General features: G+C 40.3%; 2 protein-coding genes and 2 long non-coding RNA genes across 8 annotated transcripts; 1 reads left to right on the top strand and 3 right to left on the bottom strand.

Moving 5' to 3' along the window:
- The first annotated feature begins 33,852 nt into the window (after nt 1-33,852).
- LOC128015099 (uncharacterized) lies at nt 33,853-37,971 on the top strand. The gene is made up of 3 exons (XM_052598796.1): nt 33,853-33,882; nt 35,549-36,127; nt 37,939-37,971. The coding sequence occupies exons 1-3, from the start codon at nt 33,853-33,855 to the stop codon at nt 37,969-37,971; spliced, it is 642 nt and encodes a 213-aa protein (XP_052454756.1).
- A 5,002-nt stretch (nt 37,972-42,973) lies between these two features.
- Nucleotides 42,974-44,915, bottom strand: LOC128016254 (uncharacterized). The gene is made up of 2 exons (XR_008184110.1): nt 44,479-44,915; nt 42,974-43,672 (listed from the first exon to the last, which is right to left on the bottom strand). It is a non-coding gene; the product is annotated as an uncharacterized LOC128016254 (long non-coding RNA).
- A 35,209-nt stretch (nt 44,916-80,124) lies between these two features.
- On the bottom strand, nt 80,125-287,571 carry LOC128016251 (endonuclease V). 5 transcript variants are annotated; one of them, XM_052600768.1, is made up of 8 exons: nt 287,510-287,571; nt 255,477-255,648; nt 218,061-218,195; nt 159,423-159,462; nt 159,213-159,325; nt 148,131-148,199; nt 141,515-141,643; nt 80,125-80,805 (listed from the first exon to the last, which is right to left on the bottom strand). In XM_052600768.1, the coding sequence occupies exons 1-8, from the start codon at nt 287,548-287,550 to the stop codon at nt 80,740-80,742; spliced, it is 765 nt and encodes a 254-aa protein (XP_052456728.1). In that variant the 5' UTR covers nt 287,551-287,571; the 3' UTR covers nt 80,125-80,739. The 5 variants fall into 5 exon arrangements, with proteins under 5 accessions (XP_052456728.1, XP_052456729.1, XP_052456730.1 ...); XM_052600769.1 differs by lacking the exon at nt 80,125-80,805 and adding an exon at nt 82,626-85,382; XM_052600770.1 differs by lacking the exon at nt 80,125-80,805 and adding an exon at nt 137,834-139,349.
- Nucleotides 163,150-180,749, bottom strand: LOC128016257 (uncharacterized). Its single transcript, XR_008184114.1, has 3 exons — nt 178,277-180,749; nt 171,410-171,506; nt 163,150-170,825 (listed from the first exon to the last, which is right to left on the bottom strand). It is a non-coding gene; the product is annotated as an uncharacterized LOC128016257 (long non-coding RNA).
- Nucleotides 287,572-288,358: the final 787 nt, after the last annotated feature.

Here is a 288,358-nt window from a genome sequence, read left to right as displayed (position 1 = left end):
TTGTGAACTCTTAACAAGTCTCTCAAGTTTCAGTTACTCCAGAACAAGTCTTGAGTGTGAAGGGAAATTTAGGTCCTTGTATGTTAAACATATCAAAGAACTCTGATCGTGCAAGTGAACTGTTACTTTGGTCATCTAGCATGGCGTACATTCTTTTGTATTTACTGGGATTACCATCTGGGTACACATTAACTAAACATATTTTTGAGCAAGATTTCCCTTTTAAACCCCCACGACATACCTCTGTGCACTTGGGTGAAACCTCAGTGTAAGGTATCTCTTCCTTCTCCCCGCCATGCTGTTCAAGGGAAAGAGAGGGTTTGGATTGCCACGGTGCTTGACCTAGATGAAGGGCTGATAGGTGTTTGTCACTTTGGCATTCAGAACACTGTACAACTGCCTTACAGTGTCGAGCCACATGTGAGTTAAATGCACATCATTTGAAACAGATATTGTGTGCTCTCAGTATTCTTTTACGCTCATCAATCGTCATTTCTCTAAAACCTCTGCAGCTTTGTAGAGGGTGGGGTTTGCGGTGTACAGGGCATTGATTATCTGGGTCTTCAACAGTGGGTGTAGATTTGGGAGTAAGTATGACATCTGTTTTTTGGACTGAGATTACTTTACGACAATGGGTTTGACTCTCACTAAACTTGTCCCTTTATACTGGTAGAGAGAATGATGTGACATGAAAACTGGGGTCATTACGAGCTTTGGCTTGTCTCCGCAGAAAATTAGCAAAGAAAGAAAAGGGTGGAAAGGCAACTCTGTGTTCCTGCTTGTAGTGAGAGCCTTCCATCATCCACTTCTTTTGGAGTCCATATGGAAGCTTCTCTACTATGGTGTTCACTCCCCTAGCCGTATCAAGATATGACAGCCCCGGCAGGTATCCTTCTTGCTTTGCAAATTCTATTTCAGAGAGCAAATCACTTAATTCCATAAGCCTTTGGTGTTCTTTTGCAAACAGAGTATAGCTTCTGGTGACCCATACATTTCTTCTAACCTCTGCCATATTAAATCTAACCCATAAGTGGGGTTCCTCATGTTTACTGATTTAATACGGCGAGCATGCTGTGCTGAATCTGGACCTAGCCATTTAATTAGGAGATCCATCTCCTCTCCTGCCCTAAAATCCAATGCTTCAACGGTACTAAGGAATGATGATTTCCATGCTAGATAATTTTCTGGTCTATCATCAAATCTTGTTAAAACAGAATTTACAGAGTTAACAAACTGTCAGACATCTCTACACAATACATCTTAAGAGACAGATAGAGCTGGCAGAGGACAAGATTGAAGCAAACAAGAGAAAACTGCAGGACATAGACCTTGAGATGGAAACTGGACTTGAAAACCCAGAAACTAGAGAGAGAAGTAAGTGATTTCAGTTCACACTGCAACCATGACTGCACAGTGATCATCATACTTTTTTCTCTCAAAAGCTCCAAGATGACAAGTGATGACCGCAAAATAAAAAAATACAAAAACATTGTTGTCTCTTACCTTTTTCATTAATCTCCATTACACAATATAGTTATTGATCCAGTGAATTGTAACTTGAATTTGGGAAGATAACTACACAGTGTGTGCTATTAATGCCAAAAAAATGCATGCATACATGAAAGAGTGACATGCATTATTAAGCCTGATGTCACGAGTTGACTTCTTGCTAAATATTTTGCCAAGTCTGCTGAGGTGTTATCAGCAAAACAGCTTAGGTAATGATTCGGTTGTTTGGATATGCCAGCATTACTTGATGAGTGGTTGAAGGCATTAGGGTGATTGGCGCGTGAATTATCTGTGGGAACTGTGGGTTTTCGATGAATCTGTGGTGATAACTTATTTTCTAACCCCTTATCTTCAGACAAGTTAGGTGGCTCTGCTTGTGGCATGCTGATGTTATGCGCTTGATTGTCTCTGTGTAAATGAATGCTCCCGCTACTAGCACTGTGTTTACTCACATAGTCAAGAGTACGTTGTCGTGTACTCTGCTCTGGGAGGAACTGAAGGCTGTGTTTACTTCCCGACTCTAATTGTGCAGCTGCAGCTTCCATTACAACTGCTCTGGCTAGTGCTGCTTCTGCTTCTCTCTCTCTCTCCAATGCATTTAAAGTGGCTTCTAAGCGAGCCTTCTCAGTTTTGATTTCTATTTCTTTATTTGAAAATGAAGCTCGAGCCAAGGCAGCCTCAGCTTCCGCACGTGCCTTAGCTGCCACCATACTAACATTTGAAATCGCGGAGGACCTAATAGAGCGTTTTGACCTTGCTGAATGAGAAGTCTTAGCTCAACAGGAGGCAACAGACCGCACTTCTAGCTCTGAATTCTCCATATCCAGTGGCTGACTGGATATCTTCGGATAAATCTTCGGAAGATATGATGAGGATGAGGTATCTAGCTCATCTAAGGAAACTTAGAGTTGGCTTGTCTGGGCATCATTGCACACAATCCAGCACAGACATCCAAAACCTTGCTGATAGCTCCCTTTTCACTGTACTGGCCTCGTTGAACCCACATTCAATTGTCCAGCAAGTTAAACACCTTCATGCAATAACTCCCGGAACCACGAGGTGATGTTGAGAGTGTAGCTTTATCACGTAAATGGTGTGAAACTGTAAATACAAGTACATACACTGATAAGTTACATATTCATTAACAGTTTTCTATATTATGTATGAGCAAACTACTGTTTATAGTGACTACTCAACTCAATCAATAGATTCACTATACTTTTAAAAATATATTAACTTGTAAATAATATCACATGTAAAAGATGAGAGAATATGCATTGTATTGGCAAGCATAAACATGCCATCCTAAATAACATCAAAATAAACATATTTAACTATACAAAATGCAATGAACACAATAATGAGTAATGACAAAACAAGATGGAAGATTAGCCTATTTTCAAAAAAAGTGGAGTGTTCTTTAACGGCGCATATTCTCTGAGACAATGAGAGACTATACTACTTCAGCATATGCAAATACGGTATATAACTGTCTTAAATTATTACCTTAATATTTCTCTTGTGGCCCGTATAGTAAAAAGGATAAGAAGAAACTTACTTTAAATATGGTGTTTTTGAAAATCAATGCATGAAAGCTGCTCTTAATTTTCATTGATGAAATATAATTAATTATTATATAACTATAATTAATTGTATAAATTAATACACCTTTTTTTTTTTAAGTCAAGTCAAGTCACCTTTATTTATATAGCACTTTAAACAAAATACATTGCGTCAAAGCAACTGAACAACATTCATTAGGAAAACAGTGTGTCAATAATGCAAAATGACACTTAAAGGCAGTTCATCATTGAATTCAGTAATGTGATCTCTGTTCAGTTTAAATAGTGTCTGTGTATTCATTTTCATTAAAGGGGGGGTGAAATGCTCGTTTTCACTCAATATTCTGTTAATCTTGAGTACCTATAGAGTAGTACTGCATCCTTCATAACTCCAAAAAGTCTTTATTTTTATTATATTTTTAAGAGAAAGATAGTCTGTACCGATTTTTCCCGGAAAAACACGAGAGCCTAGAGGCGTGACGTGTGGGCGGAGCTAAAGAATCACGAGCGCCAGTAGGCTTTTGAGTTGAGAGCATGTGAAAGCTGTGACACAGATCCAGAGGCTGAAATTTAACAAGAGCAGCATCAGCAAAGGCGGTATGCTATGTGGTATGTACTGAAACTGTATATATTTGCTTAGCGGTTTTGGAAAATGACTAAGTTCCACTTTATGTCGTCTTTTTTTTTTTTTTTTTTTTAAGCTGTACATGTGGAAAGTGCAGTTTGATGACAACATCGCATGTTGTTTACTTGATGTGATTACACGCTGATAGCTAAGTTAACAACACAGAGATATTTGAAGCAGTTTTACTCACCGCATGCGGTTCCAACACACGATCGTAACCCTTTTCCGTTGGGACTGCATTATCCTTAAGAAATAAACGATGTGCAATCCGAAATGCAGGGAACAAACAAAAACACTTGCACAACTCCGTTGATGCTCTGTAAAAATAAACTCCATCCACTGGTCCCTTAATGCTGTTTCTCTTTTGGTAATCTGTGCAGGGTTGTCTTGCCCTGGCAACCAAAAACACACTTCTTTTGTGACTTTTCGCGACGCTCTCGCTCTGATCAGGCTGTGCTCAGCCTCTCAGTGCTCTGCTATATGGGAGCGCGCGCTCTTCCGGCAGAAGAGCGCCCACTTAGGACCCATATAAGGAAATTCCGCTCCATCTAACGTCACACAGAGCCATACTCGAAAAAAACTTTCCGAAACTTGTGACAAACCGGAAGAGGTTTTTTTGGAACAAAAATACTCCTTCAAACGTACAACTTAATTTTTGAAACTTTGTCCATGTTTAGCATGGGAATCCAACTCTTTAACGGTGTAAAAAACTAAGTATGCATGAAATAGCATTTCACACCCCCTTTAAAGTCAACAATATCGCTGTAGATGAAGTGACCCCAACTAAGCAAAGCCAGAGGCGACAACGGCAAGGAACCAAAACTCCATTGGTGACAGAATGGAGAAAAAACCTTGGGAGAAACCAGGCTCAGTTGGGGGGGCCAGTTCTCCTCTGACCAGACGAAACCAGTAGTTCAATTCCAGGCTGCAGCAAAGTCAGATTGTGCAGAAGAATAATCTGTTTCCTGTGGTCTTGTCCTGGTGGTCCTCTGAGACAAGGTCTTTACAGGGGATCTGTATCTGGGGCTCTAGTTGTCCTGGTCTCCGCTGTCTTTCAGGGCTGTAGAGGTGCCGATCTACCATCTGGTCTGGATATGTACTAGATCCGGGTGAATGCAGTGACCCTCTGATCTGGATACAGACTGGATCTGGTGGCTGCGGTGACCTCGGAATAAGAGAGAAACAGGCTAATATTAGCGTAGATGCCATTCTTCTAATGATGTAACAAGTACATTGGGTGTTATGGGAAGTGTTCCCGGTTCCGGTTTACCTAATAAATGCAGTTTAAGAATCCTTTAATGGATTTGGATATTAAAAGCATATTAGTATGTTATGTGTAAGCCAGGTTAAAGAGATGGGTCTTTAATCTAGATTTAAATGGCAAGAGTGTGTCTGCCTCCCATACAATGTCAGGTAGGTTATTCCAGAGTTTAGGTGCCAAATAAGAAAAGGATCTGCCGCCCGCAGTTGATTTTGATATTCTAGATATTATCAAATTTAGTGAGTTTTGAGAACGCAGCGGACTATAATGTAACAGGAGCTCATTCAAATACTGAGGTGCTAAACCATTCAGGGCTTTATAAGTAATACGCAATATTTTAAAATCTATACGATGTTTGATAGGGAGCCAGTGCAGTGTTGACAGGACCGGGCTAATATGGTCATACTTCCTGGTTCTAGTAAGAACTCTTGCTGCTGCATTTTGGACTAGAAGTAGTTTGTTTACTAAGCGTGCAGAACAACCACCCAATAAAGCATTACAATAATCTAACCTTGAGGTCATACATGCATGGATTAACATTTCTGCATTTGACATTGAGATTATAGGCCGTGATTTAGATATATTTTTGAGATGGAAAAATGCAGTTTTACAAATGCTAGAAACGTGGCTTTCTATGAAAAGATTGCGATCAAATAGCACACCTAGGTTCCTAACTGATGACGATGAATTGACAGAGCAGCCATCAAGTCTTAGACAGTGTTCAAGGTTAATACATGCAGGGTTTTAGGTCCTATATTTAACACCTCTGTTTTTTCTGAATTTAGTAGTAAGAAATTACTTGTCATCCAGTTTTTTATATCGACTATGCATTCCATTAGTTTTTCAAATTGGTGTGTTTCACCAGACCGCAAAGAATTATAGAGCTGAGTATCATCAGCATAACAGTGAAAGCTAAGACCATGTTTCCTGATGATATCTCCCAAGGGTAACATATAAAGTGTGAAGAGTAGCGGCCCTAGTACTGAACCTTGAGGTACTCCATACTGCACTTGCTATCGATATTATACCTCATCATTCACTGCTACGAATTGATGGTGGTCATATAAAGTATGATTTAAACCATGCTAATGCACTCCCATTAATGCCAACAAAGTGTTCAAGTCTATGCAAAAGAATGTTGTGATCAATAGTGTCAAATGCAGCACTAAAATCCAATAGAACTAATAGAGAGATACAACCACTGTCACAGTGTCTGGGTTGTGTTCCCTGGGGTTCCACTAGATGTCCTCCTTTCTCACGGTGTCTGTCACCAGATCACTTCCTGTTCCCTTATTTGGTCACCTTCCTCCTTGTTGTGTAACTGATTATTTCCCCACCTGTCTCCTGTTTCCTCATTATCCTTCTGTGTATAAATACCCAGTCTGTCTTAGTCTGTGTTACGGAGTCCTTGTTTAATGTCAGTATATTATTCATGTCCGTCATTCTTGCCTTGTCTTGCCTTGTGTTCGTGTCTTGTTTATGTGGATTGATGTTTTGGTTTCGACCCCTGCCTGGACTGTTTACCCCTCTGGATTATCCCTTAAATAAATCATACTTACCTGCAATTGGTTCTCTCGCCGTCTTTCAAGCGTCTCGTAATGTGACAGAAGGACTCCGTCAACACGAGAACCAGCGGTATGTCGTTTTTCCGTTCCCCAGCCAAGATGGCGGAGAGGCGAGTCAAGTATCTGAGGTTGACCGCCCTCCGCCAAGAGGGCAATGAAGTGGGTGCCCTGGCTCAGGTGTTCTGGTCCCTGGCCGAGGGCATGGGCTATAACGATGCGGCCCTTAAGGACTATTTTAATGATGGACTGGATGATCCAGTGTCTCTGGATGAGATGGCGCAATTAGAGACACTGGAATTCTGGGAATTCGTGCGCTACCTGCAGTATCGGTGTCGGTGGGATGCCCCAGCCACTCCTGTCTCTTCCGGTGGGGTGGTCGTCAGCCCAGCACCCCTGCCCAGGAGGGCTATCGGCCCAGCGCCACAGCCCAAGATGGTCGCAAGCACAGCGCCACAGTCCAAGATGGCCGCCAGCCTAGCGCCACAACACAAGATGGCCGCCAGCCCAGCGCCACAGCCCAAGATGGCCGCCAGCCTAGCGCCACAGCACAAGATAGCCGCCAGCCTAGCACCACAGCACAAGATGGCCGCCAGCTTAGAGCCACAGCACAAGATGGTCGCCAGCCCAGTGCCACAGCACAAGATGGCCGACTCAACGCCTGAGTTGCCAGTCCAGGTGCCACCGACTCGCCGTCATAGAGGACGGAGGACGAGGAGATGGGCGTCTACCGTACCTCAAGACCTGGAGAACGTTCCCGAGTGGGCCGCTTTCGTCCAGGAGGACATTCCCGAGCGGGCCGCTGCCGTCCAGGAGGACGTTCCCGAGTGGGACGCTGTCGTCCAGGAGGACATTCCCGAGCGGATCGCTGCCGTCCCCGAGGCGGTGCCCGAGGCGGTGCCCGAGGTGGTGCCCGAGGCAGTGCCCGATGCTGTTCCGGAGACCGAGGCGGTGCCTGATGCTGTACCGGAGGACGAGGCCGTGCCCGATGCTGTTCCGGAGACCGAGGTGGTGCGCGACGCCGAGACGGTGACCGAGGCTGTTCCGGAGGCCGAGGCGGGGCCCGAGGCGGTTCCGGAGGCAGTTACCGAGGCGGTGTCCGAAGCCATTCCCGATGCAGTGTTCGAGGCCGTTCCCGATGCCTTGACCGAGGCGGTGCCCGAGACCGTTCCAGAGACAGTGCCCGAACCCAAGGTGTCTCAGGTCTTCACAGACAGTCCAGAGTCGGGTCAGGTTCCGGTGGACTCTCCTGAGTCGAGTCAGGTACCGGTGGACTCTCCGGAGTCGGGTCAGGTTCCGGTGGACTCTCCGGAGTCGAGTCATGTTCCCGTAGACTCTCCTGAGTCGAGTCAGGTACCGGTGGACTCTCCGGAGTCGGGTCAGGTTCCGGTGGACTCTCCGGAGTCGGGTCAGGTTCCGGTGGACTCTCCGGAGTCGGGTCAGGTACCGGTGGACTCTCCGGAGTCGGGTCATGTTCCCGTAGACTCTCCGGAGTCGAGTCAGGTACCGGTGGACTCTCCGGAGTCGGGTCAGGTTCCGGTGGACTCTCCGGAGTCGGGTCAGGTTCCGGTGGACTCTCCGGAGTCGGGTCAGGTTCCGGTGGACTCTCCAGAGTTGAGTCAGGTACCGGTGGACTCTCCGGAGTCGAGTCATGTTCCCGTAGACTCTCCGGAGTCGAGTCATGTTCCCGTAGACCCTCCAGAGTCGAGTAAGGTTCCAGCGGACCCTCCAGAGTCGAGTCGGGTGCCAGTGGACCCTCCAGAGTCGAGTCAGGTGTTTGTGGACCTTCCAGAGCCAGGACCAGTCACCATGGACCTTCCAGAGCCAGGACCAGTCACCGATGACCCTCTAGAGCCAAGTCAAGTCACTGGGTGGTCTGCTGCTCCGTTCTGGGGGACTCCTGTCTCAACCACAGGGGCGTGTTGGTCATCTGCTCCACCCTGGGAGACTCTGACGACCACGAGCACGTGGTGGTCATCCGCTCCGCCCTGGAGGGCTCTGGCTTTGACCACAAGGCCGTGGTGGTCTTCCGCTCCGCCCTGGAGGGCTCTGGCCTTGACCACAAGACTGTGGTGGTCTTCCGCTCCGCCCTGGAGGGCTCTGACTTTGACCACAAAGCTGTGGTGGTCTTCCGCTCCGCCCTGGAGGGCTCTGACTTTGACCACAAGGCCGTGGTGGTCTTCCGCTCCGCCCTGGAGGGCTCTGACTTTGACCACTAGGCTGTGGTGGTCTTCCGCTCCGCCTTGGAGGGCTCTGGCCTTGACCACATGGCTGTGGTGGTCCTCTGCTCCGCCCTGGGGGGCGCCTCAACATGCCCTTTATGGACTTCTGTTTTGTGTTTTTGAGTTCTGTGATGTTCCTGTCTGTTCCCCTTTGTTTGTCTGGCCCTCCATCCCTCCCCCTGAACCTCCTCCGTTCCTCCTCCCTCCTGGTTCTCCCTGTTTTATGTTACATTTCTGGTGTTTATTCCCCATGTTTTTCTTTTCCGACCCTCCGTCCCTCCCCCTGAGCCTCCACCTGTCCGCCTCCCTCCTGGTCTCTGTGTTGTGTCTTGTCTTGGAGCGTCTGGGAGCCGCTCCGTAGAGGGGGGGTACTGTCACAGTGTCTGGGTTGTGTTCCCTGGGGTTCCACTAGATGTCCTCCTTTCTCACGGTGTCTGTCACCAGATCACTTCCTGTTCCCTTATTTGGTCACCTTCCTCCTTGTTGTGTAATTGATTATTTCCCCACCTGTCTCCTGTTTCCTCATTATCCTTCTGTGTATAAATACCCAGTCTGTCTTAGTCTGTGTTACGGAGTCCTTGTTTAATGTCAGTATATTATTCATGTCCGTCATTCTTGCCTTGTCTTGCCTTGTGTTCGTGTCTTGTTTATGTGGATTGATGTTTTGGTTTCGACCCCTGCCTGGACTGTTTACCCCTCTGGATTATCCCTTAAATAAATCATACTTACCTGCAATTGGTTCTCTCGCCGTCTTTCAAGCGTCTCGTAACGTGACAACCACGATCAGATGATAAGAGCAGGTCATTTGTAACTCTAAGGAGAGCAGTCTCAGTACTATGATACGGTCTAAATCCTGACTGGAAATCCTCACAGATACCATTTTTCTCTAAGAAGGAATATAATTGTGATACTGTAGCTGACGGCTGAATGGTTACAATTTTATCTCTAATAGTATCGATTTTAGAAGTAAAGTAGTTCATAAAGTCATTACTGCTGTGATAATGGGAAATGTCAACACTTGTTGAGGCTTTATTTTTTGTTAATTTAGCCACTGTATTGAATAAATACCTGGGGTTATGTTTGTTTTCTTCTAAAAGATAAGAAAAGTAATCGGATATAGCAGTGTTAATGCTTTTCTGTAGGATAGGTTACTTTCCCGCCAAGCAATACGAATTAGCTCTTTTCAACAATAATAATAATGATAATAATAACACTAAATGTGTGTGTTTCTTTTTTTGTTGTTGTAAAAAATCAGATTGTTAAAAGGATTTTTGAAGGATTGTGTGACTGGAGTAATCAGCTTTGAAAGTCAGCTTTGATTGTTCCTAATAAACTGTTTAACTGCATTAGCAAGTGAATATTAAATTATATTGTGGGATAATAAATATATTCTAAATAAACTACAAACATAAAATTATATACATTTATTTTGTCCTCACATTCTTTCTTGTAACTCTTCCCCTCTCAGTCACACAGCCGACTGCAAGGCTCGTTATGCAGCTCATTATGCGGGCCTTTTTCTCCTCAGGTGTAAATCACAATGATATTCATGATAGTTGACGGCTACTCGCATATGACTTTTACCAACAAAAAGTGTCTTAGAAAATGTCTATCAATATATTGTTTTCTGTACGTGAGTAAACAAGATGATTTTCACATAATTTAGAAAGAAAAAGGCTACAAGCTCCAGTTCTGAAAAGCCTTTGATAAGTGTTTTATTACCTTATTCAACCACTCATAACATATTTTCTTTCTCAAAAACACAATCATGTACATCAGAGATGTCAAGTAACGAAGAACATATACTTTGTTGTCTTACTTAGATACTTTGGGAAGTTGTGGCCTAATGGTTAGAGAGTCGGACTGGCAATTGAAAGGTTGTGAGTTCGAGTCTTGGGCCGGCAGAAATCGTCGGTGGGGGGAGTGCATGTAAAGTTCTCTCTCCACCCTCAATACCACGACTTGAGCCCTTGAGCAAGGCACCGAACCCCCAACCGGGTGCCGCAGCATAAATGGCTGCCCACTGCTCTGGGTGTGTGTTCACAGTGTGTGTGTGTGTTCACTGCTCTGTGTGTGTGCACTTTGGATGGGTTAAATGCAGAGCACGAATTCTGAGTATGGGTCACCATACTTGGCTGAATGTCACGTCACTTAAGTAGAAATTTTGGGTATCTATACTTTACTGGAGTAATTATTTTTCAACCGACTTTTTACTTCTACTCCTTACATTTTCTTGCAATTATCTGTACTTTCTACTTCTTACATTTTAAAAATAGTTAATAGGTTAATAGGTTTGTTACTGCTATTTCATTTCGGTTTGTCATCATTAAAAAAACTAAAAAAAAAACTTTCCAGCACCATCCAGGTGGAGTGAATTTGATTGTAATTGGATGAGAAGTATAAACATATACCATTCCGACACCCTATTGGTTCGTATGCGATCCATCTCACCTGCACATGACACAAATCACATCACACTCCAGAAAGGACAGCCAGTGTTGGGTTCGTTTATCAAAAAATATATTTCTAAAAAGTTATTATTTCTCATCTAACTTTACTGGGGAAGACTTTGTCACTCTAATGAGGAAGAGGAAAAGAGAGAAAAGAGGTGAAAAACAAATTCAATCACAAGCAAGCAACAATTTCTGTTTTTCAAATGAGAAAAAAAATCCAATTAAATGTTATCAAGAAGGTAAACAGTATTATTAAATCTCTTGTTTTTGACGAAAGAATACTGCTGATATATTTTTCCTTAGTCTTACAGGATTGACACCGTACACCTTACATTTGGACTGCTCACCATGGAGACTGCGAAGGCGACAGTTGTTCAACACTTATCTCTATTAAATTGACCTCAGCGTTGGATGAGATGCTAAAACTTGGATTGCGTTTCCAAATGTAGGGAGGTTAGGAAGAACAAAGGAGAGGTTGATTACAATCAAATTCAATCAATCAATCAATCACCTTTATTTATATAGTGCTCTAAACAAAATACATTGCGTCAAAGCACTGAACAACATTCATTTGGAAAACAGTGTCTCAATAATGCAAAATGATAGTTAAGGCAGTTCATCATTGAATTCAGTTATGTCATCTCTGTTCAGTTTAAATAGTGTCTGTGCATTTATTTGCAATCAAGTCAATGATATCGCTGTAGATGAAGTGACCCCAACTAAGCAAGCCAGAGGCGACAGCGGCAAGGAACCGAAACTCCATCGGTAACAGAATGGAGAAAAAAACCTTGAGAGAAACCAGGCTCAGTTGGGGGGCCAGTTCTCCTCTGACCAGACGAAACCAGTAGTTCAATTCCAGGCTGCAGCAAAGTCAGATTGTGCAGAAGAATCATCTGTTTCCTGTGGTCTTGTCCTGGTGCTCCTCTGAGACAAGGTCTTTACTGGGGATCTGTATCTGGGGCTGTAGTTGTCCTGGTCTCGGCTGTCTTTCAGGGCAGTAGAGGTCCTTTCTAGGTGCTGATCCACCATCTGGTCTGGATACGTACTGGATCCGGATGACTGCAGTGACCCTCTGATCTGGATACAGACTGGATCTGGTGGCCACGGTGACCTCAGAACAAGAGAGAAACAGACAAATATTAGCGTAGATGCCATTCTTCTAATGATGTAGCAAGTACATAGGGTGTTATGTGAAGTGTTTCCGGTTTCGGTTTACCTAATTAATGCAGCCTAAAAATCCTTTAACGGATTTGGATATTAAAAGCATATTAGTATGTTATGTGTATGCCAGGTAAAAGAGATGGGTCTTTAATCTAGATTTAGATTTAAACTGCAAGAGTTTAATTCAAAAGGATGATTCGTCTTCTTTGACACAATTGTGTATATAATTTACTTAGGATTGATTGATGGTTCTTACATGTCCCTACAAATGTTAAAAGTGAAGAGGAAAGGAAATGAGAGAGGAAACGGAGACAGTAATTCTCAGTAGCCGTTATCTCAACTACGAGTAGAGCGTTGTTTTAGTTGGTGCACAACTAATCTAACAAAAAAGAGAATACAAGAAGTAATGATCATTTGAAATTATCTAAGGAGAAATTTTGAATGATTCAAAATAAATGTAATGTTTCAATTAAATTTGAATTTGACACAATTGATAATTGTGAGTCAGTATTTCCCTTTCTAGTAAAATAAAAAATAAAATAAAAAATAAGAGCAATAAGAGAGAGAAAGATATCAACAAGTGTTAGTTGAGATGTTTAAAGGGTTAAATCACTTCAGCATCACCCAAACAGACACTATTCAACTACTGGAAGTTAATGCTAACAGCTAACATTTGAGGCTAGTGGCTTTAACATAGACTTCAATGTAAATACAACTGTTTTGTTAGCTTAGCAACACCATGGAGTTAGTTTACACTAGCGATGATGCGCTGCGCCTGCGCAGTTCAAAGTTGCTCCGGAAGTATGTTAAGACTTACGTGGCACGATCATAACTGTGGCAACCAAAACAAACTCTAGTGGACTAGCACTTGAAGCGTTGCATTGAAAGTACAGTTAAGCATGTTACATGAAATGTCTGCTCATTTTAACACAGTACAAATAACAACAACACTTTTAGTTGGTTTTGCGATGTGACACTTAAATCTCTCAGTTCGTATAGAGTTAAATTTAACTTAAATCAAGTATCATCTTCGTGCTGCACTCAAAACATTGATAGCGATCTCGGCAGATCTCCGTGCCAGTTTCTCTGAACATAAACACAACAGGTTTTCTTCCCTGTTGGTACAAACTAAAAATTTACTTGATCAATCTTTTACAGCACTCCCATTCAAATTACTCTCAGATACACGCAGTGTTATGCGAGATTGCATTCACTTTGTGAAACATTATTCTCTAATGTAACCCAGGGGAGTCGAAAAACATTTGATTCGGCAGTGGAACACGGACTGGCAATCAAGCTATGAATACTGAGCCTTTGATAAATAGATTGAGGAACACGCTCAAAACTATTCTTTATTCACCGATTTATTTTCCTTTGAATAACTACAGTTTAGCTCCGTTCTGTGACTGAGATAGTATAGCTTTTGAGTGGCACTGGAACAAGCAGTGAAATCAATTCAGCTATAAACAAGGCATTACAAAAATAAGAAACAGGCTGAATTTCTACTTTATTACACAATCTCAGATGTTAACTTTAAGTTCACTTACTGCCATTAACAATGGAGAGGCGGTTTTGAGCTACAGCTTCCTCTGCGTTCATTCATTTAAGCAGTTGCGCGCTCCTTATGTCGTGGGTCACACACACACACACACACACGTCTCGACTCAATTTCTCATCTTTCATCCACAGCAAAAGAAAATGTTTAATAAAGGTTTATGCTTACAATTCAGATTAAACTGCCCGCATTCTCCAGCAATAATATGTAAGGGAAACAGGTCAATTTAGCTCAAAGGGAATCATTTAAGGTCTTAAAGGGAATTTGAACAGAATCACTGTTTCATGGCTGATCAATGAAATGGCCAGAGATTCACTGAATGAGCAGTTTGACATCAAATCTGCACTGGAAATTAATATCCAAATTATAGTGAAAGCACTATTAATTAGCACAGTAACAAGATTGGCAGTTTAAGACATTAACTTGTAAGCAGAAAACATAAGATACTTCTCTTTTCAATATGAATAAGGCTTTATTAGATAAATCTGTAACGCATATGCAGGTCATCGATTCATGGGTTAAATTCAGGCATATAAAATGAAACCTTTTTACACTAAATGCCTGGCTGGACTTAAATTATTTACGATACCTGTGCGAGCCTCAAAGGAGACACGAAACCCCAAACCACATTCCTGAACACACACACAAAAAGAAACCTTTCTTAGAAGTTCCTTACCTTCATCATTTTATTAATAATATGTATTTTGAATATGTTTGTGCGTACAATGGTTAATCCTTGTTATGCGGGGATTATAATTTTACTATCTTATACTTTGGAAATGTTTATCCTAATTTTAATGTTCTCAACTAAGAATCATGAGTCTGTAACCCTACCCCTGACCAGCTCATAAAACTTTATGACCCCACTGGGTAGAGCTGTAGTCAAGTCCAGCTTTGTCGAGTCCAAGTCAAGTCCAAGTCCAGGACTAGTCGAGACCGAGTCAAGACCGAGTCCAAAGAGGTTCGAGTCCAAGTCAAGTCCAAGTCCAAAAGTTTCGAGTCCAAGTCCAAGACCGAGTCCAAATGAAAGAAAAAAGGGTCCTCTTCAAGACCACATACTTAACTACTGATAATGTTTGTGATGCGAGAGAAAGCATATCTCCTATTCTAAGAAAATAATTGTACATTATTATTTGTAATGATCAAAAAACATGTGCAAAGTAACAACTCTGTAGGACAGGGGTCTCCAAACTAGATCCTGGATGGCCAATGTCCTGAAAAGTTTAGCTCCAACTGGCCTTAAAACACCTGGAAGATTAGTGTGTCTAGTAAGAGCTTGATTAGCTGGTTCAAGTGTGTATAATTAGGGTTGAAGCTAACAAGAGTGTTACACAAGATCCCGGGCCCTATGCATAGGCAGTCCTGATGGGCCCCCATGCCCCCCACCCATGAAAATATCCAGGTAAAAAATATATATTTCAGATTCATACTTTTCAAGGGCCCTCTCTTCCTTTGGGGCCCTGGTAATGAGTACTGGTTTTACCCCCAGGTTGACCCTGGGAGCTAAACTTGGATAAACAATACAGTTCCAGTTTGGAACTGTAAGGTCAAATAATTTTTATGTACTTTATTTTTTGTTGACATTATATCTTTGGTAAAAAATGTATATGACTATGCCTTGGCACAGTGCACAGACACACGCAAAGCTCGGGATATATGACAAATGCGCGCAGCAAGGCTAGAATGGATATGTTTGGCTCTACTGGACATGCGCACATAAATACAGCGAAAATTTTGTCATACTGTACTAGAGTTTGCATAGACTAGTCGAGCTCTGTCGGAAACAATCGACTACTCCAGCATGCATTAACCATAATGCATACAGTGTTTGCAAGTACGACATGAATTTTAGAATTACAATATTGCATGGAGCTGTTACTATATGACCTTATCTATGTTGCATGTAAAAATAAAATATGTAATGTAATAATTAGGGTTGTGCCTGAAGCCGAATACCTTATTCGGAATGGCAAGGATAATGGCTTAAAAAACGAATAACGCACAAGGAATAATTCTGCCTGAATACTCGGCTGAAGCTGACACAGTCTGGTGTTTGTTAGATAACAGTTGAGCCAGGGCATCAGCGCCAGAAGTGACTGAATGTAAACTTTATGAGTGAAAAGAGCGCAAATCAAACACCGCATTGTTGTCGCCTCTCTGTGCATCTCTCAGAAATCAGAGCGTTGCAAGAGTAATTTTACCTATAATAATACATCATAGCTACATGTTATATTATTTGTATATATTTAAAAGGCAAATATTGAAAGCTTAGGCTACCATATGATACGAATGAATGGAATAAGCACAGCGCGCTCACCAATCAAACAGCTGCGCTGCGCGTCTCAGTCTCTCAAAAACCAAATCAGTTCTCTCTCAAGAGTAATAATCAGCTTAGATACGGATACATTGTCTACTAGTCCTACATGTTTGCATATTTACCTTTTGCTGGTTTGCGCGACACACACACATCTGTTTAGTGAAGTTCATTAACATTAAGACTCGCTCAAAGTGTTCTGCATAATGAAAATGTGCGCATTGAATGGATTCAGTCGTGTTCAAATGATCACTAAACGTTTGTCATGACATATCTCTGCTTGCATGATAAATATTATTTTAGAAATGAATAATTATTTCAGTTTAACACGACATACTTGTTCAGTGATAACTACAAAAAAATATATAAAAAGTCATAACAGTCTTATCAAGTAACTGTACGATGTTGTATCCGAATGCAGATAGAAAAAATTTTGTGATTGTTACAGATACAAATACTGGCTGTTACATGAAAATGTATATGTAATGTCATAATTATAAAGTTTTTAAAATTTACATATGTAATTGTTACATAAGGCTATACATTAATAAGTGTTTATTGAAAAAAAAAAAACTATTTAATGTGTTTTCATTTACAATAGCATGAACCATGAGTATAGCCGAGTAACTCAAGCATTTTTTATTAAAAAAATCGACTAGTAGAAATCAGTAGTCTTGCAACCCCTATACTATACAACAATAATTAGTTTTTCGTTATAGTACAGGATACGTTTAAGGCTATCTAGGTGTAGACGTAAATAAAACACAATCTAACAGGTAGAAAATTAAATTAGAAACATCTAAACTTTTCAGGTCGCAGTAAGTGCAGCGCTGGTCATGCACATCCTTTCCCGGAACAATACTGAAAGCTAAGATGGAGAAACAGATGATCATAGTTGTACAAGGATAGCCATTTTTTAAATGAATCTATTAGCAGAGCTACTGCAAGTGATTTTAAGTGCTGGAATCCCATTTATTCTTTGCTGAAACTTCTGCGTCATCATGGAGAGCGGGTCATGGTTGCCCAGCAACAGCAGACACCACTGGAGCGCAAGCGCAGGCTACAGAGTGCTTTGGAAATAAGGAGAGCGGCGCACCTACCGTTTTCCACAAGTTTTCAGTCGCGACATTATGCAAATGTGGTTTTGTTTTGAAGGAGAAATTTTTTATTTAATTTTTTTGCTGGACTCGGTCGAGACCAACTAGAAGACTTGGCGAGTCCAATGGCCAAGTCCGAGACAAGTCCGAGTGCAAATGCAACGAGTCCGAGACAAGTCAGAGACGACAGAAAAATGTCTCGAGTCCGGACTCGAGTCCAAGACCGGACTCGAGTACTACAGCCCTACCACTGGGCAACAGGACAGGAAAGAGCCCATTCACCGGTACCTTTTTCTCAATGTATCCTAAACTATTAATTTTTCAATGTGGTCTCAATGTACGAAGTATTGCTTTTGGTGCATTAGAGATTCCCCATATAAATTGGAGAATCTGCAGTTTTTATCGTGTGCTAATCAAACGTTAAATGTGTGTAATTCTGCATTTGAATGTAACTTCGTGTTTCTATCAGTTACATTTGTACTGTTTGGTGTTTTTGGAATTGTCATGTTGTGTCCCAACTATCCACCTGTATAAAAGGTGTGTAAAAATGTATTGATCATGAATTACGAACTTGCTAGAATATCACTGCTGAGATCTGACAAGCCTCAGTTATTAGGGTGGGTGTTTCCACAGAGACAAAGGAACTTTTTCCCGCTTCAGATCGCGGACGTTCATTGGTTGTTCACGCGAACAGAGGCGTGAACCATCCCAAGCCATAAGAGCTGACCGAACAAGGTCCGCCCACTCTTCGTGCTCTTACACGCTGCTCTCCTGCTTCGATCCTTGTCGCTCCCGCTCGTCCCTATCGCCGTCCCCCTCAGCACAGGGGCTGAGAGGACAGCCATTCTCATGGCTCCTTCGGAAGCTTTCGTTTTAGTTGTTTTCTTTTCTTTTCTTTACTAAGTTTATTCAACTATTCGCCTCTCCACACAAGGAAGACGAATTCTGGAACATTGTTTGCTGAACCTTTCAAATACCGCGCGATTCCGCAGCAGCCCCGGGCCGGAAGACAAAGAGGCCACGCTCACGCCAAGCTCCAGCGCAGTTCACACCCGCGTCGCCGGTCTCACACCACACATACTGGACATTTGCAAGTATCATTTTTCTATGGAGATTTAAATGCTGCTTAAAGTGTGTCTATGATTTGAATCGTTGGTGTCTTTCAAGTGTACTGTCTGTGAGTTTGCATAACTCATATCATACTGTGACTATGCTCTCTCTCTCTCTCTCACCTCCCTCCTCTCACATTCATTCTCTTGTACTCATGTCTTGTACAAAGTTTACTGTCTGTATTGTCGTACGCATATTTACTCTGTGTGATTTGTAGTTTGATGTATTATTAGTTAAATTATTAAAAACCCATATATTCATGATTGCCTCCAAACCGCTCACATTATGAGTCAATGAAGTGTCTGATTTTTAGCTACAAGCTTTACTTTGAGACTAAATTTATCGTAATGATAGGATAATGTTTTCATGGCCAGAAAATATTTTTCCTGGAATTATAAGAAGTGATAACTTTATTGAAAATTGATAAGTTAATCTTATGGCCGTTTGCTGGACAAACCACTGTTTGATTTGCAGTAATTTACAGTAAGAAATATCACAATAATTGAAATGAAGAATGGAATATTGACATATTAAAGAGTAAATTACCGTGCCCTGTAATGAGTTATTGATAAATGCAATTGAGCTATTTTTCATAATCAATAATATTAATGTAACTGTCATATGAGATATATATTAAACATATTCCTGATTAATTATTCAAATCCCATTATATCATTTGAGTTAATTATTATTATTTACAACCAAGTGCGGCTACAAACTTAAGGCATATAAACAAATCTAACACATAAGCACACGCACTCACACATTCACACAAGTTGTAGGAAGAATGTTAAGGAAGAATGAGTTTAAGAGAATGAGAATGTGGAATCCCAGGTTTACAGCAATACGTGAAATTGCATAGACATGAACAGCCACCAATCACTTAATTAACCCTCGCATTGAGTTCCCCAGTGAGGTTAAAGTTATATTAGATACACCAGTACAGATGTGAGTCTGGAGGTGTTACTTGCATCTCCTGTGTAAAGGGGGTTCCCTTTGTTCCCAGATAGCAAAATAGCTGTGGGCCAGATCTGGCGCACATTTGACACTTTCATTTGGCCCACATATGGTAGGAATGATGGCACTTGGGCGGTCCGCTCCTGTTTACCAGATCTGGGCCACAAGGAAGCCATAAGAATGCCTCATGTAAGCCATGAACAAACCCAATGAAGCAGAACTGGCCCAAATCTGGGCCACAGTTAGTTTTAATTCTGGGCCAGATCTGGCCCAAATCTGATACATGGCTCTGGCCCACATACTGCGTGGAAGGATGGCACTTGGGCGGCCCGCTCCTGTTTACCAGATCTGGGCCACAGGGAAGCCATAGCAATGCCACATGTCAGCCGAGAACAAAACAAATAAAGTAGGACTGGCCCAAATCTGGGCCACAGTTAGTTTGAATTCTGACCCAGATTTGGCCCAAATCTGATACATGGCTCTGGCCCACATACCACGTGGAATGATGGCACTTGGGCGGCCCACTCCTGTTTACCAGATCTGGGCCACAAGGTAGCCATAGCAATGCCGCATGTCAGCAGAGAACAAAACAAATAAAGTAGGACTGGCCCAAATCTGGGCCACAGTTAGTTTGAATTCTGACCCAGATTTGGCCCAAATCTGATACATGGCTCTGGCCCACATACTGCGTGGAACGATGGCACTTGGGCGGCCCGCTCCTGTTTACCAGATCTGGGCCACAGGGAAGCCATAGCAATGCGACATGTCAGCCGAGAACAAAACAAAGTAGTACTGGCCCAAATCTGGGCCACAGTTACTTTGAATTGTGGCCCAGATTTGGCCCAAATGCAATACTTTGCCCTGGCCCACATACCACGTGGAATGATGGCAACTGGGCCAGCGCCTGTTTGCCACATTTGGGTCTCATGGAAGCCATAGCAATGCCACATGTAACAAACCACATAAACCACACATGACCCTAATGTGGGCCACACATGTTTTTTTTGTTTTGTTTTTTTTTTAATTTAAAACCTCTTCTCCACATTCCTCATGTGGCCCACTGCAGCATGGAACGATGGCCCTTTGACAATGCACTCCTGTTTACCAGTTCTGGTCCACTAAGAATTAAATAAATTAACTGTAACTGTGTATGTGTGGCGTGTATGGCATTAAAACTTTGGAAACTCAGTGACAAAATATCAATGACACTAAGGGCCCTATTTTAACGATCTGAAACGCAAGTGTCAAAGCGCGAAGCGCAAGTAACTTTGTGGGCGAGTCTCGGCGCTGTTGCTATTTTCCCGGCGGGATAAATGGCTCTTGCGTCCGGCGCAAATCTAAAGTGGGTTGGTCTGAAGTAGCTTCATTATTCATAGGTGTGGTTTGGGCGTAACGTGAAATAAACCAATCAGAGCGTCATCCAACATTCCCTTTAAAAGCAGGTGCGCAAGTTCCATTATGGATTGCTATTATTATGGCGTATTTACCAGGCGCACGCCAGGAGCGGTTCACAGCCGAGGAGACTGATGTTCTTGTAAGAGCAGTGAAAGACAGAGAAGTTGTGTTGTATGGGGATGGGAGAATAATTAGCCTGAATAATTTGTAAGCTAGATTTATGCCTATTTTGTTCACATCTTCGTGGCACACCACAATGATTTCCGTCATCTCATGTGTTAATATTTTTTTAGTATAACAATTTATGATTTGCAAAAATAACTGTTACATCTGTGTAGATTACATGAGCAAAGTGTATGCGCGTTGTGCACGCTATACATTATGGTCAAGCATGCGCCCTTAAAATAGCATAATGAACAACGCGCAACGCGCCACTGACTTTAGACTAGGTTTTTTCTGGTCAGTGGCGCAATTGTTTAATGGAACAGCAAAATAGCACCAGGGATTGTTTGCGCCGGAACACACCTCCTTTTTTGCGCTGAACCGCCCAGGGAGCGCAAGTTCATTCACTAGTTTAGCGACGTGCCTCTGTGGAGGGAAAAGCGCGCTTTGCGCGGGTGCAAAATAGGAATGACACATGCGTCGGTGTACAAAGTCAATTGTGCTGGGTGCAAGATAGGGCCCTAAGTGAGTTCTGCATCAACATTATTCAACATACAGTCAAGAGAAATTATATAAAAATGGCCTACCTAAATATTAAGTTTACAACAGATGATCCAAACACATTTCTGAAAAAATTGCATTATTTATTAATATTGCCAATGAAAAACCCATTGAATGATTACATTTCCAAAACTGAGAAGCAATCTAAACATGGAAAAAAAAAGACATCAAGTACATCCAGTAGCTATGTATAGGTTAGCTCATCCAAAAACAAACTTGTCCGACGTTGTAGTAGTGAACACTGCAGAGCCTTGGCAACAGGAACAATCCAAACTTATAGGATTTATTGACCTCCTTGACTGGGCCCATCAGCATCATGGCAATCTTGCAATCACAAATTACTGAGCACACAGTCAAGAAGAATGTCTTTCCATTAACAACAAAACCAGTGCTCAAGGATTTCAACTCAGAGAGCAGATCCTATAGATATTCTGACAATGACTGAGGCTTTGAGTTTCCACTGTAAAGGGCAATCAACACAGGTTTTCTAGTGTAAGCCTGGAGTATTCCTAAAATTGGCCAGAACTGTAAACCTGAACTTTTAAAAATAGGAAGACCATCCATGTTCAATTGTAATTTTAATCTTTGATGACTCTGGACAACTGATGTAAGCTTCTGAAAGATGTGGCTGAACATTTTCTTTATTCCAAAATAGTGGAATGATCCACTCCCCAAGGAAACAATACTATTAGCTACGTTCACACTGCAGGGCTTAATGCTCAATTCAGATTTTTTTCACATTTCCAATTAAATGCGACCTTTTGTGATCTCCTGTGTGAACGTGAAATTACTCAAGAGTACTCAATGGTGAACGACGTCACTCTTTGTTTGCAGAAGTAACCAGACATGGGGACTTGTGACTTGGTGACTCGAGTCGCTATTTTTAGGACTTGAGACTTGACTCGGACTTGGAAGTTAAAGACTCGGGACTTGACTTGACTTGAGACACGATGACTTGAATGACTTGAGTGTTAATCACATCATGTTTTCAGTTTGAATATAAAATATATAAATTATTTTTTAAAAGAAAGTTGATTACTCAGCTGGAGCGCAGCCTGAGAATAGCGTCGTGACTGAATCAGGACACTATCATCAGTCATGTCCTCTCTATTTAACATTTACTAATGCATTATTTAAAACAAAAGCTGTGCTTGTTAACATTAGTTAATGCACTCTGAATTAGCATGAACTAACGATGAAAAACTGTATTTTCATTAACTAACATGAACAAAGATGAATAAATACAGTAATAACCCAGACAGCAAGCCAACATTGAATAAACATTGTTTTTCCATCTGAATCATCATTATGGTTGATTCAGCATAGTTTCAATGACTGTTTGCTATCTGGGGAGCGCGTTGCTTCCATTATAAGCGCGCATACCGCGCGCCTACATTGGATATACATTGGATATACTTCATTATAACCAAATAATGTGTAATAAACAGCATGTAACATCATAATCAATTGGCCATTGTCTCAAAATAAACCCCATTTAGTGTGATAACATGGTGACACTTCGCGTTGGCGCTCTTATCACCTTCTCGTCATTTACTACGTTAACGTTACATCAAAGAAAATGCCTTTAATAATGAATTATGTTGAGCATTTACACCCACATTTAAACAAATGGCAAAAAGTTATTTTTGTGTGGATGGTAGTCGTCATCAGTGAAACATATCAGTCAAGGAAAACATAATAATGATTTGATTTTTGAAACTGTCTTAATTTATTAAAAATAAAAACCTACCCTGGGATTGTTTGATGCCTCCATCGTGATGACAGACTGCTACATTGACCGCCAAACGGCGCGATCTGCTCTATGAAGTGACGTCATCGCATACATAAAAACGTCCCATTTCATTGGCTCCAACCAATAAACGAATTTTTTTTTTTTAGTGCAATATAAAATCCCGTCAGGATATTTAATGAAAATATTGTCCAAGTGTTTTAAAAATGAAGCATACATATGCATAAAAATGTTTTTTTTTTCAGCATGACAAGTCGCACTGGCTGGCGTTGTTCATTGGTCAGGCATCGACCAATAAAACGGATTCAATCACCCCCCAACCCCCCTCCCCTCCCCGTGTTCTCTCGCGTCTGCGTTTACAAGTGCACAAGTCAGTTTTGCAACAGGAGTATCGCAAAAAGAGTAGCAAAAGTCAAAGCGCCAGGAATTGAACTTGTACTGCCAGATCTGAGAGGTTGTAAGCGCCGACTTGAGGTTGTACAGCGAAACTGAAGTAAAGTGCAAAATACACACATTTGTGTCTGTCATTTTGTACATGTGAATGACATTTTACACATTTGTAACTTTTAATCTGCAAGTTCAGCTTTAAAACAGGGGTGTTTTGATCATTGTCTGTGTGTGCAAATCGAAAGATTCAGCTTTTCACATCAGGGTCGTGAGTGTAAATTTCAATTTACAAATACAAATATTAATATGACAAGTTCTCAAATTCCAACTTACAACCTCTCGAGTTTTGCAACTGATTTACCTACATACAAAATTGTCAAACTGTCACATTCAAACTTTAAAGAACGATATGGCTAGTATGGATCTTGTTGACATGACATCAAACCTTTAACAGAGACAAGAATTTTGTTGTAAAATAAAAATCAACATACAAAGAGAGAGAGAGAGAAGAAAAATAAAAACATACAGAGAAAGTGTAACATAAGATCAGATAGAGTTCAAGATTCAATGTGAGACAACACTAAATGATTAAATTTTAAAGTGTTAGTTCACCCAAAACTGTTAATCTGAAAATGGAATACACAAATGTTTTTGAGGTGAACTGGATTATAACAAATATGATTTATTTATTAATTTGTTCTATCATTTACATTTAACATGGAACAGAACATTTACAAAATAATTACACTTTAACATCAACATTATTGCAACTGAATAGTTTTGAAAACATTAACATACATTTTATTAACATCTTTTTTTTTCCTGCCACCTCCACCCACCCTGTCTGGTGCACAGTACTGTCGCAAGGGCTGTGCCAAGTGTGCAACTTCACAGGGCCTCATACCATGGTGGCCAATCATATCAAAGAATGCGGGTCTTACTATCACAACATAACTAGAGTTTGTGAAAATATGTAAGCAGTAGCCTACGGTATTAGAGAATGGTTTTATGATAGAAATGTTCAGCGACCGACATAATAGACTATCTAGAGATGCAAACTACTCAACCTTTTATGAAATTCCACCCTTTTGATTTGAAAATATGTGATAGGTTAATGATTCATGTAAAACATAAAATAAATGTGACAATAGACATTTGCGTTTTCGACTATTAAACGACTATTAAACATACGAATGAAATCTAGTTTTTATCATCTTTGCCTTCGTTTTTGTCTTTTAATAGTTTTGAACAAGTTACACATGCTTTTATTTCTTCTCGTTTAGACTAATGTAATTTATATATATTTGTATAAATCAAAACGCACTTTCACGCTTACAGTTAGTCCAAAATTCTGCAGCACGTCTTTTAACAGGAACCAAGAAGAGCGCTCATATAACTCCAATTCTGGCCCCAACAAGACTCATTTTTACTCTTTGGCTTTTAACTGCGCGTGAGTTGTGTGGTCCTTTGTGGTATTTAATATTTTTTATCTTTTGTATTTTATGTATTTTTAATTGTTTTGTATGTTCTGAATCTTTTGTGCAGCACTTTGGAAACTTTGTGTTTGTAAAATGTGCTATATAAATAAAGTGGATTGGATTGAATAAGAGTGAGAGTGCACGTTAAAAGAAAATATTATTTTCAAATAGTGCAAATTGATTTTAGATGAAAAGTTCAGCTGCAAAAACCTAGTACCATTTGAAATTTTCTTCTAAAAAATTACATTTTTATCAGGTTCCCATGTGTAGGTTCAGTAGTTTCACTTTAATAGCAATGAACAGTTTATTTTCTTTCCCATTAAAGTGAAATACTGAACATAAACATAGGAAGATAAGAAAATAATTATTTTAGAAGAAAATGTTGGATCGCACTTTCCATCTGAACTCTTCATATATAACTGTCTACAAGCCTAGAACTAATTTAAGCATTCTTATTAACTTATTATTATTATCATTATGATTGTAGATCCTTATGAGCTAGTGCGTGGCCGTGATTTGTGCGCAAGCATGTCAGTGAGCAAGGCATTACAATCGAACAGATGCATGTTAAAGTTGAGTTTGTTACAGTTCCATGACATTCGGATGTTCTAGCCTACTGTTCTGCGCTTTGCTTCTAATTTCTGTACTTTTCTCTGATTTTTCTAAGTTTTTTTACTTCAGCAGATCAGCACAGTGCTCAAACAAAAGATTTTTGGCACAAACGCTTAAACTAAAAACTTTGGGACTGTAATAATACTACAAAAGAAGACTTTGCCTCCCACTGCCAGCAGCTTACATTCTGGAGATGGGATAACAATTGCTCACATTCAAAGAGAAAAGAGAGAAAATGCCTCTTGTTGGACCAACTTGTTGCATGAACTGCTGCAAACTTCTAAAACAGGCGGAACACTCAGCAGACTGTCGTCATGGACCCCCTCAGCATACAGCCGGTAAGTCTCATTAATCTTCTGAATCTCAACAGTTTGTACCAAGTGTACAGGAACAAGCCGAAACTGATCATCACACTAATCGATGGCACAAACATGGAGCAAGACCCAAAGGAACACGAGACATCAGATTGTCATGAGTTACTCGTATTGCTGCTGTAGCTTTCTCTACCCCAGATTCGACTATGACAAGGCTTGTAAATACCAGTATTCTACCTCCCCCTATACATCTTAAAACAGATTTGAAGAATTAATGAATGCAGGTGAGGAATCCCCAAATGTGATAAAAAATCTATCAGATCAGCCAGCAGCTAACACCGCTACTAACAGGCGCTAAAGGACGAACAGACAGTGACATTCAGCTCAGATCGTAGCTGAGCCCAGGACTCTGATAGTGGGTGACTCTATTATCAGAAACATCTGTAGCAGGACTACAACAACATGCTGCCTTTATCAAGCAATGGTCTCTGATGTGAACAAGGAACTTCAGAATATTCTGATGAAGCACAAGCCTACAAAGCTAATTATCATCCATGTGAGGAAGAATGATACTCTGAAAGAGCAGTCAGAACTCCTTAAGTGAACTCTTTCAAACACTTTGAAGACTCAAAGTTCAGTTGTTAATCAGTGGACCACTCCCAACTGATAACACCATGCAGCCACAACAAGAACTGCTGATGGACACCATCGCGGAAGAGACCTGCCCTCAGAGCTCCTCACAGACAGACCGTGATGTATCAAAACAGTTACAAGACTCAGCACTCAAGGATGACTTTCTGGAAGACAGCCGGGGGAGCCAAGACATCATATCACAGCCACAGGAAACACCAGAGACAAAGCCCATCTCACCAGGCATATTATTCCTCTCTCCAGCATCTCCACTTTTGTGCTTTTCACAGAAAATGGTAGAATTGGTGTATGCTGGGACTAAACTCTCTCACTCATTCGCTGCAAGCCTGCAAATATCAACAAGAAAACAGCAGGCCCCAAACCCTCAATCTGCTGAAGGTGAACCAAAAACAACTGATAGAAGCTATCAGTGATATGTGTCGGGTTCCTGCTATAATAACAGCAACATTCACAAATGTTTAAAGAACAAGTGGGAATCCAGTGGGCCTGTAGCTTTCTCGATTTCAGTTTTATCATGTGACAGAAAGTTTAAGGCCATCTTAAGCCGTAGTGCAATCTCATCTAATCTGCAACCTATTATGCATGAAACTAAAATTGATGTAATGACATAAAGCAATGCCATCAAGTTAGCATCTTTAAATAATCGCTCACTAAAAAAATTATCATTTTCTAATCAATGACTTTATAACCACAAATAATTTGGATTTTATGTTTCTAAATGAAACATGGCTAGAAGACAGCTGCAGTTCAACAGTCCTCAGTGAAGCAGTCCTTCCTTACTTCACTTTCCTGAGTGTCTGCAGGACTGTACGGAGAGGTGGAGGTGTAGTTGCTCTATTTAAAGACGTCTATTAATGCAAGCAAGTGTCATTTGGTCATGACTTGTCTTTTGAATATCTAGGGATTGTGCTAAAAGGTGCTCAACACACATTCTTTTTATTATTATTTACAGGCCTCCAAAATACTCTCCAGCCTTTGTTGAAGAGGTTACAGAAACGTTATCAATGATTTCCTCAGAGTTTGACTGTTTTGCTATTGCAGGGTATTTTAATTTTCACATAGACAATGCAGAAAACAAAACTACAAAAGAAATGATAACGGTTCTAAATACCGTTGACCTGATTCAGCATGTGCATGGACCCACACAAAGGTGGACACACTCTAGATCTAATCATCAGTAGGGCTCTAAACATTTCATCCATTGTTATTAAGGACATAGTACTATCTGATCACTTCTGTATTTTCTTTGATATATTGATCTCTGCTACCACTGAATCTAGAACGGTCTCTGTCAGAAGGAGATGCTTTCAAATGTAGCCGCACTTAATAGACCGAGCCATAGTTCGCTGACAAGCGGTGCAATATCGCATTCAAAATCACAGAAGAATATCATGCGGTTATGAACACGATATTGCGTAGCTTGTCAGCAAACTACGGCTCTATTAAGTGCGGCTCCATTTGAAAGCAGGATATGGACATTAAGCGCTAATCACAGAACCAGCTTTACTGATGAGATGCGCATGACAATTGCATGCAATTAATAGTGCAACCCTATCGAGAACACTAGTGTACTATTTTCGGAGGGCAGATCTTTAACACCAAGTATTTTTTGCCGACTTTGTTGATATTCTCCTTTATTCCTTCAACTCAAAAGTTAAGAACGTTATTAATGATATTTCTCCAGTAATAGTCAGTAAGAAAACAAACAGACAGAAATCAGTTTGGAGAAGATCAACAGCAGTTCAGACTTTGAAAAGACAATGCAGAAAAGCTGTGCAGATGTAAAACTAGCCACAGCTATACAGAATTCTTCTCAAACCTTATAAACCATAACTTAAACAACACTCGTACTCTTTTTGCCACTGTTGAGAGACTGACAACCCCCCACCCCCGAGTCAGATTCCCAGTGAAATGCTATCAGACTGCAAATCCAATGAGTTTGCTTCCTCCTCTTCAATCAATCACCTTTATTTATATAGCGTTTTAAACAAAACACATTGCGTCAAAGCATCTGAACAACATTCATTTGGAAAACGGGGTCTCAATAATGGAAAATGATAGTTAAAGGCAGTTTATCATTGAATTCAGTGATGTCATCTCTGTTCAGTTTAAATAGTGTCTGTGCATTTATTTGCAGTCAAGTCAATGATACCGCTGTAGATGAAGTGACCCCAACTAAGCAAGCCAGAGGCGACAGCGGCAAGGAACCGAAACGCCATCGGTGACAGAATGGAGAAAAAAAACCTTGGGAGAAACCAGGCTCAGTTGGGGGGGCCAGTTCTCCTCTGATCTGTATCTGGGGCTCTAGTTGTCCTGATCTCCGCTGTCTTTCAGGGCAGTAGAGGTCCTTTCTAGGCCATTTCTCTGCCATTCTTCTAATGATGTAGCAAGTACGTAGGGTGTTATGTGAAGTGATTCCGGTTTACCTAATTAATGCAGCCTAAAAATCCTTTAACGGATTTGGATATTAAAAGCATATTAGTATGTTATGTGTATGCCAGGTTAAAGAGATGGGTCTTTAATCTAGATTTAAACTGCAAAAGTGTGTCTGCCTCCCGAACAATGTTAGGTAGGTAATTCCAGAGTTAAGGCGCCAAATAGGAAAAGGATCTGCCGCCCGCAGTTGATTTTGATATTCTAGGTATTATCAAATTGCCTGAGTTTTGAGAACGTAGCGGACGTAGAGGAGTATAATGTAAAAGGAGCTCATTCAAATACTGAGGTGCTAAACCATTCAGGGCTTTATAAGGAATAAGCAATATTTTAAAATCTATACGATGTTTGATAGGGAGCCAGTGCAGTGTTGACAGGACCGGGCTAATATGGTCATACTTCCTGGTTCTAGTAAGAACTCTTGCTGCTGCATTTTGGACTAGCTGTAGTTTGTTTACCAAGCGTGCAGAACAACCACCCAATAAAGCATTACAATAGTCTAACCTTGAAGTCATAAATGCATGGATTAACATTTCTGCATTTGACATTGAGAGCATAGGCCGTAATTTAGATATATTTTTGAGATGGAAAAATGCAGTTTTACAAATGCTAGAAACGTGGCTTTCTAAGGAAAGATTGCGATCAAATAGCACACCTAGGTTCCTAACTGATGACGAAGAATTGACAGAGCAACCATCAAGTCTTAGACAGTGTTCTAGGTTATTACAATGAGAGTTTTTAGGTCCTATTATTAACACCTGTTTTTTCTGGATTTAGCAGGAAGAAATTACTCGTCATCCAGTTTTTTATATCGACTATGCATTCCATTAGTTTTTCAAATTGGTGTGTTTCACCGGGCCGCGAAGAAATATAGAGCTGAGTATCATCAGCAAAACAGTGAAAGCTAACACCATGTTCCTGATGAAATCTCCCAAGGGTAACATATAAAGCGTGAAGAGTAGCGGCCCTAGTACTGAGCCTTGATGTACTCCATACTGCACTTGTGATCGATATGATACATCTTCATTCACTGCTATGAACTGATGGCGGTCATAGAAGTACGATTTAAACCATGCTAATGCACTTCCACTGATGCCAACAAAGTGTTCAAGTCTATGCAAAAGAATGCTGTGGTCAATTGTGTCAAACGCAGCACTGAGATCCAATAAAACTAATAGAGAGATACACCCACGATCAGATGATAAGAGCAGATCATTTGTAACTCTAAGGAGAGCACTCTCAGTACTATGATACGGTCTAAATCCTGACTGGAAATCCTCACATATACCATTTTTCTCTAAGAAGGAATATAATTGTGAGGATATCACCTTTTCTAGTATCTTGGACAGGAAAGGGAGATTCTAGATTAGTCTATAATTAACTAGTTCTTTGTGGGAGGCTTTGAAGCCTCTTTGAAGGTTTTGGGGACATATCCTAATGACAATGAGGAATTAATAATAGTCAGAAGAGGACTTCTGGAAGCACCTCTTTTAGGAGCTTAGATGGTATAGGGTCTAACATATATGTTGTTGGTTTAGATGATTTAACAAGTTTATACAATTCTTCCTCTCCTATAGTAGAGAATGAGTGGAACTGTTCCTCAGGGGGTCTATAGTGTATTGTCTGATGTGATACCGTAGCTGTCGGCTGAATGGTTGCAATTTTATCTCTAATAGTATCGATTTTAGAAGTAAAATAGTTCATAAAGTTATTACTGCTGTGGTTTTGGGAAATGTCAACACTTGTTGAGGCTTTATTTTTCGTTAATTTAGCCACTGTATTGAATAAATACCTGGGGTTATGTTTGTTTTCTTCTAAAAGAGAAGAAAAGTAATCAGATCTAGCAGTTTTTAATGCTTTTCTGTAGGATGTTACTTTTCCGCCAAGCAATACGAAATACTTCTAGTTTTGTTTTCTTCCAGCTGCACTCCATTTTTCGGGCTGCTCTCCTTAGGGTGCGAGTATGCTCATTATACCATGGTGTCAAACTGTTTTCCTTAACCTTTCCTTAAGCATAAAGGAGCAACTTTATTTAAAGTGCTAGTAAAGAGAGGGTCCATAGTTTCTGTTACATCATCAAGTTGTTCTGAGGTTTTGGATATGCGAAGGAATTTGCATGCATCAGGAAGATAACTTAAAAAGCAGTCTTTGGTGGTGGAAGTGATGGTTCTTTGATACTTGTAACAAGAAGTAGAATTTACAATTTTGGCTATATGAAGTTTGCACAGAACTAAATCATGATCTGAGATATCATCACTTGGCTGAATAATTTAAACACTATCAACATCAATTCCATGTGACAGTATTAAATCTAGAGTATGATTTCGACAATGAGTAGGTCCTGAAATATGTTGTCTAACACCAATAGAGTTCAGAATGTCTATAAATGCTGATCCCAATGCATCTTTTTCATTATCGACATGGATATTAAAATCACCAACTATTAAATCTTTATCTGCAGCCAGAACTAACTCGGATGTAAAATCAACAAACTCTTTAATAAAGTCTGTATGGTGGCCTGGTGGCCTGTTTACAGTAGCCAGTACAAACATAACAGGGGATTTATCATTAACATTTGTTTCTCTGGATAATGTTATATGTAGCACCATTACTTCAAACGAGTTATACTTGAAGCCTGCCCTCTGAGAAATCCTAAAAACCTTGTTATAAATTGAAGCAACTCCTCCCCCTTTGCCTTTTAGACGTGGCTCATGTTTATAACAGTAATCTTGGGGGGTGGACTCATTTAAAATAATGTAATCATCAGGTTTTAGCCAGGTTTCTGTCAAACAGAGCACATCCATATTATTATCGGTTATCATATTTACAAAAAGTGTTTTCGTAGAAATGGATCTGATATTCAATAAGCCAAGCTTTATCATTTGTTTATCCATATTGCATTTGTTTTTTATTTGTTGAACCTCAATTAAAAATTGTTAACCTTAACTTGGTTTGGACGTTTTTTGTATTTTCTAGTTCAGGGAACAGACACAGTCTCTATAGTGTGATATATAGGTGAAAGAGTCTCTATGTGCTGAGAATTAGCTGACCTCTGTGACGAGAGGCAGCTAGCAGACGGTCGGAGCTTAGATGGTATAGGGTCTAACATATATGTTGTTGGTTTAGATGATTTAACAAGTTTATACAATTCTTCCTCTCCTATAGTAGAGAATGAGTGGAACTGTTCCTCAGGGGGTCTATAGTGCATTGTCTGATGTGATACCGTAGCTGTCGGCTGAATGGTTGCAATTTTATCTCTAATAGTATCGATTTTAGAAGTAAAGTAGTTCATAAAGTTATTACTGCTGTGGTTTTGGGAAATGTCAACACTTGTTGAGGCTTTATTTTTCGTTAATTAAAAAAAAAGAAAGAGTCTCTATGTGCTGAGAATTAGCTGACCTCTGTGACGAGAGGCAGCTAGCAGACGGTCGGTTTAGCCAGTCTGTCTGCTTCCTGACCTGGGCCCCAGTTAGTCAAGAATGAAATCTAAGACCATTTTCCATATTTCTAGAGAGAAGAGTGGCGCCACCCCAGGAGGGATGAAGACCATCTCTTTTTAACAGGTCAGGTCTGCCCCAAAAGCTCGTCCAATTGTCATACCAGATCAGACCAGTCGACCAGAGCATATTACAGTGTCTGACATCGTGCTTGCAAGTTCACACACCTTTTTAAAGTTATTTTTAGTGATCTCCGACTGGCGAAGTCGAACATCATTAGCGCCAGCATGAATAACAATCTTACTGCATTTACGTTTAGCATTTGCCAGCACTTTTAAATTTGCCAAGATGTCAGGCGCTCTGGCTCCCGGTAAACATTTGACTATGGTGGCTGGTGTCTCTATATTCACGTTCCGTACAATAGAGTCACCAATAACTAAAGCACTTTCATCAGGTTTTTTCAGTGGGTGCATCTCTGAGTGGGGAGAACCTGTTTAATGTTTTGATCGGAACAGAAGAGCGGTGTTTTGACCCACGACTACGCTGCCTCACCATCACCCAGTTGCCCTGCTGCAGGGGCTCTGTTTCCGGAACCGAACAGTGTACAGGAATCCCTGAACTAGACGCATCCAAAGTCGTATCTAGAGCCCTAACATTCTTATTGTCCTCAATTAAAGTTTGGATGCGTGTCTCTAATTCTGAAATCTTCTCTGTCAGCCCAACTATTTCCCTGCATTTATCACATGTGAATCCCTCATCAGCGACAGAGATAGATAAACTGTACATGTGGAAAGAGGTGCAAATAACAATAGCAGGCGAAGCCATTACTCACCGTGCTTGATGAAATACTTACTGCAGTTTTTTGATGAACTTGTGAAAAAAAAGGGAGTGAGAGAGAGGAGAAAAGAAAATGCTAATGACAAGCTAACGAGTGCTAACGCTTTGCAGGTGTACTCCACTCACGGAAAAGTGAACGATCAAAGTTAATCTCATAAGATTGATCGATAATATCAGAAATATGGTCTGAAGTAAGTCATTTTATCACTTTCCTTGCATTAGTGGAATGCAAGGTTTTATTTGATACAGGTAATTTGTAAAAGAGGGAGAGATGCAGGTGGATGGATACTTTGGGGGTGAATATGATGAGTTGATGAGAGCTGGAACCCAGAATGTTTTCTTACCGGATGGGGTGATCAGAGTTGACTGGAGTGAGCACACACTTCAGTGATGGTGGGAACTTGAGGGATCGGAAGATTGTTGCCCAGGTGAAACACTAAAGCCACTATGAGGAGAATGGAGATTGCTGGAGAGAAGGTAAGCACAAGAGATAAGTTTTAGAGGAGTCAATGTGTGTAACTTAGACAGAGGAATATTTCACTGTGAAGTCATGAGGTCCAACCATGAGAGTGACTGAGGTGTGTGTATTTATGTGCAGGTGAGCAGGTAATGGTGATTAGAAGATTGGAAGGTGCACAGGTGCAGGAGATGAGTGCTTGAGTAAGGGAGTGCACTGTGGATGATGAGCCTGACTGACTTGTGACAGGTGGAGATTGCAGGCAAATTTTACTTATTTGAGAATTCATAAACACCAAGACATTTTAAAGTGGAATCTATTCTATTTTATCCAAATAATAGAATAGATAGACACAGACACAAATAGAGTCTGTTCTGTTACTGTATTTTATTGGGGTATGTCAGTATGTTGAATGTTTGTGTGTTTTTTAAAGTTGAACTGCAGTAAAACATTTAAGAATTGTCCACAGAGACAAAAACTAAGTAGATTTAAAAGCACACGAGGAGAGATGTGATCATCTTCATTGTTCTTTCTCTTATTAGGCCTTGATAGAGTGATATTGTAGCTAGATTGATTCACATTGAGTAAATCAATCTCGATCAAGTAGAATTGTGGTTTAATTCAGGTGTGTTTTTGTCTTTAGAAATAGACCAACACAAATTGCTGAGATCAGCAGGGATCCAATAACGTTATTGTACTAAAATTTCAGTAAATCTGTAGATTAATTAACCCCACTCTAACGAGTTGAGATTGTTCAGCATTATAAAGATAAGAATCTAAAGAGTGTTTTTTGGTTTTTCGGTGTGAGATGCACTGACATCTCCTGTGATGTACTTAAACTGTGTATAACCATAGCGTCTATGGTTATACACAGTTTAAATAGATTGTGCTTATTGCAATGTATGTCACCATAGTAACAGCCATAACCGGACGTTCTAAGAAACCTTTTCCGGGGTAACTATAAAGTCACCCAGTTGCTCTGCTGCAGAGGTGCTGTACAAGGAGTACAAATGTACAGGACTCCCTGAGTTAGTCACTTACCTGGATGAGTCGAGGAATGAGATGACAGCTGGACTACATCAAACAGGAGTCCAAAAGCATCAGAGCTGCACCCTGAACTGATAAGGACACAATAGGCAACTGTCTCAGCCTTGCCAATCAGAACCAGGTCCCCTGTTCCTGGACTGACATGTGATCATGTCTGTTTGTTTGTTTGTTTTTTTAAAGTGGTAAAATATAACTTAATTCACACCATATTTCTGATATTATCGATCAATCTTATCAGATTAACTTTGATCGTTCACTTTTCCGTGAGTGCAGTACACCTGCAAAGCTTTAGCACTCGTTAACTTGTCATTAGCGTTTTCTTTTCTCCTCTCCTCTCTCTCGCTCCAGTTTTTCACAAGTTCATCAAACAACCACAGTAAGAATATTTCATCAAGCACGGTGAGTAATGGCTTCGCCTGCTATCGTTATTTGCACCTCTTGCCACATGTACAGTTTATCTATCTCTGTCGCTGATGAGGGATTCACATGTGATAAATGCAGGGAAATAGTTAGGCTGACAGAGAAGATTTCAGAATTAGAGACACGCATCCAAACTTAAATTGAGGACAGTAAGAATGTTAGGGCTCAGGGATTCCTGTACATCGTTCGGTTCTGGAAACAGAGCCCCTGCAGCAGGGCAACTGGGTGACGGTGAGGCAGCGTAGTCGTGGGTCAAAACACCACTTTTCTGTTCCGATCAAAACATTAAACAGGTTCTCCCCACTCAGTGATGCACCCACTGAAAAACCTGATGAAAGTGCTCTAGTTATTGGTGATTCTATGGTACGGAACGTGAATATAGAGACACCAGCCACCATAGTCAAATGTTTACCGGAAGCCAGAGCGCCTGACATCTTGGCAAATTTAAAAGTGCTGGCAAATGCTAAACGTAAATACAGTAAGATTGTTATTCATGCCGGCACTAATGATGTTCGTCTTCGCCAGTCGGAGATCACTAAAAATAACTTTAAAGAGGTGTGTGAACTTGCAAGCACGATGTCAGACACTGTAATATGCTCTGGTCCCCTCCCTGCTTACCGTGGTGATGAGATGCATAGCAGATTGTCATCACTCAATGGCTGGATGTCTAAGTGGTGCCCACAGCATAACATAGGTTTCATAGACAATTGGATGAGCTTTTGGGGCAGACCTGACCTGTTTAAAAGAGATGGTCTTCATCCCTCCCGGGGTGGAGCTGCTCTTCTTTCTAGAAATATGGCAAATAGTCTTGGAGTTCATACTTGACTAACTGGGGCCCAGGTCAGGAAGCAGACAGACTGGCTAAACCGACCGTCTGCTAGCTGCCTCCTGTCACAGAGGTCAGCTAATTCTCAGCACATAGAGACTCTTTCACCTAGATATCACACTATAGAGACTGTGTCTGTTCCCCGAACTAGAAAATACAAAAAACGTCCAAACCAAGTTAAGGTTAATAATTTAATTGAGGTTCAACAAATAAAAAACAAATGCAATATGGATAAACAAATGATAAAGCCTGGCTTATTGAATATCAGATCCCTTTCTATGAAAACACTTTTTGTAAATAATTTGATAACTGATCATAATATAGATTTGCTCTGTTTGACAGAAACCTGGCTAAAACCTAATGATTACATTATTTTAAATGAGTCCACCCCCCAAGATTACTGTTATAAACACGAGCCACGTCTAAAAGGCAAAGGTGGAGGTGTTGCTTCAATTTATAACAACGTTTTCAGGATTTCTCAGAGGGCAGGCTTCAAGTATAACTCGTTTGAAGTAATGGTGCTACGTATAACATTATCCAGAGAAACAAATGTTAATGATAAATCCCCTGTTATGTTTGTACTGGCTACTGTATACAGGCCACCAGGCCACCATACAGACTTTATTAAAGAGTTTGTTGATTTTACATCCGAGTTAGTTCTGGCTGCAGATAAAGTTTTAATAGTTGGTGATTTTAATATCCATGTCGATAATGAAAAAGATGCATTGGGATCAGCATTTATAGACATCTCTATTGGTGTTAGACAACATGTTTCAGGACCTACTCATTGTCGAAATCATACTCTAGATTTAATACTGTCACATGGAATTGATGTTGATAGTGTTGAAATTATTCAGCCAAGTGATGATATCTCAGATCATTATTTAGTTCTGGGCAAACTTCATGTAACGAGTACTTATGCCCGTTTTGATAGGGGTGAATTATCCTGTGGCTCTGGATGAATGGTGACAAAGGATCTTTGTCCTTGCTCCCAAATTCAATACGCTCCGTACTATTCTGATTAATATCAAGGCTAAAATGAGGAGGGCTCCAGGCTTTATATTCTGTCACGGGCCTAACCTGGAGTTTACAGCACATATGAGAAAGCCCTAAACCATCAAATATCTCCCCAACCTCACAATATCCTACAGCATAGAAGGGAACGCCCCTACCCCAGAACCAACAATGACCTGAAGTCAAATTACCAGCAGTAATGAGCGGACGAATATTCACAAAGTAAATTGACTGGTTCAGAATCAACAATTTAATTTCAGGAAATCACAATTTAAAAGAAAGTTATCTGAACCTGAAATCTGGAAAATTAGTCAGAGAAAAGAAAGGCTTAATAAATTAATAGAAACTGGGAAAATACTGACAAGTGTATCCCAGATACAACCTTTGACCCCTTTAAAGTAAACAGCGTATGCACAATTAGGGCTAATTTAACTTTACACAGTTTGGAAAAAAACTCACTTAAAAGAACATTTCAACATATTAGGAAACATTCAAACAACACAAAAAAACAAAACCAAAAAAATCTCTTTAACACAATTATATGGTGAATTTCACAATATTCAAATCAACATTCCAGCTTTTCCAAAAGCAAAACAACATCCAAACCTCCCAGGCTGCTGAATTAGGCCATGCAGGCGGTATTTCCGATTCTCTTAAGTCCAACGCAATTCAATTGTAGAACAGTTCAAACGCGTAACAAGTGTCTCAATGCAATTACTCTCGTACGTTCAAACTTCTCTGCTTTTACCCGATAATCCTTGGGTTTCAGAAGGAAGAAGGAAACATCTTACTTGAGTTGTAAACAGTAATGTCATCCAATGGCAGGGTAAACGTATGAGTTTCCCCGAAATGCACTGATAAAGCGGGTTTTCCCGGCAAATAATCCAGCCTGATGACGCAGCACACTCACGAACTCCAAACAGCCTCTTTTCGTTTCCCCACGACTCGTTCCGAATCCCGGAAAAGTCATGCAAGTTGTTGTCACTCCAGTCTTCACATTTGCTCGACAGCACCACACAGTTGCTCGTTAATCTCCCTGTTACGGTGAACAGCTGTTCAGTCCTCACCAACTCTCTTCCGCCCCCGCTTCTTCTCTCCTTTTTTTCTGCACCCACCAAAATGCTGGGACCTGCCCCTTTTCTATGGTTACATTCCCCCCTATTAAACCCTGCCATACTGACATTGCAAAAAAAACACAATTTGTAATCAAACAAATCCATAACTCAATTAACATAGAATTTTCTTACATCAGGACATAATCATTGTTAAACCTCAGAGGCAGCCTACCCTTTGTCTCTCTTGTGGAACGTCTAGGCTCCCTATCTGACCCTGCAGTATCCGCACCACGCCACCCCTTTTGAGTATCCGGTAAACTCCCCAAAGCAGTTGGTTCGCTTGATAAAGGGTCACAATCTGTCGGGCCTTCTGACTCTGTGGGCTCACTTGTTAATTCTAAGGGTTGTAGAACCCATAAAGAGTCAAAAGACTCATCACCATAATTTTTAGGCAACACATTATCTCCTTGTCTGTCAGGCCTGGCACTTTTACGATTACTGTGTCCCACCATGGTCTCATAAGTACAGGGCTTCATTTGATTTCTGTGTACAACCTTGGCATTCCCCCCACGTTCAGGTCTAACTGTATACACAGGGCCATCTGCACTATTTCTTTTAACCACAAAATATGGGCGATCCTCCCACTTGTCCTAATTTTGTTCCGACCGCGATGCCTATGATTGCGTAGCAAGACCCTATCTCCAGGTCGAATCAATGCACCCGAAGCAGTCCTATCATAGATTCTCTTTCTGCGTCTCGCTGATTGTACCGGCTTGAGCAATATCGTTAGCTGTACTCAATCGTTCATGATGCGCTCGCACCCAATCATCCAGATTGTCTGCTAAGTCTTCACTAGGGTTCTCTCCAGCCAAAATATCATAAGGTAGACGTGCATCAGTTCCGAACATAAGGTAAAATGGAGAATAACCAGTGGAAGAATGAGTCTGATTATTGTACACCATTACCAATTCAGAAAGATGATCTGTCCATTTGCGCTTCTTCTCCACAGGCAACGCTCGTAACATCTCGTGCATAGTGCGATTAAATCGCTCACACTGTCCGTTGCCCTGTGGATGATATGGGCTAGTACGACTTTTAGTCATGCCATAGAGCTCACATAACTCTTTAATGACATTAGCCTCAAAACAACGGCCTTGGTCCGAATGCAACCTGGCAGGACAGCCATAGTACTTGATCCAATGGTTTAACAACACCTGTGCTGTTGAGTGTGCTGTCTGGTTCCTTGTTGGAACGGCAATGGTAAACCTTGTAAACATATCGGTCAATACAAGGACATTTTCAAACCCATCACAGGATTTTTCCAGCACAGTGTAGTCCATAGCTACTACCTCCCGTGGAGCTGCAACGTCAGTGCATGTCATGGGGGCCCTCTGTGTTGGAAAGACATCCCTAGCCAACGCACAGCGTTTACATTGCTTTATCCATCCCTGAACATCCTTGGCCATCCCTGGCCAATAGTAGCATTTCTGCATTGAATTCATGGTACTTTTGCCACTAAAGTGCCCCCCATGATCATGCTTGGCTTCATAAGCTTGTCTGCGCAATGACTCTGGCACCACTAGCTGCCATACCTCCTCACTATCCCGGGGGTCTCTAATCTTTCTAAAGAGTACCCCTTGATACAACGTAAGGCGATCCCACTGACTAGCTAACTTTTTGGCCATGGAATTCATAGTCCCCAATTGGGTTCTGTTCGGCCTTACACCCATCTTGATGGCTGTGAGAACTACCCCAACAGTAATGTCCTTTTTCTGCAATATTTGCACCTCCTCCCAGTCATAACCAGCGACCTCCCCCAACATCACAAACTGACTGACCATTACTTCATCACACTTCTCTTTCCCCTTGGACTGGGACCCAAGACTAATTTTCACTTGCTCTTCATTTATCAGCAAGAAGTCTGGGCCAGTGTCAGTTTGTTCCGGCTCTATCTGATCTGGAATCCTAGACAAAACATCTGCATTGACATTTTGTCTGCCCGGTTTATACAGGATATCAAAATGAAACTCAGCCAACTGAGCAACCCAGCGCTGCTCTACCGCCCCAAGGTTCGCAGAGCTGAGGTATCTCAAGGGATTGTGATCAGTGACAACCGTAAACTTGCTAAACCGCAAGTACTCACGGAATTTCTCCGTAATTGCCCATTTAAGTGCTAAGAGCTCCAATTTAAAAGCACTATAGTACCGATCATTCTTTTCAGAGCCTCTGAGCCCACGGCTTGCATATGCTATCACATGTTCTACACAATCTCGTTTCTGAGTCAAGATGGCTCCGAGCCCTCGAAGACTACCATCGGTGGTCAAGGTAAAGGGAAGGCTAAAATCTGGAAATACCAAGACTGGTGGAGACATTAAAGCTTGCCTTAAGGTGTCGAAAGCCTCCTGGCACTGCTTAGACCATTCAAAGGACAGAGCTCTGGATGACTCTAGAGCTTTGTGGGATTTACCTATCAACTCATGCAAGGGCCTTGCAATATGAGCAAACTGAGGCACAAATCGGCGAAAATAGCTCATGAACCCCAATACCTGCCGTACCTCTCTAGGACACTTTGGGACCGGCCATGTCTCCAGCACCTGTACTTTTTCCTGGTCTACCTGAATGCCTTCCTTAGATATAACATGACCCAAGAACTTAACTCTTTCCTTGAAAAGGAAACATTTACTGGGCTTCAATTTCAAATTGTTTTCCTTCAAACGAGTGAAGACTAGATCCAGTTTCTCACAGTGCTCATCAAAGTCTTTTGAGAAGACTATAATGTCATCCAAATATACTAAAAGGGTGTCAAATGTCAAATCTCCTAGGACCACACCCATTAGGCGTTGAAATGTCGCCGGGGCGTTGCATAACCCAAAGGGCATGCGAGTCCACTCGAACAACCCGAAAGGTGTAGTCACCGCTGTCTTTATTTGGTCTTGACTATCCATGGCAACCTGAAAGTAGCCAGATGTCAGATCAAGCGTTGAAAAAATACGGGCATCTCCTAGAGCATCAACTGACTCCTCCACTCGAGGGAGAGGGTACGCGTCTTTACAGGTTATTTGATTCAGTCTCCTGTAATCACAGCAAAACCGAATTCCCCCATCCTTCTTAACAACAATCACTGCAGGGGAAGCCCAAGGACTGCAACTTTCCTTAAGGATGCCCTGAGACACCAGGTCCTGTACATGTCGTTTGACCTCTTGAAAGATCTGTGGTGGGATGCGTCTGTGACGTTGTTTGATGGGCTGAGCATCTCCTGTAGGGATGCAGTGTGTAACTGCAGTGGTGTGACCATAATCACTGTCAGACTTAGAGAACACATCTATATGTTTCTCTAGAAGTGCCCTCAACTTCAACATCTGTTCATCCTGCAAAGGTTCCATATTAACCTCTATTGAGATTGGCAATGGGTCCGATAATCGACCATGACCTGCCACCTTCTCAGTTTTAACCCGTACACAGAACGCATCTTGTTGCTCCTCAAAAATTATCGGGTCTTTCAGGTAGATCTCTGCCGGTTTATGAACCTCAGCAAGCCTAGCTCTAGGTGGCAGTCTCACAATCTTACTAGTGGCATTTAATATCCGAACTGGCACCTTTCCTTCTTTTGCCTGGGTCAAGACATTAGCAACAAGAACCCCACTTGGCAGACTTACACCTGTTGTAGCCTCCACCAAGACTTGGCATTGGCTCTTCATTGGGGTTCGGCAATGCCCCTGTACAATTACCTGAGTGTATGGCGGAATGGTAACTTTCCTCCTGCCAGCTACCTTGACATAACCTATTCTACCTGATGGGGCAATGTAGTTTGTTTCCTTTTCAATGGTTGCCAGTACTCTCCTGACACAGGCATTCTCTCTCAACCCCCTGTGGCGGTCTAGCTTGGTCACCTCTTTGTGGGTGCCAAGCAGTCCCTTAAGGTCCCCCAGTATATTCATGCCAACGATGCCAGGAACGCCCACCTCTCCTGACTGTTCTGGATCCTTTAATACAAACACACACTTGTTACATAAGGTCTGTCCCATGCACTCATCAGTCTCCAGACACCCAACCACTGGGATCTCCAATCCATTCACCGCAGAGAGGCGCACCCATCTGGCACTCAATAGCTCTGATCCAACTCCACAAAAATGTTCTCTAAAGTAAGACTCTGTAATGGTTGTAACCTCCGAGCCTGTGTCCAACAGACAGCGGGTTATAACCCCAGCTATTTTTACCTCAATAACCAGACAATTACCAAATGCCTGACTAGTAACCTGGTGGCCATGGACCGCGGATGAGGCAGACTGAACACGAATTGAAGCTGACCTATCTACACCCGAACTATCACCATGCTGACTGGACACAGTCGTAGTCCTGTCCACTGGCAGCCCTGGTTGTTTTTCCCGATTTTGGGGACAATAACGACTCGTGTGTCCTGGCTGGTTACAGGAGTAGCAAATGTATCTACCATCACTATCCTTCAGCGGGGCCCGGGAGCTGCGTTTGTAACTTTCCCTTGGCTCTACCCTCATTTCTTTAACAAGGCAAACCTCTTTAACCCTTTAGAACCTAAGGCTAAAATTGGCCGTTTTCACTCATTTTGGTTTATTGAGTATAAAATTATAACATAATGTGGTATCTTCAAGTGTAAGGTCTAATTTTTTTCAGAAAAAAATAGGCTTTCAGGAAATTACAGTTATTGTACATTATTTAGTGTAATGAGTTAGTAAATAGAATTAAAATAGACAAAAAAATTAAAAACGGGAAGAAATTGTACTGGTTTTTATTTAGAAAAAATCTGAAAACTCATGATCGAAAGAATCTAATGCCTCAATCTTGAAAAAGGAACTATAATACATATATACAAGTATTTTTGAGACACTGGATTGCACGGTTTTCACTCAGGAGCCATTTGTGGTACTCCAGTTCTCCAGGCGTTTTTGGATCCTTCAATCCAGTCATTTAAATGTGGGGCTCTCTGAAGCAGTTCCTGTCTACAGGACTGCAAGCATAGTCCCACATCACATTCCTGGCATGTCCATGGGGTGCTCCTTTTGCATCGTATGCAACTTTGTGAAAGGTCTTGAGTATCACTCACAGGAACAGGCAGATGATCGCATCTCTCTCTCAGCCGGCCATCCAGGGGAACATCTGTGAGCGGAGCAGCTAGCAGCTCCTGAAAGTTTTGCCGTGTCATGAGCTTATCATGGTGGATGGCACACAGCTCTTTGTGTAAAATAAAGCTGTTGGTCACTGCAATATCTAGGAAATGCTGGAAAATGGTCACATACGACTTGTTTTATGGGGCACCGACTTTGTTCTGAGCATCTTGTTGGAGGTGTCAAGTCCCCCCATGTACTTATTATACAGCTACAGCTGCGACCACGGCCCCGCCCCCTCTGAGATGGTGTTGTGTTCGATGTAGATGGCCCATTTGCTTCTTCGTAGATAACTGGAGAAGCCACACTAAAAAAAGAAGCAACATGTGTTACAAACTCACTATATATGTACATAAAAATACTTTTTTATTATGAAGCAATTTATTAGTAAGAATTTTTTTTTAAAAAAATATATAAATATATAATAAATAACTATAATAATAATAATACAATAAAATAATAAAAATAAACCCTGCAGTTACTTACACACATTTGCATACACACAATCACACATACATACATGCACCTACTCACACACACATATACAGATATAGACATAAATGTATGCATGCACAGTCACGCATGCACGTACGTACACACACATCATAGACTGTATAAGACACACACATGCACACATACACAAACAGATACATGTGCACACAGATACACACAAACAGATATACACATAAACAAACACACAGATATACAAATGCACACATTAGCAGTAGCACACACAAACGTATGCACACATGCATGCACACAAACATACATATACACATGCACGCACACATTCGCATACACACACACGCACCTTTACTTACACACACACACACACACGCACGCACACATACTTGCACACACACACACAGATATGTCCATGCACTTACATACACACAGAAAATTATGTATGCATGCACACGCACCCATAGACATAACGCTAACGTTACATGAGCAAATATGAACGCATGCATGCACATGCGCGCCAACAAATGTTTGCAACGCACATATAAGTGTGTGAAACCGTGTTTTTTCGTACAGAAACACGGAGTCTGACTATTTTATTCATTTCTCATCGATTAATCAGCAAGAAACAAATAAATAAGCTTCACTTACCAATCCACGACTGGATCAAAGCCAGCAGCATACGCCTCAACATCTGAATACAGACTCCGGGTCCGATGAATCATGTTCAGCCTCTTCCCAGGTGTCATCAGAGATCAAATCAATCGCCTCCTCTCATGTAAAACCTTTTTTCGCCATGTTTTTTGTTCGTTTTTGTTTATATTTCACACTCTCAAACTTTCAAACCTGCTGGGCTCTGTATCTCCCGCTTCAACTCCGCCCTTCCCCCTCTCCCCGAAAGCTGCTGTGATTTGCTGCTGGAAAGCATGCAGTTACCGTATTAAGCTGTATATTGTCTTAAAGCGCAAGATGTCTTCTATCAGACGCAATTTGATTTTTTTTCATAGTGCAAACGGTTGCTGAGTTATGAAAACATTAATACCGCATGGTAAATTGTGTCGGCGCCGACACGTTCGGTTTTAAAGGGTTAAACAGCTCTTCTTGACGGGCCGCGAGTTTCTGAATAGCCCCATGCAGGCTTTCTAAGCTGAGTGAAGGTGATTCTGTCACCGCAGTAGTAGAACTCACGGTGGCTCTGGACTTGCCACTACTTAAAGCTGCAGCTGACACATTCTTTTCCCCCTCCTCTGACCAGGTGATCGCAGCTTCTATAACATCTTTGAACGACATACCTCTCTGTTCCTTAACTGTTCTTTTAATTTCCCGGCGAAGACCGGCATCAAACAAACCCAATACCAGTTGTTCATTCAGAACAACTTCTGGAAGGGGTACACGATTGCGGTCTCTTTTTAAAACCTTTTCCAACTTTTCCTGAAGAGCATAAGCAAATGCCCTAACTGTCTCTCCTGGACTCTGAGTGGTTTCGTAAAATTCCCTCAGTAGAGTCCCAACTGGTGTTCTGTCACCATATGTGTCAATGAGCACCTCAAATATCTTTTCTGGATCGTTTTCAGTTTCACCCAGCATCAACTTTACAGTCAACTTAGCTTCCCCTTTAAGGTGCTGCTTAAGAAGTTCAACTTGATCATCCTCAGGTATGCGGGACAACCGGAAGATGGATCTCACTTGATCAATCCATTCCTCCACGTCTTGTTCCCCAGAAATACCACTGAAATCAGAGAGTTTTCTTTCCCGAGGAATATAAATGGCTGGAGTTACACTCTGTTTTTCGGTGGCAGCTTTTGCTAATGCCAGGGCCTCACGTTGACCTTCTCTGGCCAGTAGCAAAGCTTCACCTTGTTCAGACAATTTTCTGCTAAGTAAATCCACTTCTTTCTGTAAATCCTCCATTCCTATAACAGGCAAATAAACGAATCCTGTTCGTGACGCCAAATGTAACGAGTACTTATGCCCGTTTTGATAGGGGTGAATTATCCTGTGGCTCTGGATGAATGGTGACAAAGGATCTTTGTCCTTGCTCCCAAATTCAATACGCTCCGTACTATTCTGATTAATATCAAGGCTAAAATGAGGAGGGCTCCAGGCTTTATATTCTGTCACGGGCCTAACCTGGAGTTTACAGCACATATGAGAAAGCCCTAAACCATCAAATATCTCCCCAACCTCACAATATCCTACAGCATAGAAGGGAACGCCCCTACCCCAGAACCAACAATGACCTGAAGTCAAATTACCAGCAGTAATGAGCGGACGAATATTCACAAAGTAAATTGACTGGTTCAGAATCAACAATTTAATTTCAGGAAATCACAATTTAAAAGAAAGTTATCTGAACCTGAAATCTGGAAAATTAGTCAGAGAAAAGAAAGGCTTAATAAATTAATAGAAACTGGGAAAATACTGACAAGTGTATCCCAGATACAACCTTTGACCCCTTTAAAGTAAACAGCGTATGCACAATTAGGGCTAATTTAACTTTACACAGTTTGGAAAAAAACTCACTTAAAAGAACATTTCAACATATTAGGAAACATTCAAACAACACAAAAAAACAAAACCAAAAAAATCTCTTTAACACAATTATATGGTGAATTTCACAATATTCAAATCAACATTCCAGCTTTTCCAAAAGCAAAACAACATCCAAACCTCCCAGGCTGCTGAATTAGGCCGTGCAGGCGGTATTTCCGATTCTCTTAAGTCCAACGCAGTTCAATTGTAGAACAGTTCAAACGCGTAACAAGTGTCTCAATTCAATCACTCTCGTACGTTCAAACTTCTCTGCTTTTACCCGATAATCCTTGGGTTTCAGAAGGAAGAAGGAAACATCTTACTTGAGTTGTAAACAGTAATGTCATCCAATGGCAGGGTAAACGTATGAGTTTCCCCGAAATGCACTGATAAAGCGGGTTTTCCCGGCAAATAATCAAGCCTGATGACGCAGCACACTCACGAACTCCAAACAGCCTCTTTTCGTTTCCCCGCGACTCGTTCCGAATCCCGGAAAAGTCATGCAAGTTGTTGTCACTCCAGTCTTCACATTTGCTCGACAGCACCACACAGTTGCTCGTTAATCTCCCTGTTACGGTGAACAGCTGTTCAGTCCTCACCAACTCTCTTCCGCCCCCGCTTCTTCTCTCCTTTTTTTCTGCACCCACCAAAATGCTGGGACCCGCCCCTTTTCTATGGTTACATTCGTATAGCCAAAATTGTAAATTCAACTTCTTGTTACAAGTATCGAAGAACCATCACTTCTACCACAAAAGACTGCTTTTTAAGTTATCTTCCTGATGTATCCAAATTCCTTAGCATATCCAAAACCTCAGAACAACTTGATGATGTAACAGAAACTATGGGCCCTCTCTTTTCTAGCACTTTAAATACAGTTGCTCCTTTACGCTTAAGGAAGGTTAAGGAAAACAGTTTGACACCATGGTATAATGAGCATACTCGCACCCTAAAGAGAGCAGCCCGAAAAATGGAGCGCAGCTGGAGGAAAACAAAACTAGAGGTATTTCGTATTGCTTGGCGGGAAAGTAACATATCCTACAGAAAAGCATTAAAAACTGCTAGATCTGATTACTTTTCTTCTCTTTTAGAAGAGTAGAATTACTTTACTTCTAAAATTGATACTATTAGAGATAAAATTGCAACCATTCAGCCGCCAGCTACAGTATCACATCAGACAGTGCACTATAGACCCCCTGAGGAACAGTTCCACTCTTTCTCTACTATAGGAGAGTTAAATCATCTAAATCAACAACATGTATGTTAGACCCTAAACCATCTAAGCTCCTAAAAGAGGTGCTTCCAGAAGTCATAGGTCCTCTTTTGACTATTATTAATTCCTCATTGTCATTAGGATATGTCCCCAAAACTTTCAAACTGGCTGTTATTAAGCCTCTCATAAAAAAAAAAAAAACACAACTTGACCCCAAAGAACTAGTTAATTATAGACCAATCTCGAATCTCCCTTTTCTGTCCAAGATACTATTCCTTCTTAGAGAAAAATGGTATATGTGAGGATTTCCAGTCAGGATTTAGACCGTATCATAGTACTGAGACTGCTCTCCTTAGAGTTACAAATGATCTGTTCTAATCAGCTGATCGTGGGTGTATCTCTCTATTAGTTTTATTGGATCTCAGTGCTGCGTTTGACACAATTGACCACAGCATTCTTTTGCATAGACTTGAACACTTTGTTGGCATCAGTGGAAGTGCATTAGCATGGTTTAAATCGTACTTATATGACCGCCATCAGTTCGTAGTAGTGAATGAAGATGTATCATATAGATCACAAGTGCAGTATGGAGTACCTCAAGGCTCAGTACTAGGGCCGCTACTCTTCACGCTTTATATGTTACCCTTGGGAGATATCATCAGGAAACATGGCGTTAGCTTTCACTGTTATGCTGATGATACTCAGCTCTATATTTCTTCGCGGCCCGGTGAAACACACCAATTTGAAAAAATAATGGAATGCATAGACGATATAAAAAATTGGATGACGAGTAATTTCTTACTGCTAAATTCAGAAAAAAACAGAGGTGTTAATTATAGGACCTAAAAACTCTGCTTATAATAACCTAGAACACTGTCTAAGACTTGATGGTTGCTCTGTCAGTTCTTCGTCATCAGTTAGGAACATAGGTGTGCTATTTGATTGCAATCTTTCCTTAGAAAGCCACGTTTCTAGCATTTGTAAAACTGCATTTTTCCATCTCAAAAATATATCTAAATTACTGCCTATGCTCTCGATGTCAAATGCAGAAATGTTAATCCATGCATTCATGACTTCAAGGTTAGATTATTGTAATGCTTTATTGGGTGGTTGTTCTGCACGCTTAGTAAACAAACTACAGCTAGTCCAAAATGCAGCAGCAAGAGTTCATACTAGAACCAGGAAGTATTACCATATTAGCCCGGTCCTGTCATCGCTGCACTGGCTCCCTATCAAACATCTTATAGATTTTAAAATACTGCTTATTACTTATAAAGCCCTGAATGGTTTAGCACCTCAGTATTTGAATGAGCTCCTTTTACATTATACTCCTCTATGTCCGCTACGTTCTCAAAACTCAGGCAATTTGATAATACCTAGAATATCAAAATCAACTCTTGCAGTTTAAATCTAGATTAAAGACCCATCTCTTTAACCTGGTATACACATAACATACTAATATGCTTTTAATATCCAAATCCGTTAAAGTATTTTTAGGTTGCATTAATAAGGTAAACCGGAACCGGAAACACTTCACATAACATGTACCTTCTACATCATTAGAAGAATGGCATCTACGCTAATATTTGTCTGTTTCTCTCTTGTTCCGAGGTCACCGTGGCCACCAGATCCAGTCTGTATCCAGACCAGAGGGTCACTGCAGTCATTCGGATCCAGTACGTATCCAGACATGCGGAGACCAGGACAGCGGAGACCAGGACAACTAGAGCCCCAGATACAGATCCCCTGTAAAAACCTTGTCTCAGAGGACCACCAGGACAAGACCACAGGAAACAGATGATTCTTCTGCACAATCTGACTTTGCTGCAGCCTGGAATTGAACTACTGGTTTCGTCTGGTCAGAGGAGAACTGGCCCCCCAACTGAGCCTGGTTTCTCCCAAGGTTTTTTTTTTTCCATTCTGTCACCAATGGAGTTTCGGTTCCTTGCCGCTGTCGCCTCTGGCTTGCTTAGTTGGGGTCACTTCATCTACAGCGATATCATTGACTTGATTGCAAATAAATGCACAGACACTATTTAAACTGAACAGAGATGACATAACTGAATTCAATGATGAACTGCCTTTAACTATCATTTTGCATTATTGACACACTGTTTTCCAAATGTATGTTATTCAGTGCTTTGACTCAATGTATTTTGTTTAAAGCACTATTTAAATAAAGGTGATTGATTGATTGATCAAAAGTGGGATCAACAAAACAACAAAAACAAGGAGACCAGGAGGCAGGTGGACCGGCGGAGGACCAGGGGGAGGGACGGAGTGCCAGGTAATAGAGGGTAACAGATACAGGAAGTGCAAAAAAAAGAACAACAAAACACAAGGCCAGGAGAGAATTGAAAGTTCAGGGGCCCAGGGCCGAGCCGACAGTGCAGGAATCCGGGGTGGAGCAAGGTGGGACTGGAGCCATGCGGTCGAGACAGAAACCCACCAGGGCGGCGCAGAACACCACCACATCCGTGCGGTCGAGACAGAAGCCCACCAGTGTGGCGCAGAAGACCACCACAGCCATGTGGTTGAGACAGAAACCCACCAGGGCGGTGCAGAAGACCACCACATCCGTGCGGTCGAGACAGAAGCCCACCAGTGTGGCGCAGAAGACCACCACATCCGTGCGGTCGAGACAGAAGCCCACCAGGGCAGTGCAGAAGACCACCACAGCTGTGCGGTCAAGACATAAGCCCACCAGGGCGGTGTCGAAGACCACCACAGCCGTGCGGTCGAGACAGAAGCCCACCAGCGTGGCGCAGAAGACTATCACAGCCGTGCGGTCAGGACAGGAGCCCACCAGGGCGGCACCGAAGACCACCACAGTGGGATCGATAACCTGTTCATGTTCTCTTTTTCAGACTTGCCTAACCAGACTTGCTCTCATGTGTCAAGGGTGGCCTCTGTGGCCATGACAGGATAAGTCGAGCACTCAGAGAGTTCGGCTGCGACGTGACGAGACTCTGGAAGTTCCGCAGAGATGAGGAGAGGCTCTGGTAGTTCAGCAGAGACATGGAGAGGCTCTGGTAGTTCAGCAGAGATGTGGAGAGACTCTGTTAGTTCAGCAGAGACGTGGAGAGACTGGTAGTTCAGCAGAGACGTGGAGAGACTCTGGTAGTTCAGCAGAGAATGGTGACTTGACTCTGCTCATGAAGATCATTGGTGACCCGACTTTGCTCATGAAGATCAATGGTGACTTGACTTTGCCCATGAAGAACACTGGTGAGTTGACTTTGCCCATGAAGAACACTGGTTACTTGACTTTGTCCATGAAGAACACTGGTGACTTGACTTTGCCCATGAAGATCATTGGTGACTTGACTTTGCCCATGAAGATCACTGGTGACTTGACTTGACTTCTGAGGTCTAACTGTGGTAGTGATTAACTCATGAGTGTCAATGGTGACTTGACCTGACTCTGGAGTGTCAATTGTGACTTGACCCGACTCTGGAGTGTAAACGGTGACCTGACCCGACTCTGGAGTGTAAACGGTGACCTGACCCGACTCTGGAAGGTCAACAGGAACTTGACCTGACTCTGGAGGGTCAACAGGAACCTGACTCGACTCTGGAGGGTCAACGGGAATCTGACTCGACTCTGGAGGGTCACGGGAACCTGACTCGACTCTGGAGGGTCAACTGTGGCTGTCATCTTTTGCAGAGGCGCTGGGCAGGCGGCCATCTTGTGCCATGGCTCTGGGCCGGCAGTCATCTTGTGCAGTGGCACTGAGATGGTGGCCAACTTGTGCTGTGGCGCTAGGCTGGCGGCCACCTTGTGCTGTGCTCGGGTCTTGTGGCCATCTTGCGCAGTGGCCAAGGCCGGCGGCCATCTTGCGCTGTTGCGCTGGGCTGGTGGCCAACTTGGGCCGTGGCGCTGGGCTGGCGACCACCTTGTGCTGTGGCACTGGGCTTGTGGCCATATTGTACAGTGGTGCTGGGCTGGCGGTCCTCCTGTCTGTAGACCCCAGTCTAGAGTCGGCCATCCCACCGGGAGAGATGGGTGTCGCTGGGGTATCCCGCAGAGACCGATGTTGTAGGTACAAAATGAACCACCAAAAATCAAAGGCTTCCAGCTGGTCCATTTCTCTTTCTGGCACAGGGTTATCCAGACCGGCGTTGAAAAGATCTTTCAGGGCCGCATCATTATATCCCATTCCATTCCATCCAAAACACTTGTGCCACACCACCCACCTCATTCCCCTCTTGACGGAGGGTGGTTAATTTGAGGAATTTCACCCCCAAACTCCTCCATACTGGCTGGCGAACGGACATGAAGTCCCACACAGTTGGATCTAGACATGATGGAGTGCTTCTGTAACGGTCGGGAACACAGGAGACGAGAGATCCAAAAGCAGTGTGAGTTATTTGGGTAATCCAAAATCAAAATCCAAAAAGGCAAAAGGTAATAACCAGAAACATCCATCCAAAAAAAAAACAAAAAAACAGGAAACAGGAAACTAGGTGACGGAAAGTAAGGACTCCATGAAACAAACAGAAGGAGACCACTAGTGGACACCCGGGGAAACACAGACCAGACACCGTGACAAGGGAGCAGTGCTGAAACATTCACCAGCTCCTTCTGAAGAACTTTACCTTACAACGAAGCCAAAAGAAACTGCTCCAGCCAGCCACAGATCATCACGTCTGCCGGGATCATTGGTACATTCACCCCAAGAGTGTCAGGTAGCCAGGATGTCCACACTTTTCTGCAAGATATCGATTTTCCCCTGGAAATGAGACAGAGTGTCACTAACAATGATAAACTCTATTTGCTCCGAACGACATCCAGCCCTGAAGTGCCTAGCTTCTTGGACTGGCAGCCTGCTCACACAAGAACTGATTACCACCTGCACCGAGAAGCCCTCATTAAAGATTTCTCATTAAAGAAGTAGGACTGCCCCGGAGATGAAACAAGGTCATCGTGAATCTCCCCAACTTCGGAACTCGTCTATCTAAGTTTAATTCATATCTCTTTCATACTTGTCTTTTTCTCAATAAATTATATATATTATATATATGAACAACTATATTTTTTGTAAGATGCTCCCTTTTCACTATTGTTTATAGGGACAGTTCATCCAAAAATGAAAATTGTGTTCATTTTTTCAAGTTTTTCTAAATTCTATCATTGATTCAAATTTCTCATAAGCTTAATTGACTTGGTCTAAAGTGAGAAGAATTAATGTCTTTAATTATAATGTCTTTAAATGTCTAATGTCATTAATTAATTAATGTGAATTTTTGTTTGAAAATGACATATAAAATAGCTACCAAAATAAATGTTGGTAACTAAAGTTTGACTGAATTAATGACTAAAAATTGACAAAAATGACTTTTCATCGACTAAAATTAGATACAAATGACTAAAACGTGACTAAGACTATTAAGCATTTTTGTCTCAAGTTTAAGACTAACACTAAATTATAAATTCCTGTCAAAATTAACAATGTATGAGAATCGATAGGAGAGAACATGGACTCAAACAAGCTCATTTGTAAACTCAAGAGAGTCACGCTGTCTAATCTTTGTTTCCCTGGGTATCCACTAGTGGGCTCACTTCCCCTTAGGCACTTCACCGTAGGCACTAGAATTCCACTAGTCTTGTCCCTTCATCACAGTAATTGCACTCCTGCTAATTGCACCAGGTGCACTTAATTGTCATTAGCCTCCCTATATTTACCAGTCCTTTCCTTTTGTATCCCAGTCTTCTCGTCCTCCGAGATTCCTAATATTCTGAGTTCCCGTTCCGTTTCCTTTCCTGTTCCTTTCTTGTTTGTTTGTTTTTTGGACTGCATTCTGGTTTTGACCCTGGCTTGTTTTCACGACGATTAGGATTACCTTAAAATAAAAATACCTGCATTTGGATCTATCCCTCTCCTGTGTCTTACTGGGTCGCGATCGTTACAAAGAGTGGAAAACTCATGGGAAACCAAAGGAAAAAAGACAAACATGCCACAGAGCACCCAGCCCAATACATTTATGGAAAAACTGATTAAATAATTATTCCAATGCAAGGAAGGGGATCAGAAGTGGGAAAAGAAAAAGAAACCAAATTCAGCCTGAATAGCAGCTAGACAAGAAGGCAGCGACCACTTAACCAAACAAACCACAGAGAACAGCACTTCCTCACCTCACTTTCAGAGAACCGTAACCTACATAGCTTCAGACGGACAATAAATCATATCTGAACACCCCGCAACAATCCTACCTGTGTCATCCCAAACTCCATTCCCCCAACTCCTGGGCAACCTCATTGAAAAAGGTACAGCAAGAAAGTTTGACCTCTTCATCATCGAACGCCACATTAAAGTCGAAGCCCTTCTTGACACGGCAGCCAACATTATCCTAATGTTGTCCGAATTCTGTGAATAGCACCATCAAACTCCAAAGGTGTGTAATTAATTTTTATCTCTTTTCTTTTTAAAGAGCGGAACAACATTTTAAGATTCAAATGTATTTAATTGAGCTGATTACAAATTTAATTAATTTATACTTCCTCAAAATGTTCGTCCAGTGAACGGTAAAATCAGTATATCTTAAACAGTTCTCTTAATACTACTTCGTGGCCAATGAGCATTTAAACAAAATTATCATTTTTAAGCTAAAAGCTGGGTAGCACAGGATCTGGGCAAAGTTTAACTTCAAAATACACAACCAAAGACGAAACCTCTTTATAAATGAAACACAAATTTATTGATCTACTTTTAAGGTTACATGGAACTACTCGAACAAACACACACACACACAAATTCAGTTACTGAAGATGAGGATTAACAGAATTTGAATGAAGTCCCAAGGTTCTAGTACTTGTTGCTAGTTCTTAGATCGCACCAAGAGAATCACAAAAGCAGATATTTGTCTTATCTTTACTGCTTAAGATCAATTTGCCCCAGTTTCAGCAGATATATTTGTTGTTATACTTGCATTTGCACTGAAAAGCGGGGGTTCAGAAGAGTTGGAGATTCGCTTGTTGCCTCATCTCAGGGAATCCCGTGCCTTGGATTGGTTGCAGATCTGTCATCTGGATGAAGTCTTTGGGATTCATGTGGTGACAAAAAGGGTTTTCCTTGTAACTGCTGAAGTCGTTTGCATTTGAAGTAGAGTAGGATGGTGAAGCAGAGGTCTTCACAGTGCACCCAAGACCCGTCGACCCGGGACCCGTACGGGTTCGGGTCTATATTTTCTTTTTACTTTTTTCTTTTACTTCTTTTACTTTATATTAATCTATTACTTCGGGTCCCGGGTCTGTTTAACATTGTGTGTAATACCCGTACGATCAGAGTCATCAGACTCGGAGAGCACCTGGCCGTGATCAGACACTGCTTGTGTTTCTTGTAACTTGCAACTAGTAAAATTAGGAAAAGAAAAGTGTGAGCCAAAAAAAAGAAAGAAAAAAAGCGTCTCTCTCTCTCTCTCTCTCTCTCTCTCTCTCTGCCGTTAGAAGCAGAGCATGCAGACTCAGAGTTAATGCAAGGGCACGCACGGCAATAATGCTTGCAGACTTGACACACTAATATTTAATATATTTCAAATCAGCAACAAGATCTGAGGTGAACTGTCACATGAATGTTTGTCTACACTGGTCCAGGTCCAGCTTTTGAAATAATAGACGGGTTCGGGTCGGTTTGGTGTAGTACATTACGGGTCTATTTCGGGTTCGCGCACAAATGTTTAGACCCGTGAAGACCTCTATGGTGAAGCACTGACTCATACTCAGCCCCCCTTCAAATCATGACTGCCATAAACATCTTGACAAATTTAAAAGTGCTGGCTAATTCTAAACGTAAATACATTAAGATTGTTTTTCACGCCGGCGCTAATGATGTTCAACTCCTCCAGTCAGAGATCACTAAAAATAACATTAAAGAGGTGTGTGAACTTGCAAGCATGATGTCAGACACTGTAATATGCTCTGGTTCCCTCCCTTCTTACTGTGGTGATGAGATACATAGCAGACTGTAGTCACTCAAAGGTTGGATGTCTAAGTGGTGCCTGCAGAATAACAAAGGTTTCATAGACAATTGAACAAGTTTTTGGGGCAGACCTGACCTGTTGAAAAGAGATGGTCTGCAGACCTCCTCTTAGAGTTGTACTTGACTAACTGGGGCCCAGGTCAGGAAGCAGACAGACTGGTTATACCAACCGTCTGCTAGCCCCCTCACCTCACAGAAGTCAGTTAATTCTCAGTGCTTATAGACTCTTTCACCTGGATATCTCACTACAGAGAATGTGTCTGTTCCCCAAACTAGAAAATACAAAAAAAAAAAAAAAACGCCGAAACTGTTTTCAGTATTTCTCAGAGGGCGAGCTTCAATTATAACTTGTTTGAAGTAATGGTGCTTCATATAATATTGTCCAGAGAAACAAGTGTAAATGATAAATCCCATGTGATGTTTGTACTGGATACTGTATACAGGCCAGGGCACCATACTGACTTTATTAAACAATGTGCTGATTTTATATCTGAGTTAATGCTGGCTGCAGATAAAGTTTTAATACTTAGTGATTTTAATACCCTTGTTGATAATGAAAAAGATGCATAGGGATCAGCATTCATAGACATTCTGAACTCTATTGGGGTTAGACAACACGTCTCAGGACATACTCATTGTCTAAATAATTCTCTAGATTTAATACTGCGAATGAAGAGGTATCATATCAATCACAAGTGCAGTATATAGTACCTGAAAGCACAGTACTAGCGCCGTTACTCTTCATGCTTTACATGTTACCCTTGGAAGATATCGTCAGGAACTGTCACAGTTCATGAATTCACTCTCTCTCGTCTAGCATGCTGTTGGGTGTGTGTGTGTGTCTGTGGGCCTGGTCACTGATCAGCAATGATCAGCAGCGCCAGCTGGTTTCAATTGTTTGTTCCGTTTATAAGTTCAGTAACCTGTGTTTCATGTTGTCAGATCGTTGTTCTCCCCGGTGTGTTCCTGTACCTGTTCCCGTGTCTGTAGTAGTCTGCTGGAGTCCCCGTGTTGTCGTCATTCTTCCCTGGATCTTCACTCAGCACTGGATCACCAAGCACCGTCACTAGGATTATTCACGCACCGGGATTCGAGGGATCATCACTGGACTGAGCCCCACCATCTGTTGTCCACCAAAGTCCTTGCGTCACCATTCCACCCAGCCTTGTGTCCGCCCGTCAATTCTGATCTTTGTGTTGAAATTATAACAAACTACGCTTTGCATTTACATCCTGTTTCTGTCTTACATAACAGAACAATCTGACCAATCATGGATGTAGCAGGCGCTACCACGTGGGACGAGTTTGCGGCTCGAAGCATCGCTAGAATGGACACCCAAGAGGAGAACATCTCTCTCACAGGAAGGGCGGTCCAAGCGCTTGTGACGCAGGTGTCCGAGCTCACCCAACAGATGCAACAGCTAAGAGTTTCCACTGCGCCACCCATACCGCCAACTCCGCCCCCTCTACCAGAGCCGCAGCCGCGGCGAGAACTGAGACTCCCGACACCAGAAGGATATTCAGGTGAACCAGAGTTTTACAGAGCTTTTCTGACCCGATGATCTATGCACTTTGCATTACAGCCTCAGACGTTTAATCAAGAGCAATCCAAAGTGGCGTTCGTGCTGACGCTACTATCCGGCAGGGCGGCTCTCTGGGGAACGGCGGTGTGGGAGAATCAAGACCCATGCTGCGCCTCGTTCCAGGCACTCTCCGAGGAGATGAGGAGGGTTTTCGATCGGGCTGTGGCGGGTAGGGAAGCGGCCAGACTACTCGCCGATCTCCGCCAAGGTCACGGTTCAGTGTCAGAATATTCCATCCAGTTCCGCACCCTGGCTGCAGAGTGTCGATGGAACGAGGAGGCGCAGTGGGACAGATTCCTGCATGGGTTGGCTGACCATATTCAGAGAGAAATGTATATGCTGGACCTTCCCACTAGTCTCAATGGACTGATCGAGTTAGGACTTCGAGTGGATGCTCGGCTGAGCAGAATGGGCCGTTTCCAACAAGACCATCCAGTTCGCGGCACGGAGACCAGACATTCTGAGCATCTGGATATGGTCAGTCCCCTATACTATCCGGAGCCCATACAGGTGTGTAGAGCTCGGATTTCCCGGGAGGAGAGAGAAAGGCGGAGATCCCAAGGACTGTGCTTATACTGCGGGAGGGCGGGCCGCTTCATCCACTCATGACCGTTAAAAGGATCTAGCCCGGTAGTAACTATGAGGCTACTATCGGGTGGGATCTCTGCCGAGAAGACCTCATCATCACCATAATCATCTACTCTCCTTCCGGTAAGACTAAGGTGGGCGACCAACACACATGACACCAAGACCTTAATGGATTTGGGGGCAGAGGGTAATTTTATGGATTTAGAACTGGCTCACCGTCTTCACATTCCTATCACCCCTCTCACGTACAAGATTTCTGTCAATCTCTTGGATTACAGAGCACCGTCACTAGGATTATTCACGCACCAGGATTCGAGGGATCATCACTGGACTGAGCCCCACCATCTGTTGTCCAACGAAGTCCCTGCGTCACCATTCCACCCAGCATTGTCCGCCCGCCTGTGCTGCTGTGATACTTTGTCAATTCTGATCTTTGTGTTGAAATTATAATACACTACGCTTTGCATTTACATCCTGTTTCTATCTTACGTAACACTATCAGGAAGCACTCTGCTAGCTTTCACTGTTATGTTGATAATTTGATAATACTCTATATTTTAATGCTCTATATATTTTTGTGCCCAGCAAACATACCAATTTGCATAGTCAATATAAAAAGCTGAATGATGAATAATTTTTTACTACTAAATTCTGAAAAAATGGAGGTGTTATGTAGGTGCATGTAAAAACCTAGAAAACTGTCTAAGACTTGATTGCTGCTCTGTCAATTCTTTTTCATCAGTTAGGAATCTAGATGTGTTATTTGATAGCAATCTTTCTTTAGAAAGATGCATTTTTCCATCTCAAAAATCTAAATGACGACCTTTGCTCTCAATGTCAAATGCAGAAATGTTAATCCATGCGTTTATGACCTCAATGTTAGATTATTGTAATTCTTTATTTGGTAGTTGTTCTACACACTTAATTAATGAAATTCAGCTGGTTTAAAATGCAGCAGCTAGAGTTCTTACCAGAACCAGAAATAATGACTATATTAGCCCGGTTCTGTCAACACTGTACTGGCTTGCTTATAACTTATAAAGCCCTAAATTGTTTAGCACCTCAGTATTTGAATTAGCTCTTGTTACATTATAGTCCTCCATGTGCACCGCAGGTTACACTTTATTTCGATAGTCCACTTTAGACATTCTACTGACTATAAGTAACTTTGTAACTACATGTCAACTACATAACAACTAAATCTCAGAAATTTGCAACTACATGTCTACTAACTCTCAGAGTAGACTGTTAGGGTAGGTTTAGGGTTAGTGTTAGGGGTAGGTTTAGGTTTAGTGTAAGTTGACAATACGTTGACAAAGAAAGTGTTAGAAGATATTAAGCAGACAGTCTACTAATACTCTACTAACTGCTAGTTGACATGTAGTTGCAAAGTTACTTACTGCTAGTAGAGTGTCTAAAGTGGACTATCAAAATAAAGTGTTACCGCACCGCATACTCAAAACTCTGGCAATTTGATAATGCCTAGAATATCAAAATCAACTGCGGGCGGCAGATCCTTTTCCTATTTAGCACCTAAACTCTGGAATAACCTACCTAATGTTGTTCAGGAGGCAGACACAGTCTTTCAGTTTAAATTTAGATTAAAGACCCATCTCTTTAACCTAGCTTACACATAACACACTAACATACTAATAGGTTTCTAATATCCAAATCCGTTAGCCAGCACATCCCATTATGGGACTCACAGTCCAACCTTTCTTGCAGGAAAGAAAGCACGACTCTGACCAGGCATCTCCGGGGGTCTTCTCGGTGAGAAGAACACCAAGTCGTGAACAGACTGCCCTTCAGAGCATAGGCCTGCCTCGTAGAGGGTGCTCTAGCCTGAGTGATAGTGTCTAACACCGCTGGGGGCAGATCACTTAGGTCTGCCACGTCCCGTCCAGAAGCCACACGTGGAGGTTCCAAAGATCTGGACGTGGGTGCCAAATGTTGCCAAGCCCCTAAGAGAGAAGGTCCCTCCTCAGGGGGATGCGCCAGGGAGGGGCTGTCACGAGGAGCATGAGTTCCGAAAACCAGGTCCTGGTGGGCCAGTAAGGCACAACCAACAGGAGCTGTTCCTCATCCTCCCTGACCTTGCACAGCATCTGTGCGAGCAGGCTCACTGGGGGAAACGCATACTTGCGTAGAGCCCGAGGCCAGCTGTGTGCCAGTGCATCCATGCCAAGGGGGGACTTCATCACCTCTTCATGAACCTCCGGGAAGAAAGGAACCGGGGCAGAACGAGGTTGTTATCCATGGGGGGGGGGGGGGTATACATAGTCTCAGAAAAATGATTGCAGAAATCAAATATTTCATGGTATCTCCTTCACATTTGGGGCCCTATTTTCACGATCTAAACGCAAAGTGTAAAGCGCATGGCGCAGGTGCACTGAAGACGTGTCCAAATCCACTTTTGCTCTTTTAACGAAGGAAAAACGGTCCGTGTGCCGGGGCGCATTGTTGGAATGGGTTTTTCTGTATTCTCTTAATAAGTAATGGGGGTAACGTTCAATAAACCAATCAGAGTGTCATCTCCCATTCTCTTTAAGAGCGGGATGCACCCGAGCCATGGCAGAACGCTATTTAAATGGCAGAATTTGTTGGCGGAAAAGCTGAACGCTTCTGAAGCGAAGAAACCGATCTACTCGTGTGCAAAGTTAAAGCATGCGAGGAGATCATCTACGGCAGGGCTATTCAATTAGTTTCATTTGAGGCCGGTTGAGTGGGGGGGTCTATAAATAAAGAATTTAAATGAAATGCATATTAAGCAGTAAAATGAATTAATATTACCAACAGCAATGTATATGAAAGGTTAATATTTGTTTTGTCAATCGCACATTTTCTGTAATTAAGCGTGACTCATTGATTACTAATATATTGTCATAATTTCACACTGAACCTCCAAATGATTGCAGAAACAACATAAAGATGGTATATTTATATTGACATCTTTTTACAAAGTCTCATTATTAACATTTTTTGATAATACTGATGATGATGATGTCTGTATTAAATGCATATTCCTGTAAGTTTTATCCATTAATTACAGTAATTCAACATTACAGTATAATTGTATTTTTTTTTTACATTTATGTTCTGAATTATAAAAAAAACTTTTAATTTAATTGAATGCAAAACAATCTTCACATAAATTATAAGTTGTACAAGCAAAAACTATATAGATTAATCTTTATTCAAGCAACAAAAGTTGATTCTGAATAGTGATTTCTCTTTTTCATTTCCGTGATTTCCATCAATGAAACTTGTGTAAGCAAGTTTCACTTTAAAAGCAATGTTGTCTCTTTAAAATCTGATGTGTGTGAGGTATTTCTGACACATATCAGGTTTCTCCCAGCTCTTCACGATTATTTTGGACTTTATAACTCATTTAAGGCAATGTTTAAAAAAATACTGGCTACTGTATACAGGCCACCAGGGCACCATACAGACTTTATTAAAGAGTTTGGTGATTTTACATTCGAGTTAGTTCTGGCTGCAGATAAGGTTTTAATAGTTGGTGATTTTAATATCCATGTTGATAATCAATCACCTTTATTTATATAGTGCTTTAAACAAAATACATTGCGCCAAAGCACTGAACAACATTCATTTGGAAAACAGTGTCTCAATAATGCAAAATGATAGTTAGAGGCAGTTCATCATTGAATTCAGTTATGTCATCTCTGTTCAGTTGAAATAGTGTCTGTTTTAATTTGCAATCAAGTCAACGATATCGCTGTAGATGAAGTGACCCCAACTAAGCAAGCCAGAGGCAACAGCGGCAAGGAACCGAAACTCCATCGGTGACAGAATGGAGAAAAAAACCTTGGGAGAAACCAGGCTCAGTTGGGGGGCCAGTTCTCCTCTGACCAGACGAAACCAATAATGAAAAAGATGCATTGAGATCAGCATTTATTGACATTCTGAACTCTATAGGGGTTAGACAACATGTTTCAGGACCTACTCATTGTTGAAATCATACTCTAAATTTAATACTGTCACATGGAATTGATGTTGATAGTGTTGAAATTATGCAGCCAAGTGATGATATCTCAGATCATTGTTTAGTTTTGTGCAAACTTCATATAGCCAAAATTGTAAATTCTGCTTCTTGTTACAAGTATTGTAGAACCATCAAAAGACTGCTTTTTAAGTTATCTTCCTGATGTATCCAAAATTCCTTAGCATATCCAAAACCTCAGAACAAATTGATGATGTAACAGAAACTGTGGATTCTCTCTTTTTTTAGCATTTTAAATACAGTTACTCCTTTACGCTTAAGGTAGGTTAATGAAACAAGTATGACACCATGGTATAATGAGCATACTAGCACCCTAAAGAAAGCAGCCCCGAAAAATGGAGCGCAGCTGGAGGAAAACAAAACTAGAGGGATTTTGTATTGCTTGGCGGGAAAGTAACCTATCCTACAGAAAAGCATTAAAAACTGCTAGATCCGATTACTTTTCTTCTCTTTTAGAAGAAAACAATGACCCCAGGTATTTATTCAATACAGTGGCTAATTTAACAAAAAAAAAATATACCCCCAACAATGTTGACATTTCCCAACATCACAGCAGTAATGACTTTATGAACTACTTTACTTCTAAAATGAGAAGGCAAGGGTCTGGCAGCAGACTTGCACTTGCACTCTCAGACACTTGTGCTTCCGCTAGCGACGTTACTTGCAGTCTTTATTTATTTATTTATTTATTTTTGTTCTATTTATTTAAAAGTACTTGGTTGAATCTCTCAACATTTTACAACAGTAGCCAGGTGGTGAAGACAAGAAAAAAGAAACTAAATTACAATGTCACTTGCAATCGCTACTTGCACTCTTCGCTACCTGTGACGTCACTTGCAATCGACACAAATCGTGCGTGTTGCCAATGGAGACGAGACGCTGTGGTGGTGATTAAACGATTAAAACCAAATTAGTAGGCCCACTACTATAAACAAAGTCTTTCGTTAAGCGTTTTCCTCCTATAGAAAAAAACAAACAAACAAACACTTAAATGGCATAATGTATTAGGATACGTTAAGTTCAATTAAAAGACCAAATTCGATAGTTATTATTTAATGTACAACAAGGCAAGCAGATGGCTATGAACACAATGCGAACGCTTAATGTGGCCAAATAACAGACTAAGATGATAAAGACAATTCAGTAGGCCTAGCCTATATGTCTTGTTGTTGACTCAAAGTATATACACACCAGCAAATATGAATATGCATTATGAAATGCATTAAGTGATTTTAAAAGGATCAGCCAAGCAGTCAAGCAGACGAGTACAGAACGCAGTGCGTTAAATTGTACATTAAACGTTTTCCTCTTATAAAAAATCCTTATAAATAAAACACATAATGTAGTTTAATGGACAAAGACAGTGATATAAACGAGTTGAAGACAGTTTATTCTATATGGAAAAATGCTTAACGCAAAACTTTGCGCGTTGCGTTTATCCACCACCACAGCTTCTTGTCTCCATTGGCAACACGCACGATTTGTGTCGATTGCAAGTGTCACAGGCATAGACATATAAATAACTACACGCCTCATTGGCCGCTCTGAGCCGTTGCTGTGATACGTCAACGCGTCCGCCATGTTAGTGAGGGCAAGACTGCCTTAAAAATACATGTAAGTAAACGGGGAGCTGCGTTTTTTTCTGAATAAAAACACGATAACATTCACATTTATCAACTGATTTCAGGTTTGTGATCTACGTGCAGTTAAAAAAAAACTTTGCCTCCAGTTATTTAGTTAGGTTTGGCAAATTGTTAATTTTCGTAAGGAAAAGGAAATTTTCTCTCTTTCTTGTGTCTCAGGTCAGAACACAGCTCATTCCCTTTGAAATTCTTTCATAAAATCTAAGTAATACATCTTTAAACACTAATAATTTACTATTGTTGAGAAAATTGAATAAAACAAGTAAAAACTAATCAAAATGTGACACACTATTGCCTACAGATGAACTCCACAACAAATAATAACACATGTAACTGATGAGGCTATGGATCCAGTGAAAATGAAAATATGCACTGATACAGTGCACAGTAGAAATATAGTAAAAGTGATATGTTATATTAAAAAGTATATGTAGTACAACTTAAAGTGAATAATATGAAAAGCGAGTACAACGGTACAATAACATATGTGATATAATCGATTTATAATAGCATAAAATTATATCTATAATATGAATAATACCATAATAAATAACTGAACAACAATAGGTTAACAATAGCAAGAAGAATATGTAATATCAAGGGTGGAATAATACAGAATAGACAAACATGAATAAATTAATAGTACATTAAAGAGTAAAATGAAAAAAAAATTGAAATGTAATTTTAAAATACTATTTGTGTAATAATTATTAATCAAATTAAGACACAATACAAAAAAAATTGTGGACATGAGTTCCAAATTGTGTTTAATTAATGAGCTCCTTAAGTATAATATACATGTACACACATACATATAAATAAATAAATAAATATGTTCTATAATGCACATTACACACACTAATGCAGAAAACACACACCTTTTGAAACAGTGGTTTATTTTTCCATGTATGTTGGACAGTGTTTTCTCTACTTCCTGTTGGCCTTCTGTAGCTAATCATAGCTCCGTGTAGCTGTTTTAATTTTATATTTTTTCTCTATAATCTTTCTTACTATCACTGTCTCTTTGTTTGTTTGTTTTTAAGTTGTAAAATATAACTTACTTCACACCATATTTCTGATATTACCGATCAATCTTATCAGATTAACTTTGATCGTTCACTCTTCCGTGACTGCAGTACACCTGCAGAGCGTTAGCACCCGTTAGCTTGTCATTAGCGTTTTCTCCTCTCCTCTCTCTCGCTCCAGTTTTTCACAAGTTCATCAAACAACCGCAGTAAGAATATTTCATCAAGCACGGTGAGTAATGGCTTCGCCTACTATCGTTATTTGCACCTCTTGCCACATGTACAGTTTATCTATCTCTGTCTCTGATGAGGGATTCACATGTGATAAATGCAGGGAAATAGTTAGGCTGACGGAGAAGATTTCAGAATTAGAGACATGCATCCAAACTTTAATTGAGGACAGTAAGAAAGTTAGGGCTCTAGATACGGCTTTGGATGCGTCTAGCTCAGGGACTCCTGTACATTGTCCGGTTCCAGCAGAGCTCCTGCAGCAGGGCAACTGGGTGACGGTGAGGCAGCGTAGTCGTGGGTCAAAACACCGCTCTTCTGTTCCGATCAAAACATTAAACAGGTTCTCCCCACTCAGTGATGCACCCACTGAGAAACCTGATGAAAGTGCTCTAGTTATTGGTGATTCTATTGTACGGAACGTGAATATAGAGACACCAGCCACCATAGTCAAATGTTTACCGGGAGCCAGAGCGCCTGACATCTTGGCAAATTTAAAAGTGCTGGCTAATGCTAAACGTAAATACAGTAAGATTGTTATTCATGCCGGCGCTAATGATGTTCGACTTCGCCAGTCGGAGATCACTAAAAATAACTTTAAAGAGGTGTGTGAACTTGCAAGCACGATGTCAGACACTGTAATATGCTCTGGTCCCCTCCCTGCTTACCGTGGTGACGAGATGCATAGCAGATTGTCATCACTCAATGGCTGGATGTCTAAGTGGTGCCCACAGAATAACATAGGTTTCATAGACAATTGGACGAGCTTTTGGGGAAGACCTGACCTGTTTAAAAGAGATGGTCTTCATCCCACCTGGGGTGGCGCCACTCTTCTGTCTAGAAATATGGCACATAGTCTTAGTGTTTATACTTGACTAACTGGGGCCCAGGTCAGGAAGCAGACAGACTGGCTAAACCGACCGTCTGCTAGCTGCCTCCCGTCACAGAGGTCAGTTAATTCTCAGCACATAGAGACTCTTTCACCTAGATATCACACTATAGAGACTGTGTCTGTTCCCCGAACTAGAAAATACAAAAAACGTCCAAACCAAGTTAAGGTTAACAATTTAATTGAGGTTCAACAAATAAAAAACAAATGCAATATGGATAAACAAATGATAAAGATTGGCTTATTGAATATCAGATCCATTTCTACGAAAACACTTTTTGTAAATAATATGATAACTGATCATAATATAGATGTGCTCTGTTTGACAGAAACTTGGCTAAAACCTGATGATTACATTATTTTAAATGAGTCCACCCCCCAAGATTACTGTTATAAACATGAGCCACATTTAAAAGGCAAAGGGGAAGGAGTTGCTTCAATTCATAACAACGTTTTCAGGATTTCTCAGAGGGCAGGCTTCAAGTATAACTCGTTTGAAGTAATGGTGCTTCATATAACATTATCCAGAGAAACCAATGTTAATGATAAATCCCCTGTTATGTTTGTACTGGCTACTGTATACAGGCCACCAGGGCACCATACAGACTTTATTAAAGAGTTTGGTGATTTTACATCCGAGTTAGTTCTGGCTGCAGATAAAGTTTTAATAGTTGGTGATTTTAATATCCATGTCGATAATGAAAAAGATGCATTGGGATCAGCATTTATAGACATTCTGAACTCTATTGGTGTTAGACAACATGTTTCAGGATCTACTCATTGTCGAAATCATACTCTAGATTTAATACTGTCACATGGAATTGATGTTGAGAGTGTTGAAATTATTCAGCCAAGTGATGATATCTCAGATCATTATTTAGTTCTGTGTAAACTTCATATAGCCAAAATTGTAAATTCTACTTCTTGTTACAAGTATCGAAGAACCATGACTTCTACCACAAAAGACTGCTTTTTAAGTTATCTTCCTGATGTATCCAAATTCCTTAGCATATCCAAAACCTCAGAACAACTTGATGATGTAACAGAAACTATGGGCCCTCTCTTTTCTAGCACTTTAAATACAGTTGCTCCTTTACGCTTAAGGAAGGTTAAGGAAAACAGTTTGGCACCATGGTATAATCAGCATACTCGCACCCTAAAGAGAGCAGCCCGAAAAATGGAGCGCAGCTGGAGGAAAACAAAACTAGAGGTATTTTGTATTGCTTGGCGGGAAAGTAGCATATCCTATAGAAAAGCATTAAAAACTGCTAGATCTGATTACTTTTCTTCTCTTTTAGAAGAAAACAAACATAACCCCAGGTATTTATTCAATACAGTGGCTAAATTAACGAAAAATAAAGCCTCAACAAGTGTTGACATTTCCCAACACCACAACAGTAATGACTTTATGAACTACTTTACTTCTAAAATCGATACTATTAGAGATAAAATTGCAACCATTCAGCCGCCAGCTACAGTATCACATCAGACAGTGCACTATAGACCCCCTGAGGAACAGTTCCACTCATTCTCTACTATAGGAGAGGAAGAATTGTATAAACTTGTTAAATCATCTAAACCAACAACATGTATGTTAGACCCTATACCATCTAAGCTCCTAAAAGAGGTGCTTCCAGAAGTCATAGGTCCTCTTCTGACTATTATTAATTCCTCATTGTCATTAGGATATGTCCCCAAAACCTTCAAACTGGCTGTTATTAAGCCTCTCATAAAAAAAACACAACTTGACCCCAGAGAACTTGTTAATTATAGACCAATCTCGAATCTCCCTTTTCTGTCCAAGATACTAGAAAAGGTGGTATCCTCACAATTATATTCCTTCTTAGAGAAAAATGGTATATGTGAGGATTTCCAGTCAGGATTTAGACCGTATCATAGTACTGACACTGCTCTCCTTAGAGTTACAAATGATCTGCTCTTATCATCTGATCGTGAGTGTATCTCTCTATTAGTTTTATTGGATCTTAGTGCTGCGTTTGACACAATTGACCACAACATTCTTTTGCATAGACTTGAACACTTTGTTGGCATCAGTGGAAGTGCATTAGCATGGTTTAAATCATACTTATATGACCGCCATCAGTTCGTAGCAGTGAATGAAGATGTATCATATCGATCACTAGTGCAGTATGGAGTACCTCAAGGCTCAGTACTAGGGCCGCTACTCTTCACGCTACTCTTCACGCTTTATATGTTACCTGAATGCCTGAATGGTTTAGCACCTCAGTATTTGAATGAGCTCCTTTTACATTATACTCCTCTACGTCCGCTACGTTCTCAAAACAATTTGATAATATCTAGAATATCAAAATCAACTGCGGGCGGCAGATCCTTTTCCTATTTGGCACCTAAACTCTGGAATAACCTACCTAACATTGTTCGGGAGGCAGACACACTCTTGCAGTTTAAATCTAGATTAAAGACCCATCTCTTTAACCTGGCATACACATAACATACTAATATGCTTTTAATATCCAAATCCGTTAAAGGATTTTTAGGCTGCATTAATTAGGTAAACTGGAACCGGAAACACTTCACATAACACCGTACTTTCTACATCATTAGAAGAATGGCATCTACGCTAATATTTGTCTGTTTCTGTCTTATTCCGAGGTCACCGTAGCCACCAGATCCAGTCTGTATCCAGATCAGAGGGTCACTGCAGTCGCCCGGATCCAGTACGTATCCAGACCAGATGGTGGATCAGCACCTAGAAAGGACCTCTACTTCCCTGAAAGACACATCTGTGCGTAGCAGCGAATGTTTGATGATGCTCGCGTCTCTGTAAGGGTGTTTAGCACTCGTGAGTGTAGAGCGTCCCGCTCATTAGGGTCCCTGCAGCGGCCACACATGAAGGTTCCACAGCTCGGGGCTGGGGTGCTATATTGTGTCATTCGCCTGAGACAGCAGGTCCTGTCTGAGGGGGATTCGCCATGGGGGAGCCATCACTAACTCTCTCAGGTCCGCGAACCAGGGCTGAATCGGCCAGTTCGGGGCCACGAGTATAACTGACGCTTTCTCCTCCCTGATTTTGCACAACACAGGCAGAATCTTCACAGGAGGGATGTGCACTGTAAAAAAATTTGCCGTTAAATAACAGTAATTTTCTGGCAGCAGGGGTGCCAGTAAAGTACTGTTAATTTACAGCTCTTAACCATTAATTTACCACTCTTATTTTTTAACAGTATTTTACTGTAGATTCTACCATGGAAATTAACTCCACTCCCACTGCTTCAAATAGTTCGAGTTTTTAAACTAGCATTCCCACGATGTTAGTACTATGAACTTATTTCATTTGAGTCCACTGAGAAGGAATATTTCCTACACTTAATGTGCAGTAATAAAGTAACTAAATACATGACTTTTACTCAAATCACTGCAGCTCATTGTCAGCTATAGCACACATGTATGTGCTGAAGTACTTAACACAGAGATCATCACTGTATCAGCGACTCCACATTTACTGCCTTTATATAAAGCAGCAGAAAATCAGAATTTGTGGCTCATCATTGACTGAAGCACCGGCTCTACTCTCCAGCACAATGGTGAACAACAAAACTACATTAAACTAAACGATCTCTCTTGTGCAAACACACATTAATACAGTCAAGTTCAGTATTTACTCTCATTATCAGTGTATGACTTTGCCTAATTTTTTTTCTATGGATGTTCACAAATATTTTAGTTAAATTAACTTTTTTTTCATTTGGTAAATCTGACGTTTACATTTTACAGTATATTACTGATTTTCCTTGACTTGACGGCAAAAAACTGTAGAAAAACACTTTTTTTTTGCTGGCAACCATTAATTTACGGCAAGAAACAGTAGAAAAACAGTTATTTACTGGCAGCAGGGGTGCCAGTAAATAACTGTTTTTCTACAGTTTGTTTCCTGTAAATTAATTACAGTTTATTACTGTTAAATTATGTTTCATTCTGTTTTTTCTTCATCTTAAATCTTTAACCCTTTAAACCCCACAAGAAAATCCTCAGTTTTAAATGAACACTTATAATGTGTGCACACTACAGAGTGTTAGAGTAACACTGAATCAGTGAAGTTAATGAGATAATTCTGTGATTAATTGATGATTGAGCATAAGTGATAAACACCTGCAGAATCACCAAAGGAAAAGAGAAACACAAGAACTACAAATGACTTCAGCCACAGCCTTAGATGAAATCAACTGAATAAAAGAATACATCAAATCTCTCAAGATCTGATTAAACAACTCATAAAACAGCTTCACCAGATTCACATTACTAACCAGACTGACTTTATTTCTGTCAGATGTCTACAGAAGAACTTATGGAGAGTTAAATAGGTTTAGGTGTTTTTTCACTACCATGATGGAGATCAGTGTTTACTTTAGTTGGGCTCTTGAACGTGATTTTTCAACAAATAAGTTTTTTTTTTCATGCTGTAACAATGCGCCTTTGGAACTTGTTATAGCAAAACAAAAATACACAGAAGAAAAAAAATCTGATGTTGTTGTTTATAGATTGACAAGAACAAATACTATTATTTCTGATCTAATCCCGTGTCTCTTCTCTTATTGAATATTGATACTACAGCATGAGAAGGAACACTGCTGAGCCATAAGTTATGAAAGACTGTTAAGAAAATTTCACTCAAAAAAAAAAAACCCTTTGCTGAAATTTAGACAGAAACATCAAGAATCAGCGTATGAATCACAACAATGGTGACAATCCACAAAATAAATGAACATCAATTCTGAACATCACAACACATGCTACTAAAACTTAAAACAAATGCAAAATTATAAGCACATAAGAATTCAAGAAAATAAGTGAACAATTCAGGGGCATAATTTATTCATGCTGCAATGCATGCTGGGAATCATGGATGAGTTTTATCCTGTGCTGGTACCCAGCATGCATTGCATCATGAACCTTTTGATTGTCACCATTGTTGAGATTCATATGCTGATTGTTGATTTCTCTCTTTGAGTGTTGTGGGGACTGCTGCCTGAAATACTTTTTAACTAAAACTAGTCGTTAAATCCATAAATACTGGTTATCACACTACTTTTCAATCTTACAAAATTGAAGTGTCATTCACTCAAATATTTCAACACCAAATTAATATTTGATTATTATAGCAACACTTTAAGCCAGTCTAGTAGATCATGCCTGTTAGAAACAACCATAATCACTTGACTATCAAAATTAATACTGCTGTAACAGATGCATCATAAAGATACAAATACAGCAATAAAACAAAATTTAAAGTGCAAAAGTCAATGGTCAGGAGCCCAACTAAAGCAAACACTGATCTCCACAATGGTGACGCTAAACGAAACAGTAACATTATCATTTAAATCTCTTTAATTCTCAATAAGATCTTTTGATCTCTGTTCTCTGATTGGCAGAAATAAAGTCAGTCTGGTTAGTAATGTGTGAAGTTGGTGAAGCTGTTTGTTGATCATTTAAATCTTCAGTTGATTTCATCTAAGGCTGTGGCTGAAGTCAGTTGTATTTCATGTGTTTGTCTTGTTATGTTTTTTTTTTCTTCATTGATTCTACTCATTAACAGCAGCTGTTGATCAGTGTCTGAATTCACTCATTAGTGTTCATTCTCTCTGTCAGGTGGACTATATTAGTAAACTCATGTAGGGAATAGTGAATGAGGGTGTAGGGTGTGATTTGAAACACAGCCGCTGAGTGTCGACTTTGAACGTTGTTAATTTACGATATATAGCAGCAGGCTACTTCTCGAAAACGATGAATATTACCCAGAATGCACTGTTTTAATGAAAAACACTATTTTACTGTCGAAATTTGGCCGTTTTTTTACAGCGATTTTTAACAGTGTGTAAGCCTGGCTAACGGCCAACGCAATGTCAGAGCATCTCCCGGCAGGGGGGCAGTGAGATAGCAAATGTGTTCTCGCTCGTGGCAACAAATCCACTTCCTCCCTCCCAAATCATTAGATCTGATCTTGGGTGAAGCCTCCATCTCCTTGAGGAATCCCGTTCCTCGAAAGCATGCTCACTCCCCGGTTCAAAGTACCGGGAATGTGCGACGCTCTTATGGAGATTAAGTGTCGGTCCGCTCACAACAGGAGACCCGCTGCCTGTTTGAATAGAGCGCACTCTGGAGCGCACGCCGTCCTGACAATTTATGTACGAGACCACAGACGTGTTGTCGGTTTGAATCAGTACATGTTTCCGCTCCAATTTCGACCGAAAGGCTTGCAGGGACATTAGGACACCGCTTCCATTATTCCAAACGGTTTATGTGCCACCATCTCTGTGACTCTGACCACAGGCCCAGGAGCACTGCTCTCCAGCCTAGATTCGCGTTCGCAGAGAAAAGAACTTCTGAGCTGAACATATCCGGGCTGTACCACGGTCTCAGAGTGCTGACGCAACTGTGAATGACCGTATGTGCTTGTGGACCGAAGACCACGCCTTCGGCGGAACTCGAGTTACAGCCAAAATTGTAGCGGCCGCAATGTAGCAGACCCAGATGGCACACCGAAGAAGCCGCCGCCATCAGCCCCAGAAGCCTTTGGAATTCCCTCAGTGCAAATGACCTGCCCGGTCTGAAACAGAGCAGAGTCAATGAAATGCTCTAGAGAAAGATGGGCTCGCATCGCCATCGAGTCCAAACATATTCCAGATATGTTACAGTCCGACTCGTAAAAACACGCTCTTCTGCATATTCACACGCAGTCCCAGCATATCCAAACGGCGAAGCTTTGTTTCCACGCGACTGATAGCACATCTCTTGAGTGGGCTAAAATCAGCCAATCGTCCAGATAATTCAACATGCGCATTCCGCTCGATCTGAGGGGAAATTTCCCTCTATCGCTCTCTCTCGAGCAAACTGAGAACTTCCTGTGGCAGAACAGGACGGTTTTGGGGCAAAGTCAGTGACGGGACCACGCCATTGAAGCGGGGAGGTCTGCGTTTGAATTGGAGAGAATATCCGTCGTGAATTATTCCCAGTATCCACGGTGAAACGCCCGGGATTCCGTCCATGAGATGACACCGCGGACGCGTTAAGTCTATAGCCACTGATGGCATATTTTGACCAGGGCCCCGCCCCCGCGAGGCTGGAAGCACTGGCGGGAGGGCGGGCGCGTCTCGTAATGGTGTGACACTCTTGCGCCATGGAGAGGCCATTATAATCATTGACTGTGGCTCTGCGCTGTTTGAGACAGGGCGAGTGACACAATACTGGGTGCAATAATTAGTATACATGCTTCTATAGTATAATTTTTATTCATAAAAACATCATTTAAACACATATAGCAATCGTCACCCATAGACAATACTGGGTGCAATAATTAGTATACATGCTTCTATAGTATAATTTTTATTCATAAAAACATCATTTAAACACATATAGCAATCGTCACCCATAGTGATGTGGGGGACATGATGCATGTGTCTTAGTGGTGTTGGCACTCTCGCTCCTTCGCGAGGCCATTATAATAATAGGTTGTGGCTCTGCACTGTTCTGAGACAGGGCGAGTGACACAGTGATGAGTGTAAGAGGAAGTAAAGCTCTTTCGTTGATTGTATAATGCTTTTATTGTGGAACTCACACAAACAGCATTTAAACAGACATAGCAATCGTCGCCCGAAGAAAAATGGGGGACATGATGCATCTGAACATGGAGGGTGACACCGTGTTTATGTGGTGTTGGCACTCTGGCGAGGCCATTATAATCAAAGGTTGCGGCTCTGCACTGTTCTGAGACAGGGCGAGTGACACAGTGATGAGTGTAAGAGGAAGTAAAGCTCTTTCGTTGATTGTATAATGCTTTTATTGTGGAACTCACACAAACAGCATTTAAACAGACATAGCAATCGTCACCCGAAGAAAAATGGGGGACATGATGCATCTGAACATGGAGGGTGACACCGTGTTTATGTGGTGTTGGCACTCTCGCGAGACCATTATAATCATGGGTTTGTGGCTCAGCGCTGCTATGAGACAGGGCGAGTGACACAGTGTTGAGTGTAAGAGAAGAAAAGCTCTTTTGTTGATTGTGTACGTGCTTCTATTGTGGAACTCACACAAACGGCAATTAAACACACATAGCAATCGTCGCCCGAAGGAAATGGGGGACATGATGCATTTGAACATGGCGCTTGGGGGCAGGGCCTCCCGCTCACTCACTCTTTCACCGTCAGGGAGACGGCTCGATGGCGCGGTGGCTCTCTCGCGGCGCGGGGTCCTCGTCCTGAACTGACCCTGACGTTTCCTCCCAGGCTCTTACCACTGCTGGTTTCGGCCGAAACGAGCGTCCGGTTCAGAGCGGGGTGCCACTGCGGGCTATTTAAGCTGGTTTTAGAGCCTGGCGAGGTGCATAAGAACCTCGCAGAAGAAGACTGGAGTGAGCAACGGGGCATCACGTGGCTCATTGCCTTGGCGCGCTTTCTGCGTCTGTGAGAAAAGCTCCATGACGTCATCAATGAGGCCGGAGGGAGCAACTGGAACATTTAGGGGCATCTTACTGTCTGCGTCTTTCAGGACAGCTAGGGTAAGCCCTAGGTGCCTGTAAGGACGACCATGATTCCCATGAAATGGCTGAGCAGAGCGCTAGTAGCCATCAGCGCGAGATCAGTTGCCGCGTGCAGATCCTTGATGACGTCAGCGCTACTGTGCCGATGTCCGCCTGAAACACCTTGAGTATTGCCCTGGCATAAAGAACAGAAGCGGTCTTCCCTCAGAAGTATAGGCTTTGTTCGTTTAAGGGCCGTGAGCTGCACGGCTTGGAAGGCAGGCTGTGGTCCGAACCAAATGCAGAGGGAGATGGGCACAGGTGCGGTAACGGTCTCCTCGACGGGGGGAGGGTTTCCGCCCCATCCTCGTGCGTGAACATAGCCTGCATAGCAGAGTGGGTGCGAGCCGATTGGGGTGCAGCCCACGACTTCACCACGAGCTCTTGCACGCCTCAATGTCGTCTGGTAGCAGCTCGACTGGAGGAGCCACGAGTCCAGTTACCTTCCACAGGCTCGTCAGGTGCGTTTTGTAAGTGAAACCCAGCTCTGTGACGGCGCCTTTCCGAAGACCCTGATGAGCTCCTCCTGGAGGTCTGCAGGGCCCTCTTGGTCGGGGCGGTCTTTTTTCCAAACCTTTTCCGACGTCGAAAGCGACATGGAGTCGTTTTGTTCGCCAGCTCCGAAGAGGACGAAGTTCGCGGGGCGGAAGCTATCGTCCACCACGTCTTCGGGCGGGGGAGGGCCCACCAGCGGCTCGCTGGCGGCAGTGGGCCTCATTCCCGCTATTTTCCGAGCCACTGGCTCTGAGGGAGCGCACTGGCAGCTCGGCACAGTGGGTGCACATGTGGTCCGTGTGAGAAACCCAGGCAGGTCCCACAGAACTGGTGAAGGTCCGAATCTAGCATTAGCAGCCATCGGATGCGGAGAGGAAAACAGGGTGAGTAATCCTCTATTGCAACTTCCACAATGACTTAGATAAGACTTCTAGCGTGAAGAAAGAGATTCTGACGTAATTTTATACTGCCCGCTGACCCGCCAGTATTTGCATGCTTCGTGTCAATTGGCCAGCTGTCCCCAGCTGCCGTTAGCCAATAAGATTTCAGTGAAAGTGGAGAAGGGAAGAGTTCCCACATACGTCTTAGCTGACGTAATGTTGAGTTACCGCCTCGAGAGGGAACTGTATTTTCATGAACTAAGATGAACAAAGATAAATAAATACAGTAATAAATGTATTGTTCATTGTTTGTTCATGTTTGTTAATGAATTAACTAACATTGACTAAAGGACTATTATTCTAAAGTGTTACCACTTAATCTTTGTAAATAAGTAACGGTAGTGAAATTAAATAAAGAAGCTTTAGCTCCATCATTAATCTAGACAGTCAAAGGGCTCACTCTGTATATTGTGCTCATAACACCATTTAGTTTATTATATAAACGGCAATAAAAGTTAAAACGTAATAAGAATTCATTTAAACTTTGAATTCTTATAAAGTCCCAGCTTTCGCTGCTAACTACGCTAATGATATCACTAGCTATTATTAATAGTCTGACACTGGTGGTTAATTAAGCTGTCAACATATTAAAAATGACCAAAAAAACGTTGAGAATGAACAGCTGAGTCTTACCTGTGAAAGATAACACCCCGAGATCTGTTTTTAATATCGTGTGACGGTTTGTAGGTGTGCAATCTGTCGATGAGTCAGGTACGTTTTATTCTGTCCTTATGTGAGAATTATGAGAGTTGCCCGCTCCAATATGGCGGCGACGTTGACGTGCGGTCGAACGGCCAATGAGGCGTCTAGCTATTTATATGTCTATGGTCACAGGTAGCAGAGAGTGCAAGTAGCGATTGCAAGTGACATTGTAATTTAGTTTATTTTTTTCTTGTCTTCCCACCTGGCTACTGTTATAAAATGTTGGGAAATTCAAACAAAAAGTAAAAAACAAAAAAAACAAAAAAAAAATCTATAAAAAAATAACAATAAAGACTGCAAGTAATGTCACTAGCGGAAGTGCAAGTGTCTGAGAGTGCAAGTGCAAGTCTGCAGCCAGACCCTCTTGTCTAAAATCGATACTATTAGAGTAAAATTGTAACCATTCAGCCGTCAGCTACAGTATCGCATCAGACAGTGCCCTATAAACCCCCTGAGGAACAGTTCCACTCATTCCCTACTATAGGAGAGGAAGAATTGTATAAACTTGTTAAATCATCTAAACCAACAACATGTACTATGTTAGACCCTTTACCATCTAAGCTCCTAAAAGAGGAGTAAAAACATACTGAATTAACTTTATCCGCGGAGAGAAGGCGGAGCGTGTTTCAGTAAGCGCGCAGCGGAGTGAATATTAAATGCTCTGAGCACAGAGGAGGAGTAGTGGCTGCTTCACTCTGCTCACAGACTCTGCTGCGGAGTGAGAGAGATGATTCACCCGACAAAATGAAGACCACGGCAGCCCATATCCGTCAAAAAGCAACCTGCACCATTCTTACTTTTGTAGGTCGCATGGCATAAATAATAGATGATATGACCACCATAAGACCAGTTTTATTCTGCATTATGGGCTAGTATTACAAAAATAAATAAATAAAGGTCTTTCCAGCATTAAGGTAGTGAAGTTACTGCTTTTTTAAAAATCATCTTGGGCCCGGTTCCCCGATTAACGCTCACTCTTAGCGCACTAGAAAGACCTCGAAAGATATATCTTACCAAAGTTGTTTATGTTTCTAAGAGGGTTTCTCCGAAGTGTCCCTTAGGAAGCTTTTTAGCATGCTGCCTCTTACGTCCGACGTTACAAGAGCGCTGTCCAAAATGAGGGTGCTTAATTAGTTGGCATCGATTGCTCATGAATCGATTTTCCACTTCACGCGAAGGTGCAATACAGCGTTAAGAAAGACAACACATTCTATGCAAATGAAACATTCCTCAAATTATTACAGCAACATTCATTTTAACATAGTTTAAGTTATCAGTAGAATATAGACTATAAATTAAATTATCAAATGGTCAGTAATATGTTCACACGATATGTTTTGACGGTTAGACGAACCAGGTATCCCTCGCTAATCATCCACCCTCCTTATCCCTTTGTGCCACTTGTGCCGCTTCTTGACATGGGTTTAACGACTTTTAAAAATTATATAATACACTTTTATATTAATGGTAAGGTACTTTACAATCAGAATTGATTGGCAAGCAGCTGCAGTTACTTCTGTTTAATGCGGTATTGATTGCAATTGGTTTATGTTTTTAATAAAAAGCAACCTATCTACAATGAACAGAGAGAGAGAGTTAGATACAAAATATGGTGGGAAGCAACGTAAAAAAGGGCACCAAGCCTCTCGTCAGGGGAACTTGAAGTTTTGCTGGACCTTGCCACCAGGTCGGAGATCACACCCCTGTGGTCCACTATAACCTGCATGTTTATGGCCGCGTCTCCCTTTCGCGATATGTACACCTGATCAATCACTGATGGATTGGCGATAGGGATGGGTGTGCCATCCACCAGGATGTAATCCCTGGCATGGCAGAGAAGGGCGTTGGTGACAGTGTGGAAGCACCTCCACACTGAGGTCTTGATTAGGCCGTAGCCCTCTCCCACGACCTCGATGAAGCTCTCTGTAGCAAAAAAAAAAAAAAAAAAAAAACACAGAAACGTAGCGCTGGGCTTCGGGGCTTAAAGCAAAATTCTGCCGCGTTTGCCTGGCAAGTGCAGGTCTGAAAAGGTCCAGTAGCTCCATAATGAGTTGTCTTGGGAGGCTAATTTTTATTTATATTGCCACGTCAGGCAAAATGTCAAAAGGGCTTAAGTTTTGCCGAATAAAAAAATTGACATGGACTAAACGGCTCCGCGTCTGTCTTTGATTCAATTCAAGGACACATTGGATCGCTGCTATACTTGGTCCCTTACTGGACACAACCATGATTACCCATTTATAGATCTTAGCCATTTAGAGCCAAATTGTTTGCCAGATTTTAATTATCAAAAAATGTATTGCCAATTCGCTTTAATTACATTACGAAAAAGCCTAGGCTAATACACCATATTAGTTCTGATACCACATAAAGTCAACTTCATAAATAGGCCTGTATCCCATGCGAACATAATTTATTATGAGTCTTAAAAAAACAACATAAAATCATTGTTGAGCCACAATATTGTCAACATACCATAGTTTGACTTGTACTTCGCTGCGCTGGTTTCTAAAGACTGCTGTACAGTAGCATCTTGAGCTCAAACCACGCTAAGAGAGAGCTTACGAATGGTCCAGACCAACCTTACGAAAGCGTGACTTACAGAAGATATACTTAGCGTAAGAACGTGTCGGGAATCGTGCCATAAGGTTAAGAGAGAGGTTAAGGAATAGGTTAAGAACTACTTAGCGATAAGAACGTTTTGGGGAACCGTGTCACGGTTGTTAAACCGTGATCTCGGGATGTTTACACTTTGTGATGAATTCTGTGTGTTCCGCGTCTGCACTGATTAGTTATGGGCGTCTCCGTTAATTGTATCAGCAACAGCTGCCACTCATTACTCATCCACTATATTATGGCTTGTCTCACGTCTTGTGTTTGTGAGATTGTTGTTCTATGTTCGATGTGTTTACCCCCCGTCTGGCTTCAGTGTTGTTTTGCGTTTGGATGTCTGTGTTTCCCCAGAACCTCATCCACTCTTCCCACATTCACTCAGCCACGGACACTCACCTTCGGCTCTACTCCCCGCAGTTCCTGTGCCACTCTCTCCTGCTGCCTCACGCTGTCTGCATCTGGATTACTCACCTTCTCTCCACCACCGTCTGGACTTCTCACCGCTTCACCATCCCCTCGGAGTATCGCTGTCTCATCGTCATTGTTTGTTTATGTACCATCGCCATATCTTCTCATTAAAACTATAAACTCGCTATTGTTTCCAGACTGTCCTTTCACCAACTGTCACAAACCGGGCCTTGTCTGTTATAAATTTGACTGGCCTAAAAGCAAGTTAAGAAGTCTCCCTTTAAAATCACTTAAGTTGTAAGTTAATGAAGCTATTTTTTACATCATGTGCATTTTGTTGATTATTATGAGAAAACTTGAGTTTAATCATGATGGCGTTTTATTTATCCTTCCATTCTTTAGAGTTTCAATTAGTTAAATCTTGCAGGTTTATTTTATTTGTTTTTTGTTTTAGTCTAATTAGGCCTAAATAATGGGAACTAAATTATATGTGCTTCACGTTTTACTAAAATAAAGGAAATAATTAATAAAACATGCAAGAATGTCTAAATCAGTGTACATAAAAAAAAAAAAAAAAAAAATTCCCAAGAAGTTATCTGTCAAAATAAAGGACAGGTAACGAATAACAAAAATCAGTGTTGTTTTATTAAAGGAATTTTAAAATATAATATAAATAATATATATTATAAATAATAGTGCACACCTTTCCAATGTGTCAAATCTAAAAATACGATTTAATACTATGTTGCTTAGAGAAAAAATAAGCACAGGCTCAGGCACAGTCTTGACATTTATCCTGCTTGAATTCGTTCTAAGAAATGCACATAACTTCATAAGTACCAAACTTTCGTCTGTGGATATTAAATATTAAATAAATTAAATTTTTTAACTACAGTGTTTTTCTTTAATTTTCCCTGACTGAAGTCATCAAATCTAACACATCAGTGAGGCAAAACTAACGTCTATTTGCGAAAATGTGCTTTGATGCGCTTGTTTGATAACTTGTGGTTGAAGCGCCACTCAGCGGTCAAAGGCTGCAAATGCACTTTATACCGCCGCCCGCGGTACGTGCAGCGATAAAAAGGGCCTTTTGAATGTCTACTTAGTGTAATAACCTAGAACACTGTCTAAGACTTAATGGCTGCTCTGTCAATTCTTCATCATCAGTTAGGAACCTAGGTGTGCTGTGCTAGTGGTTTGATCGCAACAATCTTTACTTAGAAAGCCTAGTTTCTAGCATTTGTAACTGCATTTTTCCATCAAAAAAATATATATAAATTACGACCTATGCTCTCAATGTCAAATGCAGAAATATTAATCCATGCATTTATGACCTCAAGGTTAGATTATTGTAATGCTTTATTGGGTGGTTGTACTGCATGCTTAGTAAACAAACTACAGCTAGTCCAAAATGCAGCAGCAAGCATTCTTACTAGAACCAGGAAGTATGACCATATTAGCCCGGTCCTGTCAACACTGCACTGGCTACCTATCAAACATCATATAGATTTTAAAATATTGCTTATTACTTATAAAGCCCTGAATGGGTTAGCACCTCAGTATTTGAGTGAGCTCCTTTTACATTATAATCCTCTACGTCTGCTACGTTCTCAAAAATCAGGCAATTTAATAATACCTAGAATATCAAAATCAACTGCGGGCAGCAGATCCTTTGGAGCCTAATCTCTGGAATAACCTACCTAACATTTTTTGGGAGGCAGACACACTCTTGCAGTTTAAATCTAGATTAAAGACCCATCTCTTTAACCTGGCTTACACATAACATGCTAATATGCTTTTAATATCCAAATGCGTTAAAGGATTTTTAGGCTGCATTAATTAGGTAAACTGGAACCGGGAACACTTCCCATAACACCTGATGTACTTGCTACATCATTATAAGAATGGCATCTACGCTAATATTAGTCTGTTTCTCTCTTGTTCCGAGGTAACCGTGGCCAAAAGATCCAGTCTGTATCCAGTTTAGAGGGACACTGCAGTCACGTGGATCCAGTACGTATCCAGACCAGATGGTGGATCGGCACCAAGAAAGGACCTCTACATCCCTGAAAGACAGTGGAAACCAGGACAACTAAAACCCCAGATACAGATCCCCTGTAAAGACCTTGTCTCAGATGACCACCAGGACAAGACCACAGGAAACAGATGATTCTTCTGCACAATCTGACTTTGCTGACTTTGGTTCCTTGCCACTGTCGCCTCTGGCTTGCTTAGTTGGGGTCACTTTATCTACAGCGATATCGTTGACTTGATTGCAAATACATGCACAGACACTTTTTAAACTGAACAGAGATGACATCACTGAATTCAGTGATGAACTGCCTTTAACTGTCATTTTGCATTATTGACACTGTTTTCCTAAGGAATGTTGTTCAGTTGCTTTGACACAATGTATTTTGTTTAAAGCGCTATATAAATAAAGGTGACTTGACTTGACTTCAACTAGCAAACACACTTGAGCTGCGCTTTGTGTTGCATTGCGCTGGGTGTATGATAGGGCCCTTGAAATAGAAATTCATAAGACCTTTGACTTTCAACCACTGATCTATATATATGACTGGATCGCCCATCTCGTTCTAAACTGCCAACAGACAGTGAAGCCACCGGAAGTGTTCGATTCGCCATCTTACTAATCCCTACCAGCAGAGAGCACCATTGAGTTACATTCAAACCGCTGTCCTAAAATCACTCGATTTGAAGCAAATCAGTCAAACGGGACTAGTTTTTATGTTACGTGTATGGAAATTAATGTTTACTTCAGATGTTATATGCCGTGTTTACGGTCTTTTGCGGCAGGATAAGTGATACATTTAAACTGTTAAGGTGGGTGTGTCTGCTGCGCATGACGACACAGGTAACTGATCAAACACAAAAAATGGCTTATTTCTTTATGAACATAATTATTCAGGAATTATTAAACATGAACGTATTAGTATCAGAAATTGATTTGAATATATTACAATGAATAATACAATTATGTTGTTTATATTGCTCTATACATGAAAAGCTTAACTTACTATCTTGGAAATAAAGCTTTATAAAGTTTATGTCTTTAAATCCGTACTGTATATAGTCAGTTATTTCTCTGAATAAATCCAGATTTCAAAATGAGCAGTTTGTATTTTGTTATTTATGTTGAGGTCATGTCGGTCTGATGTTTATCATGTTCATTATGCTCACTACTGTAATGAACATAGCTTTTTAATAAGTAGGGGAAATTCACGACATTTAAAATAACCGTTTACATGCCTAGGGTGTTTGAATTGTAATAATGTACAGAAATACTTCAGATTTATAAATGCTGACTTGTTAGGTGATGTTTTCTAATTAAAATCATACAATTTCCTATTAATTCAATAGAACGTTTATTCACACTAGGGATTACCAATATGGCGGCAGAGTGGGTTCACTTTCATGATGTCATGAGCAATCCAGTTCTATATTATAGATCAGTGCTTTCAACTAATTACTTTTCTAGATTGCTCCAGGACTGATTTCATGTATTTTATATAAAATATAAAAATACAACAACAAAAAAAATCAGTGTGGTAAAAAAAAAAAAATGCAAAGCACTTCAGTGTCCATAACTTTTCATATTTTTGAGCATAATCAACTTTGGTTGATAAAAAGTACAGCACAAAGGATCTTCTTTCGAAAGACACCAAGATGATGTGTATAACACACTGAAGTAAGGAACTGTTACAATTTTAAGTTAGGTAGGGCACTTTCAGCTGCGAGTCCCATAATGTGCTAGGTGTGCTGGCTAACAGGTTAATAACTTCTATAAAGTGTTGTACAACACGCATCATTCAAAATACCATCTTTTCATTCATTCTTGCAAATATTGTGACCATTTGTTCAGCACTAAACTTTCAAACATTTAATAGCACTATCTGCTAAAAGGGGTTATAAAACATTGGTTAAAGTAGCGCCAGTTACATTGAACACATCAAGTATATAAAAGACATAAAACATATTATTTGTGAATATAGTTAACCCTTTATATTTCTCAATGATTGTCTTTTGAGACTATTTATTGAAAAGTTCAGTTCCTAGAAAGAGTCACAAGCAAGTCACAAGTCATGGGACATGCTGTATGGATCCTTTGTGTTGAGGTCCATTAATTATTGCTTATTCCTGCAGGGTTGTGCAGGTGTTTTCATACATCGGTTTCCATACATCGTGAGATGCTTCTTGATATACAGAGTCCTTGTACCTTGAATCTGATTTCATCAATTCTTTTCAGTGGATAACAACATGGCTGACAGGACACCGACTCAGGATATTGACGTTACATGATTAGTTTATGATTAGTTCTCTGTTTGCGAGTCATGTTATTACTTCTCTTAATGCTGACATAATTAGGTTTTTAGAAACTCTCCTCCTTCACAGGAAACAGCCGTCAAGGAGGAGCATTGTTGGTCCTTAGGTGATCATTAATTATTATGAAAGCACGTTGGGCAGAGACGGTGTTGTTTGTTTGAGAATGAAGACAAATGCAAATATCCTCCGAGTCCTTTTTGTTTTGGTAAATGTAAAATCTCATTCCCCTCATTTACTTGTACCAGTGCCATTACATTTCCATTATGCCCTAAAATGCTATTAAAAGCAAATAAATATAAGTTTTGTAATAAAATTACTTTTCAAATGATTACAAAAATAATTAAGTTAAAACCTGAAAAATATCCAGCCTGAGTGCAAAGAGTTTAAAGAAAACTGATTTATGGAACTAATGTGTTTCAACAAAGTAAACCTAAAATAATCAACCAAATTAGGGCAACCAAAATGTCAAAAATAACAGACACTTTTCATATAAACACAACATAATTATGTATAATTACAAGGTGGGCGGAAGGAAAAAATCAAACAAAACAAATAAGCTAAAATTATTCCAATTAAATATATTTATATTAGAGGTGGGCATTAATTTTTTTTAATCTAGATTAATCTCACTGTGATCTTGAAATTAATCTAGATTAATCTAGATAATTAAACTAAATAATTAAATGTAAAAAGCACTGGATAGTCTTCAATGTAAAAATGAAATATACAATGAAACCTGCATTTATTCAGACACCTTCAACATTTCTCACATTATTACAGTTTTGCTATATATATCAAAAAATATATCTGGTGTCTGAATAATTTTTGGTTTGACTGTTAAAAATACAAAGTAGTCAAGAGCAGTGAGTGATTTTCATTTTCTTGGATTAACATTACAGCAGCCAGTAGCTAAATTAGGTGCGGTCCCTTTAAGAGACATCACGTTTACTTTCATTTAAGAAATAACTGACAGTTTTTTCGAGCATAATTTCCAAGGTGGATATTTTGACATATTTCGGATGTATTTTTCGGCACTAGAGCAAAAATAAGCAAATTCGATGTTCAAGTGTTTTGATCAAAACACTTGAAAGCGCTTATTTTTTGCGTCTCGAGACGCCTTTCTTTGTGTGAGCCCTGAACACCAGAACACAGCGAGTACTGAATTGGGCTCTTTCATCTTGTTGTTTGTTTCAAACTGCGATTTGTATTTGTTCGTTCCGGTGCAGGAGGGACTTTGATAAGAACTTCGCAGAAGAGAGCTCGGTTCAGTGTCGCTGTCCGTGATACGCGGCTCTCTCTCTCGTGCGCACCTAACACGGCACGCGCACTCTGTTCAGCTTTTCCGTGTCTTGTGTTTGGATGCTTTAATGTTTAAATCGATAAGCTGTAAGGTGTAAAAACATGTGAAAAAGATAAGCTTTCGTGACGATGCGCAGCAGTTGCCCGTCAACTGTCTTGAGCATCTTTTTAGGCTGGCCTCCGCCAGTCGGTTATATAAAATATCAAGGTGAAAGTCATTATAGCTTGCTTAGTATAGACCCAGCTCCCAAACCAACTTTGAGAATAGATTAACAGCGATATTTTTTTTATCACCCGATAAGAGTCTCGCGTTAATGCAGCACGTTAACGGCGATAAAGGCCCACCACTAATTTATATCTTTATTTATTTATAGTGGACATTTACAATGTGAAAAGTAATTTATATGCAAATTTAAACTAAATGCAGCAGTGTGCAGAATAGGCTATACAACAAACTGAAATAGGAAAGAACTGAAGTAAATTATGTAAAAAAAATGAAGTAAAAAAATGAAGTAAAGTAGTAAGGAATCCTGGTGATTACAAATATCAAGGGGAAAAGTGCATTAGCAAATTTTTCTCTTCTTTTACTTTTCCCCCCTCCATTCACTACATTATTGTCATAATGTACCCAAAACTCACTTAATAGATCTGCTTGGTAAAGTGTGCTGTTCTTACAATCTTTTATTTATATGAAATCATGGTGACAGTGGAACATGAAGCTAAATAGCCCAGCCCTACTTTTGTACTATTATCCTTTTTTATAGATCCAGAAAAAAGAAAGTCTGTCTAAAAAAAGGGGGGAAAAAGAAAGAAAAGTCTATTACAAATCCACTAGCATGGTAAATTCCTGGATTCCAGAATAACAGTTTAAATGAAAATTTAACACTGTTAATACAATGTAAGCATCACAGCATTATCTCCTCTCTCTCCATCTGTTCATCTAGGTAATGTCAGGGGCCAGGACATGGCAACGCAGGTATTCTCTTGAACGGATGTCAGCCTGTACAAAGAAAGAAAGACTGAATCTTAGGCAGGCCTGCATGGAATCTATACCTGCACAATGCAGCAGGTTCAGTAATATTACAGAATTTGTGTATATCATGGAAAAGGTTTCATCCCCATAGAGCTGACAAGATCCACCATAGACAAGCTCTCTCTCTTAAAAAAAAAGAAGAAAAAAAAGACAGGTACAATGAATAAAGACTCATTTGCTTTCTAATTAGCACATTAATTAATATAAATTATAATATAAATGCTCTGTGCATAATAATCTTAATACATATTAATCTTAATACATAAAATAAAAAAGATTTATGATTCATATCCACATAGTTAATAACAAATAATTACTTTCTTTAGATGCTCAAAAAGCATGCAATTGGGTTGAATGGGAGTTTTTGTTTTATGCATTTATATATATATATATATATATATATATATATATATATATATATATATATATGTGTGTGTGTGTGTGTGTGTGTGTGTGTGTGTGTGTGTGTGTGTGTTTATTTATTTATTCTTTTATAAAAAAAAATAATAAAAATGAAATGGGGATAATACAATACTTTTATGTGAAATCGTGAAAATTGTATAAGAGAAGTTTTTATTAAGGTTTTAAGTACACAGTACATTTCAAGATAAAGGTTATAAACACAGACGAAATGGAGACAATGTAAAAACCTTGTTAAAGTTGTTACAAATTAAATAAAAAGAAAACTAGGTTACTGGTTATTTATCTAAAACAACCAAACAAGTCAAAAAACCATCAGATATGTTTTCGTTAAGCAACACGTGAAAAAGATGTGAGAGCTTGTAGCATTACAATTTAAAAAGGTGTTTTGTTTCCAGCTAGAAAACTAGGTTACAGAGTTTTATAGCATTTGTACCTTACCTCAGACTGAAAAAAGAAGCGAATGTAAAGCAGCGAAACAAAACAGAAAAAGTTGGCGTTTATCACGATGTTAGAAAAAAGTTCAAACAAAAGAAAAAGAGGTATGCATTACACGGATCTAAAATAAAATACATCAGACAAGATACTTGTCAAATCTTTGCAGTACTTTACCACTAACTACAATTTAAAATATAGCTGCAAGCAGCAATCACGGGGCCAAGCATTCCAGCGGCAACATCAGGAGCTAAGCATATGTAGCATCAGACCAAATGCAACAATGAATAATGAAATTAATAATTGCATGATTGTAATTGAAATGGCTGAAAATCGTTAATAAAAGTTCCACAGCGAGGAGCTAAGCATGGCATGGAGCATCAGACCAAATGCAACGAGTAAGAAAAGCAATTATTGGAAGAGTGTAATTGAAACAGCCAGTAAAACTCCAGTAAAATGATGCATTATCATTTTTGGAAAATAGTTGGCGCTGTAATCAAATCGCTTTGTTGTGTTCTGTGGGAGGTGACAATGTTGTGGGCAATTTCTTTCAAAATACTTACAGACCTTTAGGGCAATGAGTCGAACATGCCCACCGAGTTTCGTTCCGATCGACTTCCATTAACCTTGTCAAATAGGTGCTTAAAGTTGTTTGGCCAATGGCGGCCATGTTTTTTAAGATAAGTGAAATTCCTCATAGAGCACTTGTGCCACATTGGGCCATATCAATTTTCAAGTTGATTGGATCAACGGTTGCTTAGTTATAGCCATTTGATTTTTTTTCATCCTGTAGCGCCACCAAGTGGCAGATATGGAAAAAAAATAATAATTTGACTAAAGTTTTTGTTCATGCATATGAGTTCTGAGTTTGGTGAAGATATCTCATTTTGTTCCCGAGTTATAGCCTTTTTCGTAAAATTGGTCCACGAATTTGAATGTTTTGGGTCACCTGGTTTTTTGTTCAGTCTTGATCAAACCACTGCAATAATATTCTCTGGACTCTCTAGATCAATAATTTTCAAAAATATGTTGCATTTTGTCCTTTGGTTAGCTATAAGAGGTCATTTAGGAAAGGGCCGTGGCCACATGTAACCTAAAGCCTATAAAACTGAAACAAAAACTCAAAACTTTATGAAACTTGGTTATAACATGTGAAAGATGACCCACCAAGCATGCAAAGTTTCATTAAGATCAGAAAATAGCTGGTGCTATAACAGTTAAAATGGCCTAAAAAACAAAAGATTTCTGTTGTGAATGGCATTAAACTGCAAAAAAAAAAAAGGGGTAATATAATCACACATGCATTAGATCTGTATTTTTTCTAAACAATCATGCAAAATTTAACAGAGATTAGGTAAAAAAGAACACTGTAATATTTATAAAACTTCAAAACCCAGTGTTGAATAAAAAATTGCAATTATAACCACTAGATGTCACCGGAAGACCACTAATGAGCTCACTAAAGACTAAAACATTACAGTTTATGGGCTTGTTGAGGGATTCATCTAGAAAAAAATGTATATTACTATTATTTAATATTACTGTTCAAGCATTTCAGATCACATTGAGTCAAAGTTTACCAATTTATTCATACAGATATATCTAATGTTTATAATTATGCCAGATTATGATTGCAATGAAACCTGAAAAATGACATAGAAGCCCATAAAAACAGAAGACTTGCAATAGGTTTTATCACCCATCATTTATTTTAATTATCTATAACAAAATGTGTGCATCTGTGTGTGGGTTTAAGCATGCTTATTGAGTATTAATATAGTAGTTTAAACATTTCATGTTTGTGTGTGTCTGTAATTCTGTTCTATTCTTTTACTGTCAGACATATCTAGGTTATTTAAAATCAGTGCAGTACTATTATCTAGACTGTGAAATTATACATAAATTGCGTATGCTTCTTTGGAATGAAATTAAGACAACATATAAGAGTTATAAAGGTAAAGGAGACAGTGTTGTATGATAAATTGCATTTACGACCACTAGATGTCACTGGAAGACCACTAATGGGCTTTGCAGAGATATAGCCTCAGACTCATTTTGTGAAGATGCCTGACATCTGAAGCAGCGCTGTACAAAAACGGTTTCGTCTATTGACACGAAATCCATAACTTTTTGTCAGCACGGTCTGAAGATGATCGGATTCAATTTTGGTGAAAATCAGACAAACGGTTGAGGATGAGTTTAAAAAAAAAGGTTTTCAACATGAATCAAAATGGCGGACAGGAAGTTTTGCTTAATATGACATAATTGGTATGTATGTTGTCGGCATGTCCCAAGGAACATTTTGAGACATGTTTCATGATAATAGGCTAATGCAATCAAAAGTTATTAGCATTATTGGAAATGTAATAATTAGCGGTTATTGATTGGTTTATTACTCTTGACCAATAGGTGGCGCTGTGACCAAAATGATGTGGCGTGGTCAATGTGATGTGACAATGTCACATATTAAGTTTTGTGTAAATATCTCCAACCTTTGCAGAGATACAGCCTCAGATGCAGTTTGGCATCTTTCCAGCAAATTCGTTGGTACGCTAATTGAAAACGGTTACGTGTATCGACACAAATTCCATAACTTTTTGCCAGCATGGTCTGAAGATGATCCAAATCAAATTTGGTGAAAATCTGAGCAACGGTCTAGGAGGAGTTCGAAAAAGTAGGTTTTCAACATGAATCAAAATGGCGGACAGGAAATTTTGCCAAAATTGACAAATGGGGTATCGGTGTTCTCGGCATGACCCAAGGAATCTATCAACATCAGCTTTGTTACAATAGGCTAATGTATGCAAAAGTTATTAGCATTTTTCGAAAAAATCGTTATAACTATTGACCACAAGGTGGCGCTGCCCCCAATTTTTTTGTGTACATTCAGGGCATGGAGCCGGACATTTTTGTAATTATTTGCGAAACGATACGGAACTTCATTCTTAAGATACAGCAATTTACAACTAAATCCAAAATGGCCGACGCCCAAAATGGCCGAATTGGGAAAATTCGGTATCATTCGACTCGGAATGATGCACTGAATCTAACGACACCACTTTTGTGATTTTTGGCAAAACCGTTCAGAAGTTATGAGCAAAAACATGCATTTTTCATATCTCCTGACCACTAGGGGGCACAGCGCCGAAACACTGCAGGTAGTCCCAGGGAATGGTTGTTATAAGACCCACCAAGATTGGTCTCAATAGGCCAAACCGTTGCGGAGATATAGCCTCACGTTCACGTTTGCGTGCTTTTCGAAGAATTCGTTCATGAGCTATTCGGAAACGGTTTGAGAAATCAACTTGAATTCCATAACTTTTTGCCAGCATGGTCTGAAGATTATCTGATTCAATTTTCGTGACAATCGGTGCAACGGCCTAGGACGAGTTCGAAAAAGTAGGTTTTACGAACAATTGACGATAGCGAAAAAACTAAGCCTTGCGATTTTTGAATTTCGGTGTCCATTCGACTCGGCATGAGCCAAGGAATCACAGGAAAAAAGAATTTTCATTTTGTGGCTTACGGTTCAAGAGTTATTAGCATCAAGTTTTTGAAAGTTTAGACAATTGGTGGCGCTAGAGAGTTTGAGTTAGAGACTTCAAATTTGCTACGGTTAATGTTCAGACAGTCCTCTATTAGTGTGCCAAATTATACAACTTTCCCGCAATCGGTTCTATGGGCTACCATAGACTTGGGGTGGAAGAAGAAGAATAATAACGCCAACAAACACAATAGGTGCCTTCGCACCTTCGGTGCTTGGCCCCTAAAAATCGATACTATTACTGACAGAGAGTTAAAGAGTAACTAAACCCTAAACCAACTTTTTTTAGTTAATGATCTATAAGAATGGGGCTTTATAAGTGCTTTTCATTGATTCAGGTAACTTTTTTGACATTTGAGTATAAAAAGTTTTAATTCTACAATATATGGTGTAAAAACATCTGAGTGCTGCCCTCTTTAGGTTGAACGGTGGCTACTGCAGTTGTTTTTTCCTATTGGATGTTGCAATTGCAAGTGACGTAAGCAGTGGCAGGCACCACGCCCCTTGGTACGAGCTACCACGCCCTTGGCAGTATAAAACCATCTTGTTCGGTCAAAATCACTAGTGAGTCAGGAGTTGGAATTGCGAGTATTGAAAATGATCAGGATAGACTACTATAGCATCTATTTAGCATAGCAATTATAAAGTTATTTAGATCTTCAAGTAAGCGTAGATTTATCTGTATTTAGTACAGTGGTCAGGATGGTACGGAGGTGTGTTGCTGGTTGCGACAGCACTGCTGGACTGCATAGTTTACCAGCAGAATTAAAAATTAGGCGCCAGTGGTTGCATGCACTTGACCTGGAAGACTGTGAGTTCCCCCCTAGAGCTGGAGTGTGCAAACTGCATTTTACACGGGACTGCTTCTCCAACACAATGGAGATGGAAATGGGCTTCTCCACACAGCTCGCGACGTGGTGCGGGAGTTAAGACCGCAGTTTGAGCCTGCGGCTCGAATTGATATGAACAGACACCTCGACACCCTCCACTTCAGGTGAAAGTGGGGGAGAAAAGTCCTCTACTTCAAATGATCGCTCTGTTGCAAAGCTACTTGTGTCATTACAGTCACTCTCCATTTTAGCGTCTCTGACAGCAGCTGTCAATCAATCCGTCACTGCGGGTCTCAGGTCACGCCACACTCGCTCAGCCCCGCCCTAGGTTCGTCCTCTCTATCTCCGCTGTGATCTGCCCACTTTTCAGCATTTTTCAAATATTGTCAGTGGGTGGAGTCAGGCTCTGACCAGGGGTTTAGTTACACTTTAAACAAAAGAAAAAAAAGATCTCACAGCAAAGTGTTACGACATCTCTGGTAACGTAAAAAAACAAAAAAACAAAGCTAACGTAAAGCAATGTTACAAACCAGAAAAGTTGCTGTTTGTCACGATGATAGAAAAAGTTAAAACAAAATTAAAAAAAAAAAAGTAGGCATTTACACTGATCTCAAAGAAAATACATCGGACAAGATACTTGTCAAATCTATGCAGTACTTTACAACTACCTACAATTTAAAAAAATCTAGACTGTTACTGACAGAAAGTTAAACGAAAGAAAATAAAAAGATCACCCAGCAAAGTGTTACGTCGTCTCCGGTAACGTTAGATCGACTCAAAAAAAAAAAAAAAAAAAGCGAACGCAAACAAATGTTACAAACCAGAAAAGTTGCTGTTTGTCACGGTGTTAGAAAAAGTTAAAACAAAAGAAAAAAAGGTAGGCATTTACGCTGAACTCAAAGAAAATACATTGGACCCCGTCTTTAAAACATCAGCACAAGATAGTTGTCAAAACTATGCTGTACTTTACCACTAACTACAATTTAAAAAAATCTAGACTGTTACTGACAGAGAGTTAAACAAAAGAAAATAAAAAGATAACCCAGCAGAATTTGCAAAGCCTTCGGTAAAAAAAACCTCCCAGCACCGCTCACACACTCAGAATGTCTTTCCTCTTATAAATAATGACTGATTAAGTGCAATGGGTCAATTCTATGGCGAGATCTTGCTTTCTATCCCCCAAATTCTCCTTTCATTTCCAACTGGTCTTTGAATATTATAGAAATGTCGTCCTTTATTCTCACCATCCCATTTTTTTTTTTTTTTTTTAATTAGTCCTTTTATTTCTAATTTACTCATTGTAGTACTAAATACGATGTCTGACATTTTAATGCTTTTATCTGATCCACTATTCATTACCTTCTATTCCTATGTGTGCAGGTATCTATACAAATTAAATATTTGTTTTTGCTTGTATTCTGAACAAACTCTGTAAAATTACTGACAAAATGTCTAGTTGAAGATTCGCCACTTTTTAAACTTGATAGTACTGAAAATGAGTCTGAACATATGACTACTTTAGGTATATTAATGTGTTCAACCCACTGAAGAGCCAAAAATATGACAATCATTTCTGTAGTATAAACAGAAGGATGATTAGATGTTCTTTCTGGTATTCTATACCTAACCTTGGAACATATATGGACTGTTTCAGGATCTATAGATACATATATGTATATGAGTTACTTTAAAACTAGGTTAGCCTATATGGTCTTTATTTTTAATCTAAGCAGTCCTTGTTGTTTTTTTTTTTTTTTATAACCCACTCACACTTACTTTAGTAGCCTAAATCATTGGATATATATTTTATTTTGTTAATATTAACTTCTGGCATGAAATTGTACATTCATAAATGTATGTTTTTCAAAACTCCCCTCACGTTTAGTGGCATTTAAAGAGGAATTTGTGATGTATTTGGAGATGTTAAAAGGAATGAAAAGTCCCAAAGCAAGATTTTTTGTATTCTTCATTAGAGGACTTTGGTTTCTTAATGTGAAAATCTGTTACTCCTCTACTTTTTATTTCTTTATCTTTATATATATTTTTATTTTTATTTTTTCTTCAGTGTTGTTTTATTTATTTTACTTTTTTTTATGATGTACAGAGTGTGAACGAAAATTGAGTGTAATCTTAGACCGTATTTGGAAATCTACCAGTAATGTATACCTTTCTGTGTTAATGTTCAAAGCAACCAATGTTTTTACTTTAAAATTAGGTTAACCTATACGATTTTATTTCCATCTCAACAAAAGTTCTACATTTTAATAAGTCACTCACACATACTTTAGTGGTCTAAATCCTTTAATATGTATTTTACCTTGTCAATATTAACTTCTGGCATTGCTATATGTTGCTATATCAATTAAAACATGCGTTTATGTGGTAAGTCAAGATGGACTTTTCTTGCCAAAGAAACTTTAACAACATTACAGGAAAGGCTAAATATTTCATCTCAAGAAGTGTGTAAAAACGTGTCTGGTGTCTGGCATCTGGCATCTGATGTCTTTGTGTTTAATGTTATGACCATGTCAGCAAAGATTGTAAAACATCTAAAGGTTTTTGGGGTTAGCAACTCAACTGTAATCTAATTCGTTTTCCGGGGTTCTGGTGTTGTAAATGGTGTGCTGCAGGTCAGCTAAAGTAAAAAAAATAAAAAAAATAATGTTTTGTGTATTCAGTGATCAAAAGGTGACAATTTCAACTTTATGGCTTAGGCCTGTGATCGCAAGGTTAGCTGAAAGTTCATTTACTGGTCAAAAGGATGTGAAATCTTTTAACAAGTTAGACCATAGAAAAATGTTGTTTAACAAAATATTGTTAACATCAACATAGACGTACTGAGAATGCAATCAAGTACACAAACACAACCATACAATCATAAACACACACACACACACACACACACACACACGCAAATGTAAACATACAGAAAACATGAACATGTAACCAAACAAATACAAATATACACTCAAACAAGTACATAAATACACAAAAAACAAAATAGGTCACAAACACGAAAATACCTATATTAGATTGAAAATGAGTTGTCAAGTTTTCATTGAAACCAAAAGTGTTTGTTGCTACAAATGTCTCACAGAAGTTTATACAATAGATAAGACGTCCTTTCTCACTTTCCAAATGGTGTTGTTAACCATGATAAAATAAAATAGTAATAAAATAGTTTTAAAAAAGTATTATTTTTTAGCTTTCATGTAGGATTCATGTCAGCACTCAAATGTTTTTAGCAAGAGTCCAGAGACAGATGAAAATGGACGCATGAAGAAAAAAAATGTAAGAGGTTTTTAATGACAGACTAAATGGTTTAGATTGTTTAAAACAATTGAGTTTATGTAATTCTCTTGAATGTGTGTATGGTAACCGTTGCATACATGAAACAGAAGAAATACATAAACTCAAACGCATTGTGGTTGTTGTTAAACAATAAAAAAATATTATTATATATCATAACTTACTTTCTTTTCAAAACACAATAAACATTCTTATGACTTTTTTAACAGCAAACATCGTGTTTGGTTGGAAAATAAAAAATAAATAAAAACATATTATGTTTCTTAGTTAGAATGCTTATAGTTTGTAGTAAAATCACATACATTATATATATATATATATATATATATATATATATATATATATATATATATATATATATATATAAAGTTTAGAGGACTAACAGTGCCCTCATAATATTCCATCATAGAATTTAGACATAGAACCTCGCGAGTGGGTGAGGCGCCGTGAGCGCTGAGTAAGCAGCAGTAACGTTAGTGCGTTGTCGCTGAAACTCGAAAAAGATAGATAAAAACAAAAAAAAGCTCTCGGGGGGCTAAAAATAGAAAAAGAAAGAGGGAAAAGGAGATGGCATATCAAGGGATGTGACAGCAGGTTAATAAGTGATTGGTGAAAGGCAACAGGTAGGATTTAAAATGTGACGTCTATGCTCGGAGAATATGTAAAACTGGAAAATGAGCTGTCATTTATTCCGTCATCACCCGGGTGTTGATAGCGTGTGCACAGATGAGACCTAAACAGCACACGTTGATATCTGTGTTTAAACTAAACTAATTTAAGCTTTGTCAGTTTAAACATTTAAGAGGCAGAGGACACGAGCACGCGCGCGCAGTGAGAAGATTTGTGCATGCGCTCATCAGAAGCTCGCAAACCCGTGCCTCAGAACGCTCGCAAATATAAGATCTCTCTGAAGTATTTTATTTAAATGGACAAATTCAGACAAAAATTATGTCAAAATGGCCGTCTTGGTAAGTATCCTATAGCAGACATAGCCAGCTGAACGTAGGCCACTGTATCAGTGCATTGTCTTAAAGTGACAGTCTTTATATCAATAAAAAACAGCAACGACAAAGAAATCACTCACTGCTCTTGATTAAAAATAATGGTCAAATGGGTTGGTAGTGATGCCCCCTCTACTCAGATGTGGAAATCTATGATATCTGAAGTTGTAACTCTAGAAAGATTGAGGTATTGTCGCAATGGTAAATCGCACCTGTTTAAAAAAAAAAAGGGAGAATAAGTGTCTAAAGTTTAAATGGTCATAAACAAAAACTGGATAAAATTTAGGTACAATCAAATGATGAAATGCTGTATGTAAATTGTCCACGTTCATGAATATGTTAATTATTTCCTGTGCTGTATTTTTGTTTTATTATGTTTTTGTTTGTAATAATTAAAATGTTTTATAAAAAGAACATCTAAATATATATATATATATATATATATATATATATATATATATATATATATATATATATATATATATATATATATAATGTTTTGCTGCATACCCCTCTAACACTGGATAGTTGCGCCCCTGCTAATGACCGTCAGAGTTTTCAAAATCCTTCATCACATAAATTAGAATCTCTGAGTTCAGAAACTTTGTTTGTTAACAATTCAATAATAATTAATAAGCGACATATCTTATATCTGATATAAACTAGGATAATATAATGATGTTAAGTAAACGTCTCGAATGAAGACGATGTTAAAAGCAATATTTTAATACCCAAATTCACAGAAATATTGCTTTGTATGAACAAAGAGATGCACTAACAAGAGAGCAAAAACTTGGAAACACAACGTATAAGGCACTGAGCGTAAGACCAAACCATTGCAATTAGGATGGTGAAACTGCGGTAAATAGATTCAAACGAAAAGAGCTAACAATGTCATGGAAAAATATTGTTCTGGTTTCAAAGTGTAACGCTATGAAAAACATTGCGGTTTTTACATGTGTGTAAAGACCTCAAACACTAGCTTGCTCTATTCTTTTTTTATTTAATATGTTTTCTTTTTATTTATTATATTATTTAAAATGACATGCTACGTGTACTGTGTTAACCTAACTGAGACTTGTTATAGCACTTATATATCATTTCTCTTTTTGTTGTTTTTGATTGCTTCCACTGTCCTCATCTGTAAGTCGCTTTGGATAAAAGCGTCTGTTAAATGAATAAATGTAAATGTAAATATCTCACCACAAATTTTAGGTGTACTTAGCAGGGGCTATTGTGTTTTAAGGTATATTGTACTTATTGTCATTATGAATATTTGTACGCTTATTTTCATTTCGGCATCTTAATGAACACTTACACAGTTTGTCTTCGTTTGAGTAGTTAACGTTACTCGACGGTCACATTTAAGTTTTCCCTGCTTACACTCACCGAAAACAACCAAAACCTGTAACTCTGTCATAATTAGGTTAGTTAAAAATACAAAAACTTAGTGCCTGACACTTTTTTAACTGACTAAAAACTGATGACTGTGCATAAAACTGCGAACACAAACATCACTAACTTAAATGAACAAAAGACAATAACCACCAATATGTGTTCACACAGTTAACTTTATTTAGATGATTCAACATTAACTTAAATGAACAAAAGATAATAACCACCAATATGTGTTCACATAATTAAATTTATTTAGATGATTCACGGAAATAAAATGAGTCTTTTGAGTTGTTAGAAGAAAAAAAAATGTGTACTGACTCTAACTACGAAAATGACTTAAGGTCCCTATGAATCGGTTCATTGAACCAAATTGTCCAAATGAATAATTTTTCATAAGTGAATCGAACTTTGCATCACTAAAACAGATAACAAAAAAGAGGGTTTGTAACATCACAACATGGAAGGAGCATATACTTCACATACAGCGTAGAAATGTGCGTCTATTTATTTAGGTTATCTGCCCATGCGTTTAATCAGATGTCCAATGATTTAGAGCGTTGCCACATACAATATGAGTACGCCTCCACGACGGCCATGTTTGAAGCCTGAGGTGTGTGATGGGTATTGTAGTTCCCTGACCTGAACCTCTACATAGCTTGAATGAGGTATTGGTTAAACGTATTAAATTTAACCCCTTTGTAAAATTGTAAAACAAAAAACACATAATACATATAACAACAATAAAATAACAACACATATTTAGACTAAACGACTATATTCAACAATACGATATACATGTGCTAAAACAGGCTAAAATAGGTTAGACAATGCTGTAATGAAGCAACCGTTGTTATGTTATCTTGTGAACCATTAGGATTTGTGTGTCCTGAAACCAAATAATTGTCTTTATCTTTAGAAAAAGACAATCGTGTCCTGCTGCTGCGGTCTGAATATCCAGTCTGTCTTCATCGTGAAATGATGAACCCATCATCAGTCCCCCATTCTGGAGATTGTGTGTATGTTTGTTTATTTTTACAGACATATTTCATCATAAAACTAGGTAAGCAGGGCATTGTAATAATATGGTAAACATGTGATAAGTCGGTCAATCGTGCATCCAGAGTTTATCTTACTGCATTTCTATAATACATTTCTGCAATGGCTATACTTGTTACGGTGCTTTCAAGTCGGGGGACTAGGTTGTTTTATGAACAAACCCTTGTTTGCGGACATTGTACGCATTTTTTAAGTTAAAGAGGTTAATCAGCTCTTTCACCACCTATTATTGTTAGAATGCATAATCAGTGTTAGGGGTCAACTAGTTACATATAGCTAAAATATATCATTTGATTACAAAAATAAATGTAATCAGTTAGAGTCACAGAGAAAAATTATTAAATTGCAGTTAATTATGAAAATGTTGCATCTGAATATTTTTTCACACACGTACAGCTTTAATTGATATATTTCATAAACCATCTTAACCACTCTAAAATATGAGGCAGATGTTTCAGGAGTTAAAGACGTATATGCTTATTTCCTATTTGGCCGAACCGTTTTACCAACCCGTTGTTAAATGCCGTGGCATTTCCCATCATAGGTGTGTAAAAACGTGACGGAACGGCGGAGGTCCCAAAGACTTTGCTTGTACTGCGGGGGGGGGGGGGGGGGGGGGTGTCACTTCGTTCACTCGTGCCCGTTAAAAGACCAAGCCCGATAGTAACAATGAGGCAACTATCGGGTGGGATCTCCACCGGGAAGACCTCATCCTCACCATCATCAGCTACTCTTCTTCCGGTAAGACTAAGGTGGGCAACCAACACTCATGACACCCGGGCTTTACTGGATTCAGGGGCGGAAGATAATTTTATTGATGTTGAACTGGATCACCACCTTCACGTTCCTATCACCCCCCTCACACATCAGATTTCTGTCAGTGCTCTCAATGGACTACAACTTCCTAACATTACTCATACCACTGAACCCATCACCCTCATCACATCTGGCAACCACACTGAGACAATAACATTCCTACTCATGCATTCACCCCTTGCACCCATTGTACTCGGACATCCTTGGTTTACACGTCACAATCCCAGAGTTGATTGGGGGCACAGTTCCATCTCCATGTGGAGTGACGATTGTCATAAGTCTTGTCTAGTGTCTGCGTGTTCATCTGTACCTGTGTCTGTGTTCCAGGAGGAGGTGGTGAATTCGTCTAACGTGCCCAGGGAGTACCAGGACCTGAGAGAAGTGTTCAGTAAGTCTCGTGCTGCTTCTCTTCCTCCTCATCGTCCCTATGACTGTGTCATAGATTTAGTTCCAGGTGAGTCTCCGCCTAAGGGCAAGTTATATTCACTTTCTGTTCCAGAGAGGGAGGCTATGGAGAAATATATTTCTGATTCTCTAGCATCCAAATTCATTAGACTTTCCTCATCTCTAGCGGGGGCGGGGTTCTTTTTTGTGGGGAAGAAGGATGGATCTCTTCGACCGTGCATTGATTATCGAGGGTTGAACAACATCACGGTAAAGAATACTTACCCGTTGCCGTTGATGTCTTCAGCTTTCGAACGGTTGCAGGGAGCATCCATCTTCGCATTTTTGACCATTCTGAACGCCCGTCCATGTGGAAGATTTTTATTAGTAAGGTTTTAATTAATCAAGTATATAATCAATGTGAATCTAGCCCTTTTTACTGCTAGTTATTATTCTATTAAAATCTCATAGGCCTAAAATCTAATAGAAAGTTGCCTACACCCTGGAATGTACAAAACTGAGGAAAAACATATGGTCAGACATACATTAAGGGCCTCCCCTCTCTAGGGGTATGTATGAAAAGTGTAGACTAGGTGGAACCGCCCCATATAGTGTATATAAGGAGAAACCAAATAACATTTTGGGAGATCTCCTTGCAACGAGCTCTCGGCTTTGTTTTGCTTAAAATAAAGTCTTTTCTTCTGATAGAAAAATCCCTGACTGAGTTTGATTCTTCTGAGAACCGGCAAAAGACACCACAGATTTGGCACCCCAGATGGGACTGGACAAGAGTGGCAGAGTGGACAGCCGCTTTTGAGCTGACCGATGATCAACACAACCGGGTGGCCACCATAAAACAAGGTAAGCATTTTTGCTTATAAAATTCGTTTGTGTTGGTTGAGGTCAGTTCTGAGTGGTAAGGACACTTAAAATCTACTCTTCCAAATTTAGAAAAAAAAATAGGATATCCAAATTGAAAAAGGGGGTTTTACTCCAGAAGAAATAACTGCATGCACATATTTGGTTTATTAATAGGAAAGCCTTGTAAGGTAACCTAGATTTAAAACAAAAATGGTGTAGGCAAAAAGCATTGTATAATCTGTGTTTATTGGATAGCTGTACCAAGTAGGACAGTGATAAACGGATAAGCAGATTAAGGAATCGCGAGGAAAAGTCCCACGGATACCGCTTTGAGAAAGTATAGGTGAAATTCTCGAAGGACAGAAATAGGTGGGCCCTTAAGGAGCTCTAGGAAGAGCTGTGTTTTGTTGTGTGGATGTATCTGTGTCCGGACGAATGAATTTGTGAATGGTGATGAATGTATGAACAAATAAATTCCGTATTGGGTGGGTAAGGGTTGAGCACCGTTCCTGGACCTTCACTTAAGTGTGAACTGGCAGAATTGGACTCAACCCAGATCCACTTGAGAGGGATGAATGTATGATGAGCCTTGATAATAAAAGGACAATTAATGACTGATTATCCCTTAGATAAAGGGAAAAAGTATGCAAGAATAAGCACTCTGGCTCAATAAAGAGTGTAGCAAGTGTGAATGGGTTTAGGAAAATAGTATCAATAAAGTTTGAACCGAGATCTATAATAGAGTTTTGCATTTTGGATGTCTGAGTGAAAGGGGAGAAAATTTCCTGAACCCAGTGCAGTGGGAGTGAGAGCAAGGGAGGAGGTTTCCACACTAAAATTGTAATACATGGGTGTACAAAAAAAAGAGAAGAGAAGTAAAAAATAAAAATAAAGAATTATTGTTAGAAATAGTTATCTAAAAAGTGATAATAAAATAGAGTAAATAAGATAGACAGTCAAATAATAATATAAATAAAAAAAGTATAAATGCATGAGACAAAATAAAAACTAAATTCAAAAAGGTATGACACATAGTCAAGAATAAAAAATAGGGTGTAAGGGGTAAAAATAGTTAAATTAAGTGAAAGGAAAAGAAGAGATTGTAACCAAGTGACTATAAAACTAAAAAGTTAATTTTTGGTGGTAATAACATAAATAAAGATATGGCAGCCACACCAGTGGAAATAATTGGATTAAAATATCCACTGTGTAAAGAGCAAATAAACAAAATCTAAAAAAAAATGGCAGAAGAGAACAAAGAATATGATGACAAAATGGCCAAAGGAAGGGACATTTGATGTAGCATTGTGTGAGGAAATGGAAACTCTGATAAAAAACTATAAAACTAAAAGCATCAGTATGAAAAGAGAAAAAAGAGAAACAAATAGGGAAAAAGAGAAAGAGATAATTTCTCTGTTTAAAAAAGAAGGTGAGGATATGTTGAAGAGTATAAAACAGGCCAGGAAAATCTTGAAGGGGGCAGAGAAAGATAACATGAGAAAAGAAAAGTTGTTTTCAGAGCCCCCCCCCCCCTTATCTGCCAGTAGAAGGAGAGTTCCCAATACTCAAGGGAACCATGGAGGTAACAGGAGAACTAGATTTAGAAGGGCAGTTAGAGATTGATGAGGAAAAGAAGCCAGCTGTAAAAACACAGAGGCAGCCCAGAAAGGAAAGTGCAGAAAGTTTGCAACTGGATTGTTACAGGCAAGCACGTACAGCATTAGAAAAAATGAAAGCTAATCAGGAAGATAAAACCTGGTTTGAGGAAGGATTAGAAAGAAAGAGGAGGGAAGATAGAGATATTGTAGCACAAGTACAAGCTTTGGAAGAAGAAATGGAAGAGAAAATTAGAGAATCAAGGAAGAAGATCAGAGAGGGAAATAAGTTGGAGAGAGGAAAGAGTAAGTTGTTCTATGGTAGTGAGAATGAGAATCAGGCAGAGGAGTTATTTGATAACAGTAAATGGGAACAGGGCAGAGATAAAGGGACACTTAGACCACTGGCCGCACAGCTCCCAATTTTAATCAAGGGTGAGCAGGGACAGTATGTCCCCTGGGCTTCACAGGACCTCGAGGGGCTTGTCACTCGCCTTCCTGATATTCATGAGGGGGCAGGGAAATTCATTAGACATTAGGACAAAGATGGATGAAATTCTTCTTACAACGACTCTAAACAGAGCAGGGAACTCTCACAATATGGATGGGATTGTTTTTGATGCATTCCGCCCAGCAGTATGGCAGGCATTGCGTGCGGAGTATCCGATCAGACTGAATCCTAAATCACTGAAGGGAGAAGGAATTGGAGATTCAGAGAATCCAATGACTTATGTGCAAAAACAGCTGAAAAGGTGGAAACAAGAAACTGAGGGGGATCCCGAGGGAGACCCATTAATGTCAACATTGTTTAGACAAGCTGTGATCGATGCTATGCCGCCAGCAGTAAAAAGCAAGCTGGAGGATCTGGTCGGTTTAACTTCTAAAACACACAAAGAGTTTTGTGACCATGTGTCTCATGCAGTGGAACAACAAAGAAAAAATGAACTAAAACTCAAAAGTCAAGAGAAAGAGTTACAACGTAAACTAACTCAATTACAGCTTGAAGAACTCACAAAGAAAAATAAGAAAAATATTCAAGCTTCAGTAACAAATGCGACAGCAGAACAAATGACTTTAATGCCTCCAGTAATTGCTCCACAACCTACTATTCAGTCAAGCCCACTTACAGCAGTCCCTCCAAATGAACACTTGAACTCTGTGCCCATAATAAATGTTTATACTCAACAGCCAGGACAAATGGGATGGAGAAAAAACCCCATACAGCAAAGAGGCAGAGGCAGAGGCAGAGGCAGAGACAGGCCTCCACCATTGTGCTGGGGCTGTGCGCAGCCCGGACACATCAAAGCTGACTGTCCAAATCAGCAATGGCCACAGCAACCTCATGGTGGAAGGGGGATGAGCTGGCAACAGCCTACTCAGGGTCCAGTGCAGGGCCCAGTAAACCCTTGGGGAGGTCCCAATCCAGGATATTAGGGGTGCCCAGAGAATCCTAACGGGGAGAGTCAGCTTCCAATTTTATCAACAAAAGCTGATCAAGAGCCTATTATGCAGATTAAAATAGAGGGAGATACATTTCCATTTTTGGTTGATACGGGGGCAAATTTAACATGCATTAATTTGAAATATGCTTCACATCTCCCCTTGTCTGGAAAATTTGCAAAGACAATAGGATTCTCGGGAAAAATGCAATTGATTCCCATAACAGCTCCAGTGTGTCTACAAACAAAAGATCAAAGTATAACAATGCCCATTCTGGTATCAAATCAAACTCCTATTAATTTGTTAGGAAGAGATGCATTATGTAAATTAGGACTACAAATTTGGTGTTCTCCAGAAGGGATATATATTGATTCAATAGGAACAGAAAAACAAATGATGGTTGCAGAGCCAAAAGCAAATGTTTTTTGGATAGGACAGATAGAACAAGATGTGAAACAGACAGTCAATAAATGGGGAAAGTTTATTGAAGCACAGATACCTGAAGCACAGTTATCAAAGTCTGAATTTCATTGCACAATGATGTATGATCAAGAAAGGGATGAAAAGATAGAACAGAAATGGCAAAAAGAAACAAAATGACAGCAGATTGAGATAGTCTCCCAGTACATCATCATAGGTAAGGAGGGAGCAGCTTTAAACATACCAGAAGGTGAATTTGTCAAAAAATGGTTCAATGTAAATAACTCTGTCCCGCATATTGCAGTATATGTAGGAAGAAATTGGGAAGCAAAAGATTTAGGACCAATGATGAAAAGGGCAGAACAAAGCAAATGGGAATCAACAGAAAACCCATTGATTTTTCATTCAGCTGACAAAAATTACATCAAAATTCTGTGTGCAACCAGTTTGCTGGGAATTCCACAGGAAGTAGTTATCAGCCAAAAGAAAGTGACACAGATGACTACAGCATCTGATTTAATAAACACAAATGAGACTGAATTATTTAAGGAAATGGAGTGTCAGGTACCAACTGAACTATGGTCTCAACATGACACAGATATTGGATTAATAAAATCAGCAAATCCAGTAAGAGTTCAACTTAAGCCAAATGCACGTCTGCCTAGTGTAACGATATACAAATCTCCATATTCATCGGGAAGAAGGAGGCGGGAACCGGCGCACAATCAAAACACTTTAATAATTCAAAAATAAACAAAACAGCGCACAAATAAAAAGCAAACACATAAAATAATGTCCCAGGCCTGGTCCTCTCTCGTCCTTCACGGTCGTCACTCCAGTTTTATATCCTTCCATCTCCTACGTGGGACTCGATACTGGCGATGGGGCGCAGGTGTAGCTCATCTCCAATCACTACACCTGGCCTCACTCCTCGTTCCCACGCCTCTCGGCCCCGCCCCACTCGCCACATACCCCCATCGCCCCTCGCAGGACGGGGGGTAGTCCCGAGACTGCGCTCTACCCCCCTCCCTCCCTCCGGGGGGGGACCGCTCACGGGGACCTGCAGGAACCTGGGGGTAGGACAGACAAGGACGAGAGAGGAGAGAGAAAAAAAAAAAAAAAAAAATTCCGGTTCCCAGACGCACTGCTGCTCGGCCCTCCACCAGCTGGGTGATCTCCTCCGCGGTGCCCGGCGGTGGCACTGGACGGCCCTCGGCTGACGGAACGACACTCCTCCACCGCCCGGTGGACGGCGACGGCTCCTCCGATTTTTGGCAGCGGCAGGAGTCCCCCGTTCCCTGCCCCTCCGGATTCCGTCACGGAGGCGGCAGGCTCCGGCCCCCTGGCGAACGGCGCCGACTCCTCCGCTCCCTCACGGACGGCAGCCGCCCCTCCATATCGTGGGCGGTCGGCAGCGAGCTCGCCCGTCCCCGGCAACTCGCTCCAGCCCACCGCCTCGAGCGTCCATGGCGGCACATACTTCGCCAGCTCGAGGGCACCGCGGATTCACCACAGCGGCGAGGGATCTTCAGCAGCGCGTCCCTCCTTCTCCCGGGCTTCGGCACCACTGTAACGATACAAACTTCCTAATCATCGGGAAGAAGGAGGCGGGAACCGGCGCACAATCAAAATACTTTAATAATTCAAAAATAAACAAAACAGCACGTCAGCACCTCACGGCGACTGACACGCACAAATAAAAAGCAAACATAAAATAATATCCCAGGCCTGGTCCTCTCTCGTCCTTCACGGTCGTCACTCCAGTTTTATATCCTTCCATCTCCTACGTGGGACTCGATACTGGCGGTGGGGCGCAGGTGTAGCTCATCTCCAATCACTACACCTGGCCTCACTCCTCGTTCCCACGCCTCTCGGCCCCGCCCCACTCGCCACACCTAGAAAAGCACAATATCCTTTAAGGGCAGATGCGGAAGCAGGAATAAAGGACACAATTGAAGGCTTAGTGAAGGCAGGGGTATTGATAGAAACTACTAGTTACTGTAACACTCCAATTATGCCTGTAATCAAATCAGACAAAACCAGATGGCGACTTGTTCATGATTTACGAACAATAAATGAAATAACGGAAGATATGCCAGCTGAGGTACCAAACCCACACACTTTACTGACAAATGTCCCTCCTGATGCCAAATACTTTACTGTAATTGATCTTTGCTCTGCCTACTTCAGTGTACCGCTTGCAGAAGAGAGTAAATATTTGTTTGCATTCACACATGCAAATAAGCAATATACATATTCTAGACTTCCTCAGGGATATAAACATTCACCACATATATTCAACAAGATTCTGAAGGCTGATTTAGAAGACCTTGTAATAGATGGTACACTATTACAATACATGGATGATTTAATTATCTGTTCTACCTCACCAGAACAATGTCACAAAGACTCAATTAAGGTGTTGACAAAATTAGCACAAGGAGGACACAAGGTGTCTAAAAACAAATTACAGTATTGCCAGCCTCAAGTGGAATACTTGGGAAGATTAATTGCATTTGGTACACGAGCTATAGCTCCAGCTCAGTTAGAAGGTATAAGTAAAACACCATTACCTCAGACAGTAGGACAAATGATGACTTTTCTAGGAATGACAGGCTTTAGTGCCGACTGGATAGAAGACTATGCAGTAAAGACAGGGCCTTTGAGAGAAATGATGAAACAAGCAGGATTACAACATTTAAGCAATCCATTAAAATGGAACACAGATGCCTTACTAGCATTTGAAACAATAAAAAAAGAATTACAACAGGCCCCTGCCCTGGGAATGGCAGAATATGATAAAATGTTTCATCTTTATGTGGCAAATAGAGTTGATGGTTATGCATCAGCTGTATTAATGCAAGAGACCTGTAGTGGGAGGAAAAAACAGCCTATAGCATACTACAGCACAAAGTTAGACAATGTAGCCCAGGGATACCCACCATGTTACCAACAGGGTTTAGCTGCAGTGTATTACGCCTATGAAAAAGCATCCACAATAACTATGGGGTATCCAGTAACAATATATACCCATCACAAAGTTGTGGAATTAATAGAACAAGGGAAATTTGTTCTAACACAAGCTCGAATTCTAGCATATTCCTCCTTACTCACATACCCAGATGTTACCATTAAAAGATGCCATACAGTTAATCCAGCTGAATTAATTCCTTTGGCTTTCGAAGGAGAACCTCATGAGTGTGTGAATGAGTCCTTGGCATTTACTCGATTACGACCAGATCTAGAATCAACACCTATTACTGAAGCAGAAGTAACTTACTTTGTAGATGGTTCTAGCTTTAGGGATCACGAAGGAAATCATACAGGGTATTCAGTAGTGAAGAAAAACAAAAAAGAATTTGAATCTGTGATATCACAACATTGTGTACAGCCCTGCTCTGCTCAATTAGCAGAATTAAAAGCTCTCACAACTGCATGTCAGTTAGCAAAAGGACAAACTGCTAACATTTTTACAGATTCAGCGTATGCTCATGGTGTATGTCATCTATTCGGAGCAGTGTGGAAACAAAGAGGTTTCAAAAAGAGTGATGGGACTCCCATCCAACATAGTGAACAAATAGGGCAATTGATTTCTGCTATGATGCAACCAAAACGACTAGCAATAATCAAATGTCAAGCACACAAGAAGGGAAATGACTATGTCATCAAAGGAAATAATGCAGCAGATTTAGAAGCTAAAAAAGCTTCAGGGTGTCAAGTAGCAGTATTAGCACCTGTTGTACTTATCGAACCTCATCCTCAATTGGATGACATTATTCGAATTCAACAACAAGCAGGCCCCTATGAACAATCAATGTGGCATCAAAGGGGAGCTAAAAAAGACTCACAGGAGATCTGGCGTACACATGAAGGACACATTGTTGCACCTACTTCACTGCTGAATATTCTTATTACAGATGCACATGGTTTTGACCATTGTGCAAGGGGAGAAGTAGTAAGAAAAATTAAACAGCAAGGATATTGGTCTCCTTATTTATATGCAATGGTGGATGAATTTTTGTCCACATGTGAAGTATGTGCTAACTACAATGTGAGAAAAGGCATAGTGACACCAATAGGTCATATTCCAACACCTGAAGGCCCCTTTAAACATCTTGTATGCGATTATGTGGATATGATAAAGCGTGTACAAGGCAAAAGATACATGCTTGTTATCATAGACAGGTTTAGCAGATGGGTGGAGGCAGTACCATCCGCGGATTTAGGAGCAGGAACAGTAATTAAATTTCTAACGAGAGAGGTAATTCCTAGATTTGGAATTCCATCAGAAATAAGTTCAGATAATGGGTCGGCATTCATACAAAAAACTGTGAAACAAGTGTTGCAACAATTAAGAATAAAACAGAGACTAGGATGCGTTTATAGACCTCAGTCACAAGGGATAGTGGAGAGAGTTAATGGAGTGATCAAGGCCAAAATAAACAAAATATGTGAAAGTACTAAACTTAATTGGATTGATGCATTACCGCTCGTACTAATGAGCTACCGCATGCAAACTAACAGGAACACGCACTTAACACCGCATGAAATGCTTACGGGTCGACCCATGCCTGTGCCATATTGTAGAGGTCCCTATAAAGGACCGCCTCTAGAACAATAACAAATGGAACTTCGCTCTTATATGAAGAAACTAACTGCCATACATAAAGCTATCTATTTACAGGAAAAAAGAAAAGAGCCCAGTGAGTAATCGGAGACGGCCTGTCCAGTTGTTCCAGGGGACCAAGTTTATCTGAGGGTATTCCGGAGAAAATGGAATGAGCCCAGGAGAGAAGGACCCTACACAGTGGTGAGAGCTACCCCAACAGCAGTCCAAGTGGAGGGAAGCACAACCTGGTATCATCTAAACCACTGTACTAGAGTTCCCACAGGAAAGGCAGAAAGAAAGGAAAACAGACAACCAGACAATGAAGGAGAGAGCAATGAGGAAGAATCAGAGACACATGATGAAGTGCAAACTGACGAGAGCTCTTTCCTCCTGTCAGACAAACTGGAGAGGACAGAGAATAAGTCTGACAACATGTCTGAAAACCATCCTATGCCTAATGCATCTCATAATGCAGACTCAAACTCAACCGATAGAAAGCAACCTGACTTCCCTTCAATTGACTTTACAACCTTTGAGCAAAAGTGACAATGTGATCAACTCAACAGAACCAATGGTAATCAAAAATCGTAGAGACATTGATTATGATGTTCAAGGTGATGAAGACGTTAGTCCAATTGATGCATTATGGGATACAGCCCAAAATAATGAATGGTATAAATGGGCAGCCTTTACAGCTAAAGAAACAGGAAAAGAAAATTGCTTGCTGTGCTCCAAATCTCCGTTAAACAAAGTAGTAGCCATACCAAATACATATGACTACCGAAAATGTGCCCAATTTGGGAGAAACTTTTGTCATTTAACAGATTTTACCAGGCCATATTGTATTGCTGAATGCCTTGGATTTTTAGGAAATCCTAAATTAACAGATTATTTCTTTAGACCACTCTGGGGATCCTGGTGTCAGTATTCAGATATAGGTCAAAATATAAAAATTGAAAAACAAAAAGTAGAGATTCCAAAATGGTATAGCATAGATTATAAACAAGAATATGAGTGTTTCCATAAACCAAAAGGAACCCAAGATGTGGGTAAATTCAAAGGAAGATGTGCTATTATTTGGTATATAGATAAGAAAAATTCTTGGAAATCAGGAGTTCCTTCTAGAGCTCCAGAACTTTTAGCATTCGGAACAACTAAAGGAAGTAAGATAGCACCTGAAAAATGTGAAAATCAAACTATAGCCTTACCTCCAATAGAAATTTATGAAGATCAATCATTAATAATAGCAGATTTCTTTTGGATCTGTGGAGGGGAAATATTATTGCCTTCTTTACCAGTTGGATGGAAAGGTATATGTGTAAGAGTACGGTTACTTCAAGAAGTTAGCATGGCACAATGGGGAACAGAACAGAGCACGAACAAGGAAGACAATAGAACTAAAAGAGGATACGAGCCAGACCCAGATGTATATTTAGACTCAATTGGACAGCCAAGAGGAATTCCTAATAAATTCAAGGCAAGAAGTGAAATAAAAGGAGGTTTTGAGTCAATCCTGGTTTGGATCACACCAAACAAAAACACAGAGTGGATTAATTATATCTATTATAATCAACAAAGATTCATTAATTATACTGATGAGGCCTTAACCTTATTAGGCGACCAAGTGCATGCAACAAGCAGAATGACATGGCAAAACAGACAGGCTCTTAATTGGCTCTTGGCAGACAAGGGAGGAGTTTGTGTTATGTTTGGAGATCAATGTTGTACATTTATCCCAAATAACACCGCCCCTGGAGGAGCTTTCAGTGAAGTTATGACAAAAATTAAAAAATTAAGAAATGAAATTACAGCAAATGCAGGAAGAGACCAACACATTTGGGATTGGATTGATGTGAAATTTGGAGCATGGGGAGCATGGTTTGTTAAACTAAGAATGTTTTTAGGAGTTGCCATATTAATAGGAGGATTATTATTTTGCTGTGTATTACCTTTATTAAGATCATTAATCGTCAATGCTACTGTTAAGCAAATGGAAGTGATACAAGTCCCGAATAATCAACAAAGGATCATTGAAAGGAGTCTGGAGAAATATTATGAAGGATGGCTAAACAAACTGAACTTGAATGAGCAAACTTTTGACGATAGTTCTATTGACTCTGAGGATGATGAAGATGTCTAAGGGTGAACCATACCCTGGATATAAGTGCCAGTTGAACTTTGGCCCAGGGAGGCTCTCTACGATACATAAGGTATCTGAGCTGAAGATCAACTTGTATAATCTTGTGATATTCAATTATTGATGTAATGTATGTATTTTATGTCTTTTATACATAACTGTGATAACCACAGGCAAGTGCTGAACCAATTGCACGCTCACGCTTTTAACATTGTGTACTATTAGAAAAAGGAACTAGGGAGACTGGATCTTTTACTCGCTCCTAGACAAAAAAGGAGAGAGATGTTTGGTCCAGTAATCCCTCAGAGTGGAATTTCATAATCTAGTCACTGGTGATAATACAATGTGACTTATTTAGTCACTAGGTAGTGTAACTAAAATGACTGGATTATGGAGTAGCACTCTGGATAAGAATAATCAAATGTGAGACTTATTAAGTCTCAAAGGGGAGAATATGTGGAAGATTTTTATAAGTAAGGTTTTAATTAATCAATTATATAATCAATGTGAATCTAGCCCTTTTTACTGCTAGTTATTATTCTATTAAAATCTCATAGGCCTAAAATCTAATAGAAAGTTGCCTACACCCTGGAATGTACAAAACTGAGGAAAAACATATGGTCAGACATACATTAAGGGCCTCCCCTCTCTAGGGGTATGTATGAAAAGTGTAGACTAGGTGGAACCGCCCCATATAGTGTATATAAGGAGAAACCAAATAACATTTTGGGAGATCTCCTTGCAACGAGCTCTCGGCTTTGTTTTTCTTAAAATAAAGTCTTTTCTTCTGAGAGAAAAATCCCTGACTGAGTTTGATTCTTCTGAGAACCGGCAAAAGACACCACATCCACTCCCGAGTGTATTTTACCCGAGACATTAGTGGTCTCCACTCTCAGATGGGAGGTCGAATCGAAGGCCTTAGAAGGGGTAACGCCTCCGCCCGATTGCCCACCGAACCGGTTATTTGTGCCTGAGGAGTATCGGTCCGAAGTCATTCAGTGGGGTCATTGCTCCAGTATAGCTTGTCATCCAGGAGTTAATCGTACCAGTTTTTTGGTTAAGCAACGATTCTGGTGGCCGTTAATGGCTCGTGATATCCATAGTTTTGTTTTGGCTTGCTCTGTTTGTGCCACTGGTAAGACGTCCAACCGACCCCCTGATGGGTTACTACAACCGCTGTCAGTCCCTTCGAGACCCTGGTCCCACATCGCTCTAGATTTTGTTACCGCCCTCCCGCCCTCCCAGGGCAAGATTGTCGTTTTGATGGTCGTGGACCGGTTCTCGAAGGCGGCTCATTTTATCCCCTTGCCCAAATTACCCTCAGCCAAGGAGACAGCGGTTGCTGTCATAGATCACGTCTTTCGTTTACATGACCTCTCGATGGACGTGGTCTCCGACAGGGGTCCCCAATTTGTGTCCAAATTTTGGCAAGAGTTTTCTCTCTTTCTCTCTTCTGGGTTTCATCCCCAAAGCAATGGTCAATCAGAGAGGGCCAACCAAGATCTGGAGAGAGTATTGCGATGTTTGGTTTCTAAGAATCCTTCCTCTTGGAGCCAACAACTTTCTATGGTGGAGTACGCACACAACTGGTTACCAGTGTCAGCTACGGGCCTTACTCCGTTTGAGTGTAGCTTAGGTTACCAGCTACCAGTTTTTGCCAGTACGGAATCCGAAGTCACGGTCCCCTCCGCTCACGCCTTCGTCCAGAGGTGTCACCACACTTGGACGAGAGCCCGTGAGACTCTTCTCCAAGTGGGGGCGCGTGCCAAGGCCAAGGCCGATCGCCACCGGTCAAAGCCTCCCGTATACGTCGTTGGTCAAAAAGTGTGGCTTTCAACTAAGAACATTCCGCTCTGCTCCGTCTCTAATAAGCTTGCTCCCAAATTTATTGGCCCGTTTCCTGTCACCAAGATCATTAGTCCGGTGGCAGTCCGCCTCAAACTTCCTCCCACGTACAGGAGAATTCACCCCGCCTTCCATGTATCTAAAATCAAACCCGTGTTTTGGGCACCCATTAATCCGCCTGTCCCGGTTCCTCCCCCGCCGCGTCTCGTAGATGGGGAGCCCACTTATTTGGTTAACCGCATTCTGGACTCGAGAAGGAGGGGACGCGGATTTCAGTACCTGGTGGACTGGGAGGGTTACGGTCCGGAGGAGAGAAGTTGGGTTCCTGCTAGAGACATTTTGGATCACTCTGTTATCGATGATTACAATCGTCAGGTAAGACCATCAGGGAATGCCAAGAGGCATGAATTCACTCTCTCTCTCTCTCTCTCGTCTATCGTGTTTGTTATGTGTGTGTCTATGGGCGTGGTCACTGATCAGCGATGATCAGCAGCGCCAGCTGGTTTCAATTGTTTGTGTCCTATATAAGTTCAGTAACTGGTGTTTCATGTTGTCAGATCGTTGTTTCTCCCTGGTGTGCTCCCGTACCTGTTTCCTGTGTCCTAGTTCCTGCCTGAGTCTTCCTGTGTCTTCGTCGTCTTGGATCTTCACGCTTCTCTTGATTATTCGTTCACCTTCACGAGGATTGCGCACTCACCGGGATTCGAGGGATCATCACCGAAGCAAGCACCATCATCGTTGCCCACCAAGGTCCTTGTGTCACCGTGCCATCTGCCTTGTGTCCGCCCCTGTGTTGCCTTGTATTTCTGTGACTTCCTGACTTTTGAGCTTTGTTAATAAAACGCCTTGCGTTTACATCCTGTCTCTGTGTTACGTAACATATGGTTTGAAAGAAAGATGTTTTAGCTTATGTATGTGATTTTACTACAAACTATAAGCATTCTAACTAAGAAACACAATATGTTTTTATTTATTTTTTATTTTCCAACCAAACCCGTTGTTCGCAGTTAAAAAAACCCATAAGAATGTTTATTGTGTTTTGAAAAGAAAGTAAGTTATGATATATAAATAATATTTTTTTATTGTTTAACATCAACCACAATGCGTTGAGTTTATGTATTTCTTCTGCTTCATGTATGCAACGGTTACCGTACACACATTCAAGAGAAATACATAAACTCAATTGTTTTAAACCATCTAAACCATTTAGTCTGTGATTAAAAACCTCTAACATTTTTTCTCTTCACGCATCTATTTTCATAAAGTGCCATAAAGTTGAAATTGTCACCCTTTGATCACTGAATACACAAAACATTTTTTCTTTACTTTAGCTGACCTGCAGCACACCATTTACAACACCAGAACCCCGGAAAACGAATTAGATTACAGTTGAGTTTCTAACCCCAAAAACCTTTAGATGTTTTACAATATTCGCTGACATGGTCGAAACTATACACAAAAAGACATCAGATGCCATACACCAGACGTGTTTTTACACACTACTTGAGATGAAATATTTAGCCTTTCCTGTAATGTTGTTAAAGTTTCTTTGGCAAGAAAAGTCCATCTTGACTTACCACATTCATTCCTGTTTAATATTTGTATGTCTAAACGCATGTTTTAATTGATATAGCAATGATATAGCAATGCCAGAAGTTCATATTGACAACGTAAAATACATATTAAAGGATTAAGACCACTAAAGTATGTGTGAGTGACTTATTAAAATAAAATAAAACAAGAACTTTTGTTGAGATGGAAATAAAATCGTATAGGTTAACTTAATTTTAAAGTAAAAACATCGGTTGCTTTGAACATTAATACAGAATTCTGATTCTGAATCAGTACCGACTTGGTACCGAAGTACCGGATCTTTTGACAACACTAGTTTAGTCTTTTTCAAAAATCATGTTCGCAATGTAGCTATTGTTTGATGTTTTTCATCGATACAGTCATATACACTTCTAGATTTTTTTTTTTTTTTGATTAGATGTTTTACCTAGTAGTGATATTGCTGTGAATTTCATGTTTTTCAATATTGATTTTCTAAATTTACTTAAAGGGGGGGTGAAATGCTCGTTTTCACTCAATATCCTGTTAATCTTGAGTACCTATAGAGTAGTACTGCATCCTTCATAACTCCAAAAAGTCTTTAGTTTTATTATATTCATAAGAGAAAGATAGTCTGTACCGATTTTTCCCGGAAAAACACGACCGGCTGGGGGCGTGACCTGTGGGCGGAGCTAAAGAATCACGAGCGCCAGTAGGCTTTTGCGTTGAGGGCGTTTGGAAGCTGTGACATTACCGTGAGGAAAAACACATCCAAAACAAACCATGGCTAACAGTCAGATTCAGCGTATATTTATGATCCAGAATCAGATCCAGAGGCTGAAATTTAACAAGAGCACCATCATCAACGAAGTCTCTATGTGGTATGTACTGAAACTGTATATATTTGCTTAGCGGTTTTGGAAAATGACTAAGTTCCACTTTGTCGTCTTTTTTTTTTTTTTCTTTTTTTTTTTTAAGCTGTACATGTGGAAAGTGCAGTTTGATGACAACATCGCATGTTGTTTACTTGATGTGCTTACGCATCGATAGATAAGTTAACAACACAGAGATATTTGAAGCAGTTTTACTCACCGCATGCGGTTCCAACACACGATCGTGACACTTTTTCGTTGGGACTGCATTATCTTTAAGAAATAAACGATGTGCAAATCCGGCATTAAACTGGGCCTTGTTTGTAAAACAAGCATCTTCGAAATGCAAGGAACAAACAAAAACACTTGCACAACTCCGTTGATGCTCTGTTAAAAATAAACTCCATCCACTGGTCCCTTAATGCTGTTTTTTTTTTTGGTAATCTGTGCAGGGTTGTCTTGCCCTGGCAACCAAAAACACACCTCTTTTGTGACATTTCGCGACGCTCTCGCTCTGATCAGTGAATGTGTGTTGTGCTCTCAGTGCTCTGCTATACGGGAGCGCGCGCTCTTCCGGCAGAAGTGCCCTTAGGACCCATATAAGGAAATTCCGCTCCATCTAACGTCACACAGAGCCATACTCGAAAAAAACTTTCCGAAACTTGTGACAAACTGGAAGGAGTATTTTTGGAACAGAAATACTCCTTCAAACGTACAACTTAATTTTTGAAACTTCGTCCATGTTTAGCATGGGAATCCAACTCTTTAACAGTGTAAAAAACTCAGTATGCATGAAATAGCATTTCACCCCCCCCCCCCTTAATTATAAGTAAATATGCTTTAAAATAATAAGATGTGATTTTTTTTTTTCAGTGTTACCAGCAAACTCTAACAGCAAGTTAAATTAGTGTTAGTATTTTGTAAGTATTAACTGTCCATATTGCACTTGAAAAGTAAGCTCATTTTGCTGAATTATATATATATATATATATATATATATATATATATATATATATTTTTTTTTTTTTTTAAGTACAAGATTAGGCTAACTGAATATATGCGATTTCAAATAAGGGTTAGAACAATAGTAATCTAAATGTAATCCAAAAGTAATCAGATTACGTTACCAAAAATGTGTAATCTAAGAGATTATATTACTGATTACTATTTTTTTCATGTAATCTGTAATCAGTAACTGATTACAATTCATAAGTAATCTACCCAGCTCTGCTGGTAGATTTACAAATACGGTCTGAGATCAGTGGGTTGAACACATTAATATACCCAAAGTAGTCATATGTTCAGACTCAAATATTTATTTTGTATAAATACCTGCACATATAGGAATAGAAGATAATGAATATTGGATCAGATAAAAGTATTAAAATGTCAGACATCGTATTTAATACTACAATGAGTAAATTAGAAATAAAAGGACTAATTAAAAAATAAATAAAAAATAAAAAGATACGTGACAAATTAAATGGGATGGTGAGAATAAAGGATGACATTTATATAATATTCAAAGACCAGTTGGAAATGAAAGGAGAATTTTGGGGATAGAAAGGAAGATCTCGCCATAGAATTGACCCATTGCACTTAATCAGTCATTATTTATAAGAGGAAAAACATGTGTCTGGACTTCGTGTCAAATGTGATCTTCCTGAATCAGTTGAACGTATTTTAATAAAATGTAAAAGATATGACAATGAAAGATTACAACTTACACAAGCACTTATTATAGAAATAAATCAGATCTCATTTTAGAAAATGTTAAATAAAGATGTGACTATAGAAATGTTTCAATGATTAAGTATCTCAAAGAGTTGATAAACAGTATTTAAAGAATCACTACTAAGTTTATTATTATCATTAATTTTATGTTTGTATTTCTTTTATCTCTTATGTTTGAGTTAGTTTTCATTAACGTCAATGCTCCACACTCCTGTCCTTGTAGGTGGCGGTAAATCCACCTAAAGCCTTGCGTCAAAACAAAGAAGAAGTGGTTTGAGTGGGACGGGACTTATGCATTCTGAGTGTGTGAGCGGTGATGGGAGGCTGTTTTACCGAAGGCTTCGCAAATTCTTCTGGGATATCTTTTTATTTTCTTTCGTTTAACTCTCTGTCAGTAACAGTCTAGATTTTTTAAAATTGTAGTTAGTGGTAAAGTACAGCATAGTCACCATCAGTCAGAAGCCACACCATCTACATCTTGGGTCCTCACCTCGACTCTACCATATGTTGTCAGCACTGGGATGCTCTGGGTGTGTGCCATGAGCCAAACATCAACTAAGCTGCCAGGGCATCTTCGTCAGCCTCCCATAACCATCTCTTCACCAGATCATACCATCATACCCACACTTTTGCCTCTCACCATCCCTATGCCATCTCCTCATCTACCTCCAAAACCCCCTCCATTTTTCCCTATTCTGTTGCTTGAACTTTATAATCTTCAGTCTTTGCACACACAGCTATTCACTTATGCACTTTGTTTTTCAGTACATTTTTATTTAGTTTTTCCTTCAATTCCTTCAAATTACACTTCAATTGCATTAAGTATACTTAAAGTGGTTCCAATTTAACACAATGTCAATATATTAAATATATTGTAAATAGATTAAAATGGGACTTAAACATATCTTTAAATATACAAAAAATTGTTTCAAAATAATACATTTAATATGCACTTAGTATAGTGTAATTCAAATACAATAAGTGTGTCTGAAAAAGCACAATTTAAATATATTTTTCACCAGGGGTAGCAGGCTTTACTAAGTGTCAGAGCAACAAAATTAAATAAAGAACAAGCTAATATTAATACTAGTTAATATTATTTAGGTTATTTAAATTGTAAAAATAGCATTTTTGCTATTTCACAAAAACAGTTCTTAACAGCCATGTTGGGCATCTTTTTGCACAGCAGTGTTTCATTACAGACTTTTTTGAATGCCTTGAATCAGTGATTCACTGACGCATTCATAAAACATAAAAACTGTTTCTTATTTGGTTCCTGAATGAATCAGCAGTTTTGAACTAATTGATTGAATAACTGACTCAACGATTCAGTCATTAAGACTGTGGCTTGCTGGCAATTTTAGTTTTTTTTTTTTTTTATTACAACTTTTTTACAGTTATTATATTACATATTATATTCATGCAATTTGTAAGTACAAATTATAATTAATTGTTCTTATCTCTTTAAAAAATAAAAATTAAAAATTAATCCACTCAGCCAATGTAACTTTTCAGCATAGCCTATTTAATGTGAAGTGTATCCCATTTATTCTGATACATACATTAATGTATCTTGGCTAAGCCCCATTCACTCACTGCAGAACTGTCCCGTGTTATATATATATATATATAGATAATTTGCAGTTTATAACATAGCTATCCTTAAATGGAAATAATTAGGGGCCAAGCACCGAAGGTGCAAGGCACCTGTTGTATCCGTTAGTGTAATTTCTTTTCTTCCGCCGCAAGTCTATGGAAGCCCATAGAACCGCTTGTGGGAAAGTTGTATAATTTGGCACACTGATAAAAAACAGTCCCAACATTAACTATAGCAAATTTGGAGTTTCTAGCTCCAACTTGCTAGCACCACCACTTGTCCAAATTTTCAATATTATATAACTAATAATATATTATAATATAATAATAATAATATATAACTTTTGAACTGTAAGCCAGAAAATGAATTTTTTTTTCCTCTGAATCCTTGGCTCTTGCCATGTCGAATTAACCCCAAAATTCAAAAATAGCAAGGTTTAGTTTTTTCGCTATTTTACATTTTTCTAAAAAAAACAAACTACTTTTTTCGAACTCGTCCTAGACGGTTAGTCCGATTTTTATGAAAATTGGCTCAGATCATTTTCAGACAAAGCTAGCAAAAAATTATGGAATTCAAATTGATCAATCGAATGACACGTGAACAAATTTGACGAAAAGCTTGGTGTGTGTTATAATAGCCATGACGTGAGACTACCTGCAGTTTCGACCCAGTGCCATCTAGTGGTCAGGAGATATGAAAAATGCATATTTTTATTTATAACTTCTGAATGGTTTGGCCAAAAATCACACAACTTATCTCTTTAGAGTCATGTTGAGTCGAATGAAATCCATTTTTCTCATGTCAACCATTTTGAGGCGTCGGCCATTTTTAATTATGTTTTAATATGCTGTATTTTTTTAACGCATTATCGTATCGTTACAAAAATAATTACAAAAATCTTCGGCTCCATGCTCTGAAGGTACTCAAAAAGATTGGTGGCAGTGCCACCTTGTGGTCAAGAGTTATAATAAAATATCAAAAAAATTCTAATAACTTTTGAATAGATTAGACTATTGAAATGAAAATGGTCTCCGTATATTCTTTGGGTCATGCCGAGAACATCGATACCAATTATACCAAAATTGGCCATACTTCCTGTCCGCCATTTTGATTATTGTTGAAAATCTACTTTTTCGAACTCCTTCTAGACCATTAGTCCGATTTTCACCAAATTTGACGTGAGTATCTTCAGACCCCACTGGCAAAAAGTTATGGATTTCGTGTCGATATACGAAACGGTTTTCATTTAGCACATCAACGAATTTGTTAGAAGGATGCCAAAATGCATTTGAGGCTGTATCTCAACAAAGCTTTAACATATTTGCCCCAAACTTTGTATGTGTCATTGTCACCACACACTGACCATGCCACATCAATTTGGTAACAGCGCCACCTAATGGCCAAGAGTAATAAACCATTCATTAACCTTTAATTATGAAATTTACAAAAATGTTAATAACTTTTGTTTGCCTACAATAGACATACAATTTTTTTATTAGGAAATCTGAACTGCCTGTCCACAAGTTTGATTTATATTAAAATCATACCTTTTCTAACTCTTCCTCAACTGTTGGTCCAATTTTCAACAAAATCAAGTCAGATCATCTTCAGTCAGTGGTGACAAAAATGTAAGCATTTTTTGTTGATTGACATAACTGTTTTCATACAGCACCGTTACAAATTTTAGGCATGGTGCCAAAATGCATTTGAGGATATATCTATGCAAAGCTTTGACATATTTGCACCAAACTTTGTTTGTGTTACTGTCACTTCACACTGACCATACCTCATCAATTTGGCAACATCGCCACCTATTGATCAAGAGTAATAAACCATTCATTAACCAGTAATAATTACATTTATAAAAATGCTAATTACTTTTTATTGCATTAGCCCATTGTAATGAAACTGGTCTAAAATATTCCTTGGTTTATGCCAACAACATAGATACCAAATATGCCAGCTGGACTTCCTGTCCACCATTTTGATTTATGTTGAAAACCTACTTTTTCGAACTCCTCATCAATCATTAGTCCGATTTTCACCAAAATCGAGTGAGATAATCTAGAGACTGTGCTGACAAAATGTTATGGATTTTGTGTCGATAGACAAATCCGTTTTCGCATACTACAGCAATGAATTTGAGGCATGATGCTAAAATGGCACTTGTAGCTGTAGCCCTGCAATGCTTTGGCATATTGACACTAAACTTAGTGTGTGTCAATGTCAGTCACACAGAACACACCATATCAATTTGATAACAGCGCCACCTATTGGTCACATTTGATAAACCAATAAATCATGCTGCTATAAGTTGTATTTTTTTTTCCGCCATTTCGATTACAATCATCCTAAAATTGCTGTAATTGCTCATTGTTGCATTTGGTGTGATGCTCCATGCCAAGCTTAGCTCCTCAATTTGCTGGTGGAGTGCTTGGCCCCGTAATAGCTGCTTGCAGCTATATTTAAAAGTTGTTAATCACAAAAGTGCATTATAAATAAAGATATTGTCTCTCAAAAGAGAAAGTAGATTCTGAATCACCTTAAAGAGTCAATATATTTTTGAATCTATTGCAAGTTACTGGTATACATCATTGGTTAACACATTTGCCCAATCCTCGGCTGCCCACGAAATATGACCTGCCTACAAACACTTCCACTTTTGGTGTGTGTACATCATGTTGAGAAGACACTGTGTTCAAGGATACCACCGAAATATAATTCAAACCTTTTGCTGTTTGCATGTCTTTTTTTATCAAGGACTGGCATCTATAATCTTGGCTTTTATCGTTGTTGGCTTCTGATCTTCTTAATTTGGACTAACAAGTTCTCTGAACCACAACCTGTAATTACGATTGATAAATGATGCGTATATTTTCAATTGTGTTCTCAAAATATCAAGTTTTTGTGCAAATATCTGATGTATACTTGTGCAGCTTCAGGTTTCCAGGTAAAGCACGATATTATTGTCAGCCGATCGTTATTCGCATCTCGTCAGTAAATCCGGTTATCTAATTAGCGGTTAATTCAATCAGGTGCGTGATTTCACATAGACCAGCTGTTACTACACAGAGCCGTTGTTAATAGAGAAGATGCGCAAATCCACTTCATTTTCAGCGTTTTTTGGCGCATCTTCTCTATTAACAATGCAAACAGGTCACGCGTACCTTGATTTTTTCAAGCCTCAATACACACACACACACACACACACACACACACACACAAAGTATAAATACACGTACAATATACCCAAACATGCAAATACAAGCACATGTACAAACAAGTTTGTAGAATATGACTTACAAACAATCTCACACACACACACACACACAAACTTTCCTTCTGCCGTGCTTGTGTCGTGTTATCTAGTAAATAAACCAGACATATGTAGTTAAAAGTATCCCCATTTAACAATATATATCTCGTCTCAAGTTGTGCATCGAAACTTGACTGTGTCCGGCATCTGGAGTCTGTTTAACTGCCAAAAACCCAGCCACTCATACATCCCAATGTTAGGATTAATATATAGGGATATAGGACAATTCAAATTTATTGTAATTACATTTTATTTTTCAAGCATCAATGCAAGCATCAATGCAGGGCTCAACACACACACACTTATGAGATTTTTTATTTAAGACTTTGACTAATTGAATTTTGACTTATTAAGATCTTTGATTTCCAATGTAAGATGAAATAACTTTTAAACGCAAACGATTCGCAATACTTTGCGGGAGAAACGCTACAGAGATATCATCGCATTGATTTTGGGTTTGCTAAAAATCTGTGCATTTCAAATAATCGGAGTTAATGCCGTATCTACTCCCGTCGAGATGAAAGGGCGTCTTTACGCACCAGGATATGTGATAAAGGCCAGACGGTGTCTGGCGCAGATCAGGCCGGTAACAGATACATTCAGTCAAGTTGTAAAAATCATATACATAAATCAACGTGTATGAGTATTAAAGATTTATGTTATTAGGGTCTCCTCTACTGAAGTTTATTATATTTTAGAGGTGTTCTCAAGAGGGGCTACCCAGCCTTTAAAAACTAAAAGTTTTGTCATACTCATTACCTGCAAATTATCTTCAAGCCGTGCTACGTTACAAATCCAACAATAAACGAAACAATGGCAGACAACTACCAGGGTGAGTTTTTTTTTTTTTTTTTTTTTATACAAATGATTTAAATATATTTTAAATATATATTCAAGCTGTTGTCAACAATCAAGCGCTGATAATTCCGCCAGAAAACGTGGCACAAGAGGTTGTGATTAGTGCCGAATCACAACACGCCCTAGGACACGTCACAAATCCCGCCCCCGCCGACGCTCCGGCTCCCGAGGGAGCTTCTCACAATCTCCCAGATGTCTCAAGCGTTCGCACCGAAGCTAGCGTTACGTGTAGGCCGCGACACTTGAAGGGTCAGGGTGTGAAACGTCTGAGGTTACCGGAGTGGCGAACGGACGATGTACCAACCACCAGTCATTTAAGGACTTCAGAGAATAACGGTATGTATTAAAGCAGAAAAACTTGTTTTTGTGTTTTATGTTTTGCGTTTTATTCAACAAAATAACGTTTAAATCTAATGCAAAGAATGTTATCAGATTTGTACCGGTGTGATCAACCTTGATATGTATTGTATTGTATTTTTATCATTGTTAATTTAAAAAAAAAAAATTTGCTTCGATTCGTTATTACCACCAAATATTTCTTACATTATTGTTTGTTATTTCTTACATGTATTATTGTTTTGTTCTTGGTAGTGAATTATCATTCGTTTCTTTCATTTATTAATATTGTTTGTTGTTGTCATTGATTTATAACTTAGCTATTGCATGTTATTGTCTCCCATATTAGGTGTTGTTTTACTTGCGGAGAAAAGGTGTTTTGAATTTATACCTGCTGTATGTTTCTGTTTTTATCATCTGATTATGTTGCATTGTGATTCGGTGTTGGTGCTTTCAGGAGTATGCATGCTTGTCTTTAAAATTTAAAAAAGGTGTGTTTTCGATTTAAAATAAATAAAAATAATAATTCAAAATGAGTAGTAAAAGATGTCACGATGATTTACATACCCATACTTCAGAAGATGATCAGAGACCATTAAGGCCCAGATATGATTTTCAAAACAATACACAACAGTTACATGAAATTATTAACAATCATTTACAGTACAGATGTTACCGCCTAATCCTCTTAGCATGATAGATAGATTACACGAACTTATAGACGTACAACACGAATGGTTGGGTGCCGCTGTAGACAGCGATGATCAGGTCGGTGCTGGACCTTCTAATAACGATCCCTCGGGTTACGATCCCACAGCTCCAGATATGGGTCTCAGTCAGCCTTACATAGATAGACTAGTGAGAGAAGGAGGTAGTGTGGGTGATTTTACGATTGTCCCAAGACCTCGATTTAATGGTTTAGAAATTCGCAGAACTTTAAATTTTCGTGAAATAGCGACAGATGATTTTGCAGCATATAATATATTTTTACATGATATTTTGAATGAGATTGTTACGCTTTCCAGATTATTAGCTGGCGAGGTTTTTTATGTAACATCTCTCTGCAAGGTGCAAGTCTACCCACAGATATTAATGCCGTTCTAACGCCTGATAACAATCACGACGTTAATGTATTTGTAGACCAAATCGAACGAACCGTTCAAAGCAATACGGATGTGGCTTTTGATACCGCTTTAGAGTTATGTGTCTCTGTAGCGCGAAACAAACAAGGTGGTGTTGGTGCGCGTAGGAAGTTGACAAACCTGGCTCATAATCAGGTCATACAGAAAAATAGAATGCATTTGTTTGCCCCCAAAAATGTCACAGACAATATGTGTTTTAGCATGTGCATAGCTCACTTTCTAAATCCACAGTGTACCGACGCAGAGTTGATGACATTAGCCAGAAATATACATACCGATCTGGGTTACGATCCACAAGATAAAATTGTGTTGCATGATGTTTCTAAATTTGAAGCCTTTCTAGACTTGAAAATAGTTATCTTTCACATATCTGATTCAGGTAAATTGGAAGTGTATAAAGATACGGATGAGCCGCATCACAAGACGTTGCATTTGTACCTGCATGAAGAACATTTTTATGGGATAAAAAATCTGAAAGTTTTCTTAGGTTACTCGTATGTTTGTGAGTACTGCTATCAAGGGTTTCATGATCGTAGTGCACATTATTGCAAATTTACATGTAATGTGTGCGCGAACATGTCTTGCTTTTTTGTGTGGATCAGATGGTCAAGCATTTCAGACGACCGAAATTTGAGGGTTTCACATTTATCACACACAATTCTTCAGGTTTCGACTCTTTTTATATTGCTAGAGTATTTTACTAGTCAGGGACTAACACCAAAAATCATACTCCAAGGCTGTAGACTTGTTCACATGTACGACCAAGCCTTTAAACAGATACATCGACAGCTATAGCTTCTTGCCCATGAAATTGTCAAAAATGACCTCTGCTTTAAACTTAAACACCAGCGAAAAAGGGTACTTTCCGCATCATTTTAATCGCTTGCAGAATGCAAACTACATCGGTCCGTATCCGTCAAAAGATTATTATGGATATCAGACGATGTCTGACGCTGAACGTGTGAAATTTGATTCGTGGTACGACCCAGCAAACATTGGTCCGACGTCGATGTCGTGTGGCCGGCCAAAAATAGTCGCGGTAGGACGGCATAAATCGGTAGAAATATGTAACGCAGAAGATTTCCTAAAAATGCATTCAGATATGTTTGTACACGTTTATAGTTATATGGGGTTTCATGTATAATTGTTTCTTTGACTTTTAGATACGTGTAGTTCAATATTTACCCGCATTGTGAATCGGTTGTGAGAGGACGTCACCTAGTGACGTCATTTACACGTGCGTTACACGTCCATCATGACCCTCTGTGAAATCCTTGTGGAATATGCAAAAGCTGTGCTAACACCTTGATTAATACTGCAATATTTAATTAAAGTACACCAAGTAGTTTTTAAGAGGTTTTAAAGAGGTTGTGAATAGACGTCCACTGACGTCTTTTACATGTCTCCTCATGGTTTGTGAAAAGATGTCCAAGCAAGACTAGCAGGAAAAAAAAAAATATATACAAAGTAAATATATTCACTTTATCATGTTTAAAAAAATTATAATCACAGAGAGCCCAGTGTGGTTAAGTGATTGCAAAGCAATGCTGCAATTTAGTCATTATTTCAACCTGTTTTATGTATTTGTTATTATTTTTATTGAATCTATGCATATACATGTGAAACAGATATATACCCGGTCACAATTTCGGTCTGAGTTGGATGTAATTGTCAAAACGGTGCTGCCAAGATGTAGACACAAAACATACTGATGTATTTCGTGATATTACAAAATCCCGCGATAGGATAGATTATCTCGCGAGATCTCGCTTTCTTCCGGAAGTTCCCTTCCGGAAGTTCTGGTACATCAAGCAGGCAACCACCACGAGGAGGAGAGGACTCGAAGAGGACTCTTGGAGGGAGATTTGTCGATATAAATTACATAAAATCTACTGTGGGGTAAGTACATTTTGTATTATTTGATTAACGTGCTTGAGTTTTACTTGTTTGACACGAAGGAACCGAGAGAAATGATGCCCACGTTGTCAACTGAAATTCACGGAGTGTGGCTAAAATTAGCTAACGTTAGAAAGCTAAAAGTTACTTATATTGATGTGATTTTTATTGGTACGCTTTAATTAATTATTCAGGGGACATCACAGCTCTCCTGTCTTATCAGAAATGTCCTGTTCACTTTCTCACAGTTACTCTGTGAGTGTTTCTCAATGGCATCACATTAAATCATAACACCTTTTGTACAATAAAAATAAAATCTAATGCTTGTTGATTACCTTTTTTTATAATGTTTTATTCATGATTCTTTCATCTTGGTCCAAGGGTTTTTTTTTTTACTGTAGACCATAAAGATATTTTGAAAATAAGTGCATGTCATTTATCTCAAATGTTTTATTTTATTTATTTAAAACAGAAATGTATTCTCTTCCCTCAGATGCTGTGAAGAGGTGGAGACTCTGAATGGGATGCAGCAATGACAGAACACCTGAAGCTTGCTCCAGGAAGAGATGGGGGTGGAGGTTACAAGAAATGAGCCAAACAACTGTAGTTTGTTTTTAAGGGATAGTTCATCCAAAAATGAAAATAGTCATAATTTTCTCACCCTCATGTTACGATCATAATAATTTTTCCTACAGTGGCAGTTAATGGATTGTGAGATCTGCTTGGTTACAAACATTCTTCCAAATATCTGTGTGTTTATGAGACAACTGTGTAAGTCAATGAAAAGATTAATAAAGAATTGATAAAAAGAAACCATCTTTTAACATTCTAGTAGAAAACATTCTCAGAAATTTAATATTTTAATTAATGTCGGTTCTATACAGTTTAAAAACATTTACCCCACTTTGATTTCATAAATAGCAATGATTTCAAACATATTTTATGATGAGGGTCTTATGTTTTATGATTTTCTTGTCACAAGACAACAATGGCTCCTGCAAGGTGTTTATGCCACATGTTCAAATATTAATAATGTTCTTATTATATGATTAATGTATTTTAAAATAAATGCAATTAATATTGATTTATATTTGTTACGTCCCCCAGCCCTGTTTGATCCTAATCATGTGTTTGAACGCAGTGTCCCTTCTCTTAATTACAGATGATCCACACCTGTGCGGAGCCCTATAAAGAGCTGCTGAAACCACACCTGAGGGCGTACACAGAGAGCTGGAGAACAGAGCTGATGCACTGCCGTGCTGTTTAACTTTATAGGGATTGCTGTCCACCCAGTTGTAGAAAACGTTCCGCTTTTGTAGTTTTTTTTTTTTGTTGTGTTACCATATCTTTCATTTTTCTATTAAACAAGCATACCCCTACCTTTGACACGAGCTGATCTGTGTGCGTCTCTCCTTGATGTTAAGGGTGGTGTCCGTGCGCCCGTAACATTAGTGGGGGCTCGTCCGGGATTAATAATTTGATTAAATCGGACTTTAGTGTTTAGTGTGAATTGCGGAACTTTTGAAAGGGTACAACATTTTGGTGAGTATTCTGGTAGGCAACTATGGTTGTCTGTCTGGTTGTTTAGTCGACTGTTTTTTTTATTTTGGTGGATATCTCAGGAGGGGGCACGTGAGAGGCCTCGAGCTGAGTAAGCCACTGAAGATTGCGTAGGTATTTAGGATTTTTGTTTTGTTTTTGTGTGTATAGTTAGATAGAGAAGTTGGACAACATTTTTGCTTATCAGAATACCTTCTAGTTTAGTTGTATAGCTTGTAGTATATTGTGGCATATTGCCTATTTAGTGAGCGCTGGTACTTTGGAGGTACTAGTGTATTAGTTAAATTTTATGAGTGGACTGAGTCTTGTAACAAAGCATTTGAAAACGTCAAAGCTCTCTTGCTGACTAGTCCCGTGCTGGCTGCGCCAGACTTTAACAGACCATTTCAGCTTGCTGTGGACGCCAGCAATGTAGGTGCTGGTGCCGTACTTTTACAGTCAGGGGTAGACGATGTAAACCATCCTGTGAGTTTCTTTTCTAAGAAATTTAATTCTGCCCAGCGAAAGTACTCCACTATTGAGCAAGAGACCTTGGCTTTAGTTCTAGCTATTCAACACTTCGAAGTGTATTTAGGTTCTACGGTACATCCAGTTAAGGTCTATACTGACCATGATCCACTCAAATTCCTCAATCGCATGTACAACTCGAACAGGAGGTTAATGCGCTGGAGTCTCCTGCTTCAACCATTTAACCTCCAAATTGTGCATGTCCGGGGGATAGACAATGTTATTGCAGATGCGTTATCTAGGGTGGATGCTTAATCGTGTTTGTTTTTTTTGTTCTTCTCGTCTTAGAGGAAAAGGAGGATACGTTTGAAAAATTAAATTGCGTGACGTCTAGGTTATGGTTAGTAATAAAACAATACTACATATATAGTAGCTGCTATGTTTCTTTTTTTTTTTGGGAGGGGATTTGTTTTAACTGTTTGTTTGTTTGGCTTGCTGATCTAAGGTAAGTCATTTGCATCGCGTATATTCATAAGTAAAATGAGTATTTGTCGTGTCCAGAGTATGGTGACAGGTCACCATTTTGGGGTGGGGGTGTTACGTCCCCCAGCCCTGTTTGATCCTAATCATGTGTTTGAACGCAGTGTCCCTTCTCTTAATTACAGATGATCCACACCTGTGCGGAGCCCTATAAAGAGCTGCTGAAACCACACCTGAGGGCGTACACAGAGAGCTGGAGAACAGAGCTGATGCACTGCCGTGCTGTTTAACTTTATAGGGATTGCTGTCCACCCAGTTGTAGAAAACGTTCCGCTTTTGTAGTTTTTTTTTTTTTGTTGTGTTACCATATCTTTCATTTTTCTATTAAACAAGCATACCCCTACCTTTGACACGAGCTGATCTGTGTGCGTCTCTCCTTGATGTTAAGGGTGGTGTCCGTGCGCCCGTAACATTATATATTAAAAACATTAATAAACACTGCAAATAGAAATTTTGAACAATAATAATAGACTTTAAGATTGAGTATTTCAGCCCTTTTTATTCAGTGATGCCCCCATTAAATCATATTTCTGATGAAAAAAATGGTAGGCCTGTAAACGTATTTCAGAAATCCAAAATGGATACAAAGATAACATTGAAAAACAAAATTTTAAATATATTATCATCTGTAAGATTCTTATTTGTCATTGTCCCAGTAAAGCAAACATGAAAACAATATCGTCAGAACACAGAAAGGTATACAGGTTTGAAACATGAGGGTGAGTAAATGAAAGAATTTCCCCTTTATATAATAATTCAGTATTTTGTAATTAGTATTTTATTTTGGTTAACAGATGCTAAACTGTTCAAAAACAATAAAATGTGCTAAATCAGAACATGCTTCTTTGTTTGCATATGTCTACAAATAATGTGTTATTGTTAGTGATGTACACATGATTAAGATGTTTTATGAACGTTCATGTCTGACTGGACTGATCTTGAACTTTTGTCAAGATGTTTTAAACCTCAAGACATAATTGATTGCCTTGCACGATGTTACACAGTGGGTGTGTGATTATTTTATATGCAGGCTTTTATATACATACACTTAAACTATGCAGCAACGCATTTAAAAATCCAGAAGACAACGACGTCCAGAAATCGACGCATTTAGACGTCCAGAAGACGACACATTTAGACGTCCAGGGACGTGCAGAAAAGACGTGCAGTTCACGTCTAGAAGATGTCAAAGACGTCGGTTCAACTTTCATTTTGGAACTATTTTTCAACCATGACGGGACGTCTCGGATGGACGTCTTTTCAACGGTCAAAAGACGTCCAAATGTTTGCTGGGGAGGGTGTAGCAGGAGAGGTGTTTGACTTCAAAAAGCAATTAGCTTTACTGCAAGAATGACGTTGTTTTGCTACGTGAAGCCTGTATGAAATACAGAAAAGAGTTTATAGAATGTACCAACGTAGATCCTTTCGGGTGTATACAGGGTATATACAGCAATCCTTAAGTTAAATTTACTACTTTTTAATACCTTTTTTACTACCTTCAGAATATTTTTTAAAACCATCACGACACTGAATTGCAAGTGTTAAACAGCGACCTTTCTATTATTTACACAGATTTTGACATATATAACATACAAAAAAGAAAAGATTTAGAGACTGATGTTGACAACATATTGCACATTTATTTCACTTAGTAAATAAAAATGAAACAAACTACATAAAATGTGCAATGGATAGAATGGATAGTTCCAGCACACTTGCTGGCATTCATTGCAAGTTGATGCATTACAAACCGACATTTTCTATGAACTGTTGTGGATTCACAAACTGCGCCACAAATTTGCGGTGGTGGTGGTGGAGGTGCAGCCGAGCAGACAGCTGAGATTGGTAGAATTAACTGCTCTCTCCGAGCACGCATTCCATTTTTATGTTTAGGGGATTGCATATGCGACCGAAGTGCGTTAGCTCCCATCCAGTTGATATTGATGTTTTTTTTACACAACGAACAATAAGCCTGCCTGTTAGTGTTGTCACGGTACCAAAATTTCAGTATTCGGTACCGATACCAGTGAAAATCCATGGTTCTCTGTACCAATTTCAGTATCAAAGCAAAACACAAAAATATGCTAATAAAAAAAAAAAAAAAATCTTTTTAGCACTAAAAATAAAACCAATGCCATTCTTTATGCTTATTTACAATTGTGTTTAAAGTTTTTCTACAAGTTATATAATTATGAAAAACAGTAAACAAGTTTCACCCAAATTTAATTTGTCTTTTAATTTATGAAATTTAAACACATTTTATTTTTGGTAAATAAAGGGGATTTGCTATTAAAAAATGGAAAAAATGTTGTGATTTATTTCTTTAAAAAGAAAACTTTTAGGCCTAATGAATGCATATTTGTCATTTTAACTGAACTTAAGACTGGTGGTGATGCTTAAGATATTTTGGGTCATTGAGGGTTTCTGTAAAAAAATAGTAATAGATCAAATTAATTATTATTTAAAGATAATACTACTACTAATTCTACTATCATACTAATGTATATACAATGCACTATGAATTGATGAGCTGCTGGGTTCATGAATATTAATCACGTTGTCTGCGTTCAGTCAAACTGATTTGCTGAAATCAAAACAGGGACGGTACTAAATCAGCGCCAGCCAATGAAATTTCCATTTGCGCATTAGCTCCGCCCACTACCGGAGAAACCGGTATGTCTTCTGCTTGTTCGAAAATGAATATGAATAATTCTAAATGAACTCCATTATTTTGACAGGAGAAGACAACAAAGAATAGTTTACATATAGCGTGTCAATTCAGCGTGGTAAGACTCTCTCTCTCTCTCTCTCTCTCTCTCTCTCTCTGCATGTGTGAGAAACAGCGCTATCAGTAAAGCGACGGTGAGTTGTGTGCCTTCACAAAGAGTTTACAGAGCATCAAATGCAGGTGCGCTGTGTGTCCATTGAGATGAGCTGAAAAGTTCAGATCACTTGATAGAGAGAGAACTCTGAAGCTCAGATGCTGAAATTAATGCAAGCGTCATGCGCTTCAGTCTATGTAGTAAACAAACCCGCATGTCTCTGCCATTTATTAATTCACACAGAGACGCGCAGAACACGGATTCATATTTCAAACAACTTTTGCGGCTTAACATTTACAGATATTGGTCCATATGGAGATTTGATTTGATTAATTTATGCTAACTTTTGACAAATTCCATGACTGTCCATATTAAAATGTAAGTTTCATTTTCATAACTGGATTTTGAAATTCCGTCCTTGTTTTCTGCTTCGCGGAAATCATAGCGCTGTATGCGTCAAGAACCGGGTTTGAACGGGACATCGGTACTACCGGTACTTAAAGAAACCTGGTACCGTCACATTTAAAAAAAAATTTAGTACCGACTATTAGAAAACTTGCATTTGCCCATGAAGACGATGATGGTGGTCCAGTCGTTGAAGATCAGGCGGCAAGGAACTCGACCGGAAGTTGAAGTCGGGTGGGGGCTGCCATCCTTTAGCAGAACTTCACTTGCGTTAGCATTCCCATTGACTCCCATTCATTTTTTTGCGTCACTTTGACAGCGAATAACTTTACATCTGAGGCGTTTAAAGACTCCGTTTGTCCATTATTTATTTCTAAAGATACACTGAATGTATAAAGGGCTCCATTACCTTCTATGTTACATTATGGGCCCGTATAAAACAGTTTTTGTAAAAAATAGGCTAACGATTGCGTCATAACTACTCGACTCTCTGTCGCATTACCATACAGACAGGAGGAGAAGCTCGCAGGCAGTTAACTTAATATGGCGTACTGGCATTACATTTTAAAGTACTATACAAAATAATTAATCAGAATACTTACTCCTGCTCACTCACGCCAAAGAACTCCCCGCTCAAGCTCGCTGTCTCTGCAAGATTAACGATGGCAGTTTGCACGCACAGCCACTTAGAAGATTTACATCTGTCAGACAGGTTGCTGACGTCGTCAAGCTTCGTTTGAGTCTGCGCGTCAGAAACGGAAGTGCTAAAAAAACGCTAAAAATGGGCTTCACTTGTCTCAATTGAGTTCCAATGGGGTCGCTGTGTCCATTTCTTTTACTGTCTATGTTGAAGATATGCCTTGAAGCAAGTCTAAAATAAAACGTAAGCCATCCTCTTCTGTTGAGCGCGCAGTGTTCTGAGATGATGCCGAACGACCACTCAATATGACGTCAGCATCAAACATACATTGAGACAGAGACGAAAGATCTTTGATAAAAAAAAGCCCATATTTAAACGAACTAATGCGAACGCAGATAGAATTTCAATCAGAATAGGACACCTGATAGTCTGAAAAAATAATACCTAATTTGGAAAAAAATAATACCTCTGAGACCACATTTAACACTTTTAATGGCCTTAAATTTGACAATTTTGATTTATCACTTTTTAATACTTTTTAAAACCCCGCAGACACCCTTGTATAACATTAGCCGGCTGTGCTATGAAAGTGTTCAAAACGCTTTTTTTAACCAAAGACACAATTGCCTTAACGCACAAAAATGCCTACATCAATCAGTACAAATCTTACTCAAACCCTTCCATACAATGGTTGGAATACATTAAAGCAAGCAGAAACGTACTTATCTGTGACGACCTGATGTGTGAGGCATTTTCAAACGATGAATTCGCGAGCTTTCACTCATTACCTGCATCATATACCATTTTCTATCATATTGATAACCCAGAATCTGTTTTTTCACGGTAAAACCAGTAGGACTATCGCGCTCAATACTCACTATCTTATTTTGTACAAGAGTCCGAGAGACTCGATGCAAATAATGACTTTAGGACCCCAGATTTACCCTGGAAATACACAATTCTTTATGGAGTATTATAAGGATGCTACCAATCAGCCTTACGGATTCCTTTTGATTGACTTTAAAGCTAAAACACCGGAGCGTTTTCGTCTCAGATCAGAATTGTTTTCAGATCAACAGGTGGTGTATGTACAGAAAAGAAAATGAGTGATAGGCTCTGTAAAAACTTAACTCTTTTAAAACTATTATGTAAGGCTTCACCGAGACAACGCCACGTTATTTTACAGTCAGCGTCAGATCAGCTGATTCTATCCCTGTGTGAGATGGCTCTTAATGTACGTCACGGCAACATACCTCTAAACACCAACCAGTTCCGGAGGTTAAAAAAGAAAAAACAGGAGATCAAATACGCAGCTAGTAAAAAGATAAAAATCAAAAGTAAAAAGCGGTTGATTAATCAACGAGGCGGTTTTCTTGTACCTCTATCAAGTGTTGCAAAACCATTCATCACTAGTTTAATAACCTCCAGACAGCATTAGGAATGGAATATGCCGAAAAACTTTACCCTATCCCGCAGAATCAGATGAATAAATTAAGAACTGCAGGTGCTCGTGAGACAATTCAACAAACTGTGGAGAACGATTTAGATACAGCTATAAGAAAAGTATTGCAGAGGAGTGATTTAGATTCGCATGGGAAGGCTAAACTTTATTCCAGCATCTTACAGAGGTTTTTAACTATAGTAAAACAAGGTGATTTGGAGAGTAGTACTTCAACTCTTTCACTACCAAAAACGGACACTATTCATACCAATGAACCTGCTATTACACCTGCTACTGCACCTGCCACTGCGCCTGTTAGTGCACCTGCTGCTGCACCGTCGCTTGATGAAAGCGAGGATCAGATTGTCAATGAAATCTTAAACAATGTGTCGCAAAGAAGTTTAAAAAACATCAAACTCATTCTGAATAAAATGTCTAATGCCAAACAAGTGTCTTCATGGACAACTTCTGGGGAGTTTGTATATAAAGGGAATGTAATCGTAGGTTCACACATATTGGATTTGGTTAAAAGTATAACGGCACCTCACACGCTCCGTGATGAATACAGACCGCGAGGTTGGGATGAATTTCTGGATGCTTTTGCACCTTTAAATATACCATTTTCCACTATCACGAATCCGCAGGTTAAACGCACGGTTGAAACCCTTAAAAGGAAATTGCCTAACCCCATGAAAAAAGGCGGTCGTAAAAAGCACACGTTAAAGACTATGCCACGATCTACTGCCACTGTTGGACAGTTGTTTAATTCGCCCTCACTCGATACTACTGCCTGGCTATCTTTTTAATTATTTTTTTTTTTTTTTGTGTGTGTGTGTAAATATGTTTTTGAAATAATTGTGTTGTGTTATGTATTAAGTTTTTGATGTTAATAAAAAAGATGAAAAAAGAGGCCTGTCTATACGTTATCTTTATTTATACAGTACAAACATATTGTTGATTCAAGATTACATAGCATTTTTATTTATTAAACATAAAATAATAACAGCGTTCTAGGCGTACTAAAGACACCTTTTACAGTTTTGTACACACGTAATACAATGAAATGTATCGCAGAGAGAAGGTTTCAGTCTCTTTACAAATCATGCAACCATATTATCATTTTTAATCAGATCATCATGGTACAGTTTAACAACATTTTCATAATCATAACCCTTTGACATGTGATACAGAAAAAACACACAATGTTGTCCGCAAGTATCTGATGTGAAGTCTTGAACCTGTTTGTTAGAGTATTGTACACAGATAGAGTTGTTTTTTAAAAAGGTTTGTACAGTCTTTGGAAAACGGGGATCTTTTGGAGATCCTCCAAAGGTATCAAAAAAGCAGCTCACGCCATCCTTGGTTATGTAAATTGCTAACCAATGCAGCCCCGGTTTTGTGGAGGGGTCCGAGTTAAAAATAAGCATAGACGGGGTATTCTTTACGGTCACTTTGGGTAGATAATCGCTGGGAAGCACTCCTAAAAAACTTGTATTGTTATCAATTTTATCCATAACAGACGTTAGTTGAACTGTATTCATTCTGACTGTATTGATAATTCCTCCTCAGTAATAATCCACTAACACCTGTCTTCGATTGGATATTTCAACAATTGAATCAAAAATCGCATATACGATAATGGTTATGGATTGTCTGAGAGGTTGTCTGAATCGTGCTTCTAGTCTAATATTTCCCGATTTAATTTGTGAAACATGATTCGAACAATCTTCATCAGGGGTCAAATTAAATGCGTAGAGCGTGTATCCATTTTGAAAATCCTGACGATCTATTACAAGAGGTTGATTTTTAAGATGTCTTCCGGTAGCCGTCATGAGTTGATAAAAGTCCCTAACGGCTGATCCGCTCTCATATTCTGGTTGAAATGGTTTGGACGGAATTTGGACGCCGTCTTGATATAAAGCCAAAAACTCCAGGTTAAAATGCAAAGGGGTTTTTATCATACGCCCCTGAAAAGGCAGAATTTTCAGTCATTGCTAAAATGATTGATTTTGGTAGTGTCCCGAGAAAAAGATTTTCTTGATTAGATACGCGAGAACCAGCTGGGATAGAAAAATTCTTCACACACACACGGTCTATGGGGCATTTAGCAGTAGTGCCTAGAAGCGCCTGAGCATGCTCCAACCGGACGCCTGGTGAAACAGTAACTTTTTTGACAAAAAGAGATGCTGACACAATATTGAGTTTATAAGCAACAGCATCATCTTGCATTAGACAGAACTCATCTTTAGCTCTTGTCATTCTTATTTTTATATCTACACCATTCAACATTAATTTTTCTTGAAAGAAAATGTCACTATGAATGGGGGCTAGTAATTCTATCACATTACTAGCATTGGTAAATGCAGCTCTCTTCATTAATCCCGTATTTTCTCCAGCAGGGTCAGTAGCATCCATGTGACCCGGTGTATCTTTGTACAACAAACCGGCTGAAAAGACACTTTCGAGTGTATCTTTTCCAAAATTATTCAGAGCTTCAATCAAACATCTGTAGGGGTAGGTACTGGAACTCTGGGTTATCAGACGATCCCCCAGAGAGACATCCACCTGTGAGAATATACATGCTCCCGGATAGTTTATTAAACCGACAGGCGATCCGTCTGGTATATTAGAACCGTCGGGTCCGGTTATTTTGAGTCTAGTGTATAAAAGAGTGTAATTAAGATCCAAATAATCCTCTCCCGTGCCAGCGATAAAAAATTCTAATGGTGATGAATCGGTTATTGCAGATAGAGGTGATATTTCGACGTAAGTATTTTTTTCAATGGACATCTGTGTCATGGGGATCGTAAATAAGTCTAACTCTGATTTAATACACTCCTCGGACATGCGATGGAATAGAGCCAAGATTAGAAAATAGTGTTCAGAAGTCTTTTGGTACAGACGGTTTTCTTTACACGTTTAGTGCGGGGACGCCAGTTACGTTTTGGGGCCGCGCGCTTGTTACTGCGACGTTTAGCTTTCTTCACACAGCCACTCCCCCTACGTAGACGCTCACCCGGTGGTTTAAAAGAACCTCGTGACATCACCATTAACCCATTGCCATTTTGTCCATTACTATTATTATTATTATTATTGTTGTTATAAGATCTTGATAGAGTGCTGGTCACAACATCGCTAGCTATATTTCTAGCAGCAGTTTTTAGATGTGGTTTTACTATACTAAAACCTCTTTTCAACAGCGGTAGTGCCATCCTAAAAAGAGATTTGAAGATGCCACCTATGCCTGCTCCGTACATAACAGGACCGCCTGCGTATCCTGGTAACCCGTTACCCGCCTGGTTCCTGTAGTATGTAACATATCGCTCGGGGTCCATAGTTGCTTAATAGTTTTGCTAAAACTAAAACTTATTTCACTGGTCTGAAGTGAAGTTTAGCCACAACTTTACCATAAGTGAAACGCACGTGTTTGTTCTGATCGTCCTTAACCTCAATGCAGATATCTGTAATATTAGATTTATTCACAGGTACTTAATGGGGCTTGTCAAATCTAACACTGACGCTGTCATTAGATGTACCATCTATATGTACAGTTCTCAGTAGCGGTACGTACGAATCACCTACTGGTTGATATTCAAATTATATCACTGTATATGTACATGCTATAAAATGCACCTCTTATGTCAGCTTGATTTTGGTGCGTACATATGTGACGACATGTGCGCCATCAGAACTATTTTCGGGTTGCTGCTTTGCAGTTCCTAGAGACACACCAGACTTTAATCCTAGAATAATAGCCAACTTCCCATAAAATATCAAAGATGTGTTTGTCGGTGCTTTTATAAATATCCTGTTTTTGATGTGATCGTAACCAAGTGTGACTTTTGGTGGAAGGTTGGCGTTCAAAATTAGATTAAACCGACTTCCCATTGACCTTTGAGGTTCATACTTCTTGCAAGTCTCGTTTTGTAATTTGAGATATGATTGTCAGGGTAAACATCCACAGATGCATTACAAGGTAGTGTGATATAAAAGCCGCCCTCACTCATGGTGTAGTTTTTCACAAATGCTAATTATGACACCTCAGGTTGTTACTTTAATGGATTCTGTATGTCCACGATCTCCTTTTCTGGTAACCATGAGGAAAACTTAGTAGGCCACCCCAGCCACTTGACAAGACAAAGCTGGTGACCACTCTTTTTTCGATCTAAAATCTGTTCTATTTTAAACGATTTGTCTTGGTTCACAATGATCTTTTGTAATTCCTTTTCATAAAAGCAACCGTCGATAACATCACCGTCATAATCTTGTAGTCTGTACACTGGAGGGTTTCGTGGTATACGAGCGGCTATAGTGAAATATTCCTCGGTGTACTTCTGTTCATAACCCTTTGAAAATACACTTTTGAAACTCTAACTACATCTCCTATTTTATACTTAAAGATAGGTGTTCCTTTACGTAACTTTCCATACAGATTATTGAACACATCTGTCTCATTTTCTTTATTAACGTCCAATGGTCGCATTTTAATACTTTTGTGATAACTGGCGTTATATCCTTCTATAAGATCTTGTAAGATATTGTAGTAACGCTTTGAATTGATATTGATAGCTGTTAAAAACCGAGCCATTTTCAAACTAAATGTATGGTTAAATCGCTCCACACAAGACGATTTCACATCACTTGCCGTAGCAAAATGATGTATGTTATACTTTTTCATCAGTTGTTGCAAATGTTTGTTGAAAAATTCTGTACCTTTATCGGTCTGTAATTTTTGAGGTATACGGTTTTCTTTGAGTATAGAGGCGAATGCTTTCGTCACTTCTGCACCTGACTTATTCTTCACCGGACGCCCCCAAGCATACTTACTAAAAACATCTATACAAGTCAGTAAGAATTTGATACCGTCGTTTTCTTTTGAAAAAGCAGACATGTCAACAAGACTTTACATCTTTTCCGTACACTATCACTCTATTACGTTTGTATTTGATAGGTGCTGTCTTGTGTAATGTATAAGTATCCTGAGATGCTAGCCAATCTGATAATTCCTTATCCTTCAGAGTTACCCCGTATTCCTGTAGTACACCGCGTTTTAATTGTTCTTTACATCCCAAAGAACCAGGGTGCGCTGGGTTGTAGTACACTTTTTTCATTAACTCAGACATCTTACCACCACTACTGTTTACACAAAACAATGACAGAGTTATTAGGGTCAAAAGCTTTTTATTTGCAATCGTTGCAGAAGACACATACAAGTTCAATTTGATTGGTCGTACATTATCTAATTATACATCATCTAGATATTGAAGGAATTTCACACACATTAAAACATTTTTCTCTATTATATGTTCAACTAGCATGTCAATAATTTTATATACATCTATCGGATCATTTCTTGACAACAACATTACACACACATCGGTTACATAAGTACAAAGACATAAAATGTTACCTATTTTAAGACTTTCTGCACATTCAGGCATAAGTTCACAAATATTTTTAACAGTCATGCGTGGGTTATACGTGTTTGTGATGCACTGATTTGTCATAACACACCACTCCTCCGACATGCCCCTCATAGCTAACATTTGTTTTTTTAATTTCATTAAATTTTTTATTGTCCAAATAACATTCACTCTCATCATCTATAATCTTATACAATAAAAAGTTATTTCACTGTTAATTCTTTGTTTAAATATGAGTTTTTCCAGACAGTTTTTGCTGCAGAGGTTACCCATGTCCCCATGGTTAATCAGAATCAGCAGGTGTACTCTTCTTCCAGCTGTCAACAGCGTTGTAAATGGCCTGCTCGCAAGTTTCATCCACAAGTTTTGTCCGGAGTTCTGCCAGACCTTCCACTATGTACATCTCATCTCTGAGCTCACACAGAACGCCGTCGACAACCCCCTGAATTCTTTGCTGATGAGTTGTTATACCAAACAGTTTCAAGGTTTGTGCCAGAATGAGTTTCAGATCAGGTTTACACAATTTATGCGAGAGTTGTTCAAAACATCCCAGAAAATAGTACGCAGGTGCCTCATAGAGACATGAATGTTGTGTTTGCGAAGGATGATCGACCTGACATCCGTAACAATCTTTCTTCAGCTGCTTGTCAACCAGATGTTCCAGAATTATGGCAACAACAGCTTTAATGATCTTATGTCCAATCACCCCGATGCAACCATCGACGGTGTCAGAGACGTTTTCAGAATTTGCTGTGCCAGATGGACCAGCGTGGGGAGGTGGTGGATTGTACTTTGCGAGGAATGCGAGGTTATGGTATCCGAGCTCTGTACAGAATTTGTTCAGCCAGGCGTCATTGTCCGTCGTTGACCACGGTGCGGATGCGTTGTCATCGCATACAAAGTGTGGAGCTGGCGAAGTATTTTCTTGAGTCATCTTGGTGGTGGTGATGTCGCTCAAAGTCTATTTCCACAGAGGCCCCTGACGTGCGCATTTAATGATTATAGATGGTAGGTGGGGCCACATGAACCCCTCTCTGGATGTCCACACACCATTCAGGGTGAAACAGTTTCACTTTTATGTTGTTGTATCTGTCAAACGCCTCGCACCACTTAAACATTTTGTCTATCTTTACAAATATCTCCTCTAACGCAGGCACGTCTTTCCACTGAAACAAAAATTTAATCTTATAGTATTTAAGATGTTCCTCTTCAGATATTGGCCATGCGCGTTCAGTTAAATCCAGGAGGCGGTCGCTGCAAAGAATATATATATAATCATCAGCGTACTTGTTAATGTGATCCCCGAGCACTCTGTAATGCATTCCTGGAGTGACACTGTTCCATTCTCCTATGAATAGAGGATCATCTCCTCCATCTTTTAAATCACGCCAGACATAATTGTAAAATAAACACCAATCTTTTACTGTGAAAAACAGATCAGGATCCTCGGTAGTGTTGTACATGACCCTTTCATCACTGTCCACGGTGCTCAGTCTGACCTCGCGGTTGCTCTTGTCAAAATCGTAACTGCAAATACGATTACCGGATAGATGAAACTCACACTTAACATTGTCCAAAGGTTCGTGGAGGAAATTGGCCAGACACGGACCATGTTTTACCTTCCTTGGGGCCAGCATTAGATGTTCCATAGCTAACTCGACACTCTTCTCAGGAGTTTTAGTTAATGATGTTGTAGCCATTGTTACAGAATAGCTCTCCAATTTTTCCAATTCACAAAAAAACACCTTTCGTATTTTACAACTAGGTACGGATAAATTAGCTTCAACAAAATCCTCTTTTTAAACACTTGTTACACCCAAATTGATGCTGCTATCATGCCTACAGCGGGGCAGTCTCTAGCGCTGGAGGCGTGGTTTATTTCCGGAACGCCCCCAAGCCTCATTCTAAGTTTGTGAGGTTGTTTTACCGAAGGCTTCGCAAACTCTGCCGGAGGATCTTTTTTTTCTTTCGTCTAACTCTCTGTCAGTAACAGTCTTTTAAAATGGTAGTTAGTAGTAAAGTACAACATAGATTTGACAAGTATCTTGTCTGATGGATTTTATTTTAGATCCGCGTAATGTTTTAACTTTTTCTAACATTGTGAAAAAACGCCAAGTTTTCTGGTTTGTTTCACCGCTTTACATTCGTTTCTTTTTTCAGTTTGAGGTAAGGTATACATCCTATAAAAACTTCTTTCTTTTCTAGCTGGTAACAAAAAGCTTGTGAAGTGAAGTGACATTCAGCCAAGTATGGTGACCCATACTCAGAATTTGTGCTCTGCATTTAACCCATCCGAAATGCACACACACAGAGCAGTGAACACACACACACACACACACACACACACACTGTGAGCACACACCCGGAGCAGTGCACCACAAACAAATTTTATTGTATTTTATTTACACTACCAATGCTGGCAAATGACTGTTAATGAATGAGTCATTGATATTCAACCGATCCATTCAAAAAGCTGATTCATTCAGTAAGTAAACACCGTCAATTGTTCAGAGATGCAAAACAGTGCTGTCTTAGTTTGGAACTATTTTTGTTTGCAAAATTGAGCAAAAACAAGCAATATTATGTCTAAAATGTAAGTCACTTATTGCTTTACTGAACTTACATAAAATGATTATTAAATGTGTTCATGCTGATATCTGCAAAAAATAATATACTTTTTTTTTTCAAAGATAAAAACATACCTTTTGTGTGAGATAGATTGTTAACTATATTAAATTATATATATAAAAAGAACATGGAAGCATTTTTGCCATCTACAATTTAAAATGTCTGGATTTTTTTATTTTAATAGACAAATAATTCAATGAGTGTGCACTCATGTGGGTTTTGGTGATAAAACCTACTAGATAATGTCAGACCGCACATCATTACAACAAAACTAACCATATTATCGCAGACAATGCTGTTTCGCACACCTCAGCCTCTATTTGTGTAGAAAATGAATTATCCGTGGTTGTGCGCACACTTGTTTGCACATGAGCATGAACCTAACTTGCAGATGCCAGACCACTGATTCATCAAACATGCTTTATTGTGGTCCGTATTATTCCATCTGTATTTGTTTTATTGTCTTACTTCAGTGACTTTAACATTTTTGTTTTTCACTAAGCATGCATAAACGCTGTTTTCTTAAAAACACAATCCCATAGATACATGCCACTTACATATGATTGTAGCCCAGTTTGTGCTGATTACAGTGTTATCAAAATTTTACAATTAAAATGTTTATAAGCAACTGAAAAAGGCACAAATGTCAGGGGATGTCAAAACTTCTCCAGGGCCCCAAAATACCCTCAGATCCTAGTTAAAACATCAGAAGCCGTTTAAGAACAAAGTATTACTCTGCTTTTTATGTAATTTTGTTTAATATATGCTGTAGAGCCATTAAGTGTGTGTACCTGTCGTATTGGTTCAGGTACTCTGTAGAGGCAGCAAGTGTGTGTGAGTCTGACTGCTGTATCCAGAGTGATTCGATGACCCACTGACACATACACCGGTTTAATACTGCTTTGGGAACTTCGGAGAGCCTGAAGAAACACAACAAAAACACAAAAGTATTCACACATAAATGTAATCAAAGAAAACCTAACACATGAATCTAAATTAAATCGGTACCTCATTCTAAAGTAACGGAAAACATAACACAATTATATATATATATATATATATATACATATATTAGGGGTGTAACGATACGCGTATTCGTATTGAACCGTTCGGTACGACGCTTTCGGTTCGGTACGCGGTACGCATTATGTATACCGAACGGTTCGTTGGAGTAATTAATTATATTTGAAAAAAAAAAAAAAAAGAGAGAGAAAGAAATATAATGATATGCGTTCAACAAGGTAGCCCAATAACCCAAACAACGTAACAGGCAACGCCCCTGACACTCCCGAAGAAGAAAAAAACACCATCTTATATGTTTATGTTAGGCTACTCAGCAGGCGCTCGCTCACTCAGTACACGCTGAAGGCTCGTTGCAAAATAGCCAATGCGTTTAACAGACTAGAAATGAGAAGATCCTCCAATAACCAACAGGTCTGGTGTTTGGGTGCACTTTGGATTCCCTTTAAGCTATAATGGTGATGGCAAGAGAGTGGTGGATAAAAAAACAACGGTATGTCGCATCTGCAACATGACAGGGTACACCAGCGGGATTACAAAAAAAAAAAAAAAAAAAAAACCAGCGGGAATATCTGGGATATATGCGTCAGTACTATCTGGGAAAAGACGAAAAAAAGGAGAAACATGCACGCAGCAAACTATCCCTGCAGCATTTAGACACTATAGCTTACAGGGAATCCAACCCAAACACCAGACCTGTTGGTTATTTTAGGATCTTATATTTCTGGTCTGTTAAATGCATTAGACATTTTGCAACGAGCCTTCAGCGCGTGCTGAGTGAGCGAGCGCCTTAGGGGCCGTTCACATATCGTGCCTAAAAACGCATGGAAAACGCTAAGCGCGTCTTTCTCCTCCTTTCCAAAGCGCTCGGGCAGAAGCGCTCATGAGGCGTCTGTCTTTGCTAAGCAACAATGACGTGCTCTCTCCATGAGACGCGGAAATTTCAGCGAAGGATAAATGGATTTGCAGCTCTAAAAATCGCTTGCAGTAGCTCTGCTACTGAATTTATTTCAAAATTGCAATCCATATACAACTATGATCAGCTGTTCCTTCATCTTGGCTGAGCTCTCAACGTTGTTACGGGAAAGGATGAAGCTGATTGGTTGGTTCTTGTCACATGACCCGCGGTGCGCTTGCGGCATTCTGAAAAGTTGAGATGTTTTTACATTTTGCTGTATCTAAAACGTATCGAACCGAACCGAACCGAACCGTGACATCAGTGTATCGTATCGAACCGAACCGTGAATTTTGTGAACCGTTACACCCCTAATATATATATATATATATATATATATATATATATATGAACAAGAGAAAAAAGTAGGCATTGAAAATAAGAAATTAAAGCTGCAGTTGGTAACTTTTGTAAAAATGTATTTTTTACATATTTGTAAAACCTGTCATTATGTCCTGACAGTAGAATGTGAGACAGATAATCTGTAAAAAAAATCAAGCTCCTCTGGCTCCTCCCAGTGGTCCTATTGCCATTTGCAGTTACGGACCGCTCCCGGTAAGAAATCAACCAATCAGAGCTGTGCCTCCAACCTCCAACTCACGCACCTGGTCAATCGCTAAGTTAGGCTCAAGCTCTGGGGTGATGATCGAATCTGTTGCTCTCCGTTTTGTTGTGGGCTCTGGCTTTAGTTCTGCACAGAACCATATAGAGTGAGAGTTGCGACAACTCCATTGACTCCAATGGAACGCTTTTTTACAGCAATGGCGGCTCGTGGAGCCTCTAAATAGTTCCCGGAAGTAGCAGCAAACCGATGCCGCGCCGTAGAGATGCAGCAGAACAAACCGTTCGCGACGCACTTTTAACAGGTAAGACGTTTAAATAATAAGATTGAATATTATCAGTACATCTTAATAACAATAAGTTGCAAATTAAAACCTTCTAGTAGAATATCACTCATTGAATGAGTAGATTTAAGGTTTGTTATCAGATAACTAACAGATTAGGCTAGGATTGGAGCTGAATAAAGTTAGTAACGAACACCCTAATAATTGTAAAATCTGTTCTCATAATTCAGTTTCATCCATCGTGTTTGCAATTAGAAAAAAAGGAGTATAAACATATTTTTTTGCAGGGTGGCGAAAGTTAGCTAACGTTACATAGCCTATTACGTTAGTTCAATATAACGTGTGACAGCGGTGAGTGGAAGTGGTAAAAATTAGGTTATAAAGTTTGTTCCTTATTACACGTATTAAATTACTTAATAATAAAATGCACCCTATTGATATACATTTAGAGTGAATTGAGTTTGCAAAACATGGGTGGAGTGTTTTTAGTCATTGTGATTCATTTACTATTACCTGTCTATATTATATAATAATACTGTATTATATACTTAAACTTGTTAGTGTATAAAAGTAACATACTGTAATATTCTGTGGGTGCTGGTGGGTGGAGGATTAGTGGTGCCACTGAACTGTTCTGGGATGGAGCATCAGTGAGGATGCAGGTCAGGAGAGCTGAGGGGACCTTTTTTTTTGATAGCTGAATTTTCATTATTTTTCTTAGTGCTGCCTTTGCATTGTTTTTTTGTTTGTTTTTTTTGTCTCTTAAATTTTTTTAATAGATCCAGGTAACTGGCTGATGGTTCACTGGAATGCTGACTTGCTGCTGGTTGACTGGGCAGTGTCACCTGTCCCTGTCTCTCCTCTCTAGCCATGTCCTTTTTCTTCATTCTCACTTTCCCTTCTCTGAGTGTCCTCGTTCTTTTTTCCTCAACCTTTGAAACTGATAGAGGTAGAATACATGGTTTTGCTAATTTTAAATATTGAAAATATCACATCACTTTACTTCAACTAGTACGAGTTTGTACTTATTATATATGAATCACCTGAAATTACATAGCTGTAATCAGCAGCCATTTCTTGTATGTTCACAGGTCTAGGGGTGCATCGTGGAGCAGGGCCCTCCTCTTTTTGACCACAGGACAATGTACAAAGATTGTGGGAATAGCATCTGATCTCAGCCTACTCTTGAATTTTTTGGTCATGACAAATTGCTTTGCCGCAATTTGTCTGCATACTGACTTCAGTTTAGTTTCCACACACACCTTTTTTTTTTGTCTACCCACATACAGTACATATCACATGGTGGTTAAATGCACAGTTATAGGTAACACTGATGACTCTCTGCAATGTCTCACCATGAGTCTCAGCTCCCTGGGTTTTGCAAGGCTTTGCTTGTTCCTTATTTCTAGTAAAACATTGTCAATGTAAAAAAGTGCTAATAAATGTAAATATAATTATAATTACCTAACAATTTTTTGTTGTTGTAATTTTTATTTGTATTTAGATTGCTCCTGCTGACTTGAGCCAACCATTATTTTCTCCTCTCTATGTCAGCGGGGAAGCCATACATTCGCACACCTTTCTCTGACTGAGTGGAGCATCCCCATGCAGCACAGTAAACCACGGTGGAGACTATGCAAGGACAACATTAAAGAAAGGACACATACAAAATGCTTGTCATGCTATTAAAGTTATTAGAAATGTATTCATGAATTGCTGTAAATAGTTAATTGTATAATTACAATTTAAAATAACTTTTCTATTTTAAAATGTAATATACTCCTGTGATGCCAACCTGAATTTTCAGCATCATTACTTTTGAATGGCAGTGTACATGTTTATATATGAGTATGCTTAAGTTGTTTTAAACCTGAATATATTGTGTACATGAATAAGTATTGTAAGAATTATACTAGATATAATAGGTATATTATTTATAATACATAATTATATTACTATATGTAATTGTAAGAATTATAAACAATAAGCTTCATTTTACATTTATTTAACATGCTAATTACTGCTGCTAACAGTTAATTGACCCATAGTGCGGTGCGAGCTGAAAATCACCTGTCACCAGCCTGTCTCTGTACTACCTGAATGTCATCAATATGACATGAGTTAACATTAGATCAGTGAAAAAATGGACAATATGTAACGTAAAAAGGCAACAGGAACCCGTGTTTATAAAACTTAACGTTAGCCTGAAATACGTTTTTAAAATAACGGTAATTGAACACTAATCCTCAAATATTACCCGATTTGATATTTTAAAAACAACATCGCTGTAACTACATACTCATGCTACATACATATGTCAGTGTGTTGTATAAATATATAAAATGTATTTTTATTGACTCCTTATTACCAGAAATCGCAGTTCTGTCACTCTACTCTATCAGTTTGAATGGCCGCCAATGCACTTCCTGGAACTATTTGAAGTCTACACGAATCACGTGACAACCAAACATTTCGAACTTCCGTTGTCGCAACTCTCTCTCTATATGGCTCTGGTTCTGCATAGCGAGGCGATGGTTGGCTAGGCCTTGGTTCAGGGGTGGGGCTAGTGAAATCCTCATCAGTGGGGTTGAATGGCAGGACTGTCCATAATGGAAAAAAAAAACACTGACAAAAATGGGAAAATTAAATGGAGTAACAGATGTATCTGTCTTACTCTCTTTTGGTCAGTTAATCTGTCATGTAACCGTGTCAATGAACACACAGAAAGACACAGATGGCAATAAGCTGTCTTAAATGAATCCACATAAAGTTGCAAAAGTTTTTTTAGACACTTAATATGGGTTTGGTGCACACAGTACCCCATGCATACAATTAAATATACTGCCATATCATTATTGTTGTGGGTCTATTTTTCTGCCAGAGTACCTGGACATCTTGTTCAGATAGATGGCATCAAGGATTCTAGCAAATACAAACAGATTCAAAAATTTAAATGACTCTGCTAGAAATCTTGGACCATGGCTGGATCTTCCATCAGGACATTGATCATAAAACAAACAACAACAACAACAAAAAAAAATGCTTCACTGAGTACAAAACAAAGCCAAAGCTTCTGCCATGGTCATTCCAGTTCCCTGACCTGTACCCTATAGACAATAAGAGTAGAACCACCAACATGGACCTGGGAATCTAAAAGATCTGAGTGGTTCTGTATGAAGTAAACATATCTGATCTCTTTTCAGGTGTTCTCCGACCTCAGCAGGCATTATAGCACTGTTATCTTGGTAAATGATGTTGAAAGAAGTATTGAATCAAAGGATACCATTGTCATGCTGTCTGGTTTGCCTGGGTGTCCACTAGTGGGCTCACTTCCCCTTAGGCACCTCACCTTAGGCACTACAATTCCCACTAGCCTTGTCTCTTCATCACATTAATTGCACTCCTGTTAATTGCACCAGGTGCCTTCACTTATTAGTCATTAGCCTCCCTATATTAACCAGTCTTTTCCTGTTGTCTGCATGGAGTCCTTTCCTTCCGTTTCTTTCCATACCCAGTCTTCTCGTATTCCGAGATCCTCACATTCCGAGTTCCTGTTCCTCTTTCCGTTCCTGGTTTGTTTATTTGGATTGTTTCTGGTTTTGACTCGGGCTTGTTGGATTTCGATTTGGATTACCCTAAATAAAAACTCACTGCAATTGGATCTCTCTTTCCCCGTGTTTCACTGGGTCCTGATCGTCACAACGGTAAATTGTTGTCAACATGTATTACAAGAAAAAAAAAAAAAAAAAAAAACGAATTATATATATATATCATAATGAGATTCTTCCCCATTTTAAATTCTTATTCTTAAATTCTTCTACTTCAGTTACATTTTTGTAAATGTTAAAACAAAAATAAAAGTTCAAAAATGATGATCGACACGTTTTTTTCACAGTTTCTTTGTTCATATTTACAAAAGGTACCAACAGTTCTGACCACAACATTGTTTGTTTATATATATATATATATATATATATATATATATATATATACATATAAACTAACGATGTGTAAATCTGACTTATTTTCTTTGTAGAATACAAAAGGAGATGTTAGGCAGATTGACATCCTCAGTCAAATTTGCTTTAACTTTAGATTGTATTTTTCTTCCATATCATACCAAAAACAGAATAATTAAAAGTACAAATAATAACAATTAAAAAAATAATAAATATATATATATATATATTTAAAAACACTATAGGAATCCAATGTGTCGGGGGGGAAATATGCAATCAAAGTGAATGGTGACTGAAGTGACAGTCAGCCCATGACATTTTCTTTAGTCATCCAATGAAGGTGTCTTTCTTCAGGTTTGGAGCAAAATGGTTGAGTAAACTATGTCAGAATCACCACTTGCTATGAAAACTTGTTTATGGATTGGCTTCTAAGGCACCATTATGTCATGTCTAATTGAACACAACAAATTCAAGAATGTTTAAAAAAAATATTTAATAACTACATTTCTTACTTTTCTTTAAAAGCATAGGGCAGGGATCATCTGAAAATGCTCCTCATTTTATGTTTTTTATCAGTTGTAGCTATTCTAATTCTAATTAGTTGATTAGTTTATTTTCTTCCACTCACCTTCCCTAGAACTCTCCCAGAGGCTGTAGTCAGAGGAAAACTATCACCACTCTTCTTTAGAGCGTTGATCTGTGTGTGTGTGTGTGTGTGTGTGTGTGTGTGTGTGTGTGTGTGTGTGTGTGTGTGTGTGTGAGAGAGAGAGAGAGAGAGAACAGAGAGAGATAATGAGTTCAGGAGTTACAAAGTTGTTTCTGATGAGCAGGCTCTTTGGAGCACTGTACTTTTGTGAAGGCAAGTAGGTCAATCTGTCCACTACTGGACTGAACGTCTGACCTCCTCTGTTATGCAATCTGAAAGCCTGAATACTAGCTTAGCAAGATAACAATGTAAACAACCTGTCTATGTGTTTGAGACAGTAAAATAAGTTTTAAAACAAACCTTTGGAACATACAATATGGGTACAGCTGCAGAGACTCATCAGTAAGGTTAATTGTCAGTTGTCAGTTAGGGCTTCACGATTAATCAAAATAAAATGAGATTAGCAATATGATTTAATGTGATTATCAGATTGGAAAATTGCATTTTAAATAAATATTTGGTCTGATGCCCTGGGTCTTTCAGTGTAAAGTGTGTATAGTATTCATTTTCACATGCACAGTTCATGATGAGTGTTTTAATTGTCTCATAGTGGCTCAGTTCATGGTAAATGCTGCTTTATACAAACTTCATCTATGCATGATTTTAAGTGGATAATTACATGCATTTAGGAAAGCAGGATGGGCAAGGTTCACTTTTATTTTCTGCATAATTTTCAACACTTTCATGGACAGAAAATTTGTAATGAGAAGCATACAGAAATCTCCCTACAGCTTTTAAAAACTTGATGGATTTAACAATATAAAGAGAAAAATTTAAGATAAATAATTACTATTATCATTGTTATTCTGTATGGGACTGTGGGTGTCTCTGTTGGACAGTGATTTCTCTGCTTCCTGCTGGCCTTGCTGCTGCTGATCATAGGTCCTTGTAGCTATTTTTTCCCTAGAATCTTTATCTTACTATCACTCTCTGTTGTTTAAAGTGATAAAATATAACTTAATTCCCACCATATTTCTGTTATTATCGACCAATCTTATCAGATTAATTTTCTTTGTTCACTTTTATTTTAAATCCACCTGCACCTGTATTGCATTAGCACTCGTTAGCTTGCCATTAGTGTTTTCATTCGTACCTATCGCTGTTTTCTCCTCTCCTTTCCTCTCCTCTCCTCTCCTCTCTCTCGCTCAAGTTTTTCACAAGTTCATCAAACAACTGTGGTAAGAATATTTCATCAAGCATGGTGAGCAATGGCTTCTCCTGCTATTGTGATTTGCACCTCTTTCCACATGTACAGTTTATCTATCTCTGTCGCTGATGAGGGATTCACATGTGATAAATGCAGGGAAATAGTTAGGCTGACAGAGAATATTTCAGAATTAGAGACACGCATCCAAACTTTAATTGAGGACAGTAAGAATGTTAGGGCTCTAGATACGGCTTTGGATGCGTCTAGCTCAGGGATTCTAGTAGGCTACATTGTTCAGTTCCGGAAACAGAGCCCCTGCAGCAGGGCAACTGGGTGACAGTGATGCATCATAGTCGTGGGTCAAAACACAGCTCTTCTGTTACTATCAAAACATTAAACAGGTTCTCCCCACTCAGTGAGACCCACTGAGAAACCTGATGAAAGTGCTCTAGTTATTGGCGATTCTATTGTACGGAACGTGAATATAGAGACACGAGCCACCATAGTCAAATTTAAAAGTGCTCGCTAATGCTAAACGTAAATACAGTAAGATTGTTATTCATGCCAGCGCCATTGATGTTCGACTTCGCCAGTCGGAGATCACTAAAAATAACATTAAAGAGGTGTGTGAGCTTGCAAGCACGATGTCAGACACTGTAATATGCTCTGGTCCTCTTCCTGCTTACCGTAGTGACGAGATGGATAGCAGATTGTCATCACTCAATGGCTGGATGTCTAAGTGATGCCCGCATAACAACATAGGTTTCATAGACAATTGGACGAGCTTTTGGGGCAGACCTGACCTGTTGAAAAGAGATTGGTCCTCATCCCTCCTGGGGTGGCACCGCTCTTCTTTCTAGAAATATGGCACATAGTCTTAGAGTTTGTACTTGACTAACTGGGGCCCAGAACAGGAAGCAGACAGAATGGCTAAACCGACCGTCTGCTAGCTGCCTCAAATCACACATCACAGACTCTTTCACCTAGATATCACACTATAGAGACTGTGTCTATTCCTCGAACTAGAAAATACAAAAAAATGTCCAAAACAATTTATGAGTAACAATTTAATTGAAGTTCAATCAATAAAAAACAGATGCAATATGGATAAACAAATGATAAAGCTTAGCTTACTGAATATCAGATCCCTTTCTACGAAAACTATTTTTATAAATAATATGATCACTGATCATAATCTAGATGTGCTATGTTTGACTGAACAAAGAAACACTGACTGGCTAAAACCTGATGATTACATTATTTTAAATGAGTCCACACCCCAAGATTACTGTTATAAACATGAGCCGCGTCCAAAAAGCAAAGGGGGAGGTGTTGCTTAAAGTTATAACAATGTTTTTGGATTTCTCAGAGTGCAGGATTCAAGTGTTAATGACAAATCCCCTATGATGTTTGTACTGGCTACTGTATACAGGCCACCAAGGCACCATACAGACTTTATTAAAGAGTTTGCTGATTTTACATCCAGGTTAGTTCTGGCTGCAGATAAAGTTATAATAGTTGGTTATTTTAATATCCATGTTGATAATGAAAAATATGCATTGCGATCAGCATTTATAGAAATTCTGAACTCTATTGGGGTTAGACAACACGTCTCAGGACCAACTGTTTGTCGAAATCATACTCTAGATTTAATACTGTCACATGGAATTGATGTTGATGGTGTTGAAATCATGCAGCCAAGTGATGATATCTCAGATCATTATTTAGTTCTGTGCAAACTTCATATAGCCAAAATTGTAAATTCTACTTCTTGTTACAAGTATGGCAGAACCATCACTTCTACCACAAAAGACTGCTTTGTAAGTTATCTTCCTGATGTATCCGAATTCCTTAGCATATCCAAAACATCAGAACAACTTGATGATGTAACAAAAACTATGGACTCTCTCTTTTCTAGCATTTTAAATACAGTTGCTCCTTTACGCTTTAAGGAAGGTTAAGAAAAACAATCTGACACCATGGTATAATGAGCATACTCGCACCCTAAAGAGAGCAGCTGGAAGAAAACAAAACTAGAGGTATTTCATATTGCTTGGCGGGAAAGTAACCTATCCTACAGAAAAGCATTAAAAACTGCTAGATCCAATTAGATTTCTTCTCTTTTAAAAGAAAACAAACATAACCTCAGGTATTTATTTAATACAGTGGCTAAATTAAAGAAAAATAATGCCTCAAGTGTTGGCATTTCCCAACATCACAGCAATAATGACTTTATGAACTACTTCACTTCTAAAATCGATACTATTAGAGATAAAATTGTAATATAGATCCCCTGAGGAACAGTTACACTCATTACTATAGGAGAGGAGGAATTGTATAAACTAAAAATAATCTAAACCAACAACATGTACGTTAGACCCTATTCCATCTAAGCTCCTAAAAGAAGTGCTTCCAAAAGTCATAGATCCTCTTCTGACTATCATTAATTCCTCATTGTTATTAGGATATGTCCCCAAAACCTGCAAACTGGCTGTTATTAAGCCTCTCACCAAAAAACCACAACTTGATCCCAAAGAACTAGTTAATTATAGACTGACCTTGAATCTCCCTTTTCTGTCCAAGATACTAGAAAAGGTAGTATCCTCACAATTATATTCTTTCTTAGAGAAAAATGGTATCTGTGAGGATTTCCAGTCAGGATTTAGACCGTATCATAGTACTGAGACTGCTCTCCTTAGAGTTACAAATGACCTGCTCTTATCATCTGATCATGGTTGTATCTATTTGTTAGTTCTATTGGATCTTAGTGCTGCGTTTGACACAATTGACCACAACATTCTTTTGCATAGACTAGAAGACTTTCTTTGGCATTAATGGAAGTACATTAGCATGATTTAAATCATACTTACAGTATATGACTGCCATCAACTTGTAGCAGTGAATGAAGAGGTATCATATCGATCACAAGTGCAGTATGGAGTACCTCAAAAGGCACAGTACTAGGGCTGCTACTCTTCCCGCTTTACATGTTACCCTTGGGAGATATCATTAGGAATGATGGCGTTAGCTTTCACTGTTATGCTGATGATACTCAGTTCTATATTTCTTTGTGGCCCGGTGAAACACACCAATTTGAAAAACTAATGGAATGGACAGTCAATATAAAAAACTGGATGACAAGTAATCAATTACTGCTAAATTCTGAAAAACAGAGCTGTTAATTGATTTTGATATTCTAGGTATTATCAAATTGCCTGTGTTTTGAGAATGCAGCGGACATGGAGGATTATAATGTAACAAGAGCTCATTCAAATACTGAGGTGTTAAACCATTCAGGGCTTTATAAGTAATAAGCAATATGTTGTTGACAGGACCGGCTAATATGGTCACACTTCCTGGTTCTAGTAAGAACTCTAGCTGCTGTGTTTCGGACTAACTGTAGTTTGTTTATTAAGTTTGCAGAATCACAACCCAATAAAGCATTGCAATAAGCTAACCTTGAGGTCATAAATGCATAAATTAACATTTCTGCATTCAACCTTGAGAGCACAGATCTTAATTTAAATATATTTTTGAGATGGTAAAATGCAATTTTACAAATGCTACAAATGTGGCTTTCAAAGGAAGATTATCAAATAGCACACCTAAGTTCCTAACTAATGACAAAGAACTGATAGAGCAAGTTTTAGACAGCGTTCTAAGTTATTGCATGCATCATTTTTAGATCCTATAATTAACACCTCTGTTTTTTTTTTCAGAATTAAGCAGTAAGAAATTACTCCTCATTCAGGTTTTTATATCGATTATGCATTCCATTAATTCTTCCAATTAGTATGTTTCTATGGGCCGTGAAGAAATATAGAGCTGAGTATCATCAGCATAACAGTAAAATCTAACATCATGCTTTCTGATGATATCTCCCAAGGGTAACATGTATAGTGTGAAAAGTAATGGCCCTAGTACAGAGCCTTGAGGAACTCCATACTGCACTTGTGATCGATATGATACCTCTTCATTCACTGCAACAAATTGATGACGGTTGATAAGTACCATGCTAATGAACATCCATTAATGCAGGCAAAGTTTTCTAGTCTATTCAAGAGAATGTTGTGGTCAGTATTGTCAAATACAGCTCTAAGATCCAATAGCAGTAATAGAGAGATACAACCACGATTAGATAATAAGTGCAGATCATTTGTAACTCTAAGGAGAGCAGTCTCTGTACTATGATACAATTTAAATCTAAACCACCGGCCTCGAGTCCCACGGAGGAGATGGAAGGATATAAAACGGGAGCGACGACAGTGAAGGACGAGAGAGGAACAGGCCTGGGTTTTAGTTCGTGGTTGCTTTTTATTTGTGCACGTTAGTCGTCCGTGAGGGGCTGACGCACTGTTTTGTATTTATTTTGATTATTAAAGTTTATATTTGATTGTCCGCCGGTTCCCGCCTCCTTCTTCCCGTGATTATGGAGTTTTAATTCGTTACAATGATATACAAGTATATACAACTCTTCCTCTCCTATAGTAGAGAATGAGTGGAACTGTTCCTCAGGGGATCTATATTGCACTGATGCGATACTGTAGCTGACGGCTGCATGGTTACCGTTTTTATCTCTAATAGTACCGATCTTAGAAGTAAAGTAGTTCATAAAATTGTGCTTTATTTTTTGTTAACTTAACCACTGTATGGAATACATTTTTTTATTCTAAAAGAGAAGAAAAATAATCAGATCTTGCAGTTTTTAATGGTTTTCTATAGGATAGGCTACTTGCCCACCAAGCAATATGAAATACCTCTAGTTTTGTTTTCTTCCAGCTGGGCTCCATTTTCCGGACTGCTCTCTTTAGGGTGCGAGTGTGCTCATTATACCACGGTGTCAGACTGTTTTCCTCAATCTTCCTTAAGTGTAAAGGAGCAATCGTATCTAAAATGCTAGAAAAGAGTCGATAGTTTCTGTTATATCATCAAGTTGTTCTGAGTGTTTGGATGTGCTAAGGAATTTAGATAAATCAGGATGATTGTGATGGTTCTACCATACTTGTAACAAGAAGTAAAATTTACAGTTTTTTTAGCTATATGAAGTTTACATGAGACTAGATAATGATCTGTGATACAGTATCATCGCTTGGATGCATAATTTCAACACCATAAACATCAATTACATGTGACAGTATTAAATCTAGAATATGATTTCGACAGTGAGTAGGTCCTGAGACGTGTTGTCTAACCCCAATAGAGTTCAGAATGTCTACAAATGCTGATCCCAATGCATCTTTTTCATTAGCGACATGGATATTAAAATAAACAACTATTAAAGCACTAACTCGGATGTAAAATAAGCAAACTCTTAAATAAATTCTGTATGGTGCACTGGTGGCCTATATAGAGTAGCTAATACAAGCATCACAGGGGATTTATCATTAGCACTTTTATCTCTGGATAATGTTATATGATGCACCATTACTTCAAACGAGTTATACCTGAAGCCCGCTCTCTGAGAAATAGTGAAAATATTTTTATAAATTGTAGCAACACTCATGTTCATGTTTATAACAGTAATCCTGGGGGGTAGACCCATTTAAAATAATTTAATATTTGTAATTTCTAGTTCAGGGAACAGATCACCTGCTGCTGTAGGTGACAGTCTATATACACAGTCTATAGTGTGATATCTAGATGAAAGAGTCTCTATGTGCTGAGAATTATCTGATTTCTGTGGCATGAGGTGGCTAGCAGATGGTCAGTTTAGCCAGTCTGTCTGCTTCTTGACCTGGGCCCCAGTTAGTCAGGTGCAAACTTTAAGGCCGGTGACAGACTGGCTGCGTGGCGTCTCCGCTGTGTGCCAGAAGCGTGGTGGCTGCTTCGCATTGTCTGTCTTTACACATCAGAAGCATGCCTGCACGCGGCACTGGCGCGCTGCTGCTGCTGTAGGTGACATGGAGGGAGGCCGCCGAAAAACCAGGCTCTTGTCTTCATGACAACAATATAAACTTTTTTTTTTACACATCTACTGATAGGACACCGTCAACAGTATTGACGGTAAAATAGAGTATGATTGACAGGTGCAATATTGGAAAATCTATAATAATTTATATATTTTTTTAATAATTACATTTATATCTGAATTTATGCCAACCTATAGACTTTCAAATATCAAAATGTCATGATTTAATATGTATTTGTGTACAAAATGACATATAAACATATTTTCCTAGTATATTTTGCCTTGAAACGCTTCCGACATGCGCGTGTAAAATAGGCATCGGTTCTATTTCTAGCATGCACGCGTTTTCCGCGCGGCTCGAGCTGCGCCTGAGACGCACGTCTCACGCAGGCAGTCTGCATGCTCTTACCTGTTAACATGGGAGCCGAATTAAAAACAGACACGCCACGCAGCTGAGACGCTTGTGCCACACATCCAGTGTGTCGCCGGCCTAAGACTATGTGCCATATTTCTAGAGAGAAGAGCGACACCACCCCAGGAGGAATGAAGACCATCTCTTTTCAACAGGTCAGGTCTGCCCCTAAAACTCGTCCAGTTGTCTATGAAACCTAAGTTATTCTGCGGGCACCATTTAGACATTCACCCACCAGTGATGACAATCTGCTATGTATCTCATCACCACGAAAAGCAGTGAGGGGACCAGAGCACATTACATTGTCTGACATCATACTTGCAAGTTAAGCCACCTCTTTAATTAAAGTTTAAATGCGTGTCTCTAATTCTGAAACCTTCTCTGTCAGCTATTTCCCTGCATTTATCACATGTGAATCCCGCATTGCCTACAGAGAGAGCTAAACTTTACATTGTGGCAAAGCGGTGCAAACTACAAAAAGCAGGAAAAGTTCCCATTACTCACCGTGATTGAAGAACTATTCTGACTTACCAATGTTGTTTGATGAACTCGTGAAAAATGGCGTGAGAGATAAAATAAATTAGGCAAAAGAAAAAAGAAAATGATAGACACGAATAGAAACGCGGATGGAAATATAAATGTCAAGCTAAACGGCTAGCGAATGCAAATGCGCTGTAGGCACGATGCACTCGTGATTTAATATTTTAAATCAAATGGACAAATTAGTCAAATTAAAATAGAGATTCATCAGAAAAGAGGAGCTACAATAACAAACCACACTTCAGCACGTAGACCAAGGTAATTATAGGTACCCTTTGTTTTAGGTGTAAATTTCATTATTACTTTATTTCCAGTAAGGGACCATAGTGCGCACCAATGCTCCTTAGTTTTTACGGTGCATTGTGGGATTTCTCAATTGAGATGGCCCTTAAAATGGCCAACTCCATGATCAGTTCACTGACTACTAAACTAGGGAGCTGTCTGAGATGCACCCACAGTCTCTACCGTTCAACCACCAAAGCATTTTTTGTTCAAACATAAACAAACATGATGAGTACATTCTCACATGACACTATGTCCGCAAAAACTCACTCAAACTAAAAACTAAACATATTAAAAACCAAGTGAATTCCTGCCGAAAACACTAACAATGCAAATAAATAACCCCTTTACTGGTGGGTTTTACCAGAGAAAACTCTAATGATCAACTCCGCATCACAGCTCTTCTCCATTACTTCAGCTCTTTAAATTTTCTTTCTGACCACCAATAAGATTCTTCTCTGCAGTATAGGAGGCGTGACAATACTTTTACAGCCAATCAGATAGGAAAGGCTTTTCTCAACCATATTAGCATACAGATTTTATAAAGGGGTACACACTAGGCTTGTTTGAGATAAGCAAAATCTTCGCAGAATTGATCTCCGGTGATCACCGTGAGATGTATGCCGGTTAGAAAAGTGTCAGAGTTACGTTTGACTTGCTCTGATGTCATGCTGACATGTGCCAAAAAGAACTATTGTGATGGCGAGTCGGCTGTGTCGGACTGTGCAGTCGGGCACAGTTGCTCTCCACCGACTGCTCTGATCAAAAGCATGATGGTAAATGACTGACTGATGACACAGCTTAATGCTCATTGGTTCAAACAACCATGATGGTGCGTTCTCTTCTAAAATATATATATTTTTTAATCTGATTTCATGCGGTTATGTATTCATATTCTGCTTGAATATTCCCAAACACTAAGACGATTGTTTTAGATTGTTGTAGATTGTCGATTGTTGTCATATTTCTATAAAGATCTTATATACATGCTTGAATTAAAGTAGAAATGGATGATAAATATGCACTTCGTATAGAATTAAATAGCAAGCACTTTAAGTATCTAGGTATCTGCTCCACTTCGAGAGGTCAGAACTGTCCGTCTTGACTGTGCTTATTTCACTTCTCCCCTCACTGCAGCCACCTACTCTCACCTAAATTTCAGGTGTGGCGAGGCGAGGCATATCTCAAACAAGCCAACTCTTAAAGTAGAACTATTATGCCCCTTTTCACAAGTTTCTGATGTCCCTAGTGTGTGTATGTGAATTTTTAACTCAAAATACCTTACAGATATTTTTTAATTTTATATATGTATATCTATCTATCTATCTATCTATCTATCTATATATATATATATATATATATATATATATATATATATATATATATATATATATATATATATATATAGGCAGACAACAAATCTGCAGCATATGCTTAGAACAGTGCGGTGTGAGGGCTAACATAGTTACTGTTATAGTTATTTTATAGTTGTTGTTGGAGTGAACATGCTTTAGGAGTGCTACCCAAGCTTCAGGGTCCACATTAACTTCATTGGCTTTTTTGCTTTTTATAATGCATAGTGATTCCCTCTGCTCATGGGTGTCTATAATTAATCAATAATCCAATTATAAAACATATAAAAATGCATTCAAATATTCATATTTATTATTCATATTTATTATTATAATGTATTGTTTTTAACACATTTGTCAATGCTAAACATTCCTCATTTATCTGTAATATAAATAAGATGCTAAAACTTTATTTATACAGTGATACTGTCATTCAGTGTAATGGATGACACTGTGGTGTAACAGAGAATTAGCATTACACTGAATGACCAAACTTCTACATCAGCTAATATTTCAGGCAATCAAATGGCCACCTATTCTAAACAGTGAACTTGATAAGTAAAGTTAAATCACAATTATTTACAACATATACTTAAAAAAAATCTAACATTAAAAGTGTTTTTTTTTGGCATTTCACTGAATGATGTATGTTTTTGTTACCTATGTTATCAAACCATGAACAAATTTAATTATCAAGTATTTAAGAGCAATAAATTAAATTTTCTTCATCACCACACAGTTCAAGGTGCCATTAATGATGTCACAGACTGCCAAATGACTATGAATTTTTTTATATGATTTCAGAATAACTTCTTATTCCTGTTACAATAAATGACATCTGATAAACTGCATTTTATGGGACAAAACAATAAGACATAGTCCTTTTAATATAACACACCCAATACTTACTTTAAAATGCCAAGACAACAAATATATATTTTTAATTTTGTATTTTATATGTTTAGCTAACGATGTATTTGTAAAATCAAAGTCTGGACAATTACGCTGAATAACAATTTTACATTTTGGAACATTATTTCACCCATATTTTTTTTTTTTTTTTTTTGAAAGTAGACAATTTACTTGCATTAAAGATGGTTCTTATGCATTTAAAATTACATTTGTAATTGCAATTTGATGTACACATAAAAATGTGAAGTCTCATCTTTGACCCATAAACACATTTCATTATACCAAATACACAAAATAATGTTATTTTAAGCAACATCCAAAGACTCCTTTAACAGATAAAAATTAATTTGGTGTCAAGCACTTGAAAATAGTGCTATCTTGCACATTTAAGAATCAAACAGGTTAGATACAGTAGATACAACATTCCCTGACATTCAGGCGTGACCCTGACCTGTGACTGGTGCTCTTCACTTCTCACCACTCCCTCAACATGCAGAAGGTTCTTGGCCACACCCACACAGGGCAGATCTGACAGAACACCAAGATGACATGCCAAACCAAACTCTATGAAAATAAGAGACAGATAGAGTCAGAGAAAAAGGACAGGCTATTGGTATCTTGTAGATTCTTTGATTTATTCAGAAGATACTGCATCACTCACCCCGATAGTGGAATAGTCCATTCCCATCCACAAATAGCACCTTCAACGGGAAAAAGAAGAATATCTTTAAAAGGTGAAAATTTTCTTTAAAGAATGTTAAAAGGACAGTCAACCCAAAAGGGAAAAATCTATCATCACATACTCACCCACATTGTTGCAAGCCCATAAGACTTTGCTTAATCTTCAGAATAAAAAATATTTATAAATATTTTTAATGAAACCTGAAATGCTTCTGTCCCTCTACACTGTAAAAATATACAGTAAAAAAAAAACGGATAATGTACTGGCAGAAAATTACCAGGACATTTTCCGTTAAATTTACGGACACTTCCTTCAAATTTAAAACGGAATATTCTGTAGATTAACATTTTCTTCTGTATAATAAACAGAAAATCCGTTATGCAGAGATTTAAAAATAATTATAGCATAGGCCTATCTTTTGTAGCAAATAAATCCAGCACAATATGTACAATTTGAACATGGTTTATTTTTGCCTCATGTAAACATTCTTAAAAATGTGTTCAGTAGCTTTTATTTGCCTTAAACTGGTGAAGACAAAAATACTGTGACATCAATTAATTTAACAATGTGAAAAGCACCATTGAAAATGCTTGTATTATAGAACACTTACGTTTTAAACAGCAACATGAAAAAAAGAAAAATGAGCAGGTATTTGTACAATATTGGTGTTGCGCCAAATAGTGGTCACAAAGATAAAAAAATTTCAAATACATAGGATAAAAATCAATACAAAGACAGGGCTGTCATTATTAACAATTGCTACTGACTTATAGCCAACAGTCAAGTGAAATCACGCCCATTCCTATAGAACACAACATTATTTAAAAGCACAAAAATACTAATTCTGTCATCAGTTACTCTCCCTCATACAGTTCTAAATCCATACGATTTCCATTCATCTTTGAAACACACATGAAGAGCATTTTTAATGAAATCTCTGTGCTTTATGTCCCTCCACTGACAGCCTATGCAACTACCATTTCAAGGTCCAATACAGTACAGCTGTCAGATTTCATTAAAGAGCCAGTAAGATGAAAATTCTAAGCTTCCTATCACTGTTTATAAGTCCTGTACAATAGGTTTAAATCCATCCAAGGTTAAAAAACATTGTCATTTTGTCAAAATATCATTTTAAAACTAGAATTAAAAGTTAGTGAACTAACTTTGATGTTGGCTTGGCCATCTTGGTCATGGGGCAAAAGAGCCACAGTACTTGTGTGCCCAACATTCTTAAGTTGCCCCAAAATTGTATTATGTACTTGGTATTTTTAACCAGTTTAAAAGTGAAACGAAACCCGACTCCTCCCTTAATCTCGGGTATTGCAACTAGGGGCACAATTTTTTTCTCAGATAATGTAATAAAAAAAAAACTTTAAGTCTGATCAGTCTGAAAAGATATAGCATAAAGCACCCCCCTATGCTGCAGGTGTCTGCTGAGTTTGGGGCTTGTGGCTTTAAAGCCCTAGGAGGAGTAGCGTTCAGACTTTTTAGGACCATAAGAATAAGAAGAAGAAGTTTAAACTAGAATTAAAAGTTAGTGAACTAACTTTGATGTTGGCTTGGCCATCTTGGCCATGGGGCAAAAGAGCCACAGTACTTGTGTGCCAAGCATTCTTGAGTTGCCCCCCTGCCAAACAAATAAATAAATAATACCATAAAAAAATACACCTGCGACAGTCTTTTTCCAAGGTCCCTTGCTGTTTTATTTTTAAATAAAATGCCTAGGCTATGAAAACAGCTACGACAGGGTTGTTTAGCTGAATGCGAAATAAGTCATGCAAAAACCATAATCTCCTAAATACCATTCAATTTAATCTTATTTTAATAGTACTAACAACATATTTTAAGTTATCACACATTACTGAAAAATTAAAGAATTTTAATCAAAATTTTAATTAATATTTATTATAAAATAAATATTTCATAAAACTGAAACTTAAATATATTATTTCTTTAGGCTATACAAAACAGAAAAGAAAAAAGACTAAATAATAAGGCTGAATAAGCTGATCTATAGCATGTTAAATGGTGGTTGCCTGTCTATGAATTATACACCCTTCTAAGCTCACAGAAGTGGTTTGACCCAAGTCCTCAGCAGCCAATGAAATTGACCTCTTCAAATTGATTTTTAACTTGTACTTCACGTGTATTTCACGTGTATTTAACACGTGAAATACACGTTAAATACCCTCTGATTTTTCATGTGTAAACAACACGTATTTAAGGCGTTATCTAATATTGGATATAATATAGGAGTAATATAGTATTTTAAGAAGCTCTTAAAAATATATATAAATTACTTTACCATGTTGTGCAGCGCCGATAAATAAATAATATTAAATAAGTGTTGTCTACGCATGAAATACACGTATTTAACGTGTTGTTGACGCGTTAAAACTCACGTGTATTTGACCCTCTTGGCCTTCCATACACATTAGATATAATGAGGGAGACGTGAAAAAAGGACATCGCTTTGTTTTGATATGGATTACTTTATCACAGAATATTTGTTCGGGAGCACTTGTTTAGTTTAAAGGTAGACATGTCAAGCTTTCTATAGATATATCTCTCATGTCTCTTCGTTGAGTATTCATGGAGTTACAGTTCATTTTAGTGACGTGTTTGTAAATGAAGATCAGCGCAGACCAAGGCTGCAGACAGCACACCTTGTTTGTTATCTTTATTTTATAAGTGCCCAAAGTTTTGTTGTTATTATGTTTGTATCCAAAAAAAAGTAGACCCTTTACAGAGACACGTTAAAATTCACGTGTATATTTGACCCTCTTGGCCTTCCATACACATTAGACGTGAAAAAAGGACATCGCGTTGTTTTGATATGGATTACTTTATCACAGAATATTTGTTCGGCAGCACTCGTTTGGTTTAAAAGTAGACATGTTAAGCTTTCTATAGATATATCTCTCATGTCTCTTCGTTGAGTATTCATGGAGTTACAGTTCATTTTAATGACGTGCTGTAAATGAAGATCAGCGCAGACCAAGGCTGGAGACAGCACACCTTGTTTGTTATCTTTATTTTATAAGTGCACAAAGTTTTGTTGTTATTATGTTTGTATCCAAAAAAAGGTGGACCCTTTACAGATTCGATTGATGTATTGCTCTTATCTGTACGATTAAAACTGAAAGTGTAATTTAAGTAATTGTCGGGGTTATCAGGAGAAAATGACTCAAAACGCGTATATGCGTTAATCGACTCCAGAGTTAAAAGGCTGTCGTGACTTTTTTTCCTTCCAGTATTCATAAGCTGTATCACGCTGTCAAATTATATTTCATTTTGCACACATAAACATCTCAAAAACACCTGAATTCTGCTCTTGTTGTGTTCTAATGGGTGGACTAGTGCTGTGATATTATTTTTGGAAGCTCTTAAAAAATGCTGATGAAGTGCTCATTTCTCTCTCGTCTTTCTCTCTGTTCTTTGGTCAGAGACATAATTTATTAATGAGATATCTGACCCGGTAACAATAACATATGTTGATTTAGCTTGTCAGAGTGAATGAAATGTGTAGCCTATTTATTTGTCTGATCTCGCCCCAAACGCGGCTGTCATGTGACTTTTTTTTCCCTTCGCGATGTCAAATATTGCATTTTGCACACATACACGGCTCAAAAACCCCTGGATTTTTCTCTTAGTGTGTTCTAATGGGTGGATTGTGTGCATTCGCAGGAATATTTATTTTAAGAAGCTCTTAAAAATATATATATAAATGACTTTACCATGTTGTGACGATGCATAGCAATTGATGTGAGGTTCAGCCTGACAGATAGAATCTCACAATCACATATAAACACTCATTTTCATGTGTATAATATATTCTTCTAATTGTTTTGTGCCGTTTCGCTGCAGCTGCGCTGAGCTGAGCAGCAGTGATTCTTCTCTCGTCTTTCTAACTGCTCTCTGCCCAGAAATAAATTATTAATGAGCCCTGACCCCTGTAATAATCAGATATGTTGGTTTAGCTTGTCAGTTTGAGGGAAATTGTATTATTTACTTGGTATTTTTAACCGGTTTAAAAGTGAAACGAAACGAAAAGGGACTCCTCCCTTAATCTCGGTTATTGCAACTAGGGGCGCAATTTTTCTCAGATAATGTAAGTCTATGGGTAATGTATTTTGACATTTAAAAATTAATAAAAAAAAAACTTTAAGTCTGATCAGTCTGAAAAGATATAGCAACCATCACCGCTCTATCCCGCAGGTTTCTGCCAAGTTTGGGGCTTGTGGCTTTAAAGCCCTAGGAGGAGTAGCGTTCAGAATTTCTGTCAGAAAAATAATAATAAGAAAAAAAAAGAAGAAGTTTAAATAGCATAACAGTATGTTGGCTTGTTGCCAAGCCAACATAACTAGAATTAAAAGTTAGTGAACTAACTTTGATGTTGGCTTGGCCATCTTGGCCATGGGGCAAAAGAGCCACAGTACTTGTGTGCCCAACATTCTTGAGTTGCCCTGCTGCAAAAAAAATAAAATAATAATACCATAAAAAATACACCTGCAACAGTCTTTTTCCATGGTCCCTTGCTTTTTTCTTTTTTAATAAAAAGCCTAGGCTATGATAACAGCTACGACAGGGTTGTCTAGTTGAATGTGAAATAAGTCATGCAAAAACCATAATCTCCTAAATACCATTCAATTTAATCTTATTTTAATAGTACTGACAACATATTTTAAGTTATCATACATTATTGAAAAATTAAAGAAGGGACACTATATATAGTATACTTCGGTGAGTCAAGAGCTAAACAAAAAGTCATGTTTCATTACAAAATACTGTAACTTTTATAAACTTTATACTATCACCACAACATTTTAATTACTATTTATTATAAAATAAATATTTCATAAAACTGAAACTTAAATATATTATTTCTATAGGCTATACAAAACAGAAAAGAAAAAAGACTAAATAATAAGGCTGAATAAGCTGATCTATAGCATGTTAAATGGTGGTTGCCTGTCTATGAATGGTACACCCCTGTAAGCACAAACCAAAAAATCAAACTGATTTTTAAGGCATACTTCACGTGTATTTCACGTGTATTTAACATGTATTTAAAACGTGAAATACACGTTAAATACACGCAGATTTTTCACGAGTAAACAACACGCATTTAACGCTTTAAATACGTGTTGTCTACGCGTCAAATACACGTATTTAACGTGTTGTTGACGCGTTAAAATTCACGTGTATTTGACCCTCTTGGCCTTCCATACACATTAGATAAAATGAAGGGAGACGTGAAAAAAGGACATCGCGTACTTTATCACAGAATATTTGTTCGGCAGCACTTGTTTAGTTTAAAAGTAGACATGTCAAGCTTTAGATATAGATATATGTCTCATGTCTCTTCGTTGAGTATTCAGTTCAGTTACAGTTTATTTTAATGACGTATTTGTAAATGAAGATTAGCGCAGACAAGGTTGAAGACAGCACACCTTGTTTGTTATCTTTATTTTATAAGTGCACAAAGTTTTGTTGTTATTATGTTTGTATCCAAAAAAAAGTAGACCCTTTACAGATTCGATTGATGTATTGCTCTTATCTGTACGATTAAAACTGAAAATGTAATTTAAGTAATTGTCAGGGTTATCAGCAGAAAATGACTCAAAACGTTTATGCGTTAATCGACTCCAGAGTTAAAAGGCTGTCGTGACTTTTTTCCTTCCAGTATTCATAAGCTGTATCACGCTGTCAAATTATATGTCATTTTGCACACATAAACATATCAAAAACACCTGAATTCTGCTCTTGTTGTGTTCTAATGGGTGGATTATTGCTGTGATATTATTTTTGGAATCTCTTAAAAAATGCTGATGAAGTGCTCATTTCTCTCTCGTCTTTCTCTCTGTTCTTTGGTCAGAGACATAATTTATTAATGAGATATCTGACCCGGTAATAATAACATATGTTGATTTAGCTTGTCAGAGTGAATGAAATGTGTAGCCTATTTATTTGTCTGATCTCGCCCCAAACGCGGCTGTCATGTGACATTTTTTTTTCCTTCGCGATGTCAAATATTGCATTTTGCACAAATACACGGCTCAAAAACCCCTGGATTTTTCTCTTAGTGTGTTCTAATTGGTGGATTGTGTGCATTCGCAGGAATATTTATTTTAAGAAGCTTTTAAAATATATATATAAATGACTTTACCATGTTGTGACGATGGATAGCAATTGATGTGAGGTTCAGCCTGACAGATAAAATCTCACAATCACATATAAACACTCATTTTCATGTGTATAATATATTCTTCTAATTGTTTTGTGCCGTTTCGCTGCAGTGTTTTAATGTGACAGGCTGTAAATTCTCTTCAAGTGTTCAGAGAAATACATCGCGAGCTCGCGGGCTGTTGCGCTGCCGCGAATATATCATGTTATTACTTTAAACAGTTCAGAAACATCTGAATTTAGCTCTTGGTGTGTTCTAACGTGCAATCGCCGTTTTGAAAGGTCTTAAATAAGAATGAATTCGCTCGTTGTGAGCTCCGTGGAGACAGCGGCAGTGATTCTTCTCTCATCTTTCTGACTGCTCTCTGCCCAGAAATCAATTATTAATGAGCCCTGACCCCTGTAATAATCAGATATGTTGGTTTAGCTTGTCAGTTTGAAGGAAATTGTATTATTTACGGAATTTCTGACCGATTTAAAAGTGAAAGTAAACCTTCGGGTATTGCAACTAGGGGCGCAATTTTTCTCAGATAATGTAAGTCTATGGGTAATGTATTTTGACATTTAAAAATTAATTTAAAAAAAATCAGTCTGAAAAGATATAGCAACCAGCACCGCTCTATCCCGCAGGTGTCTGCCGAGTTTGGGGCTTGTGGCTTTAAAGCCCTAGGAGGAGTAGCGTTTAAAATTTCTGTCAGAAAAATAATAATAAGAAAAAAAAGAAGAAGTTTAAATAGCATAACAGTATGTTGGCTTGTTTCCAAGCCAACATAATAACATAACAGTATGTTGGCTTAATTACCTCAATTCTCAGAGATCCCCAAACGGTTGGCACGAAGCTGTTCAAAAGATTCAGTTTCCTTAAACCCCACCTTTCAGTTGCATACTGTGTTCTTATTGGTCAACTGACATAGTTTTGATTGGTTGTTCAACACACATCATCACGGTAAATAATGCGTTAGCATCTGTTTGGGGTGAATTATGTCTCATTCAGTGGCGGCTACTGGTCTGTCAGAGAGGGGAAGCTCATTTTCGGCCTACATCATAAAATTGGCTATTTATTTAAAAGTAAATTCTGCCCTACTTCCTTTTAAAGAAAATGGTCTGTGACCCTGTCGTACCAACTAGGAGTCTTTTCAAGTGACTTGACCAGTGTCCTCTCAAAGGCCAGCAGAGCTAGGCTGCTTAAACGGCCTTGGCCCATTGTGTTTCGGTGTAGGACTTGAGTCGCTTTAAACAGGAGAAGCTCCTTTCTACACCTGCAGATGTAGCTCCAATTGTTGCCACTAATGAGAACAGTTTGTAAAGCTGAGGCATTGCACTGTCCAACTCCATGTCTTTAAGGAACACCAAGTAATCACACAGCTTTCCCCTGTTACCCTGCAAGTCCTGATCTGAATACAGGACTTGGAGTTCTGACCTCAGTCTTCCTGAATCAAAGTGATGGCCATAACTTTTCAGGACACTTTGGAAGGCATCCTCTGGAAATACCTGTCTCATGTCATCAAATTTCCCTGGATTGACTAATTCTAAGAAGAGCATGCTTTCCAAATTTGAAAAACGTCGAGGAATCTGCTCCAAGATGTTATCAAGGATGGCCATGTACAGATTTCTGTATCGCACTTGGGGATCCTGCAATTGGGTCAGACGGCACTTTCTCATGGGCTCATCTCATGGGTCTGATGTGAGATCTGCTGTTTTGGCATAAATGGCTTGGAAAGCCCCCTCTGACCTCTTTTCTTTGACAAATGCAAGAAGAGATTCAATTCTGTTCTTGCAGTAAAGAACATCCATCGCCCTCTGCTGGACAATATCAAAGACCACATCAGTCTCAGAGAAGATTTGTTCATATGTGTACAACATGAACACAAACTCAAAATCCTCCAGTTTCCTCACAAATCCTTTGGCACAATCCAGTGTATCATCATCCATTGTTGTATCTGCAATGATGTTCTCAAATGTCTGCAGGAGGCCATCATAATTGTTTGCCACAGTGCTCACTATCCGTGATGTGAAATTCCATCGAGTAGGAGCGTTTCTGGGCAACCTTGAACAGCCTGCAGACTCCAGAAAAGATTTCCTATTTGTGGATTTTGATAATTCCCCTTGTTGGATGATTCACTACTCTCATCATGTCCCCTAAATGACAGCTCCTGTCGGCCAAGCAAGGATGTCACATCAATTAGGCGGTTTAGGAAGGCCCTGTTTTGTTTGACTATTTCATTATGTTTAGCCACTTGAATGCGAGCACCTTCATTTATTGCATGCTCAACCCTGATCCTGCCCATGCAACTTAATCTTGCACATGCACTCACATGTTCATTGCTCTTTTCATGTATTTTATATGCCCTGTCAAAGTTAGACAGATCTCCAAACCCCACCTTTGACCAAACAACACATCCGTGAGATGGTTTCATCAAGAGGCATGGCCAGCAGTACATTTTATTTGTCAAATCACTTCCAGTCAGCCAGCTAACTTTGTCATACCAGGAGAGCTTAAAAGACCTGTTATTTTTCCCTATCTTTTGCACTAAATCAATCTTAGGTGTTGATCTGCCCAGCTGTTTAATTCTAAGTTTTTCCTCGTAAGGAACACTTTCAAATGGCTTCGCCAAAATCAGGTCGACAATATTAGCACCGTCTGCCATCGTGCGCAGTTTCACCCACGACGCTAGCCTAGCCTACTAAGGTTTAATGAATGAATGAATGAATGAAGGAATGAATGAACGAACGATCTAAAAAAAATATATATTAAACTCTGTAAAACTGAAACAAGGAATGTGGTGTATAATTGTGTGAAATGTATGATGAAAATCAAGCAATTTCGCCAAGCAAATATCAAAGAAACAGGTTGCAGCAGTTTTTATTTCGACTGAACTTGAGAAATCCCCGATGGGGCTGAGCGCGAATAGCTTCAGTGATTCCTTATAGTACAGAATCGCTGTCAGTCAAAAGGAGATGCAGTCTTTCGACAGACCCTCCAATCATCACGCAGAAGTTCGGAGTCCGGGGCAGCCCACTCCCCATTCACCCCCAGAGACGCTGAGCGTCCGTGGGCGGGACATAATCGCAGCGTTTATCCAATGACCGTCTAGTTTCGAAGCGCTGAAAAAAAAACGTTTAAAGCAGCCCCATTGAAGTCAATGGACGCTGGGCTTCAATAGGGAAATGCACTGTCACGCTGCGGGAATGTATGAGAAGGAAATCGAGTCAGCCGACCTGCTATATGTAACTGATTCTGAACAAACTCGTCTTTGAGATGAACGTTTTCTAACGCATTTTTAGTCAATAAAATGTTAACACAATAGTACATATTTGACCATTAATTTTGTGACATTATAAGGGAAGCCGAGCTTCCCTTGCAGTCTTAAAGAAATCGCCACTGGTCTTATAACTCTTATCGCGAAGCAAACAGTAAAATTAAACACTTGAACAGTCTCGCTGCTTTTTCTTCTGTGTGGGCGTATTCAAGCCGTGCACTTCAGTTTGAATCTGAATAGTGTGTTCAGCGCGGGGGCGTGGTCACATTAGATACAACGAGACATGAAAAACAGACATTGCATTGTTTTCATATGGATTACTTTATCACAGAATATCTGTTTTCGGCAGCACTTGTTTAGTTTTAAAGTAGACATGTCAAGCTTTCTATAGATATCTCTCTCATGTCTCTTCGTTGAGTATTCACGGAGTTACACTTCATTTTAATGACGTTTTTGTAAATGAAGATCAGCGCAGACAGGCTGCAGACAGCACACATACCGATAAGACGCTCAGGAGAAAACAAACACATAACTTCATAATCATACTTCGCGTTGATGCTCGTTGGTCTAAATAAAGTTGGTAATGAACCCACTTTTATGGCCAAATGCTTTGAAAATCCCGCCTTGTACTCACCTAGATTAGAAAAGCAGTCATCAGTGAAATGTTGTGAACACAACAAAAGGGATTTGTTGTACTGCTCTGGTATTGTGGTAAAAATGAATTTTAGCCATTGGTTCTTCTGATCTTCATTCTTTGGCAGTGAAAATAAAACAAACTTCCCGTTACAATTGAAAACACACTGTCTCCTCGACATGATGCTATCACACCAACCAGAGCGTCTGTGTGGGTGGGTGGGGCTTGTCAGAGTTCCGTTTCTCCCAAGACGGTAGGCGGAGATTATTATGCAAAGTGTTCCTAGTGACGTACATAGAGATGGGCAAAAGATTTAAAAACTATAACAACTCGTTTCAGCGATTCAGAGTCGACTCCTTACTTTAGAAGCCAATAACTTTATAAATCGTGTACATTTTGGTTTAATTACTTTGCACAATTGTTTACACTGATAGACAGCTACATCATACACTGTAATACAGGTAATTTTTGATTTCCCATCTGTGTGGCTCTTTAAAAAGGATCTTTATTATTTTTCCAAAAATGTGGTTTTATTAACAAAGTTCCGGAGGAGCACGATCAGATAATCATCCAATTTGGCACAGGTGCATCTCGTTTAGCTAATCATCTTAACTAGCACACAAGCATAAATATATCCAGTCTTCCTACCTCCTGTCCCAGGACAGTTTTTCGGCATCCCTCCTCCACCCCAACTCCTCACTTCTTATCTATTTATCCCAAATTAGGGAAAGGGGGAGTTATTTGGGTTCGGGCTATGCTTCCGGCCCGGACCCCTCCCCCAGGACAGCACGCCAAAATGTGCCTACTATTCGCCTTCAGATTAGATGTAAGGGTGAACTCGTGAAATGAACAAAAGTCTAACAGGATTGGAATGAGATTTTTTTATATAATATTATGGGTGAACTAAACCTAGTTAGATTAACTAACCTCTTATTCATGCTCAATTATCTGCATCTACAATTGACATTGAGAAGAAAAAAAAACTTCCTTGTACAGCAATTGAAAATAGAAACAAAAATTTATGCACTCATGCCTGACATTTCAATGTTAAACTAAAAAAAAACTATTCAATCTCAATTAAGATAAGGGCTTCAATTGTTTGTGTGCTTTTAGTATCTCTTGCCATGTACCCATTTGAGGAAGCTACTTTTTTCTTTTTCTTTTGCTGCATGTTCAGTCCAAGTCCTAAGTTGAGATTTGAAAAAACTTGGAATCTAGAAGTAGTTCATATATGAGTCTTGGAAGCGTAGATTCCCTTCATCTGAAACTTTGACGCTCATTCAGGATTTCTTCACAGGAAGACTGTTAATGACAAGATATGAAAATTAATAAAGTACAGAGTAACATGCAGAAAGGGTTGAGATTGAATTATCAAGTTCCAGTTTAAACATTGCTTATAAAATGCTAAACTTGCATTTCAAGTGGTCTCCAATTGCATCGGTCACGTGATCTTGTCAACAATGTTTTATTATATACTTAGAGATAGTTCACCCAAAAATGAAAACTTGTCATTAATCACTCATCTTAATGTCGTTTTAAACCCGTAAGTCATTCAATAATCTTCAGAACACAACATTAATGTAAAATTACAGTTGAACTACTGATGTCACATGCACCATTTTCACAATGTCCTTATACTAAATTTCTGTGCCTTGATCGTAGTAGGGCACTTGCTGTCTATGTAGGGTCAGAAAGTTCTCGGATTCCATCAAAAATATTTTAATTTGTGTTCTGAAGATGAACGAAGGTCTTACAGGTTTGAAACAACAAAAGGGTGAGTAATTCATGACAGGATTTTCGTTTTTGAGTGAACTAACCCTTATTATTTTAAACTAAATGGCAATATAACAAAATGCTTTATACATTTCATTAGCAATGTTACTTACATTTGAATGAATTCCAGCGTAGGTGTTTTATGTTTAAAATAAAACAGAATGTGTAGCTTGGCCACAATGGGGGAGGAAACAGTAACTTGACAGCAATCTGGAATCACCAATTACAATAAACAAAGAAATTATAAACACATTGTAAATTCAGAAAGCCAGTCAAAACATTGATTGAATCATTCCTACACAAACAACTTCACTAACCAAGTTAACTGAATAAACGACTCAATTTTTTGTCAGTGCTGAACATCCCTAATGGTAAATAAATCAGGAATCATATGGGTAGCAAAATTTAATTTGAAATATGCAAAATGGCAATGCAATACATAAAATACCAATGTAGTTTTTTATTTTAATTTACATTTTACCATACATGTGTCAAACTTAGTGCAAAATGAAAATGCAGTTATATAATTTACATTTGCGTTTTTCTACCCTAGTTTTAACCAGGGCTCTGAACCGGTTCAAGGAACGAAAACCGGAAACGAACGATATTTTGACAGGAACAGAACCAGAAACAGAAACTAAATTAATTTTTTTTAGTTCCGAACAGAATCGGAAATTTGAAATGGACATTAACCGGTTAATAACGTTATTTTATCGTTCCGTTTAATATTTGAAATTTGCTGTCAACCAATCACAAATTCCAGCAGTACAGCATACGCAAATGTGATGCTGACGCCAGCGAGTGAAATGTCCGCTCAGCCGTGAACTCAGTCAAGTCTCACAGGCAATGCACTGCCTTCAGGGCAGGATTAAGAACAAATTGGGCCTGATGACCAGTGTTGTGGGTAACGCGTTACAAAGTAACGCGTTAGAGTACTCTAATTACTTTTTTCCTGAAATTTGTAACTTAACGCGTTAGTTTCGTGCGTAAGTAATCAGTAACTTCGTTATTTTTTTTTAAAAAGTAATCCGTTATTTTAAGGAAAGGAAAATCCCGACTGCAGCCTGCTTTTTGTCAGACAGTAGTCCTAGGTCTATTGTGCCACCTGCGGATGTACAGTATCAGCGGAGCCGAAGCTCTGTGATCGTAAAGTCAATGGCTGTGATGCGTCTGTGCCCTGCGCCTGACCCTGTGTGTGTGTGGGGTTTTTTTTTTTTTTTTTTGAACTCCCGGCAAGATAGCAGAGAGGACAGCGTTTGGTTTATGGAAGTACGCACATTATTTTCAATTTGTCAACGAAAAAGAAAAGAACATAAGGGTAAAATGCACACTCTGCTTTGGTGAAAAGCTTCTGTCGACCGCCAAAAATTCTACCTCAAATTTAACGCTACATTTTAATCACTACTTTGAAGAGTAAATGTAAGAGGACTGTGTTAAAGCGAATTTAGGCTTGTGACTGTGAGTGACACTTTAATAATAATTAGTTCGGCTATTAAGCGATTTGTCATTTGCCTGTGTGGCAGTGAAGGATTTAATTCGGTTTGTTATCATTTTTGTTTGACAGGCAGCTGTTAATTTCTGTTAGATCATTGGCTGGCTGGTTGTTCATCATTTCTAAATGGATTTAAATCTGCAAGCCTGTTTAAGGTTGTGTTTACAAGTAAGCATACTTGTACTTTGATAACTGCATTATTTAAAGTTAAAGAAAAATCAGGAGTTATCTTGTGGTGCTCATAATATACAGTAGCCTAGGCTACCCGGGCTGGGTAACGTTAGGTGCGAATTTTGATTAATAATATGTTCTGTGATAAATAAATAAATAAAACGCCATGTGGAATAGCCGATTGCTGACTGTCTTTCCTGTTATTGTTATTCTGCAGTGTTAATTTAGTCGGATGACTGACGTTATTCATTGTCGGGAGTCACGACTTCTAGGTGCATTTAAAGGGGCCGGGGGCTATGTCTGTAGTGTGTCGTGTGTGAGCCGCTGCAAACGGCTTTTAATTTTTGGTAACGCATGAGTACTCTAACGCGTTAATTTTCTGAATAGGTAACGCTGTATCATAACTGATTACTTTTAATTGATGGTAACGTTGTAACCTAACTAACTACTTTCCAAAGTAACTATACCCAACACTGCTGATGACGCAGCGCAAAAAGGGACTATTTTTTCTAGGCGTTGGTGCATGTGCATTCGACACTCAAGTAGACACCTGCATTCCTGCAGGGCAATATTTGATTGGTGAATGCGGACGCGGGCGGCAATATATTATTGTGTGCGGGTTGCGGGAAAATAAAGTTATTTCAAAGTGGAAATATCTAGCAAAATAAAATTACAAAAAACAGATAAACCTTTATTTATAATAGACTAAAATAAAATAAAATAGACTTTGCAGAATGGGAGGATGCTGATGAAACCATGGACAGCTACGTGTAATTCCATTCAGAAATAGCGAGAGATCCATTGGTGGAAAAGGCGATGTCAAGAGTTTCCGAGATTAAGCAAAGTAACACGTCATGTAGGCTACTTTGCATTCCAACTCCCAGCGCACCATTGGAGAGGGCTTTCAGTAATTGCGGTCGCATAAGTGCGCAGAGACGGATTAATCTGAAGCCAGAGATGTATAGTAACGAAGTAGAACTACTTCACTACTGTACTTAAGTACTAAAAGGCGGTATCTGTACTTTACTAGAGTATTATTTTTTCTCCTAATTCCACTTTTACTTCGGTACATATTTTCGCTGAGTTTAATACTTTTACTCCGATATTTTTTTTATGTGCTGCATCGTTACTCGTTACAATTATAAAAAGGTTACGAATCATTCCATTACAAACCACTGCCAGAACTGTAGATGGCAGGTTTGATGAAGCTGGCACATCATTGAGCGAATCAAGCGAGACTGCGCGTGCTGACTGAACTGCTGTGAAGAGAGAGATGAACACCGAGCCGAGCCAGATAATGACTCGTTCACGAGTCAAGAACCGGTTGCATCTAGGGATGCACCGAAATTTCGGCCACCGAAAATTTTCGGCCGAAAATGGCCTTTTCGGTTTTCGGCCGATAGACTTTTATCACCGAAACAACACAGCCGAAATGTTGTGATGACGCAAACAGAAACTGCGACCTGCACGTGCACCTGCATAGCGCAGACCACGAGCTCCACGCGACATTCACTTAACACCAGTGAGAACATTCTCTCTCTTCGTATTCCTTTATTCGCAGCACTAAAACGTCTCCTAACAAAGAGATTAAGACGGACCACGAAGTAAAAACAAAGAAAAGTACAGTCTTATAGAGTCTGTTAGCACACGTCTCACTGAGATCTTTTCGGATCCTCTGCACTTCATCGCGAATGTGCTTGATCTGCGTTATAAAGACCATTACTTGGATGCGGAAATAAGGCAGCGCGCACGAGAAATGATCCAGGCCGCGCTGTATGCGGAGAACCCGTGTGGAGACGGAGAAGCGCCAAGCGCAGGAGACAGATCAGAGCGCAGAAAAAAAGACTCTCTGCACCAGATGAGTGCCATGCACCATCGTTGTCTGATATGTTCAGTGGAATTCTGCAAGAAAGTGCCTCAAATAATAATAATACGTTGGCTATTTTGTTCTTAGGCTACTATATATACACACACACACACACACACACACACACACACAAATATATACATACATAATATCAGATTGTAGCCATATTTATGCTAGATTTTCTGCTAGATTTCTGCTTTAATTTGATAAAAATGTTTATTTATGCCCTGGTCCTATTTAAATACACTCTCTCAAATATTTCTCAAATGTCAGGCAGATGACAAGCTCAACTGCTCAACAGCTAGATGGTTATCTGTCTGAAGTCCCCATCCCCAGAAGTGATAACAGTCTTGCCAACTGGAGAAGTAATGCACTTTCTAGTCCTACATAGAAAAATTTCAAATGCACTTCACCTAAATGCACATTATCTCATAAAATGTTTTTATGAGAGAACTGTTCATTTTAAAACCTTTCTGCAGGCCAGTAGGCCCATTATTATTAAATATACACATGAGTGGGATAAATTTTTAGTTTTAATTTTATTTTATACTGTGCATTATTGCAATATGCTTAATAAATATTTCCATCATTTGTAATTATGTATTTTTATGTTGTTGTTTTTTTTAATAAGTTATGTAATTGTAATTATCTTTGAAACTTTAATATTAATTTATGCAATTGCAATGTCTTAATTTTAGTAAAGTTAGTACACGGTCATAGCAATAAATGCAATGGTACTAATAATTGGCATAATTTCTTTCGGTGTTTCGGTTTCGGTTTTCGGCCTTGGTTTTCTCTTTTTCGGTTTTCGGTTTCGGCCAAGAATTTTCATTTCGGTGCATCCCTAGTTGCATCGGTTTTCGGATGACCAGTAACGTTAGTTCTTTCTGACAGTTCGATTCAATAAACCAGTTGAAGAAAACAGTTCACCGATTCTTTTGCGCTCGATGCAATGGCGTCATTGGCGTTGACTGCACATGGGCTCATAACATTAACACAGAATCAGTTCAGAATCAATCACCAAAAGAATCAGTTCGGTTCCAGACGCTCTGTGTGTCGGTTTGCTTCACGCTAAATCACACATGCGCAGTATCATCAGCTCCTCGGTTCACGAATCGGACGCGTCTGACAGAAACAGTTCTTGACTCGTGAACGAGTCATTATCTGGCTCGGCTTGGTGTTCATCTTCAGTTCTCTCTTCACATCAGTTCAGTCAGTTTGAGTCAATGAATTACTCCGGGATATTGGTTTGTTTTAACTCAGAGGGAGTGTCAGACACATTAAACAAGTTAACAGCTTAATTCATCTGTGGATTATTGCGTATTGGAGACGCGAACTGTTTAAAACGATTCAGTTCGGTTTGGTGGACTGTTTCAAAAAGATCCGGTTACATCGAATGATTCGTTCGCGAACCAGATATCACAAACTGCTTTGTTTTTAACTGTCTTACAACAGACACGGAAGAGAAGACAATGCTGAATAAAGTCGTAGTTTTTTGCTAATTTTGGACCAAAATTTATTTTCGATGCTTCAAAAAATTCTAAATGACCCTCTGATGTCTTACGGGTTTGAAACAACATGAGGGTAAGCTATTAATGACATCATTTTGCAAACTGGGCTAACTAACCCTAGTAACTGTTTTTTGTTTACAAGAAGTTACAGTCAAAGGAATTGTGATTGTCCTTTAGGTTAATCATTTGAAATAGTAAAAACAATATGTTCAAACTTTTGACTATTTTCTTTAATAGCTACATAACACAATACTTCTCCTTTTACTTTCAGTACTTGAGTAGTAAATTTTAAAATAGACTACTTGCAATACTTAAGTACAAAAATGTTGAATACTTTAGTACTTCTACTTGAGTGTGGTGCTTAACCAGCACTTCTACTTCTACTCAAGTCACTTTTTTGATAGAGCACTTGTACTTTTACTCAAGTATGGTTCTCTAGTACTTTATACATCTCTGGTTACAGCACAGGTCCGTTTGAGCTCCGTTTTAGGTACGTTTTACGACAGCGCCAAAAGTGCCAAGTAAACGTTGGGTCTCGCTTGACTGTCGTCTTGCAGATACGGTCCACATCCGTACTACGGACTTCAATCAGAAGCGCCAAAAAATAATAAAAAATATCATCAAACCAAGCTGTCAACGGAGATTTATCTGACCAGCTAGACACGTAAGTTTTTATGTGTTTATTATGTACATCTTTTTTTATGCGTTTATTCTAATTTACTGTCTATTACTTAAACGTGCAAGTGAAATGCTGTTTGCTTGGTAGATAGCAGTTACAGGCTGTTATTTGCGCACCAGTCTGTGTTATGATAAAGCCGCTTCTGCTATAGCGCTACTGCGCTATACAAATGAGTCTAGCACAGAATAGACCAATTATACGATAACCGAATCAACTTTTTAATATCATAGCATATATTTGCGCTAATGTGCTGAATTTTAAAAGTTAGTCTTAGCGATGTCCAGACGAGTAAAAAACTTTTTTTGCGCATTTTAATATGCTTGCACACCATCATGCACAGATAGATGCGCCAACCAATTTCGACATATGGAAACGTCTGAGAAAGATTTAACGATGACAAAAGCTCATACAAGCTCTGCTGAGTCACCGGTTTCTGAGTACAGTAAACTCAGATCAGCTGATTTTAAACGATTAATAATCAGTTAAACGGTTTAAAAAGTCATTTATTTATTTTCAGCAAATTATCAAAATATTTAAAAAGGTTTTCCTGCATGGTTTATATATATATATAGAGAGAGAGAGAGAGAGAGAGAGAGAGAGAGAGAGAGAGAGAAACTTGTATATAATTTTTTTAGAGAATTTTTTTTTTTATTTCATCCAGAAATAGACACAATGCAGACACAAAATGTTTACAAACATTAGGCTATTTTTTTATAATCATTTGTTATTCAAATACATGGTGAATACGGAAACTTTGATTTTGTGAAAACCACCATTTTGCGGCACCTTTTGCTCAGAATGAATTCTGAAATTCTCACTGCATTTTGCTACAATTATCCCGCTGTATTATGATGAAAATGCAATCCCAAGTGTCCTACCCCCAAGTCAAAATGTATTTAGGAAAAACAGCATTTAAATGATATTTTACTACAGTTTTTGCTTGGACATATTAAACATATATAATCAATTTGTGTAATATATTTTAATTTTAATTTTGCAACTTATAAAGCGTTAACATATTTTTATTTTGCATATTAAAATTATTGTAGGAAATGGCAAATGTAAACGATATAATAGGTTTTTCATTTTAATTTTGCACTAAATATAGGACATATGTATGGGATAATGTACATTAAAATACAGAAACACATTGCCGTTTTACATATTGCACTGCCATTTTGCATATTACATTTCTATTTGAATTTTGCTCCCTATATGCTTTCAGAAATAAAAACTTAATAAATAAAACAGAATACAAACCCATGATAAGAATGCAGTGGGGACTCGGGATGCAAAGTACAGCAGCAATTATGACCTGCCTTTAGAAAAGAAAACGAAAAGAAACAGAAACACCATGAATGTCATGAACCACTGTCCCTTTAAAACATGACTCACATCGATGGACATCTGACACATTCCTAATCTTTACATCATAAAGTAAAAAGACTTTTCAACTTATTTGAGACTCTCACTCGCCAAAAATGTTCATTTTGACAATTGTGCGTTCTTTTGTCTGTAAGAGAAAGAGAACTTGTATGAAGCGGCATTTTCTGCGCTGCATGACATGTGTGCATTCACAGACAGCGTGCCAGTTACAGAATTAACTTATCATGTGTTTAACATAAAAAGGCTGATAAAATGTCTAAACCTACCTCGTTTGGCAGAAAAGGTGTGTTATCCTTGAAGAACTCTGTGATGTCAGATCTTCACCTGGTCGTATAATCTCTTTTAAATAAAATGTCATAACGTTAATGGTGTCTTCTTTTCTTGTCAATTACTGTTAGCTCCTGTTAAAGGCATATAACGCTATAAACACAGTTGTACCGCACTTAAAGTGAAGTGACATTCAGCCAAGTATGGTGACCCATACTCAGAATTTGTGCTCTGCATTTAACCCATCCGAAATGCACATGCGCGCACACACACACACACACACACACACACACACACACACACACACACACACACACACCCGGAGCAGTGGGTGACCATTTATGTTCGATGCCTTGCTCAAGGGCACCTAAGTCGTGGTATTGAAGGTGGAGAGAGAGCTGTTCATGCACTCCCCCCACCCACAATTCCGTCCGGCCCGAGACTAGAACTCACAACCCTTCGATTGGGAGTCCAACCCTCTAACCATTAGGCCACGACTTCCCCAAGAAATTTCAGATTTAACGTTAACAGCTGTTCAATATCTTCTTGTACCCACAATGCAAAGCGTATTTTTAAAATACGGAGAAGCGCCTGTAAAAAGAAAATACGGACAATTCCTTTAAATTACTACAGTATATTGTACTGTATTTTTATAGACTTTTTTTACAGTGTAGTAAAGGTTTAGGTAACCAAAATCGCGATAAAGACATTTCAAAATGAATCCATTTATATCGAGATACTTAATACAAGTCTTTTTAAAGAGATCCAATCAAACAAACATGGTTCCTCTGCATCATGCACATTTGTTTTTTACCATACACATACGAGAAAATTATTTTACTCCTAAACACCCTTTATCCTTAGTTATATGTCCTGGTAATCTTGGGGCGGGTTGGACTGTCGCCCATTAGCACTGCCCAACTCTTCCACGACTGGTCCTACACTCCATGGCGGCCGGCCCGTGCTCAAGTCACTGGCCTCTCATGCCTCACCCAACACTGGCTATTGGCCGGGGGTCCCACCGTAAGGTATAGAAAAGAATCAATGGAGCAGGCACACCTGCACCTGCTCGTTACAGGCTGAGCAGTCACACCTGCGCCCCATCAGGACCTGGCTTTATAAGCTGCACTGACGAACACAGAGGTAAGAGATGTCTCCAGATGTCGCCCCGTGAACTCCACTAACTGATTCCCGAGCCCAGGCTGCACAACTCATCATCAAGATGACGGCGCATTATGACGTCGAGACATTCCTCCAAATGTTTGAGATGATTGCTTCCCGGGAGGAATGGCCCAGGGACGAGTGGGCGTGGATCGTGGCATCGTTGCTGATGGGAGAGGAACAATGGGCATACTTTATGCTTACCCCCAAGCGGAGCGGTTCATATGAAGAGCTGAAGAAGGAAATCTTGGGGCGGGTTGGACTGTTGCCCATTAGCGCTGCCCAACTCTTCCACGACTGGTCCTACAACCCATGGCGACCAGCCCATGCTCAAGTCACTGGCCTCTTACGCCTCGGCCAACACTGGATACACCATGCAGCGGAGCGCGTAGTAGTGGACTGCCTTTTACGGGCCCTTCCCCACCCTCTCCGGCAAGCAGCCGGCATGCGGAACCCCACCAACGTCGATGAGCTGGCAGAGGCCATCGAGCTGGGGGAGGCCACCCAACAGATTAAAGATAAATGGCCGACCGGTCCTCGCCCTTCTCGATTCTTTCTGGCCTCAACGGTGAGGAAAACTCGATAATCTATATCAGCCAGAAGTGTGACACAAGTCCCGAGCTCTTATCAGCATCGCCCTGGAAACGGAGCAGGCACACCTGCACCTGCTCTTTATGGGCTGAGCTGTCACACCTGCGCCCCATCAGGACCTGGCTTTATAAGCCGCACCGACGTACACAGAAATGAAAGAGGTCTCCAAAGACTCGGCTAATGTATCTCTGTTATTTTCCCCCAGACGGCAGTGTATGACCGCCAGCCCTCACTACACATGGACCACACGGACCCACACAACACTGCGCACGGAGAGAGAGAGAGGAAGAGAGAGAAGGCCGAACACCAGAAAACCCCTCACGTTGGCTATTTCCCCCACACTCTGCTTAATAAAATACACCTTTTGGGGAACTCACCTTGATCCCCGTGTTGTGTGCTTCTTCACCCTGTCACATTATATATATATATATATATATATATATATATATATATATATATATATATATATATATAGAGAGAGAGAGAGAGAGAGAGAGAGAGAGAGAGAGAGAGAGAGAGAGAGAGAGAGAGATTCCAGGTTTTGCCAGGAAACAACTGTAAACCCAATTTTGTTTGATGTCTGTTTCGTAAATTAGGCCCAATGTGTCTCACACTTAAATTACATAATTTTCCTTTTTTTGTTAAACTATCCATTTTAATTTTATTTTTTAAAGTATTCTTAGCATAATGTTTTGATGATCTTAGGCATGTTTTAATGTTTAAAGTCAGACTCCATGCCATTCCAAGATTGGTGAAGAATTCAGTGCTGTGAGGAAGAGGTCACCCAAATCTGGTCTTAAACAAAGATTTCTTCATGGGAGTCACAATGTGCATATCCAAACCCATGGCTTACCAACTGCCTAGTTGACAATTTTGACCATCTCATACAAGTATCCTCTATCCTCTATTCCCAATCCTGTCCAACCCTCTCCCCCACTTTGATTCCTATCAAAATACTGTCCTGTCACAGTAAAGCCAAAAATAAATCTAAAAGCATCGCTCACTGGACAATTCTGAAGTTGTTAGACAAGATCCTAGCAGTTTGGAACACTCAAACAGAAGATTATTGAAGTGAAGGTTGTGAAGTTTTTACAGAAAACGGTGTGCACTAAGATTGTGGTCGTTGTTGCTGCTTCCAAACTCCCCAAATCAACTTCTTGCAGAACTTCCTTGTTTCTCAGAACAACTTAACTGTTTTTAACGATTTCATCAAACAACAGTTGCAAGTCATAATCATTCTTCAATGATGGTGAGTATTGGCTACTTCTGCTATTGTTGTTTGCACTGTTTGCCACATTTACAGTTTAGTGCTCTCTGGCAATGAGGGATTCACTTGTGATACATGCAGGGAAATATTTAGGCTGACAGAGAAGGTATCAGAATTGGAGACACGCTGTTACGCCCAGCTCTTATCAAGCCACAACACAAAAGAGGGATCAAGCAGAAACATTTGAATCAAAAACAGGTTTTATTGAATTAAACATATCACAACCAATAATTATAAACATAAGTCCAGGGGTAAGGGAAAACTAAATCTTGACGTTGCATGTGTAAGAAAACACAAGGAGCAACTCATGAGGAGAGTTTCCCCAGAGATTGCCTGTCCCAAATAAGGCACAGCACTCTTATATACTCTAACTAATTATCAATTAGCATGAGGAAAACCAATCAGGAATGCTCACGACCTGGACCAATATAATCAGGAGACTCAGGGACGTCACACCTTCCACTCCAAAAGGAGGTTCTCTAAAGAACCGACAGAAAGAAAAATAAAAAAGTATGAATGCAAAACAATAATTTAAAAGTGAATGTACAATAACTTTAATACTCATCTCCATAAATCTCACTCCATTTCACTCCTGAAATCCTGGGCCCTAGGACATCAGAAAGAAATAAAGGAAAAGGAAGAAAGAGAGAGAAGAAAAGATACCAGACACTACTGGGACAGCTTATATATGTGAGAGAGCATTTGCAATTATGTTATCCTTGCCACGTATGTGTTTAATCTGTAAATGGAAAGGTTGAAGAATAAGGCTCCATCTCATTATTGTCTGATTCTTACCGTGTATTTGACCTATGAAAGTCAACGGATTATGGTCAGGTGTATACTGTAATAGGACCACATACAGAGCTCAAATATACCTCGAAATGTTAAACGGCTAAAATAATGGCTAATGGTTTTTTTCCACCGTAGAATACACTTGCTGGTGACGATTTAATTTTTAGAAAAATAACTGACTGAATGTTCGATTCCATTACAATCTTCTTGTAAGAGAACAGCACCAGCACCATAAGCATTGGCATCAACTGCAAGTAGAAAATGTTTCTCAAAATTAGGAGAAGCCAACACCGGAGCATTTGCCAATAAAGATTTGGTGTTCTCAAATGAACACTGCCATTGAAAGGGTTTCTTAGGGCTTAACAAATCGGTCAGAGGGGAAACTAGACTTGCAAAATTATGACAAAACCCTCTGTAGTAACCCACCATCCCAAAGAATCGTTGTAACTCACGACGGGTTTTTGAAAACTACAGATTGTATCCACTTTAGCGTGAATCGGCTTTACACAACCCCTGCCAACCGCCTTTCCTAAGTATGTCACAGTGGCCTTTCCAAAGTCGCACTTGGCAAGGTTGACAGTTAAATTTGCTTTGGCTAGACGAACAAATAGCTCTCTAGTCTGATCAAGATGTTCAGACCAAGACGAATGTGGCGGAGGCGTGGTTTAGCGAAGTCTGCAACGGGAGAGCGAGTGAAGAGACGAGCGGCGATAAGTGGTTCAGGTGAGAAACAAGTAACACCTGGATCTCGTTTCAGTGATTGGCGTGGGGAACTCGCATTTAAGGAGCGCGACAGCCGGCGAAAAGAGAGAGAGACGGGGACTCGTGAGCGCAGGAAGCTGGAGAGCGATCGAGCAAACCAGACGCAGTATCCGTGGCCGAAGTGCTGTTAGAAAGTGCGCGCACCTGCCGCGCTTGTTTGTTTGTTTATTTGTTTTGTTTTGGTTTTTGGAATAAAGCCTCTCACGAGCCCCGTACGCCGACTCTGGTCTCCTTCCTCTACTCTGATTGAACCTTCATTACACTGGTGCCGAAACCCGGGAGGAAGGAGAGCGTTCGCCATGCAGACTCCGTCAGCTACATCAGCCTCGCCATTTGCGGACATCATATCATCGCTCGCGGGCCTGCACCAAGAACACCACCAGGCCCTGCTGGACCTGCGGGCCGACCAAGACCACCGGTTCCAGGCGATGATGCGGGCCCAGCAGGAGGACCGCGAGCTGGTCCGGAGCTTGCTGGGCCGGGAGGCTCGGACGGGGACGGCCTCCCCCAGCGCCCCGCCCCCTCACATGCCACTCCCCAAGATGGGACCCACTGACGACCCGGAGGCTTTCCTTGACTTGTTCGAGCGGACTGCGGAGGCGTGTGGGTGGCCGGTGGACAGCTGGCCCGTACGGGTGATCCCTCTGCTGTCGGGGGAGGCCCAGAAGGCGGCCCAACAACTACCCGTCCCGAACCTCCTGGTCTACGCCGACCTCAGACGAGCCATCCTCCAGAGGGTGGGCCTCAGCCCAGAACAACATCGCCAGCGCTTCCGGTCACTGGAGCTGGCCGAGGCGGGCCGACCCTTTGTGTTGGCGCAGCAGCTCCGGGACTCGTGCCGCAAATGGCTGTTGGCCGGGGACGGCGATGCCGAATCCATCATCAACGCGGTGGTACTGGAGCAGTTCATCTCCCGCCTTCCAAAGAAGTCCGCCCAGTGGGTCCAGTGCCACCGCCCGGCGTCGCTGGATCTGGCCATCCAACTGGCGGAGGATCAGCTGGCGGCGTGCTCCGGGGTCGGCGAGCCCCTCCCTGCTGTCTCTCTCTCTCTCTCTGTTTCCCCCTCCCCCCCCACTCCGAAATCTCTCCCTCTCCCTAGGTCCCGTTGGGTGGGGCCACCGAGGGCTGCGCCCCGCTGGAGGGTGGCGATGGAGCCTGCGGCCGGGGCCCGAGGTCCCGCACGAGGGATGGCCGCTCCCCAGCGACGGGGGAGTGAAGACACTCCGGCTGCTTCCCCACGTCAATCCCCTGAGCCACTTCCCGCCACTAGGGCAGCGGGGAGACCCGGGCCAGCCTGCTGGCGTTGCGGGGATCCGGGCCACTTTGTGGACAGGTGCCCGATGATGGAGGTGGGGACACTGGTCCGGATCCCGGACGACCCGCAGGCTGCCCCCGATCAAGCCGGGCTGTACCAAATACCCGTGAGTATTAAGGGGGGTACCTATCAGGCTCTGGTGGATTCAGGTTGCAACCAGACCTCCATCCATCAAAGCCTGATACAATCCGGGGCATTGGATACGGGCCGCATGGTTAAGGTGAGGTGTGTGCACGGGGATATAAGGGAATATCCATTAAAAGCCATAGGTATTAAATTTCGGGGCCATAAGCATAGTGTGGAGGTGGCCGTTAGTCCGCGCCTCCGGCATCCGCTAATTTTGGGGACGAATTGGCCAGCATTTCAGCATTTACTAGGGTGTTTGACAGCGGGTGCCGTCGGGGGAAAGAACCAGCCGGGGGGCGGGGCGAGCGCTCAGGTGGGAGAATCTGTCCCGGGGCCTAGCGGGGCGGTCTCAGGGGAACCGAGTGGCATGGCGAGGCTAAACCTTGCCGGCCGCGATGACTTTCCCCTGGAACAATCCCAGGACGAGACGCTGAAGCATGCCTTCGAGCAGGTCCGCTCGATCGATGGGCGGGTCCTCCACCCTGAGCGTCCGCTATCCCACCCGTATTTTGCCGTTATTAAAGACAGGTTGTATCGAGTGACCCACGACGCTCAGACAAATGAAGATACAACCCAGCTGTTAGTACCGCGGAGCCGTCGGGAAATGCTTTTCCGGACGGCGCATTGTAATCCTATGGCAGGGCACTTAGGAGTAGCAGCAACACTAAATCGTCTAACGACCCGATTCTTTTGGCCGGGCATTCACGAGAACGTGCGCAGGTGGTGCGCGTCTTGTCGGGAATGTCAGCTGGTAAACCCACCGGCCGTTCCAAAAGCGCCTTTGCGCCCTATTCCTCTAGTGCAGGTCCCCTTCGAGCGAATTGGTATGGACCTGATCGGGCCGTTAGAGCGATCTGCACGGGGACACCGTTTCGCGTTAGTCTTAGTGGATTACGCGACACGGTATCCAGAAGCAGTGGCGCTCCGCAACATCTCAGCCAAAAGTGTGGCGGATGCCTTGTTTCGTTTAATCTCCCGCGTGGGAATCCCAAAAGAGATTCTCACGGACCAGGGCACCGCGTTTATGTCGCGCACGTTAAACGAATTATACGGATTATTGGGCATTAAAGCGGTGCGTACCAGCGTCTATCACCCACAAACGGACGGTCTGGTCGAACGGTTTAATCGCACATTAAAAACCATGATCCGGAAATTCGTACATGAAGACGCGAAAAATTGGGACCGTTGGCTAGAACCCCTCTTATTTGCTGTGCGCGAAGTCCCCCAAGCCTCCACGGGGTTTTCCCCCTTCGAGCTTCTCTATGGACGTCAGCCCAGGGGGGTGCTAGACGTCCTGAGAGAAACTTGGGAGGACGGACACTCGGATAGCAAAAATGAAATTCAATATGTCCTGGACCTGCGCGCAAAACTCCATACACTGGGGCGGCTCTCTATGGAGAATTTGCTTCAGGCCCAGGACAGACAAAGCCAGCTATATAACCGGGGAACTAAGCTACGAGAATTTGCACCGGGAGATAAAGTGCTCGTTTTACTGCCAACCTCTAGCTCCAAATTGTTAGCCAAGTGGCAAGGACCATTTGAGGTCACACGGCGGATAGGAGATCTCAATTATGAGGTAATACGGACAGATAGAGGCGACTCACGGCAAATCTACCACCTCAACCTCCTTAAAAAATGGAGCGGGGAGGAGTCAGTGTTGCTAGCGACGGTAGTGAGTGGGGAGGATGATCTCGGGCCAGAGGCGATTATTAAAGGAAAACCCCTCGCACTGGCTCTAGGAGGGGACCACCTCTCGCCCTCGCAGCTCACTGACATCGCGCAGTTGCAGGTAGAATTTGCAGACGTGTTTTCGCCCCTACCCGGCCGTACGGACCTGATTCAGCACCACATTGAGACAGAGCCGGGAGTCGTAATTCGCAGCCGGCCATATAGATTGCCTGAACACAAAAAAAAGGTAGTTCAGACCGAATTAGAGGCTATGCTGGGGATGGGAGTAATCGAGGAGTCACACAGCGATTGGGCGAGCCCGATAGTTTTGGTGCCCAAAACGGACGGCTCGATACGGTTCTGTGTAGACTATCGCAGGGTGAATGCAATTTCCAAATTTGATGCTTATCCAATGCCGCGGATTGACGAGTTGCTCGATCGGTTAGGCACGGCTCGTTTTTATTCGACATTGGACTTAACCAAAGGTTATTGGCAGATCCCCTTATCTCCCATTTCCAAAGAAAAGACCGCCTTCACCACGCCGTTTGGATTACACCAATTTGTTACGCTTCCGTTCGGCTTGTTCGGGGCCCCGGCTACGTTTCAGCGCCTCATGGATCGAGTGCTGCGGCCCCATGCTGCATATGCCGCCGCCTACCTGGATGATATTATCATCTATAGTGGGGACTGGCAGCGGCATATGGAGCATGTGAGGGCGGTCCTCAGGGCACTGAGACGGGCGGGGCTAACGGCCAACCCGAAGAAGTGCGCAGTTGGGCGGGTGGAGGTAAAGTATCTGGGCTTCCACTTGGGCCACGGGCAGGTGCGTCCCCAAATTGATAAGACGGCAGCAATTGCAACCTGTCCCAGGCCCAAGACCAAAAGGGAGGTGAGGCAGTTCTTGGGGCTGGCGGGATATTACAGGAGGTTTATTCCTCATTATTCGGACCTCACCAGCCCGTTGACTGACCTCACTAAAAAGGAGGTACCAGATACGGTCCAGTGGACGGAGCCGTGCCAACGGGCCTTTACCCGAGTTAAAGCGGCCCTGTGTGGCGGGCCGCTCCTGCACTCTCCTAACTTTGCTCTCCCCTTTTTTTTGCAGACCGACGCATCGGACAGGGGGCTGGGCGCGGTCCTGTCCCAGGAGGTGGGGGGGGAAGACCGCCCGGTGCTGTACATTAGTCGGAAGCTCTCCAAGAGAGAGACTAAGTACAGCACCATAGAGAAGGAGTGTTTGGCCATCAGGTGGGCGGTTCTCACCCTTCGTTACTACCTCCTGGGACGGGAGTTCACCCTCTGCTCGGACCACGCGCCCCTCCAGTGGCTCCACCGCATGAAGGATACCAACGCGCGAATCACCCGTTGGTATCTAGCTTTACAGCCATTTAAGTTCAAGGTGATTCACAGGCCGGGGGCGCAGATGGCTGTGGCCGATTTCCTCTCCAGGAATGGGGGGGGGGGGGGCTGCAGGCCGGATGGCTCCCCGGCCTGAGTCGGGCGGTGGGGGTATGTGGCGGAGGCGTGGTTTAGCGAAGTCTGCAACGGGAGAGCGAGTGAAGAGACGAGCGGCGATAAGTGGTTCAGGTGAGAAACAAGTAACACCTGGATCTCGTTTCAGTGATTGGCATGGGGAACTCGCATTTAAGGAGCGCGACAGCCGGCGAAAAGAGAGAGAGACGGGGACTCGTGAGCGCAGGAAGCTGGAGAGCGATCGAGCAAACCAGACGCAGTATCCGTGGCCGAAGTGCTGTTAGAAAGTGCGCGCACCTGCCGCGCTTGTTTGTTTGTTTATTTGTTTTGTTTTGGTTTTTGGAATAAAGCCTCTCACGAGCCCCGTACGCCGACTCTGGTCTCCTTCCTCTACTCTGATTGAACCTTCATTACAACGAACTATACAGAACAACATCATCCAGGTAAACCTCACAACCGGCCATCCCAGACAACACGTGATTTATCAAGAGCATATCAGGAGCATTTCGGACCCCAAAAGGCATAATGGTGTACTGAAGGAACCTATCAGGTGAAACAAAAGCAGAAAGTTCTTTAGCACGAGATGTCAAAGGCACTTGCCAATAACCTTTCAAGAGGTCAAATTTGCTAACGAATTGTGCAGAACTAACACGGTCCACACAGTCATTGATTCTTGGTAGAGGATAACAATCAGGTTTTGTCAGAGAATTGAGCTTCCTGTAATTGGTGCAAAAATGATACAAATTATCTGGTTTATTCACTAAAATACATGGGGAGCTCCAAGAACTAAAACTGGGTTCTGCCAAGTTATGATCAAGTAAATAATCCACTTCTCTCTGAAGTAACTTCCTTTTTATAGGGTTGACATGATATGAATGTTCTTTCACTGGCTGAGCAGTACCAACATCAATATCATGCTCAATGACGGAAGTTCGAGTAGGAACATAGAAAAAGAGAGAGTTAAACAAGCTTACCAACTCAATGAGCCTTCTCTGACTGAGACAGGTGAGACATATGGTGAACCAAGTTAACCCTCTAAGGTCTAAGGGTATTTTTGGGCCCTGGAGAAGTTTAACTTCTAAATGGCTAAAGTCTAATCTCACAGTAATCAGCACAAACAGGGCTATAATAATTTGTGAGCAGCATGTATGTACATGATTGTGTTTTTGAGAAAAAAATGTTTATGCGTGGTTAGTGAAAAACTAAAAATGTTAAATCACTTGAATAAGGCCATAAAACACATACAGAACATTGGTTCCCAGGACTTTTGAGAACTGGAGTTTGTAGCCTAGAATTTTTCTTTCTAAATTATGTGAAAATAATCTTTACTCACTCACAGAAAACAATATCAAAGTCAAAGTCACCTTTATTTATATAGCGATTTAAACAAAATACATTGCGTCAAAGCAACTGAACAACATTCATTAGGAAAACAGTGTCTCAATAATGCAAAATGATAGTTAAAGGCAGTTCATCATCGAATTCAGTTATTTCATCTCTGTTCAGTTTAAATAGTGTCCGTGCATTCATTCATTTGCAATCAAGTCAATGATATCGCTGTAGATGAAGTGACCCCAACTAAGCAAGCCAGAGGCGATAGAGGCAAGGAACCAAAACTTCATCGGTGACAGAATGGAGAAAAAAACCTTGGGAGAAACCAGGCTCAGTTGGGGGGCCAGTTCTCCTCTGACCAGACGAAACCAGTAGTTCAATTCCAGGCTGCATCAAAGTCAGATTGTGCAGAAGAATCATCTGTTTCCTGTGGTCTTGTCCTGGTGGTCCTCTGAGACAAGGTATTTACAGGGGATCTGTATCTGGGGCTCTAGTTGTCCTGGTGCCGCTGTCTTTCAGGGCAGTAGAGGTCCTTTCTAGGTGCTGATCCACCATCTGGTCTGGATACGTACTGGATCCGGGTGACTGCAGTGATCCTCTGATCTGAACACAGACTGGATCTGGTGGCCACGGTGACCTCGGAACAAGAGAGAAACAGACAAATATTAGCATAGATGCCATTCTTCTAATGATGTAGCAAGTACATAGGGTGTTATGGGAAGTGTTTCCGGTTCCGGTTTACCTAATTAATGCAGTCTAAAAATCCTTTAACGGATTTGGATATTAAAAGCATATTAGTATGTTATGTGTAAGCCAGGTTAAAGAGATGGGTCTTTAATCTAGATTTAAACTGCAAGAGTGTGTCTGCCTCCCTAACAATGTTAGGTAGGTTATTCCAGAGTTTAGGCGCCAAATAGAAAAAGGATCTGCCGCCCGCAGTTGATTTTGTTATTCTAGGTATTATCAAATTGCCTGAGTTTTGAGAACGTAGTAGACGTAGAGGAGTATAATGTAAAAGGAGCTCATTCAAATACTGAGGTGCTAAACCATTCAGGGCTTTATAAGTAATAAGCAATATTTTAAAATCTATACAATGTTTGATAGGGAGCCAGTGCAGCAATGACAGGACCGGGCTAATATGGTCATACTTCCTGGTTCTAGTAAGAACTCTTGCTGCTGCATTTTGGACTAGCTGTAGTTTGTTTACTAAGCATGCAGAACAACCTCCCAATAAAGCATTACAATAATCTAACCTTGAGGTCATAAATGCATGGATTAACATTCCTGCATTTGACATTGAGAGCATAGGCCGTAATTTAGATATATTTTTGAGATGGAAAAATGCAGTTTTACAAATGCTAGAAACGTGGCTTTCAAAGGAAAGATTGCGATCAAATAGCACACCTAGGTTCCTAACTGATGACGAAGAATTGACAGAGCAACCATCAAGGCTTAGATAGTGTTCTAGGTTATTACAAGCAGAGTTTTTAGGTCCTATAATTAACATCTCTGTTTTTTCTGAATTTAGCAGTAAGAAATGACTCGTCATCCAGTTTTTTATATCGACTATGCATTCCATTAGTTTTTCAAATTGGTGTGTTTCACCGGGCCTCGAAGAAATATAGAGCTGAGTATCATCAGCATAACAATGAAAGCTAACACCATGTTTCCTGATGATATATCCCAAGGGTAGCATATAAAGCGTGAAGAGTAGCGGCCCTAGTACTGAGCCTTGAGGTACTCCATACTGCACTTGTGATCGATATGATACATTTTCATTCAATGCTACGAACTGATGGCGGTCATATAAGTACGATTTAAACCATGCTAATGCACTTCCACTGATGCCAACAAAGTGTTCAAGTCTATGCAAAAGAATGCTGTGGTCAATTGTGTCAAATGCAGCACTAAGATCCAATAAAAGTAATAGAGAGATACACCCACGATCAGATGATAAGAGCAGATCATTTGTAACTCTAAGGAGAGCAGTCTCAGTACTATTATACGGTCTAAATCCTGACTGGAAATCCTCACATATACCATTTTTCTCTAAGAAGGATTATAATTGTTAGGACACCACCTTTTCTAGTATCTTGGACAGAAAGGGGAGATTCGAGATTGGTCTATAATTAACTAGTTCTTTGGGGTCAAGTTGTGGTTTTTTTGATGAGAGGCTTAATAACAGCCAGTTTGAAGGTTTTGGGGACATATCCTAATGACAATGAGGAATTAATATTAGTCAGAAGAGGATCTATGACTTCTGGAAGCCCCTCTTTTAGGAGCTTAGATGGTATAGGGTCTAACATACATGTTGTTGGTTTAGATGATTTAACAAGTTTATACAATTCTTCCTCTCCTATAGTAGAGAATGAGTGGAACTGTTCCTCATGGGGTCTATAGTGCACTGTCTGATGTGATATTGTAGCTGATGGCTGAATGGTTGCAATTTTATCTCTAATAGTATCGATTTTAGAAGTAAAGTAGTTCATAAAGTCATTACTGCTGTGATGTTGGGAAATGTAAACACTTGAGGCTTTATTTCTCGTTAATTTAGCCACTGTATTGAATAAATACCTGGGGTTATGTTTGATATTGATTTAAATTTTCTAAGACACTTTTTGTTGGTAAAAGTCATATACGAGTAGGCGTCAACTATCATGAATATCATTGTGATTTACACCTGAGAGACAAAGGCCTGCATAATGAGCTGCATATTGAGCCTTTCAGTTTTGCACAAGTTCATCAAACAACCGCAGTAAGAATATTTCATCAAGCACGGTGAGTAATGGCTTCTCCTGCTATTGTTATTTGCACCTCTTGCCACATGTACAGTTTATCTATCTCTGTCGCAGATGAGGGATTCACATGTGATAAATGCAGGGAAATACAGTGGGGATCAAAAGTTTGGGCACCCCTTGCAGAATCTGTGAAAATATGAGTAATTTTCAAAAAATAAGAGAGATCATACTAAATGCATGTTATTTTTTATTTAGTACTGTCCTGAGTAGGATATTGTACATAAAAGATATTAACATTTAGTCCACAAGACAAAAAAATTGCTGAAATTATTAAAATAACTCCACTCAAAAGTTTGGGAACCCTTGGTTCTTAATACTGTGTGCTGTTACCTGATGATCCTTGACTGTCTTTCTGTTTTGTGATGGTTGTGCATGAGTCCCTTGTTTGTTCTGAACAGTTAAACTGAGCAGCGTTCTTCAGAAAAATCTTTAAGGTCCTGCAGATTCTTCAGTTTTCCAGCATCTTTGCATATTTGAACCCTTTCCAGCAGTGACTGTATGATTTTGAGATACATCTTTGCAGACTGAGGACATTTGAGGGACTCAAACACAACCATTTAAAAAGATTTAAACATTCACTGATGCTCCAGAAGGAAACAAGATGCATTAAGAGCTGGGGGGTGATAACTTTTGGAATTTGAAGATCAAGGTAAATTGTACTTAATTTGTGTAACGGGAAACATACAAGTATCTTCTGTTGCTTACGAAGGGCAGAACTAAATGGAAAAAAATTATATTTCAACAAAATAAGACAAATTTGGCCATCTTTATCATGTTCAAAAGTTTTCACCCCCCAGCTCTTAATGCATCTTGTTTCCTTCTGGAGCATCAGTGAATGTTTGAATCTTTTTAAATGGTTATGTTTGAGTCCCTCAATTGTCCTTAGTGTGAAAAGATGCATCTCAAAAATCATAAAGTCACTGCTGGAAAGGGTTCAAATATGCAAAGATGCTGGAAAACTGAAGAATCTGCAGGACCTTAAAGATTTTTCTGAAGAACGCTGCTCAGTTAAACTGTTCAGAAGAACAAACAAGGGACTCATGCACAACCATCACAAAACAGAAAGACAGTCGAGGATCATCCGGTGACACCACAGAGTATTAAGAACCAAGGGTTCCCAAACTTTTGAATGGGGTTATTTTAATAATTTCAGCATTTTTTTTTTGTCTTGTGGACTAAATTTTAATATCTTTTATGTACAATATCTTACTCAGGACAGTACTAAATAAAATATAACATGCATTTAGTATGATCTCTCTTATTTTTTGAAAATCACTAATATTTTCACAGATTCTGCAAAGGGTGCCCAAACTTTCGATCCCCTCTGTAGTTAGGCTGACAGAGAAGATTTCAGAATTAGAGACACGCATCCAAACTTTAATTGAGGACTGTAAGAATGTTAGGGCTCTAGATACGGCTTTGGATGCGTCTAGCTAAGGGATTCCTGTACATTGTTCGGTTCTGGCAACAGAGCTCCTGCAGCAGGGCAACTGGGTTACACTGCTCTTCTGTTCCGATCAAAACATTAAACAGGTTCTCCCCACTCAGTGATGCACCCACTAAGAAACCTGATGAAAGTGCTCTAGTTATTTGTACGGAACGTGAATATAGAGACACCAGCCACCATAGTCAATTGTTTACCGGGAGCCAAGAGCGCCTGATATCTTGGCAAATTTACCAGTGCTGGCTAATGCTAAATGTAAATACAATAAGATTGTTATTCATGCCGGCGCTAATGATGTTCGACTTTGCCAGTCGGAGATCACTAAGAATAACATTAAAGAGATGTGTGAACTTGCAAGCACGATGTCAGAATCTGTAATATGCTCTGGTCCCCTCCCTGCATACCATGGTGACGAGATGATTGTTATCACTCAATGGCTGGATGTCTAAGTGGTGCCCACAGAATAACATAGGTTTCATAGACAATTGGAAGAGCTTTTGGGGCAGACCTGACCTGTTGAAAAGAGATGGTCTTCATCCCTCCTGGGGTGGTGACCAGTGGTGGACGAAGTACACAAATCAAGTACTTGAGTAAAAGTACAGATAGGCCTACATATAATAAAATATTACTCCAGTAAGAGTAAAAGTACTCCTTTTTCAATTTTACTCAAGTGAAAGTAAAAAAGTACTCGATTTTTTATGCACTTAAGTAAAAAAGTAATGAAAGATAGATGTTTGCAATTTTATATAGGCTACTTAATTTAATTTTATATTAGCACATATTTTTTATAATCCTACTGCTCAAAATACCTGGGATATTTTCCAATATAACCCCTATATGGAGTCAAGATACATTTTTGTTGTTGATATGGACTACGTTGATGAGAGTGATGTTAACTGTGAAGCTTACACTGTGATGTACCTGAGAGAAAACAGAGATGACCATCTGATTTTCACCAGTAAGAAAAAAGTATTTTAAAGTTTGTTGTTTTACAGAACATCAAAGTTACAGTACAGAACAAAAGTTTGGAGCCCTTCTCATTCAAAGAGTTTTTTTTATTTTCATGACAAATTGTAGAGTCACACTGAAGGCATCAAGGGCTATTTGACCAAGAAGGAGTGTGATGGGGTGCTGCGCCAGATGACCTGGCCTCCACAGTCACCGGACCTGAACCCAATCGAGATGGTTTAGGGGTGAGCTGGACTGCAGACAGAAGGCAAAAGGGCCAACCAGTGCTAACCATCTCTCTGGGAACTCCTTCAAGACTGTTGGAAGACCATTTCAGGTGACTACCACTTGAAGCTCATCATGAGAATGCCAAGAGTGTGCAAAGCGGTAATCAAAGTAAAAGGTGGCTACTTTGAAGAACCTAGAATATGACATATTTTCAGTTGTTTCACACTTTTTTGTTATGTATATAATTCCATATATAATTCCACATGTGTTAATTCATTTTTTTGATGCCTTCAGTGTAAATCTACAATTTTCATAATCATGAAAATAAAGAAAACTCTTTGAATGAGAAGGTGTGTCCAAACCTTTGGTCTGTACTGTATATATGACACAATAATAAGGCCTGAAGTTAGGAAGAACATTTTAAGGAAAATGTAATTATATTTTCATAATGATTTTAGTTTAAATTCAACCCTGGCCAAACGGGGTGCATCTCTTCCCACTTTGATAATTAAAGTAGTTACCATGTTCTGAACATCACATCCTTTCTTTTCTACCCAGATGTAATATATATATATATATATATATATATATATATATATATATATATATATATATATATATATATATGTGGTTGAATAAAAATATTTGGACATTATTTATAAAAATTACCTCAACTTAGCACCAACAAGCTTGATAGCTAGACAGTTAGCATCAGCTAACAATATTTACTTATTTTCAGTACGGTTATGAATAAACATTCATGTCTGTCTACTCATCTAGTTAATCCAAACAATATAACGTTACTGTTGATAAACAATATAAAAACAGACGTCACATAGGACATTTTAATAAAACTGTTAACAATACGGCAGCAGGGAATTTGAACGTGCATGAGTTATTGTATTTAACCTATGTTATTTTAAGTTTTTTTTTTTTTTTCCTAAAATTGATGTCTGCATCGTCTGCACTCAAGCATTATAGTGGGCTTAAATAGATCACTCTTTACAACGGATTTAGTTCCCAAACAACTGACAATTTTGACCTAAATATGATTTTCAGTTACAATAATTAATCAAAAATTTCGACATTAATAACTTATTTTTAGCAAAATCAGATGCACGCGCGCTCACAAGATCTCCCGGTTCTTAATTCTGGAGACTCGCACTAAACGGTTCATTTGAATCGGTGAGTGGTCGACTCCAGAACAGCTGCAATCGGATCATTCTAATTCGTAAACGAATCGTTTGGTGTGATTCGCAATCCAATTTAAAAAAATATTTTGAAAAGACTCAGTTCGTTCAAGATGAATCAGACACTGCTTCTGCGTGTCGGAGCAAGTGATATATTATAGGGAGTAACGAAATTTTTTATGAAATGCAGTGAAGTTAAAAGTACGATTTTATGCTTTGGAATGTAGTGAAGTAAAAGTAAAAGTTACTCAAAATAAAACTTCTCAAGTAAAGTACATATACTTGAAAAATTGACTTAAGTACAGTAACGAAGCAAAGCTACTGCGTTACTGTCCACCACTGGTGGCGACGCTATTCTCTCTAGAAATATGGCAAATAGTCTTAGTGTTTATACTTGACTAACTGGGGCCCAGGTCAGGAAGCAGACAGACTGGCTAAACCGACCGTCTGCTGACTGCCTCACTTCACAGAGGTCAGCTAATTCTCAGCACATAGAGACTCTTTCACCTAGATATTACACTATAGAGACTGTGTCTGTTCCCCGAACTAGAAAATACAAAAAAAAACGTCCAAAACAAGTTAAGATTAACAATTTAATTGAGGTTCAACAAATAAAAAACAGATGCAATATGGATAAACAAATGATAAAGCTTGGCTTATTGAATATCAGATCCTTTTCTACGAAAACACTTTTTGTAAATAATATGATCACTGATCATAATATAGATGTACTCTGTTTGACAGAAACCTGGCTAAAACCTTATGATTACATTATTTTAAATGAGTCCACCCCCCAAGATTACTATTATAAACATGAGCCGCGTCTAAAAGGCAAAGGGGGAGGTGTTGCTTCAATTTATAACAACGTTTTCAGGATTTCTCAGAGGACAGGCTTCAAGTATAACTCGTTTGAAGTAATGATGCTTCATAAAACATTATCCAGAGAAACAAATGTCAATGATAAACCCCCTGTTATGTTTGTACTGGCTACTGTATACAGGCCACCAGGGCACCATACAGACTTTATGAAAGAGTTTGGTGATTTTACATCCGAGTTAGTTCTGGCTGCAGATATAGTTTTAATAGTTGGTGATTTAAATATCTATGTTGATAATGAAAAAGATGCATTTGGGATCAGCATTTATAGACATTCTGAACTCTATTGGGGTTAGACAACACGTTTCAGGACCTACTCATTGTCGAAATCATACTCTAGATTTAATACTGTCACATGGAATTGATGTTGATAGTGTTGAAATTATGCAGCCAAGTGATGATATCTCAGATCATTATTTAGTTTTGTGCGAACTTCATATAACCAAAACTGTAAATTCTACTTCTTGTTACAAGTATGGAAGAACCATCAATTCTACAACAAAAGACTGCTTTTTAAGTTATCTTCCTGATGTATCCAAATTCCTTAGCATATCCAAAACCTCAGAACAACTTGAAGATGTATGTAACAGAAACTATGGACTCTCTCTTTTCTAGCACTTTAAATACAGTTGCTCCTTTACGCTTAAGGAAGGTTAAGGAAAACAGTTTGACACCATGGTATAATGAGCATACTCACACCCTAAAGAGAGCAGCCCGAAAAATGGAGCGCAGCTGGAGGAAAACAAAACTAAAGGGATTTCAAATTGCTTGGCAGGAAAGTAACCTATCCTACAGAAAAGCATTCAAAACTGATAGATCCGATTACTTTTCTTCTCTTTTAGAAAAAAACAAACATAACCCCAGGTATTTATTCAATACAGTGGCTAAATTAACGAAAAATAAAGCCTCAACAAGTGTTCATGACTTTATGAACTACTTTACTTCTAAAATCGATACTATTAGAGATAAAATTGCAACCATTCAGCCGTCAGCTACAGTATCGCATCAGACAGTGAACTATAGACACCCTGAGGAACAGTTCCACTCATTCTCTATTATAGGAGAGGAAGAATTGTATAAACTTGTTAAATCATCTAAACCAACAACATGTATGTTAGACCCTATACCGTCTAAGCTCCTAAAAGAGGTGCTTCCAGAAGTCATAGATCCTCTTCTGACTATTATTAATTCCTCATTGTCATTAGGATATGTCCCCAAAACCTTCAAACTGGCTGTTATTAAGACTCTCATCAAAAAACCACAACTTGACCTCAAAGAACTAGTTAATTATAGACCAATCTCGAATCTCCCTTTTCTGTCCAAGATACTAGAAAAAGTAGTATCCTCACAATTACATTCCTTCTTAGAGAAAAATGGTATATGTGAGGATTTCCAGTCAGGATTTAGACCGTATCATAGTACTGAGACTGCTCTCCTTAGAGTTACAAATGATCTGCTCTTATCATCTGATCATGGGTGTATCTCTCTATTAGTTTTATTGGATCTTAGTGCTGCGTTCGACACAATTGACCACAACATTCTTTTGCATAGACTTGAACACTTTGTTGGCATTAATGGAAGTGCATTAGCATGGTTTAAATCACACTTATATGACCGCCATCAGTTCGTAGCAGTGAATGAAGATGTACCATATCGATCACAAGTGCAGTATGGAGTACCTCAAAGCTCAGTACTAGGGCCGCTACTCTTCATGCTTTATATGTTACCCTTGGGAGATATCATCAGGAAACATGGTGTTAGCTTTCACTGTTATGCTGATGATACTCAGCTCTAGATTTCTTCACAGCCCGGTGAAACACACCAATTTGAAAAACTAATGGAATGCATAGTCGATATAAAAAACTGGATGACGAGTAATTTCTTACTGTTAAATTCAGAAAAAAAACAGAGGTGTTAATTATAAGACCTAAAAATACCAGGAAGTATGACCATCTTAGCCCATTCCTGTCAACACTGCACTGGCTCCCTATCAAACATCGTATAGATTTTAAAATATTGCTTATTACTTATAAAGCCCTTAATGGTTTAGCACCTCAGTATTTGAATGAGCTCCTTTTACATTATAATCCTCTACGTCAGCTATGTTCTCAAAACTCAGGCAATTTGATAATACCTAGAATATCAAAATCAACTGCGGGCAGCAGATCCTTTTCCTATTTGGTGCCTAAACTCTGGAATAACCCACCTAACATTGTTCAGGAGGCAGACACACTCTTGCAGTTTAAATCTAGATTAAAGACCCATTTCTTTAACCTGGCTTACACATAACATACTAATATGCTTTTAATATCCAAATCCGTTAAAGGATTTTTACTCTCTTATTCCGAGGTCACCGTAGCCACCAGATCCAGTCTGTATTCAGATCAGAGGGTAACTGCAGTCACCCGGATCCAGTACGTATCCAGACCAGATGGTGGATCAGCACCTAGAAAGGACCAATACTGCCCTGAAAGACATCGGAGACCAGGACAACTAGAGCCCTAGATACAGATCCCCTGTAAAGACCTTGTCTCAGAGGATCACCAGGACAAGACCACAGGAAACAGATGATTCTTCTGCAGCCTGGAATTGAACTACTGGTTTCGCCTGTTCAGAGGAGAACTGGCCCCCCAACTGAGCCTGGCTTCTCCCGAGGTTTTTTTTCTCCATTCTGTCACCGATGGAGTTTCGGTTCCTTGCCGCTGTTTCCTCTGGCTTGCTTAGATGGGGTCACTTCATCTACAGCGATATTGTTGACTTGATTGCAAATAAATGCACAGACACTATTTAACTAAACAGAGATGACATCACTGAATTCAATGATGAACTGCCTTTAACTATCATTTTGCACTATTGACACACTGTTTTCCTAATGAATGTTGTTCAGTTGCTTTGACGCAATGTATTTTATTTAAAGCGCTATATAAATAAAGGTGACTTGACTTGATTAAAATGAACTGTAACTCTGTGAATACACAACGAAGAGACATGAGACAGATATCTATAGAAAGCCCGACATGTCTACTTTTAAACTGCCGAAAACAGATATTATAAAGTATGAAAATATGAAAAAAACGTGAAGTCCGTTTTTCATGTCTCCCTTCATTATATCTAATGCGACCACGCCCCTGCGGTGAGCAGAAGAGAATTCTTTACAAAAACATGAAAATCTAACTGTTCAAAAGCTTTTGACTGGTTTTGTTTCATGTTGAAATATATAATTTACCACCACATACCTGGAATTTCCAAAGTGTATATTGCTTATGTGCTCTGAAGGACATAAAAATGTGCCTCATTTGGTTCCTGAGGGGTCTGCTTATTTGCATTGGCTTGCTTTGCAACAGGTTCTTTTGCACTGTTATCCTCACATCTGAAATAAAAAAGCAAGCATGCTGTTTAAACAAATAAACTACATTATTAACATTGCGATGGTCACTGATACTAGTACTACATTTATAGGAAAAAATAACACAATTACCACATAGCACACATACTATCAGTGAACTATTTACAGCTTACTTGATACATTTACACCTCAGACGATCACAAACACCAAATGAACAAGTATAACACATTCAAAATATTTACACCACAACAGATATTCATGAACAGAAGCTTAGTTACATTAATTTGTATGTAGACCTATACATTCCAAAAACTATAGTTATAAACATATATGGCTATATTCCTGAACAGATGATAGCCAATCACAGTAAAGTTTTGTCTAATCATTCTTTCTGACATTAGACTACTAACATTATAACTCATATTATAGTAAAATTTGTACACATGTGAAGTTAATAAAAAAATACTCACTATGTTTATGATCTCTGCTGGATCAAGCTGCTGCATTTTTAATCCAAAGCTTCTTAAGGTAAATTCTGTCTGTCACAGTGAGTCGTTTTCTGAGATGAATGCAGTTTCAGTGCGAAGTGAACAGTAAACTTTAAAAGACTGGTCATCGCGTTAGTTTCATGTGGATTACTATATCACAGAATATTTGTTTTCGATAAGACTTGCTTAGTTAACTGGTTTCTGGTAATTTTGCCTGTGCGATAATTTTTGGTGACGTAGTATTGCACATTGTGTTAACATGCATATTTGTTAACATTAAAAAAAGTACAAAATCAAAAATATTTTAGCTATCCCGCTGCCTCTGAAATCTCGTCTGCTTTATATCTATGTCTGGGTTGGAGCTCAGGCATTTGCTCCACACACACAGACACCAGACTGAGATGGGTGACCTGAGGACAGAATGACTGGGGGGCACGGCACAAAAGTTTTTTTATTTTTAATTAGTGCACCCTTTGGTGACCATTGTGCACTTTACACCCATATATAAAGCAAAATCATTTCAGAATCAGAATCAGAATGAGCTTTATTGCCAGGTATGTTTACACATATGAGGAATTTGTTTTCGTGACAGAAGCTCTGCAGTACAACAGAATGACAGCGACAGAACATAAAACACATAATAAAAGAATAAAAAATACAAAAAATGCAAATAAGTAGATAAGGAATGACAATATACAAATTGACAATTGTAGGCAGGAATATTACAAAATGCAGTTATGTATGTACAGGTATATTATGTGCAAAATTTAAGTGTATAATAAGTATGTGTGTTAGATAAATAAGTGTATGTGTATATAAATATAAAGTGTAGTGTGTTCCACAGTTATTATCAGCTGTTCATAAGATGGATTGCCTGAGGGAAGAAACTGGTCCTGTGTCTGGTCGTTTTGGTGCTCAGTGCTCTGTAGCGTCGACCAGATGGCAACAGTTCAAAGAGGGAGTGTGCTGGATGTGAGGGGTCCAGAGTGATTTTGCCAGCCGTTTTGTTCACTCTGGATAAGTACAGTTCTTGAATAGAAGGGAGGGTTGTACCGATGATTCGCTCAGCAGTCCGGACTACCCTCTGTAGTCTTCTGAGGTCCGATTTAGAAGCTGAGCTGAACCAGACAGTTACTGAAGTGCAGAGGATGGATTCAATGATTGTGGAGTAGAACTGTTTCAGCAGCTCCTGTGGCATGTTAAACTTGTCACGATTGGTAAACCGTGATCTCGGGATGTTTACACTTTGGGGTGAATTCTGTGTGTTCCGCGTCTGCACTGATTAGTTATGGGCGTCTCCGTTAAATGTATCAGCAACAGCTGCCACTCATTACTCATCCACTATATAATGGCTTGTCTCACGTCTTGTGTTTGTGAGATCGTTGTTCTATGTTCAATGTGTTTACCCCCGGTCTGGCTTCAGTGTTGTTTTGCGTTTGGATGTCTGTGTTTCCCCAGAACCTCAACCACTCTTCGTACGTTCACTCAGCCACGGACACTTACCTTCGGCTCTACTCCCCGCAGTTCCTGTGCCACTCTCTCCTGCTGCCTCACGCTGTCTGCATCCGGATTACTCACCTTCTCTCCACCACCGTCTGGACTTCTTACCATTTTACCATCCCCTCGGAGTATCGCTGTCTCATCGTAATTGTTTGTTTATGTACCATCGCCATATTGTCATGACCGGCTTTGCCGTGCTGCTGGGCAGCTTGTTGTTTGTCTGTGTTTGATGGTTGCCGTCTGTTTGTCTGTTTTAGTCCTACAGGTGGAGCTGTAGGCTGGCCGTACAGGTTAATGGATGACTGGTTAAAAGAGGCCTTCCGGGCTCTTGTTCTCTCTCTCCTCTTTGGGCCGCGATCCGGGCGGCAGGTGGCTCCTCGCTCGTCGCTCTTACCTCCTCTCACCCCCTGTTTCATGCTACTGATGAACACTACACTTTTTGTTAAACCTCACACTTACTGATATCTTTTTATTCTTTTTGTTAAACACTCTTGGTTAAATATAGCGATCGATGTGGTCTCCCCTTTCATGTTGCGATCACTGTCTGAGCCAAGTGGTCGTAACAATATCTTCTCATTAAAAGTATAAACTCGCTATTGTTTCCAGACTGTCCTTTCACCAGCCGTCACAGAACGATCTCACCAACATGGAAGCAGCGAGCACCAATACCCTCACCAACTTCATGCACCACAGTGTCAAAAGAATGGATCAGCAGCAGGAGAATATCTCGAACACCGGACGCGCTGTCCTAGCGCTGGTGGCACAGGTGTCCGAGCTCACCCAGCAGATCCATCAGCTCACGTCTCCCACTGCGCCCATCGCACCGCCTGCGCCGTCCGTTCCCCCGGGGATTCCCCAGGACCACTTCCGGCCAGAGCCGCGACTTCCGGCGCTGGAGAACTATGCAGGTGAGCCAACCTTTTGTAGAACATTCCTTAACAAATGTTCGATGCATTTCGCTCTACAGCCCCGGACTTTCGCTATGGAGGAATCCAAAGTAGCGTTCACACCCGTCAACACCCGTGTTGTGCCTCGTTCCACCTCCTATCGGACGAAATGAAGAGAGTCTTCGACCGGGCCGCAACCGGCAGGGAGGCCGCCCATCGCCTCTCGGAACTCCGGCAAGGATCTTCATCTGTAATCGAATACTCCATCGAGTTTCGTACCCTGGCGGCCGGGTGCCAGTGGAATGAGACAGCGCAGTGGGATAGATTCCTGCATGGGTTATCCGACCGTGTTCAGCAGGAGATCTACCTCCTCGAGCTGCCCCCTACTCTCAACGAACTCATTGACCTTGCGTTGCGGGTGGAGGCCAGGTTTAATCGTATGGGCCGCCAACACTGTACTTCCAGGCCTCCCTTCTCTCCTGGTAGGGGGCGCTTGAGTCGAGAGAACACGGTCGGTTCTGTCGACGATCACGAGCCCATGCAGGTGGGTAGAGCTCGGCTGTCCCAGAGGGAGAGGGAACGGCGGAGATCCCAAGGACTATGTCTATACTGCGGAGGCTCTAAACCATAACACCTACTCTTGCCCGGTAAAAGAGTCAGCCCGAATCTGAGGCTACTATTGGGTGGGATCTCCGCTGAGAAGTCCTCACCAACATCATCGACCCTCCTTCCGGTGAGACTGCGGAGGAAGAATCAACATCATGAATGTCAAGCCCTTCTGGACTCCGGAGCCAAAGGTAATTTCATTGATTCTTCACTTGCACATCACCTGAACATTCCTGTCCTTCCTGTGTCTCTCCCCATCCATGTCACCACACTCAATGGCCAGGAACTGCCTAACGTCACAAACCATACAGAACCCATCACACTGATCACATCTGGAAACCATCAAGAAACCATATCCCTTTTCTTCATGGACTCCCCTGTTGCTCCCATTGTTTTAGGTCACCCCTGGCTGTTCAAACATAATCCACGAGTTGAATGGGGTTCTCACACTGTCACATTGTGGAGTGAAAGTTGTCATGAGTCTTGTCTGGTTTCTGCTTGTCCTGTTGTTCCTGTTTCTGTTTTTCAGAAGGAGAGCATGGTTTTGCCAAACGTGCCCTTTGAGTATCTGGACCTGAAGGAACTGTTCAGTAAGTCCCGGGCTGCTTCTCTTCCTCCACATTGTTCCTACGACTGTGCCATAGACTTAGTGTCAGGTAAATCTCTGCCTAAAGGCAAGTTACACTCTCTTTCTATTCCTGAGAGGGAGGCCATGGAGAAATACATTTTTGATTCCTTAGCCTCTGGGTTCATCCGTCCTTCCTCTTCTCCAGCGGGGGCGGGGTTCTTTTTTGTGGGTAAGAAGGATGGCTCGCTGCGACATTGTATTGATTATCGAGAGTTGAACAACATTACTATTAAGAACACTTATCCTTTACTACTCATGTCTTCAGCTTTCGAGAGGTTGCAGGGAGCATCTGTATTCACAAAATTGGATTTACGTAATGCTTATAATTTGGTCCGCATCAGGAAGGGGGATGAATGGAAAACTGCCTTTAACACCCCTAGAGGGCACTTTGAATATTTGGTGATGCCGTTTGGGCTCTCCAACTCGCCCGGGGTTTTCCAAGCACTCGTGAATGATGTGTTGCGAGATATGGTAGATCAGTTTATATATGTTTACCTGGATGACATACAGATTTTTTCTTCATCTCTCCAGGAACATGTTCAACACGTCAGACGAGTGCTCCAGAGGTTACTAGAGAATGGGCTTTTTGTCAAGGCGGAGAAGTGCGTATTCCATGCACAGTCGGTCCCCTTCCTAGGGTATATTGTGTCGTCTGAGGGAATACGAATGGACCCTGACAAAGTTAAGGCTGTGATAGATTGGCCATCTCCAGATTCCCATAAGGCCCTACAGCGGTTTCTGGGGTTCGCCAATTTCTATTGTCATTTCATTCGTAATTTCAGCCAACTAGCCTCACCTCTGACAGCCTTGACCTCTCCCAGTACTCCGTTAAGGTGGTCTGACGCAGCTGAGGCTGCGTTCACTAACCTCAAGAACTGCTTTGTTTCGGCTCCCATCCTTGTGGCCCCTGATCCCACACAGCAGTTCGTGGTGGAGGTCGACGCATCAGAGGTGGGGGTAGGAGCAGTGTTGTCCCAACGTGCTGCTTCAGACGATAAGGTACACCCTTGTGAGTTTTTTTTCACATCGATTATCTCCTGCCGAACATAATTATGACATTGGCAATAGAGAGTTGTTGGCGGTCAAATTTGTGTTGGAGGAGTGGCGCCACTGGTTAGAGGGTTCAAGGGTTCCCTTTATTGTTTGGACCGATCACAAGAATTTAGAATACATGAGAACTGCCAAAAGACTCAATTCCAGGCAGGCTCGGTGGGCACTTTTTTTTCGGTCGTTTTGAATTTACCCTATCGTACCGCCCGGGTTCCAAGAATGTCAAACCCAATTCTTTGTGACGTCTTTTTGATCGCTCCGCCCGTCCCGTTACTCCCGAGTGAATTTTGCCTGAGAAATTACTAGTCTCAGCACTCGTATGGGAGGTCGAGTCGAAGGACTGCCTAAGAAGGGGTAATGCCTCCATCCGGTTGCCCACCGAACCGCTTATTTGTGCCGGAGGAGTTAAGGTCCGAAGTTGTCCAGTGGGGTCATTATTCCAACATGGCTTGTCACCCAGGGATAAGTAGAACTAATTGTTTGGTTAGAAAACGATTCTGGTTGCCACATATGGCTCGCAATGTCCAAGATTTTGTTTTGGCTTGTTCAGTTTGCGCCAGTGGTAAGTCATCTAGCTGACCTCCTGATGGGCTTCTTCAACCGCTGTCTGTCCCTTCGAGACCCTGGTCCCATATCGCTCTAGATTTTGTTACCGCCCTCCCGCCATCTAATGGCATGACGGTCGTTTTGACCATAGTGGATCGGTTCTCGAAGGCGGCACATTTCATTCCCTTGCCCAAATTACCGACAGCCAAGGAGACAGCGGTTACTGTTTTAGATCACGTCTTTCGGATTCATGGCCTCCCGGTAGATGTGGTTTCAGACAGGGGAACTCAGTTTATACCCAAATTTTGGAAAGAGTTTTGCAAATTATTAGGAGTGTCAGTTAGCTTGTCGTCGGGTTATCATCCCCAAAGCAACGGACAATCTGAGCGAGCCAACCAAGATTTAGAGAGGACGTTGTGATGTTTGGTCTCCAAGAATCCTTCTTCCTGGAGTCACCAACTCTCTATGGTGGAGTACGCCCAGAATTCGTTGCCAGTGTCAGCTACAGGCCTCTCTCCGTTTCAGTGTAGTGTAGGGTACCAGCCACCAGCGTTTCCCAGTCTGGAATCTGAAGTCGCGGTCCCCTCCGCTCAAGCGTTTGTCCAGAGGTGTCACCGCACCTGGACCAGAGCCCGTGAGACTCTGCTCCGGGTGAGGGAGCGCAATAAGGCCAAGGCCGATCGCCACCGGTCAAAGCCTCCCGTCTACATAGTGGGTCAAAAAGTGTGGCTTTCTACCAGTAACATTCCATTGCGATCCGTTTCTAATAAATTAGCTCCCAAATTTATCGGCCCGTTCACTATCACCAAAATCATTAGTCCGGTGACAGTCCGCCTCAAACTACCTCCTGCTTACAAGAGGATACACCTCTCCTTTCATGTGTCCAAAATTAAACCCGTGTTTTATGCACATATTAATCCGCCTACTCCGGTTCCCCCGCCGCTGCGTCTCGTAGATGGGGAACCGACATATTCGGTTAATCGCATTCTGAACTCGTTACGGAGGGGACGAGGATTTCAGTATCTGGTGGACTGGGAAGGTTACGGTCCGGAGGAGAGGAGTTGGGTACCTGCTAGGGACATATTGGATCACTCCCTTATTGATGAATACAATCAGCAGGTAGGCCCTTCTGGGAACTCCAGGAGGAGTTCTTAGAGGGGGGGGGGGGTACTGTCACGGTTGGTAAACCGTGATCTCGGGATGTTTACACTTTGGGGTAAATTCTGTGTGTTCCGCGTCTGCACTGATTAGTTATGGGCGTCTCCGTTAATTGTATCAGCAACAGCTGCCACTCATTACTCATCCATTATATTATGGCTTGTCTCACGTCTTGTGTTTGTGAGATCGTTGTTCTATGTTCGATGTGTTTACCCCCCGTCTGGCTTCAGTGTTGTTTTGCGTTTGGATGTCTGTGTTTCCCCAGAACCTCATCCACTCTTCGCACGTTCACTCAGCCACGGACACTTACCTTCGACTCTACTCCCCGCAGTTCCTGTGCCACTCTCTCCTGCTGCCTCACGCCGTCTGCATCCAGATTACTCACCTTCTCTCCACCACCGTCTGGACTTCTCACCGCTTTACCATCCCCTCGGAGTATCGCTGTCTCATCGTCACTGTTTGTTTATGTACCATCGCCATATCTTCTCATTAAAACTATAAACTCGCTATTGTTTCCAGACTGTCCTTTCACCAGCCGTCACAAAACTTCCTCAGCTGGCGAAGGAATTACAACCTCTGCTGGGCCTTTTCAAATCATAAGATTTGGCAACGTCATGTAGGACTAATTTAAACACTTTCTGCGTCATGACAATTATAATACATCATCATAACGTGTTAATTATGCATGGTGAAGCAGTTAAAATAGTTTTGCCATTATGTGCTCTTAAAGCATCATTTGCAAAAAAAATAAAAAATAAAAAATAGGATTTAGTGAAAAAATAAAATTTTAGGGGCACAAGGCAGAAAGTGACACAAAGAGGAGCAGAAAAAATATCAATATAGAGATAAAAATCACAAGTTAATGACTGTATATTAGCCTATAATGTATATGTTGTATTTGAAATAGCCTTTTCAGAACAACTTAACTTGCAACACCGACACTGTGGTACATTTTTGCTCGAGTCAACTGCTTATTTAAATTGTACTTTAATTTCTTAAAATAAATTTAAGCTTCTGTAATGTTGTTTTAATAGCTTTAGTAGCTCATGTCTGGTCTCTTCAATAGGCTACTTTAACTAGGGCCGTATGAAATCTGTTTTGTTTGTTTAATTTTTTTTTTCAAATTCTAAAATTATAACACTTATACATTTTCACAACAATTTATTAATAGTTTAACAAAATATTACATGTTTAGTGCCCAACATTTTAGTTGTAGTAGTAGGCTATGTACATTCTACTGAACAATAGTAAAACATTTCTGGCCAATACTTATCTTTAAATTAAACCAAACTTTTATTTTGACAGGATGCATTGAATACCTTTACAGTTCTGTGTATATGTTTTGATGCTAGTTTTACTCAAATAAAACGGTCAAATGCTCATTAAGTGACTCTCAGTGGAGTTCTAGAGATGTTATTTATATGTTTTTGTCCTCATTTAGTGAGACAGAAGCTGAAATCACTGTGAGTGTCACGCATACTTCCATGTGTGTAATAAACAAACTCGAGTTTCTGCACCATTCATTAACACGCATAACATGCAGGATTCATATTTAAATAGACTTTTCCAGCTTAATATTTACAGATATTACTCCATATCACGATTTGATTTAAGTGCAATGACTGAAATCTCGCCTAGGGCAACAACAGAGCCTGGGCCCGCCCTGCCTGAGCATGTGCGATTATCTGCATCTGTTCTTCAGGGGTCTGAAGCTACCATGAAGCTGGATTAGCTGGCTAGACAGGTCAGTATCAGGTTAGTTTGCACAAATCCTGGGTTTTAAGTACCATGTAAGTGGCTTGGCTTTTAGCGGCATTCATTACCATAGTAACTTACACTCCATGTCTAACCTGCTCCAGGGCAGGTTATGTTCTGAGTTAGAGATCTGAACTGAAGTTGGACCAATCAGATGTGAGAGAAGTGACACATGTCTGACACAATGTCACTCCTCCAGTTTATCTTGCTCCAAATTAAAAGCCACTAATGCTATAAAAAAAAATAAAAAAAAAATAATGATGGCTTTAATGATAATACATTCATAATGATAAAGTCATTTTATCATTTAAATCATTATTATGATTCACATTATTAGTATTATTTAGTACACACAATTTTATTTTAACAATTATTATAAATAGTTTATTTTAAATAAATATTAATGTAAGTGTAGAAAAGGCCAGCTAAGTAAAGTGCCATTAGTGCCCCCTTGTGACTTTAAGAGGTATTACACTGATTTATCAGTATTCCCCTTTAACGATCCCTTTAACAGTGTTAACAGTATTGACAGGACGCAGTTCAAAGCACGGACATTCCTCGCTGTTGTTGTTTTCTACTGAGTGCGTTCATATACAAGTGAGTGATTGTGTTTGTTATTCATATTTAAATTGCTGTATTTGAAGGCATAAGTTTGTGTTTTATCTAATTTCTCATTCTAATTATTTATTTGCGCCATACTCATTGTGTATTGCATCATCCATATATGGCGCTAGCGCTAGTAATGCATACGAGATACGGTTATATAGCGATATTGGTGTATAATATCGTAAACTTAGTCACTTTGGGTTTGTGTATGTTATTATTTACTGAATAAGTGAGATTGTTTGTGGTATTTAAGCCATAATTAACGGTTCTTCTGAGCTCAATTGCCAAAGAATGTCATGCTATTTCCACAAGTGCTAATCTAGTCAGAACATGTCTGAAACGATCTTTATATCACTAATTTGCTAATAGGCTATATTGCTATTATGTTTAAGTATAGATATTATGTATATGTAACAGAGTGAATTCATATTTCATTACTAATTGGTTCTTGTTATTTCTGTTTGTTTAGAACCACTCACTCACTCACCCACTCACTCATATTAAGTTACACTCCAAACTACCCTGTACTACTCTGCCATACTCTCTGCTGCCTGTACTACAATCATCCACTCAACTAAATTCAAGAACTGTAAATGCTCTACAAGTCTGAAATCATTAAAGTGTACTTCGTCTCTGACCCGGACGACTTATGTCTGCTCAATTTCCACCAGCACCCACAATAGTCTACCTGGTCCTTCGAGCCGGATTGAAGAGCTGTCATATGAAAGATGCATCACAGTGATCCAGATCATAGACCTGACCTTCCTGAGCCTGCAGTCAGACCCAGACGAGTGGTGCGGCTCCCTAGTTACCTGTCAGATTTCGAGCTCACTGATCATTTACGAAGATTACAGTCAAGACAGAAAGTAGATACTTATTCTGAAATGAGTGATGATTCAGAAAATCAAGGAGCGACTACAGCCAAGCTCACCAACACCTTCACTGAGTATGGAACAGGTAGGCAGCCATGGCAGCCGCTGACAGAGTGGAGTCACAGTAGAGAGTATGAACAACAGCGAGCACCTACTTCACACATTCCTGAGCTGTCATCACAAGTTCTAGCAGAATTCCAGCAGTTGCGGAAAGAGACAGAGGAACTAAGACGTCATTCCTATGAGCAGATTCAGAGACTGAAAGAGAAGAACGAGGCCCTGGAAACTCAGTTGAGCCTACATGCAATGAGTGATCGACCCAGTCAGTATCCACAGAGGACATCTTCCCCTGTTCCTCAACCCCGGGCCAATATTCCGCCTGTCACTACAGATGCCAGGCTATCCCTCTGCCTAGATCCAAGCTACCTCCTAGACCGATTGAGAGTGCAGCAGATTCACTCAAACAAGATCGACTACATGACTTTGAACAGAGGCTTCGGCAGCTGGAGATGATATCACCGGCAACTCATGCACGACCCTCACAGCACCAGTCCTTTCCCCATAGATCTAATGACAGAGCTGATGATCGAAGTATTGGCTACAACTCAACCCAGTTAAGGCTTCCATCCAATCAAGAGAGTACGTATAGGGGACCAGCTCCAACCATCCCAAACTTTGTGAAGCCAGATCCGAGAGAGTTTTCCCGCCTGCGCATCGCTTTGGAGAACATTCTGCCAGCAGACGCTACAGAGAGATTTAAGTACCAGATCCTCGTTGATCACCTAAAGTTGGAGGAAGCTCTGTTGATTGCAGACTCATATTGCAACTCATTATACCCCCTTCACAGATACAATGGAGGCACTTAACCAACAGTACGGACAGCCTCACCAGTTGGCCCTTCAGAGAATAGCCAAGCTTATGGATGGTCCAAACATCAGCCAAGGTGACGTGAGAGCCTTCAGAATGTTTGCATTGAAAGTTCGTTCTTTAGTTAGTATGCTTCAGCAGCTGGGAAATAAAGGCTACATGGAGTTAGAGTGCAGTTCCCATGTATCAAGACTGTTGTGTAAGCTTCCACATGATCTGCAGACTAGTTTTAGACGGTCGGTCCATCCCCAACAAGTTCCCATCCCTACCTTGCTCGATTTCTCAGCATGGTTAGAATTCGAGCTGCAAGTTCAAGAAGAAAGTGCATTGGATACAATCGCACAAGAGATGTTGGCGGTGTGGACGAACCCATCAAGCCGCACAGTGTAACCTTAAGACACCCTGCAAAAGTTGTTATCGCTGCCATCTGTACGTCCTCCATGAGGTTAACGATCGATTCTTTGTGAAAACACCTGAGACACCTAAGGTTGGACCCTCAGAGAATTGCTTGGTGAACACGACTACAGAGACACTGTATCTTGATCGGCCCACCGGCAGTCGACGTGTCTTACTAAAGATCTGTAAAGTACTCCTCCGAAATGGCAATCAGTGCTTAGAGACGTACGCTCTCTTGGATGACGGGTCCGAACGCATCATCCTCCTTCATTCAGCGGCCCAGCAGCTTGGATTGACTGGTCGACCCGAAGAGCTTGTTCTACTTACAGTCAGACAAGACCTTCACATCCTGCATGGTGCTTCAGTAACCTTCACAGTGTCACCAGCTTCCCAACCCAAGGCTTCATTTAAGATTCGTCAAGCCTTTACAGCTGAGACATTGGGATTAGCTGAGCATACATATCCAGTCGATGAGTTACAACGCAAGTATAGACACCTACAAGGTCTACAGTTGCCACCTGTTGAATCAGTCCAACCGCTCTTCCTTATAGGGTCAGATTACCCGCATCTCATAACTCCAGTAGAGCCTGTTCGTCTAGGCCCACCTAACGGTCCTGCCGCTATCAAGACCAGATTAGGCTGGACCCTGCAAGGTCCCACTCAAGAGATCAAGCATTGCCTTGCCAGCCAGCAGTGTCTCTTTACGGTTACTTCAAGCTCGTATACCAACCTGTACTGACAAGCTGAGAAATTGTGGCAACTAGATGTGCTCCCGTACCGTAGTGAGAAGCTCATTACCCGCTCTAAGCAAGATCAAGATGCCCTTTCACTGCTCGAGGCCAAGACTACTAGAGTTATAGTAGATGGAGTAGCCAGATATGCCACACCCTTATTAAGAGTGAAGGATATGCCTCTCCTGCGAGCATCCCCAGATACCACTCTGCTTTGTCTCCGAGGAATTGAGAGGTGATTATTCAGAGATCCAGCACAAGCAGCAGCCTACAAGTTGGAGATGAACAAGTTGAAAGAGGCAGGATATGCACAAGTGATACATCCTGAACAATTGGAGCAAGCTGAGGAGTCATGGTACATTCCCCACCATATGACACATCATAACGGCAAAAACAGAGTCGTCTTCAACTGTTCATTCCAACACGGAGGGAAAAATCTTAACCAGTTGCTTCTTCCTGGTCCAACACTGGATCCTTCTCTGATGTCTGTCCTCCTGAGGTTCCGTGCACACACTGTTGCCTTGAGTAGCGATATTCGGGGCATGTTCCATCAGGTGTGACTGCTACCAGAGGACCGCCCACTGCTACGATTCCTCTGGAGAGACCTCAAAAGAGATCAGCCCCCCCAAGTTTATGAATGGCAAGTTCTTCCGTTTGGGACAACATGCAGCCCTTGCTGCGCAACTTTTGCCCTCCAAAAGCATGTCATCGACCACAGTCAGCCAGGCGAAGATGTCAGAGAAAGTATAGAGAAATACTTTTACGTAGACAACTTCCTCCAGAGTTTCCATTCCCAAGAAGAAGCCATGGCACTGGCATCTAAGTTGCGAGACCTCCTAGCCACAGGAGGATTTGATCTAAGACAGTGGGCCAGCAATGTCCCTCAAGTACTGGACTCTATCCCATCAGAAGCCAAGTCAAGTAACTTAGTATTGTGGCTGACCCAAGAGCAACCAGAAGCACAAGAGTCAGCACTTGGACTACTCTGGCACTGTACATCTGACACACTGTCATACAAGTATCGCCCCATTGAAAGCTCTGCCCCTACTATGCGTCATATTTACAAGGTTCTAGCCAGTCAGTATGATCCCCTGGGGTACATTGTCCCTTACACTACGAGAGCTAAAGTCTTAGTCCAGCGTCTGTGGGACAAGAAGAGGGAATGGGATGACCCTCAACTTCCAGAAGAACTGCTCCTAGCCTGGCAAACATGGGAGCAAGAGTTACCAAACATCACGCAAATCTTCATTCCCAGATGTTATGTCACTTTAAAGTTGGATAACCCCCTGAGTATCAGAACTCTACACATTTTCTGTGGCGCTTCAGAGCAAGCTTATGGCTCAGTAGCCTACATCCAAACCCTCAGTCCTCAAGGAGAAAAGGAGATAGCTTTCTTGACTGCCCGTTCCAGAGTTTCTCCAAAGAAACAACAGTCCATACCTCGTTTTGAGTTGTGTGCCGCTATGACAGGAGCACAACTAGCCAAATTACTGAAGACAGAGCTCAGTGTTCCCATACATCAGGTCACGCTCTGGTCAGATTCCACCACTGTGCTGGCATGGATTCAAAGGGATTCGTGCCGATATAAAGTCTTCGTCGGAACGAGAATTGCAGAAATACAGGAGTTAACAGACCCCAAGGATTGGCGTTATGTTGATTCCAAGTTTAATCCGGCTGATGACATCACTAGGGGCAAGACCTTGGCCGAGTTAGCCAAGTCAAGCCGATGGAGTCAAGGCCCATCATTCCTTCACCTGCCTGCAGATCAGTGGCCTCAGAGTCCTCTCCTACAGCTACCCACTGAAGATTCAGAGCTGAAGCAGGTCACATTCTGTGGACTTACAGTTCCTGTCACCAACCCAGATTTGCCTGACTGCACTCAATTTGGATCTTATAAGGAACTACTAGCAGCTACAACTAGAGCCTTGCATGGGGCGGCTACCCCTACTGAAGTGCTAACAGCTGAGGATTATAGAAAAGCCGAACTAACCCTCCTTCATCAAGCACAAATCCATAGTTTCCCAATCGAAATGGCTCATCTTAAGTCAGGAAAACCTCTACCAATGAACAGTCGTCTTTTGTGCCTTGCCCCAGAGTATGACAGCAGTACCCACCTCATCAGAGTTGGAGGTCGTCTCCGAAGAACAGAGCAGTTAGATGAATCTGCCATACACCCTATAGTCCTCGACCCTAAGCATCCCCTGAGCAGACTCATCATCCAGGACTTTGATGAAATTCTACACCATCCAGGAGCAGAAAGAGTGTTTGCTGAAATACGTCGTAAGTACTGGATACTGAGAGGCAGAGAAGCTATTCGGCATCACCAGAGAACATGCTTAGGCTGTCAACAATGGAGAGGCCAGCCCAGCATTCCCAGGATGGCGGACTTGCCTCCTTCAAGACTGCGTTTACTTCAACCACCCTTCTACTCTACAGGAGTGGATTGTTTCGGCCCTTACCTCATCAAGATTGGGCGCAGACATGAGAAACGATGGGGTATCATATTTAAGTGTCTAACAACAAGAGCTGTATACCTGGACCTGCTCTATCAGATGGACACAGATTCATTCTTAATGGCCCTCCGAAGATTCATCTCTCGTAGAGGCAAGCCATTTGAGATCATCTCTGACCAAGGTACAAACTTCAGAGGTGGCAAGAAAGCACTACAGGAAGATTTTGCTGTGCTCCATCCTTCCCTCCAGGAGCAATTAGCAAGCCACCAGAATAGTTTTAAGTTCAACCCCCCAGGTGCCTCACACTTTTGGGGCTGTTGGGAGAGAGAAATAAGATCCCTAAAATCAGCTCTCTGTTCTAGTATAGGGGATCAAATTGTAACCGAGGAAGTACTGCGTACTGTGCTTGTTGAGATTGAAGGCATTCTCAATTCGAAGCCAATCGGATATACATCTTCAGACATAGCAGACCTTGATCCAGTCACTCCCAACATGTTGCTCATGGGGCGGCCTGACTCATCCTTGCCACAAGTAGTATACCCTGAATCAGAGTTGCTGAACAAACGGAGATGGAGACACAGTCAGCTTCTGGCAGACCAATTCTGGAGACGTTTTCTCAGTAACTATCTCCCAGACCTCCAAGTCCAACAGAAATGGCACCGAGAGGCAGAGAATCTACAACCAGGCACAGTTGTCATGATTGTTGATCATCAATTACCCCGAGCTCAATGGCCAGTTGGACAAGTAACAAAAGTGTTTCCTGGGGAAGATAGGCGAGTCAGGACTGCAGAAGTGGAAGTCAAGAATAAGACCTATCTTCGTCCCATCAGCCGGCTAATCAGCCTCCCAGCTTTACCAGATTGAGTACTCTTTAGTACTACCCCTTTAACATACTTGATGCCTTACCTAAGTGCCTTATCCAAATTACACATTTCCACAGCAAATGTGGGGGCGGCTGTAGAAAAGGCCAGCTAAGTAAAGTGCCATTAGTGCCCCCTTGTGACTTTAAGAGGTATTACACTGATTTATCAGTATTCCCCTTTAACGATCCCTTTAACAGTGTTAACAGTATTGACAGGACGCAGTTCAAAGCACGGACATTCCTCGCTGTTGTTCAAGCTGTTGTTGTTTTCTACTGAGTGCGTTCATATACAAGTGAGTGATTGTGTTTGTTATTCATCTTTAAATTGCTGTATTTGAAGGCATAAGTTTGTGTTATATCTAATTTCTCATTCTAATTATTTATGTGCGCCATACTCATTGTGTATTGCATCATCCATATACGGCGCTAGCGCTAGTAATGCATACGAGATACGGTTATATAGCGATATTGGTGTATAATATCGTAAACTTAGTCACTTTGGGTTTGTGTATGTTATTATTTACTGAATAAGTGAGCTTGTTTGTGGTATTTAAGCCATAATTAACGGTTCTTCCGAGCTCAATTGCCAAAGAATGTCATGCTATTTCCCCAAGTGCTAATCTAGTCAGAACATGTCTGAAACTATATCACTAATTTGCTAATAGGCTATATTGCTATTATGTTTAAGTATAGATATTATGTATATGTAACAGAGTGAATTCATATTTCATTACTAATTGGTTCTTGTTATTTCTGTTTGTTTAGAACCACTCACTCACTCACCCACTCACTCATATTAAGTTACACTCCAAACTACTCTGTACTACTCTGCCATACTCTCTGCTGCCTGTACTACAATCATCCACTCAACTAAATTCAAGAACTGTAAATGCTCTACAAGTCTGAAATCATTAAAGTGTACTTCGTCTCTGACCCGGACGACTTATGTCTGCTCAATTTCCACCAGCACCCACAATAGTCTACCTCACAGTAAGTATTGCACTATTTAAAAAATAAAATAAAAAACTTACCTTATATGTTCGAGTCTCTATCACTATATATTTTCAGAATAAGAATCAGAATCAGAAAGAGCTTTATTGCCAAGTATGCTTGCGCATATAAGGAATTTGTTTTAGTGACATAGGCTTCCAGTACACAGAGACAACAACACACAGACAAAAAAAAAAAAAAAAAAAATATATATATATATATATATATATATATATATATATATATATATATATGTATATATATGTATATGTGTAGGCAAATAAATAAGTGTATAAACAATTGTGCTATAAATGATAATGGAATAGGATTGAATAAGATGCAGGGATGTACTAGGATGGAGGGGTAACAAATAAATATAAGGATATTGCACATTTTTTTGCATAAGCATAAGTGGGGAACATGAGGTAGATTGCCTGGGGGAAGAAACTATTCTTGTGCCTTGCTGTTCTGGTATTTGAGGCTCTGGCCAGATGGCAAAAGTTCAAAGATGGGGTGACTTGGATGTGAGGGATCCAGAGTGATTTTCTGAGCCTTTTCCCTCACTCTGAATGTTCAGCAGTTCATCCCTGGTTAAACTGATCGTGTTTGTTAAACAAAAAACAGCCATGTGCTGCGCCATCGAGTGTCGAGTCAAATGTATAAACTTTCAAGTTGTTGTCACTGCACTGATAGAGCAAGATAATTTATTTTATTTGTCCTCCTTCATTTCTCATATGACATTTAAATTTGTAATATTCTTCAATCTCTTAACCTTTAGCAAAACCTTTAACCTTTAGTTTTGAATCTCGCTGGGTTTCTCAAAAAAATCAAAATTGCTTTGTGTCAGAAGGCTTGTGATTGGCTATTCACCAGTGATGTCACACATTCATGTGCACATTGCTCCACGAACTTAGGATCAAAGCCTGAGTTGACAAAGAAAGTTGATGATCAGCATCATGGTACCAACAAAGCCGGATTGGAGAGGTTTGGTTTGGTTTTGTCAACTCAAAACTAATCCTGTAACTCCGAATTTGTTCAGCTACCATCATTGTACAGGCCCCTGGTCATGTCATATATTCATGTAACAGTTTGTGATATAAGCATCCTTACAACATTTAAGGAGATTTTCCATAGCTGGTGTCAGCGTCATTCGATGCATTGATTCAAAACCATCAGTGAAACATCAGCTTCATCGTTACCCAGGTGAAACAGTAATTGTTGACTGAACCTTATAAAGTGGCCCTCGAAGTTAAATTAATTAAAAAACCTTGTTTCAATCATGAATTAGTCAGGTTTTCAAAGTGTATTAGTTGAATGAACCGACTGGTTTAATGATGGCTACTAATAAAGACCGTTCTTTACCGTAACCGACTGACATAAAAATTTAATTGCATTAATTGCATCTAGGCATAAAAACATTTTTCCCCAAGCCATTTACACCTTAAAAAACTAATACACCAATTTAAAGCCTGATTTGCTTTTGTTACAAATTATAATTAAGTGTTCTTGTGCCTTAAGGTAATATGTAAATACATACTTTTATTCATACAACTGTAAATAAAGTACATAATGAACATGGTCTGAACATAAACAGAACAGCCAGAAGTCTGGCTGAATGAGACTGTGTCAGTAACTGTGTCACTCTAAGCTAGGGAAACCGATGTGATTTTGACTCTAACCTGCGGCATTAGATGTGGCTGTACGTTCTTCAGGTTCTCCAGGGCCTGTAGCAAAGGTGGGGCTTCCCTGAAGCCCAGGAAACCAGCCATATAAGGGGCATTAAGAGTCACCATCTTACAATCTTCATACAGAACCTATGGAGTAAATAATACTGTATTAGCGTTTAACTTAGCTAGTTGCTTATCAGCATGCACATTACTGGAATATTAGCCATTTATTAGTACTAATTAAGCACATATTAATGCCTTATTATACATGACCTTTATCTACATCCTTAATCCTACCCAATACCTAAACTTATCAAATACCTTAATAACTATTAATAAACAGTAAATTAATAATTTATTGAGGGAAAAGTCATAGTTAATAGTGAACGTGTTCCCTATTCTAAAGTTTTAAGTGTAATTAATTATTATATACAGTATGATAGTAAAGTAGCAGCAGTTATTACAAATGGCAGGCATTCTGAGAGTTTCAATTTAGGAAGGTGCCATGGGCAGGGTTACCTATTGGTAATCTTGCTTTTTGCAACAGTTATTTAGTGAGTGAGTTAGTGAGTGAGTGATGTGATGAGTGGTCAAGTATGGTGACCCATACTCTGAATTTTTTACTGCCTCTCTTATTGAAACTCTAATGCAATTTCCATATTTAATAATAATATGTTTATTTTAAAAAGTGCCTCTCTGCAAACTCAAGGCTTCTTTACAATATCAACAAACAAAAAAGCAGAAACAATTATATATATATATATATATATATATATATATATATATATATATATATATATATATATATATATATAAAAAAACAGATAAACGTGAAAACCATGGCATGGGGGGTTGGTGCATGAAATTCTCTGAAAGTGATGAGGAGACTCTTGTTTTATACACAAAAACAAATTGGTAGCCAATGAAGTCGGTGTAGGATGGACACAATGTGAGAAGATTTCTTTGAAAAAGTGAGAACCCTAGCTGCAAAGTTCTGGGGCCAAGCACAGAGTGGTGCATAGGCACCTACTGTGTCCATTGGAGTTATGCTTCTTCCACTTCTTCCGCTCTTCAGTCTATGGAAGCCCATAGAACCACTCATGGGGAAGTTGTGAAATTTGGCACATTGATAGAGGACAGTCCCAACATTAATCAGAGCAAGTTTGGATTCTCTAACTCAAACTCTCCAGCTTATCCAAAGTTTCACTCATATTTATGCTAATAACTTTTGAACCACAAGGCACAGAAGTAAAATTCTTGGCTAATGGCGAGTCAAATGGACACCGACTATTCAAAAAACAATTGTAAAACAATTGTAAAACAATTTTTTTTTTGTTTTTTTTTTTTTTGTTTTTTTTTTTTAATTGTTTGAAAAACCGACTTTTTCTAATTCTTCCTGGACGGTTTGTCTGATTTCAACAAAATAGGGTCAGATCATCTTCAGACCATGCTGGCATAAAAGTTAAGGAATTCAAGTTGATTCGTCCAACTGTTGTCAAATAACATGCGAACGAATGCTACGAAAAGCATGCAAAAATGCATGTGAGGCTATAACTCCGCAACGGTTTGGCGTATTAAAACCAACTTGATGTGTGCTATAACAAGCATGACCTGAGGACTACCTGCAGTGTTTTGGCATTGTGCCACCTAGTGCTCGGGAGATATAAAAATATGCATATTTTTGCTGAATAAATTTGCCAAAAATAACAAAAATGGTCTCTTTAGATTGGGTGCATCATGCAGAGTTAATTGATATTCAACTTTTTTACATGTCAGCCATTTTGGGCATTGGCCATTTTGAATTTTATAGTAAAATGTTATATTTTACGAATGCAGTGACGTGTCAATACAAAATTTGGTATAGGTCATCAGCACAATGCCCTGAAGGAACCTGAGAAGATCTGAGCCAGCACCACCTAGTGGTAAAATCAAATATTCACATGCTTATAAATTTGGGTGTGGTCAACTTATTTCAATGGTAGTCACCTTCTTAGACTCCTTGCCAAGTCCAGCAATACCAAACATGCAAAGTTTTGCCTTATTGTTTGTGGGATGTTGCATTTTAGCGCTTAAAAAACATTTGACAATATCTCAGAAACTGATACTCCAATAGACACAAAACCACCGTAGGAAATTAAACATATAGCTAGTCGGTTAACACTAATTCCTTTGGCAAAAATTTTATAGTAAGTGGCAAAAATAATGCAAAGTCACCCATCAGGCATTTTCATCACTCTTCTCATATATAAAAATGTATATAACTCCAACCCAAAATGAGATATGTTCAACAAATATGACACACATATGTATAAACACACTCAACAAAATCAACAGGACACACAAAAGATTTGGTGGGATTGTGCCTGTTGATGGCGCTATAATTGAACAAAATATTAAATTGCCACTGACTACAATAGAGTATTATTATATAAAATGCTATCAAAAGTTGAGACAGTGCCACCTTGTGTTCAAAATTTGTAATGAAACTTTAAATATATTTAAATTAGACTGGTATTAACAGATTCCTTGGGTCATGCTGAAAACAGTGATACCAATGTTGCCATAGTCAGCCAAACTTTGTGTCTGCCACTTTGATGTTCTTGATGTAGCTCCATGTAGCTGTTTTTATTTTATTTTTTCTCTAGAATCTTTATCTTACTATCACTGTCTGTTTTTTTTTAAAGTGGTAAAATATAACTTAATTCACACCATATTTCTGATATTATCGGTCAATCTTATCAGATTAACTTTGATCGTTCACTTTTCCGTGAGTGCAGTACACCTGCAAAGTGTTAGCACTCATTAGCTTGTCATTAGCGTTTTCTTTTCTCCTCTTCTCTCTCTCGCTCCAGTTTTTCACAAGTTCATCAAACAACCACAGTAAGAATATTTCATCAAGCACGGTGAGTAATGGCTTCTCCTGCTATCGTTATTTGCACCTCTTGCCACATGTACAGTTTATCTATCTCTTTTGCTGATGAGGGATTCACATGTGATAAATGCAGGGAAATAGTTAGGCTGACAGAGAAGATTTCAGAATTAGAGACACGCATCCAAACTTTAATTGAGGACAGTAAGAATGTTAGGGCTCTAGATACGGCTTTAGATGTGTCTAGCTCAGGGATTCCTGTACATTGTCTGGTTCCAGTAGAGCCCCTTCAGCAGGGCAACTGGGTGACGGTGAGGCAGCGTAGTCGTGGGTCAAAACACCGCTCTTCTGTTCCGATCAAAACATTAAACAGGTTCTCCCCACTAAGTGATGCACCCACTGAGAAACCTGATGAAAGTGCTCTAGTTATTGGTGATTCTATTGTACGGAACGTGAATATAGACACACCAGCCACCATAGTCCAATGTTTACCGGGAGCCAGAGCGCCTGACATCTTGGCAAATTTAAAAGTCCTGCAAATGCTAAACGTAAATACAGTAAGATTGTTATTCATGCTGGCGCTAATGATGTTCGACTTCGCCAGTCGGAGATCACTAAAAATAACTTTAAAGAGGTGTGTGAACTTGCAAGCACAGTGTCAGACACTGTAATATGCTCTGGTCCCCTCCCTGCTTACCCTGGTGATGAGATGCATAGCAGATTGTCATCACTCAATGGCTGGATGTCTAAGTGGTGCCCACAAAATAACATAGGTTTCATAGACAATTGGACAAGCTTTTGGGGCAGACCTGACCTGTTTAAAAGAGATGGTCTTCATCCCTCCTGGGGTGGCGCCACTCTTCTCTCTAGAAATATGGCAAATAGTTTTAGAGTTTATACTTGACTAACTGGGGTCCAGGTCAGGAATCAGACAGACTGGCTAAACCGACCGTCTGCTAGCTGCCTCCCGTCACAGAGGTCAGTTAATTATCAGCACATAGAGACTCTTTCACCTAGATATCACACTATAGAGACTGTGTCTGTTCCCCGAACTAGAAAATACAAAAAACGTCCAAACCAAGTTAAGGTTAACAATTTAATTGAGGTTCAACAAATAAAAAAACAAATGCAATATGGATAAACAAATGATAAAGCTTTACTTATTGAATATCAGATCCATTTCTACGAAAACACTTTTTGCAAATAATATGATCACTGATCATAATATAGATGTGCTCTGTTTGACAGAAACCTGGCTAAAACCTGATGATTACATTATTTTAAATGAGTCCACCCCCCAAGATTACTGTTATAAACACAAGCCATTTCTAAAAGGCAAAGGGGGAGGAGTTGCTTCAATTTATAACAACATTTTCAGGATTTCTCAGAGGGTAGGCTTCAAGTATAACTCGTTTGAAGTATTGGTGCTACATATAACATTATCCATAGAAACAAATGTTAATGATAAATCCCCTGTTATGTTTGTACTGGCTGGCTACTGTATACAGGCCACCAGGCCACCATAAAGAGTTTATTAAAGAGTTTGGTGATTTTACATCCGAGTTAGTTCTGGCTGCAGATAAAGTTTTAATAGTTGGTGATTTTAATATCCATGTCGATAATGAAAAAGATGCATTGGGATCAGCATGTATAGACATTCTGAACTCTATTGGTGTTAGACAACACGTTTCAGGACCTACTCATTGTCGAAATCATACTCTAGATTTAATACTGTCACATGGAATTGATGTTGATAGTGTTGAAATTATTCAGCCAAGTGATGAAATCTCAGATCATTATTTAGTTCTGTGCAAACTTCATATAGCCAAAATTGTAAATTCTACTTCTTGTTACAAGTATGGAAGAACCATCACTTCTACCACAAAAGACTGCTTTTTAAGTTAACTTCCTGATGTATCCAAATTCCTTAGCATATCCAAAACCTCAGAACAACTTGATGATGTAACAGAAATTATGGACTCTCTCTTTTCTAGCACTTTAAATACAGTTGCTCCTTTACACTTAAGGAAAGTTAGGGAAAACAGTTTGACACCATGGTATAATGAGCATACTCGCACCCTAAAGAGAGCAGCCCGAAAAATGGAGCGCAGCTGGAGGAAAACAAAACTAGAGGTATTTCATATTGCTTGGCAGGAAAGTAACCTATCCTACAGAAAAGCATTAAAAACTGATAGATCCGATTACTTTTCTTCTCTTTTAGAAGAAAACAAACATAACCCCAGGTATTTATTCAATACAGTGGCCAAATTAATGAAACATAAAGCCTCAACAAGTGTTGACATTTCCCAACACCACAGCAGTAATGACTTTATGAAATACTTCACTTCTAAAATCGATACTATTAGAGATAAAATTGCAACCATTCAGCCGTCAGCTACAGTATCACATCAGACAGTGCACTATAGAACCCCTGAGGAACAGTTCCACTCATTCTCTACTATAGGAGAGGAAGAATTGTATAAACTTGTTAAATCATCTAAACCAACATGTATGTTAGACCCTATACCATCTAAGCTCCTAAAAGAGGTGCTTCCAGAAGTCATAGATCCTCATCTGACTATTAATAATTCCTCATTGTCATTAGGATATGTCCCCAAAACCTTCAAACTGGCTGTTATTAAGCCTCTCATCAAAAAAACACAACTTGACCCCAAAGAACTAGTTAATTAAAGACCAATCTCGAATCTCCCTTTTCTGTCAAAGATACTAGAAAAGGTGGTATCCTCACAATTATATTCCTTCTTAGAGAAAAATGGTATATGTGAGGATTTCCAGTCAGGATTTAGACCGTATCATAGTACTGAGACTGCTCTCCTTAGAGTTACAAATGATCTGCTCTTATCATCTGATCGTGGGTGTATCTCTCTATTAGTTTTATTGGATCTTAGTGCTGCGTTTTACACAATTGACCACAGGATTCTTTTGCATAGACTTGAACACTTTGTTGGCATCAGTGGAAGTGCATTAGCATGGTTTAAATCGTACTTATATGACCGCCATTAGTTTGTAGCAGTGAATGAAGACAACTAGAGCCCCAGATACAGATCCCTGTAAAGACCTTTGAAACAGATGATTCTTCTGCACAAACTGACTTTGCTGTAGCCTGGAATTGAACTACTGGTTTCGTCTGGTCAGAGGAGAACTGGCCCCCCAACTGAGCCTGGTTTCTCCCAAGTTTTTTTTCTCCATTCTGTCACCGATGGAGTTTCGGTTCCTTGCCACTGTCACCTCTGGCTTGCTTAGTTGGGGTAACTTCATCAACAGCAATATCATTGACTTTGATTGGAAATGAATGCACAGACACTATTTTAACTGAACAGAGATGACATAACTGAATTCAATGATGAACTGCCCTTAACAATCATTTTGCATTATTGAGACACTGTTTTCCAAATGAATGTTGTTTAGTTGCTTTGACGCAATTTATTTTGTTTAAAGCGCTATATAAATAAAGGTGACTTTGACTTTAAAAACCTACTTTTTTGAACTCCTAATAAATTGTTTGTCCGATCACCAAAATCGAATCAAATCATCTTCAGACAATGCAGGACAAAAAGATATGGATTTTGTGTTGATAGACAAAACCGTTTTCGCATACCACAGCAATGAATTTGAGTCATGATTTCAAAATGACACTTGAGGCTGTATCTCTCCAGTGCTTTGGGATATTGACAACAAACTTTGTGTGTGCCATTGTCAACTCCCACGGAACACACCATATTGATTTGATAACAGTGCCACCTATTTGTTTGTGTGATGCACATCCCTGTGTGTAATAAGCAAAGTTAACGCACACTGTGGACCCGCCCAGAGGGGCATTTTCTACCAATGCGCTCTTTAATTGCGCCATTGACAACATTTGAGTTGGTCCATGGCTCAGTCTATTTTCAGCTCCTTAAAATAGCAATGCGCCAGCAATGTGCCTGAACACACCTCTTATTTAGACCAGTACGCCGCCCATGGCCGCACAAATGGGCGCAAATGCATTTGCTAATTAAACAACATGGCGCTGGACGGGAAAATGCGAATGGTGCCAGACTGAAACCAGCAAACACACTTGCTTTACATCATATTGCACCGGGTGTATGATGGGGCCCGTAATGTACGGGTGGGACATATCCCCACCACTTTTTGCCAGAGTCTATATCGTCCATACCACTTTTTGAAATTAATTGAAAAAATATATTGCAAATATTTTATGTGGAAAAACAAGATCATTCTTCATAATTTAACTAGAGTAATAAACAAAAAAAATGAACATGCATAACTTGTGCAGTGCAATAACAATGTGATTTGAAGCTGTCACACATTTCGTAATGTTATTTAGCAGTTTATTTTAAAATTGGAGCACTTCCTTGTGCTAAGGTGGCCTGCCCTCTACTAAAGATTTTTATAGTCAACTAGTTACACATTATATTAAATTGATTAATATAATAATATATTAACCATAGGCTACTTTAATATATAGGCAGGTGTATTAGCAGTGGCGGCTCCAGACAATTTTGATTGGGGGGGGCAATGGGGGGTCCTGGTCTTTTCAAGGGGGGTCTCATGAAAACCAACAAAAAACCAACAAAAAATACAGTGGACATGGCTAATAACTGCATATTTCTGCTACTAAACAACAAAAACACCTTTGCAATGTAAACAAATGACAGGCTACATTTGTTATTCATATCCTTCACACTGCACTTTCATGTCAGGTATATTATGCATTTTTATTGACATTGATATTTTTACATTTATTTCCAGATAGATATTATTGAGTTTACAGGTTAAAGTGGTCTTGCTGTTGTAAACACTGTTGCTATTGTAGAAAAAATATTTGCATCACATTTAAAATATAATTATATTTTAATTCATTTCTGAATTGTTTTTATTTTTAATGATAATTCAGAGAATGAGAAAATCTGAATAAGCCTTTACCAGTGTTGTGATAATTATTTTTACGTGTTAAAAATAAATAAGTACTGTAATATAATAAAAGTTTATTCAAATAACATAAAAAAGACCAGACCCCTCGATGCCTGTGAAACTTTTCTCCCTCAAACAGCACGCTAGTGTTACTTCTACACTACAGGCTACACACAGCAATATAAACAACGTATCTGCATGTTCTCACATCACATCGTTCTTGTAAAATAATAATAAGTAAATAAACACCAAAATCACTTCGCTGAGAATGAAACACCACTTACCAGCTGCCACGATGTTTAAAATATCCTCTAGCAATTAAAAAATGCGCGTGCAGCATGAGGGATCTTCCCGGTTGGATGAGGTCGTAGTCAGGTGAACGGTCATCATGTTGGTCATTTTATTTACGGCTAAATTATTATTAATAAATTGTACTAATATTATGATTGGGCGTGGGCAGGCATTCACAAAAGTGTATGTTATTACAAAAAAAAATTGAGGAAATTTTGCTTTGACAAAAGGGCACTTAAGGGGCAAAGGAGCAGGTGCTCAAGTGAACCGGTTCTTTCGGACAATTCGATCAAATAAACCAGTTGAAAAAAAAAATGGTTCACCGGTTCTTTTGCGCTCGATGTAATGCCGTCATTGGCGATGATTGCCCTTCATTCAAGCCTTTGGTTTACCCGCGCTTATAACATTAGCACAGAATCAGTTCAGAATCAATCACCAAAAGAATCAGTTCGGTTCAGATGCGCTCTGTGTCAGTCTGCTTCGCGCTGAATCACGCATGCGCAGTTATCATCAGCTCATCGGTTCTCGAATTGGACGCGTCCGACAGAAACGGTTCTCGGTTCAGTGTTTGAATAAATGTCGAAATAATTATTATTTATTATTGTTCTGCGTAGTTTTAAGAGAAACATTTTTGGATTTTTATCCCGAGTATATATATTTTTTAATCAGGAAGAGGCTGGGGGGTCAAATGGGGGGTCAAGGCATTTTTTGGCAGGGTCTTGAGACCCCCCAAGACCCCCCCTGGCGCCGCCGGTGTGTATTAGGCTAGAGTCTATTCTGCGCTCAAGCTTGGGTCTAAAGCAATTGCATCAAAGCACCTGCAAAGTGATTATGAACGTGTCGAGGGAAAATAATAAATGTTATTTATTTTTTAATAAACTAGTGCTTTCTGAGTCGGTGTCGAGTGCAAAGATGAGGTTGGCGAATGCTGACGCCATCTTCACATGGACGAGCCTTTAAAAGAAATGCACCTTTTCATACGGACTATTCGCGAATAATGATGGTTTTCACGCTAAAGTAAAGTAAAAGACCTCTTCTTAAACCAGAGATGGTGAACATGTTGGTATTGTTGTTGTGGGGGTATTGTCAAGTGTAGTTTTACTTTTCTTTTTGTTTTCATTTTGAAAAGCTTATCTTTGCTGTTTACCTAAAGTTATGCTATGGAGGCTTTATTTATTTATTATTTATTTTTTGATTCCTCAGTGTTTGCTAAATGTTCTGTAATTTATTAGTCATTACTAGCCTATAGCCTAATACAGCATGCAGTGTAGGCCTACGCCATGCCTCATCTTATTTGTTTTTGTTGATAAACGTTTTGTAAGCTAGTTTGTCATCAAATCTTTGTTTTATTGTTGTTGTGCATTTAAATTAAAAATGACAATGAATCCATCTTTTTATATAACTATAAACTATGATAAAATGTCATCAGCATGCACTGATTACTAGCTTGTGCTGAGAAATTCGCAAAAGAGTGACCAGTGGGCAGTGGCGGAACCAGAATGTTTTTATAGGGGTTGGCCAGCAACCAGTCTGGGATGACACAGAAATCTTTATTATTTCAAAGTAAAAATGTGATTGACTATAAAATATTGAACTGTTTTAGTGTCTAAAACACAACTGAATACAATTAATTAGGATGGAAATCAACAGCACATAATTGGCAGAATGAGTCTTAATAAATGTATAAATTCCTCTGGTAAATTGATGTATTTTTGAAAAGCAAAACTTTACTAGTAAATTAGGTTATTAAATAAAAAACTAGCAAAACTAGTTGGGTGGTGTCCCCACCACTTTCATAGCAAAGTTACACCACTGGATGTCATCATCCAGCTCTCTTCCAATAGTGTCTGTGCAATCAGCCAAGTGTCCCTAACTAAGCAAGCCAAAGGCGATAGTGGCAAGGAACCAAAACTCGATTGGGAACAGAAATGTAGAAAAACCTAAGTATAAAACCGTCTCAATCAGGGGCCAGTTCTACTCTGGCCAGATAAAATCCAGGCGGCTGCAACACCAGACTTATCAAGTTCCCATGGTCTTGTGCTGATTTTCGTCGAGGTGATGAGGTCTTCACAGGGGATCTGTCTCAGGGGCGCATCTCGCTGACATGGTCTTTGCTGACATTCAGGGTTGTAGAGGTCGTCTCTAGGTGCTCATACACCATCTGGTCTGGATATGGACTGGATCTGTCTACAGTGACCATCTGAGGTGTATGTGGTGTACCATCTGTACACCACATGCATACAGAGAATTGAAATTGCGTTACTCTCAGACACTTGGTGCATACAGATACCACTAACACTAGTACATAAAAAAAGAAAAAAAATACATGAAGCAGCACAAGGAACATGGCAGACAGAATATAAACCAGAGAAGTAAACAAACAGTTCAGTGCAAAACAGCTTATTCAGTCTGATTAAAGTGAAAAAGAGCTCAGAGAGCAGTTCTTTATCTAAACTGACAGAAGAGGTAGTTGAAAGAGGTCAGTTAAATGCTGAATGAGTACAGTGTGTTAATGGGGGGGTGGAAGGACCTGGGGATGTGGGTGCTGGGCGGGGCTGCTGAGGTTCAGAGTTCAGTGGTGTATGGAGAAAAAGAGGGGAGGTTGGGCAAGGTCAATCATCCCTTGGTGGAGGTAAGTAGTGATGCTGCTGTGCTTTCTTGGCCAGTGCTGTGGTGTTTCAGTCCAGGAGAGGTCCTCTGTTATTTGCACATCCAGGAACTTGGTGCTGCTCACTCTCTCCACAGTCACACTGTTGATAGTCAGAGGAGCATGCTGAGTGAGTTGGGCTATCCTCCTGGAGAACTGTCTTTTAGCCTCTCTGATGCCACTGGATAGGTTGGCCTTAGCTCTCAACAGACCCACCTCATGTCTAGCTCTGAATGCAGTGTTCCACGTATTCAGGAGTCTGTAGACCTCCCCTGTCATCCAAAGCTTCTGGTTGGCCCGGCCAGTGATAGTCTTTGTGGCTGTTACATCATCAATACACTTTGTGATTTAGGCAGTGACAGGCAGAGTACTCTTGGAGGTCAGTGGTGTTATTGTATGTGGCAGCCTGCTTAAACATATTCCAGTCAGTGGTGTTAACCTGTTAGCCAGCACCCCACATTATGGGACTCACAGCTGAAAGTGCCCTACCTAGCTTAAAATTGTAACAGTTCCTTACTCCAGTGTGTTGCACACATAATTTTAGTGTCTTTGGAAAGACGACTATTTGGGCTTTACTTTTTATGAACCAGAGTTGATAATGCTCAAAAATATTAAATGTTATAGACACTGAAGTGCCTTAAAAATGTTTTACCACACTGATTTTTGTTCTATTTGATATAAAAATACATGAAATCAGTCCTGGAGCAAGAAAAGATAAGTAATTACTAGAAAAGATATGGGTTGAAAGTCAAATGTCTCATGAGTTTATATTTCAAATCTGAAGATACCATGAAAAATTAGATTCCTGCAACCATTTTTCTGAGACTATGTCTAGTCCCCCACCCCCCTGTCAGGAATCCAATTACAGGATTCAATTGCAGGTAACAAAAAGTTTATTTTGGCCTTACTAGGCAAACAGGGAAAACAAAAGAATGATTACTCAAAGAGCACAGGGCCAAAAAGAAAACTCTCAGCAAGGACCGGTCCTAGCATCTTCCGTGACACAACGTCAAAGGCACATCAACCAGAGCGCCTTTGGAGACGCAACGTGAAAGTCACACTGATCTGAGCGTCCTTGGGACACAGCGTTGAAGGCCCACAAAACTCCCTGAATGAGACTAAAGAGTGCAGAGAGGAGCTGGAGTCAAGTCTTGGGGGATCCCAACAGAAAAGAGATGCCAGGACCGGAGGCAGAACCAGTCAAGTCTGACATGATGAGAGGGAACAGTTCCAGACAAAAGCAAAAATCAAAAACATTTGGAGCCAAAGACAACATAAAGCAGGACTAGGCAAACAAGACAAGATGGTCACCAGCGAAGCATTAAACAAATTACAATGGTCTGACAAAAGACGAGAGCACGAGTCGAGGCTCACCTCATCGCCGGCGGACGTCTTCAATCAGAGTCTGGTTCAGAATATACCGAGCCGGAATCCAACTCCTCTCTTCAGGACCGTAGCCCTCCTAGTCCACCAGATACTGGAAACCCCGACCACGGCGTCTAACATCCAAAAGCTTTCTCACATTGTAAACTGCAGTACCATCCACTAGACGAAGGGGGGAGGGGGTATAGGGGAAGAAACAATGGGATTAAGGGGGGACCTAAACACAGGCTTAACCCTGGACATGTGAAAGACGGTAAACCCGACCAAGCTTGGGAGGAAGCTTGAGCCGCACTGCCACCGGACTCAGAACTTTGGTGATGCAGCATGGCCCAATAAACCTGGGTGCCATTTTATGAGAAGGCACCCAGAGAGGCAGGTCCTTGGTGGAAAGCCATACCTTCTGACCGCAAATGTACTGGGGAGCTGGAGTCCGGTGACAGTCAGCCGCCATTTTGATCCGTCTGGAAGCCCGGGCTAAGGCCTCCTCAGCCCTCCTCCAGGTGCGTTGACACCTACGGTCAAAAGGCCAAGGTGGACGGGACCGCAACTTCGGGATCCTGTGCAGGGAAAAGAGGTGGTTGATAACCGACGGAACATTGAAAAGGAGACATACCCATAGACACCACCGGAAGGGAATTTTGGGCATATTCAACCCACGACAACTGCTGACTCCAGGAGCTCGGACTCTGTGATGCTAGGCAGCGGAGAGCACACTTGAGATCCTGGTTGGCTTGCTCAGCCTCCCCATTGGTCTAGGGGTGGAAACCTGAAGACAGACTCTTAGAGGCCTCGATCTGTCTACAGAACTTTCTCCAAAACCATGAGTCGAATTGTGGTCCTCTGTCGGAGACCACATCAGCCGGAAGACCATGGATCTGGAAGACGTGGTCCACGACCACCGGAGCGGTCTCCTTGGCAGAGGGGAGTATGGAATAGGGGATAAAATGGGCTGCCTTGGAGAAGCGCTCCACCACCGCAGAATAACGATGTTACCTCTGGACGGGGGAAGGCCAGTGGCGAAATCAAGGGCCAGATCTGACCATGGACGAGAGGGAATGGGTAGGGGCTGTAACAAACCAACAGAAGACTGGTTAGAAGTCTTATTCTGAGCACAAACGGAGCAAGCCAACACAAACTGCCTGACATCTTGGACCATGGATGGCCACCAAAATCGCTGATGGATGGCAGCCAGCGATCTCCGAACCCCAGGCGACTCTGGACTCTTGACCCCACCGAAGGACCTCAGGACGCAGCGCAGCCACTACAAACAACCGACCCCCTGGACACTCCCCTGGAAACTCACGGCCTCCCTCACCCGCTGCTCGGCATCCCAAGAAAGGGACCCCACCACCACCTCTCTGGAGAGAATGGTCCTGGGACTCACTTCCTCCCCGGGATCTTCGAACAAACGAGAAAGGGCATCAGGTTTAACATTCTTGGATCCTGGCCGATACGAGAGGGAGAAGTTAAACTGCCCAAAAAAAGTGCCCAGCGGGCCTGGCGAGCATTCAACCTCTTGGCAGAACGAATATACTCTAAATTCTTGTGATCCGTCCAGACCAAGAAGGGCAACACTGCACCCTCCAACCAGTGGTGCCACTCCCCTAATGCCAGCCTGACTGCCAGCATCTCCCTGTTACCTATGTCATAATTTCGCCCGGCCGGGCTCAGACAGTGAGAAAAGAAGGCACACCTTTCCATCCTTGGGGGACCGCTGGGACAGGACCGCGCCTACCCCAACATCAGAGGCATTCACCTTAGGTGAGGTGAGTGCAGTTAAGGGTGCAGCAACCAGGCTAAAGTTCCTGATGAGACGCCTAAAGAAGTTGGCAAACCCCAAGAACCAGGAGTCAGGGGTTGGCCACTTGGCCACAGCCCTTACCTTAGCGGGATCAGCTTTGATACCCTCCGTCGAGATAATATGCACCAAGAACGAAACAGACTTGGCATGGAACACACAGTTCTCCGCCTTGACGTACAGATGGTTCTCCAGCAGCCATTGTAGCACCTGACAGACATGTTGAGTGTGGACCTGCAATTAGGGAGAGTAGATAACAATATCATCAAGGTACACAAAGATAAATCTGTTCACCATGTCTCTCAACACATCGTTCACCAGGGCCTGGAAGATTAGAATTAGTAAGTCCAAAGGGTAGGACCCGGTATTCAAAGTGTCCCGTCGGGGTGTTAAATGCTGTCTTCTACTCATCCCCCTCACGTATACAGATCAAGTGGTAGGCATTACGGAGGTCTAGTTTGGTAAAGACCTTGGCTCCATGTAGTAACTCAAAGGCTGACGACATCAAAGGAAGAGGATATCTGTTTCTTATTGTGATTTCATGAGGCCATGGTAGTCAATGCAGGGTCGCAGGGAGCCATCCTTCTTCTTAACAAAGAAGAACCCAGCCCCAGCAGGTGAGGAAGAGGGCCGTATGAGGCCTGTATTTAAGGATTCCTAAATATATTTCTCTATGGCCTATCTCTCAGGACCGGATAGGGAATACAAACGACCCTTGGGCGGAAAAGTGCCTGGGAGATCAATGTTGCAGTCATACGGCCGATGAGGAGGCAGGGATGTGGCCCAGGACTTACTGAAGACCTGACAAAGATCACGGTACCCCTCCGGGACCCCGGCAAGATCACCCTCCTCAACCTGAAAAACAGAAGACACAGAGCCAGGAGACAAAGTAGAACCAAGACAAGATGAAAGACATTGCTGACTCCAAGAGAACACAGAATTGCCGGACCAATCCACATGAGGGTTGTGCTGCACCAGCCACGGGTGCCCAAGGACAAAGTGAGCCCCCAGGGAATCTAGGAGGTACAGCTCAATTACCTCACTGTGATTGCCAGATACAGTTAAACTTACAGGAGTATTGGAATGGGTGATGGAAGAGATGAGGAGACCATTTAGGCAGTGGACAGAAAAAGGAGAAGTGGAATGGTAGCAATACCCCACCTTGCCACAACAGAGGCATCCAGGAAGCTGCCTTCGGCACCAGAGTCAACCAGTGCAGAACAGGAATGAAAGGAGCCCTTATTCTGGACAGAGACCTTTAACCTGTTAGCCAGCACCCCCCATTATGTGACTCACAGATGAAAGTGCTCTACCAAACTTATAATTTTAATAGTTTCCTACTTCAGTGTGTTACAAACATAATTGTGGTGTCTTTAGAAAGAAGACCCTTTGGGCTTCACTTTTTATCAACCAGATTTGATAATGCTTAAAAATATTAAAAGTTATAGACACTGAAGTGCCTTGAATTTTTTTTTATCACTCTTAAATATTTTTTTATTTGATATAAAATTACATTAAATGAGTCCTGGAGAAATCTAGAAAAGTAATGGGTTGACATCCGCATGTCTCATGAGTTTCTATTTCAAATCTGAATAAAATATAATGAAAAATGAGACTCCTGCAAATATTTTTATGAGACTATGTCTACACCCCCCACCCCCCAAATATAAGAAAATATATTTCCCAATAGTATTGAAGCTTTCTGCAAACTATTTAGTCAGTAAACATACCACTGCATAGTTTTTTTCAATTATAAAACACTAGACAGAAACTTAGACATCATATAATGATTTATTTGAGCACTAGAAAAATACAATAAGAATAATTTGAGTAAGAAAAATGAGAAAAAGAAAATAAAAAGAACTTTGTTTGCCCATTACAGAACTTCCTGAGATTGCTAAAAATGCATCTTTTACAATGAATTACGATGCAAATAAGTTCTGATGTGCTGATGGCCACTTATACAGATGGTAATAACACAAATGTGCCAAAGTAAATAATCCACTCACTCTATTCATACAGACGCGTTCACTTTGATAGCCGTGATCATACAGTGATAGCGAGCTGATTTGGGCTGATTTGCACTCAAACAGATGGTAATCATGCAGATACATTCACATTCAACATAAAACACACCCTCACATATATAAAAACTGTCGAAAATTAAAAAGAAATAAAAAAAAACAAAGAAAAAGAAGATCGCTGTAAGTTCCGCCTCCATCAGCTGACAGGTGCGTCAGAGCGCGTCACATGGTCCTAGGAGGGAGCGCCAAATTCAAATAAACTATCTTCCGCCTATTTTTCATTCATTCTTTTTTCCGGTGGATCGCTTCATTCTGTTTGTGACACTGTACGCTGCAAAAACATGCCGTGTTTTCACTACCAAGACGCAGTTTCCGACCGTGAGTCATTCCATAACGGACGCAAACAATTCTGTCGCTAAAGAAATGAAATGTAAACAAAGGAATTATGATCCATATTACAACGTTATTGCTTCGTTGGACTAAACGTGCTTCATTAGATGTCGTTCAGTGGACCTTTACCTTCCTAACTGAACCGGAATTTACAGCTCTGGATGTGTTCATGACTAGTTATTATGACGGATCTGGTATGTACAGAGTTTTCTTTGCTTATTTTTTATGTGCACTGCTTACACAAATGTTGCAAATACAGTCTTTATAAGCTTTCCATTGAAAAACAGCGATCTCTCGTCGATGCTTGAGGCTTAGATCTTTATAATGATACATAGTTTGTCAAGATTGAATTTGTCCTGTTACATTTAATCTATTCATATTCACTGACACGTGCGAGTGGTGAGGCTTTGAGGACGAGAGCGTCGGGGTGAAGGTTAACAGGTTAACAGGGTACAGGAGATAGGGGAGTCAATATGAGGAGTAGCACCCACCAGGATCCCCTGGACTACTGATGGGCTCTGGTTTTAAAGGACACTGGATAGCCCGATGGCCTGGCTTCCCGAGGTACAGACACAGGCCCCGAATCAAATGATCCTGCTTCTCCTTAGTGGTAAGGCGAAGACACCCAAATTGCATTGGCTCAGGGTCTGTTGACGGTGACAAGGTGGAAGCACTACTGGGGGCACCCTCCCTCAGCATCCAGGAGGACTGAGCAGCACACCGCTGATGTCGACGCTGAAGGCGCCCCTCCAAACGGAGGGCCAGATCCACAAGGGTGTCAAAACTCTGAGGCAGCTCGTGAGTAACGATCTCATCCTGGATGTCGTCATCCAAACCCTCCCGAAACCTTGCATGCAAAGCTGCCTCGTTCCAGTCACAGGCGGCTGCCAGAGTTCTGAACTGGATGGAGTAATCGGTAACTGAACGTCTGCCCTGGCTCAATTGTGCCAACTGGGCGGCTGCCTCATCGCCCTGAGCAGAGCGGTCAAACAGTTTGATCATCTCAGCTCTGAAGTCCTGGAAAGTGGCACAGAATGGAGCACAGGCGTCCCACACAGTCGTCGCCCAGACCCGGGCCTTTCCTTTCAGGAGGGTGATTACAAATGTAATTTGGGACTCCTCTGTAACATAGCGGCGAGGCTGGAGGGCGAAGACCAGAGTCCATTGGGAAATAAAGGCTCGGCAGTCAATCTCCCTTGAAGTGTTAGTCAACTGACTGGAAAGCTATCCCAGAAGAATGCATTGTTGGGTGACTGCGACTCTGACTTGGTCTGCACCTGCTGAATCCATCTTGTTCAGATCATCCTGTCAGGAATACACAGGATTCAATTGCAGGTAACAAAAAGTTTATTTCGCCCTCACTGGGCAAACAGGGAAAACAAAAGAATGATCACTCCAAGAGCACAGGGCCAAAAAGAAACCTCTCAGCAGGGACCGGTCCTAGCGTCTTCCGTGACACAATGTCAAAGGCACATCAACCAGAGTGTCATTGGGGACGCAACGTCAAAGTCACACTGATCTAAGTGTCCTTGGGACACAGCGTTGAAGGTCCACCAAACTCCCTGAATGAGACTAAAGAATGCAGAGAGGAGCTGGAGTCAAGTCTTTGGAGATCCCAACAGAAAAGAGGTACCAGGGCCGGAGGCAGAACCAGTCAAGTCTGACAGGATGAGAGGGAACAGTTCCAGACAAAAATAAAAATAAAAAAACACTTGGAGCCACAGACAACATAACAAGGCAGGAATAGAAAACAGGACAAGACAGTCACCAGCGAAGCATTAAACAACTTACAACGGTCTGACAAAAGACAGAGCACGAGTGGAACTAAAATAGAAGAGAGCTAATGAGGAAAGAGTGGCTACAGGTGTGACAGAACACAGAGTATTAAGGGCAACGAGCGGGAGGGGGAAGAAACAACACTGACAGCAGAACACATGAGCTGCCAAAACAAAACCCATGTGTTCTGAGACTAGGCACACAGACAACAAGACAAAAACACAGCAACTCAGACCGAAGTCATGACACCCCCCAAATATATATATATATATATTTTTTAACAACTGTATTGAAGGGTTCTACAAATGATTTTAGTCATTAAACACACCACTGCATATTTTTTATAGAGATGGTAATCATATAAATGCGCAATAAAGTCAATAAATCAAACTCTCTTCATATAGACGGCATTCCCATTGATATCTGTGATTATATACAGTAATATGGTGCTGATTTGCACTCAAACATATAGCATTCATACAGATACAGTCACATTCAACATAAAACACACTCAAACATTTATAAAAAGGTTGAAAAATAAAAGAAAATAAAGAAAAAGGTGATCATTAAATATCTAAATGGCTAAAGTCTAATCTCACTGTAATCAGCACAAACTGGGCAATAATAATATGTGAGCAGCATGTGTGTACATGATTGTGTTTTTGAGAAAAAAAAAATGTTATGCGTGGTTAGTGAAAAACTAAAAATGAATAAGGCCATAAAGCACATAAAGAACATTATTTCCCGGGACTTTTGAGAACTGGAGCTTGTAGCCTAGAATTTTTATTTTTTAATTATGTGAAAATTGTTTACTCACTTACAGAAAACTATATATTGATTTAAATTTTCTAAGTCACTTTTTTTTAAAAGTCATACATATCATTGAATATCATTGTGATTTACACCTGAGAAGACAAAGGCCCACATAACAAATGACAAAACAAATGTGTATAATTTTATGTTTGTAGTTTATTTAGAATATATGTAATTATCCCACAACATAATTTTATATATTTTTTGCATCATTACTCCAGACACACAATCCTTCAGAAATCCTTTTAACAATCAGATTTTCTACTAAAAAAACAAAAACAAAAAAACTTTTATTGTTATTATTATCATCATTATTATTATTATTATTATTATTATTATTAATGTTGAAAAGAGCTGATAATATTTTTTCAGGTTATTTTTGGGGGGGGGTAAATTAAAAGAACAGCATTGTTGTTACATTTGTTACATTTACATTTATTTGTTACATTTATATTATTTACATCAAGCTTACAAGCTTACATACAAGCTTTTGAATGGTAGTGTATGTTGTTATTGAAACTTCATAATGTTTCACTTGATTATACATTTAGTCAGGAATTATAGTTTGGAAAAAGTCTAACTAATAAAATGTTTACACGTTATGTGAAAACTAATGCAAGTTTATCAATAAATTAAAAGAGAATAAATTTCAATAAATTTCAATAAATTTCAATAAATTTTCCTGAGGAAATCCAAATCTCAATTTTTTGGGGGGGGGTGAATTATGTCTTATTCCTCTCATCGCGAAGCAAACAGTAAAATAAAATAAACAACTAGAACAATCTCGATGTGTTGTCTTCTGTTGCTGCGCGCTTCAGTTAAAATTTATAATCTAAATAGGGCGTTCAGTGCAGGGTTATGGTCACATTAGAAGATAATGAAGGGAGACAAGAAAAAGGACATCGCATTGTTTTCATATGGATTACTTTATCACAGAATATTTGTTTTTGGCAGCACTTATTTAGTTTAACAGTAGACATGTCAGGCTTTCTATAGATATATCTCTCATGTCTCTTCGTTGAGTATTCACTGAGTTACAGTTCATTTTAGTGATGTGTTTGTAAATGAAGATCACCGCAGACAAAGGCTGCAGACAGCACACCTAGTTTGTTATCTTTATTTTATAAATGCACAAAGTTTTGTTGTTATCATGTCTTTATATAAAAAAGTAGACATTTTACATATTCGATTGATGTATTGCTCTTATCTGAACTATCAAAACTGAAAATGTAATTTAAGTTATTTTTGGGGTTATCAGGAGAAAATGCCTCATAACACGTATATGTGTTAATAGACTCCAGAGGGTTAAGTTCCGCTCCATCAGAAGATAGATGAATCAGAGCTCACATCACGAACCGTCACGAGAGAGCGCCAGAATTCAAATAAACAATCTTCTGCCTATCTTTCACTTTTTTGGTGGATCATCTCATTCTGTTCGTGGTTCAGTTGTCCTCGGCTCTGGGTTCTAGAAGACGTGCATTGAGGAACAGCACTACCACCAGCGCCTCTGGCGAAATGATCATTCAGCTACAACAGCACCGCCATCAGCGCCTCAGGTGGAACGATCATATAGCTACAACAGCACCGCCACCAGCGCCTCAGGCGAAACGATCATACAGCTACAACAGCACCGCCATCAGTGCCTCAGGTGGAATGATCATACAGCTACAAAAGCACCGCCACCAGCGCCTCAGGCGAAACGATCACAGCTACAACAGCAACGCCATCAGCGCCTCAGGTGGAACGATCATACAGCTACAACAGAACCGCCACCAGCGCCTCAGGCGAAATGATCATACAGCTACAACAGCACCGCCACCAGTGCCTCAGGCGAAATGATCATACAGCTACAACAGCACCGCCACCAGCGCCTCAGGCAAAATGATCATACAGCAACAACAGCACCGCCATCAGCGCCTCAGGTGGAACGATTATACAGCTACAACAGCACCACCAGCAGTGCCTCAGGCGAAACGATCATACAGCTACAACAGCACCGCCATCAGCGCCTCAGGTGGAACAATCATACAGCTACAACAGCACCGCCATCAGCGCATCAGGCGAAATGATCATACAGCTACAACAGCACCGCCACCAGCGCCTCAGGTGAAATGATCATACAGCTACAACAGCACCGCCACCAGCGCCTCAGGCAAAATGATCATACATCTACAACAGCACCGCCATCAGCGCCTCAGGTGGAACGATTATACAGCTACAACAGCAACACCAGCAGTGCCTCAGGCGAAACGATCATACAGCTACAACAGCACCGCCATCAGCGCCTCAGGTGGAACAATCATACAGCTACAACAGCACCGCCATCAGTGCCTCAGGTGGAACGATCATACAGCTACAACAGCACCGCCACCAGCGCCTCAGGCAAAATGATCATACATCTACAACAGCACTGCCATCAGCGCCTCAGTTGGAACGATTATACAGCTACAACAGCACCACCAGCAGTGCCTCAGGCGAAACGATCATACAGCTACAACAGCACCGCCATCAGCGCCTCAGGTGGAACAATCATACAGCTAGAACAGCACCGCCATCAGCGCCTCAGGTGGAACGATCATACAGCTACAACAGCACCGCCATCAGCGCCTCAAGTGGAATGATCATACAGCTACAACAGCTCCACCAGCAGCGCCTCAGGTGAAATGATCATTCAGCTATAACAGCACCATCAGCAGCGCCCCAGGAGGAATGATAATTCGGCTACAACAGCACCGCCATCAGCGCCTCAAGTGGAATGATCATACAGCTACAACAGCTCCACCAGCAGCGCCTCAGGTGAAATGATCATTCAGCTATAACAGCACCATCAGCAGCGCCCCAGGAGGAATGATAATTCGGCTCCAGCAGCACCACCACCAGCGCCTCAGGCGAAACGATCGTTCAGCTACAACAGCACCGCAAGCAGTGCCTTAGGTGAAACGATCATACAGCTTCAACAGCAGCACCTCACATAAAATGATCATTCCACTTCAGCAGCAACACCACCACAGCAGAGCCTCAGGGTGAACGATCACACAGTTAACAACCGCTCCACCTAGACCTCAGCGGAAGGGCCCGCAGCCATCTGCACCACCTCAGCAGCGCCTCAAGTGGACGAACATGCTCCTAACAACAGCATTGTTACCTTATTCAGGCTAAGATTAGTCAGTGAGAGCGCACAGTCCTAAGTGCATGTGTAAGACTGCTGACTGTTTCTATAGCAACCAGGAAGCTTCTAATAGCAACTCCAGTGACGTGCAGTGTTTGGCTCTTTCATTCAGAAGGTGGGGCTTCCTGTGATTAAGCGACCTATTGAGCATTGCATGTTCTATACTGTTGCTCACACAGACCAGCCGGTCTCCTTCAACCTCCAATTCCATTTCCAAACCTCTTTCCATTTCAACCCCTCCCTGCATCTTGCAACACACCCCACTCACAAACATCCTTTCATCCCAAAATCCCTTCTTCCACCCTTCCTCTCTCCCTACCTTCCCTACCCCCCCTATCCTCTCATCCCAACATCCCTTCTTCCCCCTTCCTCTTTCCCTACCTTCCCTACCCCCTCCCCCTCCCATACCCTCTCATCCTCAACCCCTCCCCCACTCAAGACATCCTTTCATCCCATCATCCTTTCTTCAGCCACTGTCAGGGCCGCCTCTCTTTTACAGGCGCCTCCACACCTGTGCATTCCGTGATGGAGCCACGTGAGAAACTCCTGCTCTCATAACCCTACGATACCAGCAGACTGACTTGCAAAGCACCTCCGCACTCCTATCAAGAACCTGACATAGTCGACAGGCCACTAGCTAGAAGAGCTGTATACGGATGCAATACCCTAAGTAGACTTCAGCAGTTAATATGGTGGTTGCCCGGTTGATTCTGAACAGCCTCCGGAATTCAGTTCCTACAATTCACAGTCAAGAGCAGTCTCCACAGCATTATGAAATGTGTCCCATAGTCATAATAGAACATCCTTGGGGGTTTGAATAGTCCGATTCTACTCATCTGCTCAGACGATGCAGTAGAAATTGGAAACATAAACAAGGGATGATTATGTTTGGCAGTTGTGCAATTCATGCATAGGCCAACTTAATCTACTCAACAACAACTCCTCCTCCGAGCAACTCCTATACCTTAATCTTGTAAACCGACTCTCGTCTCGTTTCCCATTCCAGAAGTTAGACTTGGCTCCGGAATAAATCATGCATCTCTCGCCGGTCATACCACTGACCAAACACCAAATAGGCTTCCCAAGAAGCCATTCTTAATCGCCTTGCTCCAAGCATGATCTTCAAGATACCTCTCCGGCCGGAACTGTCTCAAAGCTTCCTTCCCATCAACTGACCCACTGTATATCTTCAACTTAACATCTCACTCTCATTCCTTCCTCAGATCCCCACATGCATTTAAACCTACTTGAGGGATCAACTATTCCTTCGAATAACCACTGGCTGCGATTCCCCAGCTTCTCTCTTTCCAACACATTCATATTTAAAGGCTTTCGAAAAACAGAAACCCATGTTAACCATCTAACGCCTGAACTAATCAGCCTTTGCATCCTCTCCGTACGAACAGGCTTAATGAGCTCACATATCTCAACTCTTCCCAACTTTGGGGGTCCTCATTGTCTGGCCTAAATATACGCTAGAGACGGTACCCCCACCCTGAGTCTCCCTGAGCCATCAATTCAATATTCCCTGATCAACCTGACCATCATCCCATTCCCTCGACCCCTTCATCCTCTTTCTACTCTTCCCCAGTTGCATAGCTGGTTTGTGGCGTGGTCCTAGCTAGTGAAATGGGGTTAAGTGAGGTTAACTAAAGTTTGTGAGCAGGGCCACGCCTCAAACAATCACCTGACTTCCAAACCTCCATATATACCGGGCCACCTCACACCACTCTGCTAGTCTCGTTCTCGAGAAACCACCCTTCCCTCCCTTTCTCATCCATTCAACCAACCTTATCCCACATTATATTTCTATCAGGTTTGTATCAGGGGGTCCTCATTGTCTGGCCTAAATATACGCTAGAGACGGTACCCCCACCCTGAGTCTCCCTGAGCCATCAATTCAAGATCCCCGATCAACCTGACCATCATCCCATTCCCTCGACCCCTTCATCCTCTTTCTACTCTTCCCCAGTTGCATAGTTGGTTTGTGGCGTGGTCCTAGCTAGTGAAATGTGGTTATGACGTGTGTTATGCGCCGTCTCAGCCACCTCACACTTCCACTGTAAACAAAGATATGTTGCGAAAACAAAATCATTGAGCGAGTTTCGCTGCCTCTTTAACCTGATCCTGCATGAGAGCAACCAAGGGGGACACAATGAAAATTATCGCCTTGCCGGACTTTTGCCTCCCCAGATTCTCGCTGATGATCGGTAACAGTTGATAAATTAGTAGGGCCACAACATCACCTCCATTCAAAATGTGAAACAAACACTCTTCTTGTTCGGGCTTCAGTTGGCAAATGCCAGGAATATTCTACACAACAGAGCGAACAGCACGCCATGTCTCCATTTCCGCTGTCATTTTCAATTTCCCTAAACTACAATCTTAAATTTGGCGATTACGCTTATTTTGGCATTTACGTCACTGCTCTCAGCCTGCCTTCTGTTCATTGATTGGCCGGCTGGTTTGGAGCCGGAGGACATCTGGGAGATGGTTTGCTATCTCAGACGGAGTACAGAAGCTAACTGAAATTGAGTGGAAGTGTAGTCTGGCTTCTAAAACGCAGTTTCTGAGCACGAGTTATTCCATAACGGACACAAACATACTATCCCTGAAGAACTGAAACGTAAACAAAGGAATTATCATCCATATTACAACATTATTGCTTTGCTGGACTAAACATGCTCCATGAGATTTTGTTCAGTGGACCCTTACCTTCCTAACTGAACCGGAATTTACAGCTGTGGATGTGTTTATGACTCGTTATTACCCTCATGTTCTTTCAAACCCGTAAGACCTCCGTTTATCTTTGGAACACAATTTAAGATATTTTAGATTTAGTCCGAGAGCTCTCAGTCCCTCCATTGAAACTGTGTGTACGGTATACTGTCCATGTCCAGAAAGGTAAGAAAAACATCATCAAAGTAGTCCATGTGACATCAGAGGGTCAGTTAGAATTTTTTGAAGCATCGAAAATACATTTTGGTCCAAAAATAGCATCATCATCCAGCCATAACGCTAAATACTGTGATAGATATGTACAGTCAAATCAATCAGAGCACCTTGTTATCACTATTTTGATTTCCAAAGTCCGCTATTTAGCTTATAGCCCATTAGCATCAGTAGCGTGATTGCTGCAAATCCTGCTTGCATTGCTAATACTCTATTCACACACATCACTATTGTTTTACTCACTTTAACTTGATTTAATGGCAGATCGTGTCTACCTTTGAGTGCATGTTAGGACACATTTGAGCTGCATTCAGTGATGTCCACCTGGAACCGGTTCGCTCCCTTCTGCGAGACAGAACGTGACGCTGTGATTGTCGGAGACTCCATCGTCCGTCACGTCCTAAACACGCTAGCCGAAGGTTTCTGCACAGATACCCGCAATCCTGAAGGCCGATGAGAGCCCCAGAGCAGTCGTGCTTCACGCCGGGGTTAACAACACAACGCTTCGGCAGACGGAGATACTGGAGAGGGACTTCAGGAGCCTGATTGAAACGGTGTGCAGCACAATGCCCGTGGCGATGATCATCGTGTCAGGACCACTGCCCACGTATCGACAAGGACACGAAAGGTTCAGTAGACTTGTTGCTTTAAATTAATGGTTATTGTCATGGCGTAAAGAACAGAAACAGCTGTTTGTTAGTAATTGGAATCTTTTCTGGGAGCATCCTAGGCTTTTTCGCGCTGCACCCCACTCCTCTCTGACAACATCTCCAGGACTATCCTCTCTATATGACTAGTAAGCCAATGCTCAGATAACTACTATAATGATGACTTTTGTTCTATTCTATTAAGACTGTGTCTGTTCCCCGAATACTGGGTTCAAAATAGAAATTTAATGTAGTATCTAGGAAAATCTTATCGTGACTAAACCAGAAATTTTAAATAATAGCACAAAAGCAATTTTGAAAGTTTGGGCTCATAAACATTAGATCACTCACACCCAAAGCAGTTCTTAGAAATGCGTGGAAAAACAGTATGTCCAGCTATAGACAGGCCCTAAAACTGCCAGGGCAGAGCATATCCACAAACACATTGAAAGTAACCAAAACAATCCAAGTTTTTTATTTACAAATAATTTTTATTAACAAATAACCAGACGCCACCTGATTCAAATATTCCATCAACATTTAATAGTAATAACTTTATGAATTTCTTCACTGATAAAATAGATTACATCAGAAATACAATAACAAATGTAGATTCTATACCGTCTAATACAGTTTTATCCAAAGATAAATGGCAGTGCTTTACAACTATAGGACAGGAAGATCTAAATAAACTTATCACTGCATCTAAACCAACAACATGTTAGATCCTGTACCTACTAAATTGCTGAAAGAGTTGTTACCTGTAGACAAAGAACCGCTTCTTAATATTATTAACTTGTGGTTATCTTTAGGTCACGTCCCAAAACCATTCAAGCTAGCGGTTATTAAGCCTCTTATTAAGAAACCACAACTAGGTCCTAGTGAACTGGTAAATTATAGGCCCATTTAAAATCTTCCATTTATGTCTAAAATTTTTGAAAAACTTGTGTCTGCATAATTGTGCTCCTTTCTACAAAAAATGATCTGTAAGAAGAATTTCAGTCAGGTTTCAGGCCCAACCATAGTCAAAATTGCAAATGACTTGCTTTTTGCGTCAGATCAAGGCTGCATCTCATTGCTAGTTTTACTTGATCTTAGTGCTGCGTTCAACACCATAGATCATGACATACTCATAGATCGATTACAAAACTATACCGGTATTCAAGGGGCAGGCTCCAAAATAGGGCATGGCTTCCTCCCATTGAGAGACAGGCGCATGACGCGCATGCAAAAAAAATTTCCCAATCCACTTCAAGTGCAAACTCCGCCCCACAGCTGATTCTGAAGTTTTTATTGGTTGTGTCAGTTAAAGTGTTTCCTAAACTTTGCAACAAAAACTGCTAACCCCTAAATCTACCCCACCCCTTACTTTAACCAGTGAAATTGACTGAATGGTGGGATTGGTACAGAATAGTGTGGTAAAGAATGTTGTATTTCAAGGAGATAAACGGTTAATAAGATTATGCGATATGAGACTCACCGGAAAATGGTACCACTTTAGTTACACCCAGCATCACTACCCCCTCCTAGCCTGCGAATGTCATGTTCTGGGACGGCCCAGTGCTTGGAATAAAACGATAGAGTAAAATATTTCCCCTCCACTGGGACCGCTCCTGAGTGATTCCCGTTTACATTATGAAGCAGAGGTTTAAACTTGGGTCCAAACACCACTGGCCACAAGCTTAGGCCTCTGCTCTCATGTTTATTTATATAGCATATTTTATTTTAAATGAATTAGAATCAATGTTTAATGTATAAAGTTTTATTTTGAAATGTAAGTCAGTAACAATTGGCTGAAGCCACAGAAGAGACGCCGCCCTATTTTGGAGGTTCTGCCCAATTTTGGAGTTCACACCCCATTTTGGAGATCTCCAGTCTGCAGTTTTACCCACTTGAAATTATCTAAGATAACAGAGTGTACCAAGAATGTAAAATATTGGAAAACCATGAATTGAAAACCATATTTCCCAAGTAAAAAAAAACGCATTCTTCCATCTTAGAAACACTGCCAAGCTATGAAACATGTTGCCTGTTTCTGATGCAGAAAAGCTGGTTCATGCATTCATGACCTCTAGACTGGACTATTGTAATGCCCTGCTGGGTGATTGTCCTGCATTTTCGATAAACAAGCTACAGGTAGTCTAAAATGCAGTGGCTAGAGTTCTTACCAGGTCAAGAAAACATTGTTACCCCAATTTTACAGTCTCTGCACCGTCTACCTATTATGTTCTGTGACAGTTACAAATTATTATTAATTGCCTATAAGGCTTCTGCGTACCTAACTAGCCTTATACCACGCTACAACCCATCACACTCCCTAAGGTCACAAAACGCTGGACTTTTGGTAGTTGCTAGAATAACAAAGTCCACTAATGGAAAGCACCTTGGAAAGCTAGCAAATGTGCCTTGATTGAAGAACAAGGCGGGAAGCAACCAACAACTGAGGCCTTGTCAGTGATATACAACAGGACAGACACACAGGTAATGACCAATGCTAATGGAGAAACGACAATCGGTGCAGTTTGCGTATGTGGCAAAGTTGGCAAGAACCAACGTGGCCTGAAGATCCACCAGGCAAAAAATGAAATGTTTAACGGGAAGCAGGTGGTGCAAAGCACAGGTCAAGTACCTGGTGAGATGCAGGAGGAGCCAGGCCTGGAGTGACCCCACAGTGCCCAGAACCTCCAAGCCCCACATGCTCTACCCCATGGCCAATACAACATTGTAACCTGAGGATGTGTTGCAAATGTTGTTCACCGATTCTGACTCTGAAAGAGAATATTTGCCTTTTGGAAATGACTCGCAGTACATCTCTGCAGTGCAATGGTGCCTCCATGCAAGGCAGGAGTGTTCACGAAGCACAAACAAACGATCATTTCGACCCTTTGCCCAACGGGGATGCGGGTGGCAGGGTTGAACGTGGTCATAGTGTACATAGGAGAACTGTTGCTGATCGTACATGCTCAAAGGGCCGCAAGCAGACAGTACAAATGCAGGCAGTGTGGAGTAGGAGCGCTTTGCACTGTGCCATGCAATGATCAATCAATCAATCACCTTTATTTATATAGTGCTTTAAACAAAATACATTGCGTCAAAGCACTGAACAACATTCATTTGGAAAACAGTGTCTCAATAATGCAAAATGATAGTTAAAGGCAGTTCATCATTGAATTCAGTTATGTCATCTCTGTTCAGTTTAAATAGTGTCTGTGCATTTATTTGCAATCAAGTCAATGATATCGCTGTAGAATAGATGAAGTGACCCCAACTAAGCAAGCCAGAGGCGACAGCGGCAAGGAACCGAAACTCCATCGGTGACCGAATGGAGAAAAAAACCTTGGGAGAAACCAGGCTCAGTTGGGGGGCCAGTTCTTTATAAGTAATAAGCAATATTTTAAAATCTATACGATGTTTGATAGGGAGCCAGTGCAGTGTGGACAGGACCGGGCTAATATGGTCATACTTCCTGGTTCTAGTAAGAACTCTTGCTGCTGCATTTTGGACTAGCTGTAGTTTGTTTACCAAGCGTGCAGAACAACCACCCAATAAAGCATTACAATAGTCTAACCTTGAAGTCATAAATGCATGGATTAACATTTCTGCATTTGACATTGAGAGCATAGGCCGTAATTTAGATATATTTTTGAGATGGAAAAATGCAGTTTTACAAATGCTAGAAACGTGGCTTTCTAAGGAAAGATTGCGATCAAGTAGCACACCTAGGTTCCTAACTGATGACGAAGAATTGACAGAGCAACCATCAAGTCTTAGACAGTGTTCTAGGTTATTACAAGCAGAGTTTTTAGGCCCTATGATTAACACCTCTGTTTTTTCTGAATTTAGCAGTAAGAAATTACTCGTCATCCAATTTTTTATATCGACTATGCATTCCATTAGTTTTTCAAATTGGTGTCTTTCACCGGGCTGCGAGGAAATATAGATTATCATCAGCATAACAGTGAAAGCTAACACCATGTTTCCTGATGATATCTCCCAAGGGTAACATATAAAGCGTGAAGAGTAGCAAATTGTGTCAAACGCAGCACTAAGATCCAATAAAACTAATAGAGAGATACACCCACGATCAGATGATAAGAGCAGATCATTTGTAACTCTAAGGAGAGCAGTCTCAGTACTATGATACGGTCTAAATCCTGACTGGAAATCCTCACATATACCATTTTTCTCTAAGAAGGAATATAATTGTGAGGATACCACCTTTTCTAGTATCTTGGACAGAAAAGGGAGATTCGAGATTGGTCTATAATTAACAAGTTCTCTGGGGTCAAGTTGTGGTTTTTTTTTTATGAGAGGCTTAATAACAGCCAGTTTGAAGGTTTTGGGGACATATCCTAATGACAATGAGGAATTAATAATAGTCAGAAGAGGACCTATGACTTCTGGAAGCACCTCTTTTAGGAGCTTAGATGGTATAGGGTCTAACATACATGTTGTTGGTTTAGATGATTTAACAAGTTTATACAATTCTTCCTCTCCTATAGTAGAGAATGAGTGGAATTGTTCCTCAGGGGGTCTATAGTGCACTGTCTGATGTGATACTGTAGCTGACGGCTGAATGGTTGCAATTTTATCTCTAATAGTATCGATTTTAGAAGTAAAGTAGTTCATAAAGTCATTATTGTTGTGGTGTTGGGAAATGACTTGTTGAAAAAAACTTGTTGAGGCTTTATTTTTCGTTAATTTAGCCACTGTATTGAATAAATACCTGGGATTATGTTTGTTTTCTTCTAAAAGAGAAGAAAAGTAATCAGATCTAGCAGTTTTTAATGCTTTTCTATAGGATTCAATGAGAGGAACCATACTCTCAAGAATTATAAACTGTCACCTAGATACCTGATTGTGCAGAGAGCTGGTCAATTGATAAAAAAAGGCACATGGACTTTACTATGCCACAGTAATATAGTAATCATTTACAACTTTTCCTGTTTTTTTTTTTTTTTTTTTCTGATCATTTGGAATGTGATTAAAAAGACCAATAAAAAAAGACAAAAAACCTTGCAAATAAGTTCAAACATCAATTCAATATCTAATATTTTCTGAATATTGTGAAATTCGAGATGGCCGCCCCTGGCGACATCATAATATGCCACTGAGATGAGTATATTTACACCCTACATAAACTTTGGATCATACCCAACATTTTTCTAATTCACAGTAGATCTCTATCTTTAAGCCCTTTCAAGCAACAAGCTTTTAAAATCTTGATGTCAAAATAGAGCATATTTAAAAAAAAAAAAACCTGGCCCCTAAAGGGTTAAGTCAAGTCAAGTCAAGTCTGTTTTATTGTCATTTCTTCCACATGTACAGTACATACATACAGAGAATCGAAACTGCATTACTCTCAGACCCCGGGTGCATACAGATAACATTAACATTAAAGCCTAAAAATCTAGATCAAATATAAAATGTAGATACAGCTATACAAATAAGGGAATGTAAAAAAGGCATATATAATTTTTTTAAATAAAGTTAAATAAAGCAGCGCAAGGCAAATAGCAGATAGAGTGAAAATCAATGATGTGAAAAACAGTGCAGATAAAAGATTTTTAGTGCCAAAAAAGCTTATTCAGTATGATTAAAGTGACAAAGGGCTCAAGAGCAGTTATTTTATTTTGACTGATGAGGTAGTGGAATGATGTCAGTTCCATACTGAATAAGGTAGTGAGCAGACCATTGCTGCACAGAGTGACTGGTGCATGTCATCGGTGTGGAAGGACCTGGAGATGTGGGATCTGGGGGGGGGGGGGGGGGGGTCATAGTTCAGTGGTGCCTGGGGCAGAAGAGGGGAGGGGGGCCAAGTTCGGGAGGGAGTTCAGCTTCCTGACAGCCTGATGGATGAAGCTGTCCTCCAAGTCAGCTGGTCATGGCCTGGAGACTCCGCAGTCTCCTCCCTGATGGCAGCAGACTGAAGAAGCTGTGTGATGGGTGGGTGGGATCACCTGTGATGCAGAGGGCTTTTCAACGGGTTCCGTAAATGTCCTGGACGGAGGGGAGAGAGACACCAATGATCTTCTCAGCTGCTCTCACTATGCATTGTAGAGTCTTTCGGCAGGACACGTTGCAGGCGCCATACCACACAGTGATGCAGCTCGACAGGATGCTCTCGATGGCGCCTCTGTAGAAAGGCTTACATGATAGGGGGTCAGGCTCTGGCTCTCCTCAGTTTGCGGAGGAAGTAGAGACGCTGTGGTGATTTCTTGGCCAGTGCTGCTGTGTTTTCAGTCCAGGAGAGGTCCTGTGATGTGCACACCCAGGAACTTGGTGCTGCTCACTCTCTCCACAGTAGCACCATTGATTGTCAGAGGAACGTGCTGAGTGTGCGCTCTCCACGTTCAGAGATTGTTGTCACTGCACCACTTGGCCAGGCGGCTCACCTCGCTTGTGTAGTTTGTCTCATATTTGTTGCAATGAGAACCACCACAGTCGTGTCATCTGCAAGCTTAATAAAGAGGTTGGATTTGTGTGATGGTGTGCAGTCATGGGTCAGCAGAGTGAAGAGGAGGGGGCTCAGCACACATCCTTGGGGGGGCCCAGTGTTCAGTGTGATGGTGCTGGATGTGTTGCTGCCGACACGTTCTGCCTGAGGTCTTCAGACTGTCTGTCCAACAGCCAGTTGCACAGCGAAGTGTTGATCTCCAGCTGGATCAGTTTGTAAATTAGCTGTTGAGGGATGATTGTGTTGAATGCAGAACTGAAGTCTATGAACAGCATTCTGACATACGAGTCCTTTTTGTCCAGATGTGTGAGTGCTGAGTGGATGGCAGTGGCGATGGCATCATTGGTCGACCGACTGGACCGATATGCAAACTGGAAGGGGTCCAGGGAGGGGGAGAGGGCAGACTTCATGTGGTGCATGACTAGCCGTTCAAAGCACTTCATGATGATGGGGGTAAGTGCAACAGGACGGTAGTCATTGAAGCAGGATGGAGATGGCTTCTTCGGAATTGGAATGATGGTGGTAGTTTTGAAACATGTGGGAACAACAGCCTGACTCAGTGAGAGGTTGAAAATGTCTGTGAAGACATCAGTGGGTTCTGCTGCACAGTCTCTCAGTACACGCCCAAGGATGTTGTCAGGACCCGGAGCTTTGCGTGCATTCATCCTGCTGAAGGATTTCCTCACGCTGTCTGGGGTCAGTGTCATCACATGGTCGATGGGAGAAGGTGGGGTCTCCTGTGCATTGGTTCTGTTTTGTTGCTCAAAGCGAGCGAAGAAGGTGTTCAACTCGTTCAGCAGATGTTGAGATGTTGTTGTCACAGGTGGGGGCTTGTAGTCCGTTATGGTCTGTATCCCCTGCCACAGGTTCCTAGTGTCTCTGCTGTTGCTGAATTGATGAGCTATCATCCTGGAGTGCTGTCTCTTAGCCTCTCTGATGCTGCAGGAAAGGTTGGCACTGGCTGTTCTCAGGCCCACCTCATCTCAAGCTCTGAAGGCCGTGTTCCGTGTCATCAGGAGTCTTTAGACCTCCCCTGTCATCCACGACTTCTGGTTGGCCCGGACAGTGATGGTTTTTGTGACCGTTACATCATCAATACACTTGCTGATGTAGGCAGTGACAGTCTCTGAGTACTCCTGGAGGTCAGTGGTGTTATTGCATGTGGCAGCCTGCTTAAACATGTCCCAGTCAGTTGTGTTGAAGCAGCCTTGATGAACCTCTGATGATCCTTTTGGCCACACTTTATTTTGTTTGTGAACTGGTTTGGCGACTTTAATGAGTGGTCTGTATGCAGGCATTAGCATGACAGTGATGTGGTCTGAGGCTCCGAGATGGGGGAGGGGGAGGGCTTTGTAAGCTCCTCTCTGTGTGGTGTAAACAAAGTCCAAAATGTTATTACCTCGTGTTGGAAAGTTAATGTGTTGGTGTATTTTTGGAAACACACTCTTTATGTCAGCATGGTTGAAATCCCCAGCTATGATGAGAAAAACATTGGGGTGTGCTGTCTGCTGCTCAGTGATGTGCTGGTACAGTTCATTTAGTGCGTCATTCCTGTTGCTGATGATGTTGATCGGGGGGGGATGTACACCGAAATGGGCAGTATAGCAGTATATTCCCTCGACAGATAGAATGGCAGGCATTTAATAATCATAAACTCCACCAGGGGTGAGCAGTGTTTGCTGATCACAACAGTATCGCGGCACCACGCGTCATTGATGTAAACACAAAGCCCGCCGCCACAGGGTTTTCCTCTCGCGACGAGAGCTCTGTCCGCTCGATAGCACGTCAGCTGGTCGAGCTGAATAACGGCATCTGGAACGCTGTTGCGGAGCCATGTTTCCGTGAATATAAAAACACAACAGTCACTTACAGTCCTCTGAGTTGAACGTAGTAATCGAATGTAGTCCAGTTTATTGTCCAACGAGCATACGTTAGCCAGTACAATGGTGGGGATAGATGGCATGTGTGGGTTACCCGTTAGCCTAGCCCGGATACCTCCGCGGTTACCCCTCTTCTGCCGCCTCTCACACCGCTTGTGGCTCCTCCGCTGTGGACAAAATGCAGTAGTGGGGGTCGGTGATGGGGAAGGTCTCGGTCGGTAGCAGGCTGAGATCCCGCAGCTGTTCCGCGTGCATGGAGTTTTACTGTAAAAATGTGGTTCTGCCGACATCGAGCAGAAACTCGTGACTGTATGCGCACTTACAGACAGGTAGACGCGATGACAACGTACAAAAACACTGCGACTCACAAGACAAAAAACACGAAAACACCGTTCTGTTGGGACAGAGAGAAGCCGCTGCGTGTGGACGCGCTGCCATCTTGGTTCACGCACCGCCATTAAAGATCATGTACTAAAATTTCTCTTGTCAAAGTATATACAGCAGTTCAAAAAGGAAAAACGCTATCAAAGCCTATGCTGATCTTGATGTACAAAGCAATATGTCTTTGGCCAAAATACAGTTCTTTTATCATTTGTCATTAAGAAAAATGAATCCCATAAACTCTGAAAACATGCTTTCGAATAATGGATGCAGCAGGTAGACGTGCCAGTAACTTAGTTGTAGAATCATTCAATGGTAAACTTGAATCTCCTGTGACGAGCGTCCCGATTCCACATCAGTGTCACCCTGGTATTTCACGAGGAGCACCGGTTTGAGGCTCATCACGGGCTGATCACCCGCACCTGCCTCTCATCAGCCGTGCCTCATATAAACAGCATGCACACAGGAAAAGGGTGAGAAGCCTCTCCACAAGCTAGCACACTGACTCTCCTCTCTCTGCCTTACAGAAAGCAGCCTGTGACCGGAAGACTTTGCCACGAGCATTCCACCGACTCACCTGCACCTGGACCCGAGTGAGAGCACCTTTGCACGCTGAATCACCGTCATCACCCCCGCAACCCTTCACTTTATAATAAAATCCACCCTCCAAGGCTTTACACTTGAGTTTGCTCCTGCGTATTCCTTCCACCCCGCCACACTCCTTACCTACCTTAATTGAATGTGACATGCTTCCAGATGACAGGATACTGTCACCAGAGATTGTCAGACACTATCCGCATCTCTAGCTGTGGCAGGTGAGATCCTGGCTGTTGACCTCTGTGCAGTTATCCTCTTGCTCATCGGCCAAGACATGCTGGGAGTGTAAGGTTCTTGAACAGTGCAGCAGACCTCACAACACACCAGCTATGTAAGGAAGTCTCTATCTAGGATTAACCCACGCAAGGCTGTGGGTCCTGACAACATACTTGGCAGTGTACTGAAAGACTGTGCTGCACAGCTGACAGATGTCCTAACAGATATCTTCAACACCTCGCTGAGCCAGGCAGTTATCCTCACATGTATCAAATCCACCGCAATCATACCGGTCAAAGAAAAATCAAAGAAATCACTTGTGTCCTGTCTTAACGACTACCGTCCCATAGCACCGACTCCAATCATGATGAAGTGCTTTAGGAGGTTAGTCATGAACAACACCAAAACCAGCCTACCCAACATATTTGATCCGCTCCAGTTTGCATACAGTCCAAACTGCTCTACAGACGATGCAATTTCCTCCACACTCCACCTGGCTCTTACCCACCTAGAAAATGAAGATGTTAGAATGGTGTTCATCAACTTCAGCTCAAAATTCAACACAATAATCCCACCACATCTCATTGATAAAATAAACCTGTTGGGCCTAAATACCTCCTTCTGTAAATGGATCCTAGACAGTCAGTCTGTGTCGGCCACAACACTTAGAGCACTATCACACTGAGCACAGCTCCACATGGCTGTATGTTCAGCCCGCTGCTCTTCACACTGCTGACCCACGACTGCACTGGCAAGTTCAGCTCCAACCACATCATCAATTCACGGATGGCACAACGCCTGCTTTGCCAGACTGCTCAACAGCTTTTCTCCCCAGGCTGTGAGAGCCCTGAACTCAAATCACCTTGTCCTCCTCTAAATATTTTTTTTTTTTGGTGTTAAGAGAAAGCACCTCGGCAGCTTGTTCTTAACATGAGAGAAAGACGGTATTTTCTCCTTGCTGCAATAAATCGCTATTCTTCTGCACTAAACAAGTGAATTTTGCCAAGATATTTCCAAAGATGATACACGAGATGCTATAGAATATTAATTGAATTAAACCCTAATTTTGACAAAAAAATTACATTCTACCTATTTTTTTTAATTTCCTGAAATTTTATTTTGTGTGTTTTTTTGCAAAGTTTGCTGCTTCAGTATTTGTAGATATTTTTTCACGTTTGTATGGTATACTGAAAAACAATGATAACTATATCATAAGTTTTAAAGTGGCATGCTGGAGATTATGGGTCATAACTTCATGCTAATAAGCTTATGGGCCAAATCCTGACTAATGGTGATCCATTCTTTCCTTACTAGTTCTCAGAGTTGTTCACAATTTATTGGCTTCTGCTTGTCCACTCGCCTTTTGAGGACTGACCAAAGGTTCCTTAATGGGATTGAGAGCCGGGGAGTTGCCTGGCAACGGATCCAATATTTCAATGTAGTGATCTTCGAGCCACTTCTTTATCAATCTTGCATTGTGACATGGTGCTCCGTAATGTTGGAAAATGCACAAATCATCACCAAATTGTACATGGCTCATTGGAAGAAGTTGCTCACCTGGACCACCAACACCATGTCACTCTCCAAGAAGGCACAACAGTACCTACACTTTCTTTGGCGGCTGAAAAGACAAATGGATGGTCTAGAAATGCTTCATTGTTGTCACAACACAGGACTCAAGGTAGCATTCACCTTTTCTTCTCCGAACAATAGATTTTCCAGATGTACCAAACAGTCCGAAGGGAGCTTCATAAGGGAAAATAACTTTGCACAAGTCTTCTGCTGTCCAATCCTTGTACTCTCTGCAAAATTTCAGTCTGTCGTTGAGAAATTTCTTGGAGAGAAGTTGCTTCTTTGCTGCCATTCTAGACATCAAGTTGTTACAAGTTCTCACCCAAGTTATCTAGAAATTGTTTTATTTTATGTTAAGAGCACAGCAGTCATTACTGGAGTGGAAACACTTCAAGTGTAAAAGTACAAGTTTTGCTGCTGTAGTTTGTGGTGTAAAACAGATTAGTAACATTTGAGAACATTGGTGTCTTGCAGGCTAAAGTGGCCATAGCCATTTACCTGCATCAACTCTACTTATCCATAATTATACTGTAAGGCAAAAAATTATGGCATCTTGCATAAATTATTTAAACAGTAGATAATTGCTAGGTTTTACAGCTAAAGTTAAGTGGATCTAAGTGGAGATGCGCACCTTCATTTGAGGGTATGTGAGCACCACCAGATGAGCGCAGGCATTGATGTCATCACCTTTAATGAATGAAAGATCTACTCCTCCCACTCTCTCCAGCCCGTTGAAGTCTGGACTCCTCTGCCAATCCTCTGTGTCCTCCTCCTTCACACTTTCTCTAAGAAGTGCCTGCTCCCTTCACAAATACATACACATACATTATAGAAATCTTTAAAGTCCCTTTGAATTATCTTGAAATTTCCAGCATTATTTAATATGCTTATGTAATTTCCACTGAAACAGAAAGTCAGAGCAGGACATATCATGTGGCTCATGTGTCAAAAATGCATTAATATTTAGCAGTCTTAAGACTCGGTGTAACAACAATGCTAGTACTACTATACTACTAATACTAAATATTAATAAATCTTTATTTTTAAAAGGAATAATTAAATTGGTTTTCTTTTAAATTTTAAAAGTAAACCTCTGCTATGCAGCACTTTGTTTGCCAAAAATAAAAGGGTTTTTCATTTGATTAGGATAAATTAAATTGTTATTTGCCTTCATCTGATTAACAGAAAAAAATAAGAACATTTTATATGGCCCTATTATTGTTTTAAAAAAAAAGAATACAAAAAATAAAAGAAAAAAGGTTTAAATACACGATTGTGGCTCTTAATTTCTTTTTATAAATTCACCAGTTGTAAACTGATATTTATTTATTATTTTTTTCAATACGATTTGTATTAAAACTATATTTACTGAATGTAATAAACAATATATATATTTTTTTTAATCGAGAAGCGAATCGAGAGCTTGTGAATCAAAATTGAATCTAATCGGGGGGTTTCTGAATCAATACCCAGCCCTACTGTGGAACAAGCTCTCACTCTATAGTTTAGTTACACACTCAAATAACAACGTGGTATAATATATATATCCTCCATCTCTCCACAAGTAAAGACTGTTGGAATTTTAAAAAGGTCATATGATGTGATTTAAAATTTTCTCTTTTTTTTTTCTCCTTTCTCTTTGGAGTAGGGATGCACCAATAGGATTTTTTGAAGAATATACTTGTTTCCAGAAGTGTTTTAAATTCTTATATTTGATCAATAAAGTAAATTACAAAAAGAAGACATTTGGGACTGTTACCAAACAAATAAAATCATTATCAATAGAATTCATGCAATGCAGATGAAAAACAGAAGCTGCATCTGAAGTGGCATTTAGATGCATATATAAATGGTTTAATGCAAGGCATGAATGCTGTAACCTGTAGTTACAAATAAATAAATACTGTTTTGATATTTTAATCTTAAAATGTTGAAAACTAATAATGGTTGGAAATGTAAACTGATATTTCCTACTGACTAGGAAAAATACTAATGGCCTAACTGTGCGTTTAAAAATGTGTTTCGCTGAAATCGGAGACGATACGCTCGACGTGATCAGTGGGAGCTCAGTGCTCTGTCTCTTTAGTGGTTTAACATAAAATATAATTCGTTTTGGGTAAATCTGACAGGTAATCTTTGGTCTATTAAATTAATCTATTAATATGTTAAAATGAAAATAAAAATAAAAAGAGGCAATACTGTTTGATTTCATATTTGGTTTGATATTTAGTTTCATTGTAATATAGGCTATGTGCCTACACATTTCCATGAACAACCCCCCCCCCCCAAGTATATTTTTGGATTAACATAAAATATACATTTATTTTGGTCTTTATTCAATTTATACTTAATATGTTAAAATAAAAATAAGGCAATACTGTTTGATATAATATTTAGTTTCATTGTAATGCAGGCTATATGCCTACACATTTCCATGAACTAAATTTCTGTGGCTATTAATATGTTTAAATGAAAACGAAAGTAGGTAGTTGTCTTTTTTGTTCAAGTTTAGATTGTTACAGTTTTCAAATGATAAATGGAGCCACTGTTTCTTTAAAAGTAAGAAGTTGAATCATACAGCGAGGATGATTTTGTCTTCCTTTGTTTTTTAGGATTTCTGCCTCCGCTCGCTACATCATAATTTCTGCTTTCAAATGCAGAAAGCAGAAATTACTGCTTTCAAATGAAGCCACAGTCAATACACAGAGCCGTATTTCACTGACAAGCTATGCTATATCAAGTTTATTATCAAAGGTGATTCATCATCAAGGATGGCCTGATTATTGACACCCTCATGTGTTTCCAAACTTGTAAGACCTCTGTTCATCTTCGGAACAGATATTTTAAATTAAGTCCAAGAGCTTTCTGTGCCTCCACTGATAATGTATGTATGGTATACTGTCCATGTCTAGAAAGGTAATAAAAACACCATCAAAGTAGTCCATGTGACATCAGAGGGTCAGTTAGAATTGGTTGAAGCATCGAAAATACATTTTGGTCCAAAAATAACTAAAATTACAACTTTATTCAACATTCTCTTTTCTTCCAGGTCTGTTGTGAGTGCGTTCACGACGCTGCTGACGTATGACGCTGCTGACGTGTTTTTCTGGTGCGCCCAATAACAAAGATAACACAGTCGTACGCTAACAGTCAGATCAGTCACACTCACAACAGAAAGCTCTCGGACTAAATCTAAAATATCTTAAACTGTGTTCCGAAGGTGTGCCGTTTGGAACGACATAAGGGTGAGTCATTAATGACATCATTTTCATTTTTGGATGAACTAACCCTTTAAGTGACACTTCACTAGGAATAACACATAACTGATCAAATTGAATGGCTTGTTGCTTGATTTTAGTGTTCTGTTTTTTGTGACTGACCTTTTACGTTCAAATAAAACATTTTTCAATTATTTTTTTAAAAAGGCTGTTTAAAATAATCAATAATTTTTAATAAAACATGATGTGAGCTTAATGGGAACGGGTGTGCTTAAAGGGTACAAAAATTGTATTTGATGATATACATCCATCCATCCATCCATTTATCTTCCGCTTATCCGGGGCCGGGTCGCGGGGGCAACAGTCTAAGCAGAGACACCCAGACTTCCCTCTCCCTAGCCACTTCTTCCAGCTCTTCCGGGGAGACTCCGAGGCGTTCCCAGGCCAGCTGGGAGACATAGTCCCTCCAGCGTGTCCTAGGTCTTCCCTGGGACCTCCTCCCGGTGAGACGTGCCTGGTGTCCAGGGACACCACAGGGAAGGTGTCCAGGAGGCATCCGAAATAGATGCCCGAGCCACCTCAGCTGGCTCCTCTCGATGTGGAGGAGCAACAGCTCTACTCTGAGCTCCTCCCGAGTGACCGAGCTTCTCACCCTATCTCTAAGGGAGCACCCAGACACCCGACAGAGAAAGCTCATTTCAGTCGCCTGTATCTGGGATCTTGTCCTTTCGGTCATGACCCACAGCTCATGACCATAGGTGAGAGTAGGAACGTAGATTGACCGGTAAATCGAGAGCTTTGCCTTACAGCTCAGCTCCTTCTTCACCACGACAGACCGGTACAGCGACTGCATTACTGCAGAAACTGCACCGATCCGTCTGTCAATCTCACGTTCCATCCTTTCCTCACTCGTGAACAACACCGCCAAGATACCTGAACTCCTCCACTTGAGCCAGGAACTCTCCACCAACCTGAAGTGGGCAATCCACTCTTTTCCGACTGAGAACCATGGCCTCAGACTTGGAGGTGCTGATTCTCATCCCAGCCACTTCACACTCGGCTGCAAACCTTCCCAGTGCACGCTGAAAGTCCTAGTCTGAGAAGGCCAACACGACAACATCATGTAACGGATATGCAGATCATCGATTCATGTGTTTAATTCAGATTTTCCAAATGAAACTCTTTTTGCACCAAGTGCCTGGCCTGGCGCCAGCCTGGCTGGACTTAAATTATTGACGATGCCCATGCGAGCTTCAAAGAAGAAATGAAAACCCCCAACCACATTCCAACATACACAAAAGGAAACCTTGCGTAAAGTTCCTTACTTTTGTAAGTCTTTATTAATATGTATTTTAAATATGTTTATGGATTGCATAAAATGGTTAATCCTTGTTATGTGAAAAGTATAAGTTGCAAGCTCATACTTTAGGAAATGTCTCTCCTCACTTTAACCTCCTCAAAGAGAGCCACGTTTCTGCAACCCCCATCTTTGCAGGTCGTAAAACTTTACGACCACCCTGGACACTGGACAGGAGAGAAGCCAAATCACTGGCTTCTTTTGAACAATGCATTCTATGGAATGTATTCATTAACTTTCTGTTTTTATGTTTTATAAATGTATTACGTATTCCCTTTTGGTACATTTAGATGTTTCCCAACATCTGCAGTGTTATCATGTGTTAAGCAAATCTTTAAATATGTGTAATTCTACATTTGAATGTAACTTCATGTTTTGATCATATATATATTATGCTTAGTATCTTTGTGATCGTCATGCTCTGACAGACCCATTTATCTAGAGCAAAGTAATGAAAAATGTATGTTATCTGAATTACAAACTTGCTAGAATAATCCCTGGAATTTGGACAAGCCCTAGATCTCCAGGGGGGGCTGTCTTCACAGAGACAAAGGAACTTTTCCCTCCGCTTCAGATCGCGGACTTTCATTGGCTGTTTACGCGAAAAAGGGGCGTGAACCATTTCAAGCCATAAGAACGACCGAACAAGGTCCGCCCTCTCTCTTCTTCTCCTTCTCCGTTCTCGGACACGCTGCGCGCTCATAGCGCAAACCCCCTCAGCACAGGGGCTGAGAGAAAAAGCCATTTTAATGGCTCCTTTGGAAGTTTTCGTTTTGTTGTTTCTTTTCTTTTCTTTACTACGTTTATTCAACTATTCGCCTCTCCACGCAAGGAAGACGAATTCTGGAACATTGTTTGTTGAACCTTTCAAATACCGCGTGAGGACAGAACAAAGGACCACGTGCTCCACGCTCACGCCAAGATCAAGCGCAGCGTGCACGCGCGTCACATGGCCTCCGGCACACGCCCGCGGTTTCAAAAGCAGAGCGCCCCGATGTCCAGCTCACGCCAGGCACATTGGACACTTTGCAAGTATCAGTTTCTCTATGGAGATTTAAATGCTGCTTTAAATTGTTGCTAAGATCTGATTTGTTGTTGGCTTCCAAAAGTTACTGGCTATGATTTTCATACCTGAGCTCCTTATGTGATCTCATTCTATTCTCTCTCTCTCTCTCTCTCTCTCTCTCTTTTATTTGGATTCCGTTATGTCTTGTAAACCTTACTGTTTGTATTGTCGTACGCATATTTACTCTGTGTGATTTGTAGTTTGATGTATTACTAGTTTAATTATTAAAAACCCATATACTGACGATTGGCTTGGACTCCACCCCACTCACATTACGAGTCACTGAGATGTCTGATCTTTAGCTACAAGCTCTAAATTTAGAAACTAAATTTATCATAAGGATAGGATAATATTTTCATGGCCAGAGAATACTTTTCCTTGAATTATAAGGCGTGATAACTTTATTGAAAATTGATAGGTCAACAGTGGTCTGCTGGACAAACCGCTGTTTGATTTGCAGTAATTTACAGTAAGAGCTATCACAACAATTGATATGAAGAATGGAATATTGACATATTAATGAGTAAATTACAATGCCCTGTAATTATTTATTGATTTAGGCAAATTGAGCTATTTTTCATAATCAATCAAATTTAATGTAACTGTCATCTGAGATCTAAATTAATCATATTCCTGATTAATTATTCAAATTCCCTATATATCATTTGAGTTAATTATTCTGTAAAACTCATTGTTGCTACAATCATCCGCAAAAAGCAGCGATGAAATCGTATGGTCCCCAAACCGGACACTCTCCGGCCCTTGGCTGCGCCTAGAAATTCTGTCCATAAAAATTATGAACAGAACCGGTGACAAAGGGCAGCCCTGCCAGAGTCCAACATGCACCGGGAACAGGTCTGACTTACTGCCGGCAATGCGAACCAAGCTCTTGCTCCCGTCGTACAGGGACCGAACTGCCCTAAGCAGGGGGCCGCCGACCCCATACTCCCAGAGCACCCTCCACAGGATGTCGCGAGGAACACGGTCGAATGCCTTCTCCAAATCCACAAAACACATGTGGACTGGTTGGGCAAAGTCCCATGAACCCTCCAGCACCCTGGAAAGGGTACAGAGCTGGTCCAGTGTTCCACGACCGGGACAAAAACCACCCTGTTCCTCCTGAATCTGAGGTTCCACTATCGGCCGAATTCTCCTCTCCAGTACCCTGGCATAGACTTTCCCGGGGAGGCTGAGAAGTGTGATCCCCCTATAGTTGGAACACACTCTCCAGTCCCCCTTCTTGAAAAGAGGGACCACCACCCCGGTCTGCCAGTCCCGAGGTACTGTCCCCAACCGCCATGCGATGTTGCAGAGGCATGTCAGCCAAGACAGCCCCACAACATCCAGAGACCTGAGGTACTCGGGGCGGATCTCATCCACCCCCAGTGCCTTGCAACCGAGGAGCTTTTTAACTACTTCGATGACTTCAGCCCGGGTGATGGACGAGTCCTCCTAAGAGTCCCCAGCCACTGCTTCCTCAACGGAACACAAGTCGGTGGGATTGAGGATATCCTCGAAGTATTCCTTCCATTGCCCGACGGTATCCCCAGTTGAGGTCAACAGGTGCCCATCTTCACTGTAAACAGTGTTGGTAGGGCACTGCTTCCCCCTCCTGCGGCTTCGAACAGTTTGCCAGAATCTCTTCGAATCCAACCGATAGTCTCACAACAGAAAGCTCTCGGACTAAATCTAAAATATCTTAAACTGTGTTCCGAAGGTGTGCCGTTTGGAACGACATAAGGGTGAGTCATTAATGACATCATTTTCATTTTTGGATGAACTAACCCTTTAAGTGACACTTCACTAGGAATAACACATAACTCATCAAATTGAATGCCTTGTTGCTTGATTTTAGTGTTCTGTTTTTTTGTGACTGACCTTTTACGTTCAAATAAAACATTTTTCAATTATTTTTTTAAAAAGGCTGTTTAAAATAATCAATAATTTTTAATAAAACATGATGTGAGCTTGATGGGAACGGGTGTGCTTAAAGGGTACAAAAATTGTATTTGATGATATACATCCATCCATCCATTTATCTTCCGCTTATCCGGGGCCGGGTCGCGGGGGCAGCAGTCTAAGCAGAGACACCCAGACTTCCCTCTCCCTAGCCACTTCTTCCAGCTCTTCCGGGGAGACTCTGAGGCGTTCCCAGGCCAGCTGGGAGACATAGTCCCTCACCGAACTCCTCCCAGGCCCGACGATTTTTTTGCCTCCACGACGACCCGGGCTGCAGTGCGCTTGGCCTGCCAGTACCTGTCAGCTGCCTCCGGAGTCCCACAAGCCATCCAGGCCTGATAGGACTCCTTCTTCAGCTTGACGGCAACCCTTACTTCTGGTGTCCACCACCGGGTTTCGCGGATTGCAGGCCTTACGGCCACAGCTCCGAGCAGCCACAGTGACAATGGAGGTGGAGAACATGGTCCACTCGGACTCAATATCTCCAGACTCCCTCAGGATCTGGTCAAAGCTCTGCCGGTGGTGGGAGTTGAAGATCTCTCTGACAGGTGACTCGGCCATACAGTATTGTTCAAAATAATAGCAGTACAATGTGACTAACCAGAATAATCAAGGTTTTTCGTATATTTTTTTATTGCTACGTGGCAAACAAGTTACCAGTAGGTTCAGTAGATTCTCAGAAAACAAATGAGACCCAGCATTCATGATATGCACGCTCTTAAGGCTGTGCAATTGGGCAATTAGTTGAATTAGTTGAAAGGGGTGTGTTCAAAAAAATAGCAGTGTTGCATTCAATCACTGAGGTCATCAATTTTGTGAAGAAACAGGTGTGAATCAGGTGGCCCCTATTTAAGGATGAAGCCAACACTTGTTGAACATGCATTTGAAAGCTGAGGAAAATGGGTCGTTCAAGACATTGTTCAGAAGAACAGCGTACTTTGATTAAAAAGTTGATTAGAGAGGGGAAAACCTATAAAGAGGTGCAAAAAATGATAGGCTGTTCAGCTAAAATGATCTCCAATGCCTTAAAATGGAGAGCAAAACCAGAGAGACGTGGAAGAAAACGGAAGACAACCATCAAAATGGATAGAAGAATAACCAGAATGGCAAAGGCTCAGCCAATGATCACCTCCAGGATGATCAAAGACAGTCTGGAGTTACCTGTAAGTACTGTGACAGTTAGAAGACGTCTGTGTGAAGCTAATCTATTTTCAAGAATCCCCCGCAAAGTCCCTCTGTTAAAAAAAGGCATGTGCAGAAGAGGTTACAATTTGCCAAAGAACACATCAACTGGCCTAAAGAGAAATGGAGGAACATTTTGTGGACTGATGAGAGTAAAATTGTTCTTTTTGGGTCCAAGGGCCACAGGCAGTTTGTGAGACGACCCCCAAACTCTGAATTCAAGCCACAGTACACAGTGAAGACAGTGAAGCATGGAGGTGCAAGCATCATGATATGGGCATGTTTCTCCTACTATGGTGTTGGGCCTATTTATCGCATACCAGGGATCATGGATCAGTTTGCATATGTTAAAATACTTGAAGAGGTCATGTTGCCTTATGCTGAAGAGGACATGCCCTTGAAATGGTTGTTTCAACAAGACAATGACCCAAAACACACTAGTAAACGGGCAAAGTCTTGGTTCCAAACCAACAAAATTAATGTTATGGAGTGGCCAGCCCAATCTCCAGACCTTAATCCAATTGAGAACTTGTGGGGTGATATCAAAAATGCTGTTTCTGAAGCAAAACCAAGAAATGTGAATGAATTGTGGAATGTTGTTAAAGAATCATGGAGTGGAATAACAGCTGAGAGGTGCCACAAGTTGGTTGACTCCATGCCACCCAGATGTCAAAATTGCTAAATCCCAGAAAAAAAAAATGTTTGTACAAAATAGTTTTGAGTTTGTACAGTCAAAGGTAGACACTGCTATTTTTTTGAACACACCCCTTTCAACTAATTGCCCAATTGCACAGCCTTAAGAGCATGCATATCATGAATGCTGGGTCTTGTTTGTTTTCTGACAATCTACTGAACCTACTGGTAACTTGTTTGCCACGTAGCAATAAAAAATATACTAAAAACCTTGATTATTCTGGTTAGTCACATTGTACTGCTATTATTTTGAACAATACTGTACGTTCCCAACAGACCCTCACAGTACGCTTGGGTCTGCCGAGTCTGTCCAGCTTTATCCCTCACCATCGGATCCAACTCACCACCAGGTGATGATCAGTTGACAGCTCCGCCCCTCTCTTCACCCCCTCTCTTCGAGTGTCCAAGACATATGGCCGAAGGTCTGATGACACGACCACAAAGTCGATCATCGACCTCCGGTCTAGGGTGTTCTGGTGCCACTTGCACTGATGGACACCCTTATGCTTGAACATGGTGTTCGTTATGGACAAACCGTGGTTAGCACAGAAATCCAATAACAGAACACCGCTCGGGTTCAGGTCAGGGGGGCCGTTCCTCCCAATCACGCCCCTCCAGGTGTCACTGTCACTGCCCACGTGAGCGTTGAAGTTCCCCAGTAGAACGACTCGTGGACACTTTCCAGCACCCCTCCCAGAGATTTCAAGAGGGCGGGGTAGTCCGCACTGCTGTTTGGCCCGTAGGCACAAACGACAGTGAGAGACCTATCCCCGACTCGAAGGCGCAGGGAAGCGACCCTCTCGTTCACCGGGGTGAACTCCAACACATGGCGGCTGAGCTGGGGGCCTATAAGCAAACCCACTCCAGCCCTCCGCCTCTCACCATGGGCAACTCCAGAGTGGTAGAGAATCCAGCCTCTCTCAAGAAGTGTAGTTCCAGAGCCCAAGCTGTGCATGGAGGTGAGCCCGACTATCTCTAGTCGGTACCTCTCGACCTCCCACACAAGCTCAGGCTCCTTCCCTGCCAACAAGGTGACATTCCACGTCCCTAAAGCCAGAGTCCGTGTCCAGCGATCGGGTCGTCGGTGGTCTTGCCTTCGACTGTCGCCCGATCCACTATGAACCAGCCCCTTACGCTCCCTCCTGCAGGTGGTGAGCCCACAGGAGGGCGGCCCCACGTCACTCCTTCGGGCTGAGCCCGGCCGGGCCCCATGGGGGAAGGCCCGGCCACCAGGTGCTCGCATACGAACCCCAATCCCGGCCCCTGGCTCCATGGTGGGGCCCCGGCTGCCCCATGCCGGGTGACGTCTCGGTCCTTGATGTAAATATTAACATGAGGGGTTTGTGAACTGTTCTTAGTGTGGCCCGTCAGCAAGGACCTGTTTGCCTTGGGAGACCCTACCAGGAGCATATAGCCCCAGACAACATAGCTCCAAGGATCATTCGGGTACTCAAACCTCTCCACCATGATAATGTGATAGTTCAAGGAGAGGCTTTGATGATATATCTTAATTGAAATGTTTTTTGTCATTTAAAATAAAATGAAACATTTTTGTGTGAGAGATTAATATTATATTTTAACATCACTTTTAGTACTGAAACCAATATGTTGTGCACTAAAAATGTCTCAACATAGATTATGATGAGATTAAGATGTACGTTCACTCACTCATATATTAATCCTTCTTTATTGTAACAGACGATGAATAAATATTATTAAGGGTTCAAGCACGCAGTGCTGAAACCCTATTGTATCTGTTAGGATTTTTTTTATTATTATTTTTCTCCGCTGAAACTTGGCCAAAAGGTAGAGCTCCCCGAGCAGACATTCTGACAAAGTCTCAGCCCAATCGGCCAAATGGGGGCGCTACAGCGCAAAAAACTAAATTTTCAGACATTTTTGGCCATAGATCGTAAACCGCTTGACGTAGACTCAAAAACTATGCATCATTGTTATCCTTGGGTTAGCCCGAACAAAAGTATACAGTGCCTCTTTGAGGTCTACGACGCACCGTTTTCTCGCAAAATCGAGCTATATCCGAAACCTACTTTTGCGAACTAGTCCTAGGATTTTCAACCAATCAGAACCAAACCATTTCAGAAATATTCCCTGGACACTCAATATCAATAATTATCAAAAAAAAGTTTAAATTTCAATTCTTACGCGAAACAGTACGCTAAAAAGCGTCTATGCTAACGTTAGCCAAATGTTATTTTAACTATAACTCTTGAACGGAATGAGATATCTTCACCAAACTTGGCACACATATGTATGAGCTCAATCTTTGGTCAAATAAAACAAAATTGCGCATCTTTGCCACTTGGGGGCGCTATAAGATAGAAAAAACACATAAATAGCTATAACTAGGCAACCGTTGGCTCGATCAACATAAAAATTGGTATGCAGTGTCCTTGTCTGAAGGGGCACAAGTATCTACGAGGACATTTGCATATCTCAAAAAACATGGCCGCCACTGGCCAAACAATTTTAAGCACCTATTTGAAAGGGTTAACGGAAGTTGATCGGACCGAAAATGGGTATGTTTGACTCATGAACCTTAATTAAGGTCTGTAAGAATTTTGAAAGAAATCGGCCACTAGTTGGCCCTAACGAGTTTTATGGCTCTGTAATCACGTGGTGTTTCACATATCAACACAATATGCATATCATTTGATAGATCTCCTCATAATGCACAACTTTGCCTCAGGAACCATTGCTGTCAATCAAATCGTTCAATTGTTATTCACAAATATGTTAAAAAGCTACTTTTGCAAACTAGTCCTAGGTTTTTTGCTCGATCGGAACCAAACAACTGCAGTAATATTCTGTGCACTCTCTAGATCAATAATTATCAAAATAAATGTTGAATTTTGTACTTTGGCTAGCTTTAAAGGAGTAATTTAGAAAAGGGGCCAAACATACCCCAAAGCCTATAAAACCTAAACGAAAACTCAAAACTTTATGAAACTTGGTGAAAACATGTAACAGGTTACTCTTAACAAGCATGCAAAGATTCATGGAGATCGGACCATAGGTGGCACTGTAACAGTTGAAAAAGCCTCAAAAAACACAAATTCTCAATAGAAAATGATCACAATTTGTAGAACATGTTCATACATTCACACAAACACTAGATATTAATATCATATGTTAGATCTCCTCTTTGTGAACAACTTTGCCTCAGGGAGCGAAGATGTCAAGCAAATCGTTCAATTGTTATTCACAAATATGTTAAAAACATACTTTTGCAAAATAGTCCTAGGTTTTTTACCCGATCGAAACCAAACCACTGCAGTAAGTTTCTCTGGACTCTCTAGATCAATAATTATCAAAAAACTGTTGAATTTTGTCCTTTGGTTAGCTATAACTGGCTAATATATAAAAGGGGTGTGACCAAAATACCCAAAAGCATATAAAACCTAAACGAAAACTCAAAACTTTATGAATCTCGGTGAAAACATGTAACAGGTGACTCTTAACAAGCATGCAAAGTTTCATGGAGATCGGACCATAGGTGGCGCTATAACAGTAGAAAAGGTCTCAAAACACAAGATTTATATGGTAAATTGCCTCAAATTGTTTGAAAATGCTCATATATTCACTTAAAAACACTAGATCTTCATATCATATGATAGATCTCCTCATTCTGAACAACCAATGTTGTCAATAAAGCTGTTAATTAAATATTCAAGATTATTTTAAAAAGTTACTTTGGCAAACTAGTGATAGGGTTTAAGCTGAAAATCAATAAAACCACTGAAGTACAATTATCTAGACTCTGAAGGTCAATAATTATCAAAAACATGTTGAACAATTGCATTTGGACAACTATAAACCAGTAATTTTATAATATGTTATTTGCATAGTGTACACAAAGGCCTATTAATACAAACAGAAAGCCCACAAATTATCAAAACTGTGTAAAACAATGCATAATTTCATTCTAAACAAGCATGCAAAATTTAAGATAGATTGGGCAAAAAACAAAAAACAAAAAACAAAACAATAACAGTTATATTTAAGAACACAGTGTTGCTTGAGTAAATGCAATTTATAACCACTAGATGGCAGCGGAAGACCACTAATGGGCTCATTCACCTAAGTTGAACAGTACTGTTGAAAAGATTCATGAATTCATGCCAAAACATTAAAAAATTAACTGTTATAACAATTTAAATCTCACTGAGTCAATGTTTTCCATTTTGTTTATACAGATATATCAGTTTTTACAATTTTGCCACATTATGATTAGTTTAACCTGAAAATGACATCTAAACTCTTACAAAGAGAAGACTTGCATTAAGTTTGTCACCTATCACTTATTTCAAATACCTATATCTGCAACAAAATGTGTGTGCATGTATATGTGTGTCTTTGTCTTTGTGTGTGTGTGTGTGTGTGTGTGTGCATATGCTTATAGAGTATTAAAATATAAGTCTAAGCATTCACTTTCAGTGTGTGTGTCTGTCTGTTAGCCTGTTCTCCATTTTGGATGTGTTTAACTGTCATCCATACATCCAAGTTGGCCAAGACCACCTCAGAGGCCTTAATGTGCTTGAACCCCGGTAAACGCTGCTTGCAGCTTTAATTCTAATTTATTTTTGTATACATTTTAATGCAATGAACAAAAATTATAAATACAACACTTTTGTTTTGCCCCCATTTTTCATGAGATGAACTAAGACTTCTATGTACACAAAATACCTATTTCTCTCAAATATCGTTCACAAAACTGTCTACTGTAAATAAGTGAGCACTTCTATTCTATTCTCCTTTGCTGAGATAATCAGTTAATAATCAGTTGGCATATCAAGATGCTGATTAGACAGCATGATTACACAGGTGTGCCTTAGGCTTGCCAAAATATAAGGCCTTTCTAAAATGTGCAGTTTTATGACACAGCACAATGCAATAGATGTCGCAAATTTTGAAGGAGCGTGCAATTGGCATGCTCACTACAGGAATGTCCACAAGAGCTGGTGCCTGTGAAGTGAATGATAATTTCTCTACCATAATCCATCTCCAAAGGTGTTTCAGAGAATTTGGCAGTACATCCAATGAGGCCATCACAACCGCAGACCATGTGTAACCACACCAGCCCAGGACATCCACATGCAGCATCTTCACCTTCAAGATCGTCTGAGACCAGCCACCTGGACAGCTGCTGCAACAATCAGTTTGTATAACCAAAGAATTTCTGCACTAACTGTCAGAAACCATCCTAGGGAAGCTCGTCTGCATGTTTGTGACTACTAGGGATGGGCGTTTTCCACAAATATCACATTCGAATAATTGAGCTTACAAAAAACGAATATTCGAATATTCATTTATTTAAATTAAGTTTAATGATACAGACGTTATTTTACAGCAACATTTATTGTTTCCGTCATTTTGAACAAGCTTACACACAATAAGCTTGAACATTACACATCGTGTTTCGTAGCTGAAAACCTTTAACAATGTGTGCAAACAAACAAAGTACAGATTAAAAGCAAAAAAAAAAAAAAAAAAGTGAAGAAAGGAAAAACGTAAAGAAGCCTGCAGCAATTAGGCTATTGAAGAACGTAGCCTACACTTTACTTTGAAACTGTCAGCAAATCTTGTTTGCTTTTTTTTTCTATTGTTTTACATGTTCTTGTTAAGAAATACGGCATGTAAACATGATCGGGGGAAAGTCAGCTCCTTAGTCGGTTAACAATAAGGCCGGCTGCGGAGAAAACGCGATCTGACGGCACAGACATTGGCGGGACTCACAAATAACGATGTTCTAAGCAAATAAGTTTTGTGAAGCGCTTCGTGTTTTCATTTCACCACTGAATGGGATCCTCATCTGGTGGAATACATGGCTCCAGTAAGAACTGTTCCCACTCGTCTCGGCTGGACTCTCTGCAATCAACGCAAAAGAACTGGCTCAGCCTTTTCTGATGAGTGGGCATTGCATCCTCTTCATCGTTGGTGGCAGCGGCTGCATCCGCACCACTCGCATCAAGGAAAATGTTCTGATTATGTTAAAAAAAAGGGTTTTTTTTTTATTACTTCTCTCATGTTTTCATCAAGAAACCTGAGATGTTTGTACCGAGGGTCTAGGGCAGACGCGAGAAGAGGAGTTTTCACTGCATTCTCCAAGAGATGCCGCAACAATGCTCTTGAATTCGGTCACTTTCTGTGATTCTCCACGGCATATTTGAAGTACTGTAGAAAACCGCAGTTCTTAGGGGCCGTTCAGATATCGTGTCTTTTGCGCGCTCAAGTTCGTTAATTCCAATGTAGGCGCGCGGTATGCGCATTCATAATGGAAGGGACACGGTCGCGATGCTTACGCGATGCGCACGCGGTGCGACGCGCCCGTTTTTTCCAGGCGCGTCCGCACTGCATCGAGTTAAAAACATCTCAACTTTTCAGAATGCCGCACGCGCACCGCAGGTCATGTGACAAGAACTAAACATTCAGCTTCATCCTTTCCTGTAACAACGATGAAAGCTCAGCCAAGATGAAGCAACAGCTGATCATAGATGTATATGGATTGCCATTTTTAAATAAATTTAGTAGCAGAGCTACTGAAAGCGATTTTTTTTGTGCTGCAAATCCATTTTTCCTTTGCTGAAATTTCCGCAGCTTCATGGAGAGAGCACGTCATTGTTGCTTGGCAACGGCAGACGCCTCAGGAGCGCTTCTGCCCGAGCGCTTTGGAAAGAAAGAGAAAGCGGCACGCCTAGCGTTTTCCACGTGTTTATAGGCGCGATATGTGGATGGCCCCTTATTTATTCACTAATTATTTTTTGCTTGCAAACATCTTCAAATATGCTGTGGAGAATCACAGAAAGTGACCAAATTAGGTTTTATTGTGAACTTTTTTTTTTTTTGCGCAATTCGAATATCATTTTTATTTATCGAATAATTGGAGCAGAACGAATATTCGACTATCCGTGCACACCCCTAGTGACTACATGACTGCAGTTCGTCATCGTAACTGACTTGAGTGGGCAAATGCTCACATTCAATTGCGTCTAGGATTTTGGAGAAGCGTCTTCACGGATGATTCCCTGTTTCCACCGGGATGGTATGGCATCGTGTGGGTGAGCGGTTTGCTGATGTCAACATTGTAGATTGAGAGGCCCATAGTGGTGGTGGGGTTACGGTATGGGCAGGGTTATATAATGGACAACAAACACAGATGCATTTTATTAATAGCATTTTGAATGCGCAGAGATACCATCATGAGATCCTGAGGCCCATTGTTGTGCCATTCATGATCATCACCTCACTTGCAGCATGATAATGTACGGCCCCCATGTTGCAAGGATCTGTAAACAATTCCTGGAAGCTGAAAACATATCAGTTCTTGCATGGCCAGCATACTCACTGGACATGTCACCCATTGAGCATGTTTAGGATGCTCTGGATCAGTATATATGAAAGCGTGTTCCAGTTCCTGCCAACAGGGCCGTAGCTAGGGATTGTGGGACCCGGTGAAGGTTGTAACAGTGGGCCCTGTTCGTTCATTTGTATTTATTTGTGCAATTTACACAGTTAAATTTTTTTTTTTTTTTTTTTTTTTTGTAGGTGTCCAGATGCTGAAACCGAATAATTAAATGTCAAATAGCACTAGTGGTCTTCAATGTAAAAATAAAATATACAATCAAACCAAAATGTATTTATTATTTTTCATTAGACACCTTCAACATTCTCACATTATTACACTATTACATTATCGCTTGTAAAATGGTAATAAAATATGACAAGAACTTAAGAGTTAAACTGTGTCAGAACAAATGTGTCTTGATAATGTCATAACTTTGATAGAAATGTATGAAATGGATTACAATCAACCAAAACTATACACACAAGTGTTATTATGCCAATATTTACACAATTATCAATACTTTGTTCACCAATTACCAAGCAATGCTTAATTTTGTTCAGACTGTGGTGTAAAAAGGTTGCATTAGCTATTCAAAAAAAAAAAAAACATAAGCAATAAATGGTGCTTTATAAGGTGCTGAATAATTCTGGATGGATATAATTTTTATCAATTTCACTAGTAGTTTACTGTATGAAGATTCTTTGGGTATATCACAGTTCGCTTAATTTTGCTATTCTCACTTACATAAATGTATTATAGTGTCCTGTACTAAGTTTTATATATATATCTGGTGTCTGAATAATTTTTGGTTTGACTGTGCATTAATATTTATTAAAACTACAAAGTAATTTAGTCAAGAGCAGTGAGTGATTTTCTTTCTTTCATTTTCTTGGATTAGTAGCTAAATTAGGCGCGGTCACTTTAAGAGATGATGAACGCATCCAATATAATACACAATCCCAATTTTTTTCCTCAATGGTTTACTTTCATTTAAGAAATAACTTTTTTTTCGAGCATATTTTACAAGCCGGGTAATTTGACATAGTGTATGTATTTGTCGGAACAAGAGCTAAAAGAGGCAAAACTACGTGTTCAAGCGTTTTGAGACGCCTTTCTCTGCGTCAGCCCTGAACACCGTAATACTGAATTGGGCTCTTTGTGTTTTCTTTTTGTTTGTTCAAACTGCGATTTGTATTCGTTCGTTCAGGTGCAGGAGGGTCTTCGATGAGAACTTCGCAGAAGAGAGCTCGGTTCAGTGTCGCTGCCCGTGATACAAGGCTCTATCTCTCAGCGTGCGCACCGAACACAGCGCGCGAGTAGCCAGCTACTCTGTTAAGCTTTTTCGCGTCTTGTGTTTTGATGCTTTAGTGGTAATGGTAATGCTTAAAAACACGTGAAAAATATAAGCTTTGTCCGTCCTGATCATCTTTTTAGGCTGGCCTAAACCAGTCTTTGAGATCCTCAGCCATGGGCCCCTATAATCGTCACCACATTTCACCCCACTAGCGACGGCCCTGCCTGCCAATATCCAGCAACTTCACACAGCCATTTAAAAGGATTAGACCAACATTCCACAGGCCACAATCAACAACCAGATCAACTATTTGCGAAGGAGATGTGTTGCACTGCGTGAGGCGAATGCTGGTCACACCAGACACTGACTGGTTTCCGGACTCTCTGATAACTTTCACCTTGATATTTTATCACGGATGTATACCTAGCCGAATCTGTAGGAGTCTTTAAACTTGTGTGTATGCCTACTGTGAAATTACCACATCAAACGTGATATGCTAACCTGGATGCAGCTAAGATGCCGCCGGGTTTGCTTCAGGGAATTTTTTTTTTTTTAAAAGAAGCTTCTCAATGGAAACCTCGATAAGACGCACCCGATTATTTCCACTATTTCATTCATTGTAATAGGGGAATCAAGTTCCTGCCTCTGGTCTTCAGTCAACTTAGGTAAATTCAATGAATCCAAAAAATCCTTTATTTCTCCAACTTCTGCTTCACATGAAGATGTGTCTAATTCCAAATAAAATTTTCTAAAGACTTCATTAATATCTATTGGTTTTGTAACAATTCTGCGTTTAGAAGACTGAACAGCAGGAATTAGCGCAAACATTTCTCTGTGTTTAATATAGTTCGCCATAAGCTTGCCCTCTTTATCGCCAGATTCAAAATATATCTGCCTCACCCTAAACAGTTCAAACTCCACCTTCTTAGAAAAAGTATTACATTATATTTATATTTCAATTGTGTTAAATATCTCAAACCTTCATGTGTAGTTTTTTTTTAATCATCTCTAATACCCTCAGTTTGATTTATTTTTCCAAATTAGCCAAATCTTTAATATAAATTTTTTTAACATATGATGCATACTGAATAATATAACCCCCTATTGTATCTCGCTGGCGCCGATACAGGATGGCTGCCTCCGTGATGTGCTCTGCAGGTGATTTGTTAGTTTGCCCTGTCTTTAGTTATATTCCTGCAATTAGTTTCACCAGGGACGAGCTGCTGACCATTCAGCAGAACACACCACAAGATCTTTAACTGGATTTCAATCATTCAGACAGGGCCGGCTCTAGCCCTTGGTTGCCCTAGGCGAGATTGAGTTTTGCGCCCCCCCCAGGCTGAGTATCCCTGGTCTCAGTGGTCTGTGTTTCACTGGGACCTGGAATGCTAGATGTGGCCCCTTCGCCTGCAACAGCCAGAACAGTGGTGTTAAGTAACCATATAGGTTATCAATGAAGTTATGTTTGAAGTTACGTTTGAAGTTACGTTTTATGTTTTTTAGGGGAAGTCGTGGCCTAATGGTTAGAGGGTTGGACTCCCAATTGAAGGGTTGTGGGTTCTAGTCTCGGGCCGGACGGAATTGTGGGTGGGGGGAGTGCATGTACAGTTCTCTCTCCACCCTCAATACCACGACTTAGGTGCCCTTGAGCAAGGCATCGAACCCCCAACTGCTCCCCGGGCGCCGCAGCATAAATGGCTGCCCACTGCTCCGGGTGTGTGCTCACAGTGTGTGTGTGTGTGTTCACTGCTCTGTGTGTGTGCATTTCGGATGGGTTAAATTCTGAGTATAGGTCACCATACTTGGCTGAATGTCACTTCACTAGTAATACGTACAGTGCTTAATTTGTAAATTGCGAGGTACTGGAACAAAGCGGGGCAATGGATCCGGCACACGATTACAGAAGGGAGAGGTAAAGGAGCACTCGCGCAACCACATTGGTGGACCAGTTTAAGTCATTAAGAGCGTGCATGAGTTGCTTTTATAGTGTCTGTAAGGTCATGAATAACATGGAAATGCCATGCGATTTTAAAACAACTATTTCCAGGCCTAAAAACTTTTCTGAGGGGGACTATGTGTCGCATGGTTTTAAGCACTTATGCACAGGATATTTTAAATGTACAAAAGTATATTGGCTAGATGAAAAAAAAAAAAAAAAAAAAAAAAACTACTTCTTCAGTCTTCAAACACACAAAAACAATAGCCTTTACAGACATAGTGTCTGAGTAAAGATATGCTGTACTATTCAAAGTTATTTGTTTACCCTTGCTTTGCAAATAAGCGGAGATCTGTCTCCTCCAGGCTGTGCGGCGCTCAATCTGAGTGGAGGCCGGGTGAAGTGACAAGGTTTTATAAGAGCTTGAGGATCCAATGGCGTTACAAAGTTTTACAAGCTCCTTTAAATACTTATCATTGGTTAAATATTTCTAAAACCCTGTGATTTAAAATAATAATAAGGAATTATAATAGAGATATGAATTTTGGATATTTTTTCATGGCACAAATCTGGCTATTCTCTGTCTGCCATAATGAAACGCCGCCCCTGGAGGAGGGGGATCCGCCAAAATGAGGTGCAGGATCGTATTTCGGAGGTGCCGAAACTGGATCCGGCTTGTTCCGGCACAAATAAAGCCCTGGGTTTATTAGACTGCTTCATTTTCTTAATCAACTGCGTGCTTGCCTAACGTAACATAATGGCGACCCTAGAGGTGCTGTCCTGATCTAGAAATGCTGTTTGTTAACTGCAAGCCATTCTATTCGCCTTGGGAATTTTACTCTTTCATTCTGGTGAGTGTTTACATCCATACCTCCACAAGTGCACGTGAGCTCACTTTACAGAAACTCGCTGATCAGATCAGAGAGACAGAACAACAACACCCGGACTCTGTTTTAATAATTCTTGGGGACTATAATAAAGCCAATCTCTCCCGTGAACTACCAATATAAAGACAGCACATCACATGTCCCACAAGAGTAATTTATTGGATCACTGTTACACCACAATAAAGGATGCATATCACTCTGTTCCACGAGCAGCTTTGGGACGTTCTGATCACTAGGGCTGTCACAATAACACATTTTGCTGGACGATAAATTGCCCAATAAATTATCGCGATAAACGATAATAGTGTCATTATAAGACCAGTTTCAACTAATATAATGATAATGTCATAACGCGGGTACACCTTTTCAAAGATCATTAAACTTTTATTTTATTTTATGGCAGATTCAGAGCAAGAAATACCAACGTGTTGACTTTGTGTGGCTTAAAATTAATTAATTTTGTATGTTATATTATGTTTATATGCCAGTTAGGCATGCTCATATTGATCGTTTAACCGTTAACCGAAAATAAACATTTTGACCGATGAAGGGGCCGTTCACATATCACGTCTTTTTTTGTGCTCAAGTTCGTTATTTCAAATGTGGTATGCACGCGGTGTGAACTGAGTGCATTGACAAACGCAACTACACAGACATATTTAGCTGAGCAAGCCAAATGAAGCGAGTGAAAAGGAGGACCATTTCGAGAGAAAGGGCAACAAAGTTACTTGCAAAAAATTCAACATGGATTTAAAATAAAGCAGTAGTGCAAGTACAATGCAATATCACTTGAGATGCATCCACAAGCAAATGAAAGGCGCTTCCCAAAGCTGGTCACTCTAGTGAGACATTATATCTTTATTCCAGGGACATCTGTGCCATCAGAGAGGGTGTTTTCTGCCACAGGCTATCCACAGGTTGCACTCCAGACTAACCCCACATCATGATGTAAATTTAAAAAAAAATAAAAATTGAAAAAATAAATTATCGCAGCTGAAAAAATTATTGAGCTCATTTTTTTTATCGTGCGATTAATTGATTTACAGACTATCGCGATCATCTTATTCCGACCTACAGTACAGACAGAAACTAAAATCATCTAAACCTGTATTAAGGACTGTAAAAAGATGGACTAATGAGGCAGAGAAGGATTTAAAATCTTGTTTTGATTTCACTGATTGGGGTGTTTTTGAAGCTGCTCACAGAGACTTTAACATCATCAGTTTCTGTGAGGAAATGTGTATTCCTACCAGGACTCTCTAACTTACAACAATGACAAACCGTGGTTCACAGTTCCGTCAGGCCAAAGAAGATGCTTACGGGAAGGGGGACAATGTACTGTATAAACAGGCTTAATACAATCTGAAAAAGGAGATCAGAGTGGCAAAGAAGAATTATTCTGGAAAAATAAGGACTCCGTTCACTTCGAACGACTCGGCATCAGTGTGGAAAAGTGCGAGAGATCACCAACTACAAGACACCATCCCCCAGCACTGTGGAGAATCAACGACTGGCAGACGATCTGAACGAGTTTTACTGCAGGTTTGAAAAAAGAACACCCATCACCTGCCCTGAACACCTCTCCAAACAACCGTTCACACCATTCACAACTCTTGAAACCCATCTTGAACACCTCTCCAAACAACCGCTTTCACCATTCACACCTCTGGCACACCCCCCTCTCCCCCACACCTGCAATACAGATAAGCGAGGATGCTGTGCGCCAAGTCTTCCGGAAGCAGAAAAGGAAAAAAACACCAGGCCCAGACTGTGTTACACCAGCCTGTCTGAAATCCTGTGCTGACCAGCTGGCTCCCATCTTCATACAGATCTTCAACAGACCACTGGAGTTGTCTGAAGTCCTTTCATGCTTAAAACGCTCCACCATCATCCCCATCCCAAAGAAATCTAAAATTACAAGACTAAATGAATACAGACGTTAAAGCCACAGGCCTGTAGTCATGAAGTCATTTGAAAAACTGGTGCTGGCTCACCTGAAGGACATCACTGGACCCTTGCTGGATCCTCGTCAGTTTGCCTACAGAGCAAACAGGTCTGTGGACGATGCAGTAAACATTGGACTGCATTATGTTCTGGAACACCTATACAGACCAGGGACTTATGTGAGGATCCTGTTTGTGGACTTCAGCTCAGCCTTTAACATGATCATCCCAAACTTCCTCCTGCCCAAACTAACTCAGCTCTCTGTGCCCACCTCCGTCTGTCAGTGGATCAACAGCTTCCTGACAGACAGGCAGCAGCTAGTGAGCCTGGGAAAATACACATCCAGCACCCATACAATCAGCACCGGAGGTCCCCAGGGCCGCGTTCTATCCCCACTGCTCTGCTCCCTGTACACTAATGATTGCACGTCTAAGGACCCCTCTATCAAGCTCCTGAAGTTTGCAGATGACACCACATTCATCGGCCTCATTCAGGACGGTGACGAGTCTGCTTACAGACAGAAGGTTAAAGAGCTGGCTGTCTGGTGCACTCTCAACAACCTGGAGCTTAACATGCTCAAAACAGTGGAGATGATAGTGGACTTCAGGAGAACACCCCCTGCTTTCCCCCCACACACCATCATGAACAGCACTGTGACTGCAGTGGAGTCATTCCGGTTCCTGGCCCAACAGAGGTTGTACTTCCTTCGCCAGCTGAGGAAGTTTAACCTGCCACAGGAGCTGTTGAAACAGTTCTACCCCACAATCATTGAATCCATCCAGTTACTGTCTGGTTCAGCTCAGCTTCTAAATCTGACCTCAGAAGACTATAGAGGGTAGTCTGAACTGCTGAGCGAATCATCAGTACAACCCTCCCTTCTATTTAAGAACTGTACTTATACAGAGTGAACAAAAGGGCCAGTAAAATCACTTTGGACCCCTCACACCCAGCACACTCCCTCTTTGAACTGTTGCCATCTGGTCAACGCTATAGAACACTGAGCACCAGAACAACCAGACACAGGAACAGTTTATTCCCTCAAGCAATCCATCTAATGAACAATTGATAATGACTGTGGAACACACTACAATATTTATATTTACAGGTCCTTCTCAAAAAATTAGCATATTGTGATAAAAGTTCATTATTTTCCATAATGTAATGATAAAAATTAAACACTCATATATTTTAGATTCATTGCACACCAACTGAAATATTTCAGGACTTTTATTGTTTTAATACTGATGATTTTGGCATACAGCTCATGAAAACCCAAAATTCCTATCACCATAGTTAGTTTAGTTTCTATGGTTGTAGCTTGTGGCAAAGCATCTCTGATGTTTACTTCACCACTCCCCTGCAATTGCTCGTACCCTCATTATAGAATACTTCACCAACCCATCCCCTCTTAGCTTCTCTGCTTCCTTCTGTAACAGGTGAGTTTCTTGAAGAAACGCCACCTGACATTTCTCTGCCCTTAGTTTAGTCATAACCTTCCTCCTTTTAATTGGATGACCTAACCCCTTGACATTCCATGTCATAAGACGCAATACTCTAGATAAATGCAATACCAACTTTCAACAAAACTATGTAAAAAAACAAAAAAAAAAGCATTCCAAAACCCATATGTATAATTATGCCATTATGCCATTGACACCCAAAGCCCACTCCGAACAAAATTGGATTACTTCGGATTTAAAGTTGTAATGTTTTTACTTCGGATTTAAAGATTTAAAGTTTGTCTGTTTATTAATCAACACCCCCCGCCCCCCGCTAAGCTGGTGTCGAATCACAACACAGGAACCGCTGCCACAATCAGAACTCGTTACGTATTTCTGAAGGAGGGACTTCATAGAACAAGGAAGTCCTCAGCCCGTTTTTATGACAGTGAAAAACAGCGGTATACTGATAAGTGAATAAGTGAATATTAAGTGTAAAATAGTGTTTTTTTTACACGCGAAACATGAACATGTTATATTGCACACTCAAAACACAATCAAAGCTTTAAATAAAAAACACGAAAAACCTGACCTTTAAGGTCCAGCACTTTTCAAAAGGACCAAACAGGGCTGCGTTTGCCAAAAGCAACTATGGTCACTAGTTCTGTCATTACCAATTGAGATCAATGGAACTAACAACCATAGGTAGATAACGGAGCTTTTGAGAAACGCACACCAGAGCAGTCACGATTAACGAGCAGGGAAGTGACTGCAGGTGGCAAAAAACATGTAGAGCAAGGCTGCTTTTAGTCCACTGTTTTATGCCCCTAACTCACTAACTTCCCTCTGTCTTGTTTACTCGGATGTAAGTCACTGATTTTGTTGCATGAGTACCCAATACTGGTGGAGCCTTAGGAATGAGCTCAATTGGATCATCCTACCCTTGATTACTTAGAATCTGCTATGGGGTTGTTTTATTGTTTAAATTGTTCCCCTTTTTTTGTTTGGTGCAATATTCTATATGTATATAGGTAAGGGCTGTTATCAGGGCCGTAGCCAGGTTTTTAAAATTACAGAGGTATCAAAGCTCCCATAAAATAAAATAGTGCTAGGGCTGTCAAATTACAATCAGAATTTAAAATAAAAATCCACATTCAAATGCCAAAAAACTACAAATAAAAAAAAAATTCTAATTCACTGCAACCTCTATAGCCACAGGGGACAAAAGCTGTTTCTTCTCCCGAAGTGAAATTATGACTTTTAAGTTTGAATATACCTCAATACTATTAATATAATATATTAATATTTAAGTATAAAATGTGTATTTAGTTTTTCAGCCATTTTGACAGTCCTAATATTTAAGAGGAACTGTTTGAAGGCAAAACATTTGAATAACAATTTAAAACTATGTCAGTGAGCAGTATATTATGTCAATACCAGCTTTCTGCTTTGATTGTTAGTATTTTCATTTTTGTCAGTGAACAAAGCAAATAAATGGTCGACTTGATATTTAAATGTTTTATGAATCATTTTATATATAAAAAAAAAAAACTTCACTGGAAGCTACCAGGAAAACTTATTCATTATTAATCATATACCTAAATCGTAATACTGAAGCCTTGCATTGAAATTTGAACTATGCATGTGAACATAAAGCCCGCCTCAAATATTTTTTGCCAATGATGAGTGGTGACTGTCACCGTGGTAGATGTCTGAGGCAGCTCAGATGAGGAGGTTTAAGTTTGATATTAGTGCTGTGCAATTTCTTTGCAGCACGAAGCAAGTTAATACCATACTATAAAATTATTTCACAAAGCAACACCACGGTGTGATGTGGAACTAGAGCTGGGCGATATATAAAATATTAGCACGATGTAAAATTCGAAAGTATTAGGAATATCGAATATTTCAAATTCAAGCATACTTTCCCAAAAGAACGTGTCAAACATAAAAAAGAGACATGTAACTGCGGAATGCTCTACGTGCCTCTACTACTTGAGCTTTCATGAGAGCAGTTGCCAGATAACATGAGTTTAAATCCACGATTCAGTCAGAGCTTCGCTGCTACAAGGATACAATTTTCTGCCCGGTGTTTGCTTATTTTAAGCAATCTGACGCGTCAGAAGAGTACATGCAGATTGCATATGCCTTTAATTGTGTTTGTACTAATTAAAGTAGTTTGTCATCACCTGGAATGCGAATTTAAGCAGGGGAACCCCGCCAAAAAAATTTGATTTTTAACTGGGGACCCGCTCGAAACACAATGGGCTAGTTGCATATCTTCTTCCATCTTGGATTTCTGGTCTTGCGAGTGTGTGCTTTGATGCTTCCTTTTGTGCTAAACGCCAGTGCAGAGAAAGGGAGAAATCCAAATATTACCTTTTATATATGTTTACAGGATTTATAATATCACTTCAAATGCAAATAAGATCTACCCTGCTATTGTTACTATACTATAAATGTTAACTGAGCCAGTGCATCTGAAATGTGCGTATGTCTGGGTCCGGCGAATTAATTAAATAAACTAATGTTCCCTACTGTTCACGAAATGAAAATTGAACTCATGGTGTGTACACACATACCTTATTTATTTTTACCTTACCAATTATGTAAATGTAAAAATTACTTATTTCCCGAAAATGCTTGTATTACATTGATTTTTATTTTATTTTTTATTTTTTATTAAATATTCACCTTGTGAGATGTGATTTATCTTCACATTTCTCAATTGTGCACATACTTTAGTTTGTTTCATCATCATTTACACAACATATTTTATTATTTTACATAGTTAACTTTGCATCAAAAAAAACGGGCTGTAAAATAATACAACTAATACATGACTAATTTTATTATTTGTTTTATCTGAAGAATTCATAACAAAATACATGCGCTTATAAACAAAATTATTTATGCTGCTATTTATGCAAGATATTTTAGATGGTTTTGATGTATTAATTGATGTCATTTAAAGTTAAACTTTGCAGTGTATAATGTTTTAATGAAAAGCTATGGCAAACACATGCATGACAACAGGTTTCAGTCATTTACATCAGTCTATCATTCTTTAAGGTTTCTCATATTTGATGGTAGCATCATTTGCTATGCATTGCTCATAATGAATTCTTAATTTAGTTGTGACAATTTGGTGTAATATTTCAATTACCAATGATTTTATAAAGTGTTTAAAGGGGTGATTAAATCTATTATGTTTTTATATAGAAGCGGGTAACTAAATAAATTCAGGATTAATAAGGTTTTCAGTAGTGCAGTTCAGAAAACAAATAACAGAAAGTGACGAGTGTTTTTGAGCAAGTTCTTTAGAACCTGTATAGTTCCTTCCTTCCCCGTAGGGGCTAAGGGGATGTTCAGTATATTATTGGTGATGTTCAGAGACTGGTCACAATTTGTTACACACACACACACACACACACACACACACACACACACACACACACACACACATATTTACATATATGTACATTGGGGATTGAAAGTTTGGGCACCCCTTGCAGAATCTGTGAAAATGCGAGTAATTTTCAAAAAATAAGAGAGATCATACTAAATGCATGTTATATTTTATTTAGTACTGTCCTGAGTAAGATATTGTACATAAAAGATATTAACATTTAGTCCACAAGACAAAATAAATGCTGAAATTATTAAAATAACCCCACTCAAAAGTTTGGGAACCCTTGGTTCTTAATACTGTGTTCTGTTACCTGATGATCCTCGACTGTCTATCTGTTTTGTGATGGTTGTGCATGAGTCCCTTGTTTGTTCTGAACAGTTAAACTGAGCAGCGTTCTTCAGAAAAATCTTTAAGGTCCTGCAGATTCTTCAGTTTTCCAGCATCTTTGCATATTTGAACCCTTTCAAGCAGTGACTTTATGATTTTGAGATGCATCTTTTCAGACTAAGGACATTTGAGGAACTCAAACACAACTATTTAAAAAGATTAAAACATTCACTGATGCTCCAGAATGAAACAAGATGGATTAAGAGATGCACAGTATTAATACACAGTATTAAGAACCAAGGATTCCCAAATTTTTGAGTGGGGTTATTTTAATAATTTCAGCAATTTTTTTGTCTTGTGGACTAAATGTTAATATCTTTTATGTACAATATCCTACTCAGGACAGTACTAAATAAAAAATAACATGCATTTAGTATGATCTCTCTTATTTTTTGAAAATTACTCATATTTTCACAGATTCTGCAAGGGGTGCCCAAACTTTCGATCCCCACTGTATATGCGCGAATGACAGGTTTGACACAGGACATGTGAAATACAGGATGTACCCGACGTAACTGGCGAGATAACCGTAGTTTGATTGCCACCGGACTAAGAATCTTCAAAATAGTAAAGGGACCGACAAAACGGGGCATAAGCTTCTTAGAGCCCTCGCGAATAGGCAGATTCCGAGTGGAAAGCCACACCTTTTGCCCACATACATAACGAGGGGCTTTAACCCGGCGACGATTAGCTGCCCTACAAGTGCGCACTCTAGTAGAACATATCGCAGATCTCACCCTCCTCCAAGTGCGCACCTTGATATAAAAGCCTGTACGGAAGGTACGGAAGTCTCAGGCTCCTGGGAAGTAAAGAGCGGAGGTTGGTACCCGAGGCAGCCTTCAAAAGGGGATAACCCAGTGGCCGACGAGGGTAGGGAATTATGGGCATATTCGGCCCAGGACAGCTGATCGCACCAGGAAGCCGGGTTCTGAGAGGTTAAGCTACGTAACATACGTCCGAGGATCTGATTGGTTCGCTCAGCCTGCCCGTTGGTTTGGGGATGGAATCCTGACGACAGACTGGGGGAAGCCCCAATCAGCCGGCAGAATTCCCTCCAGAACAAAGAGGCGAATTGCAGTCCTCTGTCCGACACAACGTCCGAGGGTAGACCGTGAATCTTAAATACATGATCAACCATTATCTGGGCGGTCTCTCGGGCAGACGGTAGTTTAGGAAGCGGAATGAAATGTGCGGCCTTAGAAAAACGATCGACCACAGTAAGAATAACCGTGTTGCCGGCAGATGATGGAAGACTGGTGACGAAATCTAAAGCAATGTGCGACCAGGGGCGCGACGGGATGGGGAGAGGTCGGAGGAGACCTGCAGGCGGGGTGTTGCTAGACTTTGTCTGAGCGCAGACAGGACAAGAAGCTACAAACCGGCGTATGTCCCTCATTCTAGTGGGTGAGTATGAAGAAGGCGAGATGACAGATCATTAACCTGTGCAGCCAAACTCTCCACTGCGCCCCTGGCAGCAGATAATTCCTCTTCGTGACGACCCAGCATAACTCCCTGGATCTCGACAGCAGAAAAAAACGACTCCCCCTTCACTGGATCCATTATGGGTCGGATTATTCTGTCAGGTGCAAGTACAGAAGATCCAAACGCAAAAGGTAGCCTTCAATAATTACAGTCCTTTATTATAACAAAAACAGCCGAAGGTAGATGGCATAAAAATAGAACAAAAAACACTCTCCTTAAACTCGACAGAAGAGCCTCTGCCAGGCGGGGCAGGGCAGAACAAAAACTCTCTAACAGGACTCGAAAAGGAGAAGGACTACTTGAGTGGAGAGAAACCCCGGATGGCTCTTCCCGGCTGGGGACAGGAGACAGGGCACACTAAGGCGAACGCTGCTACACAAGACAGGACAAGACGAGGTTATGGTAGACAATCACACAACGGCATAGCTCACACAATAATCCGACCCAGGACAGAGAGAACAAATGCCAGAAATAGACTGGAGTAATTAGACAAGACAAGACACAGGTGAGAGCGCAAAGCAGAGAGAGTGCTGATTGCGATGAGCAACAGGTGAAGACAGAGCGCAAACAGGTGCGCGCACTGAAGTGAGAGAGAGAGCGAGAGCGAGAGAGAACGAGACCCAGATCCTGACAGTTTTGAGCATAGACAGTAAAAGAAATGGACACAGAGACCCCATTGGATTCAAAGGAGAAAAATGAAGTCAATTAGAAGCACGCACTTCCTGGGGGTCGGGCATACATTTTCGTCTTTCTTTAGAAATAATTAATGGACAAATGGAGTCTTTAAACGCCTCATATGTAAAGTTATTCGCTGTCAAAGTGACGCCAAAATGAATGGGAGTCAATGGAATTCTAACAGTAGGTGGGGGTCCGCTAGCCAATTGCGGCGCCCAGGGGTGCTTCAAAAAATATGAAACCCTGCCCCCCTGGTTTTGAGTAACGTTGGGAGGGTTTTCTTGTGAAGACCTGGCAAAAACTACCGGAGAACGCAAAATCAATAGATGGCGGCGTTGACGAGCTTGTGAGAGGGAGTTATGAGATATCCACAACTCTAGTTAAAACTAGTATAAAGACAGCGTTATCGGTCTTAACGCAGAAATATCGCAGACAGAATGAAGGTGATTATCAGATACCAGGGCAGGCGCTCCGCACACGCACATCACGCACTGTGCGTAGGGCACCAACTGCTTGGGGGGGCACCAAAAAAATCTGGGTCATGAAAAAATCATCACAATAGGCTACTAGTATAAATAACAAATAAAATATTTCTAAAAGCATGTTAATATACAAAAGCAATACAAAAGTAATATAGGCCTAGACCAAATTAGTCGAGAAAAAGGTGAATCTCTGTGCCAGTCATCCTCTGGTGCCTTCCCTTCCCCACCTCCCAGTGGTCTGTTCGATTATGCCTCAATCAATGTCAAATTTGGCAGACACCGACCTCAGACATGGCCTCGAAAAGGCACCAAGAGTCGGGGGCGGAAAAAAAGAAGAGACAGCGGGATGATGCTCGCGCGTTGCTTGCAGGTAAGACAATGTTTTAAATAAAAATGTTAGTTTTAAAAGAACGGCGTTAGGTAACGACGTTATTTTTTCAGTAACGCGGTAATCTAAATAATTACTTTTCCCGTCATTACAACGCCATTAACGTTACTGAACGTTAAATGCGGTGCGTTACTAAGCATTGATTTAATAAACTATAACTATGCAATCCGAACGCACCCCTGGCTCACACAGCGAGTGAGCAGGTGGGTTAATGACGAGCGGTTGTGATTGGCTAAGGCAGAGTCATGTGTTTCATGGTAGCCAATCAGAGCCAGTGTTTTTACACACATGCCGGCACACGCGGCTGTGCCAGCGGCACCAAACACACACACACACACGCAACAGCTACACAGAGATTTGCAGCAGAGATGGCGAGATGGTGAGTCAGGAGCAATCCGATGAAAAGTTGGCATTTTCAAGGTGAAGATATAAGCACTACTTCAAATTCATTGTGGTCAAAGGCAAGAACGTGCATATAATGTGTACATGCAATGTGTGACTGGCATCTACAAAGCTAGTGGACAAAAACACTTTTCTTACAAAGATAATACTTGAAGTGCAGGATTAAACTCTTGCTGTCTGTTGACGTGCAATAAATATTGAAAGTTATGTACCTGTCTTTTCTACTCATTTCAGCTGACATGTGAAAACTGCAAAAAAAAAAAAAAAGTACAAATTCTCTGACATGTAGCAACTTTTTTTTTTTTTTTTTACAGTAACGCAAATAGTTATTTTCCTGGTAACGAGTTACTTTTATTATAGAGTAATTCAGTTACTAACTACTTTTTGGAACAAGTAGTACGTAACTATAACTAATTACTTTTTTAAAGTAACATTCCCAATACTGCTGATAGCTGATTTTGCAGCTAGGAAATGTAGGCGTGTGCCTCTGTAGGGCGTCTGACAACTGATGGTAGTGAAAATGTTTAATATAGTTCTATAGAATAGCAGAATGGTCTCTTCATAGAGATGTAGTCCCTCTGTTAGGTAATTTCTACTGTGCAGTTATGCAAGCATTTGTGCTTAGGGCACCCAAATGTCTAGAGCAGGCCCTGTTAGATACAGTATAGTTTGAAAGTCTGTGCATTCGGCTGAATGTATGCTGGCTAGCAACGAAAAAACACACGTCAAAATACACAGAATTGCATCACTTGTTTATAGCTGTTTTTACAAATATTTTCATTGTTACAACAAATACACGTTTGCACAAAAGTGTATTTTATTCATAAAGTCAAAAGGTAATATAATGTGGTCTAAGTTTAAATGTAAAAAAAAAAAATAATAAACGTTTAAGATATCTTGCCATAACAAAAGTGGACGTTTCTGTAGAATGACCCTTAATATTTATGCAACACACCCATGACACCTAGTGTGGCTTCACACAGTGTCACGATTACGATCTATTAACGTTACCATGTTCGGTATTTGCTATTGCTAAATCAAATGGTATTTCTGTTATAAATACGCAAAGCAACAAAAGGTAACTCATGATTGTCTAACCTTTCCCATTTCAACACCAACTCAGCCTCAGGAGCCGCCATCCGCCAGTGCAAGTGAATAAATTACACACTTCCTGGATAGGAGCTATGACTATGGCAAGCCTTTTTAACATTTATTCTTTAAGCTGTACTAGTATCTTTTTTCAAGTTACTAGTACTTATTTTTTAGATACTAGTATATTTTCCGTTAAGTACTAGTACTTATTCATTAGGTACTAGTGCTTATTCTTTAGGTACTAGTGCTTATTCTTTAGGCACTAGTGTCTTTTGTAAAGTTACTAGAACTTAATCATTAGATACTAGTGCATAATCATTAGATACTAGTACTTATTCACTAGATACTAGTGCTTATTTATTAGGTACTAGTACTTATTCATTAGATACTAGTACTTATTTATTAGGTACTAGTATTTATTAATTAGATACTAGTACTTATTGATTAAATACTAGTACTTATTTATTAGATACTAGTATTTATTTATTAGGCACTAGTACTTATTCATTAGATACTAGTACTTAATTCAGTAGTGACTAGTAACTTGTATATTGTTACTTGTAACAAATTTAAATTTTTTGCTATTGACTTCTATGGGGATCCGTCATTGAGATATCAACTATTGAGTTTTGACTAGTATGTATTCCACTAGTGACTGGTACTTAATTTTTATGTACTAGTAGTTATTCATTAGGTACTAGTGTGTATTTTTTAGATACTAGTACTCATTCATTAGATACTAGTACCTATTAAATAGACACTAGTACTTATTCATTAGATACTAGTACTTATTATTAGATACTAGTACTTATCAATTATATACTAGTACTTATTGTTTAGATACTAGTAATTATT

Source organism: Carassius gibelio, chromosome A6 (genome assembly GCF_023724105.1).
Source record: "Carassius gibelio isolate Cgi1373 ecotype wild population from Czech Republic chromosome A6, carGib1.2-hapl.c, whole genome shotgun sequence".
Classification (NCBI taxonomy): Eukaryota; Metazoa; Chordata; class Actinopteri; order Cypriniformes; family Cyprinidae; genus Carassius; species Carassius gibelio.
This window is presented reverse-complemented; position numbering and strand designations above follow the sequence as displayed.

Bases quoted from the DNA above. Each gene is read 5' to 3' on its own strand.
- LOC128015099 (XM_052598796.1), top strand. From the start codon at position 33,853: ATGAGGAGAATGGAGATTGCTGGAGAGAAG. The intron at 33,883-35,548 runs GTAAGCACAAGA...CTGCAGCAGGGC, and splicing joins TGGAGATTGCTGGAGAGAAG to AACTGGGTGACGGTGAGGCA. The intron at 36,128-37,938 runs GCAAATAGTCTT...CTTGGGTTTCAG, and splicing joins CTCTTCTTTCTAGAAATATG to AAGGAAGAAGGAAACATCTT.
- LOC128016251 (XM_052600767.1), bottom strand. From the start codon at position 287,550: ATGGCGGCTCCTGAGGCTGAGTTGGTGTTGAAATGGGAAAG. The intron at 159,463-218,060 runs GTTAGAGTCAAA...TTCCCGTTGAAG, and splicing joins AGCCACATCTAATGCCGCAG to GTGCTATTTGTGGATGGGAA. The intron at 148,200-159,212 runs GTCAGGGTCACG...ACACACACACAG, and splicing joins GTGAAGAGCACCAGTCACAG to ATCAACGCTCTAAAGAAGAG.